Source organism: Pseudophryne corroboree, chromosome 5 (assembly GCF_028390025.1).
Source record: "Pseudophryne corroboree isolate aPseCor3 chromosome 5, aPseCor3.hap2, whole genome shotgun sequence".
Classification (NCBI taxonomy): Eukaryota; Metazoa; Chordata; class Amphibia; order Anura; family Myobatrachidae; genus Pseudophryne; species Pseudophryne corroboree.
Genome location: NC_086448.1, coordinates 30,830,992 through 31,119,349, shown reverse-complemented (window position 1 = coordinate 31,119,349; position 288,358 = coordinate 30,830,992). Strand labels below are relative to the sequence as shown.

General features: G+C 48.6%; 1 protein-coding gene across 4 annotated transcripts; it reads right to left on the bottom strand.

Annotated features, from left to right (window-relative positions):
- Positions 1-61,389: 61,389 nt before the first annotated feature.
- AGO2 (argonaute RISC catalytic component 2) lies at positions 61,390-258,890 on the bottom strand. 4 transcript variants are annotated; one of them, XM_063921174.1, is made up of 19 exons: positions 258,486-258,890; positions 188,135-188,333; positions 170,680-170,800; positions 169,723-169,907; positions 169,381-169,517; positions 163,370-163,504; positions 162,770-162,857; positions 161,839-161,986; positions 160,634-160,753; positions 139,757-139,906; positions 130,484-130,617; positions 116,492-116,676; positions 99,344-99,503; positions 97,839-97,929; positions 80,587-80,781; positions 80,360-80,494; positions 80,175-80,276; positions 72,675-72,874; positions 61,390-71,520 (listed from the first exon to the last, which is right to left on the bottom strand). In XM_063921174.1, exons 1-19 carry the CDS (start codon positions 258,505-258,507, stop codon positions 71,412-71,414), a joined length of 2,616 nt encoding a protein of 871 aa, XP_063777244.1. In that variant the 5' UTR covers positions 258,508-258,890; the 3' UTR covers positions 61,390-71,411. The 4 variants fall into 4 exon arrangements, with proteins under 4 accessions (XP_063777244.1, XP_063777246.1, XP_063777245.1 ...); XM_063921176.1 differs by having other exon boundaries at positions 139,784-139,906; XM_063921175.1 differs by having other exon boundaries at positions 169,723-169,904.
- Positions 258,891-288,358: the final 29,468 nt, after the last annotated feature.

Here is a 288,358-nt window from a genome sequence, read left to right as displayed (position 1 = left end):
GGGGTACATTTGTTTGTGCGTGATATAAAACATTGTACGTACCTGTGGACACGACCTCACCTGACCCTCCGTTAGGGGGTTTGATTATTGCCTTTACCAATTTGGTCGCGTCCACCTGGATGTCTTGTAGGATGGCTTCCGGAAGAGGTGCCGACATTGTTCTGGCCTCACTTTCATGAGTGTATTCCTGGGGGAAGTTTGACATGGGGTGCAACTTGCATAGGTTAATAGTTGTACATTCAACAGTATTACAATAATCATTGTTACATTTATTACACTTATTCTTATGATCTATACTACAGTTGCTAAGAGCGTTTTTATTGTTCAACCTTGTGCTTTTCTCCGCAACCACAATCCTTTCTGATGCCATGTCTCTCTTCTCAAGATAAGAGTCAGAAAAGTCAATTGACTCTCTTTGTAATTCACCTTCCTGTTGCCATAACTGCAAATAATCATAATGTTTACTTCGTCTCTTTGTTGGTTCAATGAGACATATCCTCCTCCTTAAATTTTGTAACACTTTTGGGCTAAAGCTGCCTATATTTGGGAACTTCTCCCCATCATGTACAGTCATTCTTTCCCATTCATCACATAAAACTTCTGTGTGACTTCCGTATTTCTCACACATTATGTACCTGGCCGATCCTACTGGACGGTCTTCTGAATCAACCCGAACCGAGGTTGATCGCCCCCTACCTGAACAACTGGCCCCCATAATCTGCAGGTGTTGCTTACTACTCCTTTGATCTTTATATCACGGTCTTCAGCGAACCCTTACAGCAAACCAAATTATTCAAAATAGGCCGGCGGTGGCGGTTTACCGAGTACCCCACTCACTCGCCCACCTCGACCAATACGACCTGATCACACCGATATGGTGCTGGCGTACTCGATACAGGGCACCTACCAAAAACCTTCTGTTTACTGGAACATGTGAGGGTTACCCGCAGGACACTTACTCTTTCCAGTAAAGGTGGGGTTGTTAGATAGTTCCTGAGTGACCAGCGAACTTCCCTTCCAAAAATAAAAAATTACACAAATCACGTCAGAATGTACAACTAGCGTTTATGACCTTTGTACGCAAAATGATACTAGTCAGGTTTACTAATGCACACAATGACGTGCGGTACAATCGTTCAGTACATAAGCACTACTTGTTATGTACTGAGAGATCAATGGAATCGAAAATTTCGGCTGCGAATTCCTTCAGCCAGAGCTTATATGGCCTATATGGGTTCTGCACCAACCCCCGGGGTTGTGCCTCTTACCTTTATAGCGGACTTCCTTGTCTATTGTATGACCTCCTGGTCTGTTACCTTGTGGTCCGCTATACTCTAATGCTCAAATATTTTATTTAACCAAGGATGCCTCCTTAGCCACCGTATATGTCACTTACACGTATGTTCCTGACGAGTACCCGACTTTCCTTTTGGTTCAACCTCTAAGTTATATAAACTTATGTAATAATAAAAACACACTCACTCAACACATGTACACTTTCGTTTCTATATCTATTTCTGCGCAGAAATTTTCTTTAGCCCAGCTGTGTTACCAATTAGGAGCAGGATCTGTTAAACTAAATTTCAGATTTCCAAAAATAGACTTGCGTTATTTACCGCGTCGCGTTATCTACCGCTTTGCGCTAATTATCGCCTTTGCGTTAATTCAACTTATCGTGACTTGAGCTACGTGGGCGTAGCCGGACACTCCGCTGCGTAATGTACGCTGCGTGCCTCGGCCTTTGGATTGCGTACGCAAGTCTCAGTTAGGGACACGTGTACGCAAAAATAGGATTTTGGTACTTACCAGGTAAATCCTTTTCTTTGAATCCATAGGGGGCACTGGAGTACTCTTGGGATATGGACGGCTTCCACCGGAAGAAGGCACTGAATAAATTAATTTTTGAGACTACTCCTCCCCTCCATATCCTGCAGCACTTCAGTGTTTTTTACTGAGCCGAACAGGATCGATAGAGAGATTGACAAAAGGAGAATTACATATAGTCTCACAGACAACAATAAAGTTGACACAACGTAACAGACAACTAAACAGTTGACACCATAACTGATTAACCCTTGTTAAATTTAAACCAGTCGTGAAAGTGTGTTACCATAAGAACCACTGAACTCCTAAAACAGGTAAACTGTTCTGGGTGGGCGTCCAGTGCCCCCTATGGATTCAAAGAAAAGGATTTACCTGGTAAGTACCAAAATCCTATTTTCTTTTTCATCCACTAGGGGTCACTGGAGTACTCTTGGGATGTACCAAAGTCTCCTCCGTGGCGGGAGAGCTGTTTGGCACTTGTAACACTAAACGGCCAAAGCTAGATGCTGATGCCGCGAACGTATCAAACTTGTAAAAGCGCACAAACGTGTGCACTGACGACCAAGTAGCCGCACGGCAAAGCTGTGTCGTAGAAGCCCCACGACTCGCTGCCCATGACGTCCCCACAGAACGTGTGGAATGAGCTGTTACTGAAGTAGGTGGCTGTAACTTAGCATAAAGGTAAGCCTGACGTATAGTCAGTTTGATCCATCTGGATAAGGTCTGCTTAGAGGCTGGCCAACCCCTCTTAGCTGCGTCATAGAGAACAAACAACGTATCTGTCTTACGCACAGTAGACGTTCGGGAAACATAGATGCGCAATGCGCGAACTACATCCAACGTTCCAGAATCTCCTGTTAACACAGGAACTACTATTGGTTGATTGATGTGAAAAGACGACACTACTTTTGGTAGAAAAACGGGATTCGTCCGAAGTTCCGCTCTGTCATCATGAAAAATTAAATACGGTGACTTGCATGACAAGGCACCCAAATCTGAAACACGCTTAGCCGAGGCTAAGGCTAAAAGAAAAATCGTTTTCCAAGTGAGAAATTTAATATCCACTTGTTGTAAGGGTTCAAAGTAATCGGACTGTAAGAAATCTAAAACCAGATTCAAGTCCCATGGTGCTGTAGGTGGAATGAAAGGAGGCTGTATCCTCTTTACACCCTGTAGAAACGTATGTATTGACTGCAACGAGGCCAATTTCCTTTGAAAATAAATTGACAACGCAGATACCTGCACCTTTAGTGTGGAAAGACGTAGTCCTCCATCTAACCCCATTTGTAAAAATAACAAAAGACGGGATAATTTAAAAGACGATGTCGGAAATTTCCGAGCTTCACACCAACCTATATAAGTACGCCAAATTCTATAATAATGAGCTGCCGTAACCGGCTTCCTAGCTCGTACCATGGTTGGTATAACAGACTCAGGAATGCCCTCTTTCCTTAAGATGGCCTTTTCAACAGCCACCCCGTCAAACGCAGCCGCGCTAAATCGGGGTAGAGGAACGGACCCTGTTGTAACAGGTCCGGACGTAGTGGGAGTGGCCATGGATCGTCTGCGAGTAACCCGAGAAGATCCGAGAACCAAGCCCTCCGAGGCCAATGAGGCGCTATTAGAATGACTGTGACGAACCCTCTCTTGATCCGTTTTAGCACCAGCGGGAGCAGCGGAAACGGTGGAAACAGATACACAAGGCTGTATGGCCACGTGGCTGTGAGAGCATCCACCGCCACTGCCCTTGGATCTCTTGTTCTGGACACATATCTTGACACCTGATGATTGTGGCGGGATGCCATTAGATCCACCTGAGGGTAACCCCACTTCTGGATCAACATCTGAAAAACTTCTGGATTTAATGCCCACTCTCCTGGATGAAAATCCCGACGACTGAGAAAATCTGCCTCCCAGTTGTCCACTCCAGGAATGAACACTGCCGATAATATCACCTGGTGATATTCGGCCCATCTGAGGATCCGAGCTACTTCCCGCATAGCCATGCGGCTTCTCGTTCCTCCTTGTTTGTTTATGTATGCGACTGCCGTCGCATTGTCTGACTGCACCTGCACAGTCTGAAAACGAAACATGTACACCGCTTGTCTTAGAGCATTGTAAATCGCCCTGAGTTCCAGAACATTTATGGATAGCGATCTTTCGTGATCCGCCCAGAGGCCCTGGAGCCGATAACTCTGAACTACAGCTCCCCAACCTCTGAGACTTGCGTCCGTTGTCAGAATTATCCAATTCGCGACTCCGAATCGTCTCCCTGCAGATAGATTGTGTATTTTTAACCACCAGAGAAGAGACACCCTGACTTGTGGTGACAACCTCACCCTGTGGTGCAGCTGCAGATGTGATCCCGACCACTGTGCTAACACCTCCAGTTGAAACGGACGTGAGTGAAATCTTCCGAACTGAAGTGCTTCGAAAGCCGCCACCATTGTGCCTAAAAGGCGAATGCACAAATGTACTGAGACTGTGCGTGGCTTGAGCACTAATTGCACCAGATGACGAATGCCCTGTACTTTCTGTTGTGGCAAGTAAACCCTTTGTTTTACTGTATCGAGAATCATCCCTAGGAATTGAAGTCGTTGACACGGAATTAGATGTGATTTCTTTAAACTGACTATCCAACCGTGCTGAACTAGTACATTGTACGTTAGCAAGGCATGTTGGAGAAGCAATTGTTGAGACGGAGCCTTTATGAGTAGATCGTCTAAATACGGAACAATTATTACCCCTAGGGACCTGAGATGAGCTGTCATCACGGACATTACCTTGGTGAATACCCGAGGCGCTGATGAGAGGCCAAACGGTAGAGCCTGAAATTGGTAATGGTCTCGCCTTATCGCAAACCTTAAAAAACTTTGGTGAGGTGGCCAAATCGGAATGTGCAAATACGCATCCTTGAGATCTAGTGCAGTCATGAATTCCTGTGGCTCTAACCCTGCAATTACTGACCTGAGAGATTCCATCTTGAATCTGTGGTAAGTGACGTAATGATTGAGACCTTTTAGGTTCAATATTGGCCTGACTGAGCCATCTGGTTTTGGTACCAGAAACAGACTGGAATAATAACCCTGCCCCTGTTCCTGCACAGGGACTGGAATTATCACTGCAGCATTCAGCAGAGACTGAATGGCAACCTGCAGAACTGCTTTCTTGTCGTCCGACACAGGCAGTCCTGTCGTGAAAAATCTTCCTGTCGGAAGATAATCGAACTCTATTTTGTAACCCTCTAATACTAAATTGCGGATCCACCCATCTGTGGACGTCTGCAGCCACGCCCCCTGAAAGTTCTGAAGGCGTGCTCCCACAATTGGGGATCCGAGATGGGCTGGGAGCCCGTCATGCCACTGGTTTGTTAGTGGTCTTGGTGTCTTGACGACGTGCATTGGATTGTCGGGCACTACGTCCCCGACCTCTTCTGCCCGGCGTGACTGCTCCTGTGCCCTGCCCACGAAAGGGCTGAGTTCTAAAGGATTTGAACGCCGGACCAGAATATTTCCGTTTAGGTATAGTTGTAGGCGAAGGAAGAAAAACAGACTTCCCTCCAGTAGCCTCAGAAATCCATTTGTCCAATTCAGGACCAAAAAGTTTCTCGCCATCATAAGGCAATGCCTCTATACCTTTTTTAACCTCCGTCTCCGCCTGCCACGAACGCAGCCAAAGTGCTCGTCGTACTATGACTAGCGATGAGGACAGGCGAGAAGTAAGCTGACAGACGTCAGTAGAAGCTGTACATAAATATTCAGCAGCTTCCCAGATTTGATCTGCGAGAAGTATAAGATGATCATCTTGCAGAGCCGACTTGAGCTCTTTTATCCATACCATTAAAGCTTTAGTAACCCAAATGCCAACCAACCCAGGTCTTAACAGCACTCCAGTTGCTGTGTACATGGACCTTAGCATAGCCTCTATTTTACGATCTGCAGGGTCTTTAAGTGTAGTAGCAGTTGGTACTGGTATGGTTAACTTCCTCGTAAGTTTAGATACGGATGAATCCACCAATGGTGGGTTCTCCCATGTAGCTGTCATGGCCTCTGGAAACGGGTAACTCGATTTAAATCTACGAGGAATAGAAAACCGTTTGTCCGGATTTTTCCGTGACTCCAGTAACATTTTATTAAGAGATTCCGAGATAGGGAAACACATCGGAGATCTCTGTCGTTTAGTAAAGACTACTTCATCATTCGTCAGTGGCTCCTCAGTTTCTGTAAACTCCAGCGACTGACGAACTGCTCTGATGAGATTGTCAATACCTGGGCTGTCAAAGTCGTCACCTTCTGACTGTTGTTCTATTTCGCCCTCCTCATACTCCTGTTCAGTGAGATCTAGTATCCCAGAGACAGGAAAATTAGTAGGAAAAGGAAACTTATCTTTTCCACTCAAGGTGGACTTATGACCAGTTTGAGATTCTCCAGGTAACTCAAATGGTCTCATTTTAAACTCAGATCTTGCCGCCTCTCTTTCTTCACGAGAGGCGGCCAGCTCTGATTGTAAACCAACTAATACATCTGCAAGTAAAGCCCACGGAGGGTCCTGAGATGCTGGCTTTACTTCTGGAATGGAAATCGTATTTATGGCTGTATTAACAACACATGCTGTACATGTGGTGGATCCATCAGGCAACACACTCTTACAGACATGACATGACAAATGTTTCTTAGATTTTGCTGGTGTCTTACTCATTATGACAGACAATACAAACTCCACACAGACAGACTGCACGACTCAGTAATAACACCAAAGTTCCTGGTATATATCTTAGGCAAGTGCAGTGCCTGCTAATACGAAAACTGACCCCAAAATTCCCCTAGTACCACTCTTAGCTGAGATGTAAAATAGGAAACCTGGAACAGACAGGAGAACATTAAACATACTAAGCACCAAGTTTTTTTCTTAAAACTTAACACTGCCCAATACTGTTAAAGTCTCCCCCCCCCACTCCCACGACCTCCGTGTACAGCACCGGGTCTGGGCCTGTGGAAGTTTTTGCAAAGGGCCGTGTGAGCGGCCTGTCCTGTAGGCCCCGGACAACGGAACTCCTCGGCTGCTGCGGGCGGATGGCGGAAGCAGAGAGCGTGCTGCATAGAGCCGTGGAGCGGCCTATGCACACGTGCTCCCGCCCGCCACACACAGCATGGCGGCGTGTCTGTGTAGCCAAGCAGCGCTGCTGCTGCGCAGGGAGCAGCGGTCTCCTAGGATGCTGGGGGCCGGAGAGTGAGAGCGCGCCGCATGGACCGTGAAGCGGCCCATGTACACGCGCTCCGGGCAGCGGTGAGTACCAAACAATCCCCCACAGTGGAGCGGCAGCAAGCGCTGACCGCCCCAACCCAACATACCTGGACCGTGACAGAAGTCTATGACGGGGCTTTCATCCAAGCTCCGTCCAGCTTTCCTGCAGGCAGCCTGCAAGTGGAGTGAGGGAGCTCTTTACAGAGAGGTCCGACACTCACGGCTACTCAGCCGCTTCCACTGTCCCTGACCCACGCCTGTTAGAAGGGGGGAAAGGACGTGGAAATTGAAGAAAAAAAAAAAAACTTAGAAAAAATTCCAATACTTTGTGGACGAGCTCCACTATGCCTTCTAACTGTGTCGAGCACAGAAAAAACACTGAAGTGCTGCAGGATATGGAGGGGAGGAGTAGTCTCAAAAATTAATTTATTCAGTGCCTTCTTCCGGTGGAAGCCGTCCATATCCCAAGAGTACTCCAGTGACCCCTAGTGGATGAAAAAGAAACAAAGATCCACCGTAACACAATTTATACTTTTATCAATGTAGATGATCCCTGATCATCCACCGCGTACCCCACTGGCTTTGCCTTATCTCCCAGGCAAACCGTGTGTTGGTCTATACTTTAACTATTACCTCTATTCTTAAACTATGAAATAACAGCAAGTCTATTTTAGCGCTTTTCTATCAACTATAAAACTGGCAAACAGGATAGTGATATACGAAAATTTTAAATGAAAAGGAAATACAGATGTATACGTAAAGCAGAAGAAAAATACAGTTTTAAAAGACACAAGCGTTTTGTTCTTACCTCCGGTTCCCGGATTCCTTCAGCACTCTTTATCTAAGCAAAGCAGACGCTTATCCCGTCAGCACTGCGAGACAACCTCCCGCCCTTTGCTGAGGGATAATGTCTGCTGATCTACCTAGTGCAGATATGTGAAGGACTGGACGGCCCCCAATTGATAAAGCTGAATTCCTTTATCGTATAAACAACCCTTTATGAGGTCTAAGAACACTGTACGCTGTTTACTTAAGAAGTACCGTAAGGGTACGCTAGTTGCGTAACGATCGCTTAGCCGTAGGCGAGACGCTCAAGCGTCACGTTCGCTCACGGCCCAGAGATCACAGGCAGGCACGCTATTGGCTGTTGACTAACGTAATGATTCGCTATGGCGTAGCAGACGCTCGAGACCACGAGGAGATCACCAGCGGCGCAGACGCTCACAACGCTATACCTTTATATCTATATTTTTAACAATGAAATACACAGTATACCTTAGTGTTGAGACAGGGTGTAAGTGCAACCTGGTGTAACCTGATTAACTACAAAGCTGCTTGAGAGTCACCGACGCTCAAGTGAACACTTAACACTATAAGAAATACACAGATACTTGTTTAGGGTCCAAAGCCTATTATATGTATTATAACTAATATACTTGCAAAAAGGAATCACAGTACAAATGATACACTACAATATAACAGAGACTTCCTAACCAAATAACTATACAAGAAATACAATACAATACAATACTAATCAAGGGAAAATACGAGAGAAAGTGAGGAGAGAGAGAGAGAGAGAGAGAGAGAGATATATGAGAGAAATGGCTCACAGAAAGACAATGATTACGGAGAGAAACTTACGCACAAGGGTAACGATCGCAAGCGCTTCTGGACAGCCAGCTTCCCGATTATCAGCAATGAGAACCGTTTGATGAGAAGTGCCAGCTGGATGCCACAGGCCCGTCTTTTATGCTACTCACACAATGCAATCCAATGGTCCCTACAATCTCATTGTCCATTGGACGCAGGAATTCGGCTTCGCATTATAACAAAGGTCATAGGTTGATTCATACAGGTGGGCTGTCTTGTATCAGTGGCCTTGGTTATGCAACACAATGGGTGATGACCAACACATTCCTGTCTTCTGGAGAGCTATTGTTTGACGAATACAAAACAGAATCCTGTCTGGGTTTTGTTCTATATTCATGATGTCCACTTTCAGTTGAGACAATGACATCTCAGCCCTCATTCTCCTGGATACAAACCCTAATCCATTCGTAAACACAGGTGTTGGCCCTCCTCATTGAGTCTCAAAGCTCAGTGTAATTAAAGGCTATTGTACTCCGTCTGCGGGAAAGATACTGATTTGGAGTACAATTGATCTTCAATTACTATTCCGGTGCTTACCTTATGCATGTAAAGATATGAGGCCCTCCCAACATGCAAACTATTGTTTGGGGGATCTCTGAGGTCAAAGAGCCATTTGAGACCCACTGATACCTGTCTCCAACTGTTCAGGTGCATGACTAAGTAAGAACAAATAATAATAAATGGACATAACTTCTTATGTCCATAACTATTCGCACGAGCGATTAATCCGCTCCAAACCAACACCGGAATATTGCTATTTAAATACTCTTCCGATGGGTACCAAACACCACTGTATGACTCCTGTTAGACCCTTCCTACAATACAAAGAGGGATTCCTCTGTTCAGGGACATTCTATATTAACCAAACTTTCAGAATCTATCAAAGGGACCATGATCTACAAACTACATTAATTGTGAAAATATGTAACGATTGAGTCGCACGCTACGATTACATAAACTCTACCGTAAATACGCATACCGTGCGCCTGCGGGTGCACGCTATTGCGGGTATGCGCCTTCACGGGAGAGCGTACGCATGCGCAGCGCGGACCAGTGTGCGGTGCAAATATGGCAGTGTGCATAGAGATATTTTTCTGACTTTGACAGCAGATTTTAGAAAACGGCGGGGGAAGGACGACTCGAATTCCAGCCTGTACCCCTGAGATACTACTTGAAGGGTCCAGGGATCCACCTGTGAGAGAGCCCACTGTGTGCTGAAATTTCTGAGACGGGCCCCCACCGTACCCGGATCCGCCTGTGAAGCCCCAGCGTCATGCTGTGGACTTACCGGACGCGGGGGAGGACTTTTGCTCTTGGGAACTGGCTGTATTTTGCAGCTTTTTCCCTCTACCTTTGCCTCTCGGCAGAAAGGATGCGCCTCGAGCCCTCTTGTGTTTATGGGGCCGAAATGACTGTACTTGATAATACGGTGCCTTCTTTTGTTGTGGGGTAGCCTGTGGCAAAAATGTCGATTTCCCAGCCGTAGCTGTGGAAACGAGGTCTGAAAGACCATCCCCAAACAGTTCCACCCCCTTATAAGGCAAAACTTCCATGTGCCTTTTTGAATCGGCATCACCTGACCACTGCCGAGTCCATAACCCCCTTCTGGCGGCAATGGACATTGCGCTTATTTTTGATGCCAGCCGGCAAATATCCCTCTGTGCATCACGCATGTATAAGACAGCGTCTTTTATATGCTCTACTGTCAGCAAAATAGTGTGCCTATCCAGGGTATCAATATTATCCGACAGGGAATCTGACCACGCAGCAGCAGCACTGCACATCCATGCTGATGCAATCGCTGGTCGCAATATAATGCCGTGTGTGTATATATAGCTTTTAGGGTAGCCTCCTGCTTTCTATCAGCAGGATCCTTTAGGGCGGCCGTATCCGGAGACGGTAGTGCCACCTGTTTTGATAAACGTGTAAGCGCTTTATCTACCCTAGGGGATGTTTCCCAACGTGACCTATCCTCTGGCGGGAAAGGGTACGCTGCCAATAACCGTTTAGAAATTATCAATTTCTTATCGGGGGAAGTCCAGGCTTCCTCACACACCTCATTTAATTCCTCAGATGCAGGAAAAACTACTGGTAGTTTTTTCTCACCGAACATAATACCCTTTTTTGTGGTACCTGGGGTACTATCAGAAATGTGTAATACATTTTTCATTGCCTCAATCATGTAACGGGTGGACCTATTGGGGGGTACACTAGTCTCATAGTCGTCGACACTGGAGTCGGTATCCGTGTCGTCATCTGTGTCTGCCATCTGAGGTAGCGGGCGTTTTAAAGCCCCTGATGACATTTGAGACGCTGGAACAGTCACAAGCTGAGTAGCCGGCTGTCCTATGTCGTCAAACCTTTTATGTAAGGAGCTGACACTGTCACGTAATTCCTTCCATAAGTCCATCCACACAGGTGTCGACCCCTCAGGGGGTGATAACACATTTACAGGCATTTGCTCTGCCTCCACATCATTTTCCTCATCATACATGTCGACACAGCGGTACCGACACACAGCACACACACAGGGAATGCTCTGACAGAGGACAGGACCCCACAAAGCCCTTTGGGGAGACAGAGGGAGAGTATGCCAGCACACACCAGAGCGCTATATACCACAGGGATATCACCTATAAAGAGTGTTTTCCCTTATAGCTGCATATATATATATATATTATACTGCGCCTACATTTGTGCCCCCCCTCTCTTTTTTACCCTTTCTGTAGTGCAGGACTGCAGGGGAGAGCCAGGGAGCGATCCTTCCAGCGGAGCTGCGAGGGAAAATGGCGCCAGTGTGCTGAGGGAGATGGCTCCGCCCCTTTTTCGGCGGGCTTTCTCCCGCTTTTTGTGTTATTCTGGCAGGGGTAATTTACACCTATATAGCCTCTGGGGCTATATATGGTGTCAGTTTTGCCAGCCAAGGTGTTAATATTGCTGCTCAGGGCGCCCCCCCAGCGCCCTGCACCCATCAGTGACCGAAGTGTGTGGTGTGCATGAGGAGCAATGGCGCACAGCTGCAGTGCTGTGCGCTACCTTGGAGAAGACAGAAGTCTTCAGCCGCCGATTTTCCGGACCTTCTTGCTTCTGGCTCTGTAAGGGGGACGGCGGCGCGGCTCCGGGAACGGACGACGAGGTCGGGTCCTGTGTGCGATCCCTCTGGAGCTAATGGTGTCCAGTAGCCTAAGAAGCCCAAGCTACCACCACTTAGGTAGGTTCGCTTCTTCTCCCCTTAGTCCCTCGCTGCAGTGAGCCTGTTGCCAGCAGGTCTCACTGTAAAATAAAAAACCTAAACTATACTTTCTTTCTAGGAGCTCAGGAGAGCCCCTAGTGTGCATCCAGCTCGGCCGGGCACAGAAATCTAACTGAGGCTTGGAGGAGGGTCATAGGGGGAGGAGCCAGTGCACACCAGATAGACCTAAATCTTTCTTTAGATGTGCCCAGTCTCCTGCGGAGCAGTCTATTCCCCATGGTCCTTACGGAGTCCCCAGCATCCACTAGGACGTCAGAGAAACAGGAAATCACCTTAGGCAAGAATTGAGGATGGGTCCGCAATTCCGCTCTATCCATATGGAAAACCAGATAGGGGCTTTTATGAGACAAAGCCGCCAATTCCGACACTCGCCTAGCCGAAGCCAAGGCTAACAACCTGACTGCTTTCCAAGTGAGATATTTCAATTCCACTGAAGTGGTTCAAACCAGTGTGACTTAAGGAAACTCAACACCACGTTCAGGTCCCAAGGCGCCACCAGAGGTACAAAAGGAGGCTGAATATGCAGCACTCCCTTCACAAAAGTCTGTACTTCTGGGAGAGAAGCTAATTCTTTCTGAAAGAAAATGGATAGGGCCGAAATCTGAACCTTAATGGAGCTAATTTTAGACCCAAATTCACTCCAGTTTGTAGTAAGTGAAGAAAACGTCCCAGATGGAATTCCTCCGTAGAAGCATTCCTGGCCTCACACCAAGAAACATACTTTCGCCATATATACGGTGATAATGTTTAGCTGTCACGTCCTTCCTAGCCTTTATCAGAGTAGGAATGACCTCACCCAGAATGCCCTTTTCCGCTAGGATCCGGGGTTCAACCGCCATGCCGTCAAACGCAGCCGCGGTAAGTCTTGGAACAGACAGGGCCCCTGTTGTAGCAGGTCCTGTCTTAGAGGAAGAGGCCACGGATCTTCTGTGAGCATTTCCTGCAGATCCGGATACCAGGCCCTTCGTGGCCAATCCGGAACAATGAGAATTGTCTGTACTCCTCTTTTTCTTATTATTCTCAACACCTTGGGGATGAGAGGAAGAGGAGGAAACACATAGACCGACTGGAACACCCAAGGTGTCACTAGGGCGTCCACTGCCACCGCCTGAGGGTCTCTTGACCTGGCGCAATACTTCTGTATTTTTTTGTTTAGGCGGGACGCCATCATGTCTATCTGGGGCAGGCCCCACTGACTTGCAATCTGTGCGAAGACTAGCTGATGAAGTCCCCACTCTCCTGGATGTAGATTGTGTCTGCTGAGGGAGTCTGCTTCCCAGTTGTCCACTCCCGGAATGAACACTGCTGACAGTGCGCCTACCTGATTTTCCGCCCAGCGAAGAATCCTGGTGGCTTCCGCCATAGCAACTCTGCTCCTTGTGTCGCCTTGGCGGTTTACATGAGCTACTGCGGTGATGTTGTCTGACTGGATCAGAACCGGTAGGTCGCGAAGCAAAGTCTCCGCTTGACAAAGGGCGTTGTATATGGCCCTTAGTTCCAGGACGTTGATGTGGAGACAAGTCTCTTGACTTGACCAAAGACCTTGGAAGTGTCTTCCCTGTGTGACTGCTCCCCAACCTCGGAGGCTCGCGTCCGTGGTCACCAGAACCCAGTCCTGAATGCCGAATCTGCGACCCTCCAGAAGGTGAGCACTCTGCAGACACCACAGGAGAGATACCCTGGCCCTGGGGGACAGGGTGATCAACTGATGAATCTGTAGATGAGACCCGGACCACTTGTCCAGTAGGTGCCATTGGAAGGTCCTCGCATGGAACCTGCCGAAAGGAATGGCCTCGTAAGATGCCACCATCTTTCCCAGGACTCGAGTGAAGTGATGCACAGACACCTGTTTTGGCTTCAATAGTTCCCTGACCAGAGTCATGAGTTCCTGGGCCTTTTCTATCGGAAGATAAACCCTTTTCTGGTCCGTATCCAGAATCATGCATAAGAAGGTCAAACGGGTCGTAGGAACTAATTGTGACTTCGGGATATTGAGAATCCAGCCGTGTTGCTGTAACACCTCCAGTGAAAGTGACACGCTGTTCAACAACTGCTCTCGTGATCTCGCTTTTATTAGGAGATCGTCCAAGTAAGGGATAATTGTGACCCCCTGCTTGCGCAGGAGCACCATCATTTCTGCCATTACCTTGGTGAAAATCCTCGGGGCCGTGGAAAGCCCAAACGGCAACGTCTGAAATTGGTAATGACAATCCTGTACCGCAAATCTCAGGTACGCCTGATGAGGTGGATATATGGGAACATGAAGGTATGCATCCTTTATGTCCAGGGACACCATAAAATCCCCCCCTTCTAGGCTGGCGATGACCGCTCTGAGCGATTCCATCTTGAACTTGAACCTTTTCAAGTATAGATTCAAGGATTTTAAATTTAAAATGGGTCTGACCGAACCGTCCGGTTTCGGGACTACAAATAGGGTTGAGTAATACCCCCTCCCTTGTTGAAGCAGGGGTACTTTGATCACCACCTGTTGAAGACACAATTTTTGAATTGCATTTAAGACTATCTCCCTTTCTGGGGGAGAAGCTGGTAAGGCCGATTTGAAAAACCGGCGAGGAGGCACCTCTTCGAATTCCAGCTTGTAACCATGGGAAACAATCTCTATTGCCCAGGGATCCACCTGTGAGTGAACCCAGATGTGGCTGAAAAGTCGAAGACGTGCCCCCACTGGGGCGGACTCCCTCAGCGGAGCCCCAGCGTCATGCGGCGGATTTTGTAGAGGTCGGGGAGGACATCTTCTCCTGGGAACTAGCTGTGGATGGCAGTTTTTTCCCTCTGCCCTAACCTCTGGCAAGAAAGGACGATCCTCGTGCTCTCTTGTTTTTATGTGACCGAAAGGACTGCATTTGATAATGTGGCGCTTTCTTAGGCTGTGAGGGAATATAAGGCAAAAAATTTGATTTACCTGCCATAGCAGTGGAGACCAGGTCCGAGAGACCTTCCCCAAACAATTCCTCACCCCTGTAAGGTAAAACCTCCATATGCCTCTTTGAGTCGGCATCACCTGTCCATTGCCGGGTCCATAGGACTCGTCTAGCAGAAATCGACATAGCGTTGACTCCAGAACCCAGTAGGCCAATGTCTCTTTGAGCATCCCTCATATATAAGGCAGCATCTTTAATATGACCCAGGGTTAATAAAATGGTATCCTTATCCAGGGTATCCAATTCCGCAGATAAGGTATCTGCCCACGCTGCCACAGCGCTACAAACCCAAGCCGACGCTATCGCCGGTCTGAGTAAGGTTCCAGGGAGTGTGTAAATGGACTTTAATGTAGCCTTCTGCTTGCGATCAGCAGGATCCCAGAGGGTAGCCGTATCTTGGGATGGCAGTGTTACCTTTTTGGATAAGCGTGTCAACGCTTTGTCTACCCTCAGGGAGGATTCCCACCGTATCCTGTCCTTAGTCGGGAAAGGATACGCCATAAGAATCCTTTTGGGAATCTGCAGTTTCTTGTCTGGAGATTCCCAAGCCTTTTCAAATAACTCATTCAGCTCATGAGAAGGGGTAAAGGTTACCTCCGGTTTCTTTTCCCTATACATGTGTACCCTCGTGTCAGGGACAGGGGGTTCCTCTGTGATATGCAAAACATCCTTTATTGCAATAATCATATATTGAATACTTTTAGCCAATTTTGGCTGTAACTTTGCATCATCGTAGTCGACACTGGAGTCAGACTCCGTGTCGGTGTTAGTGTCTACTATTTGGGATAGTGGGCGCTTTTGAGACCCCGAGGGTCCCTGCGACATAGGGGCAGGCAGGGCCGGACTCTCTGCATAATTCCTGGACTCAGCTTTGTCCAACCTTTTGTGCAATAAATTTACATTAGCACTTAAAACATTCCACATATCCAACCAGTCAGGTGTCAGCATTGCCGACAGAGACACCACATTCATTTGCTCCACCTCCTCACTAGGAAAGCCTTCTACCTCAGACATGCCGACACACGCGTACCAATACACCACACACTCAGGGAAACCTCTTATCTGAAGACAGTTCCCCCACAAAGGCCCTTTGGAGAGACAGAGAGAGTATGCCAGCACACATCCAGCGCTAATGACCCAGGAAAAAATAAGAATTTACTCACCGGTAATTCTATTTCTCGTAGTCCGTAGTGGATGCTGGGTACTCCGTAAGGACCATGGGGAATAGACGGGCTCCGCAGGAGACTGGGCACTCTTAAAAGAAAGATTAGGTACTATATCTGGTGTGCACTGGCTCCTCCCTCTATGCCCCTCCTCCAGACCTCAGTTAGGGAAACTGTGCCCGGAAGAGCTGACATTACTAGGAAAGGATTTGGAATCCAGGGTAAGACTCATACTAGCCACACCAATCACACTGTACAACTTGTGATAACTATACCCAGTTAACAGTATGAACAACTGAGCCTCAGTCAACAGATGGCTCATAACAATAACCCTTTAGTTAAGCAATAACTACGGACTACGAGAAATAGAATTACCGGTGAGTAAATTCTTATTTTCTCTGACGTCCTAGTGGATGCTGGGTACTCCGTAAGGACCATGGGGATTATACCAAAGCTCCCAAACGGGCGGGAGAGTGCGGATGACTCTGCAGCACCGAATGAGCAAACTCAAGGTCCTCCTCAGCCAGGGTATCAAACTTGTAGAATTTTGCAAAAGTGTTTGAACCCGACCAAGTAGCAGCTCGGCAAAGTTGTAAAGCCGAGACCCCTCGGGCAGCCGCCCAAGAAGAGCCCACCTTCTTCGTGGAATGGGCTTTTACTGATTTAGGATGCGGCAGTCCAGCCGCAGAATGCACAAGCTGAATTGTGCTACAGATCCAGCGAGCAATAGTCTGCTTTGAAGCAGGAGCACCCAGCTTGTTGGGTGCATGCAGGATAAATAGCGAGTCAGTTTTTCTGACTCTAGCCGTCCTGGAAACGTAGATTTTCAGGGCCCGGACTACGTCCAGCAACTTGGAATCCTCCAAGTCCCGAGTAGCCGCAGGCACCACAATAGGTTGGTTCAAATGAAACGCTGACACCACCTTTGGGAGAAATTGTGGACGAGTCCTCAATTCTGCCCTGTCCATATGGAAAATCAGATATGGGCTTTTACATGACAAAGCCTCCAATTCTGACACACGCCTAGCAGAGGCCAAGGCCAACAGCATGACTACCTTCCACGTGAGATACTTCAACTCCACGGTCTTAAGTGATTTCAGGAAATCCAACACAACGTTGAGATCCCAAGGTGCCACTGGAGGCACAAAAGGGGGCTGAATATGCAGCACTCCCTTAACAAACGTCTGAACTTCAGGCAGTGAAGCCAGTTCTTTTTGAAAGAAAATAGACAGGGCCGAAATCTGGACTTTAATGGATCCCAATTTTAGGCCCATAGTCACTCCAGACTGTAGGTGCAGAAATCGACCCAGCTGGAATTCCTCTGTTGGGGCCTTCCTGGCCTCACACCAAGCAACATATTTTCGCCATATGCGGTGATAATGTTTTGCTGTCACATCCTTCCTAGCTTTTATCAGCGTAGGAATCACTTCATCTGGAATGCCCTTTTCCGTTAGGATCCGGCGTTCAACCGCCATGCCGTCAAACGCAGCCGCAGTAAGTCTTGGAACAGACAGGGCCCCTGCTGCAGCAGGTCCTGTCGGAGCGGCAGAGGCCATGGGTCCTCTGAGATCATTTCTTGTAGTTCTGGGTACCAAGTTCTTCTTGGCCAATCCGGAACGATGAGTATAGTTCTTACTCCTCTCTTTCTTATTATCCTCAGTACCTTGGGTATGAGAGGAAGAGGAGGGAACACATAAACAGACTGGTACACCCACGGTGTCACCAGGGCGTCCACAGCTATCGCCTGAGGGTCCCTTGACCTGGCGCAATATCTTTTTAGCTTTTTGTTGAGGCGGGACGCCATCATGTCTACCTGTGGCCGTTCCCAACGATTTACAATCAGCGTGAAGACTTCTGGATGAAGTCCCCACTCTCCCGGGTGGAGGTCGTGCCTGCTGAGGAAGTCTGCTTCCCAGTTGTCCACTCCCGGAATGAACACTGCTGACAGTGCTAGCACGTGATTCTCCGCCCATCGAAGAATCCTTGTGGCTTCTGCCATTGCCATCCTGCTTCTTGTGCCGCCCTGGCGGTTTACATGGACGACCGCCGTGATGTTGTCTGACTGAATCAGCACCGGTTGGTTTTGAAGCAGGGGTTCTGCTTGACTCAGGGCGTTGTAAATGGCCCTTAGTTCCAGAATATTTATGTGAAGGGAAGTCTCCTGACTTGACTACTGTCCTTGGAAGTTCCTTCCCTGAGTGACTGCCCCCCAACCTCGGAGGCTTGCATCCGTGGTCACCAGGACCCAGTCCTGTATGCCGAATCTGCGGCCCTCGAGAAGATGAGCACTCTGCAGCCACCACAGCAGAGACACCCTGGCCCTCGGGGACAGGATGATCAGCCGATGCATCTGAAGATGCGATCCGGACCACTTGTCTAACAGATCCCACTGAAAGATCCTTGCATGGAATTTGCCGAAGGGAATTGCTTCGTAAGAAGCTACCATCTTTCCCAGGACTCGCGTGCAGTGATGCACCGACACCTGTTTTGGTTTCAGGAGGTCCCTGACCAGAGATGACAATTCCTGGGCCTTCTCTACCGGGAGAAACACCTTCTTCTGTTCTTTGTCCAGAATCATGCCCAAGAACAGCAGACGCGTCGCAGGAATCAGCTGCGACTTTGGGATATTCAGAATCCAGCCGTGCTGTTGCAGCACTTCCCGAGAAAGTGCTACGTTGACTAACAACTGCTCCTTGGACCTCGCCTTTATAAGGAGATCGTCCAAGTACGGGATAATTATAACTCCCTTCTTCCGAAGGAGTATCATCATTTCGGCCATTACCTTGGTAAATACCCACGGTGCCATGGACAGACCAAACGGCAACGTCTGGAATTGATAATGACAGTCCTGTACCACAAACCTGAGGTACTCCTGGTGAGGTGGGTAAATGGGGACATGCAGATAAGCGTCCTTGATGTCCAGCGACACCATAAAATCCCCCTCTTCCAGGCTTGCAATAACCGCACTGAGCGATTCCATTTTGAACTTCCTTACATAAGTGTTCACGGATTTTAAATTTAGAATGGGTCTCACCAAACCGTCTGGTTTCGGTACCACAAACATTGTGGAATAGTAACCCCGTCCCTGTTGAAGGAGGGGAACCTTGATTATCACCTGCTGAAGGTACAGCTTGTGAATAGCCGCCAGTACTACCTCCCTTTCCCTGGGAGCCGCTGGCAAGGCTGATTTGAGGTAACGGCGAGGGGGAGTCGCCTCGAACTCCAGCTTGTATCCCTGAGATACCACTTGTAGAACCCAGAGATCCACCTGTGAGCGAACCCACTGGTCGCTGAAGTTCCGGAGACGCGCCCCCACCGCACCTGGCTCCACCTGTGGAGCCCCAGCGTCATGCGGTGGACTTAGTGGAAGCAGGGGAGGATTTACTGGCTGTCTGGTGCAGCTTTTTTCCTCTACCCCTGCCTCTGGGCAGAAAGGATGCGCCTCTGACCCGCTTGCCTTTCTGAGGCCGAAAGGACTGTACTTGATAATACGGTGCTTTCTTAGGCTGTGAGGGAACCTGAGGTAAAAAAGTCGACTTCCCAGCTGTTGCTGTGGATATGAGGTCCGAGAGAGCGTCCCCAAACAATTCCTCACCCTTATAAAGGCAAAACCTCCATGTGCCTTTTTAGAATCAGCATCACCTGTCCACTGCCGAGTCCATAATACTCTCCTGGCAGAAATGAACATTGCATTAATTCTAGATGCCAGCCGGCAAATGTCCCTCTGTGCATCCCTCATATACAAGACGACGTCCTTTATATGCTCTATGGTTAGCAAAATAGCATCCCTGTCGAGGGTATCAATGTTGTCTGACAGGGTATCAGACCATGCTGCTGCAGCACTACACATCCATGCTGAAGCAATAGCAGGTCTCAGTATAGTACCTGAGTGTGTATATACAGACTTCAGGATAGCCTCCTGCTTTCTATCTGCAGGCTCCTTTAGGGCGGCCGTATCCTGAGACGGCAGTGCCACCCTTTTAGATAATCGTGTGAGCGCCTTGTCCACCCTAGGGGATGTCTCCCAGTGTGACCTATCCGTTGGCGGGAAAGGGTACGCCATCAGTAACCTCTTAGAAATCACTAGTTTCTTATCAGGGGAACACCACGCTTCTTCACACAATTCATTTAATTCATCAGATGGGGGAAAAGTCACTGGCTGCTTTTTCTCCCCAAACATAATACCCTTTTTAGTGGTAACCGGGTTAATGTCAGAAATGTGCAACACATTTTTCATTGCCGTAATCATGCATCGGATGGCCCTTGTGGACTGTACATTTGTCTCATCCTCGTCTACACTGGAGTCAGACTCCGTGTCGACATCTGTGTCTGCCATCTGAGCTAGCGGGCGTTTTTGAGCCCCTGATGGCCTCTGAGATGCCTGGGCAAGCGCGGGCTGAGATGCCGGCTGTCCCAAGGCTGTTACGTCATCGAACCTTTTATGTAAAGAGTTGACACTGTCGGTTAATACCTTCCACATATCCATCCACTCCGGTGTCGGCCCCGTAGGGGGCGACATCACACTTATCGGCTCCTGCTCCGCCTCCACGTAGCCCTCCTCATCAAACATGTCGACAAAGCCGTACCGACACACCGCACACACACAGGGAATGCTCTGACTGAGGACAGGACCCCACAAAGTCCTTTGGGGAGACAGAGAGAGTATGCCAGCACACACCACAGCGCTATATAACACAGGGATTTTCACTATACTGAGTGATTTTTCCCAATAGCTGCTTATTAACACAAATTTGCGCCTAAATTTATGTGCCCCCCCCCCCCCCCCTCTTTTTTTACCCTTGTTGTACTGGATACTGCAGGGGAGAGCCTGGGGAGCGTCCTTCCAGCGGAGCTGTGAAGAGAAAATGGCGCTGGCTGTGCTGAGGAAGATAGCCCCGCCCCCTCAGCGGCGGGCTTCTGTAATGTTAATGGCGGGGGGGTTTTTGTACATATACAGTGTTATACACTGTATTATGTGCTATTTGTGCCAAAAAGGTAAACTAATTGCTGCCCAGAGTGCCCCCCCCCAGCGCCCTGCACCCAACAGTGACCGGAGTTTGTGGTGTGCTATGGGAGCAATGGCGCACAGCTGCAGTGCTGTGCGCTACCTTAATGAAGACAGGAGTCTTCAGCCGCCGTTTTTCATCTTTATCTTCCGTCTTCTGGCTCTGCAAGGGGGACGGCGGCGCGGCTCCGGGAACGGACGATCGAGGTCGGGCCCTGTGTTCGATCCCTCTGGAGCTAATGGTGTCCAGTAGCCTTAGAAGCACAAGCTAGCTGCACGCAGGTAGGTTCGCTTCTCTCCCCTCAGTCCCACGTAGCAGTGAGTCTGTTGCCAGCAGATCTCACTGAAAATAAAAAACCTAACAAATACTTTCTTTTCTAGTGAGCTCAGGAGAGCCCCTAGGGTGCATCCAGCTCTGGCCGGGCACAGATTCTAACGGAGGTCTGGAGGAGGGGCATAGAGGGAGGAGCCAGTGCACACCAGATATAGTACCTAATCTTTCTTTTAAGAGTGCCCAGTCTCCTGCGGAGCCCGTCTATTCTCCATGGTCCTTACGGAGTACCCAGCATCCACTAGGACGTCAGAGAAATAGGATTTTGGTACTTACCAGGTAAATCCTTTTCTTTGAATCCATAGGGGGCACTGGAGTACTCTTGGGGATATGGACCGGGCGTAGCCAGAAATGGCACATATTTAAATATTTAAATTAGTAACTGGCCATCCCCTCCATATTCCCATAGAGCCTTCAGTATTTTTACTGGGCCGAACAGGAGTGATAGAGAGGATGAACCATAGAGAATTACATATAACATTATATGAACCTATAACATTATAATATAATGGTCAACACTAAAGTTGACACATAACGTAACTGATAACAATTAGTTGACACCATAACATCGTATGCATTGGTGGTAAAGTGTGTTACCATAAGATCCACAGAACTTACCACAAGACAGGTAAACTGCTCTGGGTGGGCGTCCAGTGCCCCTTATGGATTCAAAGAAAAGGATTTACCTGGTAAGTACCAAAATCCTATTTTCTTTTTCATCCACTAGGGGTCACTGGAGTACTCTTGGGACGTACCAAAGTTTCCCGTTGGGTGGGAGAGCTGTTTGGCACCTGTAACACTACACGGCCAAAGCTAAATGCTGATGCCGCAAACGTAGCCAACCTGTAAAAGCGCACCAACATGCGCACTGATGGTCATGCACTGATGACCATGTAGCAGCTCGTCTAAGCAGTTTCGTAGAAACTCCACGACCTGCTGCTCCTGACGTTCCCAAAGAACCTATGGAATGGTCTGACACTGATGTAGGCGGTTGAAGCCCACTTAGGACGTTCACTAGAACGTTTGGAATGGTCTGACCCTGATGTAGGCGTTGTAGCCTATCATGAAGCTAAGCCTGACGTATGACATAAGGACTGCTTGGAAGCTGGTAAAGCCATCTTCACTACATTATAGAGAACAATGTGTCTGTTCTACGTACAATTGATGTTTGAGTTACATAAACGCGTAGTGCACGTACCACATTCAAAGTAACTTAAGTTCCCGAACATATTGATTACCGAGGAACTACATTAATTAATTGATGCGTGACATTATACTATCTTTGACTGGAACACGGAATTTGTGCGAAGTTCCGCCCTATGATCATAAAACACCAGATTTGGGGCCTTGTCATGCAAGCCACCCTATGTTAAAACACGCCTTGCTGAGAGGCTCAGAGAAAAGTGTTTACCAACTGAGAAACTTAACATCCACTTGTTGTAAGAACTCAACAAATGAAGACTGTAAATAAAAAACCTAAAACCAGATCAAGTCCCATGGCGCTGTAGGTGGTATAAATGGAGGTCGTCTGTACAATCGGCAAAGGAGCCAAACACCTTTGCAGGTAAATTGACATGGCAGAGACCTGCACCTTGAGTGTAGAATATAATCCTTCACCAAACCCAGTCTGTAAAAATATTAAAAGACGGGATAACTTGAAAATGATGTTGGAAACTTCTGAGCGTCACACCAACCTATAGAGGCACGCTAAATCTTGTGATAATGAGCTGCCGTACTGGCTTCCCAGCCCCTAACATGGTTTGCATACCAGATTCTGGAATGCCATCCGTTCTTGAGAGCGCTTTGAACAGCCACCCCATCAAATGCTGCCGCGCTAAATCGGGGTAAAAGAACGGACCCTGGTGGGACAGGTCTGGACGTGGCTAGAGCGGTGAAGGATCGGCTGCGAGTAGTTCGCGGAGATCCAAGAACCATGGCCTCCGAGGCCAATGTGGCGCCACTAGTATGACTGTCATGGAGTCTTGTATGATCCATTTTAGTACCCGAGGAAGCAGCGTAAACGTTGTAACAGATTCACAATGCTGTACAGCCACGCGATCGTGAGAGCATCCACAGCTGCTGCCTTCGGAGCCCTTGTACTGGACACATACTGGTATGGACACATACTGGGATGTTTGATTTTTTTTTTGCGAGATGCCAATAGATACCCCTGTGGGTAACTCCACCGCTGGACCAACATCTGGAACACTTAAGAATTCAATGCTCAGTGTCCTGGAATAAGCTGCCTTCCAGCTGTTCACTCCCAGAATGAACATCGAGCAACTTGCCGCATGGTCATGCGACTTCGAATCCGTCCTTGATCGGTGATGTATGCGATCGCCGTTGTGTTGTCTGACCGCACTTGGACAGTCTGAGAACGGAGCATGTGGCCCGCTTTCCGCAGCGCGTTTGACCGAAAACTTCCGTGATGTGTGAAGTTGATCATTTGGGACCCCAGGTCCCCAACCTCTGAGACTCGCATCCATTTTTAGAATTATCCAATTCCAGACGCCGAACATTGTCCCTGCGGTAAAATTATGTACTTGGAGCCACTAGAGTAGTGAAACTCTGGCCCTTAGAGACAACCGTACTATTTGATGAACTTGTAGGAGCGTGCAAGAACTTCCAGGTGAAAATGACCTGAGTGACTGCTTGCGAACTGGAGTGCGTCGAAAGACGTCACTCTCCTTTCCAATAGGCGAAAGGCCAAACGGATCAAGACTGTCCGCGGCTTGCGGACGAACTGTACGTGATGACGAACCGTTTGTGTGGAGTGTTCAGGCAGGTAAATCCGTGTAATCATGGAATTATCCCTATGCATGAGTCCGTTGTTACGGAATGAGGCTTGATATCTCGAGGTTAACAATCTAACCGTGCTCAACGACGCCATTGTACGTTAGTAAGGGCCGTTGCATGACGAAGTTTTGAGACGGAGCTTTAATGAGCAGATCTTCAAAACACTGAACTGTTATCACTTCCAGGGATGAGCTATCACAATAGCCATTACTTGTGACAACCCTAGGCGCCATACGAAGCCAAAACGGTAGCACTTGAAAGCGAGAATGGTTTTTACTGCAAACTTAAGTAGGCCTGATGCGTCTAAGTACTTATTCTTGTTGAAATCCAGAATCACTGTGGATTTCAACCTGTAGTCACCAACTGCAGGTATTCCTCTGTTGAATCTGTAGTAAGCGACGCACTGATTGACCTGAAGGGTCCGTATCGGACTGACAGATTCAGCCAGCTTTGGAACTACCCCAAACTGGAATAATAACCGTGACTCTGTTGTTGACCGCAGTCAAACTGCTCAATCTACTAGAGCTTGTATGGCGGTGTGCAGAACCGCGATTTTATCTTCTGACCCAGGCAGACCCGTCTTGCAAATTGCAATGGTGGAAAACAATCAACCTTTATCTGGTAAACTGCGAACCCAAAATTGCGGATCCCCAACTGTGGATGCCCACGACTGACGATCGGCGATGGGCTGGAAACTCATTCTAGCCCTGGCTTTTCAGTGGCTTAGCTGTAAACGCCACTGAAACCCTGGTTAAAGATGCCTGGAAGTAGGTGGCAGCACTTTAACCGTATATTGAGGACAATCAGACGATTAGAGGTTATCGAAAAACCGTCTGTGGCTGTTTCTGTAGCACGGGCCCGAAAGGACCGAGATGTAAAGACTATATCCTGAGTATATTTATTCAGGAATTTGTCCAAGACAGGACGAAACCTGTAGCCAGCGTAAGGTAATGTTTCTATCCTCGTTTAGAAACGGACACCGTCCTGTTAAGCACGTAGCGAAAAAGCACGTCGTGCCGCACTAGTGAAGCTGAAAAGCGAGAATTAAACTGGCTGACGTCCACAGAAACTGTACCTAGATATTGAGCAGATTCACAACTGTGATCAGCGAGAAGCGTAAGGTGTTCTTCTTGTAGGGCGAATGTGAACTGTATTGCCATGCAACCCCTGCCCTGTTAAGCCGAAACCGGGCCCAAACCAGGTTAAACACCACCCCTACTGCTGTATACTGTAGGGCACACTGCGACGGGTATCCCTGAAACTGTCAAATTATAAGACAACAATTACAATTTTCCCCAGTCAGTATATATGCCAGCCTCCCCCCCCGAGGAACGGCAATAGTGCGTATGTGCAGTCGTATTTGTCCGACGGACTTTGCAGCGAAGCTGCTATTTCTTAGACTTACTCCTTATGTACACGGACAAGCAAGTCCAAAAGGATAGACCAGTACCGTGACTTATTACCACGTAAATAAAGTGTGTATAAATCTACATTACAGCACACGTGTTCATCTTGTGCTGCACAAAACCAAGAAAATAAAATTCCTAACACCACCCCGGCTCCGCTAGAGGCCGAGTGTTGTAGGGCAGCAACTTCCTGGGAAGAACCAGGAAGTAAGGTTAAAATGGTGTCCGGCCATGAGCTTGCTTATTGCAAGATTGCTGATACACCAAGTTCCATATATATATATATATATATATATATATATATATTTAACCATAAACATATAGATATATATGCAATGCAAAACATTCATATTTCAAATGTATGTACAAATCATTTGTTAGACAGTTTTGTGATTTTTGCTTTTGTTTGTAATGCAAAAAACCTGCGTTTCAAAGCTTGGTCAGTGCTGCATATTTAATTAAGGCTCACTGGGCTGGTGTTTGTTTAGTCAATCACTGTGTAATGTAACACCTTTGATTAGTGGAATATTTGCCTCAGCTGTAGTTGGGTCAATTTCCCATAGTATATCTGTAACTTCAACCATGCACAGCTGTGCATGTCAGCTGTGCGTTCCTTTCTCTAAGCGTCTTGAAAATGAACAGTTAAAAAAACAGTTGAACAAACATTGACCAGCATCAAGAAAGAAATCTGGAGCATTATGTGACCTCTCCTCACCCCTGCCATGAGAACACCAGGACCAATGCCTACTTCTTCTGTGTCCAAGAACATCATGACTGCCCCCGGGACTACCCCCCAAGCTCAGCTGGGAACTGAGGGACGTGCGCATCAGGACCATACTTTGCTGGGTCAGTTCCATTGGACATTAGTGTGCACCCCACATTCTCACACCCACCCGCACTGCTCTCATGAGACCAGGACATTTATCTTTTTCACAAAATAATGTTAGTACAGTTTTTTTCCTGCAAATGTGTCTTTCTCTTCTCTTTCTTCTTACAGGGTACTTTCCCCCCACTGTGTGCTATTCCCGTAATGTGTACCTCCATTGGTTGCACACCCTGCCAGCAGTAACCTATGCAGTGCGCCCCACATGGCTGCCTCGGATGGTTCCCCTGTGGGCGGGGTGTGCTTCATTTGGATCTTTCCATGCAGGTTATAGCATACGCCTACACATGTGTCAGTTTTCCCATACATGCATTTGGCCCCTGTATGGCTCATCTCCCACAGTGTAACCTTGTAGTGCGCCCAACATGGCTGCCTTATCTGGGGCGCTTATGGATGGGATGAAAAATGCGTGGACCTGATGTTTCTATTGGAACCCTACTCTGAACTTAAGGACTCTGCAATCTCCCCATTTTGTGTTCTCTTCTAGGGGTGGACTATTCCACCGTGGGTAATCCTACGCAGTGCGCCTAAGATGGCTGCCGCACCTGGTGCCTTGTGATGGTGGAATACACAACCCCTGGAGGTTATTACTCAAAATGCCTACACCAATCATGCATTATTCTTTCTGTGTCTTTGTCTGTGTGGTTTATCTTTTGATGTAATGCTTAAATCTTCTGTATTATGTGCATTATGTGAGTTCTAGTTGGCGCCGCGGATGGCTGCCTCGGTGCTGCTCTGCCAAGCAGCCTTAGTTTTTAGTCTTAAATGTATAATATGTCTACTGTACACTTGCATATGTGCAGTATGAACTCATGTGTAATGTTTGTAATGTATGCTACATTTTTTTCCTCCATGTTGCTGCTTGGCGATGCATTGTACCACAAAGAATTCCTAGTGTACGCGAGTACACCTGGCCAATAAAGCAGATTCTGATTCTGATTCTGATATTAATCTCCTATATAATAGCCCTATTCTGTGACCTTGTGATTCATTTGCTAACGCTGGGCGGAGTTACAACACTGGGCGGAGTTAGTCAAATGAGTCACAGAGATCTGGCCAAATCTACAGGAGACTAGAAGCAGATAGCATGGGCATTGGGCATGGCACAGGCAGGGGTGCATACCTCCCAGCTTTCTGCAGGAGCTTTCTCCAGGCAGAAGGAGGGAAATACACTCGGCAAAAAGGGGGCGTGGCTTCACGGGAGGGCCCCGTTTTCGTCAGTGAGGGAGCATGCCCAGCGCTCTGTGAGCTGCTGGCATGCTCCCAGGGGCTGATTATGAGTCCGGGGGGCCCAGGGCACTTGTGACAGGGGAGCCCTATCTCATCGCTGTGCCTGCTGTGGGTTGGGGCGTGGCCTAATCGCGGCCGGGCGGCCACGCCCCCTTATGCAAATTTCGATTTTTATTTTTTTGATGGGATTTTGGCCCCTCAGCTAGGGCTAAATCCAGAGGAGGTGGTCGCTCCCCCCTACACACCCGCACAGGCAGAAGAAAGCAGGGAGACTGCTGCCTCCCTGCAACACCACAGACCTGCCAATACGCAGCAGCGTGTGCTGACTGTAGCACAGTGCTGCTGTTGCTGGCAGGACGGGGGAGCTTCTGAGCTGGAACAGAGCTACTCGAGCCAGGGGGCCCCCTAAAACTGTGGGGCCAACGGTACGTACCCCCTGCCCCCCCCTTAATCCGGCTCTGCTGCTGGGACCCCCCCTTAATCCGTACCCCCTGATGCCCCCTCTCCCTCTGTCTCCACTATTCACCGCTGCACTGCTAAGCAGAACAGCGAGTACAGGAGCTTTCCAACTGACCCCCCCCATCCCCCCCACCACCGCAGGACACTGCGACCCGCGGGTGGGACAGCGGGACAGACCCCAAAAAATGGGACTGTCCCGCGAAAATCGGGACATTTGGGAGGTATGGGGGTGTGTGAGGGGTATGTCATACAGACAGACGGGCACCGGCTCACTGTGTGCTTGACCCCCCACATCGGCATACTCAGCATGGTCTCTTTGGTGCGGAGGAGCGTCACTTTCTGGCACACTCCACGCTTCTTAGCTGCAGTTTAGTGAAGCACCTGCCGCTGTGCAGGTTCCGTACTGCCTCTGTTATCTCCAGCCCCGGCAACCCCACCGCTAGCTGCAGCACTGCCACCCGCAGTGAGGTGCGCCCAGCTCCTTCACACACTTTAGCTGGCGGGTAGCGCTGCAGAAATCCGAGCTGCTTGCAGGCTCTGGCCCACTCTTCCCTCCAGCCGCAGCGTCTCCTGGGAGCTAACCAGTCACTCCCAGTCTTCCCTTACCACAGTGCCCGGAAGCCGTGAGGTCCGCGCCACGTGCATGCTATGACCCCCTCCTCCCTCCAGCCACAGCATCTCCTGGGGGCTCATTTCCAGTCTCACCTTACCACAGTGCCCGGCAGCTGCGCGAGGTCTGCGGTGTGTGACTGAGGAGGGGGGGAGGGATGCGGACGGGCAGAGGAAGCAGGAATCCAGCCTGAGAGAGTCAGCCATGCCAAGTCTCCAGCAGCAGCAGATCCCAACAGGTTGGAGTGGAACAGCAGCAGCCAGCAGCAGTGACTTCGGTAAGACACATCTGTCTGTCACCACTGTTTTGTCCCTAATACCAATCTCTCCCGTGCCCTGTGTTCTGTCATGTCCCTGTCACCCCTGGCCTTGCCCTGCCACCCTTATCCTGGCCCTTTCACCCTTATCCTGGCCCTGTCACCCTTATCCTGTCCCTATCATTTCTGTCCTGGCCCCGTCACCCCTGTCCTGGCCCCGTCACCCCTGTCCTGGCACCATCACCCCTGTTCTGACCCTGTCACCACTGTCCTGGCCCCGTCAACCCTGTTCTGACCCTGTCACCCATGTCCTGGCCCCGTCAACCCTGTTCTGACCCTGTCACCCCTGTCCTGGCCCTGTTACTGCATACCCTCCAACTACCTTTTATGGCATATACAGTACCCGCAGCGCCTCCAGACCTCTCCCCAATGCACCACACCTCCACACCTTCCCCTCCACCAAATGCGGCACTCCACCCCTCCCCCACATGCTGTGCCTCCAGACCCCCTACACCACCCGTGGCTCCCACCCCTTCACCACCCACAGCACCTCCAGGCCCCTTCCACCATTCACCCCCCTTATATGTCTCCCCCCACACCTGCCCCCCTCCACCCGCAGCATCTGCAGACACCCTCCTCCATCAGCGGTCCCCCCCTCCCCCACCCCTCTCCCACCAATGGCACCCCCGCACCTGCCCCTCCACCACCTGCAGCACCTCCGGACCTCCTTTCCCATCCGCCGCAACACCCGTACCTGCCCCTACCCTACCCATGGTGCCTGCGGTCCCCTACCCCACCCCCGGCACTCCCGTCCCTTCCCATCCCATCCCACAGCACCTTCGGAACCCTTCATCCATCCACAACATCCCCACACCTGCCCCTCTCCCACCCGTGGCACCCCTGCCCCTCCCCCACCTTCAGTGCCTCCGGACCCCTCCCCCATCTGCATCCCCCACTCCTCTGCCCCTCCCCCACGCGCAGCACCTCCCGAACCTTCCCCATCCGGGCCCCACCCCCACTTCTGCCTCCCCTCCACCATCTACAGACACCATCCGCAGTCCCCCCCGCACCCGCTACATTCTGTACATCGTGCCCTGCAGGTGCTGTTCACGCCGTCGCAAGGGGCTGCGCCTCCTTCACCATCGCACGCCCTTTCATTGTGCAATATTTAACCACTAACAAAGGAATGCAGGTAATACTCCATATAATACAAATATTGAACCCCAGAAAGGCATGCAAGGGTTAAGGGGGCGTAGCCCCTTGCGACGGTGTGAAGAGTGCCCGTAGGGCGCGATGAAGCACCTAGTACATGTATATGCATATACACCGACACCTATCTGTATACCATCAGTGTGTAAACACACAAATACATATACACACATATATATATATATATATATATATATATATATATATATATATAATAAGAATTTACTTACCGATAATTCTATTTCTCATAGTCCGTAGTGGATGCTGGGGACTCCGTAAGGACCATGGGGAATAGCAGCTCCGCAGGAGACTGGGCACATCTAAAGAAAGCTTTAGGACTAACTGGTGTGCACTGGCTTCTCCCCCTATGACCCTCCTCCAAGCCTCAGTTAGGATACTGTGCCCGGACGAGCGTACACAATAAGGAAGGATTTTGAATCCCGGGTAAGACTCATACCAGCCACACCAATCACACCGTATAACTTGTGATCTGAACCCAGTTAACAGTATGATAACAGAGGAGCCTCTGAAAAGATGGCTCCCAACAATAATAACCCGATTTTTGTAACAATAACTATGTACAAGTATTGCAGACAATCCGCACTTGGGATGGGCGCCAGCATCCACTACGGACTATGAAAAATAGAATTATCGGTAAGTAAATTCTTATTTTCTCTAACGTCCTAAGTGGATGCTGGGGACTCCGTAAGGACCATGGGGATTATACCAAAGCTCCCAAACGGGCGGGAGAGTGCGGATGACTCTGCAGCACCGAATGAGAGAACTCCAGGTCCTCCTCAGCCAGGGTATCAAATTTGTAGAATTTAGCAAACGTGTTTGCCCCTGACCAAGTAGCTGCTCGGCAAAGTTGTAAAGCCGAGACCCCTCGGGCAGCCGCCCAAGATGAGCCCACTTTCCTTGTGGAACGGGCTTTTACAGATTTTAGCTGTGGCAGGCCTGCCACCGAATGTGCAAGCTGAATTGTACTACAAATCCAACGAGCAATAGTCTGCTTAGAAGCAGGAGCACCCAGCTTGTTGGGTGCATACAGGATAAACAGCGAGTCAGATTTCCTGACTCCAGCCGTCCAGGAAATATTTTCAGGGCCCTGACAACATCCAGCAACTTGGATTCCTCCAAGTCCCTAGTAGCCGCAGGCACCACAATAGGTTGGTTCAGGTGAAAACGCTGGAACCACCTTAGGGAGAAACTGAGGACGAGTCCTCAATTCCGCCCTGTCCGAATGGAAAATCAGATAAGGGCTTTTACAGGATAAAACCGCCAATTCTGACACGCGCCTGGCCCAGGCCAGGGCCAACAGCATGACCACTTTCCATGTGAGATATTTTAACTCCACAGATTTAAGTGGTTCAAACCAATGTGACTTTTGGAACCCAAACTACATTGAGATCCCAAATTACCACTGGAGGCACAAAAGGAGGCTGTATATGCAGTACCCCTTTTACAAACGTCTAAACTTCAGGGACTGAAGCTAGTTCTTTTTTGGAAGAAAATTGACAGGGCCGAAATCTGAACCTTAATGGACCCCAATTTCAGGCCCATAGACACTCCTGTTTGCAGGAAATGTAGGAATCGACCCAGTTGAATTTCCTCCGTCGGGCCTTACTGGCCTCGCACTACGCAACATATTTTCGCCAATTGCGGTGATAATGTTTTTGCGGTTACATCCTTCCTGGCTTTAGATCAGGATATGGATGACTTCATCCGGAATGCCTTTTTTCCTTCAGGATCCGGTGTTCAACCGGCATGCCGTCAAACGCAGCCGCGGTAAGTCTTGGAACAGACAGGGTCCTTGCTGGAGCAGGTCCCTTCTTAGAGGTAGAGGCCACAGATCCTCCGTGAGCATCTCTTGAAGTTCCGGTTACCAAGTCCTTCTTGGCCAATCCGGAGCCACGAATATAGTGCTTTCTCCTCTCCATCTTATCAATCTCAGTACCTTGGGTATGAGAGGCAGAGGAGGGAACACATACACTGACTGGTACACCCACGGTGTTACCAGAGCGTCTACAACTATTGCCTGAGGGTCTCTTGACCTGGCGCAATACCTGTCGAGTTTTTTAATCATGTGGACGACTTCTGGGTGAAGTCCCCACTCTCCCGGGTGGAGGTCGTGCTGAGGAAGTCTGCTTCCCAGTTGTCCACTCCCGGAATGAAAACTGTTGACAGTGCTATCACATGATTTTCCGCCCAGCGAAGAATCCCTGCAGCTTCTGCCATTGCCCTCCTGCTTCTTGTGCCACCCTGTCTGTTTACGTGGGTGACTGCCATGATGTTGTCCGACTGGATCAACACCGGCTGACCTTGAAGCAGAGGTCTTGCTAAGCTTAGAGCATTGTAAATGGCCCTTAGCTTCAGGATATTTATGTGAAGTGATGTATCCAGGCTTGACCCTAAGCCCTGGATATTCCTTCCCTGTGTGACTGCTCCCCAGCCTCGCAGGCTGGCATCCGTGGTCACCAGGACCCAGTCCTGAATGCCGAATCTGCGGCCCTCTAGAAGATGAGCACTCTGCAACCACCACAGGATGGATACCCTTGTCCTTGGTGACAGGGTTATCCGCTGAGGCATCTGAAAATGCGACCCGGACCATTTGTCCAGTAGGTTCCACTGGAAAGTTCTTGCGTGGAATCTAACGAATGGGATTGCTTCGTAGGAAGCCACCATTTTTACCCAGAACCCTTGTGCATTGATGCACTGAGACTTGGTTCGGTTTTAGGAGGTTCCTGACTAGCTCGGATAACTCCCTGGCTTTCTCTTCCGGGAGAAACACCTTTTTTCTGGACTGTGTCCAGGAACATCCCTAGGAAACAGAAGACAAGTCGTCGGAACCAGCTGCGATTTTGGAATATTGAGAATCCAATCGTGCTGCCGCAACACTACCTGAGATAGTGCTACACCGACTTCCAACTGTTCCCTGGATCTTACCCTTATCAGGGAATCGTCCAAGTAAGGGATAACTAAAATTCCCTTCCTTCGAAGGGATATAATTTCGGCCATTACCTTGGTAAAGACCCGGGGTGCCGTGGACCATCCCTACGGCAGCGTCTGAACTGATAGTGACAGTTCTGTACCATAACCTGAGGTACCCTTGGTGAGAAGGGTAAATTTTGACATGAAGGTAAGCATCCTTGATGTCCCGAGACATCATGTAGTCCCCTTCTTCCAGGTTCGCAATCACTGCTCTGAGTGACTCAATCTTGAATTTGAACCTCTGTATGTAAGTGTTCAAAGATTTTAGATTTTAGAATCGGTCTCACCGAGCCGTCTGGCTTCGGTACCACAATAGTGTGGAATAATACCCCGTTCCCTGTTGCAGGAGGGGTACCTTGATTATCACCTGCTGGGAATACAGCTTGTGAATGGCTTCCAAAACTGCCTCCCTGTCAGAGGGAGACGTCGGTAAAGCCGACTTTTGGAAACGGCGAGGGGGAGACGTCTCGAATTCCAATATGTACCCTTGAGATATTACCTGAAGGATCCAGGGGTCTACTTGCGAGTGAGCCCACTGCGCACTGAAATTCATTGAGAACGGGCCCCCACCGTGCCTGAGCTTGTAAGGCCCTAGCGTCATACTGAGGGCTTGGCAGAGGCGGGAAAGGGTTTCTGTTCCTGGGAACTGGCTAATCTCTTCAGCCTTTTTCCTCTCCCTCTGTCACGAGCAGAAAAGAGGAACCTTTTGTCCGCTTGCCAACAAAGGACTGCGCCTGATAATACGGCGTCTTATTTTGAGAGGCGACCTGGGGTACAAACGTGGATTTCCCAGTTGTTGCCGTGGCCACCAGGTCTAAAAGACCGACCCCAAATGTCCCTTTTCAAAGGCAATACTTCCAAATGCCGTTTGGAATCCGCATCACCTGACCATTTTACTGGTAGAATTGGACAACGCACTTATACTTGATGCCAGTCGGCAAATATTCCGCTGTGCATCATGCATATATAGAAATGCATCTTTTAAATGCTCTATAGGCAATAATATACTATCCTTATCTAGGATATCAATATTTCCAGTCAGGGAATCCGACCATGCCAACCCAGCACTGCACCTCCAGGCTGAGGCGATTGCTGGTCGCAGTATAACACCAGTATGTGTGTGAATACATTTTTGGATACCCTCCTGCTTTCTATCAGCAGGATCCTTAAGGGCGGCCATCTCATGAGAGGGTAGAACCCTTGTTCTTACAAGCGTGTGAGCGCCTTATCCCCCCTAGGGGGTGTTTCCCAACGCACCCTAACCTCTGGCGGGAAAGGGTATACACCAATACTTTTTAAGAAATTATCAATTGTTATCGGGGGGAAACCCACGCATCATCACACACCTCATTTTATTTCTCAGATTCAGGAAAACTACAGGTAGTTTTTCCCTCACCGAACATAATACCCCTTTTTGGTGGTACTCGTATTATCAGAAATGTATAAAACATTTTCCATTGTCTCAATCATGTAACGTGTGCCCTACTGGAAATCACGGTTGTCTCTTCACCGTCGACACAGGAGTCAGTATCCGTGTCGGCGTCTGTATCTGCCATCTGAGGTAACGGGCGCTTTAGAGCCCCTGACGGCCTATGAGACGTCTGGACAGGCACAAGCTGAGTAGCCGGCTGTCTCATGTCAACCACTGTTTTTTTTATACAGAGCTGACACTGTCACGTAATTTTCAACAGTACATCCACTCAGGGGTCGACCCCCTAGGTGGTGACATCACTGTTACAGACACTCTGCTCCGTCTCCACATCATTTTTCTCCTCATACATGTCGACACAAACGTACCGACACACAGCACACACACAGGGAATGCTCTGATAGAGGACAGGACCCCACTAGCCCTTTGGGGAGACAGAGGGAGAGTATGCCAGCACACACCAGAGCGCTATATATATATATATACAGGGATAACCTTATATAAGTGTTTTTCCCCTTATAGCTGCTGTATGTTTTAATACTGCGCCTAATTAGTGCCCCCCTCTCTTTTTTTAACCCTTTCTGTAGTGTAGTGACTGCAGGGAAGAGCCAGGGAGCTTCCCTCCAACGGAGCTGTGAGGGAAAATGGCGCCAGTGTGCTGAGGAGATAGGCTCCGCCCCCTTTTCGGCGGCCTTATCTCCCGTTTTTCTGTATATTCTGGCAGGGGTTAAATGCATCCATATAGCCCAGGAGCTATATGTGATGCATTTTTTGCCATGTAAGGTATTTTTATCATGTTTTATTGCGTCTCAGGGCGCCCCCCCCAGCGCCCTGCACCCTCAGTGACCGGAGTATGAAGTGTGCTGAGAGCAATGGCGCACAGCTGCAGTGCTGTGCGCTACCTTATTGAAGACAGGAACGTCTTCTGCCGCCGATTTTTCCGGATCTCTTCGCTCTTCTGGCTCTGTAAGGGGGCCGGCGGCGCGGCTCCGGGACCCATCCAGGCTGGGCCTGTGATCGTCCCTCTGGAGCTAATGTCCAGTAGCCAAGAAGCCCAATCCACTCTGCACGCAGGTGAGTTCGCTTCTTCTCCCCTTAGTCCCTCGATGCAGTGAGCCTGTTGCCAGCAGGTCTCACTGAAAATAAAAAACCTAAACTTAAACTTTCACTAAGAAGCTCAGGAGAGCCCCTAGTGTGCACCCTTCTCGTTCGGGCACAGAGATCTAACTGAGGCTTGGAGGAGGGTCATAGGGGGAGGAGCCAGTGCACACCAGATAGTCCTAAAGCTTTCTTTAGATGTGCCCAGTCTCCTGCGGAGCCGCTATTCCCCATGGTCCTTACGGAGTCCCCAGCATCCACTTAGGACGTTAGAGAAATATATATATATATATATATATATATATATAGTGGAATAAACGAGGCGGCACTCAGAGACTTTCAATTCAAACGTATAATTTGTGCAAAACGTGCAAAAAAGGTCACATCAACGTTTCGGGGACCTAGTCCCCTTCTTCAGGATAATGACAGTGCAAAAACAACAGTGTTTATATAAGGTAAAAGACACTTACCCCCCTGACCCCATTCGGTCACATGCTGTAACGCTGACCGCCGTCCACACGCGCCCAGCTTCCGACCGGCTCACAGACATCACTACAGCGACGGAGGTGACGTCACCGGCACCCGCTGCGTTGCCGTGGATACCGCTCACGGCATATTCAATGCCCGAGCGTCTCCTGCTGGCTGCACGTGACGTGTCAGTCCCATCCCCCTGAGTCTCGCGAGATCTGGAGCCGTGATGCGGGGGCCGGCCGCGTTGCTGCGGCAACGTTATATGCTGTGACATAAACAAACCTTGAAACACAAAAAGACAGTGATCAAACTATAAGATGACCTCATTGGGTCAAAATGCATGTGATATTGAGAGTAAAGTGCTGGTGCAAGTTATCATAACAGTTAAAAATAGCAATTGCAGATGAATAAAAACTTTTTTTGTGTGTTGACTAAAAAACATGATGACAACAACGGGCAGTGTTTATATGACTGTACTAATGAACATCACTTATATCACCAACACCATTAATACTAGGGCAATAAAGGCATGTGGCCCTATGCACTAGTGATGTCGGAGAGGACTTCAAGTGCTTTCTTTAGATGTGCCCAGTCTCCTGCGGAGCCGCTATTCCCCATGGTCCTTACGGAGTCCCCAGCATCCACTTAGGACGTTAGAGAAATATATATATATATATATATATATATATATATATATATATATACATACATACATACACAGATACACACCGACAGTTATATTGTATATGTAACAGACTCTGATATTGGCCACAGGCTTAAAATCCTGATTATTTTGCTGCCTAAACGCAGCTTAGTTATTGGGGCCTCCCTGCGGGTTTCCTCCCCCCCTCTCTCTCCTGCAGAAGAGTATTATTTGCAGGTGCAGCCTTTATTCTGGCTGCCGACTTCCCCCACTTTCTTCTTTTACTGCTCCCCCCCCCCCCCCGTTGTTCAGCAGACGGGAGACGGGGAGTGCGAGTCTTACCACGGCCGTGTGAAGGACTGCACGCCGGAGATTGGTGAGCGGCCGCCAGAGCGGGCCGCAGCAGCAGCTGTCCACGGTCAGCTCGGCCGCTCACCCCACCAGAGCCGTAGGGAGGACGGATTGCGCGGACGCCGGAGAGAGGCGAGCGTTCCGGCGGTAGTGGCGGGAACTGCTCGCTAGCTACCCCTGCAAGCGCCCCGCGGCGCCAGGTGCTGACAATGAAGGGATCCGGGAAAGGTCGAGCGGCCCTGCGGCAGTGCCGGGGTTCACTCGCTGGCTCCCTCTGCAAGTCCAGTGGAGCATTATAGTGGCAGCAAGGTTTTACTAGTGGCAGGCAGCAGGGGAACGTTTACAATTAAAGTATATAAAGACATACAGTCCCCCCATAATGGGCGGCAGCGTGAGCTGACCGTCCGCAATAGACAGAAAAAGTAAGTAAGTGAGCGGCGGCAGTGAGAGCTGCCTAGCCGCTCAGTACCTGCACCACCTGCGTCCTTGTGCAGCCGGTGGCTGCAATCAGCTGCGCTGATTTTGGTCAATGGCGGGGCCCTTTGTATGAGCACCGGCAGACCATCTGCTGACTAATGCAGCACCAATGATCCCTAACCCGAACTTCTCTGATAAGTTGGGAAGGGATCAGGTAGAAAAAACAAAAATATAATCTTGCTTGAAGAATCGCAGGACATTCAGTCCACAGTACCTTCTGACTAGAGGCACAGAAAAATACTGAAGGCTCTATGGGAATATGGAGGGGATGGCCAGTTACTAATTTAAATATTTAAATATGTGCCATTTCCGGCTACGCCCGGTCCATATCCCCAAGAGTACTCCAGTGACCCCTAGTGGATGAAAAAGAAAAACACACTATATGTTTACCCAGGTAGCGCTGTAATTATCTATTTGCGCCAAATTATGTGCCCGCCCCCCCCTTCTTTCAAACCCTCTTTCACCGTGTAAGCAGGGGAGAGTCTGGGGAGCTTCCTCTCAGCGGTGTGCTGTGGAGAAAATTACGCTGGTGAGTGCTGAGGAACAAGCTCCGCCCCCTCAGCGGCAGGCTTTGGTCCTGCTTAAATCTTCAAAATATGGCGGGGGATCTCTCTTATATACAGTGCCCAGCCTGAATATAAGTTTATTGCCACCTTTGGAGGTCCATATTGCTGCCCAGGGCGCCCCCCCTGCGCCCTGCACCCTTACAGTGACTGCCGTTTGTGTGTGCTGTGTGGGAGCAATGGCGCACAGCACTACCGCTGTGCGTTACCTCAGTGAAGATCTGCAGTCTTCTGCCGCCTTTGAAGTCTTCTTTCTTCACATACTCACCCGGCTTCTGTCTTCCAGCTCTGCAAGGACGACGACGGCGCGGCTCTGGGACGAACTGCGGGGTGAGACCTGCGTTCCGTTCCCTCTGGAGCTAATGGTGTCCAGTAGCCTAAGAAACAGAGCCTGACGTTAAAGTAGGTCTGTTTCTCTCCCCTCAGTCCCTCGATGCAGGGAGTCTGTTGCCAGCAGGCTCCCTGAAAATAAAAAACCTAACAAAATACTTTCTTTTCAGGAAAACTCAGGAGAGCTCCCTGTAATGCACCCAGTCTCCTCTGGGCACAGTAATAAACGGAGGTCTGGAGGAGGGGCACAGAGGGAGGAGCCAGTGCACACCCATACCTAAAATAAGAATTTACTTACCGATAATTCTATTTCTCGGAGTCCGTAGTGGATGCTGGGGTTCCTGAAAGGACCATGGGGAATAGCGGCTCCGCAGGAGACAGGGCACAAAAGTAAAGCTTTTCCGATCAGGTGGTGTGCACTGGCTCCTCCCCCTATGACCCTCCTCCAGACTCCAGTTAGGTACTGTGCCCGGACGAGCGTACACAATAAGGGAGGAATTTTGAATCCCGGGTAAGACTCATACCAGCCACACCAATCACACCGTACAACTTGTGATCTAAACCCAGTTAACAGTATGATAACAAAAGGAGCCTCTGAAAGACGGCTTCCTACAACAATAACCCGATTTTTGTAACAATAACTATGTACAAGTATTGCAGAATAATCCGCTCTTGGGATGGGCGCCCAGCATCCACTACGGACTCCGAGAAATAGAATTATCGGTAAGTAAATTCTTATTTTCTCTATCGTCCTAGTGGATGCTGGGGTTCCTGAAAGGACCATGGGGATTATACCAAAGCTCCCAAACGGGCGGGAGAGTGCGGATGACTCTGCAGCACCGAATGAGAGAACTCCAGGTCCTCTTTTTGCCAGGGTATCAAATTTGTAGAATTTTACAAACGTGTTCTCCCCCGACCACGTAGCTGCTCGGCAGAGTTGTAATGCCGAGACCCCTCGGGCAGCCGCCCAAGATGAGCCCACCTTCCTTGTGGAATGGGCATTTACATATTTTTTGCTGTGGCAGGCCTGCCACAGAATGTGCAAGCTGAATTGTACTACAAATTCAACGAGCAATAGTCTGCTTAGAAGCAGGAGCACCCAGCTTGTTGGGTGCATACAGGATAAACAGCAAGTCAGATTTCCTGACTCCAGCCGACCTGGAAACTATATTTTCAGGGCCCTGACAACATCCAGCAACTTGGAATCCTCCAAGTCCCTAGTAGCCGCAGGTACCACAATAAGCTGGTTCAGGTGAAACGCTGACACCACCTTAGGGAGAAACTGGGGACGAGTCCACAGCTTTGCTCTGTCCGAATGGACAATGAGATATGGCTTTGTGAGATAAAGCCGCCAATTCTGACACTCGCCTGGCCGAGGCCAGGACCAACAGCATGGTCGCTTTCCATGTGAGATATATCAAATCCACAGATTTGAGTTGTTTAAACCAATGTGATTTTAGGAATCCCAAACTACGTTGAGATCGCCCAGTGCCACTGGAGACATCAAAAGGGGGTTGTATATGCAGTACTCCCTTAACAACTTCTGGACTTCAGGAACTGAAGCCAATTTCTTTCTGGAAGAAAATCGACCGGTCGAAATTTGAACCTTAATGGACCCCAATTTGAGACCCATATACACTCCTGTTTGCAGGAAATGTAGGAATTAACCTAGTTGAAATTCTTCCGTGGAGCCTTCCTGGCCTCACACCATGGAACACATTTTCACCTAAGCAGTGATAATGTTGTGCGGTCACCTCCTTCCTGGCTCTGACCAGGGTAGGGATGACCTCTTCCGGAATGCCTTTTTCCCTTAGGATCCGGCGTTCACCCGTCAACGCGGCTGCGGTAAGTCATGGAACAGACATGATTCTTGCTGAATCAAGATCCTTTCTAGTATCTCTTGAAGTTCCGGGTACCAAGTTCTTCTTGGCCAAACCGGAGCCACGAGTATAGTTCTTACTCCTCTCCTTCCTATCATTCTCCCTACACTGGGTATGAAAGGCAGAGGAGGGAACACATACACCGACTGGTACACCCACGGTGTTACCAGAGCGTCCCAGCTATTGCCTGAGGGTCTCTAGACCTGGCGCTTCATGTGGGATGCCATCATAACCACCTTTGGTCTTTCCCAACGGTTTACAAACATGTGGAAACTTCCAGATGAAGTTCCCACTTTTCCGGGTGGAATTCATTCATGCTGAGGAAATCTTCCTAGTTGTCCACTCCCGGAATGAACACTGCTGACAGTGTTATCACATGATTTTTCGCCCAGCGAAGAATCCTTGCTGTCATTGCCCTCCTGCTTCTTGTGCCGCCCCGTCTGTTTACGTGGGCGACTGCCATGATGATGTCCTACTGGATCAGCACCGGTTGACTTTGAAGCAGAGGTCTTCCTAGGCTCAGAGCATCGTAAATTGCCCTTAGCTCCAGTATATTCATGTGGAGAGAAATCTCCAGACTTGACCACACTTCCTTGGAAATTTCTTCCCTGTGTGACTGTTCCCCAGCCTCTCAGGCTGGCATCCGTGGTCACCAGAACACAGTCCTGAATGCTGAATGTGCTGCCCTCTAGAAGATGAGCACTCTGCAGCCCCCACAGAAGAGACACCCTTGTCCTTGGAGACAGGGTTATCCGCTGATGCATCTGAAGATGCGATCCGGACCATTCGTCCCGCAAATCCCCCTGAAAAGTTTTTGCGTGAGATCTGCCGAATGGAATCGCTTCGTAAGAAGCCACCATTTTTCCCAGGACTCCTGTGCATTGATGCACTGATACTTGGCCTGGTTTTAGGAGGTTTCTGACTAGGTCGGATAACTCCCTGGCTTTCCCCTCCAGGAGAAATACCTCTTTCTGGACTATGCCCAGAATCATTCCTAGGAACAGCAGACGTATCATCGGAAAACAGCTGCGATTTTTGGAATATTTAGAATCCACTCGTGCTGTCGTAGAACTACTTTAGATAGTTCTTTTCCGACCTCCAACTGTTCTCTGGAAACTTGCCCCTTTCAGGATATCGTCCAAGTAAGGGATAATTAAGATGCCTTTCTTCTTTTAAGAATCATCTTTTCGGCCATTACCTTGGTAAAGGCCCGGGGTGCCGTGGATAATTCAACGGCAGCGTCTGAAACTGATATTGACAGTTCTGTATCACGAACCAGAGGTACCCTTGTTGAGAAGGGCAAATTTGGACATGGAGGTAATCCGTGATGTCCAGGGACACCATATAGTCCCCTTTTTTCCGGTTCTCTATCACTGCTCTGAGTGACTCCATCTTGATTTGAACCTTTTTATGTAAGTGTTCAAAGATTTCAGATTTAGACTATGTCTCACCAAGCCGTCTGGCTTCAGTACCACAATATAGTGTGGAAGACTAATACCCTTTTCCTTGTTGTAGGAGGGGTACTTTGATTATCACCTGCTGGAAATACAGCTTGTGAATTTTTTCCCAATACTGCCTCCCTGTCGGAGGGAGCCGTTGGTAAAGCAGGCTTCAGGAACCTGCGAGGAAAAAATGTCTCGACTCTCCAATCTGTACCCCTGGGATAATACTTGTACGATCTAGGGGTCAACTTGCGAGTGATCCCACTGCGCGCTGAGACTCTTGAGACTACCCCCCCACCTCACCTGAGTCCGCTTGCACGGCCCCAGCGTCACGCTGAGGACTTGGCAGACGCGGTGGAGGGCTTCTTTTCCTGGGAAGGGGCTGCCTGCTGCAGTCTACTTCCCTTTCCTCTATGTCTGGGCAGATATGACTGGCCTTTTGCCCGCTTGCCCACATGGGAAACGGAAGGATTGAGGCTGAAAAGACAGTGTCTTTTTCTGCTGAGATGTAACTTGGGGTAAAAAGGTTGGATTTTCCAGCTGTAGCCGTGGCCCCCAGGTCCGATGGACCGACCCCAAATAACTCCTTCCCTTTATACGGCAATACTTCCATGTGCCGTATGGGATCTGTATCACCTGACCACTGTCGTGTCCATGACATCTTCTGGGAGATATGGACAACGCACTTATCTTGATGCCAGAGTGCAAATATCCCTCTGTGCATCTCGCATACATATATATAGAATGCATCCTATTAAATGCTCTATATCAATAAAATATTTTTAGTCAGGGAATTCGACCAAGCCAACCCAGCACTGCATCTCCAGGCTGATGGCGATCGCTGGTCGCAGTATAACCACCGTATGTGTGTATATACTTTTTAGGATATTTTTCCAGCTGCCTATCAGCTGGCTCCTTGAGGGCGGCCGTATCTGGAGACGGTAACGCCACTTGATAAGCGTGTGAGCGCCTTATCCACCCTAAGGGGTGTTTCCCAACGCGCCCTAACTTCTGGCGGGAAAGGGTATAACGCCAATATTTGCTATCGGGGTAAACCCACGCATCATCACACACTTCATTTTATTTTATCTGATTCAGGAAAAACTACAGGTAGTTTTTTCACTCCCACATAATACCCTTTTTTGTGGTACTTGTAGTATCAGAAATATGTAACACCTCCTTCATTGCCCTTAACGTGTGGCCCTAATGAGGAATACGTTTGTTTATTCACCGTCGACACTGGATTCAGTGTCCGTGTCTGTGTCGACCGACTGAGGTAATTGGGCGTTTTTAAAAAAACCCCTGACGGTGTTTCTGAGACGCCTGGACCGGAACTAATTGTTTGTCGGCCGTCTCATGTCGTCAACCGACCTTGCAGCGTGTTGACATTCTCACGTAATTCCCTAAATAAGCCATCCATTCCGGTGTCGACTCCCTAGAGAGTGACATCACCATTACAGGCAATTTCTCCGCCTCCTCCAACATCGTCCTCATACATGTCGACACACACGTACCGACACACAGCACACACACCTGGAATGCTCTGACAGAGGACAGGACCCCACTAGCCCTTTGGAGAGACAGAGGGAGAGTTTGCCAGCACACACCAAAAAACGCTATAATTACATAGGGACAACCTTATATAAGTGTTTCTCCCTAATAGCATCTTTATATATATATTTATATCGCCAATTAGTGCCCCCCTCTCTGTTTAAACCCTGTTTCTGTAGTGCAGTGCAGGGGAGAGCCTGGGAGCCTTCTCTCCAGCCTTTCTGTGAGAGAAAAAATGGCGCTGTGTGCTGAGGAGATAGGCCCCGCCCCTTTTCCGGCGGGCTCGTCTCCCGCTCTTTAGTGAAGTTTGGCAGGGGTTAAATATCTCATATAGCCTCTGGGGGCTATATGTGAGGTATTTTTAGCCAGTATATAGGTTTACATTTGCCTCCCAGGGCGCCCCCCCCAGCGCCCTGCACCCTCAGTGACAGCGTGTGAAGTGTGCTGAGAGGAAAATGGCGCACAGCTGCAGTGCTGTGCGCTACCTTTAGAAGACTGTCCGAGTCTTCAGCCGCCGATTCTGGACCTCTTCTAACTTCAGCATCTGCAAGGGGGCCGGCGGCGCGGCTCCGGTGACCATCCAGGCTGTACCTGTGATCGTCCCTCTGGAGCTGATGTCCAGTAGCCAAGAAGCCAATCCATCCTGCACGCAGGTGAGTTCACTTCTTCTCCCCTCAGTCCCTCGTTGCAGTGATCCTGTTGCCAGCAGGACTCACTGTAAAATAAAAAACCTAAGCTAAACTTTCTCTAAGCAGCTCTTTAGGAGAGCCACCTAGAATTGCACCCTTCTCGGCCGGGCACAAAAATCTAACTGGAGTCTGGAGGAGGGTCATAGGGGGAGGAGCCAGTGCACACCACCTGATCGGAAAAGCTTTACTTTTGTGCCCTGTCTCCTGCGGAGCCGCTATTCCCCATGGTCCTTTCAGGAACCCCAGCATCCACTAGGACGATAGAGAAAGTTCTTTCTTAGTGCCCATGTCTCCTGCGGTGCCCGTCTATCCCCATGGTCCTTACGGAGTCCCCAGCATCCTCTAGGACGTAAGAGAAAGGATGTATAATTAGGCACATATCACATAATTTGCATAAATGAGCCTGTGTGGGTTTAAGCAATCATGTAGCATAATCATGCTGCAGTATAGTGTTTAGCCTCAATACGTTACACCGAGTAGATTTTCATACACAGATTACTTTAACTGGATCGATAACTAGCCCCTATATTTCGGAGTTCACCATGAACTTATGGTAGTAGACTTACCAGCTGGACTCTGCGTGGCTAGGGCCCTCCGACCTGGTCACCTAACTGCCTGCTGTGTATTGAAGGACACGGCGCTCCTTTATCTTCCTTTTCACTGGCTGCAGCTGATTCATACGCCAGAACATAAGTAGAGACATTTTCTTAAGTTACTAAGGGGTCTATTCACGAAGCAGTGACAAGTGTGGAGAAGAGAGCCAGTGGAGAAGTTGCCCATGCAACCAATCAGCATTGAAGTAACATTTATAATTTGCATACTATACAGTTGTACGGAGCAGCCGATTGGTTGCCATGGGCAACTTCTCCACTCTTATCACCGCTTCATGAATAGACCCCTAAAGAACATGCATGTAGCCCCTAACTACAGCCCCTCAACACATTACTACAAAGACCTTTACCGTATATTATATTCTTCTCTCCCAATCCCTACAGCTCATGCAGCTAGGAACAAGGCGATGCGGTTTCCTGTATTTAGCACTTGCAAGAACATACACACTTACGGACATTAGCCAAACACCTTACTGACAGCGGAACTGGCAGCCCTGTGAGCTGGCACTGCAAGTGACATACATAGTAACATAGTATCTGAGGTTGAAAAAAGACAATTGTCCATCGAGTTCAACCTATTTGTGGTGTCCTATGCATGATGATTTGACAAAAATTTCTGACTGATGCTGCTGTCAGCCGTTACATTTTATCCCTATTTATAGTAACTATAATGCATGACTATGCACCATACCCCTGGATATCCTTATCCATTAGGAATTTATCTAACCCATTCTTAAAGGTGTTGACAGATTCCGCCATTACAACTCCCTCGGGCAGGGAATTCCAAACACGTATTGTCCTTACCGTGAAAAAGCCTTTACGCCGTATTGTGCGGAATCTCCTCTCCTCTAACCTGAGCGAGTGTCCACGAGTCCTCTGTGTTGATCTAACCAAAAACAGGTCCCGCGCAAGCTGTGTATTGTCCCCTTATATATTTGTAGATGTTGATCATATCCCCTCTTAGTCTCCGCTTTTCCAATGTAAACATGCCTAGTCTTTCAAGCCTTTCCTTGTATTCCATCGTCTCCATGCCCTTAATTAGTTTGGTCGCCCTCCTCTGTACCTTTTCAAGCTCCAGGATATCCTTTTTGTAGTACGGTGCCCAGAATTGTACACAGTATACAAGGTGTGGCCTCACTAGTGATTTATATAACGGGAGTATAATACTCTCATCCCTAGCATCAATACCCCGTTTTATGCATGCTAATATCTTATTAGCCTTCTTTGCTGCAGTCCTACTTTGGGTACTACTGCTTAGCTTGCTATCTATGAGGACAGCCAAGTCCTTTTCCAGTACAGAATCCCCTAATTTTACCCCATTTAGTAGGTAGGTGTAATTTTTGTTCTTGCTACCACAATGCATTACCTTACACTTGTCTGTGTTGAAGCGCATTCTCCATTTGGCTGCCCATGCTTCTAATTTAACTAAGTCGTTCTGAAGAGACTCGGCATCCTCCTCTGTATTTATAGCCTTACACAATTTGGTATCATCTGCAAAAATTGACACCATGCTCTCTAGACCTTCTGTTAGGTCGTTAATGAAAATATTGAACAATAGCGGTCCTAATACTGAGCCTTGCGGCACACCACTTAGCACTTCAGTCCAAGTTGAAAAAGATCCATTAACCACAACGCGCTGCTCCCTATTATCTAACCAGTTTTTGACCCAAGTGTATATTGTGCTTCCTAGCCCTGATTCTTGCAGCTTGTAGATAAGTCTCATGTGTGGTACAGTATCGAACGCTTTGGCAAAGTCTAAAAAGATTACATCCACCTCCTTACCCTGATCTAGGTTTGCGCTTACTGTTTCATAAAAGCCAAGTAAGTTGGTTTGACAGGATCTGTCCTTCATAAACCCATGTTGATTCCTTTTAATGACCTTATTGACTTAAAGGAACTTCTGAATACTATCTCTTAGAATACCTTCCAATACTTTCCCCAAGTGCTTGGTCTACGATGGGAAGAAACCGTGATCTATACTTACACCTTTCTCCCAGAAAGGGAAATTTATGTTACTGCCATCGCTGGTATCTTCCAGCACACCAGCCTGGAACATGTACCCCCAGACTCCTATGTCACAGCTACTTCATAGACCGGGATGGTGCTTACCTGGCAACCGGACTGTCATAGCTTTTACCCATAGCAGGGGTAGGGTGAGGAAATAATATCACCATCTAATATAGTGTACTGGATGTATGTGACCTGTCCACACCGGCTAATGTGCATCCAATTACAGCTGAATGTAAAGTGCACCCTTCTTACGCAGAACAGAACATGCAATTCATTCAGCCCAAAGCCTTTACACCAGTTGTTCCCAAACTTTTTTGAATCACGACACCCTAGATTCCTAGAATATCAATTATTTTCACAGCACCAGGCCAAAAGTTTCTTATTGAGAAAATAAAATAAGAATTTACTCACCGGTAATTCTATTTCTCGTAGTCCGTAGTGGATGCTGGGAACTCCGTAAGGACCATGGGGAATAGCGGGCTCCGAAGGAGACTGGGCGCTCTAAGAAAAAATTAGGACTACCTGGTGTGCACTGGCTCCTCCCTCTATGCCCCTCCTCCAGACCTCAGTTAGGGAAACTGTGCCCGGAAGAGCTGACACAATAAGGAAGGGATTTGGAATCCAGGGTAAGACTCATACCAGCCACACCAATCACACCGTACAACTCGTGATACTATATCCAGTTAACAGTATGAACAACAACTGAGCCTCACGAACAGATGGCTCATAACAATAACCCTTTAGTTAGGCAATAACTATATACAAGTATTGCAGACAATCCGCACTTGGGATGGGCGCCCAGCATCCACTACGGACTACGAGAAATAGAATTACCGGTGAGTAAATTCTTATTTTCTCTGACGTCCTAGTGGATGCTGGGAACTCCGTAAGGACCATGGGGATTATACCAAAGCTCCCAAACGGGCGGGAGAGTGCGGATGACTCTGCAGCACTGAATGAGCAAACTCAAGGTCCTCCTCAGCCAGGGTATCAAACTTGTAGAATTTTGCAAATGTGTTTGAACCCGACCAAGCAGCAGCTCGGCAAAGTTGTAAAGCCGAGACCCCTCGGGCAGCCGCCCACTTTCCTCGTGGAATGGGCTTTTACAGATTTAGGATGTGGCAGTCCAGCCGCAGAATGTGCAAGTTGAATCATGCTACAGATCCAGCGAGCAATAGTCTGCTTAGAAGCAGGAGCACCCAGCTTGTTGGGTGCATACAGAATAAATAGCGAGTCAGTTTTCCTGACTCCAGCCGTCCTGGAAACATATTTTCAGGGCCCTGACTACGTCCAGTAACTTGGAATCCTCCAAGTCCCGAGTAGCCGTAGGCACCACAATAGGTTGGTTCACATGAAAAGCTGAAACCACTTTAGGAAGGAATTGGGAACGAGTCCTCAATTCCGCCCTATCCATATGAAAAATCAGATAAGGGCTTTTACATGACAAAGCCGCCAATTCTGATACACGCCTGGCCGACGCCAACAGCATGACCACTTTCCACGTGAGGTATTTTAGCTTCACGGTTTTAAGTGGCTCAAACCAATGCGACTTTAGGAAATCCAACATCACGTTGAGATCCCACGGTGCCACTGGAGGCACAAAAGGGGGCTGAATATGCAGCACTCCTTTAACAAAAGTCTGAACTTCAGGCAGTGAAGCCAGTTCTTTTTGGAAGAAAATCGACAGAGCCGAGATCTGGACCTTAATGGAACCCAATTTTAGGCCCATAGTCACTCCTGACTGTAGGAAGTGCAGAAATCGACCGAGCTGAAATTCCTCCGTTGGGGCCTTCCTGGCCTCACACCAAGCAACATATTTTCGCCATATGCTGTGATAATGTCTTACGGTCACATCTTTCCTAGCTTTAATCAGCGTAGGAATGACTTCCTCCGGAATGCCCTTTTCTTTTAGGATCCAGTGTTCAACCGCCATGCCGTCAAACGCAGCCGCGGTAAGTCTTGGAACAGACAGGGCCCCTGCTGCAGCAGGTCCTGTCTGAGCGGCAGAGGCCATGGGTCCTCTGAGATCATTTCTTGAAGTTCTGGGTACCAAGCTCTTCTTGGCCAATCCGGAACCACAAGTATAGTTCTTACTCCTCTCCTTCTTATTTTTCTCAATACCTTGGGTATGAGAGGCAGAGGAGGGAACACATAAACCGACTGGTACACCCACGGTGTCACTAGAGCATCCACAGCTATCGCCTGAGGGTCCCTTGACCTGGCGCAATATCTTTTTAGCTTTTTGTTGAGGCGGGACGCAATCATGTCTACCTGTGGCCTTTCCCAATGGTGTACAATCATTTGGAAGACTTCTGGATGAAGTCCCCACTCTCCCGGGTGGAGGTCGTGCCTGCTGAGGAAGTCTGCTTCCCAGTTGTCCACTCCCGGAATGAACACTGCTGACAGTGCTAACACATGATTTTCCGCCCATCGGAGAATCCTTGTGGCTGGTGCACCGACACCTGTTTTGGTTTTAGGAGGTCTCTGACTAGAGATGACAACTCCTTGGCCTTCTCCTCCGGGAGAAACACCTTTTTCTGTTCTGTGTCCAGAACCATCCCCAGGAACAGTAGACGCGTTGTAGGAACCAGCTGCGACTTTGGAATATTCAGGATCCAGCCGTGCTGTTGTAGCACTTCCCGAGCTAGTGCTACTCCGATCAACAACTGTTCCCTGGACCTCGCCTTTATAAGGAGATCGTCCAAGTACGGGATAATTATAACTCCCTTTTTTCGAAGGAGTATCATCATTTCGGCCATTACCTTGGTAAATACCCTCGGTACCGTGGACAGACCAATCGGCAACGTCTGGAATTGGTAATGACAGTCCTGTACCACAAATCTGAGGTACTCCTGGTGAGGAGGGTAAATGGGGACATGCAGGTAAGCATCCTTGATGTCCAGTGATACCATGTAATACCCTTCGTCCAGGCTTGCAATAACCGCCCTGAGCGATTCCATTTTGAACTTGAACCTTCTTATATAAGTGTTAAAGGATTTCAAATTTAAAATGGGTCTCACCGAACCGTCCGGTTTCGGTACCACAAACATTGTGGAATAGTAACCCCGTCCCTGTTGAAGGAGGGGTACTTTGGTTATCACCTGCTGGGAGTACAGCTTGTGAATCGCCTCCAGCACTGCCTCCCTGTCTGGGGGAGTAGTTGGCAAGGCTGATTTGAGGAAACGGCGAGGGGGAGACGTCTCGAATTCCAGCTTGTACCCCTGAGATACCACTTGTAGAATCCAGGGATCCACCCGTGAGCGAACCCACTGGTCGCTGAAGTTCCGGAGACGGGCCCCCACCGCACCTGGCTCCACCTGTGGAGCCCCAGCGTCATGCGGTGGATTTAGAGGAAGCGGGAGAGGACTTTTGTTCCTGGGAACTTGCGGTTTGGTGCAGCTTTTTCCCACTACCTCTGCCTCTGGGCAGAAAGGACGCGCCTTTAACCCGCTTGCCTTTCTGGGGCCGAAAGGACTGTACCTGATAATACGGTGCTTTCTTTGGCTGTGAGGGAACATGGGGTAAAAATGTCGACTTCCCAGCCGTCGCTGTGGAAACGAGGTCCGAGAGACCATCCCCAAACAATTGCTCACCCTTGTAAGGCAAAACCTCCATGTGCCTTTTAGAATCCGCATCACCTGTCCACTGCCGAGTCCATAATACTCTCCTTGCAGAAATGGACATTGCATTTATTCTAGATGCCAGTTGGCAAATATCCCTCTGTGCATCTCTCATGTATAAGACTACGTCTTTAATATGCTCTACAGTTAGCAATATAGTGTCCCTGTCAAGGGTATCAATGTTATCAGACAGGGAATCTGACCACGCAGCTGCAGCACTGCACATCCATGCTGAAGCAATAGCCGGTCTCAGTATAATACCTGAGTGTGTATATACAGACTTCAGGATAGCCTCCTGCTTTCTATCCGCAGGCTCCTTTAGGGCGGAGGTATCCGGAGACGGTAGTGCCACCTTCTTTGACAAGCGTGTGAGCGCTTTATCCACCTTAGGGGATGTCTCCCAACGTATCCTATCCTCTGGCGGGAAAGGGTACGCCCTTAGTAACTTTTTGGAAATTACCAGTTTCTTATCGGGGGAAACCCACGCTTCATCACACACTTCATTTAACTCTTCAGAATGAGGAAAAACCACAGGTTGCTTTTTCTCCCCAAACATAATACCCTTTTTTGTGGTACCAGGGTTAATGTCAGAAATGTGCAACACATTTTTCATTGCCGTAATCATGTAACGGATGGCCCTATTGGAATGTACACTAGTCTCATCGTCGTCGACACTGGAGTCAGTATCCGTGTCGACATCTGTCTCTGCCATCTGAGGTAGCGGGCGTTTTAGAGCCCCTGATGGCTTTTGAGATAGCTGGGCAGGCACAAGCTGAGAAGCCGGCTGTCCCACATCTGCTATGTCATCAAACCTCTTATGTAAGGAGTTGACACTGTCACGTAATTCCTTCCACATATCCATCCACTCAGGTGTCGACCCCGCAGGGGGTGACATCACATTTATCGGCACCTGCTCCGCCTCCACATAAGCCTCCTCAAACATGTCGACACAGCCGTACCGACACTCCGCACACACACAGGGAATGCTCTGACTGAGGACAGGACCCCACAAAGTCCTTTGGGGAGACAGAGAGAGAGTATGCCAGCACACACCACAGCGCTATAAATCACAGGGATGTACACTATGAGTGATTTTACCCTATAGCAGCTATGTATGTGTATATATATATATATATATATATATATATATATATATATATATATATATATATATATAATAAGATTTTACTTACCGATAAATCTATTTCTCGTAGTCCGTAGTGGATGCTGGGACTCCGTAAGGACCATGGGGGAATAGCGGCTCCGCAGGAGACAGGGCACAAAATAAAAGCTTGAGATATCAGGTGGTGTGCACTGGCTCCTCCCCCTATGACCCTCCTCCAAGCCAGTTAGGATACTGTGCCCGGACGAGCGTACATAATAAGGAAGGATATTGAATCCCGGGTAAGACTCATACCAGCCACACCAATCACACCGTACAACTCGTGATCTGAACCCAGTTAACAGTATGATAAATTTAAAGGAGCCTCTGAAAAGATGGCTCAACAATAATAACCCGAATTTTTTGTAACAATAACTATATACAAGTATTGCAGACAATCCGCACTAGGGATGGGCGCCCAGCATCCACTACGGACTACGAGAAATAGATTTATCGGTGAGTAAAATCTTATTTTCTCTAACGTCCTAAGTGGATGCTGGGACTCCGTAAGGACCATGGGGATTATACCAAAGCTCCCAAACGGGCGGGAGAGTGCGGATGACTCTGCAGCACCGAATGAGAGAACTCCAGGTCCTCCTCAGCCAGGGTATCAAATTTGTAGAATTTAGCAAACGTGTTTGCCCCTGACCAAGTAGCTGCTCGGCAAAGTTGTAAAGCCGAGACCCCTCGGGCAGCCGCCCAAGATGAGCCCACTTTCCTTGTGGAATGGGCTTTTACTGATTTTGGCTGTGGCAATCCTGCCACGGAATGTGCAAGCTGAATTGTACTACAAATCCAACGAGCAATCGTCTGCTTTGAAGCAGGAGCACCCAGCTTGTTGGGTGCATACAGGATAAACAGCGAGTCAGTTTTCCTGACTCCAGCCGTCCTGGAAACATATATTTTCAAGGCCCTGACAACGTCCAGCAACTTAGAGTCCTCTAAGTCCCTAGTAGCCGCAGGTACCACAATAGGTTGGTTCATGTGAAATGCAGAAACCACCTTAGGTAGAAATTGAGGACGAGTCCTCAATTCCGCCCTGTCAGAATGAAAATTTAGGTAAGGGCTTTTACATGATAAAGCCGCCAATTCTGACACACGCCTAGCTGAAGCCAAGGCCAACAGCATCGACACCTTCCACGTGAGATATTTTAAATCTACCGTAGACAATGGTTCAAACCAGTGTGATTTTAGAAATCTCAACACAACATTGAGATCCCAAGGTGCCACTGGAGGCACAAAAGGAGGCTGTATGTGCAGCACCCCTTTCACAAATGTCTGAACTTCAGGTACTGAAGCCAGTTCTTTCTGGAAGAATATCGACAGGGCCGAAATTTGAACCTTAATGGACCCTAATTTTAGGCCCATAGACAGTCCTGTTTGCAGGAAATGCAAGAAACGACCCAGTTGAAATTCCTGTGTAGGGGCCTTCTTGGCCTCACACCACGCAACATATTTACGCCAAATGCGGTGATAATGTTTTGCGGTTACTTCCTTTCTGGCTTTTACCAGAGTAGGGATGACTTCTTCTGGAATGCCCTTGTCCTTCAGGATCCGGCGTTCAACCGCCATGCCGTCAAACGCAGCCGCGGTAAGTCTTGGAACAGACAAGGCCCCTGCAGTAGCAGGTCCTGTCTTAGAGGTAGAGGCCACGGTTCGTCCGTGAGCATCTCTTGAAGTTCCGGGTACCAAGACCTTCTTGGCCAATCCGGAACCACGAGTATAGTTCTTACTCCTCTCCTTCTTATGATTCTCAATACTTTCGGTATGAGGGGCAGAGGAGGGAATACATACACTGACTGGTACACCCACGGCGTTACCAGAGCGTCCACTGCTATTGCCTGAGGGTCCCTTGACCTGGCGCAATATCTGTCCAGTTTTTTGTTTAGACGTGACGCCATCATGTCCACCTTTGGTCTTTCCCAACGGTTTACAATTTGGTGGAAGACTTCTGGGTGAAGTCCCCACTCTCCCGGGTGAAGGTCGTGTCTGCTGAGGAAGTCTGCTTCCCAGTTGTCCACTCCCGGAATGAACACTGCTGACAGTGCTATCACATGATTTTCCGCCCAGCGAAGAATCCAGAGGTTTTGCTTGAATTAAGGCATTGTAAATGGCCCTTAGTTCTAGAATGTTTATATGAAGAGATGTTTCCATGCTTGACCACAAGCCCTGGAAATTCCTTCCCTGTGTGACTGCTCCCCAGCCTCTCAGGCTGGCATCCGTGGTTACCAGGATCCAATCCTGAATGCCAAATCTGCGGCCCTCTAGTAGATGAGCCCTCTGAAGCCACCACAGGAGAGACACCCTTGTCCTTGGCGACAGGGTTATCCGTTGATGCATCTGAAGATGCGATCCGGACCATTTTCCCAGTAGATCCCACTGAAAAGTTCTTGCATGGAATCTTCCGAATGGAATCGCTTCGTAAGAAGCCACCATTTTTCCCAGGACCCTTGTGCACTGATGCACTGAGACCTGTCCTGGTTTTAGGAGGTTCCTGACTAGCCCGGACAACTCCCTGGCCTTCTCCTCCGGGAGAAACACCTTCTTCTGGACTGTGTCCAGAATCATTCCTAAGAACAGTAGACGTGTCGTTGGAATCAGCTGCGATTTTGGAATATTTAGAATCCATCCGTGCTGACTTAGCACTACCTGAGATAGTGCCACTCCGACTTCTAACTGTTCCTTGGTTCTTGCCCTTATCAGGAGATCGTCCAAGTAAGGGATAATTAAGATGCCTTTTCTTCGTAGAAGAATCATAATTTCGGCCATTACCTTGGTAAAGACCCGAGGCGCCGTGGACAATCCAAACGGCAGCGTCTGAAACTGATAATGACAGTTTTGTACTACAAACCTGAGGTACCCTTGGTGAGAAGGATATATTGGGACGTGGAGATAAGCATCCTTGATGTCCAGCGACACCATATAGTCCCCCTCTTCCAGGTTCGCTATCACCGCTCTGAGTGACTCCATCTTGAATTTGAACCTTTTTATGTAAGTGTTCAAAGATTTTAGATTTAATATTGGTCTCACCGAGCCGTCCGGCTTCGGTACCACAAATAGTGTGGAATAATACCCCTTCCCCTGTTGTAAGAGGGGTACCTTGATTATCACCTGCTGGGAGTACAGCTTGTGAATGGCTTCCAGAACTGCCTCCCTGTCGGAGGGAGACTTTGGTAAAGCAGACTTCAGGAACCGATGAGGAGGAAACGCCTCGAATTCCAGTTTGTACCCCTGTGATACTACCTGTAGAATCCAGGGATCCACTTGCGAGTGAGCCCACTGCGCGTTGAAATTCTTGAGACGGGCCCCCACCGTGTCTGAGTCTGCTTGTAAAGCCCCAGCGTCATGCTGAAGACTTGGCAGAAGCAGGGGAGGGCTTCTGCTCCTGGGAAGCGGCTGCATGGTGCTGCCTTTTTCCTCTTCCTCTGCCCTTGGGCAGAAAAGAGTGACCTTTTGCTCGCTTGTACTTATGGGAACGAAAGGACTGAGTTTGAAAAGACTGTGTCTTTTTCTGTTGATGTGAAGTAACCTGGGGTAAAAAGGTGGATTTTCCAGCCGTTGCCGTGGCCACCAGGTCTGTTAGACCAGCCCCAAATAACTCCTCCCCCTTATACGGCAATACTTCCATGTGCCGTTTGGAATCTGCGTCCCCTGACCACTGTCTGGTCCATAATGCTCTTCTGGCAGAGATGGACATTGCGCTTACTCTTGATGCCAGGGTACAAATATCCCTCTGCGCATCACGCATATATAGCAATGCATCCTTTAAATGTTCTATAGTTAACAGAATATTGTCCCTATCCAGGGTATCAATATTCTCAGTCAGGGAATCCGCCCATGCGACTCCAGCACTGCACATCCAGGCTGATGCGATTGCTGGTCGCAGTATAACACCAGTATGTGTGTATATACTTTTCAGGATATTTTCCAGCCTCCTATCAGCTGGTTCTTTGAGGGTGGCCGTATCAGGGGACGGTAACGCTACTTGTTTAGATAAACGTGTGAGCGCCTTATCTACCCTAGGGGGTGTTTCCCACCGTGCCCTAACCTCTGGCGGGAAAGGGTATAGTGCTAATAACTTATTAGAAATTAGCTGTTTTTTATCGGGGGAAACCCACGCTTTATCACACACCTCATTTATTTCCTCAGACTCAGGAAAAACTATTGGCAGTTTTTTCACACCCCACATAATACCCGCCTTTGAGGTATTTGTAGTGTCAGAAAGGTTCAATGCCTCTTTCATTGCCGTGATCATGTAACGTGTGGCCCTACTGGACATTACGTTTGTCTCGTCACAGTCGACACTAGATTCAGTATCTGTATCTGGATCCGTGTCGACCCACTGAGGTAGCGGCCGTTTTAGGGCCCCTGAGGGTGTCTGAGACGCCTGAACAGGCACTAATTGATTTGCCGGCTTTCTCATGTCGTCAACAGTTTTTTGTAAATTGCTGACATTATCACTTAATTGCTTAAACACAATCATCCAGTCAGGTGTCGACTCCCTAGGGGGTGACATCACTAACACAGGCAACTGCTCCGCCTCCACCTCATTTTCCTCCTCATACATGTCGACACACGCGTACCGACACACAGCACACACACCGGGAATGCTCTGATAGAGGACAGGACCCTACTTAGCCCTTTGGAGAGACAGAGGGAGAGTCTGCCAGCACACACCCAGCGCTATATATATACAGGGATAACCTTATATAAGTGTTAATCCCTTATAGCTGCTGTTAATCTAGTTATTTGCTGCCAAAATGCCCCCCCCCTTCTCTTTTTTACCCTGAATCAGATGCAGTACTGCAGGGGAGAATCAGGGAGCCGTCCTTCCAGCGGAGCTGTGAGGGAATAATGGCGCCAGTGTGCTGAGGAGATAGGCCCCGCCCCTTCACGACGTCCTTAACTCCCGCTTTTTTGTGTAAAATGGCAGGGGAAAAAATACATCCATATAGCCCTGGAGCTATATGTGATGTATTCCTTTTGCCAGCTAAGGTATATGTGTGTTATATTGCGTCTCAGGGCGCTCCCCCCCAGCGCCCTGCACCCTCAGTGACCGGAGTGTGAAGTGTGCTGAGAGCAATGGCGCACAGCTGCGGTGCTGTGCGCTACCTTAGTCTTGAAGACAGGATGTCTTCTGCCGCCGCTTTCACCGGACCTTCGTCTCTTCTGGCTCTGTAAGGGGGACGGCGGCGCGGCTCCGGTGACCCATCCAGGCTGAACCTGTGATCGTCCCTCTGGAGCTAACGTCCAGTAGCCTAAGAAGCCCAATCCACTCTGCACTCAGGTGAGTTCGCTTCTTCTCCCCTTAGTCCCACGATGCAGTGAGCCTGTTGCCAGCAGGACTCACTGAAAATAAAAAAACCTAACTAAACTTTTATTCTAAGCAGCTCTGGAGAGCTACCTAGTTTGCACCCTTCTCGGCCGGGCACAAAAATCTAACTGGCTTGGAGGAGGGTCATAGGGGGAGGAGCCAGTGCACACCACCTGATATCTCAAGCTTTTATTTTGTGCCCTGTCTCCTGCGGAGCCGCTATTCCCCCATGGTCCTTACGGAGTCCCAGCATCCACTTAGGACGTTAGAGAAATATATATATATATATATATATATATATATATAGTATTTGCGCCTGAATTTAGTGCCCCCCCTCTCTTTTTTACCCTATTGAGCCTGGAAACTGCAGGGGAGAGCCTGGGGAGCGTCCTTCCAGCGGAGCTGTGAGAGGAAATGGCGCCAGTGTGCCGAGGGAGATAGCCCCGCCCCCTCCACGGCGGACTTCTCCCGCTTTTTTTATGGATATATGGCAGGGGATTTTACACATATATAGTCTTAACTAGGTGATCGCGCCCTACGGGCGCTCTTCACACCGTCGTAAGGGGCTACGCCCCCTTAACCCTTGCACACCCTTGTGGCGTGCAATATTTTTATTATATGGAGTATTACCTCCAATCATAATTGTGTGAGTGGTTAAATATTGCACGGACAAAGGGTGTGCAATGGTTAAGGGGTCGAAGCCCTTTGCAACGGCGTGAACAGCGCACGCAGGGCCTGATGAATCACCTAGTAGGTGCTGTGGTTGGGGGAGTGGCAGGTGCGGGGAAGATGTGGATGGGACCGGAAGGTGGCATGGCTGTGTGTTGTATGTTTTTGGAACTTTGTATATGGTATTGTAGTGTGTGGAAGTTGGGGGGGGGGGGGGGGGGGGTGGACATGAGTTGGCATGTTATTGCATGTGTGGGGGGGAGGGCTCCATTGTGGGCATATGGTTGTGTTATCAGAATGCATTGGCTGTATAGAGAGGGTGGCGGGTGTGTAGTAGGGGTTGTGTGGTGGTGTGCAGAATTGTGGAGGGTCTGGAAGGTTATGTAGGTGTTGCAGTGTAATTGCAGAGGGGTAAGTGGTTCTGTGTGTGTGTGTGGGTGTGTAAGTAAAAAGTGTTGGGTAGTGATGTATGTTGATAGCGTAGTACACCCAGCTTCACCACCACGTCGGCGCAGACAGGGGCAACATAGAGGTCTGCAAAGGCCCCCAACATGTGTTGGTTTACAGGTGTGCTGGGGTCACACAGTGATGGAAACAGGGGGGCTACAGTGAAGGTTCCAGCCCTCCCCACTACCCCAGCAGAAAGTGTATAATACAGCGGACTCCGTCCCACACTGTTTCGGGAGTGGGCATCACCACAACGTCCGGACCCTGCGCACGTCCACAGTAGCGTCAGCAGCAGCTGCCTGGGTGGGGATGACAGGGCAGATGGCAGACCTGTCCCCAGCGGCAGGTGTAAAAAAAAACCTCTCCCATCGCAGCACCTCCACCATGGCAAGAGGGAAAAAGGGACACAAGAATAGATGGGCACCCCCCCCCCCCCCCACCACCATAACATGAGCCATCCCCCTCCCCCAATATCAGCCATCCCCCTCCCTCCCTTTGCCCATAATATCAGGCATTCCGTTATGCCGTCGTCGTCCCCATAACAGCCTTCCTTCCCAGGTGGGGAAGGGGTGCGCTGCTGCTGCCTCATATATAAACCACATAGATTATTGTGTGGCTGATGGTGTTGGGGGCTGCGGGTGGATGGGGAGGGTGTTGGGTGAAGGTTGCAGTGGGTGTCACTGGAGTGGCAACAGGAGTGTCTTGCACAGGCAGACAGGTGCGGGTGACGGGCCTGGTGAAGGGCAGAGGGAGCTGGCGTGCTAGTGAGGGAGGCTGGTGAGAGAGTGTGTGCAGCGGTAGTGGGGGAGCGGTGTGTGTGGGCCTGTCGGGCGGTGGAAAACCGGGGCAGGTGAGGGGCAGAGGTAGCTGGGCTGGTAGTGAGAAAGGATGGCGGCCAGGTGTCGGGCAGCTCCGTGCGAGAGTGTGTGCATCGGTAGTGGGGAAGCGGTGTGTGCGGCCCTATTGCGCACAGGAAGACAGGTGCGGGTGACGGGGCTGGGAGTGAGGGAGGCTGGCGGTGTGCTGTCGGGCGCCTCCGTGACAGTGTTTGCAGCGGTAGTGGGGAGCGGTGTGTGATTAGCCGTAAGTGTGTGGCTCCTATATACAGCAGATAGGCTGATGGTGTTGGGGGCGGGGGGTGGATGGGGAGGGTGGATTGTGGTGGGTGAAAGCATTCCACTTCCCCCCCTTCCAGCACAATAACAGGCATGAATTGAACTCCCCCCCCAACAATATAAGCCTTACTCCCAAGGTGTGGTAAGGGGGTCCGCTACAGGTGGTTGGGGGTGGATTAGTGCTGGGTGATGGTGGAGTGTCAGATGGTGGGTGCAGGCACAGCGATGCGGGAGGCGCAGGTAGCAGGCAGAGCGCTGCGGGTGACGGAGGTGCCGCTGGCTTGGTAGTGAGGGAGGGTTACGCTGCGGCGTGTGGCGCCTCCGTCAGGCAGTGTGAGCGCTCTGTGCGGTGTTGTACGGCACCTCCGTGGGCTGTGGGTGAGGGGGCTGCTGAAGGGCGGTGGAAGTGAGGGAGCCTGGCTGTCACTGTGCGGAGTGCTCGGGCTCCGTAAGTGCAGTGTGTGCAGTTGTGCGGCCGTGAGTGTATTTTGCGGTGGTGGGTCCTGTACGGCACCTCCGTGAGGTGTGGGTTACGGGGCTGCTGAAGGGAGGTGGAAGTGAAGGAGGCTGGCTGTGCGGTGTAGTCCGTAAGTCCAGTGTGTGTAGCAATGTGTGCGGCCGTGACTGTATATCAACGGCGCGGCTGCAGTGTAACAGATGGTTGGGGGGGGGGGCTAGCACCGGACTTGTTAGCGGGTGTGTGTGTTGCCGTGGTGGGTGTTTGCAGGGGAGGGGTAGAGTGGGGTGAGGGTGTGTAGGTCTCCTTGCTTACCTGGCAGTGTGGGCTGTCAGTGAGAATGGTGTGTCTGCCTGGTGGTCCCTTCTGCTATGGTGTGTCATGTGGTGTGCTGACACAGACAGGGCAGGGTCTGTGACTCCACCCAGCGTTAGAAGTGCAGCCACAGAGTCACAGGGCTAATATATAGGAGATGACTATATTATGTGTATTTTTTGCCAATGTCTTCAGCCGCCGATTTCCTGGACGTTCTTCTTGCTTCTGGCTCTGCAAGGGGGACGGCGGCGCGGCTCCGGGACCGGACGACCGAGGCTGGGCCTGTTTTCGATCCCTCTGGAGCTAATGGTGTCCAGTAGCCTAGAAGCCCAAGCTAGCTGCAAGCAGGTAGGTTCGCTTCTCTCCCCTAAGTCCCTCGTAGCAGTGAGTCTGTTGCCAGCAGATCTCACTGAAAATAAAAAACCTAAATATACTTTCTTTTCTAGAAGCTCAGGAGAGCCCCTAGTGTGCATCCAGCTCAGCCGGGCACAAAATTCTAACTGAGGTCTGGAGGAGGGTCATAGAGGGAGGAGCCAGTGCACACCAGGTAGTCCTAATTCTTTCTTAGAGTGCCCAGTCTCCTTCGGAGCCCGCTATTCCCCATGGTCCTTACGGAGTTCCCAGCATCCACTAGGACGTCAGAGAAATAAATGTTACATTATGTAAACTGTGTTTATAGGTCATCCTCAGATTCAGTTATGTGGTGAGGGATAAGATTCACTAGTTGGTCTACATATTTTATGATTGGAAGCCACAAGCACTGGTTTTGCCTATTACATTGACCATATATAATTTTAATTGGTCCTGAGCCACCAATCCAAAGCACCCCTGCTAGTGCCCCTAGGCATCACAGCAGCCAGTGGAGGAAACACTGCCTTACACCAATATTTTGGCCCAACCCATGACCTTTCGGCGCAACAGACTTTCCTGCCATAGAAAACAATGTCCGCAATGAGAGCAGTGCTCACTTACCCCACCACCTTGGGGTATAAAGACACTAGCCCCCCGCCACCAACATAGAGCATCACACCTTTGACAGGGGAGGGATAGCTGATGGCCAAATTCCAGGGCAGTCAACATACATAACCCAGCACCTAGCATAACCACCCATAGTTACCTGACAGTGCATTATGTACATAGATATGGTATAAACAAGATTAACTGAAGACTAGTGCAGTGGTTCCCAAATGCAACGCTCAATGCACCCCAACAGTCCAGGTTTTAAGTATAGCCATGCTTAGGCACAGGTGGATATACCTAAAACCTGGACTGTTGGGAGTGCCTGGAGGACGACATTTTGGAACCACTGGACTAGTGCCAAGCTAGTTCGTCCTCTACCATTGTAGGCCCCAGTCTATAGACCATGCTGTTACGATATGCAATGCTACCTGTGTATTGGGCGCCAGCTGACAAGGACTAATCTTACATTGCATATGGAAGTTTCTAGAAATAAATACCCAGACCAATTACTGAAATAAACACACCGGAATATCTTAGAGGTTTTTTTATTTTTTATTTATTTAACAATGTACTATTGGGGGGAAAGGGGAGAGACAAAAAAGTGACATCTTACAAAAACTTGATAAATTTCATTCACATCAGTCTGTCAGGAGTTTACAGCATTTAGGAGGATAAGTTAAACCACATTGAATCTAAAGCTTTTAGTAGTTAGAGACATGAAATAAGAAAACTGAGGGCGGTCAGTGAAACATCTTTATTGCAAAAAAAAAAAAAAAAAAAAAAAAAAAAAAATAGTGCAAACTAGGTCATCTACCACCAAGCGTAGAGATACAAGTGACCTCTTATTTGCCGTGTGGGCCGTTAGGTTATAGATTAATCAGAACTCATGAACACACAGTAAGACAATATACACTCCGCCCTAATCTGAGCTTGTAGACTGAAGGTGTCTGACCAGCTCGCAGTAAATTTAGCTTCGCGCCAATTCATATACAGTGTCACAAATAGGGTAGAAAGGGTTTTTTTCCCCCCTCCCATATTTGGAGAGGGAGAATATATTGTCTGTTTCCCAGTACACCATCCTGTCAGATTCTACAATCGTCTGCCACATCTGCAGAATCCATGACTGACGTAAAATAAATATAAAAAATAAAATAAAAACAAAAATTGTACAGCTCAAAAGGCAGTGCGATAGGAATATAGGTAGACTAATGAGCACAGCTAAATATACTACTTATTTAGATATATAAACTAAAACAGTAAAAACAGTTTATAAAAAGACAGACTGCAAACTTTTACAAGGAAAAAACTGATAAAAGGAATACTATGCAGCATTTTCAGGATTTATTTTGAGGTACCTACATTTCCATTTATTTTTAGGTTTTTTTTTTTGCCCAAAGTATGATTGTTCTAAGTAAAAAATAAAACCCACATACACACACACACAAGCTGTGTCCATCCACGTATAGGGCATACATTGAGAAAGTGCAATGATGCGGTTAAGATATGCAGCATTTATAACGCATGGTTAACTTCTTGTACAATTATAGCTTACGCAGAGCAAACAGCGCCCTTTAGGAACACACCAGGAGTCTTCGCCATAGTTCCACTGTTAAACCCCTCAGAATGCCTTTTAGCATGTCCGTCTAATGGTATAAGGAATGTTGGTCTATTTTCTGCTGTACAGGAGCCACTCCTAACGTTTTAGCAGGGTAAAGCCTCTAGGCAAGCTACGTACATGGTTTCAAGTAAAAGTCTAAGGAAGACTTGAATTGTATTGTGCTTGCCTACGGCGAACTAAAAAGTATATTGTTTTAGGTAGGAACAGAAACCCAAATTGTAAGACGGCGGACTGCGGGTTTGATCTGCAGCATCTACAAAACTCTCGCTGACAGGAGCGTTGTGTGACGCAAGGGAGAAGCATTTGCAGCAATGTAGAACATATATAATAAGGTCTGACAGAAGGCACAATGGGGTAGGGGGGGGGGGGGGGGGGCGGCGGCACTGTCTCAGGATATATAGAAAGAAACAGACTGCTATAGAGCTTGGTAGAGAATATCTACATGGGAAAGTTTAGGAGGTTACCAGGGAAGTGAGCGGCATTACACTGTCCTATAACTAGTCTGCCATTTGGTCACACAGCTGGTCGCTGAAGGTAGAACCACACGCCATTTGTTTGCTGCTGCCAGTGGGGTTACAATGTACTGACCCCTCCTTCCTGCGCTACCCCACTAATTACAGAGGGCAGCTGAGGTAGTCTAGAACAAGTCAGTGGGGGCAGGAGGGTATTGCGCAGCAGGCAGGGATAGAACGCGTACATAAAATACACCCGGATATGGCAACACTCGGGAGCTCATCACCCCCACACACAACAGAGCAGAGCCCCCTTCCCCATGCTGGTTCACCGGAATAATGCCCTTACACCTCACAATACTGCAATATCTTATCATGGTAAGACAGACCCTACGGAAGACTTCTTTGGCTTTGGAGGAGTATTTCTAGATCAGAGAGATGCCGGAATCCACGGATGTTACTGGAAGACTATGGTAATGCATTTCGGATAGTGCGAAGTACAGATAAAGAGAGAACATTGGTCCCTAACAGTTGAGATGACAATCGCTTGTGTTGGACTGTGCACACCATATCCCACTTACAGCGACCTGAGACCACATCTGGGAACAAACCGTATCTATAGGAACTAACCTGTGAAAGGATTACTCCACCTCCAGGACATTACTACTGCATAAAGTGTGTTCTGCTGTAGTACATGTATACTATACAAGTTAAGATTTATGAACTAAAAGGGAAGATGTCTCAAGTATGAAGGAGGAACACCAGCCATAGGGATACGCAGTCCCTACCACTGCTCTCACTCTCCTGCAGTTTACCAGTGCTTTGTGGTAAACACCGTGGGCTTAGTGCATTCCAGACGGGTCTCATTCATTTACACCGCAGCCACAGGGGAACCATCCGAGATCACACCCCAGTAACTTGCAGGGTTATGGGAGAGAGTAACTTACTCCGATCAGTACATGCCAGTTACATACCAACATATAACCAGACACGCATGATTATAATGGGAAGCAGACCAATGCCGCAAACAGACAATCACCAGATCAAGGCTTTATAGTTAGACAGTATTTAAAAATTATCCCGGTGCAGTGGCGATGCAATAAATCAGCCTCACAGGTAATTTTCTCCACCTTATTCTAGTGAAGGGGTGTAGCATGTTATGCCGGCGGTCGTGGACCCCCAAGAGGGAGAATAGTTGTCGGTATGCCGGGATTCCGGCGCCGGTATACTAAGCGCCAGTATCCCAACAGCCGGCATACTGAATACCACCCGTGGTGGTCTATTTTCACTGTAATATACAGTCTGGCAAAACAGGTGTTGGCGAAGGAGAATTATAGTGATAAATAGAAGATCCAGGTTTCATTGAAAGCAGCAGTCACATACTATATAGGGAGAAAAATCCCTGTATAATATGTAATGCCTATTTTTCTCCATGTGTTTAGAACTAGAGTGCAAGACAGGGATCCAAGGAATTGGTTATATGCAATACAGTCTTTTGGGAAACTCATTTTTAGGGACCCAAAGCAATGGAACACCAACAGTCCCAAGTAACTTGCTTAGAAAAGTAGAACGTTTCATGTACAGGTAACCAATGGATGTAGAAGGCTCATTCCAATGGAGAATGTAGCAAAACAGGAAGATACCCTCCCCATGATCTTACTGCACCAGGGACAATAGAATGCTTTGCAGTCCATCACCTAATTATATTAACAATCACGTCAAATGTAATCTAATTTTGAAAGTATCAAAATTATAAAAGGAGATTCCATAATATTCAGGTTTACTCTAATTGTAGCAGTTACAATAGACACGTGTACAAAATCAACATCTATTGCTGGTAGCAGCAGATCACCTGTAGAAGAGCACTTCACACAGCTTCCCAAATTATGAATGAGACCCACAGCACCCATCGCTGTGTGAGAAAACACAGCTTCACTAGGCGAAACGGACGTCTCACAGAACACGAAGGTCTCAGACAATAAACACAATATAAAAGATTAGCACCCTTTATAACGTCACAACCTTAAAATATAACAATCACTGGGAAAGTAGTGACAGGGAATGGAAAGGAAATGGGTAAGAGGCAGACATACGCCACATTCGGGGGGTACCAGAAACGTTAGCATAGGTAAGAAAAGTTGGCATCATTACTTGGAAAATGTGGCTCGATAATATCGATTCAGGCAATGGGTTTGGCCGTTTTAAAAAATAAGAAATAGTTTGGCTGAATCTGAAGCAAGTCTTACACAGGTGGAGGTAGCCATTGACATCTACAGGTTAACAGAAAAACCTAAGAAAGTACCGGTCAGCTGTACTGTGGTGGCAGCCATTGTGTGGGCCAAACACACATTCAAGGTAATACGATCTACTAAGTCACTAGGAACGGGTCTTATGTTCTGCTGAAATTAAATAGCTGGCATGGAATAGGCTGCGTCACCATAGTGACTCTCCCAGCCCGCCTAATAGACAATGTCATTGTGCCTGGTTACAGGTAAGTTGCAGCAATAGTGACGTGCCGTAACATTCATAATATTCCAGAGCATTAAGTTTTACAAGAATGAGGGCGCAAGGAAAAAAAACGTTAATATTAGGTTTACAACCATTTTTTCTTCAATTCTATGTACACACATATATATATATATATATATATATATATATATATATATATATATATATATATATATATCTATGAATATACCAGAAATCCTGACACAAAGTTATGCATACACCACAAGAGTTATGCATACACCACAAGTCAGACACTGCGGAAGAACTTACATTACTTGTTAGAACACAATGCAAGGTACTGGGAGGTTCTGTGCACAAGCAGACTAATATTGATCTAGTTTACGCTTTGCACTTTTTAATCCCCTCTAGCACCAATCTGCCACATTACTGCTGCGGTGTGACGCGGCATAGGCCCAGGCTTGCCTACTGCCACAAATGCCACTTTTGTAAGAGGAGAAACGTCAGTCATCTCTGACCACAGCCACACCAATTCCCTTTACGGAAAACTTGTGAATTTTGTGGTTTGGTACAAGATTGGCTTCTCTGTATGTTAATCTAAAATACAAGTAAAATGCCTAACATTTTCACTACGGATGAGATGAGGTGAAATGTGTGATCAGAGCGCTGGGAAGAAACTGTAGGCCTGGGTTCAGAGGGATACTAAAAGGAAAATGTTAGAATCTAAATGTGTAGAGGACCACTAGACTGCCCTCAGTGCAGAGCACACTGGCCTCACAACCAGTGTCCCAGTCACAAATCGAAATCAGTATAACCTCGGCTCTCGGGATACTGGTGGCAAGCGCAGCGTGCGCGCTCACCACTCTGCGCCTGGTGGCGAGTAACCTATTCTTGCTTGGGTGGTGGCGTGGACCACCACCCAAGTGGGGGATCTGGCCGGCGGAGTAAATGCACAGTAAGGCTGGTACTTTACCTGCGGCACACTGACCACCAATTCCTTGTGAGGACTGGCTGAACACACACAATTGGGAAGGGAGATCGAATCATTGCCAGAGCACAAGACATACAGTTTCCTTGATTACCTTCACTATTAAACATGGGGAATAGAAAACCCCAGCATTTTAACGCCACATAATTAAGATGGCGATAAGAAAAAAAGTGTTATTTCAAGTGGTTGGAATAAAGCACATCACAAGCACGGTGATGCACTATTAGCAGTGCACAAGCACTGTATAAACGGTGTACTTTACTATTAGAAAGCTGTGCTTAATATTTGAGGGAATTATGGCTTTAAATGCCAGTCAGATTGTCTTCACTGGATTAGTGTCACAATGGATGATGCGTTGGGCAGCCAATGACCAGCCTACAACTGTTATACATTCGCAAACACAACTCCTCATCTAAGTACATGGTACAAGTGCTCAACAGCAAGGACAGTAAAACTTTTGATGTCTAAGGGACGGGGTACCACTGCAGCCACTGCTACAAGCCATACGTCATGCCCTTACTGTACTAGCCTTTTCTGTAACCTGATGGTTCATATACTGGCACTCAGGCACAGTGGCGTCATGACTATCGTACATGATCTAGAGGCCTGTGGAGTTTGAACCTTAGCAGCCCCCAAACCATCTGAGTTAATTACCACCAAAAGATAAACGTTATCTATTGGCCATGGGGCGTCATTACCTTTTTTCCAACGTAGGAGTGAAACTTGCACACCACCTTTTCAGGACTTCCTTACACAGTTACTGCACTGCCCAATATTAGTATGGCAGTGGGCGTGAAGTCTCTAGGCAAATACAATAAAATCAGACAAGATAAATATGGGAGGGGAGACGCTTGTCCTTTAACATTACTAACATTTAGGAGGAATTCAACTAGGGCGAAACCAATCACTCAAATATGTGTGACAGCGGGATCTCAATCAAGCACTTTTGAGCGTATCGACTGTGCGAAAGGCTGCAGTTGTCTATGTTAAACACCGCGGCAATAGCGATTCGCATCCTTCGCCCTCAACTGAATTTCCACCTGTATATCCGCATTTCCCTCCCATTCGGACATGTGTACAGTCCCAAGTACTAGTTACCCGAGCATATTACACCACGGCAGAGAATACTAGGGGGAGGTACAGATCAACAGCTGCATCCAATGCCATATAGTAGCACAGTGACATAAAGCGCAGGCTAGTGTCACACCAGCATTCATGGTATGTGGTTAGGGGATGTATTAAACTACTTATGCAGAAGGCAGTGTAAATCGCAGTCACACCAGCACTGACGCACCATCTACGATGCCCGATACGTAAAAGTCAGGTGTGACATGACCGTCTATTGTTATGGCTCCCATACACAAAGGATTTATTGGGGTAATGCCACATATCTTCTGTCAGGTCAGGGAATTGGGGATATAAAACATGTTTAAAAATCCTGACACCCCCCCCCCCCCCCCGATATCGGCTGTGCCAGCCGGTTGGGGGATAGCACCCTCAGATGTATGGGGGACATAACCGAATTTATGAAGTGTTGACCAAAGCTGAAGTACAGACAAAAAACATGGGATTACTCGCATGTCTGGTTCAGTTTGTTTCATCCCAAAGGCCCAAATTACTGTCACATATAGAAATCACAGTTTAATAATGCTGGTGGGGTAGACTCTAGAAAGCACAAGACGGTATCGATAGATACGGCATACAAACATTAGTAAATGCAAAATTACAGCAAAAACAGTAACAAATTAAATAAGCCACTTGTAGTGGCTACACAGGCTCGAATATCATCTAACAGGTTAGGAGCACTCTGAAAAGCAATACTGGCAGCCCTAGGTATAACTGGATGCGATTATGGGTAGGTATACGAGTAAAATGCTGAATATAGGAAAAAAAACATTGGGTTTAATTACTTTAAACGCAGGAAAAATCTCATGTCTCATTAAAGGTGATGGTTTTCGGTATGTTAGGAAATCATTCTGTGTCGAAATTCCAGATAAATGCAATGACTGTTCAAGGGAAAGTGCACAGATGTATGTTCACACACATGAAACATGACAGAAGAGATTTAAAAAAAAAAAAAAAAGTTAGCTTCAAAGTTTTTTTTTTTTTCAATTTCTATTACAGACGTTAAAGAGGAGGTCTTTGGGTGTAATAAATAGGGGAGGGGGGTGGGGATTAGCATTGTATTTGGATTTTTATTTATTTTATTTTTTATGAGTATTATACGGCTCCCTTACTTATATAAATATTACAACATTGAAGAAAAAAAAAATGTTTGTTTTATTACTTTTCTGTGGTGTGCGTTAGTGCAAAAATGTATACATATATAAATATCTGTCCTTTGTGATGTGTGCAAACTTTCAACAGAAGCAAATCTGCCTACTGACACTAGGAATATGAAAATCTTCGTCGTATTTCCCCCTAAACATTATCAATGCATAGTTTTTTTTTATTTACGTTCTATAAAAAAATAAAAAAGCACCACGCTGTTAGTTAAGGACACTCCAGTCACAGGTTACAGGCGGATTCGTAACGCTCCGCCGGATAGATTGCAGATGTCAGTAACAGTATATGGCTTCGCTGTCCCTGGCGTCAGCAAAACCTCTTATTGCCGGGTGGGGGCAATTCAAGTTTGTACTTTGTATACAGAAATCGCACTGCTTACCAGCCCCTTTATCATTCACAGTAAGGAAATATTTGGATTGTTTTTTTTTTTATTTAAAAAGGGAAACTATCATGACACGCTCACATACATCGTTGACAGTGTAGTGTTAAATTATACTTTTAATTGGTACATATAAATAAAAAAAAAATTATAATTAAAACCACACACGCACCAGTGTAAAGATCTGTTGTTTTTTTTACATCACAGAAGTTCTGAACGAAGAGGAGGGAAATGCAACTTTCCTATGCTGTGTGTAGCCAACAAAACCCAAAAAGTGCAGCTGGGATAAAGTTTTGAAATAAAATTGGGAAGTAGTAGGATAAGACGGATCCTAAAACGTTCCAAGTTTGTGACTGCGAGGCGGACGTCCAATACAATTTCATGATAGTTTTCCAGTCAACCGACACATTAAACTAATGCCTAAATGAAAACAATAAATGCCGATGATTCATCACCGAAACACCAAGAGTGGGGCATCATATCGGACAAGGAACTTGCCTAGACATTAAAAAAGGGGCAAGTACTAATCCAGATAAACAATCAGGTTTTAGAGGAGTTTTCTGTAGCGTTAAATACACGAAATGCCGGATTAACAGGATAAAGACAAAAAAAACAACCACCCACATATGCCAGTGGGCATGGAAACCAAAGGATTCTAGTATCATCTGTTTATATGTATTTTACAAAAGTTAAGATCGCATGTAAAACACACACACACACAAAGGTATGAAACAAAAACAGACAGGCCACAGTCAGCGGACAGGCAGATGGATAGCTGACACAGAGACCCCTATACAAAAGCAGCAGAGCATTCAAATATGTGTAATCACTTATTCATAATGAAAAATAGCCATCTTCAACTGCAAGATTAAAAGATTAAGGCTCAAACCATGAGAAAACATTAGCAGGATGTACGAATCATGCCGCAGGTTCCGCAACCAATCTTACTGCATTTCCAAAAGCTTCAAAGTATTGCTTAAAAGTGACATATTCATGGGTCATTCGTTTTATCTCATTACATAATTGCATATTCCTTAAATCATAAAAGGAAAAACAAAAAACAGATTGCATATGTGTCTGCGGTATGACGGAATGAGGAATCCACGCACTCAGAGGCCTCAACACACCATGGGCCAATCCTTCAAAGATCTCCAATGAGAATCTGTCATCAGACTCGAGTCTTAGGAGTGTTAGGGTTGGATTTGTAGAGCGTTTTAATCGGCGTACAGCAACATTGCCCCTAGATTTGCGGATTCTGTTGCTGACAAAAGGTGCGGCAGCCCTGTATATCTAACACGTTAGCACATGTGGCATTTTACCGTGAAGAAAAGCTAAGAACTTCCACCAAACCTAAGCCCCTGGAAGCCGCTCCTCACAATACGCCAACCAGACATGACTGTGTTGCTTAGCAAAGCCAACCGGCAGTGTAGCAGTTAATGAAATGAGGTTGTTTTTTTTTTTTTTAAATCCATTCAACTGCCTGTGGGTCCTATAGGGCATTGAGGGCCAGGTCCGCAACGTCAGTGCAGAACAGATATGAATAGAAATAGGATGCTCTGTGTAAATAAAATAAATAGCATGTCATCTCACATTAATACTGCTAAAATAGAATTCTTTTGTACATTAGCTTAACATGATTGTACTGTCCCCATTGCCACAGACCCGTATCGGTAAGTTCGAGTCCAGCCAGACAAATGCAATAAAATAAAAACCAGGTTTCAGAGAAGTTTTCAAATGGCACACAGGAAAAATATATATATATAACGAATACTAGGATATCCATGATTTATCATAGTTACTGGTGATTTCGCCTACTTACATAAACTTTATGTACTAAAATATTTGACACGAATTTCAAAAAGGAGATAAATGTAAAAAAAAGGAAAAAAAGTATTTTTTTTCTCAATAAATTAACTTAATATTTAAGGCTTTAAACATTTCAAGATCAGGTCTTTTCTTCCTTTTTTTTTTTTTCCAGGCCATCACATCTTATCCGACATTTCAACTCGGAATTTCTTTACAAAAAAACATTTAAAAAATAAAATAAAAAGTGTATATATATTTATCATAGCGTTTTTTTTTTTTTAAAGCCCTGAGAGAAAAATTGTTCAAATTGTATTAAAAGGGTTAATTTCTGTAAACGCTTCCGTGTTTCACAAACCTCACATGATGCAATGATAGTTGCAGAGAAAATAGTATACGGGGGGGCCTGGACGGAGGGGCTGGTTGGGTAGCGAGGTACGATGACGAGTCGGGGGGATATGGTGGGATTGCACTTTGTAGCTGGAACTACAATACAAGTAAGTGCAGCTGGCCTGGCGTGAATCCTTCGGTAGTGCCTATGTAACATCGGATACCAGCACCAATTAAGCAAAGTACATGGTACGCAGGGTGTCCTGGTGAACCTGAACAGCCTTAGCAAGTGCTTGGTGGTCTCTCCCGTTACTCTGACCAGAAGTGTGGCTACCTTCCGCACTGGAACAAAAAGAAAATTATACAGCGGCTCGTTATTTGTCAACAGAATTAGAAAGAATATTAGGAAAATAATAAATCCCCACCCACATAACAGTGGCCTAATTCAGACATGACCGCTAGGCTGCGTTTCCGTACAGCCTGTGATCAGGTGTAAACTACGCATGCATCGCAATGCGCAGGCGCGTTGGTCCGCAGCGACGAGGAACGCCGGGCAGCAACGGGATGGTGCGAGAAAAACGATCGCACGGTGACTGACAGGAAGAGGTGGTTTGTGGGTGGCAACTGACCGTTTATGGAGTGTCTGGAGAAACGCAGGGAGGGTTTCGGACGTCCGCTCCGGCACTGATCATCGCACTCGAAGAGTAAGTCCTGGGATGTGCAGAGACTGCACAAACTGCTTGTGCAGCTCTCCTGCACATGCGATCGCACCCCTGCACAGCGATTTCCCCCTCCCCCTGTAGGCAGCGACTACCTGATCGCAGGGATGCAAAAAACGCACCCTAGCGATCAGTTCTGAATTAGGCCCATGGTGCGATACTAATGAAAATAATATGGTGTGATACTACTCTTCGAGCATCACCATCAACGCAGGGCGTCTCGCGCCATACGGTGTAAAGACACTCAGGGGCAGATGTATTAAGCCTGGAGAAGTGATAAGTGCAAGGTGATAACACACCAGCCAATCAGCTTCAATATGTACATTGAAATATTGAAGCTGATTGGCTGGTGCGTTATCACCTTGCACTTCTCACTGGTTTATCACTTCTCCAGGCTTAATACATTTGCCCCTCAGTGAATGAGGATCTCTCTGTATAATACTGCTCAGGGACATACACACTTGGATCCCAAAATCTTTCCCCAGCTGGAAGCACCTGATTCACGGATGATCAGGAACAGTCCCAAAAATATGTGGTAGGACAGAAAGATGACTGCTAAGATACCACAGGAGACCCTGAGACCTAACAAGGCTCCTGACAGTGGGCTATATTCATTGGGTCCAATTCACATAGCAGATATACGCAGGACAAACAGGAAAATGCCATGTGATCTTCACCAGACTATATAGGGGCTCTACAGTTTACCTACACGTGGTATAAATCCATAACAGCGTTTCTCTGGGTGCAGCAACTCTGCAGTGTGACCTGTGGACGTACCTGTCGTGTTCTTTGTCCACCAGGTGATATCGGGCCCTAAATGCCACTAAATGTGCATAGTATGCGGGAGCGGGGATAGACACAGAGCGAGTGCAACGGACGTAAGTGTGACAGAGCTGGTAAGTGAGAATCTGCAGCTCATCGGAGGAGAACCGGTTATCATCCCAGAGAACGTGATAGTGCGAGGGTCTGCTTGTTCCCTGTAATACAGAAACACACATTCATATCCCAACAGCAACAACTCTTCTGGGGGGGGGGGGGAAGGAGAAAAAGAAACCCGATAATCAAATAGAAACAAATGCTGTAAAATATTATACGGATATACCAATAAGTAAAAAAAATATATATGTATAGCAACGACAACACATACATCGATATATTTATAGAAATAACGCCTTTAAAAAAAATAAATTAAAATCTAAAACAATGATATACAAATAAAAACAAACAGAAGCACTCCTACAAAAATTACATAAAAACATTGATATTACTATAGATCCTCTTATAAAAAAAAAAAAATCCACCATCTCTCATCAAATTACTGTATTAAATACTTTTCTGTGAAATTAGGGGTGGGGCACACTGAAACCACAATGTTTCGGGGGCTCACCGGGAGTTACAGCAGTTCAGTTTTCCATTTTCTTAAAGGAAACCCCCAAACTAGCATCTTTGAACACAAACATTTGTGGGTATATTTACAAAATGTCGATTTCCATAGATTTCAAATCAAAACTAAAATCGATGCTGTGTTTCCAGAGCTAAAATACATTTACCAACATTTAACAATGTACAGTGGGGCAAAAAAGTATTTGGACAGCCCCCGATTGTACAAGTTGACCCACTTAAAAAAATGAGAGAGGTCTGTAATTTCCATCATGGGTACACTTCAACTGTGAGACAGAATCTGAAAAAAAAACCACAGGAAACCACATTGTATGATTTTTTTTTAACAATTTACTTGTATGTTCTTGTGGAAAATAAATATTTGGACACCTACCAAGCAGCAAGATTTCTGCCTTTCACAAACCTGTTACTACTTCTTTAAGAAGCTCTTCTATCCTCCACTCGTTACCTGTATTAATGGCACCTGTTTGAACTGGTTATCTGTATAAAAGACACCTGTTCACACCCTCAAACAGTCAGACTGCTACCTCTCCACCATGGCCAAGACCAGAGAGCTGTCTAAGGACACCAGGGACAAAAATTGTAGAACTGCACAAGGCTGGAATGAGCTACTCGACAATAGGCAAGCAGCTTGGTGAGAAGAGATAAACTGTTGGCGCAATTATTAAAAAATGGAAGAAATACAAGATCACTGACAATCTCCCTCAGCCTGGGGCTCCATGCAAGATCTCACCTTGTGGGGTATTAATGATCTTGAGAACGGTGAGGAATCAGCCCAGAACTACACGGGGGAACCTGGTCAATGACCTCAAGAGAGCTGGGACCACAGTCACAAAGGTTACATAGAAACATAGAATTTGTCGGCAGATAAGAACCACTTGGCCCATCTAGTCTGCCCCTTATTTTTTTTATTTTTTATTTTATATTATTTTTTATCACTAACCTTATTTGATCCTTATTTCTTTGTAAGGATATCCTTATGTCTATCCCATGCATGTTTAAATTGCTCTACTGTCTTAGCCTCTACCACCTCTGATGGGAGGCTATTCCACTTGTCCACTACCCTTTCTGTGAAATTATTTTTCCGCAAATTTCCCCTGAACCTCCCCCCCTCCAGTCTCAGTGCATGTCCTCGTGTCCTATTGCTTCTCTTCATTTGGAGAATGTTTCCCTCCTGGACTTTGTTAAAACCCTTCATATATTTGAAAGTTTCTATCATGTCCCCCCTTTCCCTTCTCTGCTCCAAACTATACATATTGAGATTTCTTAGTCTTTCTGGGTATGTTTTGTGATGTAGGCCATGCACCATTTTAGTTGCCCTCCTTTGTACAGTTTCTAATGTATTAATATCCTTTTGAAGATATGGCCTCCAGAACTGAATACAGTATTCTAGATGAGGCCGTACTAATGACTTATACAGTGGCATTATTACTTCTTTCTTTCTGCTGCTGATTTCTCTCCCAATGCAGCCAAGCTTCTGACTAGCCTTCCTCATTGCCTTGTTACATTGCTTACCTGCTTTTAAGTCATCTGAAATAGTGACTCCTAGATCCCTTTCCTCCTCAGTAGTTTCCAGTATAGTGCCATTAATACTGTATTTAGCTTTAGGATTTTTGAGACCCAAGTGCATGATTTTGCATTTTTTGGCATTAAGCTGTAATTGCCAGACTCTTGACCATTCCTCTAGTCTACCTAGATCCTCAATCATTTGTTTTACCCCACCTGGTGTGTCTACCCTGTTGCATACCTTTGTGTCATCTGCAAAAAGGCATACTTTCCCTTTAATGCCATTTGCAATGTCACCAATAAAGATATTAAAAAGCACTGGTCCAAGTACAGATCCCTGGGGTACTCCACTGGTATCATTTCCCTCATGTGAATGCACTCCATTTACCACAACTCTCTGTTTTCTATCCTTCAACCAAGATCTTATCCATTCAATAATCCTAATATCCAATCCCAAACTTTCAAGTTTATTTAGCAGTCTGCGATGTGGAACTGTGTCAAAAGCCTTACTAAAGTCTAGATATGCTATATCCATGGCTCCACCTTTATCCATCACTTTAGTCACACAATCAAAAAAGTCAATAAGATTTGTTTGACATGATCTCCCCCCAGTGAATCCATGCTGTTTGGGATCCAGTAAATTGCCGGATTTGAGATAATCTACAACTCTTTCTTTTAAGAGTGTTTCCATCAATTTCCCTACTACTGATGTAAGACTCACTGGTCTGTAGTTGTTTGCCTCTTCCTTGCTTCCACTTTTGTGCAGTGGGACTACGTTTGCTCTTTTCCAGTCCCCTGGAATTTCTCCTGTAGCTAATGACTGGTTGAATAATTCTGTCAATGGTGCTACCAGCACCTCTTTAAGTTCTTTTAATATCCTTGGATGTATCCCATCTGGCCCCATAGATTTGTCCACTTTCAGCTTTGAGAGTTCTGTTAGGACCTTCTCCTCTGTAAATGTACTTGTTTCATTTTCCTGAATATCCCTGCAACTTAACTGTGGCCCCTTCCCCTCTCTTTCAGTAGTAAATACTGAGCAAAAATAATCATTAAGATGATCTGCTATTAAATTGTCTCCTTCAACAAGACTCCCAGTGTCCGTCTTTAGTTTTATAATTCCGCCTTTTGTTTTTCTCTTTTCGCTTATATACCTAAAAAAAGTTTTGCCTCCTTTACCCACTGACTGGGCCATTTTCTCCTCAGCTTGTGCCTTTGCACATCTGATTACCTTCTTTGTCTCCTTCTGTCTAACAAGATATAGCTTTTTGTCTTCATTATTTTGTGTCTGCTTATATTTCCTAAAAGCCATCTTTTTTGCTCTCACAATATTTGCTACTTCTTTTGCAAACCACACTGGCTTCCTTTTCCTTGTGTTTTTCCTAACAGTTTTGATACAAAGGTCTGTTGCCTTCAATATTGCACATTTGAATGTTTCCCACCTCTCCTGCACTGTTTCCAAGTTCCTCCACTCTGCCAAAGAATCGCTTACACATTTTCCCATCCCTACAAAATCAGCCTTCCTAAAATCCAACACCTTTGTTTTTGTATGGGACGAGTCAGTCTCTGTCTTAATGCTGAACCATACTGCTTGATGATCACTGGATCCCAGGTTTTCACCCACTTTTACGTCCGATAATCTGTCTCCATTTGTAAGTATTAAGTCTAATATTGCGTCTTTCCGAGTGGGCTCCCTCACCAATTGGTGGAGGGATGCTCCCTGAAGGGAATTTAAAATGTTCCTACTTCTAGTGGAACTAGCAACAGACACCTCCCAGTTTACATCAGGAAGATTAAAGTCTCCCATGATTATTACCTCTCCTTTTAATGCCATTTTAGTTATGTCCTGCAATAGGTTCTTGTCAAGTTCCTCTTCCTGACCTGGTGGCCTGTATATCACGCCAATACGAATAATCAACTTTTCCCCTGTTTCTATGGTCACCCAAAGGGCCTCAGTTTTTTCTTCAATACTTTGTATTAATGTAGTATTTATGGCATTTTTTACATACATTGCTACCCCTCCTCCGATTTTTCCAATTCTGTCCTTCCTAAATAAAGTATATCCCGGTATAGCTATGTCCCAGTCATGATTTTCATTGTACCATGACTCTAATTGCCACAATATCTAGATCATCCCTTGTCATTATTGCAGTTAGTTCTGGGATTTTATTTCCTAAGCTCCTAGCATTTGCACACATAGCTTTTAGAGTTTTGTTTGTGCTTTTTCTGTTTCTAGCTATGTTCTTCTCTCTGCCTATTTTTATTTGGTTTTGATCTGAATTATCTTCTGTTGTTGTGGATATGCTTCCTATTCCCTTTGCCTGCAGAAACAATACCTCTGTGTTGGGGGAGCAGATTTCTTTATTCCTATTTGGTTCACTGCCCCCCTTTGTTAGTTTAAATAGTTCTTGATGAAGCATCCAAACTGTTCAGTTAGTATTCTCGTTCCCCTTGAAGATGGATGCAGGCCGTCACTTTTGTATAAGCTCCTATCTTGCCAGATGGTGTGATTATGGCCTATAAATCCAAATCTCTCCTCATTGCACCATGTCCTTAGCCAAACATTGAAGTTTCTGTCTTCCCCTCTGTGTACTGGCAATACTTCTGAAAAAGATACAGTGGTTGCCACCTGCTTCAGAGCAGTCCCTAACTTCCTAAATTCATCTTTTACAGCCATGAGTTCAGCATTTGCCAGGTCATTTGTCCCTAGGTGGACGATGACATCCACCTCCCCATCTTTTCTTGCTGCCTTCACAATTCTTAGCATGCGCTCTTTATCCCTTGGAGCTGTGGCTCCAGGTAAGCACCTTACTTGTTTCTCTACTTCATTTGCATTTCCCAGATGTATTCCTCTAATAATGGAATCTCCCAAGAGAAGTGCAGTCCTTTTTGGAGATTCAATTTTCCTGTTCCATTTCCTGTTCCTATAGTTGGTAGATGTCCCCATATCCTCCTGTTCTGTAGTGCCTCTATTAGTTGTATCTTCCAGCCCTGCAAGAGTAGCATACGAGTTTTGCAGTGTCACCGCTTGCGGGAGGTGTCTATGTCCCTCTGGAAATCTCTGCCCTTGAGAGCCCACAGTAGTCCAGGTAGAATGTCTTCTGGTGGCTCTCTGAGGCAGTGGAGGCTTCAAAGACACAGACATCCTACAAATCTCAGCATGCAGTTTTGCTATCTCCTCCTTCAGCAGAGAAAATTGCTCACAGATTGGACAGCAGCTGAGTCTCCATGCTGCCTCTTTCCAAACAAATGCTTTACATCCATTGCACTGCACAAAGGCCAAACATTGTATCAGATGTTAATGGTATTGCAAATTTGTGTGTTACTTGGTGTATTTTAAAACTCACCTGTTGCTGTATTCTAACTCACCTGCTGCTGTTTCAAATTCACTTAATAAGCCAAGCCTCACTTTATAATGCACGCCTCTCACAAAGAGCACGCTCTCTGATTCTGGTCACTGTTTATATAGTTTCTCAGGTAGCTGTTCTATTCAGCCCCTCCTCCTAATCACTTCACACCTAGATTCAGCCCCTCCTCCTCCTAGTTTCTCTTCACACTCTAAGAGATCACAAGTGAAAGCACAGAGACAAACACAGCCAAATTCTCACTCCTTTTTCCCACAATATTACAATCCCTATATGGATAGACAGAGAATACTCACCTGCTGCTGTTTCAAACTCACTTAATAAGCCAAGCCTCACTTTATAATGCACGCCTCTCACAAAGAGCACGCTCTCTGAGTCTGGTCACTGTCTATATAGTTTCTCAGGTAGCATTAGTAACACACTACATCGTCATGGACTGAAATCCTGCAGCGCCCGAAAGATCCCCCTGCTTAAGCCAGCACATGTCCAGGCCCGTCTAAAGTTTGCCAGCGACCATGTGGATGATCCAGAGGAGGATTGGAAGAATGTAATGTGGTCAGATGAGAGCAAAATCGAACTTTTTGGTATAAACTCCACTCGCCGTGTTTGGAGGGAGAAGAATGATGAATGGCATCTCAAGAACACCATACCCACTTTGAAGCATAGGGGTGGAAACATCATGCTTTGTGGCTGCTTTTCTGCAACGGGTACACGACGACTGATCCGTATTAAAGAGGATGAATGGGGCCATGTATCGTGAGATTTTGGGCAAAAACCTCCTTCCCTCAGTAAGAGCATTGAAGGTGGAACGTGGCTGGGTCTTCCAGCATGACAATGACCCCAAACACACTGCCCGGGCAACTAAGGAGTGGCTCCGTAAGAAGCATTTCAAGGTCCTGGAGAGGCCTGTCCAGTCTCCAGACCTCAACCCAATAGAAAATCTGTGGAGGGAGTTGAAAGTCTGTGTTGCCCGGTGACAGCCCCAAAACATGACAGATCTAGAGAAGATCTGCATGGAAGAGTGGGCCAAAATACCTGCTACAGTGTGTGCAAACCTGGTCAAGAACTACAAGAAACGTTTGACCCCTGTAATTGCCAACCGAGGTTATATTACAAAGTATTGAGTTAAACTTTTTGATTGTCCAAATATTTATTTTCCACAAAAATATACAAATAAATTGTTTAAAAATCATACAATATGATTTCCTGTTTTTTTTTTTCCCAGATTCTGTCTCTCACAGTTGAAGTGTACCTATGATGGAAATTACAGACCTCATCTTTTTAAGCGAGTCAACTTGCACAATCTGTGGCTGTCCAAATACTTTTTTGACCCACTGTATATTAAAAGTCATGTTAGGAAATGTGAGTGAGCCCATGAAACAATATAATTTTATAACAATTTTCATAGATTTCAAGTGGATGAAAATCGGCCTTTAATAAATACACCCCGTTCACACATACGCCCGGCTGTAAGCCGGATAAGAAGCATTCACACTCAATCCGGGGGTCATTGAAATGGGAATCCTTTTCTCTGGCTCAAAATAATGAGATCATGAAAACGGTGCTCATTTTCCTCTCCAAACATACTACTTCCACCTCTACTCTACACTGGCTTCCCTTCCCCTTCTGAATTCTATACAAGCTTCTCACACAGCCTTTGCCAATTTACATATCTGACCTCATCTCCCTTTACACCCCCACCTGCCCTCTTCGTTCCACAAACACATGCCACCTCTCCTGTCAACTAATTACTTCCTCCAATTGCTGCCTCCAAGATTCTGGCCGTGGTACTCCATACCTCTGGAATTCTCTACCTTTCCCTATCAGACCCTTAATAAAAATTCAAAACGGGCTTTCAAGACCCACTTCATCAAAACCAGCCTCATCCTAATCCTCTTAATTCACCTGAAATAGTGACACCTAGATCCCTTGCCTCCTCAGTAGTATCCATTATATACAAGTGGGCCATGTGTAGTGGCAGTACGTGCTGTACATGTGGACGTCATACCTGTATTCCAGCATGACTGCACAGATAGAAGTCAAACTCTGAGGGGTGGGTGATTTTTGTGTCCACTGTGGTACCAGCTGGAATATTTCCGCTTTTCCCAACCTAGTGCGAGGGAAGAATAAAGGGCGTAAGCCATGGACATCATCTCATCAGAGACAATGTAGGGAGATGAACGTTTCGCTTACCCGTTCATTTCTGTCTGTACAGAAGAGCCGTGTGTGATGTCTTTTCTGTACAACAATGAAAGTAATGCCCGGCTGGTAATCCTTCTCCAACTTTATGCAAGCCTCTCTAATAGCAATAAGCTCATAATGTAGTACCTGTATAAGGGGGAAAAAAGAAAATGTGAGGCTCCTGCAAAATCAGGACTTACCACCCAACTACGCTGCTAGAGAACCGCTTGGGAACCCACCTGCTGAAACTGGCCTTCAGACACACCATCCCTGTAGAAGATGATTCTTGTGGGCTTGAAACGCGTGGATTTGTAGAACTGGATGAGCAGTTCCCGGACCATGGTGGCCAGGTCTTGAATGATCTCTTGACGATGCTGCTGCACTCTTACCGTGGCACAATATCGGTTGGGGTGGGCATCCATGCTACCTACCACCTATAAAAAAAATAATAAATAGAAATAGGTATGTTTTTGAACATTTAAAATAAGAATTTACTTACCGATAATTCTATTTCTCGGAGTCCGTAGTGGATGCTGGGGTTCCTGAAAGGACCATGGGGAATAGCGGCTCCGCAGGAGACAGGGCACAAAAAGTAAAGCTTTAGGATCAGGTGGTGTGCACTGGCTCCTCCCCCTATGACCCTCCTCCAAGCCTCAGTTAGGTACTGTGCCCGGACGAGCGTACACAATAAGGAAGGATTTATGAATCCCGGGTAAGACTCATACCAGCCACACCAATCACACTGTACAACCTGTGATCTGAACCCAGTTAACAGTATAACAGCGGAGCCTCTGAAAAGATGGCTCACAACAATAATAACCCGATTTTTGTAACTATGTACAAGTAATGCAGATAATCCGCACTTGGGATGGGCGCCCAGCATCCACTACGGACTCCGAGAAATAGAATTATCGGTAAGTAAATTCTTATTTTCTCTATCGTCCTAGTGGATGCTGGGGTTCCTGAAAGGACCATGGGGATTATACCAAAGCTCCCAAACGGGCGGGAGAGTGCGGATGACTCTGCAGCACCGAATGAGAGAACTCCAGGTCCTCCTTAGCCAGGGTATCAAATTTGTAGGATTTTACAAACGTGTTTGCCCCTGACTAAATAGCCGCTCGGCAAAGTTTTAAAGCCGAGACCCCTCGGGCAGCCGCCCAAGATGAGCCCACCTTCCTTGTGGAATGGGCATTTACATATTTTGGCTGTGGCAGGCCTGCCACAGAATGTGCAAGCTGAATTGTATTACACATCCAACTAGCAAAAGTCTGCTTAAAAGCAAGAGCACCCAGTTTGTTGGGTGCATACAGGATAACAGCAAGTCAGTTTTCCTGACTCCAGCCGTCCTGGAACCTATATTTTCAGGGCCCTGACCACATCTAGCAACTTGGAGTCCTCCAAGTCCCTAGTAGGCGCAAGACACCACAATAAGCTGGTTCAGGTGAAACACTGACACCACCTTAGGGAGAGAACTGGGGACGAGTCCGCAGCTCTGCCCTGTCCGAATGGACAAACAGATATGGGCTTTTTTGAGAAAAAAACCACCAATTTGACACTCGCCTGGTCCAGGCCAGGTCCAAGAGCATGTTCACTTTTCATGTGAGATGCTTCAAATCCACAGATTTGACTGGTTTTAAACCAATGTGTTTTGAGGAATCCCAGAACTACGTTGAGATCCCACAGTGCCACTGGAGGCACAAAAGGGGGTTGTATATGCAATACTCCCTTGACAAACTTCTGGACTTCAGGAACTGAAGCCAATTCTTTCTGGAAGAAAAATCGACAGGGCCGAAATTTGAACCTTAATGGACCCCAATTTGAGGCCCATAGACACTCCTGTTTGCAAGAAATGCAGGAATCGACCGAGTTGAAATTTCTTCGTGGGGCCTTCCTGGCCTCACACCACGCAACATATTTTCGCCACATGTGGTGATAATGTTGTGCGGTCACCTCCTTTCTGGCTTTGACCAGGGTAGGAATGACCTCTTCCTGAATGCCTTTTCCCTTAGGATCCGGCGTTCCACCGCCATGCCGTCAAACGCAGCTGCGGTAAGTCTTGGAACAGACATGGTACTTGCTGAAACAAGTCCCTTCTTAGCGGCAGAGGCCATAAGTCCTCTGTGAGCATCTCTTGAAGTTCCGGGTACCAAGTCCTTCTTGGCCAATCCGGAGCCATGAGTATAGTTCTTACTCCTCTACGTCTTATAATTCTCAGTACCTTAGGTATGAAAAGCAGAGGATGGAACACATACACCGACTGGTACACCCACGGTGTTACCAGAACGTCCACAGCTATTGCCTGAGGGTCTCTTAACCTGGCGCAATACCTGTCCCGTTTTTGTTCAGACGGGACGCCATCATGTCCACCTTTGGTAATTCCCAACGGTTTACAATTATGTGGAAAACTTCCCCATGAAGTTCCCACTCTGCCGGGTGGAGGTCGTGCCTACTGAGGAAGTCTGCTTCCCAGTTTCCATTCCCGGAATGAAACACTGCTGACAGTGCTATCACATGATTTTCCGCCCAGCGAAAAGTCCTTGCAGTTTTTGCCACTGCCCTCCTGCTTCTTGTGCCGCCCTGTCTATTTACGTGGGCGACTGCCGTGATGTTTTATCCCACTGGATCAATACCGGCTGACCTTGAAGCAGAGGTCTTGCTAAGCTTAGAGCATTATAAATTTACCCTTAGCTATATTTATGTGGAGAAAAATCTCCAGACTTGATCACACTCCCTGGAAATTTTTTCCTTGTGTGACTGCTCCCCAGCCTCTCGGGCTGGCCTCCGTGGTCACCAACATCCAAAACTGAATGCCGAATCTGCGGCCCTCTAGAAGATGAGCACTCTGTAACCACCACAGGAGAGACACCCTTGTCCTTGGATATAGGGTTATCCGCTGATGCATCTGAAGATGCGATCCGGACCATTTGTCCAGCAGATCCCACTGAAAAGTTCTTGCATGAAATCTGCCGACTGGAATTGCTTCGAAGGAAGTCACCATTTTTTTACCATGGCCCTTGTGCAATGATGCACTGATTTTAGGAGGTTCCTGACTAGCTCGGATAACTCCCTGGCTTTCTCTTCCGGGAGAAACACCTTTTTCTGGACTGTGTCCAGAATCATCCCTAAGCACAGGAGACTTGTTGTCGGGATCAGCTGCGATTTTGGAATATTTAGAATCCACCCCTGCTGTTGTAACAGTATCCTAGATAGTGCTACTCCGACCTCCAACTGTTCCCTGGACTTTGCCCTTATCAGGAGATCGTCCAAGTAAGGGATAATTAAGACGCCTTTTCTTCGAAGAAGAACCATCATTTCGGCCATTACCTTGGTAAAGACCCGGGGTGCCGTAGACAATCCAAACGGCAGCGTCTGAAACTGATAGTGACAGTTCTGTACCACGAACCTGAGGTACCCTTAGTGAGAAGGGCAAATTTGGGACATGGATCCCGGTTCGTTATCACTGCTCTGAGTGACTCCATCTTGATTTGAACCTTTGTAAGTGTTCAAATTTTTTTAGATTTAGAATAAGTCTCACCTAGCCTTCTGGCTTCAGTACCACAATATAGTGTGGAATAATACCCCTTTTCTTGTTGTAGAAGGGGTAATTTAATTATCACCTGCTGGGAATACAGCTCGTGAATTTTTTCCCATACTGCCTCCTTGTCGGAGGGAGACCTTGGTAAAGCAGACTTCAGGAGCCTGCGCAGGGGAAACGTCTCGACATTCCAAACTGTACCCCTGGGATACTACTTGTAGGATCCAGGGGTCCTGTACGGTCTCAGCGTCATGCTGAGAGCTTGTCAGAAGCGGTGGAACGCTTCTGTTCCTGGGAATGGGCTGCCTGCTGCAGTCTTCTTCCCTTTCCTCTATCCCTGGGCAGATATGACTCTTATAGGGACGAAAGGACTGAAGCTGAAAAGACGGTGTCTTTTTCTGCAGAGATGTGACTTAGGGTAAAAACGGTGGATTTTCCAGCAGTTGCCGTAGCCACCAGGTCCGATGGACCGACCCCAAATAACTCCTTTTCCTTTATACGGCAATACACCTTTGTGCCGTTTGGAATCTGCATCACCTGACCACTGTCGTGTCCATAAACATCTTCTGGCAGATATGGACATCACACTTACTCTTGATGCCAGAGTGCAAATATCCCTCTGTGCATCTCGCATATATAGAAATACATCCTTTAAATGCTCTATAGTCAATAAAATACTGTCCCTGTCAAGGGTATCAATATTTTTAGTCAGGGAATCCGACCAAGCCACCCCAGCTCTGCACATCCAGGCTGAGGCGATCGCTGGTCGCAGTATAACACCAGTATGTGTGTATATACTTTTTATGATATTTTTCCAGCCTCCTGTCAGCTGGCTCCTTGAGGACGGCCCTATCTATAGACGGTACCGCCACTTGTTCTGATAAGCGTGTGAGCGCCTTATCCACCCTAAGGGGTGTTTCCCACCGCGCCCTAACTTCTGGCGGGAAAGGGTATACCGCCCATATTTTCTATCGGGGGAAAACAACGCATCATCACACACTTCATTTAATTTATCTGATTCAGGAAAAACTACGGTAGTTTTTTCACATCCCACATAATACCCTCTTTTGTGGTACTTGTAGTATCAGAAATATGTAACACCTCCTTCATTGCCTTTAACGTGTGGCCCTAATAAGGAATACGTTTGTTTATTCACCGTCGACACTGGATTCAGTGTCCCTGTCTGTGTCTGTGTCGACCGACTAAAGTAAACGGGCGTTTTAAAAACCCCTGACGGTGTTTTTGAGACGTCTGGACCGGTACTAATTGTTTGTCGGCCGTCTCATGTCGTCAACCGACCTTGGCGCGTGTTGACATTATCACGTAATTCCCTAAATAAGCCATCCATTCCGGTGTCGACTCCCTAGAGAGTGACATCACCATTACAGGCAATTGCTCCGCCTCCTCACCAACATCGTCCTCATACATGTCGACACACACGTACCGACACACAGCACACACACAGGGAATGCTCTGATAGAGGACAGGACCTACTAGCCCTTTGGAGAGACAGAGGGAGAGTTTGCCAGCACACACCAAAAACGCTATAATTATATAGGGACAACCTTATATAAGTGTTTTCCCTTATAGCATCTTTTTTATATATTTCTAACGCCAAATTAGTGCCCCCCCTCTCTGTTTTAACCCTGTTTCTGTAGTGCAGTGCAGGGGAGAGCCTGGGAGCCTTCCCTCCAGCCTTTCTGTGAGGGAAAATGGCGCTGTGTGCTGAGGAGATAGGCCCCGCCCCTTTTTCGGCGGCCTCGTCTCCCGCTCTTAACGGATTCTGGCAGGGGTTAAATATCTCCATATAGCCCCCGGAGGCTATATGTGAGGTATTTTTAGCCAAAAAAGGTTTTCATTTGCCTCCCAGGGCGCCCCCCTCCCAGCGCCCTGCACCCTCAGTGACTGCCGTGTGAAGTGTGCTGAGAGGAAAATGGCGCACAGCTGCAGTGCTGTGCGCTACCTTAAGAAGACTGAGGAGTCTTCTGCCGCCGATTCTGGACCTCTTCTCGTTTCAGCATCTGCAAGGGGGCCGGCGGCGAGGCTCCGGTGACCATCCAGGCTGTACCTGTGATCGTCCCTCTGGAGCTAATGTCCAGTAGCCAAGAAGCCAATCCATCCTGCACGCAGGTGAGTTCACTTCTTCTCCCCTAAGTCCCTCGTTGCAGTGATCCTGTTGCCAGCAGGACTCACTGTAAAATAAAAAACCTAAGCTAAACTTTTCTAAGCAGCTCTTTAGGAGAGCCACCTAGATTGCACCCTTCTCGGCCGGGCACAAAAATCTAACTGAGGCTTGGAGGAGGGTCATAGGGGGAGGAGCCAGTGCACACCACCTGATCCTAAAGCTTTACTTTTTGTGCCCTGTCTCCTGCGGAGCCGCTATTCCCCATGGTCCTTTCAGGAACCCCAGCATCCACTAGGACGATAGAGAAAGAGGGGTTTATGTTTTGGTGTGTGTCTTACTATAAGTACCAGCCCGATTCTACGGATAAAATAACAATGGGACTAGAGGTGGCAGTGGGCAGATCACTGGTACTTAGATGCGTCTTCCTTCCACATTGTACCTGGTAAGTCAGTCAGTGGTGTGATTACAGACAGATGCAGGAACAGCTACAGATGTGACCACCTACATCTAGCACAAACAGCCCATCTAGTCACCCCAAGCCATGGCATGACATTGTAGCGCAGAGCCTCTTTACATGTGACTTTTTAAATTAAAGTGCAGCTTATTTGCAAAATGATGTGAATAGGACGCACATGTAAGCTTATGCCGATTCAGATATATTTCATATGCAGATACAGGAGCGTTTGCACAGACAATAGAGGCATGACGCATATTATTATAAATCAGCGTCCTATTTGCAAAGCGATGCGAATAAGATGCACTTTCAGCAAAAATAGGATTTTAATACCTACCGGTAAATTCTTTTCTCTTAGTCCGTAGAGGATGCTGGAAGTCACCATAAGAACCATGGGGTATAGACGGGATCCGCAGAAGACATGGGCACTTTAAGACTTTGAAAGGGTGTGAACTGGCTCCTCCCTCTATGCCCCTCCTCCAGGCTCCAGTTATAGGAACTGTGCCCAGGGAGACGGACATTTAGAGGAAATAAATTATTGTTAAACTAAGGTGAGATACATACCAGCTCACACCTCAAACAGGCCGTACAACATGGCATTCAACAGAACTCTAGTCAAAAGCATGAACAATGTCAGCAATAGGCCGAGTATAAACGTAACACAAGCTGTGTGCAACCAGAACTAATGACTGCAGATACAGCACGCACTGGGACGGGCGCCCAGCATCCTCTACGGACTAAGAGAAAAGGATTTACCGGTAGGTATTAAAATCCTATTTTCTCATACGTCCTAGAGGATGCTGGGGTCACCATAAGAACCATGGGGTTATACCAAAGCTCTAGAACGGGCGGGAGAGTGCGGATGACTCTGCAGCACCGATTGACCAAACTTGAGGTCATCATCGGCCAGGGTATCAAACTTGTAAAACTTTGCAAAAGTGTTTGAACCCGACCAAGTAGCTGCTCGGCAAAGTTGTAACGCCGAGACCCCCCGGGCAGCCGCCCAGGACGCGCCCACCTTTCTGGTAGAATGGGCCTTCGGTACTGGCAATCCAGCCGTAGAATAAGCCTGCTGAATCGTAGCACAGATCCAGCGTGCAATATAGTCTGCTTGGAAGCAGGAGCCCCAATCTTGTTGGGATCATACAGGACAAACAGAACCTCCGTTTTCCTAATCCGAGCCGTCCTGGCGACATACATTTTTAAAGCTCTGACCACAGCAAGAGACTTCGACTCCACTAAAGCGTCAGTAGCCACTGGCACCACAATAGGTCGGTTCATGTGGAACGATGAAACCACCTTCGGCAGAGATTGTTGACGAGTCCTCAACTCTGCTCTATCTTCATGGAAGATCAAATAAGGGCTCTTGTTAGACAAAGCCGCTAACTCAGATACCCGCCTTGCGGATGCCAAAGCCAACAGCATGACCACTTTCCAAGTGACGAATTTCAACTCCACCTTCTGTAAAGGTTCAACCAATGTGATTGAAGGAACTGCAACACCACGTTAAGATCCCATGGTGCCACTGGGGGCACAAATGGAGGTTGGATGTGCAATACGCCTTTCACGAAAGTCTGAACTTCTGGAAGGGAGGCCAATTGTTTTTGAAAGAGAACCGATAAGGCTGAAATTTGTACTTTAATTGAGCCCAACTTCAAGCCCACATCCACACCTGCTTGTAAAAAATGAGAAAATAAACCTACCGGTAAATCTTTTTCTCCTAGTCCGTAGAGGATGCTGGGGACTCCGTAAGGACCATGGGGTATAGACGGGCTCCGCAGGAGACATGGGCACTATAAAGAACTTTAGAATGGGTGTGCACTGGCTCCTCCCGCTATGCCCCTCCTCCAGATCTCAGTTAGAGAACTGTGCCCAGAGGAGACGGACAGTACGAGGAAAGGATTTTGTTAATCCAAGGGCAAGATTCATACCAGCCCACACCATCCACACCGTTTAACATGGAATATACGCAACCAGTTAACAGTATGCAACAAAACCGTATCAGGCAAAGACTGATTACAACTGAAACATAACCCTTATGTAAGCAATAACTATATACAAGCCTTGCAGAAAGTAGTCCGCACTGGGACGGGCGCCCAGCATCCTCTACGGACTAGGAGAAAAAGGATTTACCGGTAGGTTTAAAATCTTATTTTCTCTTACGTCCTAGAGAATGCTGGGGACTACGTGAGGACCATGGGGTTTATACCATAGCTCCAGACCGGGCGGGAGAGTGCGGACGACTCTGCAGCACCGACTGAGCAAACGCAAGGTCCTCATCAGCCAGGCTATCAATCTTATAGAACTTTGCAAAAGTGTTTGAACCCGACCAGGTAGGTGCTCGGCGAAGCTGTAAAGCCGAGACGCCTCGGGCAGCCGCCCAAGAAGAGCCTACCTTCCTAGTGGAATGGGCCTTTACCGAATTTGGTAACGGCAATCCTGCCGTAGAATGAGCCTGCTGAATAGTGTTACAGAGCCAGCGAGCAATAGTCTGCTTCGAAGCAGGAGCGCCAACTTTGTTGGCTGCATACAGGACAGACAGTGCCTCTGTTTTCCTAACCCGAGCCGTCCTGGCTACATAGATTTTTAAGGCCCTGACTACATCAAGGGACTTGGAGTCCTCCAAGTCACCCGTAGCCACAGGCACCACAATAGGTTAGTTCATATGAAACGATGAAACCACCTTGGGCAAAAATTGAGGACGAGTCCTCAACTCCGCTCTATCCTTATGGAAAATCAGATAGGGGCTCTTGTGAGACAAGGCCGCCAATTCGGACACCCGCCTCGCAGATGCCAAGGCCAACAACATGACCACCTTCCAAGTGAGAAACTTTAATACAACAGTCTGAAGTGGTTCAAACCAGTGAGAGTCTAGGAACCGTAATACCACGTTAAGGTCCCATGGTGCCACTGGGGGCACAAAAGGAGGCTGGAAGTGCAGCACTCCCTTTACAAAAGTCTGGACTTCTGGGAGAGAAGCCAATTCCTTATGAAAGAATATAGATAAGGCCGAAATCTGTATCTTAATGGAGCATAACTTCAGGCCCATATCCACTCCTGTCTGTAGAAAGTGGAGAAAACGGCCCAAATGGAAATCCTCCGTAGGAGCATGTTTGGCTTCACACCAAGAAACAGATTTCCTCCAGATACGGTGATAATGTTTCGCCGTCACCTCCTTCCTAGCCTTTATCAGCGTAGGGATGACTTCTTCCGGAATACCTTTCCCAGCTAGGATTCGGTGTTCAACCGCCATGCCGTCAAACGTAACCGCGGTAAGTCTTGGAACACGCAGGGTCCCTGCTGTAACATGTCCTCCCTGAAAGGAAGGGGCCACGGATCTTCTGTGAGCATTTCCTGAAGATCTGAGTACCAGGCCCTTCGAGGCCAATCTGGAACAATGAGTATTGTCCGCACTCTTTTTCGTCTTATGATTCTCAATAGTTTTGAGATGAGAGGAAGAGGAGGGAACACACAGACCGACTGAAACACCCATGGTGTCACCAGGGCGTCCACCGCTACTACCTGAGGGTCCCTTGACCTGGCACAATACCTCCGAAGCTTCTTGTTGAGCCGTGACGCCATCATGTCTATTTGAGGAATTCCCCAAAGACTTGTTATCTCTGCAAAAACTTCTTGATGAAGTCCCCACTCTCCTGGATGGAGATCGTGCCTGCTGAGGAAGTCTGCTTCCCAGTTATCCACTCCTGGAATGAGGACTGCTGACAGAGCGCTTAAGTGATTTTCCGCCCAGTGAAGAATCCTGGTGGCTTCCGCCATTGCCACTCTGCTCCTTGTCCCGCCTTGGTGGTTTACATGAGCCACTGCTGTGATGTTGTCTGATTGAACCAGAACCGGTAGGTCGCAAAGAAGATTCTCCGCTTGTCATAGGCCGTTGTATATGGCCCTCAATTCCAGTACGTTGATGTGCAGACAAGCCTCCTGGCTTGACCATAGTCCCTGAAAATTTCTTCCTTGTGTGACTGCTCCCCATCCTCGGAGGCTCGTGTCCGTGGTCATCAGAACCCAGTCTTGAATGCCGAACCTGCGACCCTCTAGAAGGTGAGCACTCTGCAGCCACAACCGGAGAGACACCCTGGCCCTGGGGGACAGGCTTATCTTCTGATGTATTTGTAGATGGGACCCGGACCACTTGTCCAGAAGGTCCCACTGAAAAGTCCTCGTATGAAACCTGCCGAAAGGTATGGCCGAAAGGTATGGCCTCGTAGGCTGCCACCATTTTCCCCAGAACTCGAGTGCATTGATGAACAGACACTCTTTTTGGTTTTAGCAGGTCTCTGACCAAGTTCTGGAGGTCCTGGGCTTTTTCCATTGGTAGAAAAACCCTCTTCCGTTCCGTGTCCAGAAACATGCCTAGGAATGATAGTCGAGTCGTTGGAATCAACTGTGACTTTGGCAGATTTAGAATCCAACCGTGCAGTTATAGCACACTCAGGGAGAGCGATACGCTCTTCAGCAATTGTTCTCTCGATCTCGCTTTTATCAGGAGATCGTCCAAGTACAGGATAATTGTGACTCCCTGCCTGCGCAGGAGCACCATCATCTCCGCCATCACCTTGGCGAAAATTCTCGGGGCCGTGGAAAGCCCAAACGGCAACGTCTGAAACTGGTAATGACAGTCCTGTACAGCGAATCTCAGGTACTCCTGATGAGGAGGATATATGGGGACATGAAGGTATGCATCCTTTATGTCTAGTGACACCATAAAATCCCCCCCTTTCAGACTGGAGATCACTGCCCGGAGCGATTCCATCTTGAATTTGAACTTTTTCAAGTACAGGTTTAGGGATTTCAGATTTAAAATGGGTCTGACCGAGCCATCCGGCTTCGGGACCACGAACAGGGTCGAATAGTACCCTTTTCCCTGTTGGACTAGGGGAACCTTGATAATCACCTGCTGTTGACAAAGCTTTAGAATCGCAGCTAACACTACTGCCCTCTCTGGGGGAGAAGCTGGTAAGGCCGACTTGAAAAATCGGCGAGGGGGCACCTCTTCGAATTCCAGTTTGTAGCCTTGGGATACAATTTCCATCGCCCAAGGATCCACGTCTGACCGAACCCAGACGTGGCTGAAGAGTCGAAGACGTGCCCCCACCGGCGCGTACTCCCTCAGTGGGGCCCCAGTGTCATGCGGTGGATTTAGCAGTAGCCAGGGAGGACTTCTGTTCCTGGGAACTAGCCGAAGCAGGCGTTCTTTTCCCTCTACCCTTACCTCTGGCGAGGAAGGATGAGGCCTGACCTCTTCTGGACTTATGCGACCGAAAGGACTGCATCTGATATTGCAGAGTTTTCTTTTGCTGCGGGGGAACAAAAGGCAATAAGGCAGATTTACCCGCCATAGCTGTTGAAACCATGTCCGCAAGACCTTCCCCGAATAAAACCTCACCCTTGTAAGGTAAAACCTCCATATGCTTCTTTGAGTCGGCATCACCCGTCCATTGGCGGGTCCACAGGGCTCGCCTAGCAGAAATCGCCATGGCGTTGGATCTCGAACCTAGCAGCTCAACGTCTCTTTGAGCGTCTCTCAAATATAAGACTGCGTCTTTAATATGACCTAGCGTCAATAAAATGGTATCCCTATCTAGGGTATCAAAGTCAGCTGACAAGGTATCTGTCCAAGCTGCAACTGCGCTACATACCCATGCCGATGCTATTGCCGGTCTGAGTAAAGCACCCGTATGCGTATAAATAGATTTTAAGGTAGTTTCCTGTCTGCGATCAGCAGGATACTTGAGGGCTGCAGTGTCAGGAGACGGTAGCGCCACCTTCTTGGACAAGCGCGTTAAAGCCTTGTCTACCCTGGGCGAGGATTCCCACCGTACCCTGTCCTGTGCATGGAAAGGATACGCCATAAGAATCCTCTTGGGAATCTGCAGTTTTTTGTCTGGAGTTTTCCAAGCTTTTTCAAATAACTCGTTCAGCTCATGAGATGGGGGAAAGGTTACCTCAGGTTTCTTTTCCTTATACATGCGCACCCTCGTGTCAGGTACAGAGGGGTCATCTGTGATATGCAACACATCTTTTATTGCAATGATCATATAATGAATACTTTTGGCCACCCTTGGGTGTAGCCTTGCATCATTGTAGTCGACACTGGAGTCAGAATCCGTGTCAGTATCAGTGTCTGCTATTTGGGATAGAGAACGTTTTTGAGACCCTGAAGGGCCTTGTGACTCAGTCAAAGCCATGGATTGACTCCCTGCTTTTTCCCTGGACTCTGCTTTGTCCATCCTCTTATGTAATAAGGTCACATTTGCATTTAAAACATTCCACATGTCAAACCAATCAGGAGTCGGCGTTGCCGATGGAGACATCACAATCATCTGCTCCACCTCCTCCTTAGATGAGCCTTCTGCTTCAGACATGTCGACACACTCGTACAGACACCCCCCGCACACAGGGATATGTTTATATGGAGACAGTTCCCCACTAAGGCCCTTTGGAGAGACAGAGAGAGAGTATGCCAGCACACACCCAGCGCCAACTGACACTGGAAACAAATTCCCAAATAATATAGCGCTTTTTTATATATAATTATCTGTGTAATACACTCACTGCGCCTTACAAGTGCCCCCCCCCCCCCCCCCCCCCCCCCTTTCAGCCCTGTGTCACAGTGTTCAGCAGGGGAAAGTCCGGGGAGCCAGCTTCTCTGCAGTACACTGTGGAGAAAATGGCGCTGGTTAGTGTTGTGGGACCAAACTCTGCCCCCTCCAGCGGCGGGCTTCGGTCCCGCTCAATTTTGTATAACTGGCGGGGGATTTTTATAACTACTGCCTCCGCAGCCTATATACTTATATGCCAGTCCTAGAGGTTTATGTTGCTGCCCAGGGCGCCCCCCCCCCCCCGTGTGTGCTCGTGTGTGGAAGCAACGGCGCGCAGCGTTACCGATGCGCGCTTACCTCAGGGAAGATCAGAAGTCTTCTGCCGCCTTTGAAGTCTTCTTTCTTCTTACACTCACCCGGCTTCTATCTTCCGGCTCTGTGAGGACAGCGGTGCGGCACTGGGACGAACGGCAAGGGGAGACCTGCGTTCCGACTCCCTCTGGAGCTAATGGTGTCCAGTAGCCTAAGAAGCAGAGCCTATCACTTGAGAAGGTCTGCTTCTCTCTCCTCAGTCCCACGATGCAGGGGCCTGTTGCCAGCAGTGCTCCCTGAAAATAAAAAACCTAACAATTATTTTTTTTTTTTCAGAGAAACTCAGGAGAGCTCCCTGTAATGCACCCAGTCTCCTCTGGGCACAGGAATCAACTGAGGTCTGGAGGAGGGGCATAGAGGGAGGAGCCAGTGCACACCCATTCTAAAGTTCTTTATAGTGCCCATGTCTCCTGCGGAGCCCGTCTATACCCCATGGTCCTTACGGAGTCCCCAGCATCCTCTAGGACGTAAGAGAAAATGGAGAAAACGTCCCAACTGAAATTCTTCCACAGGAGCCTTCTTGGATTCACACCAAGACACATTTTCTCCAAATACGGTGGTAATGTTTAGACGTTACTCCTTTCCTAGCCTGAAGAAGTGTGGGAATGACTTCACTGGGAATATCCTTTCGGGCTAGGATCTGGCGTTCAACCGCCAAGCTGTCAAATGCAGCCGCGGCAAGTCTTGATACACGCACGGCCCCTGCTGTAACAGATCCTCTCTTAGAGGAAGAGGCCAGTGATCTCCTACGAGTAATTCCTGAAGATCTGGATACCAAGCCCTCCTTGGCCAGTCCGGAACAATGAGGATCGCCTGAACCTTTGTTCTTCTTATGATCTTTAGCACTTTTTGAATGAGGGGAAGTGGAGGGAATACATAACCCGCCTGAAACACCCATGGTGCCACAAGGGCGTCCACTGCTATTGCTTGAGGGTCCCTCGACCTGGAACAATCTCTCTGAAGTTTCTTGATGAAGATCCCACTCCCCTGGATGGAGATCGTGTCTGCTGAGGAAGTCTGCTTCCCAGTTGACTACTCCTGGAATGAAGATTGCTGACAGAGCGCTTGCATGTTTTTTGTTCCGCCGTGGCGGTTTATGTACGCTACTGCGGTTATATTGTCCGATTGAATCAAGACTGGCAGGTTGCGCAGATGTTCCGCTTGAAGAAGGCCGTTGTAAATGGCTCTTAACTCCAGAACGTTTATGTGTAGACAAGTTTCCTGGCCTGACCATCTTCCCTGGAAGTTTTCCACCTGTGTGACTGCTCCCCAGTCTCGGAGACTTGCATCCGTGGTTACTAGGATCCAGTCCTGGATCCCAAACCATCGCCCCTCTAGGAGGTGAGAGCTGTGTAGCCACCACAGGAGTGAGATTCTGGTCTTGGAAGACAGGATTATTCTTTGGTGCATGTGCAGGTGGGATCCGGACCACTTGTCCAACAGGTCCCACTGAAACATTCTGGCATGGAATCTGCCAAACTGAATGGCCTCGTAGGCCGCCACCATTTCCCCCAGCAACCGAGTGCATTGATGGACTGACACTCTTGCTGGTTTCAGAATTTGTTTGACCAGGTTCTGAATTTCCAGAGCCTTTTCCACTGGAAGAAAAACTCTCTGTAACTCTGTGTCCAGAATCATTCCCAGAAACGACAGCCGCGTCGTCGGCAAGTTTAGGAGCCAACCATGTTGTTGCAGAACCGTCAGGGAGAGCGTAACGTTCTGCAGTAGCTGGTCCCTGGATCTCGCCTTTATCAGGAGATCGTCCAAGTACGGGATAATTGAGACTTCTTGCTTGCACAGGAGAACCATCATTTCCGCCATTACTTTGGTGAAAACCCTCGGAGCCGTGGACAGACCAAACGGCAACGTCTGAAATTGGTATTGACAATCCTGTACTGCAAACCTCAGGTAAGCGTGATGCGGAGGATAAATGGGAACATGAAGGTATGCATCTTTATGTCCAGAGATACCATAAAATCCCCCCCTTCCAGGCTGGCGATGACCGCTCTGAGCGATTCCATCTTGAACCTCTTCAGGTATAGGTTCAGGGATTTTAAATTTAAAATGGGTCTGACCGAACCGTCCGGTTTCGGGACCACAAATAGGGTTGATAATTTCTATTGCCCAGGGATCCACCTGTGAGTGAACCCAGATGTGGCAAAAAATCGAATACGTGCCCCCACTGGGGCGGACTCCCCCAGCGGAGCCCCAGCGTCATGCGGTGGATTTTGTAGAGGCCGGGGAGGACTTCTGTTCCTGGGAACTAGCTGTGTTGTGCAGCTTTTTTCCTCTGCTCTTACCTCTGGCAAGAAAGGACGCACCTCATACTTTCTTGTTTCTTTGTGATCGGAAGACTCGTCTAGCAGAAATGGACATCGCGTTGATTCTAGAACCCAGTAGACTAATGTCTCTTTGAGCATCTCTCATATATAAGACTGCATCTTTTATATGCCCTAGGGTCAATAAGATGGTATCCTTATCCAGGGTTTCAATATCCGCTGATAAGGTATCTGTCCATGCTGCTACCGCGCTACAAACCCAGGCCGACGCAATCGCCGGTCTGAGTAACGTACCAGAATGTGTGCAAATGGACTTCAAGACAACCTCCTGCTAGCAGTCAGCAGGGTCCTTGAGGGTAGCCGTATCTTGGGATGGCAGCGCTAACTTTTTGGATAAGCGTGTTAATGCCTTATCCACCTTAGGGGAGGATTCCCACCGTATCCTGTCCGTTGGCGGGAAAGGATACGCCATAAGAATCCTTTTGGGAAACTGCAGCTTTTTGTCTGGAGATTCCCAAGCTTTTTCACATAATTTGTTCAACTCATGTGAGGGGGGAAAGGTTACCTCAGGTTTCTTCCCCTTATACATGTGTACCCTCGTGTCAGGGACAAGGGGTTCCTCTGTGATATGCAAAACATCTTTGATTGCAATGATCATATATCGAATACATTTAGCCACTTTTGGCTGTAATTTTGCATCATCGTAGTCGACACTGGAGTCAGAATCCGTGTCTACAATTTGGGATAGTGGGCGCTTTTGAGACCCCGAAGGTCCCTGCGACATAGGGACAGACATGGGTTGACTCCCCGACTGTTCCCTAGCTTCAGCTTTGTCTAATCTTTTGTGCAGTAAATTAACATTAGCACTTAAAACCTTCCACATATCCATCCAGTCAGGTGTCGGCGTTGTCGACGGAGACACCAGACTCATTCTCTCCTCCCCCTCCCCCTGAAAGCCTTCTACCTCAGACATGTCGACACACGCGTACCGACACCACACACTCAGGGAATCCTCTTATCTGAAGATAGTTCCCCCAAAAGGCCCTTTGGAGAGACAGAGAGTATGCCAGCACACACCTAGCGCTATATGACCCAGGAAAAAACACTATATAAATATATGTTTACACAGTAGCGCTGTTTGTACATGTATAAATGGGCCAAATTATGTGCCCCCCCCCCCTTCTTCAAAACCCTCTTTCACCGTGGATAAGCAGGGGAGAGTCCGGGGAGCTTCCTCTCAGCGCTGTGCTGTGGAGAAAATGGCGCTGGTGAGTGCTGAGGGAGAAGCCCCACCCCCTCGGCGGCGGGCTTCTGTCCCGCTCAAATATACTGAAACTGGCGGGGGCTCATTATATATACAGTGCCCAACTGTATATATGTCTATTTTTGCCAGAAAGAGGTATATATGCTGCCCAGGGCGCCCCCCCTGCGCCCTGCACCCTTACAGTGACTGCCGTGTGAGGTGTATAGGAGCAGTGGTGCACAACTTCACCGCTGTGCGTTACCTCAGTGAAGATCATGAAGTCTTCTGCCGCCTTTGAAGTCTTCTTTTCTTCTCATACTCACCCGGCTTCTATCTTCCGGCTCTGTGAGAAGGACGGCAGCGCGGCTCTGGGACGGACGGCGAGGGTGAGACCTGCGTACCGATCCCTCTGGAGCTAATGTTGTCCAGTAGCCTAAGAAGCAGAGCCTTGAAACTCACAGAAGTAGGTCTGCTTCTCTCCCCTCAGTCCCTCGGTGCAGGCAGTCTGTTGCCAGCAGGCTCCCTGAAAATAAAAAACCTAACAAAATACTTTGACAGGAAACTCAGGAGAGCTCCCTGTAATGCACCCAGTCTCCTCTGGGCACAGTAGTAAACTGAGGTCTGGAGGAGGGGCATAGAGGGAGGAGCCAGTGCACACCCATACTTAAAGTCTTTCTTAAAGTGCCCATGTCTCCTGCGGAGCCCGTCTATCCCCATGGTCCTTATGGAGTCCCCAGCATCCTCTAGGACGTAAGAGAAAAAGATGCCCGACGCTAATGGAATTGCACAATACATGTCAGCTCACTCACGCCAGACATCTCCCACTATGTGACATATTGAGGTAAGGTGTATGAGGACACATCTGTAGAACAGGATCTAGAAACCAAACGCACCAGTACAAGGTAATAAGAGCAAATCCTTACCGCAGCAATTGACGGCTTTTTTCCATCCCCTGCAGGAGGGTGGGTGACATCTGCTCCAAGAAATATAACTGGCTGCTGAAACACCTGAGGCCTGGGGAAGAGGAGAACAAATATGTTACTGGAAAAGAGCCACAAACATTTGGATTTTCTTTACCCACGTTAACTGAAATGGCACAACTGTATTATTTTTTCAACACATTTAAAACCAAAGGGTGTAGAAGTAGTGGATGGAGTCGGCTTTTTTTACCCAAGCTGTTACGGCAACCAGGGCCTTAGGAAAGCTTCAGATGAGCCAATTAGGATCAGGCAAATCATGGAGGAAATACAGAATATACATATATATTTGGCAAAGTCATATGATGTGCCAAGTCCAGCGGCTGTTATCACAAACTGCACCAATTTCCTCTGCGATGTACGGAGGAGATTTAACATTCATATTACTATAGCCATCCTGCCGTCCTTTAGACATAATGAAGAGGTAAGAAATAAGACCATACCCCCCAACTGTCCTGATTTTCGCGGGACAGTCCCGGTTTTTGGGGACTGTCCCGCTGTCCCACCCGCGGGCCGCAGTGTCCCGCGGTGGGGGAGTGGGGGCAGTTGGGAGGCTCCTGTCATCGCTGCCCTGCTTAGCAGAGCAGCGGTGAATAGACTCTGTGCGCGTGCGCACAGCGTCTATTCACTTGAGACAGGAGGAGAGGGGGGGCATGCCAGCAGCTCACGGAGCGCTGGGCATGCCCCCTCAGTGACCAAAACAGGGGCGTGGCTTGAGATTGTGGGCCTCCCGCGAAGCCACACCCCCTTTTCAATAAACCACGCCCCTTTTCGAGAGAGCGCGCGACTTCGCCGCGCGTGCGTCCCTCTTTCAATATTTAGAAAGTTGGGAGGTATGTAAGACTATGAAGTCTTATAATGTATTAGGATGAGCTATGAAGACCTGTTACAGAGAATTCCATCAGGATCACCTGGTAGCCCCCCCAATAAAAGCTGTATACACATATTACCTGATCCTATAACCAGTAACAGTGAGGAATGGAAAATTAAAACAGGAGTACTCCTCTGTCTCCATGCCGATACAAGGGCAATAAGCCTCACAAGCACTGTAGCTATGTAAATAAACACGGATCGTGTACATTTTCCCCATCTGTACTCTGGCCTTACACAAATGTCTCCCAAGGCCGTCATCATAGCCCACTCCAAGTCCAGATATTAGGGATAGCTCTTCTTCAGCACAGGCAGGGAAATCACACTGACTGGAAAAAGCTGGCTGCTCATGCATGGATATCCTTAGTACCTGGACGGAGTGGCCATGAGGACTGGATTTGAGAAGCACTTTCATAGACAAACTGCTTAACACGTCTATGGATAATTGGGAAATCCATACAAGGTAGCCAGAGGATAAAAGGGGTGAGCCATCTGTGGGTAAGCGAAAGCTTCTGTTCAGGTTTAGTACATGGCCTACACAGCAACGATCCCAACAAAAAGGGAAAGAAGAAAACACTTACCTGCCCTGGGGTAACAAGATGTTATTGACTCCTCCTAATTTGACGTTAATCTTCAAGCAAAGGTTTGACAGTGTCTGCGGCGTTGTCCTCTGCACATTTTTCATCTGCACACACTGAGTGGCCACCCCGAGCACAGTGTCACCAACGCGTTTCACCTCCGCTGCAAGATTATGAAAAAAAAAGGCTTCATCACAAAACATAATACACTGCACTTGGGAAGCGTGATTACACACTGCACTGGTGATATATAATGGTCTGCACAGTGTTCCACTCTAATCTGACCCCATAATATCCAACTGCGACACATCTGCTCTTCGGTCATCTAAATTGACCACCATTCCATGTAAATGACATGTAACAGCAGTAATCATACAACTTTATAGTCCGCTCAACAGTTTATAAGCCATATTGGCTGTGTGTGGCACACGTTCAGTTAATATCAGACATCACGGCCTTTGCTCGAAAATAACCAGGCCTGTGTGGATGACCCAAGTTCACAGATCAAGAAAGGCACATAGACATGTAAACTGGTCACCAGCCACCGACCTACAGACAGGTCAGAGAAGATGAAACTTCCTTTCTGCTGAGCTGACAAACAAATGTGCAGCTCATCTGTCTACTTCTAAGAACCATTACTCCGAGTACTGAATAAAATATTTCTTCAAGTCAAAAAGCAGTAACATTGTATTACACAAGCAGAGATGTATGTAATGAGACACGGATGCTAGGTGATAAAGTAGCGTCGACGACTGCCCTTGGGCCACAGCCCAGACCGCATATAGCTGGGACAGGTTAATTCTCGTATATCAGTGATATAGTACCTTTACAGTGTTGTAAAACGTGTGCTGGCTGTCTATCCCCAGGGAACAGCAGTGCTTCTGCGTGTATCATAGCCACCGCTGCACCAGCCAGGACGCAGCACTCATTTTCTCCTTCCTCTATGACCCACCCCGAGACTCCTGTGTAACTAGCCAATGGGTGTTCTGGGGCAGGTAATAGAGGAAGGATAAGCTGCGACAGCCGGTGCAGCGGTGGCTGTAACGCACACTGTGGAGCTGCTGATCCCCACGGACAGCGAGAACACGTTTTATAACACAATAAACAGTACTACATAGCGCGCTCTCTCTCTCTCATATACATACACATATATAAATACACACACAGATATATATATCTTTATGGATTTTAATTACCTACCAATAAATCCTTTTCTCGTAATCCATAGAGGATGCTGGGGTCCACATTAGTACTATGGGGTATAGACGGGTCCCTTGGGAGCCATGGGCACTTTAAGAGTTTAATAGTGTGGGCTGGCTCCTCGCTCTATGCCCCTCCTACCAGAATCAGTATAGAAACTGTGCCCGAGGAGACTGACATACTTCGAGAGAAGGAAATACACAGATAGTGGTGAGACTCACGCCAGCTCACACATAAGGCAAACCAAGCTAACCAGCTTGAACAATTCGGCAACAGCTGAACAACAGTACTTAACCAAGTAACAATGCAGTACTTAACCAAGTAACAAGGTAGAACCGAACCAAGTAACAACTGCAGGAGAACGAAACGCTGGGCGGGCGCCCAGCATCCTCTACGGAATACGAGAAAAGGATTTACCGGTAGGTAATTAAAATCCTATTTTCTCTTACGTCCTAGAGGATGCTGGGGTCCACATTAGTACCATGGGGATGTACCAAAGCTCCCATTACGGGAGGGAGAGCGCAGAGGCTCCTGCAGAACCGATAGACCAAACTTTAGGTCCTCAGAGGTCAAAGTATCGAACTTCTAAAACTTAGCAAACGTGTTCGACCCTGACCAAGTAGCCGCTCAGCAAAGCTGTAAAGCCGAGATACCCCGGGCAGCTGCCCAGGAAGGACACACCTTACGAGTAGAGTGGGCCTTAACAAATTTTGGACACTGCAAGCCTGCCGTAGAATAAGCATGCTGGATAGTAAACCTGATCCAGCGAGAAATCGTCTGCTTAGAAGCAGGACACCCAATCTTGTTGGGATCATACAAGACAAAGAGTGCGACTTTGTGACGAGAAGTTCTCTTCACATAAATCTTCAAAACCCTCACAACATCCAAGGACTTGGAGGTAATTGAGGAGTCAGTAGCCACTGGCAGCACAATAGGTTGGTTGATATGAAAAGCCAACACAACCTTTGGAAGAAGCTGCTGACGCGTCCTGAGCTCAGCTCTATCTTCAAGGAAAATTAAGTAGGGGCTTTTGTAGGACAATACCCCCAATTCAGACACACGTCTAGCAGATGCTAATGCCAACCACCTTCTAAGTAAGAAACTTGACCTCAACCTCCTGTAAAGGCTCGAACCAATCCGATTGCAGGAACTGCAACACCACGTTAAGATCCCAAGGTGCCGTACGAGGCACAAAGGGAGGCTGGATGTGCAGGACCCCTTACAAAAAAGTCTGAACCTCAGGGAGGGAAGCCAATTGTTTCTGGAACAAAATGGACAAGGCCGAAATCTGGACCTTTATGGAGCCCAAACGTAGGCCCACATCCACACCTGCTTGCAGAAAGAGAAACAGCCCAAGTTGAAACTCCACCGTAGGAAACTTCTTGGATTCACACCAAGACACAATTTTTCCAAATGCGATGGTAATGTTAAGACGTTACTCCTTTCCTAGCCTGGATCAGGGTAGGAATAACCTTGTTTGGAATGCCTTTCCGAGCTAAGATCTGGCATTCAACCTCCATGCCGTCAAACGTAGTCGTGGTAAGTCTTGATAAGCAAACGGCCCCTGTTGCAAAAGGTCCTCTCGAAGAGGAAGAGGCCTCGGATCTTTAAGCAGCAATTCCAGAAGATCTGCGTACCAAGCTCTTCCTTGGCCAGTCCGGAGCAATGAGGATCGCCTGAACTCTTGTTCTTTTTAGAAGTTTGAGAATCCTTGGGATGAGAGGAAGTGGAGGGAACACATACGCCGACTGGAAGAACCACGGAGTCACCAGCGAGTCCACTGTCACTGCCTGTGGGTCTCTGGACCTGGAACAGTACCTGCGAAGCTTCTTGTTGAGGCGTGCGGCCATCATGTCGATTTGAGGTACCCCCAAAGACTCGTCACCTCTGCAAACACCTCGGGTGGAGGCCCCACTCTCCAGGATGGAGATTGTGTCTGTTGAGTTAGTCCGCTTCCCAGTTGTCCACACCCGGAATGAAGATCGCCGCCAGCGCGTGCCTTGTCACCTCTGACATTGCAGATCTGCTCTTCGTTCCGCCTTGTTGGTTTATGTAGGCCACCGTCGTTACATTGTCCGACTGCACCTGAATGGCCTGATCTTGTAGAAGATGTGCCGCCTGTCAAAGTCCGTTGTACACAGCTCTTGGTTCCAGAATGTTTATCGGAAGGATGGATTCCAGACTTGACCACTCTCCTTGGAAGTTTTCCCCTTGGGTGACCGCGCCCCAACCTCTGAGACTTACATCCATGGTTAGAAGGATCCAGTTCTGAATCCCGAACCTGCGGCCCTCGAGAAGATGAGGCATTTGTAGCCACCAAAGGAGTGAAATACTGGTTTTCGTCGACAGACGTATCCGCTGGTGCATGTGTAGGTGAGATCCCAACCACTTGTTTAGGAGATCCAGTTGGAAGGACCGTGCATGAAATCTTCCATTCCCCAGAAGGCGAATGCACTGATGAACCGATACCTGGGCAGGCTTCAAGACATCCCGGACCAGTGACTATCACAAACGCTTTTTCCACCGGTAGAAACACCCTCTGCACTTCCGTGTCGAGGATCATCCCTAGGAAAGAATCTCCTTGTCGGCTTCAAACGTGACTTTAGAAGATTCAGGATCCACCAGTGAACCCGGAGTAGTCGAGTTGCATAGTAACATAGTATTTGAGGTTGAATAGAGGCAAATTGCCCATCGTGTTCAACCTGTTTTAAGTTGTGATGATTCTACATACTTGCTGAATAATGCTTTATGACTAGTTAGCTACTATAAAACTCATGTTACCCCCGGATTAACCACGTTGATATTTTAAGTATTAGAACCTTGGACAGCTTTTTCATTCAGAAATTGATCCATTCCTTTTTTAAATCCAATTACAGAGTCCGCCATTACCACCTTCCCTGGCAGGGAATTCCACATCCTGATTGCCCTAACAGTGAAAAACCCTTTCCTCTGTTGCGTTCGGAACTTTCTCTCCTCGAGTCGCAGCGAGTGCCCATGTGTCCTAAACTGTGTTCTTTTAATAAATAATTCCTCTGATAACTCTGTGATGTCCCTTTACATATTTGAAGATAATATCTCCTCTTAGGCGCCTCTTTTCTAGTGTATACATATTCAGTCTAGTAAGTCTTTCCTTATAGTCCAGTCCTTCTAGGCCTTTAATCAATTTAGTAGCTCACCTCTGAACACTTGAGTTCACTGATGTCTATTTTTATACAATGGTGCCCACGTACCAATGCCTTATACAGCGGCATGATTACATCAGAGTCCCTTGTCTCAATTCCCCTTTTTATGCACGCTAGCACCTTACTTGCCTTCTTTACTGCGTTTTGACATTGTGTATGGTTATTAAGCCTATTATCAATGAATACCCCCAAATCTTTTTCCAACTATGTTTCCCCTAGGCGTTCCCCATTTAATATGTAGGATGCAAGTTTGTTTTTAGTCCCAAAATGCACAACCTTGCATTTGTCTGTATTGAACCTCATTTTCTATTTAGACGCCCAGAGTTCAAGTTTAGATAGATCATTCTGCAAAGACTCCACATCCAATTCTGAATTGATTACCTTACACAGTTTAGTATCATCTGCAAAGATTGACATTGTGCTTTCCAGGCCTATTTCTATGTCATTGATAAATATGTTGAACAGTAGTGGTCCGAGTACGGACCCTTGTGGTATTCCGCCGACTACTGGGTACCAGGTTGAGGACTTCCCGTTGACCACTACTCGCTGTACCCTGTTATCCAACCAGCTGCGTATCCATGTGCAAATAGTTTTTCCTAGGCCAAGCTCCTTTAATTTGATCATCAGTCTCCTGTGAGGAACTGTATCTAAAGCTTTTGCAAAATCTAGGAAGACCACATCCACTACTTTTCCTTGATCAAGATTATTGCTCACTTCCTCGTAGAAGCCAATTAAGTTAGTCTGACATGACCTGTCCCTCACAAAACCATGCTGGTTCTTGCTAATAATCCTAGCGGACTGTAGATACTCCTGTATGCCGTCCCTTAGAATGCCTTCCAATATTTTCCCCACTATAGATGTTAAACTAACTGGTCTGTAGTTTCCCAGAAGATTTTTGGATCCCTTTTTAAATAATGGCACTACCTCAGCTATAAGCCAATCCTTGGGTACCATGCCTGATCTAATTAAACTATTGAAAATCAAGTATAGGGGTCGTGCTAGTTGTGAACTAAGCTCCATAAGAACCCTCGGGTGAAGTCCATCAGGACCAGGTGATTTATTAATCTTAATTTTGCTTAGTCTCTCCCGGACTACATCTTCGCTTAAACAAGTATCTAACCATGAATTATTACGGTCACAATTGTTATGCTCTACTCCCACCATCAGTTCTTCACTGGTGAATACTGATGAAAACAATTTGTTCAGTATTTCCGCTTTTATTTCGTCATCATTTATCAAGTCTCCTAATTCATCTTTTAATGGACCTATATTCTCCTTTTTTTAACTTTTTACCGTTTATGGGGTATATGCAATTGCGGTCGAATTCCGGCTGGAATTCGACCGTTTTTTAATTCGACACAATTCGACAGTCAGACACCCTGCCGCCAGGACCCGAATTCGACATACTCAATAAAAAACGGATTTTACAGTCCCGCTGTCGAAAAACGGACCAGTTGACGGATCTGTGCATACTGGATTCGACTTTTTGGACGGCACAAAAGTGTATAAAAAACCCAGAAATAAATTGCGTGGGGTCCCCCCTCCTAAGCATAACCAGCCTCGGGCTCTTTGAGCCGGTCCTGGTTGTAAAAATACGGGGGGGAAATTGACAGGGGATCCCCCGTATTTTTACAACCAGCACCGGGCTCTGGGTCCGGTCCTGGTGCAAAAAATACGGGGGACAAAAAGTGTAGGGGTTCCCCGTATTTTTAACACCAGCACCGTGCTCCACTAGTCAGAGATAATGCCACAGCCGGGGGGACACTTTTATATCGGTCCCTGCGACCCTGGCATTAAATCACTAACTAGTCACCCCTGGCCGGGGTACCCTGGAGGAGTGGGGACCCCTCACCGCAAAGTTCCCACCATTGAAGATAATGGAGCGGCTATGTGCTATGCGCGTCTGACAGCTCAGATGCGCACAGCCAATCAGGAGAGTGCCACGACGTGGCGCTCCCCGATTGGCTGAAGGGACCCTCTGTGACAGGAGTCACGTGGGGTCCCGGCATTTGGGGAAAGGGGTCCCATGTGTAAATATGGGACCCCTTTCAGTGCGTAGTCCGGGTAAATGCGTTTTCTTTTTTTGCCAAGTACGTGTATTACAAAAAAGAAGAGGACAGATCTACACTGGATTTTGGCGAGTATAATTTTATTTTCAAGTACACCGTGGATTCTACTTGGAGAAGTGGACAGAGTCGGCGTGTGAACATAGGTTAAAGTATGTGTGTGTCGGCATGCATGTATGTATTAAAGTTTTACTTTCACGGTGTGCGTGTACTGTTTTTATTTGGGCATTTTTTTTTGCAGTAGAACTACAGGTACCAGCGGGCCCGTTTCCCCCCGCATGCTGGTACTTGTGGTTCTCCAAGTACCAGCTTGCGGGGAAGGCTTGCTGGGACTTGTAGCTCTGCTACAAAAAACAGTATTCTTTTATTTGACACAAGGGTAACAGCCCCGCATCAGCAGCCCTTGGCTGGGGGGGGGGGGGGGGGCAGCCTCGGGCTTCACCCCCCTGGCCCTTGGGTGGCTGGAGGGGGGGGACCCCTTGATTTAAGGGGTCCCCACTCATCCAGGGTACCGTGGCCAGGGGTGACTACTTGGGGATTTAATGCCACGGCCACAGGGACCGGTATAAAAGTGTCCCCCGGCTGTGGCATTATCTCTCCAGCTAGTGGAGCCCGGTGCTGGTGTTGAAGTTATGGGGGACCCCTACGTCTTTTGTCCCCCGTATTTTTTGCACCAGGACCGGACGCAGAGCCCGGTGCTGGTTGTAAAAATACGGGGGATCCCCTGTCAATTAATTTCCCGTATTTTTACAACCAGGACCGGCTCAAAGAGCCCAAGGCTGGTTATGCTTAGGAGGGGGGTCCCCACGCATTTTTCTTTCGTGATTTTTAACCCATTCCCACCCCTTCCCACTGAAAAACATGGCCTGATCTCTCCATATTTTAGTCAGTAAAAATAATAATAATATTCTTTTAAAAAATATATAAATAATACTTGTGGCTCCTAACAGACAAACCAAGTAGATAATCCCTTCTAATATAAATAGATATGCTATTAGCAACAACAACAAAAAAAAACACAAAAAAAACATGTTTTTAAATTTTTTTATTAGATTCCGCCAGCAAAATGAGGCGGACTGAAATTGACTAAATGACTGTCGAAAAGCACTGTTGTCGAATCGACATTCTTCAATTGAATATACTTTTGTCGAAAAGCCGCATTTTTACCATTGCAGACATGTCGAATTTAACAACTGTCGAATTTCAAAAAGTCGAATCTGAAACGTCCGTTTTTTTTGTCGAAAATTACTGTATTGCATTGTCGATTTTTTTGGGTCGAAAATGCCCCGTTTTTCGACATTTGCAGCAATTCGACCGCAATTGCATATACCCCAATGTATTTAAAAAACTTTTTAGAATTGGTTTTACTCTCTATAGCGATTTGCTTTTCATTTTCCATTTTAGCTGCTCTTATTGCTTTTTTTGCATTTCTTATTACAGTCCTTGTAATACTTAAAAGACTTCTCCTTTCCATTAGATTTAAATGCTTTGAAGTTCCGCTTTTTTTAATCCATTTCTGCCTTAACCTTCTTGTTAAGCCACATCGGTTTGAGTTTAATACTCCTGCGTGTACTGCCCATGGGAATAAAGTTATGAATATTGCTATCCAGCAACCCTTTTAAAACATCCCACATTTCCGAAGTGTTCTTGTTATTAAACAGAACCTCCCATTCTATGTCGTTAAGTGCACATCTAAGCATACTGAAATTAGCCTTCCTAAAGTTAAAAGTTTTGGTGGAACCCCTGTAGCTAGGTTTCCTGAAACTGATGTCGAAAGTGATCATATAGTGATCACTGTTACCCAAAGTCTCCCCAACTTGAGTTGTGAGAGCAATGTTCTGCAACAAATTCTCCCTGGAAGATGCTTTTATCAGCAGATCGTCCAGATACGGAATTATGTTCACTCCCTGCTTGCGTAGGAGTTGAATCATCTCTGCCATTACCTGGGTGAACACCCTCGGTGCCGTGGATAGGCCAAATGGCAGTGCCTGGAACGGATAGTAACAGTCCAACAGCGCAAATCTGAGATAAGCCTGGTGAGGCAGCCAAATTGGAATGTGGAGGTACGCATCCTTGATATCCAGGGATACCAGAAATTCACCCTCCTCCACCCCAGAGATCACCGCTCTCAGACTCCATCTTGAACTTGAATTTCTTCAAGTAGAGGTTTAAAGATTTCAGTTTCAATATCGCTCTGACCGAACCGTCCGGTTTCAGTACCACAAAGAGGTTTGAGTAGTAACCCTCGTTTTCCAGATGAGGTGGAACTGGGACAATGACATTTGCCTTTTCCAAATATTTTAATGGCTTCCTGTAGGATAGCTCTTTCTGTCAGCAAAGCTGGTAAGCCTGATTTGAAAAACCTGTGAGGTGGGAGTTCTTGAAACACCAGTCTGTATCCCTGGGACACAATATCTTGTACCCAGGGGTCCAGGCCTGATGACGCCCAGACCTGACGGAAATTTCTTAGACGTGCTCCCACCTGCCCAATCTCCAGGCTGGGAGGTCCACCGTCATGCTGAGGATTTTGATGAAACAGAACCAGGCTTCTGTTCCTGCGAACCTGATGGTACAGGTTTCCTGGATTTTCCCCAACCACCCCTGAAGAAAGTAGAAGGGGGCTTGGACTTTTTAACCATTGCAGTCCGAAAGAACTGCATAGAAGACGTAGGATAAGATTTCCTTGCCGGCGGAGTGGCTGAGGGAAGAAAGGTTGACTTACCCGCGGTTGCCGTGGAAATCCACGCACCCAACGCTTCCTCAAACAGAGCCTGACCTGTGAAGGATAGGTTCTCCACACTCTTCTTGGATTCTGCATCCGCAGACCATTGGCGCAGCCAGAATCCCCTGCGCGCCGAGACAGCCATGGAAGCTGTCCGTGCATTCAGATGACCAAGGTCCTTCATGGCCTCCACCATGAAACCGTCAGAATCCTGTATGCGTCGTAAAAACATTTCAATGTCACTTCTATCCATAGTATACAATTCCTCTAGTAACGTGCCTGACCACTTTACTATGGCTTTAGAAATCCATGCACAAGCAATAGTGGGCCTTAGCGCCACGCCTGACGCAGTGTATATGGATATGAGCGTAGTCTCGATCTTGCAGTCTGCCAGCTCTTTCAAGGCGGTAGACCCAGGGACAGGTAAAACCACCTTGTTCGATAATCTAGATACAGAAGCGTCTACAATAGGGGGGTTTTCCCACTTTTTCCTATCCTCTTCAGAGAAAGGAAAAGCAACACGAACTCTTTGGGATCTGGAATTTTTTCTCAGTGTTTTCCCAGGATTTCTCAAATAATGTGTTTAATTCCTTAGACACAGGGAAAGTAAGGGAGGCTCTCTTATTGTCTGTAAAGTAAGCCTCCTCTACCTGTTCAGGTACCTTGCCAGCAATGTGTAAAACATCCCGAATGGCCTCAATCACGAGTTGCACCCCCTTAGCAAGGGATGCGTCCCCCCCCCCAATATATCCCCATCACCCATATCAGAGTCAGTATCCGTGTCGACTTGCATTATCTGGGCAAGAGCATGCTTTTTTGGGCATATACCAAGGGATTTTGAGGAAGAATTGGGAGCAGAATACGACAAAACCTCTACAGATTTTTTCAAAACCTGTGTTTGAGTCTCATTATGAGCTATCCTAGAAGAAATCTGGGAAATCATTCCCTTAATAGAAGCCACCCACTGGGGTTCGGATTCAGAAGGCTGAGACTATATATTGCATTCTTGAGTACAAGGAATAGACTCTTCTGGAGAAGATACATACTCTGCAGCACAAGACACAGAGTCCCTAGACATGGCAATGTGAGATATTTCATACACACACACACATCCCCCAAGTACCTTCAGAGAGACACAGAGTTAAGGAGCCAGCACACACAGCGCCCCAGTAGGCAGTTATATAATAAAAGCCTGGCGCTGACTGAGTAACCTTAATAGACTACACAGTCCTTAATATGAATAAACACTCTCTCTCTCCTCCCCCCCCCCCCCCCCCCCCCCAACTCCCTGGTACCGCACAGCATAGCTGGAGTTATGTGGAGGGTCAGCACTCCCTGTCAGCATCTCTGATCTGCAGGGAGAAAATGGCACTGGTGAGTGCTGGATCCGCTCTGAGAAGCTCCGCCCCCCAAAATGGCACGTCTTCCCGCACTTGTAAGGATTATACTGGCCTAAGGTATCCCATGCTAGCAGCAGTACAGAGTCCCTGATGGCTTAGATGACCAGTCTGTAGGGTATTACGCTGGCCCAAGGCACCCCTCACAGCGCCGCACCACAGTACCTCTGAGCCCTCCGGAGCGCAGCATCAGCGCTGCGCTCCCACCCTGATGCCACCGGCGTCCAACTCACCACCGACGTCTTCTGGCTCTGATAGGGGGTGGCGGCAGTGCTGCAGGAGCGAGCGGTCGCCTCGGGGCTTGCGATCGACACCCTCAGGAGTTTAATGTCCTGTCAGCGGAGATAGGGGCCATTAACCTCAGAGGGTTGGATCCTACTCCCCTGTTGCCAGCAGCCTCCCTGTGCCTAACTCTTAATAAAAAACTTAAAAACTCCTAGGAGCTCCCCTAGCTGTGACCGGCTCCACCGGGCACATTTTCTAAACTGAGTCTGGTTAGGAGGGGCATAGAGGGAGGAGCCAGCCCACACTATTAAACTCTTAAAGTGCCAATGGCTCCCAAGGGACCAGTCTATACCCCATGGTACTAATGTGAACCCCAGCATACTCAGGGACGCAAGAGAAAATAGGATTTTGGTACTTACCAGGTAAATCCTTTTCTTTGAATCCATAGGGGGCACTGGAGTACTCTTGGGGATATGGACGGCTTTAGCAGAACAAAAGGCACTGAATATTTAAATTTAGTAACTCTGATCCCCTCCATATTCCCAGAGTACCTCAGTGTTTTTTACTGAGCCGAACAGGAGCGATAGAGAGTAACATAACGGACAACAATAAAGTTGACACATAACGTTACCGACAACTAAACAGTTGACACCATAACCGATAGAACTTGAAAATTTGAAGAGAATGAGGTGAGAATGTGTTACCATAAGATCCCCTGAACTTACCACAAACCAGGTAAAACTGCTCTGGGTGGGCGTCCAGTGCCCCCTATGGATTCAAAGAAAAGGATTTATCTGGTAAGTACCAAAATCCTATTTTCTTCTTCATCCACTAGGGGTCACTGGAGTACTCTTGGGACGTACCAAAGCTTCCCCCGTGGGCGGGAGAGTGGTTTGGCACCTGTAACACTAGGCGGCCAAAGCAAGATGCTGATGCCGCAAACGTATCAAACTTGTAAAAGCGCACAAACGTGTGCACTGATGACCATGTAGCCGCACGGCAAAGCTGCGTCGTAGAAGCCCCACGACCAGCTGCCCATGAAGTTCCCACAGAATGTGTGGAATGAGTTGTTACTGATGTAGGCGGCTGTAACCTAGCATGAAGGTAAGCTTGACGTATAGTCAGTTTAATCCATCTGGATAAGGTCTGTTTAGAAGCTGGCCAACCCATCTTGGCAGCATCATAGAGAACAAAGTATCCGTCTTACGAACGGTAGACGGTCGGGATACATAAACGCGTAGTGCGCGTACCACATCCAAAGTTCCAGAATCTTTGGGTAACACAGGAACTACTATTGGTTGATCGATGTGAAAAGAGGACACTGCCTTTGGCAAGAAAGCGGGATTCGTCCGCAGTTCCGCTCTGTCATCATGAAACACCAAATACGGTGGCTTGCATGACAAGGAACCCAAATCTGAAACACGCCTTGCCGCAGGTAAGGCTAGTAGAAAAAATGTTTTCCAAGTGAGAAACTTAATATCCACTTGTCGTAGGTTCAAAATATGAAGACTAAGAAATCTAAAACCAGATTCAAGTCCCATGGTGTAGGTGGAATGAATGGAGGCTGTACTCTGAGGACACCTTGCAGAAAGGTGTGTACAGACGGCAATAGAGCCAATCGTCTTTGAAAGTAAATTGACAAAGCAGATACCTGCACCTTTAGTGCAGATAAACGCAGTCCTCCATCTAACCCAGTCTGTAGAAATAACAAAAGACGGGATAACTGGAAAGACGTCGGAAACTTCCGAGCTTCACACCAACCTATATAGGCACGCCAAATTCTGTAATAATGAGCTGCCGTAACTGGCTTCCTAGCACGTAACATGGTTGGTATAACCAAATCTGGAATGCCCTCTCTTCTTAAGAGGGCGGTCTCAACAGCCACCCTGTCAAACGCAGCCGCGCTAAATCGGGGTTAAGGAACGGACCCTGTTGTAACAGGTCCGGACGTAGCGGGAGCGGCCAAGGATCGTCTGCGAGTAGTCCGCGGAGATCCGAGAACCAAGCTCTCCGAGGCCAATGAGGCGCCACTAGAATGACTGTGGCAGACTCTAATTTGATCCGTTTTAGCAACATAGGGAGCAGCGGAAACGGTGGAAACAGATACACGAGGCTGTACGGCCACGCGATTGTGAGAGCATCCACCGCTACTGCCTTTGGATCTCGCGTTCTGGATACATACTGGGGCGTTTGGTGATTGTGGCGCGATGCCATCAGATCCACTTGTGGGTAACCCCACCTCTGGACCAACATGTGAAACGCTTCTGGATTTAAGGCCCATTCTCCTGGATGAAAATCCCGGCGGCTGAGATAATCTGCCTCCCAGCTGTCCACTCCCGGAATGAACACTGCCGACAATATCACTTGGTGATGCTCGGCACAATTGAGGATTCGAGCTACTTCCCGCATGACCATGCGGCTTCTCGTTCCTCCTTGTTTGTTGATGTACGCGACCAACGTCACGTTGTCTGACTGCACCTGGACAGTCTGAGACCAAAGCATGTGCACTGCTTGTTGTAGTGCATTGTAAATTGCCCGAAGTTCCAGGACATTTATCGACAGCAATCTTTCGTGATCCGCCCAGAGACCCTGGAGCTGACAATTTTGAACTACAGCTCCCCAACCTCTGAGGACGTGAGTGAAATCTTCCGAACTGAACTGAAGCGCTTCGAAAGCCACCACCATTGTGCCTAACAGGCGAATGCACAAATGTACCGAGACTGTGCGTGGCTTGAGCACTAATTGTACCAGATGACGAATAATCTGTACTTTCTGTTCTGGTAGGTAAATTCTTTGATCTACCGTATCGAGAATCATACCTAGGAATTGAAGTCGTTGGGACGGAATCAGATGTGATTTCTTGAAGTTGACAATCCAACCGTGCTGAACTAAGCAACGCATGTTGGAGGAGCATCTGTTGAGACGGAGCTTTGATGAGCAGATCGTCCAAGTACGGAACTATTATCACTCCCAGGGATCTGAGATGAGCTATCATCACAGACATCACTTTGGTGAATACCCGAGGCGCTGACGAGAGGCCAAATGGTAGAGCCTGAAACTGGCAATGGTTCTGCCGTATCGCAAAACGCATGAACCTCTGATGAGGTGGCCAAATCGGAATGTGTAAGTACGCATTCTTGAGATCCAGCGCAATCATGAATTCCTGTGGCTCTAAACCTGCAATTACTGACCGCAGAGATTCCATCTTGAATCTGTAGTAAGTGACGTACTGATTGAGGCCCTTCAAGTTCAATATTGGCCTGACCGAGCCATCCGGCTTTGGTACCACAGACAGACTGAAATAATAACCCTGATCATGTTGGTGTACAGGGACCGGAATCAAAACTGCTGAATCCAGCAGAGACTGAATTGCAATTTGCAGAACCGCCCTCTTGTCGTCCGACACAGGCAGTCCTGTCTTGAAAAACCGCATTGACGGGAGACAGTCGAACTCTATCTTGTAACCTTTTAACACTAAATTGCGGATCCACCCATCTGTGGATGTCTGGAACCACGCCAAATGGAACGTCTGAAGGCGTGCCCCCACAACTGGAGATCCGAGATGGGCTGGGAGCCAGTCATGCCACTGGCTTGTCGGTGACCTTCGCGTCCTGACGACTGGCATTGGTTTGTTGAAAACCACGTCCTCGACCTCGTCTACCAGGCGTGGCTGTTCCTCTACCACGGCCTCGAAAGGGCTGAGGTCTAAAGGATTTGAACGCCAGCCCAGAGTATTTCCGTCTAGGTACCGTTGGAGGCAATGGTAGGAAAACAGACTTCCCTCCCGTGGCCTCAGAAATCCATTTGTCCAATTCAGGACCAAACAACTTCTCGCCCCCGTAAGGTACGCCTCTATACCTCTCTTAACCTCTGCTTGCCAAGATCGCAGCCAGAGTGCTCGTCGTGCCGTAACTAGCGACGATGAAATGCGATAAGTGAGCTGACAGACGTCAGTAGAAGCTGTACATAGATACTCAGCAGCTTCACAGATTTGATCAGCGAGAAGTATAAGGTGAACGTCCTGTAGACCAGACTTGAGTTCTGTTATCCATACAATTAGCGCCTTAGTTACCCAAATGCCAACCAACCCAGGTCTAAGCAACACTCCTGCTGCTATATACATGGACGTTAGCATAGCTTCTATTTTCCAGTCTGAAGGGTCTTTAAGCGTAGTAGCAGTTGGTACTGGTATGGTTAATTTCTTTGTAAGTTTTGACACAGACGAATCCACCATTGGCGGATTCTCCCATGTAGATGTCACAGACTCTGGAAATGGGTAACTAGACTTAAATCTGCGAGGTATAGAAAACCGTTTATCCTGATTCTTCCGTGTTTCTACTAACATCTTATTAAGAGATTCCGAAACAGGAAAACACATCGGAGATCTCGGGCGTTTAGTAAATACGACTTCATCATTTGTCAGAGGCTCCTCAGTTTCTGTAAACTTCAGAGACTGACGCACCGCTCTGATGAGATTATCAATGCCTGGGCTGTCACAATCTTCACTATCTGACTGCTGGTCTACTTCGCCCTCCTCACCCTCATCTTGCGCAGTGAGGTCTGGCATAGAATCGTCAGAATGCAACATGGCAGAAACTGGTAAATCATAAGACAAATTAAATTTATCCCTTCTACCCAAAATGGACTTGGACCTTTGGCAAGGCTGAGACCCCTTCGGTAGTTCTGGCGGTCTCACCCGAGACTCAGATCTTGCCGCTTCCCGCTCTTGTCGAGCGGCGGCCAATTCTGACTGGAACCCAGCCATGACATCTGTTAGCATAGCCCATGGAGGGTCTGGGGATGAAACCAGCTTTGAAACCGGAGCGGAAATTGTATTCGTAACAGAATTCACAAAACATACTGTACATGTGGTAGATCCATCCGGTAACACACTGTTACAGACCTTGCAGTGAAACTGCTTTTTAGATTTTGCTGGTGCCTTACTCATTATGCAGACAGACAATACAATATACAAAGACAGACCACTTGCACGACTCAGTAAAATTGTACTAAGGTGTGTGTAATATATATATATATATATATATATATATATATATATATATATATATATATATATATATATATATATATATGGCCGCAGTGCAGTGCACGTGGCCAGTACTATATGAAATCTGATCCAAAATTCCCACTAACACCCCTGCGCCTCCGGTGGAGTAGAGATGTAGGACAGGAACATACTGGAATCACAAACAGGAAGAACAGGAAGCATGGTTAAAATGGCCCCCATGCCATGCTTACACTAATAATCACAGTGCAGGTTATAAATTGTGGAAAACATATATAACCTGGAAATATGCTGTTTAAAACAAATCCTGTTAATAAAAGCTTAATAGCCTATACAATTCTTACAACCCATGCAGCCTTTTATGCTGCTGCTGCTATGGGTATTATACACGTCTCCCCCCCCCCCCCGTGCAGCTGCGCTGCATGTGAAGACTTCTCTCCCTCTCTCTCTCTCCCCCCCCCCCCCCCCCCTGTGCTCCGTGTACCGCTGTATATTCCAGCTGGGAGTCAGAATATACTGAGCCGGAGGAACTTTACAGGGAGCGGGTAGAGGGAGCCAGGGCGCACGCTCGATATAGCCGTGGAGCGGCGGCTATGGAGTGACGGAAGTGCGGCCTGCGTACGGGGCTCTGTGCGGCAGGGCTGAGTGGCTCTGGCAGCCACTTAAAAGACTAACCAGCGGCGGTGCACTGTTAGCGGCGGCCGGCGCACATAGCGGCAGGCGGCGCACATAAAGTAAAGTGTTCCCCACACAGCGGGGCGGCAGCGTGAGCTGACCGCCCCGTCCCCCAACATACCTGGACGCCTGTGGTGAGGGCTATGACGGGGCTTCTTCTGCAAGCTCCGTCCAGCCTTTCCTGCAGGTTGATCTGCACTTGGCTATGAGGGTGCTCTGTAGTGAGGACCGACACGCCAGCAGCTGCTTGTAGCAACTTCCACTATCCCGGACCCACGCCTTTTGGAAGGGGGGAAGGGATGTGTATAAAGTTTAATAAAAATCAAAAAGAAAATATTCAAAATAAGTGTTGGAGGTCCACACAACACATGTTGCTGCTGTGAGCACAGAAAAAACACTGAGGTACTCTGGGAATATGGAGGGGTGGAGAGTTAGTAAATTTAAATATTCAGTGTTTTTTGTTCTGCTAAAGCCGTCCATATCCCCAAGAGAACTCCAGTGACCCCTAGTGGATGAAAAAGAAATATATCTATCTATCTATATCTATCTCACAGGCGATATAACAATGAACCTAGGCACTATCCTTTATTCACTAGGGTTGAACACAGACATATACCAGTAGGGTCAGAGCACAGGAGTGCATTGGATGCACACTCACCATACACCGGCGTCTTCCCTGGGAGAATTACAACTATCAGCTGTAGCCCAGTGAAGGCGTTCTTAAGATGCTTGAACATAGGCTCCACGTTGTCTGCTCCTTGAGCATATTTACAGAAACAAGGCTGCCCTTGAATGGGCATTCCAGCATCACGCGATATCTTCCGCAATTGTTCCGTGAAAGTTCTAAATAGAAATAAAAAATTTGCATCAAAACCCCAGATAAAGACTTTTAGGAGTGCAAACAGGACGTTCCCGGAGGATGGCTGAATCTAGAACAGTCCTTAATCATGAAGAAGCATGGTTAGTCCGACGGAAACAGGTTATTGCTTTGTTTCAACAGGATTTACATAACATTGCTACAGGATTTTATTTTTTTTCCTCTGGAGCCACTGGGTGACCGACATTGTGGGTATAGAGGGCAAATCTAAGACACTTTAACCAGTCACGGCTCAGCCTATTTTGACACTTTTTGGGCTGATCAAATGCCAACAACAATAAGCAATGTATGCAATATCAAACTATACTTCGCAGTGCGAGGCAAAATGAGCAAACTAACGCCATTTTCTGGGGATTCAAAGCCAATCTACTCAAAGTGCTTAAAACAAACTGCAAGAAAGTGACCTAAAACCAAATGTGGCCATTTTATTACCAACCACCACTAAGCAGGCACATTCTGCAGGTAGGCTGTCATAAAAAAAACCCTGAAGTCAACGCACTTTTTATGTTTGAATGAAACAAACAAAAAAAAAGGATTAAGAATAATAAGCCAGACCAACAAGGTATTCCATCCGCATTATATGAGGGACCTTTGTGTTTAGTGATACCAGGGCGAGGTCTGGACATCAGAACTCCTCCCCCGTTTATCTGTGGACTTAACGCTTTCTGTAGAGAAGGGAACAATTGTCTGGTGATAACCCAAAAATATACGAAGGGAAACATGATCACCCTTGTGCCACCAAGGGTGTTTAAGATAGTCTGAAAGCTGTACAAGCCAAGGTCCCGACCACGATGGAGGGGGGTCACTGATCTGGTGGAATATGCCTCTAGATTGGGTCTGGAAATGTGACTGCTCACAAAAGTAATCCACAGTGCAATGGTTTGCTTTCATACAGATAGCAGGTGTCTCCCCAGAACATCCTACAGTTGAGCACATCCTTTATCCCCTGAAGTCTAAGCGCAATGGCTGGTTCACAATATCCTGGCTTAAAGATAAATGGTTTAGCCCTAAGAAAAGCCTGCTCTTCATGATGAAAAGATTTGCGAGAAGGAGCCCCCAGCCACAGAACCCTGTATGCGGTGCACACAACCAGGCTGCAGCAATGTAGACACTTAGTACAAATCCCAAGGCACTACAGGACTGTATGGAAGCTACAGATGCATCACTAGTGTGCCAGCCCTTTCCTTTCGGAGGTCAGAACAAAGCCTCCTGCAAAAATGAGCTGCCAGGAAGTGGTTGGATGCACTGGGTGATGCACTCAATATGGGTATCCAGATGATCGATCTACAATGACTAGGCAGGCAGTCAATAATGCGACAGGTTCAAACGGTCTACACTTTTTTTTGGCTTTTTCCACGTTTGCCCAACACTTGCTTGCTTTACTATCCACCTGGACTATGATTGGTAATAGTAACCTGCGGCAAGTGAGCAAGCCACCTTGCCCAAAGTGTAGTGAGCGTCTATGCTGCTACTGATGGTGGTCACAAAACATTAAATATACAAGATTCTGCCGCCAAAAAAACCCGTCAACAATAGGTTGTCGACCTAGACATAGGATGTATTACACCACACCCCTCAATATGATAGGAAAATGAAAACCACTCTAAATTGAGTAAATAAGGCACTAACTAAACCCAATAAACAAGGGAAGATTTTGTACTAGATCCACAGTTAGCCTCTAACTGGGGTGAACGGGAGGAAATAAGAGTTATTGTAGACATACCCTTGACAACTCTTTGAGGTCCATGGTATCCACAGGGATTACCATGGGGTGTAGGTGGTTGGAGAGGACCAGGCACCGAATAGTTAAAGCTCTCAAGTCCCAGGGTGCCTCGGTCCCTCCTCCCCTATACCCTGCCCCCAGCGAAAGGCCAGACAGTTCTTGTGAACAAGCCTAAGGCAGGAGCAGAGAGAGAAAAGGAAGAATGGTACACACAAGAACACTCACCTTAGAGAAGGGAACTAGTGCCCAAGAAGAAAAAAAAAAACCCATAGAAGCTAGGCGAGTCAGGTTGGGCACTCTGTGGATCCTGTGGACCTCGAAAGAAAAATCTAGCAAGGGTAAATGTACCATAACTAAATTTTCTTCTTCAGGGTCCATAGTCTCCTCAGGAATTACCATGGGGAAGTCCCAAAGCAGTTTCCACTAGGTAAGGGGACACTCCTGAGCAAAAAGGAGAATCTGGCATCCAAAGGAAGCATCCTGAGAGACAAAGGTATCAAAGGCATAGAACCTAAGGAAGGTGTGGACGGAAGACCACGTGGTCACCCTCCACAATTGTTCGGCAGAAGCGCCACGTTAAACAACCCATGATGGAACTTGGATAGCACTTTAGGGAGGAAGCCAGTTCGGGTTAGGAGGATGGCTCTATACGGATTAAAAATGGGGAGCGACATGAGAGAGTGTCCCTAAGTCAAATACTCTGCGTGCAGAGGCAATAGCAAGCAGTAAAAGCGTTATCGCTGTAATCCACTTGATGTCTACAGAGTCCAGAGGCTCTAACGGAGGCACCTGTAAAGATCGGAGAAAAGAGGATTTTAGTACTTACCGATAAATCCATTTCTCCGAATCCTCTAGGGGACACTGGAGTCCTATACAGTAGGGGTGTGAAGCTTGCAACCGGAGGTGTGGCACAATCTAAAATTAACATTGTCTGCACAGCCGGCTCCTCCCCCTTCACATCCCACCTCCCTCAGTTTGGAAAATTTGACTGAGAGAATAGGACATGATACTGGAGCACCTGGCGAGGAACCGAACCATACAACATAGCAAACAGCATCCAAGAAACTCTTAACCGAAAAACCAACGCTGTTTGTACGAACTGTTTAAACAAGAACTTTTAACACAGCAGGTTGACAGCACCGAGGCGGGCGTCCAGTGTCCCCTAGAGGATTCAGAGAAATGGATTTATCGGTAAGTACCAAAATCCTCTTTTCTCTTTCATCCACTAGGGGACACTGGAGTCCTATACAGTAGGGGACGTCCCAAAGTTATCCCCCAGGGAGGGAGTGCTGTCGGTGATCTGCAAAACTAAACGTCCGAACTTAGAGTCACTGGACGCAAAGGTATCAAACTTGTAAAATTTTGCGAACGTGTGGGCTGAAGACCACGTCGCCGCCCTGCAAAATTGAGCAGTGGAAGCACCTCTGGCCGCCGCCCATGAGGCACCCACTGATCAGGTGGTATGAGCACCCGTCTGAACCGGAACCTGTTTGCCACAGGAAATATAAGCTTGCCGAATGGCAAGTCGAATCCATCTGGACAAAGACTGCTTAGATGCTGGCCAACCCTTCTTAGGCCCATCATAAAGAAAAAACAAATGGTCAGACTTTCTGAAGGACGACATAACTTGTACGTATACCCGTAAAGCTCGGACAACATCCAAGAACACGTCCCCCCATCTGCGAGACCCCGTAAAGATGGGACCACAAATGGCTGGTTTACGTGAAACCCCGAAACAACTTTAGGCAGGAAATCCGCTCTTGTACAGAGTTCAGCCCTATCCTCATGAAAAAAAGTTAAAAAGGGGCTCATACACGATAAGGCTCCCAACTCAGAAACCCGCCTGGCCAAAGCCAGGGCAAGCAATAACGTGACCTTCCAAGAGAGATATCACAGGTCTGTTCTTGCTAACGGCTCAAAAGTAGGAGATTTCAAATATTCCAACACCAAATTTAAGTACCATGGTGCAATAGGACGACGAAGAGAGGGCTGCATTCTCAGAACCCCCTGTAAAAAGGTTTGAACCTCTGGCAAGGACGCTTACCGCTGTTGAATAGGATAGAGAGAGCCAAAATTTGAACCTTCAGAGAGCCCAGCCACAGTTCTAAAACTAGACCGGTCTGAAGGAAGAGTAAAAGTCTGGATAAATGGAAGTTCGCCGAATTCCACTCACGTTCTTGACACCAGTCCATGTATCTCTTCCAAATCCTGTAGTAGTGCATGGCTGTGACCGGCTTCCTAGCGGCAATCATCATAGGAATGGCCGTTCTTGGTATTCCTCTGTTCCTTAAGATCCGGGTTTCAATAGCCACGCCGTTAAACGCAGCCTGTTCAGGTCTGGGTGGTGGAACGGACCCTGAGACAGTAGGTCCTCTCTCTGAGATAACCGCCAAGGATCTTCCGCGAGTAACCTTCGTAGGTCTGAATACCAACTCCTGCGGGGCCAATCTGGTGCGATTAGAATCGCCCACACTCCCTCTTGTTTCATCCTTATCAGAACCCTGGGTATGAGGGGGAAGAGTGGCAAAATGTAAACCCTCCTGTAAAACCAAGGAAATGTTAATGCGTCCACTCCTTCTGCTGCTGGATCTCTTGTCCTGGACATATATCTGGGCAGCTGATGGTTTTGCCGAGACACCATAAGGTCCACTTGAGGTAGGCCCCATCTCCTCACCACCATGTCGAAAATCTGTGGATGTAGGCACCACTCTCTCAGATGCATGTCCTGGCGACTGAGATAATCCGCTTCCCAGTTCTCCACACCTGGAATGAACACAGCCGAGAGGATGACGTTTCACCTTTCTGCCCACAACAAGATCTTTGTGGCTTCCTTTAACGCCATCCTGCTCTTTGGTCCTCCCTGACGGTTTATGTAAGCCGCCGTCGTCACATTGTCCGTCTGTATCTCTAAGTGTTGACCCATGACTAGGTCTTCGGCTAAGAGAAGCGCATTGTAAACCGCTCTCAGTTCTAGAATGTTATATGGGTAGACTGCTCTCCTGTAACGTCCATCTGCCTTGAAACTGATGTTCCTCTAGGACGGCACCCCAACCTCTGAGACTGGCGTCCGTTGTCCGGATCCTCCAATCCCAAATGCCGAATCTCTTGCCTGCTGCGAGATTCTTGTGCAACGACCACCAAATCAAGGAGGTTCGTATGCGCGGTAGAAGTCGGATTCTTCGATGTAGAAGCCAGTGTGAACCTGCTCCCTGACCAATGAGGGTCATCTGGAATGGTCAGGAATGAAGTCTGCCGTACTGGAGAGCTTCGAACGACGCCACCATCTTCCCGAGAAGTTGCCCACAGAGGTATAGAGAAACCGTCTGTGTCCGTAGTACCTGAGCCACTAACCTCTGTAGGTTATGGTTCTTGTGCTCTGGTAGGAAGACTCAATTTTACCATGTCCAAGATGAGACCGAGGAACTGAATCAGTTGAGTCGGTATGAGATTGGATTTCTGAAAGTTCACAATCCACCCATGTCGAATGAGAAATTGGCGAGATGTCCGAGCATCCTTTATCAGCTGTTCCTGAGAGGCCTTGATCAATAGATCGTCTAGATAAGGTATTATCGTGACCCCCAACAGTCTCAATCCTGCAACCATTATCGCCATGATCTTCGTGAAGATTCTCGGGGCTGACGATAGACAGAATGGTAGGGCTCTGAACTGGTAGTGATCCTTCACCAGTGCAAACCTTAAGTAAGCTTGGTGAGGAGACCAAATCGGGACATGAAGGTATGCATCCTTTATGTCCATGGATACCATGAACTCGTCTCGTTCCAAACCTGCAATGACCGACTGAATTGATTTCATCTTGAATTTGTAGACCCATAGAAAATCGGTTTAAAGCTGTTAAATGGAGTATCAGTCTGACCGTCCCGTCCTGGTTTGGTACGACAAAAAGATTGGAATAGAACCCAGTTCCTCTTTGAGAGGCGGGAACTGGAGTAATGACTTCTGACTGTAGCAATTTTTGGATCGCTATCAGTAGGGCTTTTGCTTTCTGTGGGCACCGAGGCAACCCCGTTGGATTCTGTTGAATCCCGTTATTTGGCAAAGTCTCGGCCCAGGTGTCCTGAAACCTTTCAAAACCTGCGCCTATCATAGGACGCCCAAAGTGAGCTCGTCTTAGAGACCTGTTTCTGGACTGTGTACGGAGAATGGTCTGTTTTCACGCGCCTGAACGCGAAAACCTCTTCTCTAGCACGAAAAGACTTAAATACTGGACCAGAGTCATTCCACTCTATTTGCGTAGCTTTATGAAACGTGGTACGCAGAAAAGAGGATTTTTTCCCGTTTGTGAAATCCACTTGTCTAATTATAGACTTCTTAAAACGTCCCCTCCTTGGGAGACCTCCTCGTGCCTGTTATGCCCGAACCATTTTTCCAAAGCACAGACCTCATAGGTCTGTGCGATGCCCTTGCAGCTATAAAGATTTTCCGGTCTCTGAGCCACAGAATCCTTATTTCTGATATGGCTGACGTAGAGAAGTATGATGCAATTCTGGTAGCATCCCTTTGCGGCCTGGCAATTGTAAGTAGTCGACTCACCGATGTGCTCCGCTAGTCTAACTATTTACTCCTGCTGTATCTTTCTCTACAGCCTGAACAATACGACCAGACCATGCTATAATAGCCTTGGTGATCCAGGCATTAACAATAGTAGGTCTGTGTATCGTAGCAGCTACAAAAAATAGATTCCTGTCTACCTTGCAATCGGACGCCTCCTTTAAAATAGTTACGTTTGGTATCGGCAAGCTTGTCTTTCTACTTGACAGTCTAGCCAGGGAGGCAACCACCATCTGCGGAACCTCCCACCTATACATGTAGTGGGTAATCGGCCTCGAACTTCTTTGGAATTTTTGGAAGCACTTATCAGGCTGCTTCCAAGCTTCTCCCTTTGAACATGGAGGGACTGAGGAATTGGAAAATCCGCTCCTCGTGGTTCTTGACTGAAATAAATCAAAACCTTCCAGTTTCTTAACGTCTTCCTCATTGAGGTTAAGGACCTTTTACAGCTTAATAAGAGAATCTAATCCCTTAACCTCAGAGTCCTCCTCTTACGGACTGGTGTTCAGTATCGCCTCTACTGCCTCACCTTCTTCATCATCAATTACAAGACCCCCTTCCTCTTCATGTAGGGTTGGGAGTGGTCTCTTTGCTGCCCAACACAGTCTTTTCTGCATGTGCAGGCAGAGTCATTCTACTGAAATATTAGTCCATATTTTTGGTAAACCCTGCTGCCCATTCTAAATGTGCTTGCGGTATTCCGCCAACTTGATGCCGACTGACCACTACTCCCAGGTTGAGCGTCCATTCCTAAACATAAATCGCTCACCTCCTTGCCATTATTGCTTCTTTGTGGTCTTGGTTGGTGCTTTTGACCTGTTTAACATATACTTCATCAACAGTCAGCAGTGCTTTCACCCTATATAAGTAGGAAGAGAAAGACCGCAGGGATATAGCGAGCAAGTGAAACTGGTTTAGACACACAGCTGGAACTAAGCCTACATTATAGGAGAAAGAATTTTTTTTTTAATATATATTTTATTTTTTTAAACCAGCCTGGTGTCCGCAATCCTCACAGCACCAACTGTTAGATCAACTTGGCTGGATTATACTTCTGTTGCTCCTCTTCCTCAGGATATTTTTCAGTAGAATACTTTGGAGGGAAAAGAAAACCAACATAATTCTTTATACAAAGATTTAACAGCAGCAGCAGAGCGTTTCTGTAGGCACCAGCCATATGTAAATTAATCTCAGGCTGTACTGAATTTAATACAATGTTTCAATCTGCTTGACAGTGATTGGTAGCTGAAGAATCTCCTCAGAGATTTTCTAACTACAGGTTGGCGCCTATTTCTAAAAGCCAAAATGGCCACAACTGAAAAAATGAAGACATCTCTAAAAAATACTGTGTGCTCAGCCTGCAATAGAGCCCTCCATGTAGCTGCCCCCTCATAGTGCTCACTCTCCTTACAGGCAGTGTCTGTACTGACTGACTGTCTAACAGTGTCTATTTAAAAATGCTGCCTGTAAATCAACTCACTGTGCTGCTTAGGAGAGATGCCGACCCTTTCAATCAGGGTCCTTATCTCTCCACTTCATGGAAACCTTTGCCCCCATTTTTAACAGGTTGGCTCGGCTCCAGCAACTCTTATCTAATAAGGATATTCTTTTTCTCGGCTCAGCCGTCTACTCACTGTTAGAAGAGAATCTTCAGATAGAGATACCGAACCCTTTCACTGGGATCTTAGTCTCTATTCAGTCGGAATCCTTGTCTCCACTCCTGAACTTTGTCCCCCTTTCATTAGGGGGACGCAGCCTTTTCATCTGGTAAAGCCTGCACCCCCTTTCATTTAGGTGGGATCGGGCATTTACCATCTTTTCTTTTGAAACCTGCACCCTCCCTTTAGTTAGGAGGGATTGGGTCAGTATAAAGGAAAAACTAAAAATAAAAATGTTCAAGGAGCACGAGCTCCCTTTCTGTGCTTGTACCTCTTAGCACAATTTTCCAAACTGAGGGAGGTGGGATGTGAAGGGGGAGGAGCCGGCTGTGCAGACAATGTTAATTTTAGATTGTGCCACAACTCCGGTTGCAAGCTTCACACCCCTACTGTATAGGTCTCCAGTGTCCCCGAGTGGATGAAAGAGAAATAAAGACAAGTCTCACAGAGCCACCGGAGGGACACAAGGAGGGTGAATGTGGCAGACACCCTGAAGGAACGTTCTAACATCAGGTAGGGGAGCGATCCTTTGCTGGAACCAGACTGACAAAGCAGAGGAACTCTGAAAACTGTAGTGTGATAGCCTCTAGAAGAACACCACTGCGTAAGAGTGCCAAACGCTAATAGATGCAAGCTGAGGTAAGCTTACGAGCCTTGAGCATCGTCTGAACTACAGAGTGGTAGAAACCCTTGGATCTTGAGAGGCATGCCGTCTAAGACAGATAAGCTAGGTCCAGGCGCAGACAGGGACCTTCAGTCAGCAATTCTGGCCATAGAGGGGATTGGAATGGCAGTGTCTATGGAGAGAGACTGCAGGGCGGCAAACAAATGGCACCTGGGTCAGCCTGGAGCTATCAACAGCACGGTGCCTCCGTCCCGCTTGAACTTGTGACGGAGGGAGACTGGACGGAAGAGGTACACCAAATTGAGGTTCCAACTTCACCACCAGAGCGTCCACTAAGGCAGCTGCGGTATCCCTGGTCCTGGACCCGTATAAGTGTAGTTTGTGATTGGTTCATGAGGCCAGGAGGTTCACGTCTGGTAGGTCCCATTTATCAAAGAGGAGTTGGAAGAGGTCTGGGTGTAGAGCCCACTCTCTGGTGTGGACGCCTTGACGGCTTAGGAAGTCCGCCTCCCTGTTGAGGACTCATGGGATAAACATCGCTGGGATGGCCGAGAGATGACGTTTGGCCAAATGAGGTTGCGCGTCTCTTCTGTCATAGCCGCCCAACTGCGTGTGCCTCCCTGATGGTTGAGGTAAGCCACTGCAGTCGTGCTGTCGGACTGGACTTGGACAGGACGGCCCAAAGCTCCAGAATGTTGATGGGCAGGCGACTCACAGGTTTTCCAAAAACCCTGAAAGGAGTGAACAGTCAGCACGACCCACTCGCGGAGGCTGGTCACTGTAGTGAGGAGCACCAAATCTGGAATCCAGAAGGGACAACCCTCGTCCAAGTGAGGTGTGTAGCCACCACAAGAAGGAAAGCCAAACCTTCAGAGACGAGGACAATTGTCTGGGCTCGGATCAGATGATGTTGCCCGTTCCAGGACAGGATAAGGTGTTGAAGAGGCCTGGAGTGAAACTGGGTGTATTCCACCATGTCAAAGTAGGAGACCATGGAACCCAGAACCTGCAGTCATTTTTTTTGCTGGCAGGAAGATCACTACTGGATTCTCAGGTGCAGAGTCTCTTAGACGCGACATCCTCCGAGTAGGAGACAGCGAGGACCTCTTCCATTTGATGAGCCAGACGTGTTCCTGTAGGAAGATAATGGTCAGCTGAAGATGGTGCTGGCGTAATTCCGGGGATTGTGCCAACAACAGAAAGTCGTCAAGGTATGGAAGGATTCTTAATCCCCGACGCCTGAGAGTTGTGCCGCCATAACAACCATTATTTTGGTAAAACCCTGAAGTGCCATAGAGCACAAAGGGCAGGGCCCGAAATTGATAATGTTGCAGAAGAAAAGCAAATCTGAGGAATTTCTGATGGGAGTAATAGGTACATGCAGGAAGTCCCGAGGTTGCAATGCTAGGACCATGGAGCAGAAAGTTTCCATGCAAAACCTGGGCACTAGGATAAACTTGTTGAATGATTTGAGGACGAGAATAGGTTTGGCTTCTGGATCAGGAAGAGGGTGCAGTTAACACCCTTTCCCCGAAGTACTAGAGGGACAGGTATTATTACCCCTGAAGTTAGCAGAGATTTAACGGCATAAGGGGAGCCAGTGCCTTGAGCGGGTCTGTTGGAGGGCCTGTACAAAAGAACTGTTGGGGAGGACGCCTCAGAAAGGCGAGAGCATACTTGTGAGAGACCACTTCTTGTACCCAGGCATCTGTGGTGGTCTGACGTCAGGACTCTGCAAGCCTAAGTAGTTGGCCTCCCAGGCGGAGTGTTTGTCATCATACTTTGTAGCTGTGCATCTGGAAGCCCAAGATTGTTTAGCGCAGGGTTTGGCGGTCTTGTGTGAGCCAGACTGCCTAGGAAAAAACTGTCCCTCAGCCATACCCTGGGAGTGAAAGACCGAAAGGAGGACCTCCTAGGCTTTGGGGTAGCCACTGAAGGTAAAAAGGCAGATTTCGAAGCTGCAACAGTGGCCACGATCTTGTCCAACTCGGCGCTGAACAGTATGTCTTCAGCGAATGGTAGAGATTTGAGCGCCTTCTTAGAATCAGTGTCCGCTTTCAAGACCGGAGCCATAGGACCCTTCGGGTGACCACATAGATTGCTGATGCTTTGGAAGTAAGGACTCCAGTATCCAACGCTGCTTCTCCCAGATAAGAGGCTGCTTCCTGGATATGAGCTGTTCCCTGGTAGCGGCTGAAGGCAGGCTGTCCTCAGACGCATCTGCCCAGCCTTCAGCAGCCTTAGCTACCCAGGCAGAGACCAAAGCTGGCCGCGTAATAGCACCTGCATGTGAATAGATGGCTTTGAGACAATTTACATTTTTTCTATCTGTGGCATCGTTAAGGGAAAACCCAATCGGTATAGACAATGTAGAGCTTCTAACCAGACGCGCTACATGAGAATCTACTGTAGGGGGAACCTCCGACTTAGCACACTCCAGCTAGGAGAGTGTAAAAGGACACCAGTCTTTTTGGGAGCAGTTTGGCAGGAGTAAGCCATGATTCACGCATGAGTTCAGTGAGCTGATCCGACTGAGGGAACTAGCAGCCATTACAACCTTTTGCCGTTTAAATACCAGAGCCTTAGGTGCTGGTTCCTATCCTATGTCAAGAATGGATTTAACTGCCCACACCAGGGTGGGGTCATCCACGGAAGAATGTCGTTCCTCTTCACCCGAGGGAGATTAAGGGAGAGAGACATCTGCATCATCTACTTCTGCAAAGACCGCGTCAGAATATGAAAGCTGCGTAGCCCGACAATGGCACAGCCTGCCAACTGTCCATCACCCTGGAACACGTGCTGAAAGGTGACAGATGTTTGAGCAATATTCTCAACCGAGTGGGAAAAAAACATCTGTCCAGGGCAGAAGCATAACGGATAGAAAGCAGGTTGCAACTGCTGTGAAACCCATGGTAGGAGGCAGAGTGGGAGCTGATAAGCTGTCCACTAACTGTGTCAGGACCTGAGAGAAGGAAGACAACCAAGATGGTTCCTGGACAGGGGCTGGTGGATCGGGCTGTTGAGTTGGGATATAACAGTCGGCACACAGGCCGTCCTGTACAGCTTCCTAAGAGGATAAGCCCGCTGCACAGGATCTGCATGTAGCCAGCACAGGAACCCCAGCCTCCTTATTACCTTTGCCAGACATAGTGGTACAATAAGCACACAGTGAGTGTATAGTCAGATAATGCAATGCGACATCCCTCACAAATACATGTAACTGAGGAAATGAATCCCTGTACACCTGGTCATTTGGGTTAAGGAAGGAGTAGAAGGGCTAGATATGACAGAAGAAAGTCAGAGACAGCAAGTCACATGCAATGCATATAAATATTAGCAATGGCAACTAAATCAACTACTCAAGCCTTAATAGGTTGGTAGGATCAGTGCTGTACAACCTGGCCCTGGGGAGAGATATACAGGGAACCTGGACCAGACTTTCCTGAGACCTATAAAATTTAAATAACAGATTCTGTCCCTCCTGGAGAGGGTCATGTTGGGAGGAGCTGTTCATTCAGTACAGCTGGGACCCGATCGCTGCAAGAAAGACCATTATCAAAAAGGCACCCGGGAGCAGTTTATTCCAAACAGGCGGGGAGCCGCCCACGGAGCGAACACGAAGCCATCTAATCAGAGCCCCATCAAAGCTGCCCGCAGCAGCCAGTCGTCCCGTTCTAGCCGGCGTGGAGCCGCTTAGCTGTGACCCGCCTCAGTGTAGCCGCCCGGAGGCTGCTCAACACAGCCAGCCGGGAGCCGTCCACCGCAGCCAGCACACTGATTCTACAAGCCGGGAGCATCATACAGCAAATACAGCTACAAGTTGAGGGAAAGATTATCACAGTGTACCTATTATGCGCACACTCATCCACCAACGGCTGCACATAAAAATAACGGATTAACGATTTAAACGATTGGGACTCTCAACCCACATGCTTATAAAAGAGCTGTAAACAATCTTTAATTTTTTTATTTAGGTATTGTGTACACAATATCAAGCGCTCTTATTTAAATTTTGTGTGTCAATTTGTTTGTTTCTGGAGCCGCTTTTAATTAAACCTCCATTTATAGCGCAGTTAAATTTTGCTTTTATATATTTCCTGAGACCTTGCTGCTGCAGACTTAATAGCTCAGAGTGGGGACGCTGAGCTGGGGGATAAGCTATTGTGGGGGCAGCACACCTCCTCTGTACAGAAGTTATCATCCAGGGCATAATGGACTCTAAAAATGTGTCCCCAATGCCACCATACTGTGCCCTGGTGGCCTAGTGAGGTTGCGGACGTACCAAATTCCCTCATCAGCTGTCTACATAACCAGAGATAAAGGCTGCACAATACGAGATTCCCACAAGCGGGAAATCCGCCTTACCCGTCCCTCTCCCCCAGTTGCAGCCTGGGTCTGTCCAGAGGAGCGTGCTGGCAGAGTTCTGGTGGCGCCCGCCATAATCGCTGGACCGCTTACTAGTGTTGCGACGGGAGGTTGTTGGAGCTGCAGTGCGGGCATCCTACAGGACGCCTAGCGCTGCAACCTTATCGAACAGCCTATGAGAAGTGAAGAATAAGTTTAGGCCCGGGCTCATGAAGGCAGCCCGCCTCCAGTGCATGGTGGGCCAAGGCAGATGTAGTAGCTAGGATCCTAGGTGCCCATGGTGCCCCCTGTTGGCTGGCGCACTTTGCAAACCAGGCAGGCCGCAGGTGGTGAATAAAAATACCTGGCCCATCAAAAAGCCCTTGGGGAGAACACGAACCTCTGGCGTATCCCTAGTACTTTCATCTACAAATAAATGACCCTTTTAAAAGACATTTTACTGAAACTAATAATCTTCCTTCGGGAACGCTCACATAGGCAAGACACTGTTCTGTTCTCTGGCTGTCCTGAAGTTAAAGTGTTTTCAAGCTGTCAGGCACTGTGCCCGCTATAAAGCGCAACACTAAACTATAGCGAATGGGCAACGGGGAATTAGCCGGCGCCAGCATGACCCCCACATGCGTCAGCCACCCCGACTGCACCTTTAGCGATGGGGGTTAGTACTTGCACATTAATATTGCAACAACCAATGTTGTTACGCACAGAATTACATTTGGCTATTAGTATGAGTGGATACACATACACCGGTATATAAGGAAAGGGCGGCACTGTACACAGCGGGTATACCTTTAGATATATAAGACGACGTGTTACACACAAGGACATAAACTTACTTCAGGTGGAGCTCAGTACATTGTCGCTGAGGGGCAAAGCAGGCAATAGCCCACAGCTTTATCTCAATGCCAGTGTGAAACTGTTTGTTCCTCATGTCCCAAACACCTTGCACAGGGGTAGCAATGGCTTTGTTCTAAAATGTATGAAAACAAAAATTATAATAAAAACAAAGTAAATGGATTGCGATGGTTAATAGACACAACCAGGCAACAAGTCCAAAATGTAGCCGACAAATCAGAAATGTGACGGATGTTACTCCAGCAAGCTAAGAGATAAAGCAGCAGCACAAGCGTGCAAACATATATACATGAAGGACACACAAAGAGCAGCCAAACACAAAAGACTAAAACAGCCGTAATAATCTTATCAATGAAACGCTACTCCGCACATTGAGACATAGGCTATACTACAGGGATAAATACAACTATTTAAGGTACATAAGCAGAAACTGTATGGTGTATCTCTAGACCCCACCCCCCTAAAAAACAACAACAAAAAAAAAAAACGGTCAAACCAATTACCCGCGAAGGGTGCATATCTTTTGCTCGCAGCCCTATGGGGCTGTAAACAAAAATCTGTGACTTGGTGGTAACCTAAGTGCGCCATACAACCGCACTTGTACCTGTGAAGCCATTCCGGGCAACTGGATGGACCCATAAAAGTAATTGCAGCACAGAAATGTAGTAATTAGCATGAAGTACAGGGGTCTTTACCAGCTGGCAAAAATGAAGAACATGCAGTATAAGAATGGTCTGTTATGTGCAGAAATAGGTCATGTCTAAGTTTGCAAACCTGATGAGGATGTGCGAACTTCTCGTTCACGGAACATGCAAATTTGCCGGGGGAATAAACCTCGCCTACAACTGTAAATTCTACATACACATGGATTTATTGTAATGGATTCGCTGCAGTTCATGTAGGAAGCATTGAGAGTAAGCTGCAGCAGGAATCCAAACAGCGACTGAGAACAGGCTTCTATGGGGACACCAGTGATGAGACGGGGGTCTGAACCCAAACCGCAACTAGGAATGGGCTTCTATGGGGATAGCAGTGATGAGACGGGGTCTGAACACAAACAGCGACTGAGAATGGACTGCTATGGGGACCCCAGTGATGAGACGGGGGTCTGAACCCAAACAGCGACTAAGAATGGGCTGCTATGGGGACACCAGTGATGAGACGGGGGTCTAAACCCAAACAGCGACTAGGAATGGGCTGCTATGGGGACCCCAGTGATGAGACAGGGGTCTGAACCCAAACAGCGACTAGGAATGGGCTGCTATGGGGACACCAGTGATGAGACGGGGGTCTGAACCCAAACAGCGACTAGGAATTGCCTGCTATGGGGATACCAGTAATGAGACAGGGGTCTGAACCCAAACAGCGACTAGGAATGGGCTGCTATGGGGACACCAGTGATGAGACGGGGGTCTGAACCCAAACAGCGACTAGGAATGGGCTGCTATGGGGATACCAGTAATGAGACAGGGGTCTGAACCCAAACAGCGACTAGGAATGGGCTGCTATGGGGACACCAGTAATGAGAGGGTTCTGAACCCAAACAGCGACTAGGAATAGGCTGCTATTGGGACACAGTGATGAGACGTGGGTCTGAACCCAAACAGCGACTAGGAATGGGCTGCTATGGGGACACCGTAATGAGACAGGGGTCTGGACCCAAACAGCGACTAGGAATGGGCTGCTATGGGGACCCCAGTGATGAGACGGGGGTCTGAACCCAAACAGCGACTAGAAATGGGCTGCTATGGGGACACAGTGATGAGACGGGGGTCGGAACCCAGACAGCGACTAGGAATGGGCTGCTATGGGGATACCAGTAATAAAATGGGGGTCTGAACCCAAACAGGGACTAGGAATGGACTGCTATGGGGATACCAGTGATGAGACGGGGGTCTGAACCCAGACAGCGACTAGGAATGGGCTGCTATGGGGATACCAGTAATAAAATGGGGGTCTGAACCCAAACAGTGACTAGGAATGGGCTGCTATGGGGACCCCAGTGATGAGACGGGGGTCTGAACCCAGACAGCGACTAGGAATGGGCTGCTATGGGGATACCAGTAATGAGACGGGGGTCTGAACCCAAACAGCGACTAGGAATGGACTGCTATGGGGATACCAGTAATGAGACGGGGGTCTGAACCCAAACAGCGACTAGGAATGGGCTGCTATGGGGACACCAGTAATGAGACGGGGGTCTGAACCCAAACAGCGACTGAGAATGGACTTCTATGGGGATACAAGTAATAAAATGGGGGTCTGGACACTAGATTGTGCAGACTTTCTAGGTAGGGGGTTAATCATTAATTTAGGGTCAAGGTGAAAGGTCTCCTTTACTATGCTTCTGTAGTTCTATTATTCCGCAGGCATCTATTACCCCTGCGGAAAGGTTATGAACGGATAAGAAAGCACATTACTATATAAAAAATGTAAAAAAATAAACCACAAATCTAGTAAATTAAGAAGCTGCCAAACATATCTAGTCAGTTTCATAAATAATAAGAATTTACTTACCGATAATTCTATTTCTCGTAGTCCGTAGTGGATGCTGGGGACTCCGTAAGGACCATGGGGAATAGCGGCTCCGCAGGAGACTGGGCACATCTAAAGAAAGCTTTAGGACTAACTGGTGTGCACTGGCTCCTCCCCCTATGACCCTCCTCCAAGCCTCAGTTAGGAAACTGTGCCCGGACGAGCGTACACAATAAGGAAGGATTTTGAATCCCGGGTAAGACTCATACCAGCCACACCAATCACACCGTATAACTTGTGATCTGAACCCAGTTAACAGTATGATAACAGAGGAGCCTCTGAAAAGATGGCTCCCAACAATAATAACCCGATTTTTGTAACAATAACTATGTACAAGTATTGCAGACAATCCGCACTTGGGATGGGCGCCCAGCATCCACTACGGACTACGAGAAATAGAATTATCGGTAAGTAAATTCTTATTTTCTCTAACGTCCTAAGTGGATGCTGGGGACTCCGTAAGGACCATGGGGATTATACCAAAGCTCCCAAACGGGCGGGAGAGTGCGGATGACTCTGCAGCACCGAATGAGAGAACTCCAGGTCCTCCTCAGCCAGGGTATCAAATTTGTAGAAATTAGCAAACGTGTTTGCCCCTGACCAAGTAGCTGCTCGGCAAAGTTGTAAAGCCGAGACCCCTCGGGCAGCCGCCCAAGATGAGCCCACTTTCCTTGTGGAACGGGCTTTTACAGATTTTAGCTGTGGCAGGCCTGCCACAGAATGTGCAAGCTGAATTGTACTACAAATCCAACGAGCAATAGTCTGCTTAGAAGCAGGAGCACCCAGCACGTTGGGTGCATACAGGATAAACAGCGAGTCAGATTTCCTGACTCCAGCCGTCCTGGAACATATTTTCAGGGCCCTGACAACATCCAGCAACTTGGATTCCTCCAAGTCCCTAGTAGCCGCAGGCACCACAATAGGTTGGTTCAGGTGAAAACGCTGGAACCACCTTAGGGAGAAACTGAGGACGAGTCCTCAATTCCGCCCTGTCCGAATGGAAAATCAGATAAGGGCTTTTACAGGATAAAGCCGCCAATCCTGACACGCGCCTGGCCCAGGCCAGGGCCAACAGCATGACCACTTTCCATGTGAGATATTTTAACTCCACAGATTTAAGTGGTTCAAACCAATGTGACTTTTGGAACCCAAACTACATTGAGATCCCAAATTGCCACTGGAGGCACAAAAGGAGGCTGTATATGCAGTACCCCTTTTACAAACGTCTAAACTTCAGGGACTGAAGCTAGTTCTTTTTTGGAAGAAAATTGACAGGGCCGAAATCTGAACCTTAATGGACCCCAATTTCAGGCCCATAGACACTCCTGTTTGCCGGAAATGTAGGAATCGACCCAGTTGAATTTCCTCCGTCGGGCCTTACTGGCCTCGCACTACGCAACATATTTTCGCCAATTGCGGTGATAATGTTTTTGCGGTTACATCCTTCCTGGCTTTTGATCAGGATAGGGATGACTTCATCCGGAATGCCTTTTTTCCTTCAGGATCCGGTGTTCAACCGCCATGCCGTCAAACGCAGCCGCGGTAAGTCTTGGAACAGACGGGGTCCTTGCTGGAGCAGGTCCCTTCTTAGAGGTAGAGGCCACAGATCCTCCGTGAGCCTCTCTTGAAGTTCCGGTTACCAAGTCCTTTTTGGCCCATCCGGAGTCACGAATATAGTGCTTACTCCTCTCCATCTTATCAATCTCAGTACCTTGGGTATGAGAGGCAGAGGAGGGAACACATACACTGACTGGTACACCCACGGTGTTACCAGAGCGTCTACAACTATTGCCTGAGGGTCTCTTGACCTGGCGCAATACCTGTCGAGTTTTTTAATCATGTGGACGACTTCTGGGTGAAATCCCCACTCTCCCGGGTGGAGGTCGTGCTGAGGAAGTCTGCTTCCCAGTTGTCCACTCCTGGAATGAATACTGTTGACAGTGCTATTACATGATTTTCCGCCCAGCGGAGAATCCTTGCAGCTTCTGCCATTGCCCTCCTGCTTCTTGTGCCACCCTGTCTGTTTACGTGGGTGACTGCCATGATGTTGTCCGACTGGATCAACACCGGCTGACCTTGAAGCAGAGGTCTCGCTAAGCTTAGAGCATTGTAAATGGCCCTTAGCTTCAGGATATTTATGTGAAGTGATGTATCCAGGCTTGACCCTAAGCCCTGGATATTCCTTACCTGTGTGACTGCTCCCCAGCCTCGCAGGCTGGCATCCGTGGTCACCAGGACCCAGTCCTGAATGCCGAATCTGCGGCCCTCTAGAAGATGAGCACTCTGCAACCACCACAGGATGGATACCCTTGTCCTTGGTGACAGGGTTATCCGCTGATGCATCTGAAAATGCGACCCGGACCATTTGTCCAGTAGGTTCCACTGGAAAGTTCTTGCGTGGAATCCAACGAATGGGATTGCTTCGTAGGAAGCCACCATTTTTTCCCAGAACCCTTGTGCATTGATGCACTGAGACTTGGTTCGGTTTTAGGAGGTTCCTGATTAGCTCGGATAACTCCCTGGCTTTCTCTTCCGGGAGAAACACCTTTTTTCTGGACTGTGTCCAGGATCATCCCTAGGAAACAGAAGACAAGTCGTCGGAACCAGCTGCGATTTTGGAATATTGAGAACCCAATCGTGCTGCCGCAACACTACCTGAGATAGTGCTACACCGACCTCCAACTGTTCCCTGGATCTTACCCTTATCAGGGAATCGTCCAAGTAAGGGATAACTAAAATTTCCTTCCTTCGAAGGGATATAATTTCGTCCATTACCTTGGTAAAGACCCGGGGTGCCGTGGAACATCCCTACGGCAGCGTCTGAACTGATAGTGACAGTTCAGTACCATAACCTGAGGTACCCTTGGTGAGAAGGGTAAATTTTGACATGAAGGTAAGCATCCTTGATGTCCCGAGACATCATGTAGTCCCCTTCTTCCAGGTTCGCAATCACTGCTCTGAGTGACTCAATCTTGAATTTGAACCTCTGTATGTAAGTGTTCAAAGATTTTAGATTTTAGAATCGGTCTCACCGAGCCGTCTGGCTTCGGTACCACAATAGTGTGGAATAATACCCCGTTCCCTGTTGCAGGAGGGGTACCTTGATTATCACCTGCTGGGAATACAGCTTGTGAATGGCTTCCAAAACTGCCTCCCTGTCAGAGGGAGACGTCGGTAAAGTCGACTTTTGGAAACGGCGAGGGGGAGACGTCTCGAATTCCAATATGTACCCCTGAGATATTACCTGAAGGATCCAGGGGTCTACTTGCGAGTGAGCCCACTGCGCACTGAAATTCATTGAGAACGGGCCCCCACCGTGCCTGAGCTTGTAAAGCCCTAGCGTCATACTGAGGGCTTGGCAGAGGCGGGAAAGGGTTTCTGTTCCTGGGAACTGGCTGATCTCTGCAGCCTTTTTCCTCTCCCTCTGTCACGAGCAGAAAAGAGGAACCTTTTGTCCGCTTGCCAACAAAGGACTGCGCCTGATAATACGGCGTCTTATTTTGAGAGGCGACCTGGGGTACAAACGTGGATTTCCCAGCTGTTGCCGTGGCCACCAGGTCTAAAAGACCGACCCCAAATGTCCCCTTTCAAAGGCAATACTTCCAAATGCCGTTTGGAATCCGCATCACCTGACCATTTTACTGGTAGAATTGGACAACGCACTTATACTTGATGCCAGTCGGCAATTATTCCGCTGTGCATCATGCATATATAGAAATGCATCTTTTAAATGCTCTATAAGCCATAATATACTATCCTTATCTAGGATATCAATATTTCCAGTCAGGGAATCCGACCATGCCAACCCAGCACTGCACCTCCAGGCTGAGGCGATAGCTGGTCGCAGTATAACACCAGTATGTGTGTAAATACCTTTTTGGATACCCTCCTGCTTTCTATCAGCAGGATCCTTAAGGGCGGCCATCTCATGAGAGGGTAGAGCCCTTGTTCTTACAAGCGTGTGAGCGCCTTATCCCCCCTAGGGGGTGTTTCCCAATGCATCCTAACCTCTGGCGGGAAAGGGTATGCAGCCAATACTTTTTAAGAAATTATTAATTGTTATCGGGGGGAAACCCACGCATCATCACACATTTTATTTCTCAGATTCAGGAAAACTACAGGTAGTTTTTCCCTCACCGAACATAATACCCCTTTTTTGGTGGTACTCGTATTATCAGAAATGTATAAAAACATTTTCCATTGTCTCAATCATGTAACGTGTGGTCCTACTGGAAAACACGGTTGTCTCTTCACCGTCGACACAGGAGTCAGTATCCGTGTCGGCGTCTGTATCTGCCATCTGAGGTAACGGCCGCTTTAGAGCCCCTGACGGCTTATGAGACGTCTGGACAGGCACAAGCTGAGTAGCCGGCTGTCTCATGTCAACCAGTTTTTTTTATATAGAGCTGACACTGTCACGTAATTTTCAACAGTACATCCACTCAGGTGTCGACCCCCTAGGGGGTGACATCACTGTTACAGACACACTGCTCCGTCTCCACATCATTTTTCTCCTCATACATGTCGACACAAACGTACCGACACAGCACACACACAGGGAATGCTCTGATAGAGGACAGGACCCCACTAGCCCTTTGGGGAGACAGAGGGAGAGTATGCCAGCACACACCAGAGCGCTATATATATACAGGGATAACCTTATATAAGTGTTTTTCCCCTTATAGCTGCTGTATGTTTTAATACTGCGCCTAATTAGTGCCCCCCTCTCTTTTTTTAACCCTTTCTGTCTGCAGGGAAGAGCCAGGGAGCTTCCCTCCAACTGAGCTGTGAGGGGAAAATGGCGCCAGTGTGCTGAGGAGATAAGGCCGTCGAAAAGGGGGCGGAGCCTATCTCCCGGTTTTTTGTATATTCTGGCAGGGGTTAAATGCATCCATATAGCCCAGGAGCTATATGTGATGCATTTTTTGCCATGTAAGGTATTTCTGTAATGTTTTATTGCGTCTCAGGCCCCCCCCCCCCCCCCCAGCGCCCTGCACCCTCAGTGACCGGAGTATGAAGTGTGCTGAGAGCAATGGCGCACAGCTGCAGTGCTGTGCGCTACCTTATTGAAGACAGGAACGTCTTCTGCCGCCGATTTTTCCGGACCTCTTCGCTCTTCTGGCTCTGTAAGGGGGCCGGCGGCGCGGCTCTGGGACCCATCCAGGCTGGACCTGTGATCGTCCCTGTGGAGCTAATGTCCAGTAGCCAAGAAGCCCAATCCACTCTGCACGCAGGTGAGTTCGCTTCTTCTCCCCTTAGTCCCTCGATGCAGTGAGCCTGTTGCCAGCAGGACTCACTGAAAACAAACCTAAACTAAAACTTTCACTAAGAAGCTCAGGAGAGCCCCTAGTGTGCACCCTTCTCGTCGGGCACAGAAATCTAACTGAGGCTTGGAGGAGGGTCATAGGGGGAGGAGCCAGTGCACACCAGTTAGTCCTAAAGCTTTCTTTAGATGTGCCCAGTCTCCTGCGGAGCCGCTATTCCCCATGGTCCTTACGGAGTCCCCAGCATCCACTTAGGACGTTAGAGAAATTGGGACATCGACACAATTCTCATATTTTGGGCTCTATACACCACCACAATGGATTTGAAATGAAACAAACAAGATGTGCTTTAACTGCAGACTTTCCGCTTTAATTTGAGGGTATTTACATCCATTTGTCTCATCTGTCATTAGGATGTTGTTCCAGAACTGTAAAGGGTTTTTTAGATGTTGTTTGGCAAACTCTAATCTGGTCTTTCTGTTTTTGTGGCTCACCAATGGTTTACATCTTGTGCTGAACCCTCTATATTCACTCTTGTGAAGTCTTCTCTTGATTGTTGACTTTGACACACATACACCTACCTCCTGGAGAGTGTTCTTGATCTGGTCAACTGTTGTGAAGGGGTTTTTCTTTACCAGGGAAATATTTCTTCTGTCATCCACCACAGTTGTTTTCCGTGGTCTTCTGGGTCTTTTGGTGTTGCTGAGCTCTCCAGTGCGTTCTTTCTTTTTAAGAATGTTCCAAACAGTTGATTTGGCCACACCTAATGTTTTTGCTATCTCTCTGATGGGTTTGTTTTGATTTTTCAGCCTAATGATGGCTTGATTCACTGATAGTGGCAGCTCTTTGGATCTCATATTGAGTGTCGACAGCAACAGATTCCAAATGCAAATGTCACACCTGGAATCTATTCCAGACCTTTTACCTGCTTAATTGATGATGAAATGAGGGAATAGCCCACCCCTGTCCATGAAATAGCTTTTTGAGTCGATTGTCCCAGTACTTTTGGTCCCTTAAAAAGTGTGAGGCACATATAGAAACTGTTGTAATTCCTACACCGTTCACCTGATTTGGATGTAAATACCCTCAAATTAAAGCGGAAAGTCTGCAGTTAAAGCACATCTTGTTTGTTTAATTTCAAATCCATTGTGGTGGTGTATAGAGCCCAAAATATGAGAAGTGTGTCGATGTCCCAATATTTAAGGACCTATGGAAGACAAAGTATTTTGGTTTCACATGGCACATGAAAGACGTATTCTAGATTATCAGGGTTCCTTGGGAACACCCAGCCAAACGTTATGGTAAATGTTGCTGGTCTCACACACACAGCACCCCATTAGCTGTGAGGGAATGTTTTCCAGCACAAGCCCATTATATAACCCCATTATAAGAAGCATTGCCAAGACAAGCACAGCAAGACATGGAATAAAGATCAAAAACCGTGGAGATGTCTACCAAGGGAGCATTTGGTTCTTCCCATACCCTGCCTCCATAAAGGATTGAAGGAGGTTGAAGGACTCTTCCGGTGACATCAGTCATGTTGTCTTTCACCATAATACCAAACTCACGTACAAAGGGATCAGTATTGAAACTTGCACTGCGCATCTGAAACAAGAAAACGATACAGATCAGTAGGGACTTTCTTACCAGACATCATCATCTAGAACTAAACATCCAGCTTTACAACTACGCAGAACAATATACATAAATATACAGATGTGTCCTCACTTACTGGGCATCAATAAAGAGACTCCCAGCCAAGGCTGAGGTGTAACATACTGGATTTTTCTTTACATTTTGCGCCTTATTCGCATCGCAGGTGCAGCAAAAAGCCACTCAGTGTACTAGAGATGCTGGGCTGCGACACTCACACAGGAATAGGTGCATGACATACAGAGACGCAGGTGTAGTACAATAGGATCAGCGGTGTACTAGAGATGCTGGGCTGCGACACTCACACAGGAATAGGTGCATCACATACAGAGACGCAGGTGTAGTACAATGGGATCAGTGGTGCACTAGAGATGCTGGGCTGTGACACTCACACAGGAATAGGTGCATCACATACAGAGACGCAGGTGTAGTACAATAGGATCAGCGGTGTACTAGAGATGCTGGGCTGCGACACTCACACAGGAATAGGTGCATCACATACAGAGACGCAGGTGTAGTACAATAGGATCAGCGGTGCACTAGAGATGCTGGGCTGAGACACACACACACAGGAATAGGTGTATCACATACAGAGACGCAGGTGTAGTACAATAGGATCAGCGGTGCACTAGAGATGCTGGGCTGCGACACACACAGGAATAGGTGCATCACATACAGAGACGCAGGTGTAGTACAATAGGATCAGCGGTGTACTAGAGATGCTGGGCTGAGACACTCACACAGGAATAGGTGTATCACATACAGAGACGCAGGTGTAGTACAATGGGAGCAGCGGTGCACTAGAGATGCTGGGCTGTGACACTCACACAGGAATAGGTGTATCACATACAGAGACGCAGGTGTAGTACAATAGGATCAGCGGTGTACTAGAGATGCTGGGCTGAGACACTCACACAGGAATAGGTGTATCACATACAGAGACGCAGGTGTAGTACAATAGCATCAGCGGTGTACTAGAGATGCTGGGCTGCGACACTCACACAGGAATAGGTGCATCACATACAGAGACGCAGGTGTAGTACAATAGGATCAGCGGTGTACTAGAGATGCTGGGCTGCGACACTCACACAGGAATAGGTGCATCACATACAGAGACGCAGGTGTAGTACAATAGGATCAGCGGTGTACTAGAGATGCTGGGCTGCGACACTCACACAGGAATAGGTGTATCACATACAGACGCAGGTGTAGTACAATAGGATCAGCGGTGCACTAGAGATGCTGGGCTGCGACACACACAGGAATAGGTGTATCACATACAGAGACGCAGGTGTAGTACAATGGGAGCAGCGGTGCACTAGAGATGCTGGGCTGAGACACTCACACAGGAATAGGTGTATCACATACAGAGACGCAGGTGTAGTACAATGGGATCAGCGATGTACTAGAGATGCTGGGCTGCGACACTCACACAGGAATAGGTGTATCACATACAGAGACGCAGGTGTAGTACAATGGGATCAGCGGTGCACTAGAGATGCTGGGCTGCGACACTCACACAGGAATAGGTGTATCACATACAGAGACGCAGGTGTAGTACAATGGGAGCAGCGGTGCACTAGAGATGCTGGGCTGAGACACTCACACAGGAATAGGTGTATCACATACAGAGACGCAGGTGTAGTACAATAGGATCAGCGGTGTACTAGAGATGCTGGGCTGCGACACTCACACAGGAATAGATGTATCACATACAGAGACGCAGGTGTAGTACAATAGGATCAGCGGTGCACTAGAGATGCTGGGCTGCGACACTCACACAGGAATAGGTGTATCACATACAGAGACGCAGGTGTAGTACAATGGGAGCAGCGGTGCACTAGAGATGCTGGGCTGAGACACTCACACAGGAATAGGTGTATCACATACAGAGACGCAGGTGTAGTACAATGGGATCAGCGATGTACTAGAGATGCTGGGCTGCGACACTCACACAGGAATAGGTGTATCACATACAGAGACGCAGGTGTAGTACAATGGGATCAGCGGTGTACTAGAGATGCTGGGCTGAGACACTCACACAGGAATAGGTGTATCACATACAGAGACGCAGGTGTAGTACAATAGGATCAGCGATGTACTAGAGATGCTGGGCTGCGACACTCACACAGGAATAGGTGTATCACATACAGAGACGCAGGTGTAGTACAATAGGATCAGCGGTGTACTAGAGATGCTGGGCTGCGACACTCACACAGGAATAGATGTATCACATACAGAGACGCAGGTGTAGTACAATAGGATCAGCGGTGTACTAGAGATGCTGGGCTGAGACACTCACACAGGAATAGGTGCATCACATACAGACGCAGGTGTAGTACAATGGGATCAGTGGTGCACTAGAGATGCTGGGCTGCGACACTCACACAGGAATAGGTGCATCACATACAGAGACGCAGGTGTAGTACAATAGGATCAGCGGTGTACTAGAGATGCTGGGCTGCGACACTCACACAGGAATAGGTGCATCACATACAGAGACGCAGGTGTAGTACAATGGGAGCAGCGGTGCACTAGAGATGCTGGGCTGAGACACTCACACAGGAATAGGTGTATCACATACAGAGACGCAGGTGTAGTACAATGGGAGCAGCGGTGCACTAGAGATGCTGGGCTGAGACACTCACACAGGAATAGGTGTATCACATACAGACGCAGGTGTAGTACAATAGGATCAGCGGTGTACTAGAGATGCTGGGCTGCGACACTCACACAGGAATAGGTGCATCACATACAGAGACGCAGGTGTAGTACAATGGGAGCAGCGGTGCACTAGAGATGCTGGGCTGCGACACTCACACAGGAATAGGTGTATCACATACAGACGCAGGTGTAGTACAATAGGATCAGCGGTGTACTAGAGATGCTGGGCTGCGACACTCACACAGGAATAGGTGTATCACATATAGAGACGCAGGTGTAGTACAATGGGATCAGCGGTGTACTAGAGATGCTGGGCTGCGACACTCACACAGGAATAGGTGTATCACATACAGACGCAGGTGTAGTACAATAGGATCAGCGGTGTACTAGAGATGCTGGGCTGCGACACTCACACAGGAATAGGTGCATCACATACAGAGACGCAGGTGTAGTACAATAGGATCAGCGGTGTACTAGAGATGCTGGGCTGCGACACTCACACAGGAATAGGTGTATCACATACAGAGACGCAGGTGTAGCACAATGGGATCAGCGGTGTACTAGAGATGCTGGGCTGCGACACTCACACAGGAATAGGTGTATCACATACAGAGACGCAGGTGTAGTACAATAGGATCAGTGGTGCACTAGAGATGCTGGGCTGCGACACTCACACAGGAATAGGTGCATCACATACAGAGACGCAGGTGTAGTACAATGGGAGCAGCGGTGCACTAGAGATGCTGGGCTGCGACACTCACACAGGAATAGGTGTATCACATACAGATGCAGGTGTAGTACAATAGGATCAGCGGTGTACTAGAGATGCTGGGCTGCGACACTCACACAGGAATAGGTGTATCACATACAGATGCAGGTGTAGTACAATGGGAGCAGCGGTGTACTAGAGATGCTGGGCTGCGACACTCACCCAGGAATAGGTGCATCACATACAGAGACGCAGGTGTAGTACAATAGGATCAGCGGTGTACTAGAGATGCTGGGCTGCGACACTCACACAGGAATAGGTGCATCACATACAGAGACGCAGGTGTAGTACAATAGGATCAGCGGTGTACTAGAGATGCTGGGCTGCGACACTCACACAGGAATAGGTGTATCACATACAGAGACGCAGGTGTAGTACAATGGGATCAGCGGTGCACTAGAGATGCTGGGCTGAGACACTCACACAGGAATAGGTGTATCACATACAGACGCAGGTGTAGTACAATAGGATCAGCGGTGTACTAGAGATGCTGGGCTGAGACACTCACACAGGAACAGGTGCATCACATACAGAGACGCAGGTGTAGTACAATGGGATCAGCGGTGTACTAGAGATGCTGGGCTGAGACACTCACACAGGAATAGGTGTATCACATACAGAGACGCAGGTGTAGTACAATGGGATCAGCGGTGTACTAGAGATGCTGGGCTGCGACACTCACACAGGAATAGGTGCATCACATACAGAGACGCAGGTGTAGTACAATGGGATCAGCGGTGCACTAGAGATGCTGGGCTGCGACACTCACACAGGAATAGGTGTATCACATACAGAGACGCAGGTGTAGTACAATAGGATCAGCGGTGTACTAGAGATGCTGGGCTGCGACACTCACACAGGAATAGGTGTATCACATACAGACGCAGGTGTAGTACAATGGGATCAGCGGTGTACTAGAGATGCTGGGCTGCGACACACACACAGGAATAGGTGTATCACATACAGAGACGCAGGTGTAGTACAATAGGATCAGCGGTGTACTAGAGATGCTGGGCTGCGACACTCACACAGGAATAGGTGTATCACATACAGAGACGCAGGTGTAGTACAATAGGATCAGCGGTGTACTAGAGATGCTGGGCTGCGACACTCACACAGGAATAGGTGTATCACATACAGACGCAGGTGTAGTACAATGGGATCAGCGGTGTACTAGAGATGCTGGGCTGCGACACACACACAGGAATAGGTGTATCACATACAGAGACGCAGGTGTAGTACAATAGGATCAGCGGTGTACTAGAGATGCTGGGCTGCGACACTCACACAGGAATAGGTGTATCACATACAGAGACGCAGGTGTAGTACAATAGGATCAGCGGTGTACTAGAGATGCTGGGCTGCGACACACACACAGGAATAGGTGTATCACATACAGAGACGCAGGTGTAGTACAATAGGATCAGCGGTGTACTAGAGATGCTGGGCTGCGACACTCACACAGGAATAGGTGTATCACATACAGAGACGCAGGTGTAGTACAATAGGATCAGCGGTGTACTAGAGATGCTGGGCTGAGACACACACACACAGGAATAGGTGTATCACATACAGAGACGCAGGTGTAGTACAATAGGATCAGCGGTGTACTAGAGATGCTGGGCTGCGACACTCACACAGGAATAGGTGTATCACATACAGACGCAGGTGTAGTACAATAGGATCAGCGGTGTACTAGAGATGCTGGGCTGCGACACTCACCCAGGAATAGGTGCATCACATACAGAGACGCAGGTGTAGCACAATGGGATCAGCGGTGTACTAGAGATGCTGGGCTGAGACACTCACCCAGGAATAGGTGTATCACATACAGAGACGCAGGTGTAGTACAATAGGATCAGCGGTGCACTAGAGATGCTGGGCTGCGACACTCGCACAGGAATAGGTGTATCACATACAGACGCAGGTGTAGTACAATGGGAGCAGCGGTGTACTAGAGATGCTGGGCTGAGACACTCACACAGGAATAGGTGTATCACATACAGAGATGCAGGTGTAGTACAATAGGATCAGCGGTGTACTAGAGATGCTGGGCTGCGACACTCACACAGGAATAGGTGTATCACATACAGACGCAGGTGTAGTACAATAGGATCAGCGGTGTACTAGAGATGCTGGGCTGCGACACTCACACAGGAATAGGTGTATCACATACAGAGACGCAGGTGTAGTACAATGGGATCAGCGGTGTACTAGAGATGCTGGGCTGCGACACTCACACAGGAATAGGTGTATCACATACAGACGCAGGTGTAGTACAATAGGATCAGCGGTGTACTAGAGATGCTGGGCTGAGACACTCACACAGGAATAGGTGTATCACATACAGAGACGCAGGTGTAGTACAATGGGATCAGCGGTGTACTAGAGATGCTGGGCTGCGACACTCACACAGGAATAGGTGTATCACATACAGACGCAGGTGTAGTACAATAGGATCAGCGGTGTACTAGAGATGCTGGGCTGAGACACTCACACAGGAATAGGTGTATCACATACAGAGACGCAGGTGTAGTACAATGGGATCAGCGGTGTACTAGAGATGCTGGGCTGCGACACTCACACAGGAATAGGTGTATCACATACAGACGCAGGTGTAGTACAATAGGATCAGCGGTGTACTAGAGATGCTGGGCTGAGACACTCACACAGGAATAGGTGTATCACATACAGAGACGCAGGTGTAGTACAATGGGAGCAGCGGTGTACTAGAGATGCTGGGCTGCGACACTCACACAGGAATAGGTGTATCACATACAGACGCAGGTGTAGTACAATGGGAGCAGCGGTGTACTAGAGATGCTGGGCTGAGACACTCACACAGGAATAGGTGTATCACATACAGACGCAGGTGTAGTACAATAGGATCAGCGGTGCACTAGAGATGCTGGGCTGCGACACTCACACAGGAATAGGTGTATCACATACAGAGACGCAGGTGTAGTACAATGGGATCAGCGGTGTACTAGAGATGCTGGGCTGAGACGCACACAGGAATAGGTGCATCACATACAGAGACGCAGGTGTAGTACAATAGGATCAGCGGTGCACTAGAGATGCTGGGCTGCGACACTCACACAGGAATAGGTGTATCACATACAGAGACGCAGGTGTAGTACAATGGGATCAGCGGTGTACTAGAGATGCTGGGCTGCGACACTCACACAGGAATAGGTGTATCACATACAGACGCAGGTGTAGTACAATAGGATCAGCGGTGTACTAGAGATGCTGGGCTGCGACACTCACACAGGAATAGGTGTATCACATACAGAGACGCAGGTGTAGTACAATGGGATCAGCGGTGTACTAGAGATGCTGGGCTGCGACACTCACACAGGAATAGGTGTATCACATACAGACGCAGGTGTAGTACAATAGGATCAGCGGTGCACTAGAGATGCTGGGCTGCGACACTCACACAGGAATAGGTGTATCACATACAGACGCAGGTGTAGTACAATAGGATCAGCGGTGTACTAGAGATGCTGGGCTGCGACACTCACACAGGAATAGGTGTATCACATATAGAGACGCAGGTGTAGTACAATGGGATCAGCGGTGTACTAGAGATGCTGGGCTGAGACACTCACACAGGAATAGGTGTATCACATACAGAGACGCAGGTGTAGTACAATAGGATCAGCGATGTACTAGAGATGCTGGGCTGCGACACTCACACAGGAATAGGTGTATCACATACAGAGACGCAGGTGTAGTACAATGGGATCAGCGGTGTACTAGAGATGCTGGGCTGAGACACTCACACAGGAATAGGTGTATCACATACAGAGACGCAGGTGTAGTACAATGGGATCAGCGGTGTACTAGAGATGCTGGGCTGCGACACTCACACAGGAATAGGTGCATCACATACAGAGACGCAGGTGTAGTACAATAGGATCAGCGGTGTACTAGAGATGCTGGGCTGCGACACTCACACAGGAATAGGTGTATCACATACAGAGATGCAGGTGTAGTACAATGGGATCAGCGGTGTACTAGAGATGCTGGGCTGAGACACTCACACAGGAATAGGTGTATCACATACAGACGCAGGTGTAGTACAATAGGATCAGCGGTGTACTAGAGATGCTGGGCTGCGACACTCACACAGGAATAGGTGTATCACATATAGAGACGCAGGTGTAGTACAATAGGATCAGCGATGTACTAGAGATGCTGGGCTGCGACACTCACACAGGAATAGGTGTATCACATACAGAGACGCAGGTGTAGTACAATGGGATCAGCGGTGTACTAGAGATGCTGGGCTGAGACACTCACACAGGAATAGGTGTATCACATACAGAGACGCAGGTGTAGTACAATGGGATCAGCGGTGTACTAGAGATGCTGGGCTGCGACACTCACACAGGAATAGGTGTATCACATACAGACGCAGGTGTAGTACAATGGGAGCAGCGGTGTACTAGAGATGCTGGGCTGAGACCCTCACACAGGAATAGGTGTATCACATACAGACGCAGGTGTAGTACAATAGGATCAGCGGTGTACTAGAGATGCTGGGCTGAGACACTCACACAGGAATAGGTGTATCACATACAGAGACGCAGGTGTAGTACAATGGGAGCAGCGGTGTACTAGAGATGCTGGGCTGCGACACTCACACAGGAATAGGTGTATCACATACAGACGCAGGTGTAGTACAATAGGATCAGCGGTGCACTAGAGATGCTGGGCTGCGACACTCACACAGGAATAGGTGTATCACATACAGAGACGCAGGTGTAGTACAATGGGAGCAGCGGTGTACTAGAGATGCTGGGCTGAGACACTCACACAGGAATAGGTGTATCACATACAGAGACGCAGGTGTAGTACAATGGGAGCAGCGGTGTACTAGAGATGCTGGGCTGAGACACTCACACAGGAATAGGTGTATCACATACAGACGCAGGTGTAGTACAATGGGATCAGCGGTGTACTAGAGATGCTGGGCTGCGACACTCACACAGGAATAGGTGTATCACATACAGAGACGCAGGTGTAGTACAATAGGATCAGCGGTGTACTAGAGATGCTGGGCTGCGACACTCACACAGGAATAGGTGTATCACATACAGAGACGCAGGTGTAGTACAATAGGATCAGCGGTGTACTAGAGATGCTGGGCTGCGACACTCACACAGGAATAGGTGTATCACATACAGAGACGCAGGTGTAGTACAATAGGATTAGCGGTGTACTAGAGATGCTGGGCTGCGACACTCACCCAGGAATAGATGTATCACATACAGAGACGCAGGTGTAGTACAATGGGAGCAGCGGTGTACTAGAGATGCTGGGCTGAGACACTCACACAGGAATAGGTGTATCACATACAGAGACGCAGGTGTAGTACAATAGGATCAGCGGTGCACTAGAGATGCTGGGCTGCGACACTCACCCAGGAATAGGTGCATCACATACAGAGACGCAGGTGTAGTACAATAGGATCAGCGGTGTACTAGAGATGCTGGGCTGCGACACTCACCCAGGAATAGGTGTATCACATACAGAGACGCAGGTGTAGTACAATGGGATCAGCGGTGTACTAGAGATGCTGGGCTGCGACACTCACACAGGAATAGGTGTATCACATACAGAGACGCAGGTGTAGTACAATGGGAGCAGCGGTGTACTAGAGATGCTGGGCTGCGACACTCACACAGGAAAAGGTGTATCACATACAGAGACGCAGGTGTAGTACAATAGGATCAGCGGTGTACTAGAGATGCTGGGCTGCGACACTCACACAGGAATAGGTGTATCACATACAGACGCAGGTGTAGTACAATAGGATCAGCGGTGTACTAGAGATGCTGGGCTGAGACACTCACACAGGAATAGGTGTATCACATACAGAGACGCAGGTGTAGTACAATAGGATCAGCGGTGTACTAGAGATGCTGAGCTGCGACACTCACACAGGAATAGGTGTATCACATACAGACGCAGGTGTAGTACAATAGGATCAGCGGTGTACTAGAGATGCTGGGCTGAGACACTCACACAGGAATAGGTGTATCACATACAGAGACGCAGGTGTAGTACAATAGGATCAGCGGTGTACTAGAGATGCTGGGCTGCGACACTCACCCAGGAATAGGTGTATCACATACAGAGACGCAGGTGTAGTACAATAGGATCAGCGGTGTACTAGAGATGCTGGGCTGAGACACTCACACAGGAATAGGTGTATCACATACAGAGACGCAGGTGTAGTACAATAGGATCAGCGGTGCACTAGAGATGCTGGGCTGCGGCACTCACACAGGAATAGGTGTATCACATACAGAGACGCAGGTGTAGTACAATGGGATCAGCGGTGTACTAGAGATGCTGGGCTGCGACACTCACACAGGAATAGGTGTATCACATACAGAGACGCAGGTGTAGTACAATAGGATCAGCGGTGCACTAGAGATGCTGGGCTGCGACACTCACACAGGAATAGGTGTATCACATACAGACGCAGGTGTAGTACAATAGGATCAGCGGTGTACTAGAGATGCTGGGCTGAAACACTCACACAGGAATAGGTGTATCACATACAGACGCAGGTGTAGTACAATAGGATCAGCGGTGTACTAGAGATGCTGGGCTGCGACACTCACACAGGAATAGGTGTATCACATACAGACGCAGGTGTAGTACAATAGGATCAGCGGTGTACTAGAGATGATGGGCTGAAACACTCACACAGGAATAGGTGTATCACATACAGACGCAGGTGTAGTACAATAGGATCAGCGGTGTACTAGAGATGCTGGGCTGCGACACTCACACAGGAATAGGTGTATCACATACAGAGACGCAGGTGTAGTACAATAGGATCAGCGGTGCACTAGAGATGCTGGGCTGCGACACACACAGGAATAGGTGTATCACATACAGAGACGCAGGTGTAGTACAATAGGATCAGCGGTGTACTAGAGATGCTGGGCTGCGGCACTCACACAGGAATAGGTGTATCACATACAGAGACGCAGGTGTAGTACAATAGGATCAGCGGTGTACTAGAGATGCTGGGCTGCGGTACTCACACAGGAATAGGTGTATCACATACAGACGCAGGTGTAGTACAATAGGATCAGCGGTGTACTAGAGATGCTGGGCTGCGGTACTCACACAGGAATAGGTGTATCACATACAGAGACGCAGGTGTAGTACAATAGAATCAGCGGTGTACTAGAGATGCTGGGCTGAGACACTCACACAGGAATAGGTGTATCACATACAGAGACGCAGGTGTAGTACAATAGGATCAGCGGTGCACTAGAGATGCTGGGCTGCGACACTCACACAGGAATAGGTGTATCACATACAGAGATGCAGGTGTAGTACAATGGGAGCAGCGGTGTACTAGAGATGCTGGGCTGCGACACTCACACAGGAATAGGTGTATCACATACACAGACGCAGGTGTAGTACAATGGGATCAGCGGTGTACTAGAGATGCTGGGCTGAGACACTCACACAGGAATAGGTGTATCACATACAGAGACGCAGGTGTAGTACAATGGGATCAGCGGTGTACTAGAGATGCTGGGCTGAGACACTCACACAGGAATAGGTGTATCACATACAGAGATGCAGGTGTAGTACAATGGGAGCAGCGGTGTACTAGAGATGCTGGGCTGCGACACTCACCCAGGAATAGGTGCATCACATACAGAGACGCAGGTGTAATACAATAGGATCAGCGGTGTACTAGAGATGCTGGGCTGCGACACTCACACAGGAAAAGGTGTATCACATACAGAGACGCAGGTGTAGTACAATAGGATCAGCGGTGCACTAGAGATGCTGGGCTGCGACACTCACACAGGAATAGGTGTATCACATACAGAGACGCAGGTGTAGTACAATAGGATCAGCGGTGTACTAGAGATGCTGGGCTGAGACCCTCACACAGGAATAGGTGTATCACATACAGAGACGCAGGTGTAGTACAATGGGATCAGCGGTGTACTAGAGATGCTGGGCTGAGACCCTCACACAGGAATAGGTGTATCACATACAGAGACGCAGGTGTAGTACAATAGGATCAGCGGTGTACTAGAGATGCTGGGCTGCGACACTCACACAGGAATAGGTGTATCACATACAGAGACGCAGGTGTAGTACAATAGGATCAGCGGTGTACTAGAGATGCTGGGCTGCGACACTCACACAGGAATAGGTGTATCACATACAGAGACGCAGGTGTAGTACAATGGGATCAGCGGTGTACTAGAGATGCTGGGCTGCGGCACTCACACAGGAATAGGTGTATCACATACAGAGACGCAGGTGTAGTACAATGGGATCAGCGGTGTACTAGAGATGCTGGGCTGCGACACTCACACAGGAATAGGTGTATCACATACAGACGCAGGTGTAGTACAATAGGATCAGCGGTGTACTAGAGATGCTGGGCTGCGACACTCACAGAGGAATAGGTGCATCACATACAGAGACGCAGGTGTAGTACAATGGGATCAGCGGTGTACTAGAGATGCTGGGCTGCGGCACTCACACAGGAATAGGTGTATCACATACAGAGACGCAGGTGTAGTACAATAGGATCAGCGGTGTACTAGAGATGCTGGGCTGAGACACTCACCCAGGAATAGGTGTATCACATACAGACGCAGGTGTAGTACAATGGGATCAGCGGTGTACTAGAGATGCTGGGCTGAGACACTCACCCAGGAATAGGTGTATCACATACAGAGACGCAGGTGTAGTACAATAGGATCAGCGGTGTACTAGAGATGCTGGGCTGAGACACTCACCCAGGAATAGGTGTATCACATACAGACGCAGGTGTAGTACAATGGGATCAGCGGTGTACTAGAGATGCTGGGCTGCGACACTCACACAGGAATAAGTGTATCATATACAGAGACGCAGGTGTAGTACAATGGGATCAGCGGTGTACTAGAGATGCTGGGCTGCGACACTCACACAGGAATAGGTGTATCACATACAGAGACGCAGGTGTAGTACAATGGGATCAGCGGTGCACTAGAGATGCTGGGCTGCGACACTCACACAGGAATAGGTGTATCACATACAGACGCAGGTGTAGTACAATGGGATCAGCGGTGTACTAGAGATGCTGGGCTGCGACACTCACACAGGAATAGGTGTATCACATACAGAGACGCAGGTGTAGTACAATAGGATCAGTGGTGTACTAGAGATGCTGGGCTGCGACACTCACACAGGAAAAGGTGTATCACATACAGAGACGCAGGTGTAGTACAATAGGATCAGCGGTGTACTAGAGATGCTGGGCTGCGACACTCACACAGGAATAGGTGTATCACATACAGAGACGCAGGTGTAGTACAATGGGATCAGCGGTGTACTAGAGATGCTGGGCTGCGACACTCACACAGGAATAGGTGTATCACATACAGACGCAGGTGTAGTACAATGGGATCAGCGGTGTACTAGAGATGCTGGGCTGCGACACTCACACAGGAATAGGTGTATCACATACAGAGACGCAGGTGTAGTACAATGGGATCAGCGGTGTACTAGAGATGCTGGGCTGCGACACTCACACAGGAATAGGTGTATCACATACAGACGCAGGTGTAGTACAATGGGATCAGCGGTGTACTAGAGATGCTGGGCTGAGACACACACAGGAATAGGTGTATCACATACAGAGACGCAGGTGTAGTACAATAGGATCAGCGGTGTACTAGAGATGCTGGGCTGCAACACACAGGAATAGGTGTATCACATACAGAGACGCAGGTGTAGTACAATGGGATCAGCGGTGTACTAGAGATGCTGGGCTGAGACACACACAGGAATAGGTGTATCACATACAGACGCAGGTGTAGTACAATAGGATCAGCGGTGTACTAGAGATGCTGGGCTGCGACACTCACACAGGAATAGGTGTATCACATACAGAGACGCAGGTGTAGTACAATGGGATCAGCGGTGTACTAGAGATGCTGGGCTGCGACACTCACACAGGAATAGGTGTATCACATACAGAGACGCAGGTGTAGTACAATGGGATCAGCGGTGTACTAGAGATGCTGGGCTGCGACACTCACACAGGAATAGGTGTATCACATACAGAGACGCAGGTGTAGTACAATGGGATCAGCGGTGTACTAGAGATGCTGGGCTGAGACACTCACACAGGAATAGGTGTATCACATACAGAGACGCAGGTGTAGCAGTGATCGCAAAAACGCGCTATGGCGCGTATTTTACCCCATTATTGATGGTGGGGACTCAAAAATAAAAAACCGCCGGGTCCCCCAGGACGCGCTCTGACTAACAGCGCTGTCCTGTGCTGTCAGTCAGTTTTTGTCTCCACGGCAGCAGAGGGAGGAACTTGGAAGGGGAGGAGATCGAGAGTATGTTCACTCCCGCCTCCCCTCACTGTCTGCTCTGCGCGCACACCGCTCCCTCTCCTGCCGGCCCCACCCCCTTCTGTCTGCTCCGTGTCCGCTTTCATGTATTGCCGCGTAACTGGCAGTGGCGGCTATCAGCGCTCCCCCCCCCCCGTTGTAGCCCTGCCTGTGCATCAGCGGGTCCGAGTGTGAGCGGCGTCCGCCCAGTACTCTGTGGCGGACAATCAGGGGGATGGAAAGAAGAACGGTCTGCAGTGCTACTAAGCGCCGGGGTCAGCACCGGCCAGCGGGAGGCGGCACACAAGGGTAGTCTCAGGCCGCTCCCGTTCAGCACCCCTCTCTCAGTGCCTTCCTCCAAAGTGTGTGAGTTGTTCTGAGGGAGCAGAAAATCCCTATACATTACACTGTGTTCCTGAAAACCTTGCTGTTGCAGTGTCTTTACCATAACTATCACTGATGTAACATAGTGCTGGTCACCTAGAAATCTAAGTGTTTTTTTTTTAATGTGATTTAGTCCTACTGTATTGAATGATGGCATTAGCATATTATCAATGTACATTACTACCTCATATCTTCTGAAAGATGGATTATTTTATATAAGTGCTCTACCTGGCGCAATGTGTGTAACGTACTCCACCTGGCGCAATGTGTGTAACGTACTCCACCTGGCGCAATGTGTGTAACGTACTCCACCTGGCGCAATGTGTGTAACGTACTCCACCTGGCGCAATGTGTGTAACGTACTCCACCTGGCGCAATGTGTGTAACGTACTCCACCTGGCGTAATGTGTGTAACGTACTCCACCTGGCGTAATGTGTGTAACGTGCTCTACCTGGTGCAGTGGGTGTAATGTGCTCTACCTGGCACAGTGGGTGTAACGTGCTGTACCTGGCGCAATGTGCTGTACCTGGCGCAATGTGCGTAACATGCTCTACCTGGCGCAGTGGGTGTAACGTGCTCCACCTGGCGCAGTGGGTGTAACGTGCTCTACCTGGCGCAGTGGGTGTAACGTGCTCTACCTGTTGCAGTGGGTGTAACGTGCTCTACCTGGCGCAGTGGGTGTAACGTGCTCTACCTGGCGCAATGTGCGTAACGTGCTCTACCTGGTGCAATGTTTGTAACGTGCTCTACCTGGCGCAATGTGTATAACATGTATAGGAGGTCCTACCTGGTGCAATGTGTACAAGCGGCACTACTATGATGTGGCCATGCCCCTTCTCCACGAAAACATGAACCTAAATTTTTGCGGCGCGCCTACGGCGCGCACTGTCCGTTCCTTTCTTCACATAGTAGGAAGGGTAGAACCACTTCACTTTCTGCAAAAGGGCACCAAAATGTCTAGTTAAAGCCCTGTTGCAGAGTGTCCTGTATGCTGCACAGCCCAGCAGCACTGTCACTCCCCCTCCTCCCCCTTGCAGCACTTTTGTAGCGTCAAAATCAAGTCTGTGTTTTATGTTTGAATCATTAATAAGATTAATAAGAACCTTTATTCCGATGGAACCCAAAAAAGGACAGGCAGGACCCCAATTTTTAAAAGTGAGGGGTCCCTGGGACCCACTTTTTTTTGGGCTTATTGCGATCACTGTGTAGTACAATGGGATCAGCGGTGTACTAGAGATGCTGGGCTGCGGCACTCACACAGGAATAGGTGTATCACATACAGAGACGCAGGTGTAGTACAATAGGATCAGCGGTGTACTAGAGATGCTGGGCTGAGACACTCACACAGGAATAGGTGTATCACATACAGAGACGCAGGTGTAGTACAATGGGATCAGCGGTGTACTAGAGATGCTGGGCTGAGACACTCACACAGGAATAGGTGTATCACATACAGACGCAGGTGTAGTACAATGGGATCAGCGGTGCACTAGAGATGCTGGGCTGAGACACTCACACAGGAATAGGTGTATCACATACAGAGACGCAGGTGTAGTACAATAGGATCAGCGGTGTACTAGAGATGCTGGGCTGCGACACTCACACAGGAATAGGTGTATCACATACAGAGACGCAGGTGTAGTACAATGGGAGCAGCGGTGTACTAGAGATGCTGGGCTGAGACCCTCACACAGGAATAGGTGTATCACATACAGAGACGCAGGTGTAGTACAATGGGAGCAGCGGTGTACTAGAGATGCTGGGCTGAGACACTCACACAGGAATAGGTGTATCACATACAGACGCAGGTGTAGTACAATAGGATCAGCGGTGTACTAGAGATGCTGGGCTGAGACCCTCACACAGGAATAGGTGTATCACATACAGACGCAGGTGTAGTACAATAGGATCAGCGGTGTACTAGAGATGCTGGGCTGCGACACTCACACAGGAATAGGTGTATCACATACAGACGCAGGTGTAGTACAATAGGATCAGCGGTGTACTAGAGATGCTGGGCTGAGACCCTCACACAGGAATAGGTGTATCACATACAGACGCAGGTGTAGTACAATAGGATCAGCGGTGTACTAGAGATGCTGGGCTGCGACACTCACCCAGGAATAGGTGCATCACATACAGAGACGCAGGTGTAGTACAATAGGATCAGCGGTGTACTAGAGATGCTGGGCTGCGACACTCACAGAGGAATAGGTGTATCACATACAGAGACGCAGGTGTAGTACAATAGGATCAGCGGTGTACTAGAGATGCTGGGCTGCGACACTCACACAGGAATAGGTGTATCACATACAGAGACGCAGGTGTAGTACAATGGGAGCAGCGGTGTACTAGAGATGCTGGGCTGAGACACTCACACAGGAATAGGTGTATCACATACAGACGCAGGTGTAGTACAATAGGATCAGCGGTGTACTAGAGATGCTGGGCTGCGACACACACAGGAATAGGTGTATCACATACAGAGACACAGGTGTAGTACAATAGGATCAGCGGTGTACTAGAGATGCTGGGCTGCGACACTCACACAGGAATAGGTGTATCACATACAGACGCAGGTGTAGTACAATAGGATCAGTGGTGCACTAGAGATGCTGGGCTGCGACACTCACACAGGAATAGGTGTATCACATACTGAGGCGCAGGTGTAGTACAATGGGATCAGCGGTGTACCAGAGATGCTGGGCTGCGACACTCACACAGGAATAGGTGTATCACATACAGAGACGCAGGTGTAGTACAATAGGATCAGCGGTGTACTAGAGATGCTGGGCTGAGACACTCACCCAGGAATAGGTGTATCACATACAGAGACGCAGGTGTAGTACAATGGGATCAGTGGTGTACTAGAGATGCTGGGCTGAGACACTCACCCAGGAATAGGTGTATCACATACAGAGACGCAGGTGTAGTACAATGGGATCAGCGGTGTACTAGAGATGCTGGGCTGCGACACTCACACAGGAATAGGTGTATCACATACAGAGACGCAGGTGTAGTACAATGGGATCAGCGGTGTACTAGAGATGCTGGGCTGAGACCCTCACACAGGAATAGGTGTATCACATACAGACGCAGGTGTAGTACAATAGGATCAGCGGTGTACCAGAGATGCTGGGCTGCGACACTCACACAGGAATAGGTGTATCACATACAGAGACGCAGGTGTAGTACAATGGGATCAGCGGTGTACTAGAGATGCTGGGCTGAGACCCTCACACAGGAATAGGTGTATCACATACAGACGCAGGTGTAGTACAATAGGATCAGCGGTGTACTAGAGATGCTGGGCTGAGACCCTCACACAGGAATAGGTGTATCACATACAGAGACGCAGGTGTAGTACAATAGGATCAGCGGTGTACTAGAGATGCTGGGCTGAGACACTCACACAGGAATAGGTGTATCACATACAGACGCAGGTGTAGTACAATAGGATCAGCGGTGTACTAGAGATGCTGGGCTGCGGCACTCACACAGGAATAGGTGTATCACATACAGACGCAGGTGTAGTACAATAGGATCAGCGGTGTACTAGAGATGCTGGGCTGCGGCACTCACACAGGAATAGGTGTATCACATACAGACGCAGGTGTAGTACAATAGGATCAGCGGTGTACTAGAGATGCTGGGCTGCGGCACTCACACAGGAATAGGTGTATCACATACACAGACGCAGGTGTAGTACAATAGCATCAGCAGTGTACTAGAGATGCTGGGCTGCGGCACTCACACAGGAATAGGTGTATCACATACACAGACGCAGGTGTAGTACAATAGGATCAGCGGTGTACTAGAGATGCTGGGCTGCGACACTCACACAGGAATAGGTGTATCACATACAGAGATGCAGGTGTAGTACAATGGGAGCAGCGGTGTACTAGAGATGCTGGGCTGCGGCACTCACACAGGAATAGGTGTATCACATACAGACGCAGGTGTAGTACAATAGGATCAGCGGTGTACTAGAGATGCTGGGCTGCGGCACTCACACAGGAATAGGTGTATAACATACACAGACGCAGGTGTAGTACAATAGCATCAGCAGTGTACTAGAGATGCTGGGCTGAGACACTCACCCAGGAATAGGTGTATCACATACAGAGACGCAGGTGTAGTACAATAGGATCAGCGGTGTACTAGAGATGCTGGGCTGCGACACTCACACAGGAATAGGTGTATCACATACAGACGCAGGTGTAGTACAATGGGAGCAGCGGTGTACTAGAGATGCTGGGCTGAGACACTCACACAGGAATAGGTGTATCACATACAGAGACGCAGGTGTAGTACAATGGGATCAGCGGTGTACTAGAGATGCTGGGCTGCGACACTCACACAGGAATAGGTGTATCACATACAGAGACGCAGGTGTAGTACAATGGGATCAGCGGTGTACTAGAGATGCTGGGCTGAGACACTCACACAGGAATAGATGTATCACATACAGAGACGCAGGTGTAGTACAATAGGATCAGCGGTGTACTAGAGATGCTGGGCTGAGACACTCACACAGGAATAGGTGTATCACATACAGACGCAGGTGTAGTACAATAGGATCAGCGGTGTACTAGAGATGCTGGGCTGAGACACTCACCCAGGAATAGGTGTATCACATACAGAGACGCAGGTGTAGTACAATAGGATCAGCGGTGTACTAGAGATGCTGGGCTGCGACACTCACACAGGAATAGGTGTATCACATACAGAGACGCAGGTGTAGTACAAAAGGATCAGCGGTGCACTAGAGATGCTGGGCTGAGACACTCACACAGGAATAGGTGTATCACATACAGAGACGCAGGTGTAGTACAATGAGTGCTGGTGTGAGGAAAGGCCGCTCAGTGTACTAGAGATGCTGGGCTGCGACACTCACACAGGAATAGGTGTATCACATAGAGACGCAGGTGTAGTACAATGAGTGCTGGTGTGAGGAAATGCTGCTGTTGCATTGTAGTCCTCCATACAGAGACAGTCTCACACGGATGTACATGCCCCACTGATCAGGTTCTCCAGCAACCTAGTTGTCCATTTATGCGTTTTCATTTCATGAATAAGACGCAAGCCAAGTCGCACAAGACCAGGCGTGCAGAAAGTGGCAACATTAAGGAAAGACATCTGTATACATACACCCCCAATAACCATAACATTAAAACCATCTGCCCTATGCTGTGTAGGTTCCCCCTTTTGCATGGACTTGTCAAGGCCACTGAAGGTGTCCTGTGGTATCTGGCACCAAGACATTACCAGAAGATCTTTTAGTGCTGTAAGGGGGGGGTCTCCATGGATCGGACCTGTTCTTCCAGCACATCCCACAGATGCTCCATCAGATTGAGATCTGGGTATTCTGGAATCCAAACACTTTGGTTTCTTAGTCCTGTTCCTCACAACATTCCTGAGCAATTTGTGCAGTATAACAGGGGGTATTATCCTGCTGAAAGAGGTCGCTGCCATTAGGGAATACCATTTCCATGAAGGGTTGTACTTGGTCTGCAGCAATGTTCACATAGGTGGTAAGAGTCAACGAAACAACCAGGGTTTACCAGCAGAACATTGCCCAGATCATCAGCCTCTGCCACCTTGCCTTCTTCCCATAGTGCATCCTGGTGCCATCTCATCCCCAGGTAAAATGACTCACATCCACCTGGCCGGTCACTTGCTGTAAGAGAAAAACGTGATTCATCAAACCAGGCCACCTTCTCCCACGGTCCAGTTCTGATGCTCATGTGCCTATGTCCACTTCAGGGGTCCGCATGGGCACTCTGACCGGTCTGCAGTAGCTCTTCTGTGGGATTGGACCAGACCAGCTAGCTTTCACTCCCCACACGCAGCAATGAGCCTTGAGTGCCCATGACCATTCACCGGTTCATCCCTAGGATCACGTATGGTAGGTACCAAGCAATGCATACCTGGAACACCCCACAAGATTCTATGGTCCCGTTGCCTAGCAATCACAATTTGTCAAAGTCGCTCAGATTCTTACGCTTGCTCATTTTCCATTCTTCCAACACATCAACTTCAAGAACTGAGTGTTCACTTGCTGCCTAATATATCCCACCCCTTGTCAGGTGCCGCTGTAACGAGATAATCATTGCTTTTCACTTCACCTGTTGATGGCTTTAATGTTATGGCTGCTGGGAGTATCCTCACCGTACATTCTGTGCACAACTGGGATTTACACAAATAGTGAAAGCTTGAAGAAAACCACACAATGCATTAGTGTCCTAATCATCCTCTGTAAATCTGCTATTGTGCCTCCAGATTATTCATAATGAATATACTAAAACCATATAAACATCGACCTCCAACCACATTTACAATGGGGACTTATTCCAGAAGTTAAGATTTTGCAATTCGCTTAGCTATTATACTAAACTTCTGCGCCCTTTATTTTGAATTCCAATTATTAACAGTATCGCAAGGCAAAGCTTTCACGGATCTCTTACCAATTTACTGATCTCCTCCTGGCGGTCTGGGGCTGACCGGGCAGTTGCTCGGATCATAGTGGAGGTTTGATTGTCTGTCAGTTTCTTTATGCACCTTTGTCCTGCCACTATAATACATACCTGCAGAAAAGAGACACAATGAAACTTACATACACAAAAAGTTGTTCAAGCAAATGACACTGTTGCCAGCGACATATGGGGGTAGTCTTTCCTTACAATGGGGGCGTCACCTAAATAGGGATAAAGGGTCTCTGGTGTCAGACAAGTCACATACACAATACTCTCAGTACATGCTGCAAATAACGGACAGAAAGCTGCTGGCTTCTATATGGCAAAGACGCAATAAAATTGCCCATATGATACGCTAGCGCCATTTTTAACGGGTGGTCTTCAGTTTGCCGGCTGTCGGGATCCCAGCGCACAGTATACCGGCGCCGGAATCCCGACAGCCGGCATACCGACACTATCTCCCTCTTGGGGGTCCACGACCCCCCTGGAGGCGTGCCCGCAAGGGGCTCATTAGCGTTCACCACGCTGTCTGTATGCCGGCAGTTGGGATTCCGACGCCGGTATGCTGGTCGCCGGGAGCCTGGCCGCCGGCATACAATACTACACCCTTTTTCACAACTCATGGCACCACAAGTGTGTTGAATGCATTGTACAGCCCAAAGCACACAGAGCCCCCAGGTCACATATGTCACCGTGCACCCAAGCAGGTGATGTAGCTGTGAAAGGGGGGGGGGGGGGGGTTCTTGTGCATTGTTCTTGTTTCCAGCACTGCTATATGGGCCAAGTATCATGATCAGGAAGCTGCAGCAATATTACAGCTGGAACTCGTGACCACTTTATATATTTCATCAATCCACAAAGTTCTCCCAATTGATTTTACGAGCTGTGCAGCCTCCTCCTTGTAAACTAGGGTGGCAAGCAAACATTTAAACCATACCTACTGAGATTGTTAGTCATTCCATCACATCAGGTAGTAGGAAGACCCCCCCCCCCCCCCACAATCACTCAGAACCCCAATACAAGGTATTTGGTAAAACGCACCTATAATTAAAATGCTCTATTAAGAGCGGGCAATCTGTGTTGCATCAAGAATTTGGAATAAAAGGCAAGGTGATGGAATAAAATTAGCTTTCAATGAAAAACAATATAAAATAGTTTAAACTTGTCGCTTCATCACACATTTCTGAGATGCTTACTTCAAGTGGAAGGTATGTATGTTTCTGCTCCTGGCCGACCTGTAAACATGGAAGGTGAGGATAGCGCAGTACTAGCTTGTGTCTATCCTTGAAGTACTGTGCAACGGTGCATTCAACCGTCTGCCCGCTCTCTTGCTGGAGAGGGAATCTGCAGAAAGGCAAAGCAGACAATGAATTCCTGCCTAATGTAATCACATCTTTATGGCTGGTAGACAATCATGTTGGCCGAGTTACAGCCATGTTGTTTGTGCAAAGATCACACCTACAGATGTAACTAGCCCTTCAGCTAGACGTTTCTCTGCCTACATCATGTGCCAATTGCTCCTTGGTATTTAGCCACTACTACTCCTCTACCCAGCACGGGTCTAGTCCCCACTTGTAGGGGCAGCACAACTGAAATTTAGGGCAGATTGCAGATACAAACAAAGGTTCTGAACGCAAAATACACGCTAGGGCAGTGGTTCAGGAACGCCAGGCTATCCCTAATTCCTGGACTGTTGGGGTATCTTGAAGACCGCATTTGGGAAGCACTGCACGTAGGTAAATCAGTTATAAACACGATACAGTTAGCAAATAACAGCAACAGGACCGCTCCACATTGTTGAAGACTCAAAACAGATCTAATATAAATAACACAAAAGGGACATTGCGTCCTCCTTTAAACTTCTACCAGCCGGTGCCTCTTTTTGTAATCACTAAACTCTCCTTTATGTCCAGAGCTGTGAAAGGATCACTACTGCAGGGATCAACAGATAGAAGTGGGCAAAAATTGGACCCATAACCGTATTGCTTAATAGACCACCAATAATAATCCAATAACGTATTTCAGCATTGAACGTAAAACTGTCCAGATTTGCTGACAGAAAAGCCTTACTACTAAAGTTTTAAGGTTCTAGCAGTCCGAATAATAATAATAAAAAAAAATAATTACGTTTGATGACTTGCTGGTCGTCTTGTAACGTTGCACACTCGATATTTCCGCTTCATTTGACCACAGTGTGTAATTTCCACTTTTAAGCCTGGAAGGATACCAGCTTTTAAATGCACGCATATAAAATTTTAAATAAAGTCACTTATTCCTTTGAATACAATCTTGTATTATTATGCAGCAGCAGCAGTTGTGAAGAAATCCTGCTGACCATGGATTGTATGTTACATGTAACGGGGCCAGCAGAGACCAACAGATGTAATCGCAATGCGGCAGGTCCTTGGACACTACATCCATCCTGAATACTAATGGCTGTCGGCCACTATAAGCTCAGAGAGGCTCGGAATGGCGGCATTGGATACGCGATGCCATCTGGTGTTTACAGGTAAAAGTGTCACAACACTGGACAGGCTATCTAGAACAGCACTTTAGAATATATAAAGAAATAATCCCAGCGGGCAGATATCTTTATATTAGTAACATGATAAACACTCTAGAACCTCACCTAGGGAGAACAAGAACATTCCAATCTATGTTAAACATAAAGGGGGAAATTCAATAATTTGCTGGAGCGCCCGACGGAGCAATTCAATATTAAGTTACCTTTAATTTCTTTGGTAAACTTAACCCTTTGGGAATCTGTCAGAGGTTTTTGTTGCTCCTCTATGCTCTTATAATCCAGAACTTCACACATGAACTCTATGACGGGCTGTGCTTTGTAGAATGCTGTGGCAGATACTGTAAATAAACAAGAAACATCTCTTTTATTCATTCTCAATATCACATACTGCCTGTCTCATCAACACGTGGGAGTATGTAGCACTCAGTCTGTGTGTGTGGTGTGAACAAAGCCCTATCTTATGGTGTAAATGGAATCTGAATAAGCGCTCCATACTCCCACCTGTTAAAATCTACAAAGAAGTGAGGTCTGGTATCCTCGTTCATGTAAGCCGCACAGTCAACACTCAAAACACATAATCACTTGGTGCGTAATGGGGCAAGCTGTTGTAAGAGCGAGAAGGGTTGAACCTAAATAAGGGCATTATCAGAGCTGGACGCAAACGGATTACTAAAACGCAAGCTGAGACTAAAAGCGCGGCTTCGCTGTCTACAGATGTGTCTCTTACAACCTTGCTGCAGTTACACTAAGCAGACCCAGAAGTAGCGCAGAGTGTAATTTTTGTCGTGTTTTTCCGCAAAAAAAAAATGCATTTTAGACGCAAAGTAATATCACGCACAAGCAGCTTCTGCTGATTAAAATGATATGCGGCATGCCTATTCTGTGTGTAATTGCGGCTCTATCTGCATCCGAATGGCCATGTTACAGTGTTTTCCATAAAAACACTTTAGCATAGCACTTTGTATGCAGATACAGTAGCAGTCACACAGAACAGGCATGCTGCATATCATTTTAATCAGCAGAAGCTACTTGTGCGTCATTACTTTGCGTCTAAGACGCATTTTCGCAGAAATAAGCTCGGCACTACAGAGTCCCATGGCACTCACGCTTTGTGAGATGTAAGAGGACACATCTGTATACAGTGAATACTAAAAATGTAAAGGAAACATTACAGGTAATAGCTGTACCAAAAAGGATGGGTGCAACTACCATGCTTAATGAAGAGAACACAAATATCATTTAATGACACCACTTTAAAGCAGGGGTGTTCAACACACAGCCCTCCAACCGGTGTGGGTCCACACATCTCAGTATGCCCTAATATCAAAACTGTGGGGATGTGCACGTCCACAGCAGCTGGAGGGCAGCAAATTGAATAGCGCTGCTTTACGTTTGAAACGCCACTGATTCCGTTTCAGCAGCTGTGCATATATGGGCGTTTCGACCGTTAGCGACCAATCGCACACAGTCATCACTACCAACTCTATAATTACACCAGGGTCAGAGCGGATGCAAGTAAGTCACTTCTAGGAGGAGTATCTGACTATTCGGCTGGCAGGTTGGCCTCTTAATTCAACCCACACCCACTTCCCAGGTTCCCATGCCCATTAAATCCCATCACAGAAAGCCTCACAAAACAAAAACAAAAAAACTTCCAAACGCAGCATCTGAGGAAGGAAAGGTGTCAAAGTAATAGAACTTGCGTAAAGTGTGGGTAGAATGCCATGTGGCCGCTCTAGAAAGCTGCTCAGCAGAGGCACCACACCAAACTGCCAATGAACTCCTCACTGACCTGGGAGAATGAGCACACACCAAAGCCTAGGCCAGTTGGTCCGCCAAAAGGTAGGTCCTAGCGGATAGTGGAACTAAGCCAGAAGACCAAAACCTATTTGGAGGCCATCCAGCTGCATTTGTGGAAGTCAGATTTGCAGATATCCCCCCTGTCCTATCTACGCAAATACAGAGTTCCAAAATCATGCCCAGGGAGGCCAACTCCAGAAAAGAATCAGGTATGGTTAAGGAAGTTCCCACAATTTCTTTGTTAATGCGGCGAAACAAAACCTTTGGAAAATAGCCAAGTCGCATCCAGAGAACCGCCCGATCATGGAAGATAAGGGAAAGCAATGGGACAATATACTCAAATAAGAAACCTACCGGGCCGAAGCAATGGCAAGCAAGACTACAGTTTTCAGGGTAAGCCAAAAAAGGTCCACCGATTTTCAGGGCTCAAAGTGGGAAACCTGTAGTGCTTTCAACACAAAAACCAGGTCCCACGCACCAACTGAGAGACAAATAGTGGTTGAAGGTGAAGCACACCCTGTAAAAAAGGTCTGGACATTCGGTAACAATGTAATTTTTCTGTAAAAGTACAGAGACCACAAAGACTTGAACCTTTAGGGAGGAAAGCCAAAGGCCCAAATCCAAACCTGCCTGTAGGACAGGATCTAGGACAAACAGAAAACCCTAGGCTTCGAACTGTACACCAATCGTAGTAGATTTGACTCTGTAATAAATACTAACATAGAAAGGTTTCAGAGCGTTCCGTAAAGTACCTGAGGTTGAGAAACCTTTTCTCTTAGGATGGATGTCTCAAAAGCATCCCCTTTAAGGCAAGGTGGTCGAGGTTCAGGTGAAGGAAAGGACCCAGAGACAGAAGGTGCAGTAGAAGAGGGAGATCCCATTGGGAGTCGACTGACAGGCCGAGAAGGTTGGCATACTAAGCTCGGCAAGGCCAATCGGGTGCAACCAGAATTGCAGTGCCACCCTCCAACTTCAGTTTACGGAGAACCCGCGTAATCAGTGCCATGGCATCCACCAGAATAGCACCTGGATCCCTGATGCGAGAGCAGTATCGAGATAGCTTGTTGTAACAGGCAGCCATCATGTCGAACTCCGAACACCCCCAATGACTTACCAAAAGCGGAGTATGGCTACATCTGTATACATGTATACAGTTATTGGACACACATAGCCACAACTAGGATCCCAGACTAAAAGTTCTTAGTTTATGACTAGATCTTCAATATTTGTCACGGACTCAAACAAGCAACAAGGTATTAAATAAATTTGGTGGAAAGTCCTTTTAGTAGTGAATTGCAAATGAAAACAGACTGTAGATGTAATCAACTAGGTATCCACATGCTGGATAGATAAAACATGCGTCTCTTTAGAGAAAGCGACCTGTGACCTCGAGTAGGACTGTCCCATGGCTTTGACTTGCAATTAAAATTAAAAAGGGAAAACCTTTCGACCTAGGTGCTACTGACAAGAGGAAAGCAGCAGTTACCACAATTTCATCTAGTTCAGGCCCCAACAAGAGATCACTGGAGAAAGGTAAAGCCTCCAGACACTTTTTGGAGTCTGAAATTTGAATATGTTTGGAGTCTGGAGTTTGAATATGCCCGCCAAGTACGAAAGCACACGTCTTGCAGTTACTGCAGAAGCTGAGACGGAGGACAGGCGGCCAGTCTATGGCTGCTTCCCCCAAACACTGGCCTCACGTATGAGCTTCACCCTAGACCAGTGGTTCCCAACCTCTGTCCTCAAGTACCCCCAATAGTTTGTGTTTTCCAGGTCACCTAGCAGTTGAACAGGTGTATTCATTACTCACTGAAACATTTTAAAAAGGAGATTTATGGTAAGAACTTACAGTTATTTAATCTTTCTGCGAGGTACACTGGGTTCCACAGGGATATCATCAGGGTGTAGAGTTGGATCTTGATCCGAGGCACCAACAGGCTCAAAGCTTTGCCTGTTCCCAGCGCCGCCTCCTCTATAACCCCGCCTCCGTGCACAGGAGCTCAGTTTTGTTAACCAGTCCAATGCAGTAGCAGGTAAAAGACGACAACTGCTGTGTCAGAATTGGTGTCCGTGTCATCCTGCATAATTTGGGCAAGAGCATGTTTGTGAGAATGTACCGCAGGGGGCCCTGAGGGAGCAGTATCAGACCATACTGCCAAAGAGGATTGCAGTACCTGAGTTGCATGTTCAGTCCTTGCAACCCTTTCAAAAATCTGAGAAATAGCCCCCCTAAGAGAGGCTAACCACTCCGGTTCTCTAGCTGGCATCTGCACTACAACAGTGCAATCCTGATTACATGGGATGGGATCTTCCTGAGAAGATAAATCCTCTGCAGCATATGAGACAGAGTACACACAGGGTACAGGGCAGACAGAGTTTCCCCTTCAAGAATGGCAGAGACACAGAGATTGGAGCCAACCCACACACAGCGCTATAATGGTATAGGGAGACCCGTAACCAGCGCTGACTGTGTCCCTTAATAGGTGACAGTCTAACACAGCCTCCCCTCCCTTCTACAACCCCCTGGTACCGTACAGATAACTGGAGGTGCTCCAGAGGGACTGCTCTTCCACTGGCAGCGTGTCTGCAGGCAGGAAAATGGCGCTGAACGCTGCTGGGTCCGCTCTTCCAAGATTATACTGGCCTGAGGATTTTTTTGCTGGCTGAGATTCGCAGACCCCGACAGGCTTTCTGGTCAGTGTAGGGTTAAGGCGCCACCTCAGGGCACCCCTCACAGCGCCGCACCTCAGTACCACTGAGCCCCCAGAGCGCAATTAGTACTGCGCTCCTACCCTGTAGCCGCCATCTTCACACCGGACCCCAGCTTGATAAGGGGGTCAGTGACTCACTCGCCACAAACTTCAGCTCTGCAAGGGGGTGGCGGCATGCTGCTGGGATGAGCGTTCCCCTGCGGCGGGGAGCGACCCTCGGGAGCTCAGTGTCCAGTCAGCAGAGACAGTGGCTCAGACCCCGCAGGGCGTACACTGCTCTGCCCTCAGTCCCTCGATGCAGGTAGGCTGTTGCCTGCAGTCTCCCTATAAAACAAAAACCCTAAAATAAACTTTTACTAAGAAAGCTCTGTAGAGCTCCCCTAGTTGTGACCGGCTCCTCCGGGCACATTTTCTAAACAGAGTGTGGTAGGAGGGGCATAGAGGGAGGAGCCAGCCCACACTGTTAAACTCTTAAAGTGCCCATGGCTCCTGTTGGACTCGTCTATACCCAATGGTACTAATATGGACCCCAGCATCCTCTAGGATGTAAGAGAGTATGTATGTATGTATGTATGTATGTATGTATGTATGTATGTATGTATGTATGTATGTATGTATGTATGTATGTATGTAGGTGCTACGGGAATAAGGAGCCTGGTAGTGGCAGCTTCATACCCGCCCACTGCGCAGAGTCAGTAACAGGCGGTTACTGACGGTAAGAGGGAATCCCCTATTGGCCAGGTCCCACATGACCCAAACCCATTCTGTGAACGCTGGTCATAGCCAGTAAGGGTGGGCGGAAAGGTCTCCTGTCAAACACGCCCAAACTTTGTATACTGGCAATCAATCATGACAAATGTCCAGTCTCCATTGGTGTAGGCAGGACCCCTGTTGATGCCCTCAGTCTTGAGCCAGCAAGTGACAATTCTTTGGTAACAACCACGAGAGTCCACTAGATGTGATTTGTTTCATGTCATAACTATTCCACGTGGTAGATAAATCGCTTCCGTAGTTTTCCAGCTTTCGTAGGACTTGTATATTTATGCGAACAGACCTAGTCCCAAGAGCCAATAGAGAGCCTACTAGCCAATGTCAGAGTTGCTCACCCTAGGACCCCAAGACCCTTAACAGTTCCCATTTTCGAGACCATCTAGCAGGCGTATGACCAACTGTCATATTTTACTGATCCATAGGTGACCTGGAAAATACAAGCTGTCTGGATTCCTGACGACGTAACCCCAATGTAAGGTCCTTTACTATCCATGAAACAAATGTTTCAGTACATCAATATCATTTCTGAAAAAGTCATAAACCTAACAATATACATACATTATGGGGGGAATTCCATTGTTTTGTGGGCGCCCACTGGAGCTATTCAATTGGTGTGTGTGTGTGTGTGTGTGTGTGTGTGTGTCCCCATTTTGGCCCCTGGCCCACGCACCCACTATTGTAGGGTTTAAGAACCCAAACCAAGAATTCTTCGCACATTTCAGCTCGCACCTCAGGAGACTGCAAGATGAAATGTGTGCTCTGGCCGCATGTGCGGCCGAAAGGAGCAACAATTGAATTGATCCATTGGGCAACATCCAGTAGCAGCCACGGCGGACAACAATTGAATTCCCCCTTTAGAATATATACGCATCTTAGGCAAGACACCAAACCGTTATTGACAGACACTAGCAGAATGAAACCCGAGGACTTACCATCTATATTAAGCATCATTTTCCAGAGTGAAGGTCTAACAGACTGATGGAAGCCAAACCAAACTTCTCTACCTCCGCCAAGAGGGTTTGCACATCCTTCGGATGCAGTAAAGAATGACCGACCTACGGGCGTATACCTATATAGGGAAAACTACAATTACTGAAATACAGGAACACTAATTATTGGCTCATTCCATCAAAATGTCTGTCCATTACAAAAATCACCACAATTTAGGTCAATCTTAATGGATGCCAATATTTATTTTTGCAACTTAACCACAGGTTAAGGAACGTTGCAGAACGATTCAGTGATAAAGTAAAAAATAAATATGTCTCCCATACCTCATAGAGGGTAAATGTCTCATCACGACGTCTAATGCCTGTATAGTCTCAAAAGGAATGCTAGGAAGGCGTCCGGACAGTGCATCGTGTAAAGCCTGTAAGCTCACGCAGGCCATCCACTTAATAGCAACTTTGAAGGTGCGGTCCTTTCCCTCCCCTGGCAGCGTGACTTCCAACTCCACCTGCAGTAGTAGGCGAAAAACAGAACCAAATGATTGCTTCCATTCAGAGGACTGCGCACCTGTGTTCTCGTTAATGCCACCCAATGTTAAGGCAACACATTTTATTGAAGGGAGAAAGAAGAAAAGAAAGAAAGAAAAAAACTAAACCACAAATCAGCTTTCGCCAACAAAATGTCTGATAACAGCCACTGCATTCAATATCACACGCTCAAAGAGTGCACTATAAGCCCTTTTATGATACAGGCAACTATTATATGTTTATATTAAATCCTTTTGTGTATAGAAAACAAAAATGCAATTAAAAAAAACAAAAACAAAAAACTACCACATTTTCACAATATACAGATCCACAGACATACAGCTTCTTTATTCGACTAAACGTGGTCTGTTTGGGTGTGGCAAAAAACACATCTGAATACTGCCCCCAATCCACCATCACAGGTGTGCAGAAACAATTGAATTGCCCCAATATGTCTGTGCAGACATTACAACGGGGCCCAGCTGTGATAACTCTGCCCATACACACAGCCAATCTGTTGGAATATTTGCATTTTGTGTAATTTCCATTATACTTTTAGAGCACACACACAAGACTTTGATACACTGTATAGTCATTCTCACACTGGTAAGTCAATATAACATGATCTAGTGACAGAGGAAAACATTTGTCTGTGCGATGGCGAGCCCTGTAGTAAACCCACTGCACTGGCAAACAGTATGCGTTCAGCAGACACTCAAGGACACGGCCGCGTGCCTCTCACATTTAGCAGCTTACTTTGTCACCGTTGATAGGGAGCGGCATTGCAGTGTAGAGGTTCTTTCTTCCATCAAATACTGGTTTTCGATCTCCAAAGATCTTTGCCTTAAAATGGAGAACCATGTGTTCCACTATTTCCCTGGGCAAAAATAAAGAAAAACAAATAAGCAATTGATGGATAAAAAAAGAAATGCAGAATTTTCTATGCATACAGTTGCCAGCCATCCAGCACAGCACAAAAAGCACCAGAACTACGTTCAATTCAAGGGTACCAGAAAGAACCTTGACCTTTTTTAAATCCTTTTGCCAGTCTGCTAGAACGGCAATTTAGAGGTGTATAGAAACCGGACGTCTGACCCAATAACAGCAAAGCTAAAATGATCAGTTTTTCTTTTTCCCGTGTGAATTGTACAGTAGCTTGAGCACTGGTCCAATGATATCTGGGTGATCGAGGCTTCTTCTTGCGAGTACAGCGTTGCTCCCAGTCCGTCTCGCCCCTCCCAGCACCCACTCTCCAAGTTGCTATTCCTTCCTGCTCCCAAGCACACATTCTCCTAGTCTGATTCTCCTCTGTACTAAAACACGCCATCATTTCAAATGTGACAAATAGTCCAGGAACAGGTTAGGTTTATGCGTGCTTAACTTAGTGACCAATGGGCTTTTCTTCACTATTTAAAGCCCACCCAAACCGATCCTGTTCCTGGACAACTTGTAGTGGTCCAGGAAAATGTAAAAGATGGGCCTGTAACAAAATCGCCTGCAAAGTGGGAACAGGCACTGTCTGTAGAATCTCATCCCCAAACACATGAAGAGGAACGTGCGAACTGGAAAAATAATATTGTTTTAAATACTATTTTATGAATCACTCAAATCAAAACTCCTATAGCATGTGATCCCAAAATAAAAAAAAACAGTATGAACAATTCCTTGAGTTTTCAAAAATGTAAAATGTTGGCTTTTAAAAAATCAAAATTGTTTGAAATTTTTCTAATTTTCAATTTTTATGGAAACATACAATATATGAAAGCACATAAAAAAAAGTTTGAAATGAGACTTTGCACAACTCTCTAGCTCAACTACTGTAGGTGAGCTGCAGGTGCAATAAAAAAGAAAAAGAAAAAAAAAAGTTAATTGCACATTTTTTTTAATGAAAAAACTGCAGCTTTAAAAAGGTATATCACTTCAAAACCATTGAATATATCAGCCTAAGAATTTGGGGTTTTCTTTACACCCATGGCAGCATTTATTATACCAAATGACATTACAATCTGAAACTGCCAGTCTAAAACTCGAGTTGATTTGGTGTGGAAAAACCCCGCAAGAAGGAAGATCTTCTAAACTTTGGAGTCCAGCAAGGCTGGATGATATGAGATGTCAAGGAGCATTTCTTCCATTTGATGATCCAGCCGTGAGACTGGATAAAATCTATAGTGAGACAGAGGTGTTCCCCGAGGATATCTGGAGACTGGGCCAGGATAAGTAGATTGTCCAGGTAAGGGAGAATCCAGATACCACTGCGTAGCAATTGAGCTGTCATGACCTTCGGAAAGATATGAGGGGCCATGAAAAGCCCAAATGACAATGCCAAAAACGGGTAATGTTCTTCCCGGACTGCAAACCGGAGGAAGCACTGGTGGATATGTATTTGTAAGTAGGTACTGTGCAACCGGAAAGTATTTACAGCACATTTACTTTTGACACATTTTATGTTATGTTACAGCCTTATTCCAAACTGGAATGAATTCATTGTTTCCCTCAAAATTCTACACACAATACCCCATTAATGACAACGTGAGTTTTTTATTTTTAATAAACTAGCAAAAATAAGAAATCACTTGTACATAAGTATTCACAGCACTTTCTGCTCGTTTTGAGGTCAAATTTACATTTGACCTATTCAATGCCAGTGCAGTTTTTTCAACTGGTCGAAAAATCCACACAGGTGAAAACCACCTGGATCGTCAAATTTTGTGCTGATCCACATGTTTTGTCGAATTTGCAGGCGTTTGACAGTTTTTGGGACCATTTCCGTCCAAGCCGATTCGCCCAAAAAAAAATAAGAATTTACTTACCGATAATTCTATTTCTCATAGTCCGTAGTGGATGCTGGGGACTCCGTCAGGACCATGGGGAATAGCGGGCTCCGCAGGAGACAGGGCACATCTAAAAAAGCTTTTAGGTCACATGGTGTGTACTGGCTCCTCCCCCTATGACCCTCCTCCAAGCCTCAGTTAGGTACTGTGCCCGGACGAGCGTACACAATAAGGAAGGATCTTGAATCCCGGGTAAGACTCATACCAGCCACACCAATCACACCGTACCACTTGTGATCTGAACCCAGTTAACAGTATGATAACAAAACGAAGTAGCCTCTGAAAAGATGGCTCACAACAAGAATAACCCGATTTTTGTAACAATAACTATGTACAAGCATTGCAGACAATCCGCACTTGGGATGGGCGCCCAGCATCCACTACGGACTACGAGAAATAGAATTATCGGTAAGTAAATTCTTATTTTCTCTAACGTCCTAGTGGATGCTGGGGACTCCGTCAGGACCATGGGGATTATACCAAAGCTCCCAAACGGGCGGGAGTGCGCGGATGACTCTGCAGCACCGAATGAGAGAACTCCAGGTCCTCCTTAGCCAGAGTATCAAATTTGTAAAATTTTACAAACGTGTTCTCCCCTGACCACGTAGCTGCTCGGCAAAGTTGTAATGCCGAGACCCCTCGGGCAGCCGCCCAAGATGCGCCCACTTTCCTAGTGGAGTGGGCCTTTACAGATTTAGGCTGTGGCACGCCTGCCACAGAATGTGCAAGTTGGATTGTGCTACAGATCCAACGTGCAATCGTCTGTTTAGACGCAGGAGCACCCCTCTTGTTGGGTGCATACAATATAAACAGCAAGTCAGACTTTCTGACTCCAGCCATCCTAAACTATATATATATATATATATATATATATATATATATATATATATATATATATATATATATATATATATATATATATATATATATATATATATATATATTTTTAGGGTCCTGACAACGTCTAGTAACCTGGAGTCCTCCAAGTCCCTAGAAGCCGCAGGCACCATAATAGGTTGTTTCAGGTGAAAAACCCGACACCCCCTTAGGAAGAAAACTGGAGACGAGTCCCAGTTCTGCCCTGTCCGAATGGAAAATTAAATATGGGCTTTTGTAAGACAAAGCCGCCCATTCTGACAATCGCCTGGCCGAGGCCAGGACCAACAGCATGGTCACTGTCCATGTGAGATATTGGTCAACAGCATGTTCACTTTCCATGTGATATATATTCCAAATCCACAGATTTGAGTGGTTCAAACCAATATGATTTTAAGGAATCCCAACACTATGTTGAGATCCCACGGTGCCACTAGAGGCACAAAAAGGGGTGTATATGCAATACTCCCTTGACAATCTGGACTTCAGGAACTGAAGTCAATTCTTTTCGGAAGAAATTCTACAGGGCCGAAACTTAAAACCTTAAAGAACCCCAATTTTAGGCTCAAAACACTCCTGTTTTCAGGAAGTGTAGAAAACGACCTAGTTGAATTTTCTTCGTGGGGCCTTCCTGGCCTCACCCACGCAACATATTTTTACCACATGTGGTGATGACGTTGTGCGGTCACCTCCTTCCTGGCTTTGACCAGAGTAGGTATGACCTCTTATGGAATGCCTTTTCCCTTCAGGATCCGGCATTCAACCGCCATGCCGTCAAACGCAGCCGCGGTAAGTCTTGGAATAGACATGGTACCTGCTGAAGCAAGTCCCTTCTTAGCTCCCCAGGCCCTTAGTCCTCTGTGAGCATCTCTTGAAGTTCCGGGCACCAAGTCCCTCTTGGCCAATCCGGAGTCACGAGTATAGTTCATACTCCTCTATGTCTTATAATTCTCAATACCTTGGTTATGAGAAGCAGAGGAGGGAACACATACACCGACTGTTACACCCACGGTGTTACCAGGACATCCACAGCTATCGCCTGAAGGTCTCATGACCTGGCGCAATACCTGTCCCGTTTTTTGTTCGGGCGGGACGCCATCATTTCCACCTTTGGTCTTTGCCAATGGCTCACAATCATGCGGAAAAACTTCCCTATGAAGTTCCCACTCTCCCAGGTGGAGGTCATGCCTGCTGAGGAAGTCTGCTTCCCAGTCGTCCACTCCCGGAGAGAACACTGCTGACAGTGCTATCACATGATTTTCCGCCTAGCGAAAAATCCTTGCAGTTTTTTCACTGCCCTCCAGCTTCTTGTGTCGCCCTTTCTGTTTACGTGGGCGACTGCCGTGATGTTATCCCACTGGATCAATACCGGCTGACCTTGAAGCAGAGGTCTTGCTAAGTTTAGAGCCTTATAATTTTGCTCTTAGCTCCATCTATGTGGAGAGAATTCTCCAGACTTGATCACACTTTCCTGGAAATTTTTTCCCTGTGTGACTGCTCCCCAGCCTCTCAGGCTGGCCTCCGTGGTCACCAGCATCCAATCCTGAATGCTGAATCTGTGGCCCTCTAGAAGATGAGCACTCTGTAATCACCACAGGAGAGACACCCTTGTCCTTGGATATAGGGTTATCCGCTGATGCATCTGAAGATGCGATCCGGACCATTTGTCCAGCAGATCCCACTGAAGAGTTCTTGCGTGAAATCTGCCGAATGGAATTGCTTCGTAATAAGCCACCATTTTTACCAGGACTCTTGTGCAATGATGCACTGACACTTTTCCTGGTTTTAGGAGGATCCCGATTAGCTCGGATAACTCCCTGGCTTTCTCCTCTGGGAGAAACACCTTTTTCTGGACTGTGTCCAGAATCATCCCTAGGAACAGTAGACGTGTCCTCTGAAAAGCTACGATTTTGGAATATTTAGAATCCACTCGTGCTGTTGTAGAACTATTAAAGATAGTGCTACTCCGACCTCCAACTGTTCTCTGGACCTTGCCCTTATCAGGAAAGCGTCCAAGTTTCTTTTAAGAAGAATCATCATTTCGGCCATTACCTTGGTAAAGACCCGGGGCGCCGTGGACAATCCAAACGGCAGCGTCTGAACTGATAGTGACAGTTCTGTACCACGAACCTGAAGTACCCTTGGTGAGAAGGGCAAATTTGGACATGTAGGTAAATGTCCCTGATATCCAGTGACACCATCTCGTCCCCTTCTTCCTGGTTCGCTATCACTGCTCTGAGTGACTCCATCTTGATTTGAACGCTTATATGTAAGTGTTCAAATATTTCAGATCTCACCGAGCCGTTTGGCTTCAGTACCACAATATAGTGTGGAATAATACCCCCTCCCTTGTTGTAGGAGGGGTACTTTGATTATCACCTGCTGGGAATACAGCCTGTGAATTGTTTCCAATACTGCCTCCCTGTCGGAGGTAGACGTTGGTAAAACAGACTTCCGGAACTTGTGAGGAGGAGACGTCTCGAATTTCCAATGTACACCTGGGATACTACATGTAGGATCCAGGAGTCCCCTTGCGAGTGAGCCCACTACGTGCTGAAACTCTTGAGATGACCCCCTACCGCACCTGAGTCCGCTTGTACTGCCCCAGCGTCATGCTGCGGACTTGGCAGAAGCTGTGAAGGGCTTCTGTTCCTGGGAATGGGCTGCTTGCTGCAGTCTTCTTCCCGTTCCTCTACCCCTGGGCAGATATGACTGGCCTTTGCCCGCCTGCCCGTATGGGGACGAAAGGACTGAGACTGAAAAGACTGTCCTTTTCTGCTGAGATGTGACTCGGGGAACAAAAGGTGGATTTTTCAGCTGTTGCCATGGCCACCAGGTCCGATGGACCGCCCCTTTATACGGCAATACTTCCATGTGCCGTCTGGAATCTGCCTCACCTGACCACTGTCGTGTCTTCGTCTGGCAGATATGGACATCACATTTACTCTTGATGCCAGCATGCAAATATCCCTCTGCGCATCACGCATATATAGAAATGCATCCTGAAAATGCTCTATAGACAATAAAATCTTGTCCCTGTCAAGGGTATCAAAATTTTCAGTCAGGAAATCCGACCAAGCCCCCTCAGCGCTGCACATCCAGTCTGAGGCGATTGCTGGTCGTAGTATAACACCAGTATGTGTGTATATACTTCTTAGGCTATTTTTCAGCTTCCTATCAGCTGGCTCCTTGAGGGCGGCCGTATCTGGAGACGGTAACGCCACTTGTTTTTATAAGCGTGTGAGTGCCTTATCCACCCTAAGGTGTGTTTCCCAACTCGCCCTTACTTCTGGCGGGAAAGGGTATACCGCCCATAACTTTCTATCGGAGGAACCCCACGTATCATCACACACTTCATTTAATTTATCTGATTCAGGCAAAACTACAAGTAGTTTATTCACACCCTACAAAATACCCTTATTTGTGGTACTTGTAGTATCAGAAATATGTAACACCTCCTTCATGCCCTTAACATGTAACGTGTGGCCCTAAAGGAAAATACGTTTGTTTCTTCACCGTCGACACTGGAGTCAGTGTCCGTGAGGTAAATGGGCGTTTTTACAAGCCCCTGACGGTGTCTGAGACGCCTGGACAGGTACTAATTTGTTTGCCGGTCGTCTCATGTCGTCAACCGGCTCGCAGCGTGTTGACATGATCACGTATTTCCACAAGTAAGCCATCCATTCCGGTGTCGACTCCCTAGAGAGTGACCTCACCATTACAGGCAATTTGCTCCGCCTCCTCAGCAACATTTTCCTCATACATGTCGACACACAGTACCGACATACAGCACACACACAGGGAATGCTCTGATAGAGGACAGGACCCACTAGCCCTTTGGGGAGACAGAGGGAGAGTTTGCCAGCACACACCAAAATGCTATAATTATACAGGGACAACCTTTATAAAAGTGTTCCTCCCTTATAGCATTTAATATATATTTATATCGCCAAATCAGTGCCCCCCCTCTCTGTTTTAACCCTGTTTCTGTAGTGCAGTGCAGGGGAGAGCATGGGAGCCTTCCCCTCAGCCTTTCTGTGAGGGAAAATGGCGCTGTGTGCTGAGGAGAATAAGCTCCGCCCCCTTTTCGGCGGGCTTTTTCTCCCGGTTTTTAAGAACTGGCCTGGGTTAAAATACATACATATAGCCTTAATGGCTATATGTGATGTATTTATTTTGCCAATAAGGTACTTATATTGCTGCCCAGGGCGCCCCCAGCAGCGCCCTGCACCCTCCGTGACTAGGTCAGTGAGCCGTGTGACAACAATGGCGCACAGCTGCGGTGCTGTGCGCTACCTTCATGAAGACTGTGAAGTCTTCTGCCGCCTGTTTCCGGACCTCCGTTCTGCCGTCTTCTTCAGCGTCTGTAAGGGGGATCGGCGGCGCGGCTCCGGGACGAACCCCAGGCTGACCTGTGTTCCGACTCCCTCTGGAGCTCAGTGTCCAGTAGCCTAAGATCCCAATCCATCCTGCACGCAGGTGAGTTGGAGATCTCTCCCCTAAGTCCCTCGTTGCAGTGATCCTGTTGCCAGCAGGAATCACTGAATGAAACCTAAAAAAAAACTTTTCTAAACAGCTCTTTAAGAGAGCCACCTAGATTGCACCCTTCTCGGACGGGCACAAAAACCTAACTGAGGCTTGGAGGAGGGTCATAGGGGGAGGAGCCAGTACACACCATGTGACCTAAAAGCTTTTTTAGATGTGCCCTGTCTCCTGCGGAGCCCGCTATTCCCCATGGTCCTGACGGAGTCCCCAGCATCCACTAGGACGTTAGAGAAATACACTGAATACACTGAGGTTGAATATACCCCTCAAACCGTAAGTCACCTGGAAAAAAAAAAAAAAAAAAAGGCTTACAATCTGTTGTAAGGGACATTGTTTTCTTGTGGTCAGATTGAACCTCAGCGTCCGAATCATAACCAGACAGAGGAGTAGCGCCCGCCCTTCTGGAGGGTGTGCGCTACCCTCGTTATCCAGCATCTGTCGGAAAGATGCGGCAAACCCTGCACAGACAAAGAAGTCCTGCATCCATGGTAGTTGTATAACAGGTGCAGCAGGCTGGGCCCCTGTAGAGTAACTGGGATGTAGTTATGTGACAGTCCGTCACAACACCGACGATTGCATCCCGCCCCATGTCGGCTAACAAGGACTATTTCCACTCGTCCACGACACCCATAGAATGGGAACAGAACCTGCCACAAAGCCCGCAAGCAAGAGGATGAGAACAGAGAGTCCAGGTGCCAGACTCTCTGGAGCAGGCCTGGCCACCCAGTGGCTATGCAGCTGTTGTGAAACTACAAGTTCTAGCATGCTCTGGCACAGTTTTGCTACCAGGGAATGCTAAAACAGTGGTACAGCATGCTGGGATGTGTAGCGTCACAGCAGCTGGAGAGCCACAAGTTGGCCAGGCCTGCTCTGGAGACTAGATGCCACAGGCAGTGAGGGAAAATAAGAATTTACTTACCGATAATTCTATTTCTCGGAGTCCGTAGTGGATGCTGGGGTTCCTGAAAGGACCATGGGGAATAGCGGCTCCGCAGGAGACAGGGCACAAAAAGTAAAGCTTTTACAGGTCAGGTGGTGTGCACTGGCTCCTCCCCCTATGACCCTCCTCCAGACTCCAGTTAGGTACTGTGCCCGGACGAGCGTACACAATAAGGGAGGATTTTGAATCCCGGGTAAGACTCATACCAGCCACACCAATCACACCGTACAACTTGTGATCTAAACCCAGTTAACAGTATGATAACAGAGGAGCCTCTGAAAGATGGCTCCCTAAACAAAATAACCCGAAATAGTTAACAATAACTATGTACAAGTCTTGCAGATAATCCGCACTTGGGATGGGCGCCCAGCATCCACTACGGACTCCGAGAAATAGAATTATCGGTAAGTAAATTCTTATTTTCTCTATCGTCCTAAGTGGATGCTGGGGTTCCTGAAAGGACCATGGGGATTATACCAAAGCTCCCAAACGGGCGGGAGAGTGCGGATGACTCTGCAGCACCGAATGAGAGAACTCCAGGTCCTCTTTTGCCAGGGTATCAAATTTGTAACATTTTACAAACGTGTTCTCCCCTGACCACGTAGCTGCTCGGCAGAGTTGTAATGCCGAGACCCCTCGGGCAGCCGCCCAGGATGAGCCCACCTTCCTTGTGGAATGGGCCTTAACAGAATTAGGCTGTGGTAGGCCTGCCACAGAATGTGCAAGTTGAATCGTGTTACAAATCCAACGAGCAATCGACTGCTTAGAAGCAGGTGCACCCAACTTGTTGGGTGCATACAGTATAAACAGCGAGTCAGATTTTCTGACTCCAGCCGTCCTTGAAATGTATATCTTTAAAGCTCTGACAACGTCCAACAACTTGGAGTCTTCCAAGTCGTTTGTAGCCGCAGGCACTACAATAGGCTGGTTCAGGTGAAACGCTGACACCACCTTCGGGAGAAAATGCGGACGCGTCCGCAGCTCTGCCCTATCTGAATGGAAAATGAAATAAGGACTTTTATAAGATAAAGCCGCCAGTTCTGATACTCTCCTGGCCGAAGCCAGGGCCAGTAACATAGTCACTTTCCATGTGAGATATTTCAAATCCACCTTCTTAAGTGGTTCAAACCAATGGGATTTGAGGAAATCTAAAACTACATTTAGATCCCACGGTGCCACCGGAGGCACCACAGGAGGCTGTATATGCAGTACTCCTTTGACAAAAGTCTGGACCTCAGGAACTGAGGCCAATTCTTTTTGGAAGAATATAGACAGGGCCGAAATTTGAACCTTAATAGATCCCAATTTGAGACCCATAGACAATCCTGATTGCAGGAAATGTAGGAAACGACCCAGTTGAAATTCCTCCGTCGGAGCATTCCGACCCTCGCACCATGCCACATATTTCCGCCAAATGCGGTGATAATGCTTTGCGGTGACTTCTTTCCTTGCCTTAATCAAGGTAGGAATGACTTCTTCAGGAATGCCTTTTTCTTTTAGAATCTGGCGTTCAACCGCCATGCCGTCAAACGCAGCCGCGGTAAGTCTTGAAAAAGACAAGGACCCTGCTGAGGCAGGTCCCTTCTCAGAGGTAGAGGCCACGGATCGTCCGTGACCATCTCTTGAAGTTCCGGGTACCAAGTCCTTCTTGGCCAATCCGGAGCCACTAGTATCGTTCTTACTCCTCTTTGCCGTATAATCCTCAATACCTTTGGTATGAGAGGCAGAGGAGGAAACACATATACCGACTGGTACACCCAAGGTGTTACCAGCGCATCCACAGCTATTGCCTGCGGATCTCTTGACCTGGCGCAATACCTGTCCAGTTTTTTGTTGAGGCGAGACGCCATCATGTCCACCATTGGTTTTTCCCAACGGTTTATTATCATGAGGAAAACTTCTGAATGAAGTCCCCACTCTCCCGGGTGAAGATCGTGTCTGCTGAGGAAGTCTGCTTCCCAGTTGTCCACGCCCGGGATGAATACTGCTATCACGTGATTCTCCGCCCAGCGAAGGATCCTGGCAGCTTCTGCCATTGCACTCCTGCTTCTTGTGCCGCCCTGTCTGTTTACATGGGCGACTGCCGTGATGTTGTCCGACTGGATCAACACCGGTCTTCCTTGAAGCAGAGGTTCCGCCTGGTTTAGAGCATTGTAGATTGCTCTTAGTTCCAGAATGTTTATGTGAAGAGACTTTTCCAGGCTCGTCCACACTCCCTGGAAGTTTCTTCCCTGTGTGACTGCTCCCCAGCCTCTCAGGCTGGCGTCCGTGGTCACCAGGATCCAATCCTGTATGCCGAATCTGCGGCCCTCCAGTAGATGAGCCTCCTGCAACCACCACAGAAGAGATACCCTTGTCCTTGGAGACAGGGTTATCCGCTGATGCATCTGAAGATGCGATCCGGACCATTCGTCCAGCAAATCTCCCTGAAAATGTTTTGCGTGAGATCTGCCGAATGGAATCGCTTCGTAAGAAGCCACCATTTTTCCCAGGCCTCCTGTGCATTAATGCACTGATACTTGGCCTGGTTTTAGGAGGTTTCTGACTAGGTCGGATAACTCCCTGGCTTTCCCCTCCAGGAGAAATACCTTTTTCTGGACTATGCCCAGAATCATTCCTGGGAACAGCAGACGTATCATCGGAAAAAACAGCTGCGATTTTTGGAATATTTAGAATCCACTCGTGCTATCGTAGAACTACTTTAGATAGTTCTTTTCCGACCTCCAACTGTTCTCTGGAACTTGCCCCTTTCAGGATATCGTCCAAGTAAGGGATAATTAAGATGCCCTTTTCTTTGAAGAGAGTCATCTTTTCGGCCATTACCTTGGTAAAGGCCCGGGGTGCCGTGGATAATTCAACGGCAACTTTTGAAACTGATATTGACAGTTCTGTATCACGAACCCGATGTACCCTTGTTGAGAAGGGCAAATTTGGACATGGAGGTAATCCTTGATGTCCAGGGACACCATATAGTCCCCTTCTTTCCGGTTCGCTATCACTGCTCTGAGTGACTCCATCTTGATTTGAACCTTTATGTAAGTGTTCAAAAATTTCAGATTTAGACTATGTCTCACCAAGCCGTCTGGCTTCAGTACCACCATATAGTGTGGAAGACTAATACCCTTTTCCTTGTTGTAGGAGGGGTACTTTGATTATCACCTGCTGGAAATACAGCTTGTGAATTTTTCCCAATACTGCCTCCCTGTTGGAGGGAGCCGTTGGTAACGCAGACTTCAGGAACCTGCGAGGAAAAGATGTCTCGACTCTCCAATCTGTACCCCTGGGATAATACTAGTACGATCCAGGGGTCAACTTGCGAGTGATCCCACTGCGCGTTGAGACTCTTGAGACTACACCCCCACCTAACCTGAGTCCGCTTACACGGCCCCAGCGTCATGCTGGGGACTTGGCAGACGCGGTGGAAGGCTTCCTTTCCTGGGAAGGAGCTGTCTGCTGCAGTCTACTTCCCTTTCCTCTATGTCTGGGCAGATATGACTGGCCTTTTGCCCGCTTGCCCTCATGGGAACGGAAGGATTGAGGCTGAAAAGACGGTGTCTGTTTCTGCTGAGATGTAACTTGGGGTAAAAAGGTTGGATTTCCAGCTGTTGCCGAGACCCCCAGGTCCGTTGGACCGACCCCAAATAACTCTTTCCCTTTATACGGCCATACTTCCATGTGTCGTATGGGATATGTATCACCTGACCACTGTCGTGTCCATGACATCTTCTGGGAGATATGGATCACGCACTTATTTTGATGCCAGAGTGCACATATCCCTCTGTGCATCTCGCATACATAAATATATAATGCATCCTATTAAATGCTCTATATCAATCAAATATTTTCAGTCAGGGAAACCGACCAAGCCAACCCAGCACTGCATCTCCAGGCTGATGGCGATCGCTGGTCGCAGTATAACCACCTTATGTGTGTATATACTTTTTAGGATATTTTTCCAGCTGCCTATCAGCTGGCTCCTTGAGGGCGGCCGTATCTGGAGACGGTAACGCCACTTGATAAGCGTGTGAGCGCCTTATTCATTCCCAACGCGCCCTAACTTCTGGCGGGAAAGGGTATAACGCCAATATTTGCTATCGGGGTAAACCCACGCATCATCACACACTTTATTTTATTTTATCTGATTCAGGAAAAACTACAGGTAGTTTTTTCACTCCCACATAATACCCTTTTTTGTGGTACTTGTAGTATCAGAAATATGTAACACCTCCTTCATTGCCCTTAACGTGTGGCCCTAATAAGGAATACGTTTGTTTATTCACCGTCGACACTGGATTCAGTGTCGGTGTCTGTGTCTGTGTCGACCGACTGAGGTAAATGGGCGTTATTAAAAACCCCTGACGGTGTTTCTGAGACGCCTGGACCGGTACTAATTGTTTGTCGGCCGTCTCATGTCGTCAACCGACCTTGCAGCGTGTTGACATTCTCACGTAATTCCCTAAATAAGCCATCCATACCGGTGTCGACTCCCTAGAGAGTGACATCACCATCATAGGCAATTGCTCCGCCTCCTCCAACATCGTCCTCATACATGTCGACACACACGTACCGACACACAGCACACACACCGGGAATGCTCTGACAGAGGACAGGACCCCACTAGCCCTTTGGAGAGACAGAGGGAGAGTTTGCCAGCACACACCAAAAAAACGCTATAATTACATAGGGACAACCTTATATAAGTGTTTCTCCCTTATAGCATCTTTAATATATTTATATCGCCAATTTAGTGCCCCCCCTCTCTGTTTAAACCCTGTTTCTGTAGTGCAGTGCAGGGGAGAGCCTGGGAGCCTTCTCTCCAGCCTTTCTGTGAGAGAAAATGGCGCTGTGTGCTGAGGAGATAGGCCCCGCCCCTTTTTCGGCGGGCTCGTCTCCCGCTATTTATTGTATTTAGGCAGGGGTTAAATATCTCCATATAGCCTCTGGGGGCTATATGTGAGGTATTTTTAGCCTTATATAGGTTTACATTTGCCTCCCAGGGCGCCCCCCCCCAGCGCCCTGCACCCTCAGTGACTGCCGTGTGAAGTGTGCTGAGAGGAAAATGGCGCACAGCTGCAGTGCTGTGCGCTACCTTTAGAAGACTGCAGGAGTCTTCAGCCGCCGATTCTGGACCTCTTCTTGCTTCAGCATCTGCGAGGGGGCCGGCGGCGAGGCTCCGGTGACCATCCAGGCTGTACCTGTGATCGTCCCTCTGGAGCTTCATGTCCAGTAGCCAAGAAGCCAATCCATCCTGCACGCAGGTGAGTTCACTTCTTCTCCCCTCTGTCCCTCGTTGCAGTGATCCTGTTGCCAGCAGGAATCACTGTAAAATAAAAAACCTAAGCTAAACTTCTCTAAGCAGCTCTTTATGAGAGCCACCTAGAATTGCACCCTTCTCGGCCGGGCACAAAAATCTAACTGGAGTCTGGAGGAGGGTCATAGGGGGAGGAGCCAGTGCACACCACCTGACCTGTAAAAGCTTTACTTTTTGTGCCCTGTCTCCTGCGGAGCCGCTATTCCCCATGGTCCTTTCAGGAACCCCAGCATCCACTTAGGACGATAGAGAAAAATGGGCGCTCAGCATCTCGGACAGAGAGGGGAGATAAGGAGGAGGAGGAGTAACCCAGCGGCAGGATGCCACAGTGAGTGAACATGCCAAGCGCCGGGGGGAGGAGACATCGGGGAGAGCCTATCATCCCTTTCTGACATGGTCCCCAGGGAAAAAGGCTGGCCATATCACTACAGGCTCTGAGGTATAGTAGTAAACCTGGACAACCGATGTCAGCGTCACCACTGGTCTCCAGAACAGACTGAAAAGCTGCTACAATGCGGCTCCCTACAATCAGGGAGCCTCGTTCTCCTGTACCCTGCGGCGGCTGTGGCTCTCCAATGAACAGAAGAGTACCGGGCTGAAGATGCTAACCTGCTAGCCAAAGCTGTGGCCCCCAGAGCAGAGGTTGGTGGACCGGCAGCACGGGCATCCTGTAGGACGCCTAGCACTGATGATTCGCTGAAAAAAGAAAAAAGTTACTGAAAAGATGAGGTTGCTTAAAAGCAGCAAAGCACCAAACTCAAGCTGGCCTGCCTGGGGCTGGGGGCAGGGTATAGCGGGAGGAGGAGCCTGGGCTGCTGCTGGAAGAATAAGTTGTGCCCAGTATCCACCTACACAGACTATACCCACGGGGAAGCTTGTGCCCCCTACGGCATGAAGAAATAGATTCACGTGAACACACTGTATTTTCCTGAATTCCTCCAACAGCCGACAACTCACAAGCACACAGCAAGAGCACAAGCGCCCCGACTGGACACCCAGGTACAAAACACGCTCTGTTTTACACCCACTGGGGATCACTTTGGAAAGCTGCCGCTACAGGAGGGGACACTGAAGTTACTGTGCACAAATCTCTGCACCCACCACAAGCTTTATCAGATGCACTTCTATGTGAATGTATGGAGCGCCCAGACGGCTGCCCGGCACAGAGGTCTTGTTCCACAGACATGTGCACACACGGATTTGGTGTAACACGCTCAGAGAGAAGACTACATCCTGATTATCAGGGAAATGGATACTACCTGCGGCTGAAATAAGGGTTCTCTCACACGCCAGGCCTTTCACGATGAAACTTTATTTAAAGGGGATCTGCAAGAGACCCCAACTCAGACATTTCTCACCGTTTGCCAAGAGAAAAAAACGTCCATAAGTTATAAATGCAAGATCCACAGAATTCAAAAGGTTCAACATGGAGGGAGGGGGTCGCAACCGCCTGTGCTGGCGAGCTGAAATGTGCAAAAGGTGTGTCCTGTTTGAGCGCGCAAACACTTTTAGCGATCGTGCCCATTAGTTTAGTTGGGTTTAGCAGCTTTACAAGGCTAAGCCTGACAGTAATGGATGCAATAAACATCAATTGAATATTGCCCTAACGATTTCTCGTCAATTGAATTCCCCCCATGGTCTTCAATACATCTCAGATCACCTACCCTACAAGTCACCGCTTCCTAGGTCACCCCCCCCCCCTCTCACATCCCACATTTAATCCCTCTCATCTTTTTTCTACCATAGAAACTCTAATTACCTCTCCTTCTGATACTATATGCACCAGCAAGACGCAAGGCTTATGTTCCACTAAACACTTTGGGCTTCTCACCTATTGCATGATAACACTAGCACACACCCACCCCGCAAACCCACACAGCCAGCAATCCTCTCCAACAATCACGTCACACTCCATGACTACTTCTGAGCTTTACCCATCTCTGGAACGCTCCACTTAAACCTCCAGCGCTCTCAAATTTTCCAAACCAGAACGCTTTCTTCAACAAGAATACAACACACCCCAATACCTCACCGACCCACCAAAGCCCAACAGAACAATGCTGAACTCCTGCCATACTGCAGCGTCCCCCCTCCCAAATCTTCATTTAAACCAGGCTTGTCCAACCCGCGGCCCGCGGGCCGCATGCGGCCCAGGTCGGCTAGTAATGCGGCCCAGTGCAATTTTTTATTTTTTAAGAAATTCTAAAGTTTCAAGTTACACTGCTGGCGCTTGCGGCCGGGGCACGTCACAACGGTGTCGCCAGCGCGCTTCACCCGCCCCATCCATTTATTTTTTTTGCAGAGTACGGACACCACATGTGAAGCTGAGCCGGCCCCAGCAGGCTGTCAGCACATCCTGATTGGATTGCTGCCGCTGGGACCAGCACCAGCTCACGCCCTCTCCGCTGTCAGTCACAGTGTAGCCCTCCTCCGCTGCATAGCAGCACCAGAGTAGAGGAGCCCAGCGGAGAAATTGGTTCTACAAGAACTCGTGAGCCGGGGGGGGGGGGGGGGGTCTGAAGTCCGTGGCCGCGCCGCTGTACAATGTCCGGGGGGGGGGGGGGGGGGGGGGGATCGGGATCTGAAGTCCGTGGCCACGGCCCGCGCCGCTGTACAGTGTGACGGGAAGGGGGAGAGAGGAGGTCTGAACCGCTGTACAGTGTCGGGGGAAGGGAGGGTCTGGTCTGAAGTCCAGGGCCACGCCGCAATACAGTGTCCGGGGGGTTTCTTGGGAGCTGGGATGGACTTGATGTCCAGCGCTGCAGCAGTAAAATGAGGCCGGCGGTGTCTAAACTCCACAGTACAGATTGGTTCGGGGGGAGGGGGTAACGAGGATGAAGTCAGGTGCCACTGCAGTACAATGTGTCCGGGAGGGGGGGGGTTTGGGGTCCGCTGTCAGTCACAGTGTAGCCCTCCTCTACTGCATAGTGGCACACATGACAGCAGCACGGAGCTCAGCCCAGCGGGAGAAATTTGTGGGCCCTTGAAGAAGCACAGTGTGGGGGGAGGGGGGGGGGGGGAGGGAGAGGAGGAGGAGAGGAAGAGGACTACAGTGTGCGTGTGGGGGGGGTTGAGAAACAATGTCAAACATCTCACTAACTTCATTTCCAAGTAAGTTTAATATGTTAACTATGTTTTCTATGGTTTTTTTGGATGATCAGGTATCGTTACTGTTATTTTATTTTATGTGCGGCCCAAACCAAATTTTCATCTTCTAATGTGGCCCAGGGAAGGTGAAAGGTTGGACACCCCTGATTTAAACCCTCAAACGCAGGATTTTGGCAGGGCCATCCTTCCACACCCCCTCTATTTACGGTCTATCCTGCCTTTACATCCAGACTCCATTATTAGCTTCAAATTCTCCAAAATCCCAACGATAATTCAGAACCTGCACTTTAATGTCAACGTAATCCTGTATTACATCACTTGCAATAGTACTTGCATTATGGTGCGCAGTATTTCTATTACTTGTATTGTTTTCCTTGTGCTATGTAATACAACGTCTACCTTTGTCTTACGGCTCTGCGTGGCACTGCCAATTTTGCAGTGCCTTGTATTAAAAAAAAAACAAAAAACAACAAAATACTACTACGAGTAATATTAATACTAATGAGTAATAAGAATAATAATGAGAAGAGTCAATAATAGTAACATCATCAAGCATAACATCATCAAGCGTAACAACAAAGATAAGACTAATGATCTTACCTGTTCACTCTCCTGGGACATTTTTCCGGTTTGATATCTATTTCATAATGGTAAATCTCAATTTTGGGAATGTCCATTTCAAAAAAGTTGGCCTGCAGTTTAATAGTCCTCCCTGAGGTACCAAAATCTGGTCTCGGTGGAGGTTTGAAGGTATATACCGGCACTGGGAGAGGTGGTGCCGGAGTTGGCGGTGCAAGCACTGAAAATAAAAATATAAATACAAATGTTAGAAACTTTTCACAAAAAAAAAAAAAAAAAAAAAAAAAAGAGTACCAAAAGCAAAACAGAAAGAAAACTAATATAAACAACAACAACAACAACCACCACCACCTCGTTAACATACGTATGTCAATTAGCCCCAACTATGAGCCTCCTTCACCCATATTCATCCAAACAAAGCAGCTTGTCTAGTTTTGGGCATTTTCTTGACACTGATGAAGCGCGGACTAACAGATATTATTCCCATCAGCAATTAGAATGGTAACTTACTACTCCACACTAGTAAATCCCGATACAGTTACCCAGTGCGGCTACAGGTGGGAATTCTGAATAGCTTGCGTCCTTCTACGGGATACGGTCGTTAAGTCAACACAGCTTAGGTCAACAGTCATTAGGTCGACATCAGTTTTTCCCATTTTTTTATTTTTTCATACTTAACGATCCATGTCTGTGGACTACGATTGGAACGTTAACCTGTGCCGAGCGCAGCGAGGTACCTTGCCCGAAGCATGGCGAGCGAAGCGAGGGGACACGGTGCACTAATTGGGGTTCCCCGTCACTTTACGAACCCATGTCGACCTTTTGATCTGTCGACCTAGTACATGTTGACCTATTGACCATGTCGACCTTTTGATCTGTCGACCTAGTACATGTTGACCTATTGACCATGTCGACCTTCCATGGTCGACCTAATGACTGTTGACCTAAGTTGTGTCTATACAACGACCCAAATCCCCTTCTATATCGGGCAAAGAATTTACTCGGGAAGGCAAATTAGTAGACAGGACAGAGGCTCACAACAAGGGGGCCAATACACCAATAATACCCCTGTCACAGCGCACAAATAACCCGGTATCAACACGGGTCAGTGTGCGGTATGAAAGCGCCATGTCCGAATTCCCGAGTCGCCTGACCTGGTAATTCAACCCGGGTAATAAGAAGGGTTATTCACGGGTTGAATACCGGGTCAGTGGCAGCGTAAACGGATTCCTGGGTCGATGCGTCCCAGGACCCATTTACTAGATAGGGAGATGCAGCGTAGAGTGGAGGTCATCTCCCAGCGCCGCCTCCGCCCCTGCCGTTATGGCAACCGACCCGGCAATTTGCTGGGTCGGGAAGCCAACAGCCTCCAATGCCGTCCCGCCCGGGAAGGATCCGTTTTCCAATTCCCGGGTGGGATCCGGCATTGGAGATGTGAAAGGGGTATAAATCAAATAAAATGTAAAAATATTTATTCAGCAGTAGCTAAAGCCAAGCACCCCAATTTATATTCAATGTGAAAGTATGGTCAATTTAAAATTATTCCACTATATCATTTCAAAATGAATTCTACTTAAAGTTATTAAAACACAGGTACAGTACAACAAATGCCGACTAACCTAATATAACTGCCAACACATTCACCTAATGAATTGCAAGGCATTGTATGCAACATGCGCTCTTACATCATGGGGGAAGGGGGGGATTCAAATGTTCAATGAAAATGTTTGTTCCAGAGTCTGGTGACCATTGTTTTTTTTTTTTTTTTTCATGCTTGTTGCACGCAGAAACTCCAGGTTTAGCTGTGCAAAGCGGCTAATCCCATCTAAAGTGCTGCAACGACAAGAATACTGTGCAAAAAGCTGGACTCTCATGAAGCGGGTGAGGATTGTTTTCTGCCCAGTAACAAACACTGCTTGTGACGTAGCCGGACAAACTAAGGGGTCTTCGTCAGGAGATTGCGGGGATAGCACCGGAAATGACCCGCCGGGTAATGCAAAACTTCAGAAATAGACTAGAAATGTGTATCACAAATCTGGACGATATCGTATGCAAAACCAATTGAAAAACAAACTGTATTCCGTGCACTTTTACATTATGTACTAAAATTCTGCACAGCATTTACCTTCCCAGGGCTTTTTGTTACCCTTTAAAATGTGGGAAGATTTTTGCAAAACCATGTATAAAGGTGGTCATTCCGAGTTGTTCGCTCGCTAGCAGTGTTTAGCAGCCGTGCAAACGCTATGCCGCCTCCCACTGGGAGTGTATTTCAGCTTAGCAGAAGTGCGAACGAAAGGATCACAGAGTGGCTACAAAATAATTTTGTGCAGTTTTAGAGTAGCTCCAGACCTACTCAGCGCTTGCGATCACTTCAGACCATTCAGTTCCTGTTTTGACGTCACGAACATTTTTTCGAACCCTACCTGAAAACGGTCAGTTGACACCCAGAAACGCCCCCTTCCTGTCACTCTGCGGACAGCAGTGCGACTGAAAAGCTTCGCTAGACCTTGTGTGAAACTACATCGTTCGCTGTAATAGTACGACGCACGTGCGCATTGCGCCACATGCGCAGAAGTGCCGAAATTTTGCCCGATCGCTGCGCAGCGAACTAAAGCAGCTAGCGATCAACTCGGAATGACCCCCAAAGGACTAACAGCTATGAGTATCTAATGCTGAGCAGCAAGGATGGGTCTTCCTCAGAAAAAGCAATCCCTCAGGTTCTCCTGGGTATTCACCATTTTCTTAAGACCAAATATATTATGCATAGATTGGAATTCAATTGTTTCTCACGCCTGCTCTCCCGTCTAAAGTAACGGGAGATTGGAGGGTGGTATTCAATTGTGTTTCTTTTTATAGCGCACATCACGCCCAAAGAAGTCATATTTAGCCGCATAAAGCAAATGTAATGGGCGTGTTGCGAAAAGTCCAGTTTTGGGTGCACAAATGGGTCACTTTTCACACAGTTCAGTTCGCCACCTCCAGGGGTGCGAGCTGAAATGCCAATGCCGGCAGCTGTTCACGCCCAACCGGAGCAACAATTGAACAGCTCTGTTGGGCACATCTACAGGCTGCCAGCGGCTCAAACAATTCAATCTCGCCCTTAGTCTCCACCACACAAACAAGTCTTGGGTAGTACTTGTGTTATATTATAATCAGCACTTAGTCAACAACAAATGTGATTATTTTAAATTCCCCTACTTCTTGCGTATTCCTTCCATGTTACACTGGTCTTCTAACCAGCGCTCGTTTCCCAGTGCAGCTTACAGGGTTCATTTGACTCTTCTACAAACACATTATGTAAGACTTGGTGATGATCGGGCATCATTATATAAGGCTTCAAATAACATTTTAGGTCATATGACTAGTTTCACCAAAATGTTTTGACGCAGAATATTAGACCCTATTGCACAATGTATAAGACTGAAACCGAGCAGAGGTTAAAGCCCATACGGTAAGCAGCAGCTAACGAGCCACATCTAGCGCCTTGTTCATGTGCAGCCTAAGAAGCATCTCTCAATGGTTATGCTGTTGTGAGAACGCATGGCCGTACGAACACTCTTCACGAGGTGACAAAACATAGGTGATAATTAATGAGGAATCTGGAAGGATTGCTTGAAGACCCCCCAATAACACTATAAGGACAATATTCAATAGTTTCAGGCGTCGGCAGCCAGTAGATTGCACTCAACGGAGCTATTCAATTGTTTCTTCGTTCAGACGCAATTGGTTGCAGACACTTGATGAGAAAAGTGACCTGTTCGGGCACCCAAACATGACTTTTCCCAATTGCACCCATTACTTTGGTGGTGATTTAGCCGCATTATGCAGCTAAACTAGACCTCTCTGGGTGCGATGGGAAAAATAAGAATTTACTCACCGGTAATTCTATTTCTCGTAGTCCGTAGTGGATGCTGGGAACTCCGTAAGGACCATGGGGAATAGCGGGCTCCGAAGGAGGCTGGGGGAATAGCGGGCTCCGAAGGAGGCTGGGCACTCTAGAAAGATCTTAGACTACCTGGTGTGCACTGGCTCCTCCCACTATGACCCTCCTCCAAGCCTCAGTTAGGTACTGTGCCCGGACGAGCGTACACAATAAGGAAGGATTTTGAATCCCGGGTAAGACTCATACCAGCCACACCGTACAACTCGTGATATGAAACACAGTTAACAGTATGAAACAATAGAGCCACTCAACAGATGGCTCAACAATAACCCGATTTAGTTAACAATAACTATGTACAAGTATTGCAGATAAACCGCACTTGGGATGGGCGCCCAGCATCCACTACGGACTACGAGAAATAGAATTACCGGTGAGTAAATTCTTATTTTCTCTAACGTCCTAGTGGATGCTGGGAACTCCGTAAGGACCATGGGGATTATACCAAAGCTCCCAAACGGGCGGGAGAGTGCGGATGACTCTGCAGCACTGAATGAGAGAACTCCAGGTCCTCCTCAGCCAGGGTATCAAATTTGTAGAATTTTGCAAACGTGTTTGCCCCTGACCAAGTAGCTGCTCGGCAAAGTTGTAAAGCCGAGACCTCTCGGGCAGCCGCCCAAGATGAGCCCACCTTCCTTGTGGAATGGGCATTGACAGATTTTGGCTGTGGCAGGCCTGCCACAGTATGTGCAAGCTGAATTGTACTACAAATCCAACGAGCAATAGTCTGCTTAGAAGCAGGAGCACCCAGCTTGTTAGGTGCATATAGGATAAACAGCGAGTCAGATTTTCTGACTCTAGCCGTTCTGGAAACATATTTTCAGTGCCCTGACAACGTCTAGCAACTTGGAGTCCTCCAAGTCCCTAGTAGCCTAGGCACCACAATAGGCTGGTTCAGGTGAAACGCTGACACCACCTTTGGGAGAAACTGGGGACGAGTCCTCAATTCTGCCCTATCCATATGGAAAATCAAATAAGGGCTTTTACAAGACAAAGCCGCCAACTTTGATACTCGCCTGGCAGAAGCCAAGGCCAATAACATAACCACCTTCCACGTGAGATATTTCAGATCCACGGTTTTTAGTGGTTCAAACCAATGTGATTTTAAGAAACTCAACACCACGTTGAGATCCCAAGGTGCCACAGGAGGCACAAACGGGGGCTGACTCTGCAGCACTCCTTTTATAAATGTCTGAACTTCAGGTACTGAAGCTAGTTCTTTTTGAAAGAAAATCGACAGAGCCGAGATCTGTACCTTAATGGAACCCAATTTAAGGCCCATAGTCACTCCTGCTTGCAGGAAATGCAGAAATCGACCTAGTTGAAATTCCTCTGTTGGGGCCCTTTCGGCCTCACACCATGCAACATATTTTCGCCATATGCGGTGATAATGAGTTGCTGTAACCTCTTTCCTGGCTTTAGTAAGCGTAGGAATGACTTCCTCCGGAATGCCCTTTTCCTTCAGGATCCGGCGTTCAACCGCCATGCCGACAAACGCAGCCGCGGTAAGTCTTGGAACAGACAGGGCCCCTGCTGCCGCAGGTCCTGTCTGAGTGGCAGAGGCCATGGGTCCTCTGATATAAATTCTTGAAGTTCTGGGTACCAAGCTCTTCTTGGCCATCCACGAGTATCGTTCTTACTCCTCGCCTTCTTATTATTCTCAGTACCTTTGGTATGAGAGGCAGAGGGGAGAACACATAAACCGACTGGTACACCCACGGTGTTACCAGAGCGTCCATAGCTATCGCCTGAGGGTCCCTTGACCCGGTGCAATATCTTTTATAGCTTTTTGTTGAGGCGGGACGCCATCATGTCCACCTGTGGCCTTTCCCAATGGTGTACAATCCTATTGGAAGACTTCTGGAGGAAGTCCCCATTCTCCCGGGTGGAGGTCGTGTCTGTTGAGAAGATCTGCTTCCCAGTTGTCCACTCCGGGAATGAACACTGCTGACAGTGCTAACACATGATTTTCCGCCTATCGGAGAATCCTTGTGGCTTCTGCCATCGCCATCCTGCTTCTTGTGCCGCCCTGTTGGTTTACATGGGCGACTGCCGTGATGTTGTCTGATTGGATCAGTACCGGCTGGTTTTGAAGCAGAGGCCTTGCCGGCCTCAGGGCATTGTAAATGGCCCTCAGGTCCAGAATATTTATGTGTAGGGAATTAACCTGACTTGACCAAAGTCCCTGGAAATTTCTTCCCTGTGTGACTGCCTCCCAGCCTCAAAGGCTGGAATCCATGGTCACTAGGACCTAGTCCTGTATGCCGAACCTGCGGCCCTCTTGAAGATGGGCACTCTGCAGCCACCACAGTAGAGATACCCTGGTCCTTGGAGACAGGGTTATCAGCCTATGCATCGGAAGATGCGATCCGGACCACTTGTCCAACAGGTCCCTCTGAAAAGTTCTTGTATGGAACCTGCCTAATGGGATTGCTTCGTAGGAAGCTACCATTTTTCCCAGGACTCGCGTGCAATGATGCACCGCTACCTATTTTGGTTTCAGGAGGTCTCTGACTAGAGATGACAACTCCTTGGCTTTCTCCTCCGGGAGAAACACTATTTCTGGTTTATGTCCAGAACCATCCCCAGGAACAGTAGACGTGTCATAGGAACCAGCTGTGACTTTGGACTGTTTAGAATCCAACCATGCTGTTGTAGCACTTTCCAAAATAGTGCTACCCCGACTACCAACTGCTCCTTGGACCTCGCCCTTATAACGAGATTGTCCAAGTACGGGATAATTACAACTCCCTTTTTTTTTTTTTTTTTTTTTTTTTTTTTTAGGAGTATCAACATTTCGGCCATTACCTTGATAAAACACCCTCGGTGCCATGTACAGTCCAAACGGCAGTGTCTGGACTTGGTAATGGTAATCCTGTACCACAAATCTGAGGTACTCCTGGCGAGGATGGTAAATGGGGACATGCAGGTAAGCATCCTTGATGTCCCAGGATACCATGTAATCCCCCTCGTCCAGGCTTGGAATAACCGCCCTGAGCGATTCCATCTTGAACTTGAATTTTTGTGTTCAAGGATTTTAAATATAAAATGGGTCACACCGAACCATGCGGTTTCGGTACCCCAACCCGTGTGGAATAGTAACCCTGTCCTTGTTGAAGTAGGGGCACCCTGAGTATTACCTGCTGGGAATACCGCTTATTAATTGCCTCTAGCACAGCCTCCCTGCCTGAGGGAGTTGTCAGCAAGGCATATTTTAGGAAACGGCTGGGGGGAGACATCTCGAATTCCAGCTTGTACCCCTGAAATACTACTTGAGAGAAACAGGGATCCACCTGTGAGCGAGCCCACTAATTGCTGAAATTTTTGAGACGGCCCCCCACCGTACCTGGCTACACCTGTGGAGCACCCGCGTCATGGTGTGGCCTCACAGGAGGCGGGGGAAGAATCTTGATTCTGGGAACAGGCTGACTGGTGCAGCTTTTTTCCCTCTACCCTTGTCTCTGTACAGAAAGGAAGCGCCATTTGACCCGCTTGCTTTTCTGAAGCCGAAAGGACTGTACCTTTGTCTGTGAGGAAACCTGAGGTAAAATTATTTCTTCCCAGCAGTTGCTGTGGATACGAGGTCCCAGAGACCATCCCCAAATAATTCCTCACCCTTATAAGGCTCTCTATGCGCTTTTTAAGTCAGCATCACCTGTCCAGTGACAGGTCTCTAATACCCTCCTGACAGAATGGACATTACATTTATTTTGGATGCCAGCCGGCAAAATATCCCTCTGTGCATCCCCCATATATAAGACGACGTCTTTAATATGTTTTTATGTTTGCCAACTAGTATCCCTGTTTGACAGGGTCACCGACCACGCTGCAGCAGCACTATCTGCAGGTCTCAGTCTAGTACCTGAGTGTGTAAATACAGACTTCAGGATAGCCTCCTGTTTTTTATCAACAGGTACTTATTAAAGTGGCCGTATCCTAAGACGGCAGTGCCACCTTTTTTGACAAACGTGTGAGCGCCTTATCCACCCTAGGGGATATCTCCCAGCGTAACTTATCCACCTGGCGGGAAAGGGTACGCCATCAGTAACTTTTTATAAATTACCAGTTTCTTAACGGGGGAACCCACGCTTTCACACACTTCATTTATTCATCTGATGGGGGAACAAAACACTGCCTGTTTTTTCTCCCCAAACCTAAAACCCATTTTTAGAGGTGCTTGGGTTAAAGTCAGAAATGTATAACACATTTTTTATTGCCGGGATCACGTCACGGATGTTCCTAGTGGATTGTGTATATGTCTCCACCTTGTCGACACTGGAGTCAGACTCCGTGTCGACATCTGTGTCTGCCATCTGAGAGAGCGGGCGTTTTTGAGCCCCTGATGGCCTTTGAGACACCTGGGCAGGCGCGGGCTGCGAAGCCGGCTGTCCCACAGCTGTTACGTCATCCAGCCTTTTATGTAAGGAGTTGACATTGTCTGTTAATACCTTTCACCTATCCATCCACTCTGGTGTCGGCCCCACAGGGGGCGACATCACATATATCGGCCTCTGTTCTGTCACCATATAAGCCTCCTCATTCAACATGTCGACACAGCCGTACCGACACACCGCAGACACACAGGGAATGCTCTAAACGAGGACAGGACCCACAAAAGCCCTTTGGGGGGACAGAGTAAGAGTATGCCAGCACACACCAGAGCGCTATATATATATATATATATATATATATATACACAGGGACTAACTGAGTTATGTCCCTAATAGCTTTTATATAATATACTGTATACAGTGCCAATTTTAATGCCCCCCCCTCTCTTTTCCCTCTTACTGTACTGTAGAATTGCAGGGAAGAGCCAGGGAGCTTCCTTCCAGCCGAGCTGTGAGGGAAAAATGGCGCCAATGTGCTGAGGAGATAGGCTCCGCCCCTTTTTCGCGGCCTATTCTCCCGTTTTTTATGGAATTCTGGCAGGGGTATTTACCTCATATATAGCCCCTGGGGCCATATATTGAGGTATTTTAGCCAGCCAAGGTGTTTTTATTGCTGCCTCAGGGCGCCCCCCCCAGCGCCCTGCACCCTCAGTGACCGGAGTGTGAAGTGTGCGAGAGGAGCAATGGCGCACAGCTGCAGTGCTGTGCGCTACCTTGGTGAAGACAGAGTCTTAATGCCGCCGATTTTCCGGACCATCTTCTTGCTTCTGGCTCTGTAAGGGGGACGGCGGCGCGGCTCCGGGACCGAACATCAGCGGTCGATCCCTCTGGAGCTAATGGTGTCCAGTAGCCTAAGAAGCCCAATCCGGCTGCAAGCAGGCGAGTTCGCTTCTTCTCCCCTTAGTCCCTCGCTGCAGTGAGCCTGTTGCCAGCAGGTCTCACTGAAAATAACAAATTCTAAGACTATAACTTTCTAAGAGCTCAGGAGAGCCCCTAGTGTGCATCCAACCTCGGCCGGGCACGAAATCTAACTGAGGCTTGGAGGAGGGTCATAGTGGGAGGAGCCAGTGCACACCAGGTAGTCTAAGATCTTTCTAGAGTGCCCAGCCTCCTTCGGAGCCCGCTATTCCCCCAGCCTCCTTCGGAGCCCGCTATTCCCCATGGTCCTTACGGAGTTCCCAGCATCCACTAGGACGTTAGAGAAAAGCAATTAAATACACCCCCCCAAATGAAAATTGCCCCCTTTGATCTACCATAACTTTAGACGGGAGATCGGGGGCGATAACATTTGAACTCCCTCCCATTCAAGGCTAGAAATAAGTCCCAATAATAAACTGTATGCACACATATATGAAGTGGGGATGAATACATCACTATTCGGCTACATGGCTAATATTGCTGCATTTGCAGTTCCAAAACAGCCTACGCCAGATATTGGTCTTCTGCACCACCAGAAGGAAGACACCAGTTCCGTGTCGGCACCAAGCAGATGAATCTCAACCGTTCCAGCCATATTAATGCTGGACTCTGAACACAAGGCCGAATGGTAGAATCTAGTAATTCAGCAACTGGAGAGACCCAGGGGGTGAGTTCACAGTAATCACTGGGGTCTGTGGATGAGATCAGTATGATTTACCTACATACAAAAACCAGACTGTCAAAATACCAACAAGGTCAAAATACGGACATTTAAAATGTCGACAGGTCAAAAAGTCCACACGAGTTTTTCTAATTTTTATCTACGTCGACATGGACACTGTATAAGTGTACCGCATCCCCTCGCATGGCGAGCGCAACATACTGCGGGCACACTTCTATTCCCTGTGGGTGAAGGGTCACATCATACATCGTGGTCTGTGGGCGCTGCCAGGAAGATATTTTCATACAGGGGTCAACTTATATCTTGGCTTTAGTTGCTGATGGAATAATCAGGCAGGAACAGTCTGAGAGCCACCTTATCTGTGAGACGGTCTGGAGGCCACACCTTAGAGCTTGTAGCAGTCTACGTATAGATAAACATAAGCAACAGCCACTTACAGTGCAAAAACACTGAGGTCCGGTTTTGCACCTATCAGCTATATATTACGTTAATAAATATGCATGAAAAAATAAGAATTTACTTACCGATAATTCTATTTCTCATAGTCCGTAGTGGATGCTGGGAACTCCGAAAGGACCATGGGGAATAGCGGCTCCGCAGGAGACTGGGCACAAAAGTAAAAGCTTTAGGATCAGGTGGTGTGCACTGGCTCCTCCCCCTATGACCCTCCTCCAAGCCTCAGTTAGGATACTGTGCCCGGACGAGCGTACACAATAAGGAAGGATATTGAATCCCGGGTAAGACTCATACCAGCCACACCAATCACACCGTACAACTCGTGATCTAAACCCAGTTAACAGCATGATAACAGAGGAGCCTCTAGAAAAGATGGCTCACAACAATAATAACCCGATTTTTGTAACAATAACTATGTACAAGTATTGCAGACAATCCGCACTTGGGATGGGCGCCCAGCATCCACTACGGACTACGAGAAATAGAATTATCGGTAAGTAAATTCTTATTTTCTCTGACGTCCTAAGTGGATGCTGGGGACTCCGTAAGGACCATGGGGATTATACCAAAGCTCCCAAACGGGCGGGAGAGTGCGGATGACTCTGCAGCACCGAATGAGAGAACTCCAGGTCCTCCTCAGCCAGGGTATCAAATTTGTAGAATTTTGCAAACGTGTTTGCCCCTGACCAAGTAGCAGCTCGGCAAAGTTGTAAAGCCGAGACCCCTCGGGCAGCCGCCCAAGATGAGCCCACCTTCCTTGTGGAATGGGCATTTACATATTTTGGCTGTGGCAGGCCTGCCACAGAATGTGCAAGCTGAATTGTACTACACATCCAACTAGCAATCGTCTGCTTAGAAGCAAGAGCACCCAGTTTGTTGGGTGCATACAGGATAACAGCAAGTCAGTTTTCCTGACTCCAGCCGTCCTGGAAATCTATATTTTCAGGGCCCTGACAACATCTAGCAACTTGGAGTCCTCCAAGTCCCTAGTAGCCGCAGGTACCACAATAAGCTGGTTCAGGTGAAACGCTGACACCACCTTAGGGAGAAACTGGGGACGAGTCCGCAGCTCTGACCTGTCCGAATGGACAATCAGATATGGGCTTTTGTGAGACAAAGCCGCCAATTCTGACACTCGCCTGGCCGAGGCCAGGGCCAACAGCATGGTCACTTTCCATGTGAGATATTTCAAATCCACAGATTTGAGCGGTTTAAACCAATGTGATTTGAGGAATCCCAGAACTACGTTGAGATCCCACAGTGCCACTGGAGGCACAAAAGGGGGTTGTATATGCAGTACTCCCTTGACAAACTTCTGGACTTCAGGAACTGAAGCCAATTCTTTCTGGAAGAAAATCGACAGGGCCGAAATTTGAACCTTAATGGACCCCAATTTGAGGCCCATAGACACTCCTGTTTGTAGGAAATGCAGGAATCAACCGAGTTGAAATTCCTCCGTGGGGGCCTTCCTGGCCTCACACCATGCAACATATTTTCGCCAAATGCGGTGATAATGTTGTGCGGTCACCTCCTTCCTGGCTCTGACCAGGGTAGGGATGACCTCTTCCGGAATGCCTTTTTCCCTTAGGATCCGGCGTTCAACCGCCATGCCGTCAAACGCAGCCGCGGTAAGTCTTGGAACAGACATGATCCTTGCTGAAGCAAGTCCCTTCTTAGTATCTCTTGAAGTTCCGGGTACCAAGTCCTTCTTGGCCAATCCGGAGCCACGAGTATAGTTCTTACTCCTCTCCGTCTTATAATTCTCAGTACCTTGGGTATGAGAGGCAGAGGAGGGAACACATACACCGACTGGTACACCCACGGTGTTACCAGAGCGTCCCAGCTATTGCCTGAGGGTCTCTTGACCTGGCGCAATACCTGTCCAGTTTTTTGTTCATACGGGACGCCATCATGTCCACCTTTGGTCTTTCCCAACGGTTCACAATCATGTGGAAGACTTCCAGATGAAGTCCCCACTCTCCCGGGTGGAGGTCGTTCCTGCTGAGGAAGTCTGCTTCCCAGTTGTCCACTCCCGGAATGAACACCGCTGACAGTGTTATCACATGATTTTTCGCCCAGCGAAGAATCCTTGCTGCTATTGCCCTCCTGCTTCTTGTGCCGCCCTGTGTTTACGTGGGCGACTGCCGTGATGTTGTCCGACTGGATCAGCACCGGTTGACTTTGAAGCAGAGGTCTTTCTAGGCTCAGAGCATTGTAAATTGCCCTTAGCTCCAGTATATTTATGTGGAGAGAAGTCTCCAGACTTGACCACACTCCTTGGAAATTTTTTCCCTGTGTGACTGCTCACCAGCCTCTCAGGCTGGCATCCGTGGTCACCAGAACCCAGTCCTGAATGCCGAATGTGCTGCCCTCTAGTAGATGAGCACTCTGCAGCCACCACAGAAGAGACACCCTTGTCCTTGGAGACAGGATTATCCGCTGATGCATCTGAAGATGCGATCCGGACCATTCGTCCAGCAGTTCCCACTGAAAAATTCTTGCGTGAAATCTGCCGAATGGAATCGCTTCGTTAGAAGCCACCATTTTTCCCAGGACTCTTGTGCATTGATGCACTGACACTTGGCCTGGTTTTAGGAGGTTTCTGACTAGCTCGGATAACTCCCTGGCTTTCTCCTCCGGGAGAAACACCTTTTTCTGGACTGTGTCCAGAATCATCCCTAGGAACAGCAGACGTGTCGTCGGAATCAGCTGCGATTTTGGAATATTTAGAATCCACCCGTGCTGTCGTAGAACTACTTGAGATAGTGCTACTCCGACCTCCAACTGTTCTCTGGACCTTGCCCTTATCAGGAGATCGTCCAAGTAAGGGATAATTAAGACGCCTTTTCTTTGAAGAAGAATTATCATTTCGGCCATTACCTTGGTAAAGACCCGGGGTGCCGTGGACAATCCAAACGGCAGCGTCTGAAACTGATAGTGACAGTTCTGTACCACGAACCTGAGGTACCCTTGGTGAGAAGGGCAAATTGGGACATGGAGGTAAGCATCCTTGATGTCCAGGGACACCATATAGTCCCCTTCTTCCTGGTTCGCTATCACTGCTCTGAGTGACTCCATCTTGATTTGAACCTTTGTATGTAAGTGTTCAAAGATTTCAGATTTAGAATAGGTCTCACCGAGCCGTCTGGCTTCAGTACCACAAATAGTGTGGAATAATACCCCTTTCCTTGTTGTAGGAGGGGTACTTTGATTATCACCTGCTGGGAATACAGCTTGTGAATTGTTTCCAATACTGCCTCCTTGTCGGAGGGAGACGTTGGTAAAGCAGACTTCAGGAACCTGCGAGGGGGAGACGTCTCGAATTTCCAATCTGTACCCCTGGGATACTACTTGTAGGATCCAGGGGTCCACTTGCGAGTGAGCCCACTGCGCGCTGAAACTCTTGAGACGACCCCCCACCGCACCTGAGTCCGCTTGTACGGCCCCAGCGTCATGCTGAGGACTTGGCAGAAGCGGTGGAGGGCTTCTGTTCCTAGGAAGGGGCTGCCTGCTGCAGTCTTCTTCCCTTTCCTCTACCCCTGGGCAGATATGACTGGCCTTTTGCCCGCTTGCCCTTATGGGGACGAAAGGACTGAGGCTGAAAAGACGGTGTCTTTTTCTGCTGAGATGTGACTTGGGGTAAAAAAGGTGGATTTTCCAGCTGTTGCCGTGGCCACCAGGTCCGATGGACCGACCCCAAATAACTCCTCCCCTTTATACGGCAATACTTCCATGTGCCGTTTGGAATCTGCATCACCTGACCACTGTCGTGTCCATAAACATCTTCTGGCAGATATGGACATCGCACTTACTCTTGATGCCAGAGTGCAAATATCCCTCTGTGCATCTCGCATATATAGAAATGCATCCTTTAAATGCTCTATAGTCAATAAAATACTGTCCCTGTCAAGGGTATCAATATTTTCAGTCAGGGAATCCGACCAAGCCACCCCAGCGCTGCACATCCAGGCTGAGGCGATCGCTGGTCGCAGTATAACACCAGTATGTGTGTATATACTTTTTAGGATATTTTCCAGCCTCCTATCAGCTGGAAATCATCCTTGAGGGCGGCCGTATCTGGAGACGGTAACGCCACTTGTTTTGATAAGCGTGTGAGCGCCTTATCCACCCTAAGGGGTGTTTCCCAACGCGCCCTAACTTCTGGCGGGAAAGGGTATAACGCCAATAATTTTCTATCGGGGGAAACCCACGCATCATCACACACTTTATTTAATTTATCTGATTCAGGAAAAACTACAGGTAGTTTTTTCACACCCCACATAATACCCTTTTTTGTGGTACTTGTAGTATCAGACATATGTAACACCTCCTTCATTGCCCTTAACATGTAACGTGTGGCCCTAATGGAAAATAAGAATTTACTTACCGATAATTCTATTTCTCGGAGTCCGTAGTGGATGCTGGGGTTCCTGAAAGGACCATGGGGAATAGCGGCTCCGCAGGAGACAGGGCACAAAAAGTAAAGCTTTAGGATCAGGTGGTGTGCACTGGCTCCTCCCCCTATGACCCTCCTCCAAGCCTCAGTTAGGTACTGTGCCCGGACGAGCGTACACAATAAGGAAGGATTTATGAATCCCGGGTAAGACTCATACCAGCCACACCAATCACACTGTACAACCTGTGATCTGAACCCAGTTAACAGTATGATAACAGCGGAGCCTCTGAAAGGATGGCTCACAACAATAATAACCCGATTTTTGTAACTATGTACAAGTAATGCAGATAATCCGCACTTGGGATGGGCGCCCAGCATCCACTACGGACTCCGAGAAATAGAATTATCGGTAAGTAAATTCTTATTTTCTCTATCGTCCTAGTGGATGCTGGGGTTCCTGAAAGGACCATGGGGATTATACCAAAGCTCCCAAACGGGCGGGAGAGTGCGGATGACTCTGCAGCAACGAATGAGAGAACTCCAGGTCCTCCTTAGCCAGGGTATCAAATTTGTAGGATTTTACAAACGTGTTTGCCCCTGACTAAATAGCCGCTCGGCAAAGTTGTAAAGCCGAGACCCCTCGGGCAGCCGCCCAAGATGAGCCCACCTTCCTTGTGGAATGGGCATTTACATATTTTGGCTGTGGCAGGCCTGCCACAGAATGTGCAAGCTGAATTGTATTACACATCCAACTAGCAAAAGTCTGCTTAAAAGCAAGAGCACCCAGTTTGTTGGGTGCATACAGGATAACAGCAAGTCAGTTTTCCTGACTCCAGCCGTCCTGGAACCTATATTTTCAGGGCCCTGACCACATCTAGCAACTTGGAGTCCTCCAAGTCCCTAGTAGGCGCAAGACACCCCAATAAGCTGGTTCAGGTGAAACACTGACACCACCTTAGGGAGAGAACTGGGGACGAGTCCGCAGCTCTGCCCTGTCCGAATGGACAAACAGATATGGGCTTTTTTGAGAAAAAAAACCACCAATTTGACACTCGCCTGGTCCAGGCCAGGTCCAAGAGCATGTTCACTTTTCATGTGAGATGCTTCAAATCCACAGATTTGACTGGTTTTAAACCAATGTGTTTTGAGGAATCCCAGAACTACGTTGAGATCCCACAGTGCCACTGGAGGCACAAAAGGGGGTTGTATATGCAATACTCCCTTGACAAACTTCTGGACTTCAGGAACTGAAGCCAATTCTTTCTGGAAGAAAAATCGACAGGGCCGAAATTTGAACCTTAATGGACCCCAATTTGAGGCCCATAGACACTCCTGTTTGCAAGAAATGCAGGAATCGACCGAGTTGAAATTTCTTCGTGGGGCCTTCCTGGCCTCACACCACGCAACATATTTTCGCCACATGTGGTGATAATGTTGTGCGGTCACCTCCTTTCTGGCTTTGACCAGGGTAGGAATGACCTCTTCCTGAATGCCTTTTCCCTTAGGATCCGGCGTTCCACCGCCATGCCGTCAAACGCAGCTGCGGTAAGTCTTGGAACAGACATGGTACTTGCTGAAACAAGTCCCTTCTTAGCGGCAGAGGCCATAAGTCCTCTGTGAGCATCTCTTGAAGTTCCGGGTACCAAGTCCTTCTTGGCCAATCCGGAGCCATGAGTATAGTTCTTACTCCTCTACGTCTTATAATTCTCAGTACCTTAGGTATGAAAAGCAGAGGATGGAACACATACACCGACTGGTACACCCACGGTGTTACCAGAACGTCCACAGCTATTGCCTGAGGGTCTCTTAACCTGGCGCAATACCTGTCCCGTTTTTGTTCAGACGGGACGCCATCATGTCCACCTTTGGTAATTCCCAACGGTTTACAATTATGTGGAAAACTTCCCCATGAAGTTCCCACTCTGCCGGGTGGAGGTCGTGCCTACTGAGGAAGTCTGCTTCCCAGTTTCCATTCCCGGAATGAAACACTGCTGACAGTGCTATCACATGATTTTCCGCCCAGCGAAAAGTCCTTGCAGTTTTTGCCACTGCCCTCCTGCTTCTTGTGCCGCCCTGTCTATTTACGTGGGCGACTGCCGTGATGTTTTATCCCACTGGATCAATACCGGCTGACCTTGAAGCAGAGGTCTTGCTAAGCTTAGAGCATTATAATTTTACCCTTAGCTATATTTATGTGGAGAAAAATCTCCAGACTTGATCACACTCCCTGGAAATTTTTTCCTTGTGTGACTGCTCCCCAGCCTCTCGGGCTGGCCTCCGTGGTCACCAACATCCAAAACTGAATGCCGAATCTGCGGCCCTCTAGAAGATGAGCACTCTGTAACCACCACAGGAGAGACACCCTTGTCCTTGGATATAGGGTTATCCGCTGATGCATCTGAAGATGCGATCCGGACCATTTGTCCAGCAGATCCCACTGAAAAGTTCTTGCATGAAATCTGCCGACTGGAATTGCTTCGAAGGAAGTCACCATTTTTTTACCATGGCCCTTGTGCAATGATGCACTGATTTTAGGAGGTTCCTGACTAGCTCGGATAACTCCCTGGCTTTCTCTTCCGGGAGAAACACCTTTTTCTGGACTGTGTCCAGAATCATCCCTAAGCACAGGAGACTTGTTGTCGGGATCAGCTGCGATTTTGGAATATTTAGAATCCACCCGTGCTGTTGTAACAGTATCCGAGATAGTGCTACTCCGGCCTCCAACTGTTCCCTGGACTATGCCCTTATCAGGAGATCGTCCAAGTAAGGGATAATTAAGACGCCTTTTCTTCGAAGAAGAACCATCATTTCGGCCATTACCTTGGTAAAGACCCGGGGTGCCGTAGACAATCCAAACGGCAGCGTCTGAAACTGATAGTGACAGTTCTGTACCACGAACCTGAGGTACCCTTAGTGATAAGAGCAAATTTGGGACATGGAGGTAAGCATCCCTGATGTCTCGGGACACCAGATAGTCCCCTTCTTCCCGGTTCGTTATCACTGCTCTGAGTGACTCCATCTTGATTTGAACCTTTGTAAGTGTTCAAATTTTTTTAGATTTAGAATAGGTCTCACCTAGCCTTCTGGCTTCAGTACCACAATATAGTGTGGAATAATACCCCTTTTCTTGTTGTAGGAGTGGTAATTTAATTATCACCTGCTGGGAATACAGCTCGTGAATTTTTTCCCATACTGCCTCCTTGTCGGAGGGAGACCTTGGTAAAGCAGACTTCAGGAGCCTGCGCAGGGGAAACGTCTCGACATTCCAATCTGTACCCCTGGGATACTACTTGTAGGATCCAGGGGTCCTGTACGGTCTCAGCGTCATGCTGAGAGCTTGTCAGAAGCGGTGGAACGCTTCTGTTCCTGGGAATGGGCTGCCTGCTGCAGTCTTCTTCCCTTTCCTCTATCCCTGGGCAGATATGACTCTTATAGGGACGAAAGGACTGAAGCTGAAAAGACGGTGTCTTTTTCTGCAGAGATGTGACTTAGGGTAAAAACGGTGGATTTTCCAGCAGTTGCCGTGGCCACCAGGTCCGATGGACCGACCCCAAATAACTCCTCTTCCTTTATACGGCAATACACCTTTGTGCCGTTTGGAATCTGCATCACCTGACCACTGTCGTGTCCATAAACATCTTCTGGCAGATATGGACATCGCACTTACTCTTGATGCCAGAGTGCAAATATCCCTCTGTGCATCTCGCATATATAGAAATACATCCTTTAAATGCTCTATAGTCAATAAAATACTGTCCCTGTCAAGGGTATCAATATTTTTAGTCAGGGAATCCGACCAAGCCACCCCAGCTCTGCACATCCAGGCTGAGGCGATCGCTGGTCGCAGTATAACACCAGTATGTGTGTATATACTTTTTATGATATTTTTCCAGCCTCCTGTCAGCTGGCTCCTTGAGGACGGCCCTATCTATAGACGGTACCGCCACTTGTTCTGATAAGCGTGTGAGCGCCTTATCCACCCTAAGGGGTGTTTCCCAACGCGCCCTAACTTCTGGCGGGAAAGGGTATACCGCCCATATTTTCTATCGGGGGGAACCCACGCATCATCACACACTTCATTTAATTTATCTGATTCAGGAAAAACTACGGTAGTTTTTTCACATCCCACATAATACCCTCTTTTGTGGTACTTGTAGTATCAGAAATATGTAACACCTCCTTCATTGCCCTTAACGTGTGGCCCTAATAAGGAATACGTTTGTTTATTCACCGTCGACACTGGATTCAGTGTCCCTGTCTGTGTCTGTGTCGACCGACTAAAGTAAACGGGCGTTTTAAAACCCCTGACGGTGTTTTTGAGACGTCTGGACCGGTACTAATTGTTTGTCGGCCGTCTCATGTCGTCAACCGACCTTGGCGCGTGTTGACATTATCACGTAATTCCCTAAATAAGCCATCCATTCCGGTGTCGACTCCCTAGAGAGTGACATCACCATTACAGGCAATTGCTCCGCCTCCTCACCAACATCGTCCTCATACATGTCGACACACACGTACCGACACACAGCACACACACAGGGAATGCTCTGATAGAGGACAGGACCTACTAGCCCTTTGGAGAGACAGAGGGAGAGTTTGCCAGCACACACCAAAAACGCTATAATTATATAGGGACAACCTTATATAAGTGTTTTCCCTTATAGCATCTTTTTTATATATTTCTAACGCCAAATTAGTGCCCCCCCTCTCTGTTTTAACCCTGTTTCTGTAGTGCAGTGCAGGGGAGAGCCTGGGAGCCTTCCCTCCAGCCTTTCTGTGAGGGAAAATGGCGCTGTGTGCTGAGGAGATAGGCCCCGCCCCTTTTTCGGCGGCCTCGTCTCCCGCTCTTAACGGATTCTGGCAGGGGTTAAATATCTCCATATAGCCTCCGGAGGCTATATGTGAGGTATTTTTAGCCAAAATAGGTTTTCATTGCCTCCCAGGGCGCCCCCCTTCCAGCGCCCTGCACCCTCAGTGACTGCCGTGTGAAGTGTGCTGAGAGGAAATGGCGCACAGCTGCAGTGCTGTGCGCTACCTTAAGAAGACTGAGGAGTCTTCTGCCGCCGATTCTGGACCTCTTCTTACTTCAGCATCTGCAAGGGGGCCGGCGGCAAGGCTCCGGTGACCATCCAGGCTGTACCTGTGATCGTCCCTCTGGAGCTGATGTCCAGTAGCCAAGAAGCCAATCCATCCTGCACGCAGGTGAGTTCACTTCTTCTCCCCTCTGTCCCTCGTTGCAGTGATCCTGTTGCCAGCAGGAATCACTGTAAAATAAAAAACCTAAGCTAAACTTTCTCTAAGCAGCTCTTTAGGAGAGCCACCTAGATTGCACCCTTCTCGGCCGGGCACAAAAATCTAACTGAGGCTTGGAGGAGGGTCATAGGGGGAGGAGCCAGTGCACACCACCTGATCCTAAAGCTTTACTTTTTGTGCCCTGTCTCCTGCGGAGCCGCTATTCCCCATGGTCCTTTCAGGAACCCCAGCATCCACTAGGACGATAGAGAAAATACGTTTGTTTCTTCACCGTCGACACTGGAGTCAGTGTCCGTGTCGACCGACTGAGGTAAATGGGCGTTTTAAAGCCCCTGACGGTGTTTGAGACGCCTGGACAGGTACTAATTGGTTTGCCGGCCGTCTCATGTCGTCAACCGACCTTGCAGCGTGTTGACATTATCACGTAATTCCCTAAATAAGCCATCCATTCCGGTGTCGACTCCCTAGAGAGTGACATCACCATTACAGGCAATAGCTCCGCCTCCTCACCAACATCGTCCTCATACATGTCGACACACGTACCGACACACAGCACACACACAGGGAATGCTCTGATAGAGGACAGGACCCCACTAGCCCTTTGGGGAGACAGAGGGAGAGTTTGCCAGCACACACCAAAACGCTATAATTATACAGGGACAACCTTATATAAGTGTTTTCCCTTATAGCATCTTAATATATAATAATATCGCCAAATAAGTGCCCCCCCTCTCTGTTTTAACCCTGTTTCTGTAGTGCAGTGCAGGGGAGAGCCTGGGAGCCTTCCTAGCAGCGGAGCTGTGTAGGAAAATGGCGCTGTGTGCTGAGGAGAATAGGCCCCGCCCCCTTTTCGGCGGGCTTCTTCTCACGTTTTTCTGACAACCTGGCAGGGGTTAAATACATCCATATAGCCCCAGAGGCTATATGTGATGTATTTTTAGCCAGCATAGGTACTTTCATTGCTGCCCAGGGCGCCCCCCCCGAGCGCCCTGCGCCCTCAGCGACCGTTGGTGTGAAGTGTGCTGAGAGCAATGGCGCACAGCTGCCGTGCTGTGCGCTACCTTAAGAAGACTGGGAAGTCTTCAGCCGCCGATTTCTGGACCTCTTCTCTCTTCAGCATCTGAAAGGGGGTCGGCGGCGCGGCTCCGGTGACCCATCCAGGCTGTACCTGTGATCGTCCCTCTGGAGCTAGTGTCCAGTAGCCTAAGAAGCCAATCCATCCTGCACGCAGGTGAGTTCACTTCTTCTCCCCTAAGTCCCTCGTTGCAGTGAGCCTGTTGCCAGCAGGACTCACTGAAAATAAAAAACCTAAGCTAAACTTTCTCTAAGCAGCTCTTTAGGAGAGCCACCTAGATTGCACCCTTCTCGGCCGGGCACAAAAACCTAACTGAGGCTTGGAGGAGGGTCATAGGGGGAGGAGCCAGTGCACACCACCTGATCCTAAAGCTTTTACTTTTGTGCCCCGTCTCCTGCGGAGCCGCTATTCCCCATGGTCCTTACGGAGTCCCCAGAATCCACTTAGGACGTCAGAGAAACTATAATAGGATAAAAGTGACCGGGGTATCGTTCCAACTAGCAATTGTTAACTGCTCTATAAAAGGTAATGGTGGCCATGTTTTTGTGTATTTTAACAATTTATTACAAGCGTTTATATGGTCACTTAAAAAAACGTCTGCTGTTCAAGTCTACAAGAAAATGGCATCTCAGTATTGAGCCTATAGGAGTAGGAGGAATTCTCTTCTAGATCTTGGATTCCGTTGAGGCTAATATTTGCACATTTCTCCATGGAGCTATATTTAGAGCAGTATTGTAGCACATAGCGGTCTGGTTAGTCACAATTAAAGTTAACCAAACGCACTTAATACAGAATATCAAAAGATGGTGGCTCGTATATATGCGTTATTTCAAAATGATTTTTGCACATGCGCAGTTGAACGTTACCGTACGGCAGCAGGAAATATGGCTGTTCTGCGACTTATGCCGTGCGCATATGAGCTGAACAGAAATGACGCAGTTGCATGCACAATCGTGATGCTTTAATTTTCTCCAATCATGGCTAGCAAATATAAAGCAGACACAGAACATAGTTCTGGTTATTATCTTCATGATGAAGCTCAAAGGAACGAAAAATCATCAGGAGGCCATCTCCTGTACAATAAGTGGAGTTTTCTCTGTAAAAAGTCATAAACTACAGCTAAGCTCTTCCGTTTTAAGTAATTTGCTGTATGTCACTACATAGTCTCTTAAAGACTAATTCCCAGCATTTTTATATTACTACCCAGACGCATTTATCCCTCCAACGCTGTCCATAGACTTTCAGACACATGCTTTACCAAGCGGCAACATAAGGACGTCAGCGACTCAAAAATGGGGTAAATAAATATAATAAATGTAAGTAGTTTACAAAATATACCTAGGCCTTGGCACCAATTAGAATACTTTGCGTTCTCTTAATATTAACAGTTTATCAAGCAACATTGGTAGAACTGGTAAAAGCACAATGCATGAACAACATAAAGAGATGTTTTATGAACCAGTGGGGTCGAATCAATTCACCGACAGTTGAATAGCGCCGGGAATTAGCTCCCGGCGCTATTCAATACAGTGCCAAGTGACACTCAATTGTCGGGAATTCTTCACCCCCAGGGAATGAGAGGTTCTGTCGGGAATCAGCATCGCGGCAGGGTGTTAAGTCGGGGAATGCCCGTTCTCCCAACAAATCAACCTGTTAAGTCCGGGAGAACGGGCATTTGCCAACTTAACTTGAGCTGAATTGAACAGTGAATTGAATCGACCCCATTAAGTGTAAATTAGTTTTTACGCGTTTCACCCATTTTGATATTATAGAAAACCATTATTAACCGTCTACAGAACTTAAACAAAGTAACTAATGGACCCCATACATCAGCCGCCGTGATTCCATACTTGCCATTCGAGGAAATTAAAAATGTTAAAAATGCCTGATTTCCCCCAATCAAGAACGTTTGGGATCAGGGATCTCAGGATTTTTCTATGTTTAATATCACCAATTCCCCGACCCGGCTGTCAGGTATTCAGGACATAGCACTAATACCTCTGATGCATGGGGGCCTTTAGATCGCAGAGGGGTGTAATAAAGGTGAACAATGTAACTACTTGTAGAATGTTACAAATCCTCCATCACGCTGGAGAGAGACAGACTCTCCCGGGACACGCAAGTTCAGAATTATAATAAACCAGTGTTCCTATGAGGCGAACAGACCCCAACGGACCTGTAGCAGAGGTGTTAATGTGGAGCAAAACCTTATAACGCTCAACTCCATGACAACATCAACAGAGTCCCAGCTGCAGAGTCAGCAGCCACTCTCCCTCAGTGTACTCCAAGCCACAGGAGATAGAGAGAAGACAAAGGACACGTCAGAATAACACAGCCACTGCACACACTATGGGGTCTATTTACTACACTGCAAGCACGGCCAGCTTGAGCCAGAAATGGAAAGAGGCAATGCTGTTTATAGCAACACATGGGGTGCTTTGCTATTAAAAGCATTACCCTTTTACACGACAGGCTTACACACGCCGGGAAGCTGTGGCTGGCTCCCTAAACAAACCACTGTGTTTTTATTGAACTGACATTACTCAGCCATGCTCCCCTTCTGTGCAGGCTTCTCCGGGAAGCCCAGCTGGGGAAACCCCATTTTCCAACGCTGCGTCAGAGGAAATTTATACTTCAAATATACCGACTGGTCTGGTCACTGGGTTCAGCATCGCGCTTCTACCCTACTCCAGGGACATGCTGCTGCAGAACTACACATCCTAGCATGCCCTGCCATAGGATTGCTATAAGGGCAGGCAGAGATGTGTAACGCCACAGCAGCTGGAAGTGATCATCAGTGATCCGCAGCACGGCAGACACTGGGGGACGTTGCAGAGGGGGTGGGAGGTCCCACTGTGATTGGCGGCTGCTAGAAGATTTTCCGGCAGCTTTCCACTCACTTCCTGACTGGTCACATTGGGCAAGATTTAATTCAGTGACAGTTGAATAGCGCTGGGAATTTGCTCCCGGCATTACTCAATACAGCGCCATGTGACACTTAACGACGGGATTTCTTATCGCACCCCCAGGAGTGTGAGCAGAAATCAGACAAAAGTGCCGGCGCAATGCTGATGTCTGCCCTTAGTGCAGCGAAAACAGCGGCGCACCGGGCACATAAGCCGGTGAAGGCCCTTCTCCCAACAAACCACTGTTTAGTCTGGGAGAACGGGCATTATCCGACTAAACACTGCGCTGTATTGAATAGTGCCGGGAGCTAATTCCCGGCGCTGTTCAACTGTCACTGAATTGAATCGTGCCCAGTGTTTGCGACGCCAGGCAAGTAGTTAATGATTAAATTAGGAAATTAGGTTAAGAACATATATTTAAACATATCCAGCACAACGTTCCTTTATATCTCCCCAGCGGTTGCTAAACTCTGCAGCTGCAGGACGGGGGGGGGGGGGGAATGCCACTGGGCAGTGATTGGCTGCACAGCAGGCACTGGGGGAGGGTACCAGGAAGCAGAGGGTCCGAGAGGTCCCTCTGAGACTGGCAGCTGTTCATCCTAAGCACGTTGGAAGGAGCCCAGTCTTTCGTAGTCACATCAGATGCAAACACTCCAGGCAAGTGGTTAATAGGGACTAAGAGCTAATTGGACAACTGTCCCACCAAAAATCTGTGCCATGCACAAATATGGTCTATCCCTTTATTGTTTCTTTATCATTTGGAAGCTGTTGCTGTAAACCCACAGCATGCAGTCAAAGCAGCTCCCAATGAAAGTACACTGGTGAGCTCAGAAACAAAATATAGATGGAGCCCTGCTCATCTACCCCTTTAATAGGATTAATTGAGCCAGTGCTGTTGGACTTAATACCCTGCTGTACTGTATTGCAGCTGTGGACAATAGATGAAAGGCTTATGCTAATAAACCTTGGTGCACCAGAGAAGGCTAGGTGAGCGAGGTTCCATCTGTAAAAGACAGCCCAGTACTGGAACAGCATTCTTTGGACAGATGAAACCAAGACCAAAAAAAAAGTATGTGGAAAGCTTGGGATTGCTCCTGATCCGAGGCGTCGATGGAGGCAGTGTGCTGGCATGGGCACGCATTGCTATGATACTGGGTCACTAGTGATTATTGATGACTAGTTACCAGCCCGTCAAACATAACAGCAAAGGCGGCGCTGGCGGCTATACGTGGATGAATGGAGCAACACTTGAATCAAGCGCCATCTAGTGGCCGCCAGAGCATAAAACACATAGGACGGAATTCAAATGTTTATCCACAGGCAGCCACCAGATAGCTCCCAAATTAAGCTATTCAATTGTAGCTCCGTTCGGGCGCGATGGCTGCTGGCGTCTGTATTTCGGCTCGCACCCCCTGGGGTAGCAAGCTGAAGTGGGCGAAAAGGGACTTTCTGGAGAACCCAAATGGCACTTTTCACAATCACACACAGCACTTTGCTCAGATCTCTATGGGCGCAGTCAGCGTGAAAACCAGAAACAATTGACTATCGCCCCCGCAATTTCCCGACACTTTAGATGGGAAATTGGTGCGATAAGCAATTGAATATTTCCCACTGAGGTGAGGGGAAGAGTTAGCCTTTTATTATATAGGATATGACAGAAGGATGAATTCTGAAGTGTATAGAAATCTGCTTAGATTCCGTTGATTGGATGGTGCTTCACTACACATATGGACGATGACCCAAAACACACTGCAAAAGCAACACAGGAGGGTTTTTCTTTTTTTGTTATATTTTTTTAAGGCAAATTGGTGGAATATTGGTCAAGACGGTCACGGACTGAGAATGCTGAATACTTAACTAATAGGCAGAAAGGCAAACAACTACGGAATACTGCTGCAGTAAAGGCCTGGCAAGGCATAACAGAGGCGGAAACCCAGCACATCACTGTTCAGGAAGCAGTAGGCTTCCCGACGGACAGGATCCCAGCGGTCGATGTGCTGAATCCAGGATCCCCGAAGGAGGACGCAATCCCGGCGTCTAGTTACTGACATCACAATACCGACAGCCGGCATCTCGATCGCCCTGACAGCGAAACGCGCTGGTGTCCTGCCGCGGTTGGGGGGGGGGGGGGGTTAGGTTTGATCAGTAGAAGTGGGGTTAGGGCCTGGAAGGTAAGGATTAGGGGCTGGGGAGGGAGGGTGAAGTTTAGGCATCAAGTGGGGAGTGTTAAGTTTAGGCAACGGGGAAGGGAGGGTTAGGCACCACTGGGGGCGGCTTGGTTTAGGCACCCAGAAGGGAGGGATAGGGTAAGGGGCAGAGGAGCGTTAAGGAACTTTAGAGGGGGCTGTCGGGATTCTGATAGATGCGACGACGCTGTCGGTATTATGACCGTCGGCATCTCGTCCACCGGGAAATCACACTTAACCCTTTTGTTTAACCGCTTGAATTAAAGCTGAAAAATAGGATTTTAATTACCTACCGGTAAATCCTTTTCTCGTAGTCCATAGAGGATGCTGGGGTACATATTGGTACCATGGGGTATAGACTGGTCCACCAGGAGCCATTGGCACTTTAAGAGTTTAACAGTGTGGGCTGGCTCCTCCCTCAAATCCCCCTCCTAACAGACTCAGTCTAGAAACTGTGCCCGAGGAGACGACATACTTCGAGAGAAGGAAATACACAGATAGTGGCGAGATTCATACCAGCTCACACAACAGGCAAATCCTGCCAACATGCCGGACAAACTCAGCGACAGCTGAAACAGTAAAGAACGCAGAACTTACCTAGGAACCAGGCAGTACTGAACTAAATAACCACTGCAGGATAAAGAAGCGCTGGGCGGGCGCCCAGCATCCTCTACGGACTACGAGAAAATAAGAATTTACTTACCGATAATTCTATTTCTCATAGTCCGTAGTGGATGCTGGGAACTCCGAAAGGACCATGGGGAATAGCGGCTCCGCAGGAGACTGGGCACAAAAGTAAAAGCTTTAGGACTACCTGGTGTGCACTGGCTCCTCCCCCTATGACCCTCCTCCAAGCCTCAGTTAGGATACTGTGCCCGGACGAGCGTACACAATAAGGAAGGATTTTGAATCCCGGGTAAGACTCATACCAGCCACACCAATCACACCGTACAACTTGTGATCTGAACCCAGTTAACAGCATGATAACAGAGGAGCCTCTGAAAAGATGGCTCACAACAATAATAACCCGATTTTTGTAACAATAACTATGTACAAGTATTGCAGACAATCCGCACTTGGGCGCCCAGCATCCACTACGGACTATGAGAAATAGAATTATCGGTAAGTAAATTCTTATTTTCTCTGACGTCCTAGTGGATGCTGGGAACTCCGAAAGGACCATGGGGATTATACCAAAGCTCCCAAACGGGCGGGAGAGTGCGGATGACTCTGCAGCACCGAATGAGAGAACTCCAGGTCCTCCTCAGCCAGGGTATCAAATTTGTAGAATTTAGCAAACGTGTTTGCCCCTGACCAAGTAGCTGCTCGGCAAAGTTGTAAAGCCGAGACCCCTCGGGCAGCCGCCCAAGATGAGCCCACTTTCCTTGTGGAATGGGCTTTTACAGATTTTGGCTGTGGCAGGCCTGCCACAGAATGTGCAAGCTGAATTGTACTACAAATCCAACGAGCAATAGTCTGCTTAGAAGCAGGAGCACCCAGCTTGTTGGGTGCATACAGGATAAACAGAGTCAGATTTTCTGACTCCAGCCGTCCTGGAAACATATATTTTCAGGGCCCTGACTAAGTCCAGCAACTTGGAATCCTCCAAGTCCCTAGTAGCCGCAGGTACCACAATAGGCTGGTTTAAGTGAAACGCTGAAACCACCTTAGGGAGAAATTGAGGACGAGTCCTCAATTCTGCCCTGTCCGTATGAAAAATTAGGTAAGGGCTTTTATAGGATAAAGCCGCCAATTCTGAGACGCCTGGCTGAAGCCAGGGCTAACAGCATTACCACTTTCCATGTGAGATATTTTAAGTCCACAGTGGTGAGTGGTTCAAACCAATGTGATTTTAGGAACCCCAAAACTACATTGAGATCCCAAGGTGCCACAGGAGGCACAAAAGGAGGCTGTATATGCAGTACCCCCTTGACAAACGTCTGAACTTCAGGAACTGAAGCTAGTTCTTTCTGGAAGAAAATCGACAGGGCCGAAATTTGAACCTTAATGGACCCTAATTTTAGGCCCATAGACAGTCCTGTTTGCAGGAAATGCAGGAAACGACCCAGTTGAAATTCCTCTGTAGGGGCCTTCCTGGCCTCACACCACGCAACATATTTACGCCAAATACGGTGATAATGTTGCACAGTTACATCCTTCCTGGCTTTGATCAGGGTAGGGATGACTTCATCCGGAATGCCTTTTTCCTTCAGGATCCGGCGTTCAACCGCCATGCCGTCAAACGCAGCCGCGGTAAGTCTTGGAACAGACAGGGTCCCTGCTGGAGCAGGTCCTTTCTTAGAGGTAGAGGCCACGGGTCCTCCGTGAGCATCTCTTGAAGTTCCGGGTACCAAGTCCTTCTTGGCCAATCCGGAGCCACGAGTATAGTCCTTACTCCTCTCCTTCTTATGATTCTCAGTACCTTGGGTATGAGAGGCAGAGGAGGGAACACATACACTGACTGGTACACCCACGGTGTTACCAGAGCGTCCACAGCTATTGCCTGAGGGTCCCTTGACCTGGCGCAATATCTGTCTAGTTTTTTGTTGAGGCGGGACGCCATCATGTCCACCTTTGGTTTTTCCCAGCGGTTCACAATCATGTGGAAGACTTCTGGGTGAAGTCCCCACTCCCCCGGGTGGAGGTCGTGCCTGCTGAGGAAGTCTGCTTCCCAGTTGTCCACTCCCGGAATGAACACTGCTGACAGTGCTATCACATGATTTTCCGCCCAGCGAAGAATCCTTGCAACTTCCGTCATTGCCCTCCTGCTTCTTGTGCCGCCATGTCTGTTTACGTGGGCGACTGCCGTGATGTTGTCCGACTGGATCAACACCGGCTGACCCTGAAGCAGAGGCCTTGCTTGACTTAGGGCATTGTAAATGGCCCTTAGTTCCAGGATATTTATGTGAAATGACGTTTCCATGCTTGACCACAAGCCCTGGAAATTTCTTCCCTGTGTGACTGCTCCCCAGCCTCTCAGGCTGGCATCCGTGGTCACCAGGACCCAGTCCTGAATGCCGAATCTGCGGCCCTCTAGAAGATGAGCACTCTGCAACCACCACAGGAGAGACACCCTTGTCCTTGGAGACAGGGTTATCCGCTGATGCATCTGAAGATGCGATCCGGACCATTTGTCCAGCAGATCCCACTGAAAAGTTCTTGCGTGGAATCTGCCGAATGGAATCGCTTCGTAAGAAGCCACCATTTTTCCCAGGACCCTTGTGCATTGATGCACTGACACTTGGCCTGGTTTTAGGAGGTTCCTGACTAGCTCGGATAACTCCCTGGCTTTCTCCTCCGGGAGAAACACCTTTTTCTGGACTGTGTCCAGAATCATCCCTAGGAACAGCAGACGTGTCGTCGGAATCAGCTGCGATTTTGGAATATTTAGAATCCACCCGTGCTGTCGTAGTACTACTTGAGATAGTGCTACTCCGACCTCTAACTGTTCCCTGGACCTTGCCCTTATCAAGAGATCGTCCAAGTAAGGGATAATTAAGACGCCTTTTCTTCGAAGAAGAATCATCATTTCGGCCATTACCTTGGTAAAGACCCGGGGTGCCGTGGACAATCCAAACGGCAGCGTCTGAAACTGATAGTGACAGTTCTGTACCACAAACCTGAGGTACCCTTGGTGAGAAGGGCAAATTGGGACATGGAGGTAAGCATCCTTGATGTCCAGAGACACCATATAGTCCCCTTCTTCCAGGTTCGCTATCACTGCTCTGAGTGACTCCATCTTGAATTTGAACCTTTGTATGTAAGTGTTCAAGGATTTCAGATTTAAAATAGGTCTCACCGAGCCGTCCGGCTTCGGTACCACAAACAGCGTGAAATAATACCCCTTTCCCTGTTGTAGGAGGGGTACCTTGATTATCACCTACTGGGAATACAGCTTGTGAATGGCTTCCAATACCGCCTCCCTGTCGGAGGGAGACGTTGGTAAAGCAGACTTCAGGAACCGGCGAGGGGGAGACGTCTCGAATTCCAATTTGTACCCCTGAGATACTACCTGCAGGATCCAGGGGTCCACTTGCGAGTGAGCCCACTGCGCGCTGAAATTCTTGAGACGGGCCCCCACCGTGCCTGAGTCCGCTTGTAAGGCCCCAGCGTCATGCTGAGGACTTGGCAGAAGCGGGGGAGGGCTTCTGTTCCTGGGAAAAGGCTGCCTGCTGCAGTCTTTTTCCCCTTCCTCTGCCCCAGGGCAGATATGAGTGGCCTTTTGCCCGCTTGCCCTTATGGGGACGAAAGGACTGAGCCTGAAAAGACGGTGTCTTTTTCTGCTGAGAGGTGACCTGGGGTAAAAAGGTGGATTTCCCAGCCGTTGCCGTGGCCACCAGGTCCGATAGACCGACCCCAAATAACCCCTCCCCTTTATACGACAATACTTCCATATGCCGTTTGGAATCCGCATCACCTGACCACTGTCGCGTCCATAACCCTCTTCTGGCAGAAATGGACAGCGCACTTACTCTTGATGCCAGAGTGCAAATATCCCTCTGTGCATCTCGCATATATAGAAATGCATCCTTTAAATGCTCTATAGTCAATAATATACTGTCCCTGTCCAGGGTATCAATATTTTCAGTCAGGGAATCCGACTAAGCTACCCCAGCACTGCACATCCAGGCTGAGGCGATTGCTGGTCGCAGTATAATACCAGTATGTGTGTATATACTTTAGGATATTTTCCAGCTTCCTATCAGCTGGTTCCTTGAGGGCGGCCGTTTCAGGAGACGGTAACGCCACTTGTTTTGATAAGCGTGTGAGCGCCTTATCTACCCTAGGGGGTGTTTCCCAACGCGCCCTAACCTCTGGCGGGAAAGGGTATAATGCCAATAATTTTTTAGAAATTAGCAGTTTTTTATCGGGGGAAACCCACGCTTCATCACACACCTCATTTAATTAATCTGATTCAGGAAAAACTACGGGTAGTTTTTTCACACCCCACATAATACCCTTTTTTGTGGTACTTGTAGTATCAGAAATGTTCAAAACCTCCTTCATTGCCGTGATCATGTAACGTGTGGCCCTACTGGAAAATACGTTTGTTTCCTCACCGTCGACACTGGAGTCAGTGTCCGTGTCTGGGTCTGTGTCGACCATCTGAGGTAACGGTCGCTTTAGAGCCCCTGACGGTGTTTGAGACGCCTGTACAGGTAATAACTGATTTGCCGGCTGTCTCATGTCGTCAACAGTCTTTTGTAAAGTGCTGACGCTATCACGTAATTCCTTCCATAAGACCATCCAGTCAGGTGTCGACTCCCTAGGGGGTGACATCACTATTACAGGCAATTGCTCCGCCTCCATACCATTTTCCTCCTCATACATGTCGACACAACGTACCGACACACAGCACACACACAGGGAATGCTCTGATAGAGGACAGGACCCCACTAGCCCTTTGGGGAGACAGAGGGAGAGTTTGCCAGCACACACCAGAGCGCTATATATATACAGGGATAACCTTATATAAGTGTTTTTCCCTTATATAGCTGCTGTATTGATTTATCTGCCAAATTAGTGCTCCCCCTCTTGTTTTACCCTGTTTCTGTAGTGCAGGACTGCAGGGGAGAGTCAGGGAGCTTCCCTCCAACGGAGCTGTGAGGGAAAATGGCGCCAGTGTGCTGAGGAGATAGGCTCCGCCCCCTTCTCGGCGGCCTTTCTCCCGCTTTTTTAAGGAAAAACTGGCAGGGGTTAAATGCATCCATATAGCCCAGGAGCTATATGTGATGTATTTTTTGCCATCTAAGGTGTTTTTATTGCTGCTCAGGGCGCCCCCCCCCCCCAGCACCCTCAGTGACCGGAGTGTGAAGTGTGCTGAGAGCAATGGCGCACAGCTGCGGTGCTGTGCGCTACCTTGTTGAAGACAGGACGTCTTCTGCCGCCGATTTCCCGGACCTCTTCTGTCTTCTGGCTCTGTAAGGGGGCCGGCGGCGCGGCTCTGGGACCCATCCATGGCTGGGCCTGTGATCGTCCCTCTGGAGCTAATGTCCAGTAGCCTAAGAAGCCCAATCCACTCTGCACGCAGGTGAGTTCGCTTCTTCTCCCCTTAGTCCCTCGGTGCAGTGAGCCTGTTGCCTGCAGGATTCACTGAAAATAAAAAACCTATACTTAAACTTTTTCACTAAGCAGCTCAGGAGAGCCCCCTAGTGTGCACCCTTCTCGTTCGGGCACAAAAATCTAACTGAGGCTTGGAGGAGGGTCATAGGGGGAGGAGCCAGTGCACACCAGGTAGTCCTAAAGCTTTTACTTTTGTGCCCAGTCTCCTGCGGAGCCGCTATTCCCCATGGTCCTTTCGGAGTTCCCAGCATCCACTAGGACGTCAGAGAAAAGGATTTACCAGTAGGTAATTAAAATCCTATTTTCTCTTGTGTCCTAGAGGATGCTGGGGTCCATATTAGTATCATGGGGATGTACCAAAGCTCCCAGAACGGGAGGGAGAGCGCGCAGGCTCCTGCACCACTGCTTGACCCCACTTGAGGTCATCAGAGGCCAAAGTATCAAACTTGTAAAACTTAGCAAACATGTTCGATCCAGACCAAGTAGCTGCTCGGCAAAGCTGTAAAGCCGACACACCCCGGGCCGCCGCCCAGGTAGACCCCACCTTACGAGTAGAGTTGGCCTTAACCGATTTTGGACACAGCAATCCAGCCGTAGAATACGCGTGCTGGATGGTGAACCTGATCCAGCGAGAAATCGACTGCTTAGAAGCAGGACACCCAATTTTTTGGGGATCATAGAGGACAAACAGAGTCCGATTTTCTGTGAGAAGTCATCTCCACATAAATCTTCAAAACCCTAACAACATCCAAGGCCTTTGAAGTAATTGAGGAGTCAGTAGCCCCTGGCACCACAACAGGTTGGTTGAACACAACCTTAGGAAGGAACTGTTGAAGAGTCCTGAGTTCCGCCCTATCTTCATGGAAGAACAGATAGGGATTTTTACAGAACAAAGCCCCCAATTCCGACACACGTCAAGCAGAAGCTAAGGCCAACAAAGTGACCGCCTTCCAAGTGAGAAACCTTGATTTCAGCCTCCTGTTGAGGCTCAAACCAATCCGATTGCAGGAACTGCAATACCACATCAAGATCCCAGGGTGCCATTGGTGCCACAAAGGGAGGCTGAATGTGCAAAACCCCTTTCAAAAAGGTCTGAACCTCAGGGAGGACAGCCAATTGTTACTGGAAGAAAATGGATAAGGCCGAAATCTGGACCTTGATGGAGCCCAATCTCAGGCCCATATCCACACCTGCTTGCAGGAAAAGGAGAAAACGTCCAACTTGAAACTCCACCACAGGAAACTTCTTGGATTCACACCAAGACACATTTTTTTCAAATACGACGGTAATGTTTAGACGTTACCCCCTTCCTAGCCTGTATCAGGGTAGGAACAACCTCGCTCGGAATACCCTTCCGAGCTAAGATCTGTCGCCCAACCGCCATGCCATCATACATAGCCGCAGTAAGACTTTATAATGTAGAAGATCCTAACTGTAGTAGAAGATCCTCCCGAGGAGGCAGAGGCCTTGGATCTTCCAGCAGTAGATCTAGCAGATCCGCGCACCAAGCCCTCCTTGGCCAGTCAAGAGAAATGAGGATTGCCAGAACCTTTGTTCTTTTTACAAGTTGTAGAACTTTTGGAATTAGAGGAAGTGGAGGAAACACTTACACTGACGTGAACGCCCACGGTGTTACTAGTGCGTCCACCGCCACTGCCTGTGGGTCACTTGACCTGAAACAGTACCTCCGCAGCTCCTTGTTGAGGCAGGGGGCCTTCATGTCTTTAGAATGTAAGCTCTCACGAGCAAGGCCTTCTTCCCTCATGTGCTTATCCTTTCTTACTTTAATAATCTTCAACTGCACCAACTCCAGCAGCCTTCTGCCACCTGATACTTATTCCAGTGTCATCTGCTGAAGTAACTGTTTATTTACCCTGTACTTGTCCTATACCGTCATCAACTGTAAGTTGCTGTTTTCCTGTTTGATTATTTGTTTATGTACTCTGTAACTGGGCGCTGCGGAACCCTTGTGGCGCCATATAAATAAAGGATAATAATAAATGTCTATGTGAGGAACCCCCCACCAACCGGTTACCTCACGAACACCTCCGGGCGGAGGCCCCACTCCCCTGAATGGAGATCATGTCTGCTGAGGAAGTCTGCTTCCCAGTTGTCTACTCCTGGAATGAAGATTGCTGACATCGCCACAGTGTGCCTTTCTGCCCAGAGGAGGAATCTTGTCACCTCTGACATTGCAGCCCTGCTCTTCGTTCCGCCTTGTAGGTTTATGTAGGCCACTGTGGTCACGTTGTCCGACTGCACCTGAACAGCCTGATCCTGCAGGTGTGCTGCTTGAAAATAAGAATTTACTTACCGATAATTCTATTTCTCGTAGTCCGTAGTGGATGCTGGGAACTCCGTAAGGACCATGGGGAATAGCGGCTCCGCAGGAGACTGGGCACAAAAGTAAAGCTTTAGGACTACCTAGTGTGCACTGGCTCCTCCCCCTATGACCCTCCTCCAAGCCTCAGTTAGGATACTGTGCCCGGACGAGCGAACACAATAAGGAAGGATTTTGAATCCCGGGTAAGACTCATACCAGCCACACCAATCACACCGTACAACTTGTGATCTGAACCCAGTTAACAGCATGATAACAGAGGAGCCTCTGAAAAGATGGCTCACAACAACAATAACCCGATTTTTGTAACAATAACTATGTACAAGTATTGCAGACAATCCGCACTTGGGATGGGCGCCCAGCATCCACTACGGACTACGAGAAATAGAATTATCGGTAAGTAAATTCTTATTTTCTCTGACGTCCTAGTGGATGCTGGGAACTCCGTAAGGACCATGGGGATTATACCAAAGCTCCCAAACGGGCGGGAGAGTGCGGATGACTCTGCAGCACCGAATGAGAGAACTCCAGGTCCTCCTCAGCCAGGGTATCAAATTTGTAGAATTTAGTAAACGTGTTTGCCCCTGACCAAGTAGCTGCTCGGCAAAGTTGTAACGCCGAGACCCCTCGGGCAGCCGCCCAAGATGAGCCCACCTTCCTTGTGGAATGGGCTTTTACAGATTTTGGCTGTGGCAGGCCTGCCACAGAATGTGCAAGCTGAATTGTACTACAAATCCAACGAGCAATAGTCTGCTTAGAAGCAGGAGCACCCAGCTTGTTGGGTGCATACAGGATAAACAGCGAGTCAGATTTCCTGACTCCAGCCGTCCTGGAAACATATATTTTCAAGGCCCTGACTACGTCCCACAACTTGGAGTCCTCCAAGTCACTAGTAGCCGCAGGTACCACAATAGGTTGGTTCAGATGAAACACTGAAACCACCTTAGGGAGAAAATGAGGACGAGTCCTCAATTCCGCCCTGTCTGAATGGAAGATCAGATAAGGGCTTTTACAGGATAAAGCCCGCCAATTCTGACACGTGCCTGGCCGAGGCCAGGGTCAACAACATGACCACTTTCCATGTGAGATATTTTAACTCCACAGATTCAAGTGGTTCAAACCAATGTGACTTTAGGAACCCCAAAACTACATTGAGATCCCAAGGTGCCACTGGAGGCACAAAAGGAGGCTGTATATGCAGTACCCCTTTTACAGACGTCTCAACTTCAGGTAGTGAAGCTAGTTCTTTCTGGAAGAAAATTGACAGGGCCGAAATTTGAACCTTAATGGACCCCAATTTTAGGCCCATAGACACTCCTGTTTACAGGAAATGCAGGAATCGACCTAGTTGAAATTCCTCCATCGGGGCCTTACTGGCCTCGCACCACGCAACATATTTTCGCCAAATGCGGTGATAATGCTTTGCGGTTACATCCTTCCTGGCTTGACCAGGGTAGGGATGACTTCATCCGGAATGCCTTTTTCCTTCAGGATCCGGCGTTCAACCGCCCTGCCGTCAAACGCAGCCGCGGTAAGTCTTGGAATAGACCGGGTCCTTGCTGGAGCAGGTCCCTTCTTAGAGGTAGAGGCCACGGGTCCTCCGTGAGCATCTCTTGAAGTTCCGGGTACCAAGTCCTTCTTGGCCAATCCGGAGCCACGAGTATAGTTCTTACTCCCCTCCGTCTTATAATTCTCAGTACTTTTGGTATGAGAGGAAGAGGAGGGAACACATACACTGACTGGTACACCCACGGTGTTACCAGAGCGTCCACAGCTATTGCCTGAGGGTCCCTTGACCTGGCGCAATACCTGTCCAATTTTTTGTTTAGGCGGGACGCCATCATGTCCACCTTTGGTTTTTCCCAATGGTTTACAATCATGTGGAAGACTTCTGGGTGAAGTCCCCACTCTCCCGGGTGGAGGTCGTGCCTGCTGAGGAAGTCTGCTTCCCAGTTGTCCACTCCCGGAATGAACACTGCTGACAGTGCTATCACATGATTTTCCGCCCAGCGAAAAATCCTTGCAGCTTCTGCCATTGCCCTCCTGCTTCTTGTGCCGCCCTGTCTGTTTACGTGGGCGACTGCCGTGATGTTGTCCGACTGCATCAGCACCGGCTGACCTTGAAGCAGAGGTCTTGCTTGGCTTAGGGCATTGTAAATGGCCCTTAGCTCCAAAATATTTATGTGAAGTGATGTCTCCAGGCTTGACCACAAGCCCTGGAAATTTCTTCCCTGTGTGACTGCTCCCCAGCCTCGCAGGCTGGCATCCGTGGTTACCAGGACCCAGTCCTGAATGCCGAATCTGCGGCCCTCTAGAAGATGAGCACTCTGCAACCAACACAGGAGAGACACCCTTATCTTTGGTGACAGGGTTATCCGCTGATGCATCTGAAGATGCGATCCGGACCATTTGATCAGCAGGTCCCACTGGAAAGTTCTTGCGTGGAATCTGCCGAATGGAATTGCTTCGTAGGAAGCCACCATTTTTCCCAGGACCCTTGTGCACTGATGCACTGACACTTGGCCTGGTTTTAGGAGGTTTCTGACTAGTTCGGATAACTCCCTGGCTTTCTCCTCCGGGAGAAAACACCTTTTTCTGGACTGTGTCCAGGATCATCCCTAGGAATAGAAGACGTGTCGTCGGGATCAGCTACGATTTTGGAATATTGAGAATCCAACCGTGCTGCCGCAGCACTATCAGATAGTGCTACCCCGACTTCCAACTGTTCCCTGGATCTTGCCCTTATCAGGAGATCGTCCAAGTAAGGGATAATAAGAATTTACTTACCGATAATTCTATTTCTCGTAGTCCGTAGTGGATGCTGGGGACTCCGTCAGGACCATGGGGAATAGCGGCTCCGCAGGAGACAGGGCACAAAAATAAAGCTTTAGGATTAGGTGGTGTGTACTGGCTCCTCCCCCTATGACCCTCCTCCAAGCCTCAGTTAGGATACTGTGCCCGGACGAGCGTACACAATAAGGAAGGATATTGAATCCCGGGTAAGACTCATACCAGCCACACCAATCACACCGTATAACTTGTGATCTGAACCCAGTTAACAGTATGACAAACGTAGGAGCCTCTGAACAGACGGCTCACAACAATAACAACCCGAATTTGTTTGTAACAATAACTATGTACAAGTATTGCAGACAATCCGCACTTGGGATGGGCGCCCAGCATCCACTACGGACTACGAGAAATAGAATTATCGGTAAGTAAATTCTTATTTTCTCTAACGTCCTAAGTGGATGCTGGGGACTCCGTCAGGACCATGGGGATTATACCAAAGCTCCCAAACGGGCGGGAGAGTGCGGATGACTCTGCAGCACCGAATGAGAGAACTCAAGGTCCTCCTCAGCCAGGGTATCAAATTTGTAGAATTTTGCAAACGTGTTTGCCCCTGACCAAGTAGCAGCTCGGCAGAGTTGTAATGCCGAGACCCCCCGGGCAGCCGCCCAGGATGAGCCCACTTTCCTTGTGGAATGGGCCTTGACAGATTTAGGTTGTGGCAAGCCTGCCACAGAATGTGCAAGTTGAATTGTGCTACAAATCCAACGAGCAATCGTCTGCTTAGAAGCAGGAGCACCCATCTTGTTGGGTGCATACAATATAAACAGTGAGTCAGACTTTCTGACTCCCGCCGTTCTTGAAATATATATTTTCAATGCCCGGACCACGTCCAACAACTTGGAATCCTCCAAATCGTTAGTAGCCGCAGGCACCACAATAGGCTGGTTCAGGTGAAACGCTGACACCACCTTAGGCAGAAAATGAGGACGCGTCCGCAGTTCTGCCCTGTCCGTATGGAAAATCAGATATGGGCTCTTATATGATAAAGCCGCCAATTATGATACTCTCCTGGCTGAAGCCAGGGCCAGTAGCATGGTTACTTTCCATGTAAGATATTTCAACTCCACCGATTTGAGCGGCTCAAACCAATGGGATTTGAGAAAATCCAAGACTACATTAAGATCCCACGGTGCCACTGGGGGCACAACCGGGGGCTGTATATGTAGTACTCCTTTTACAAAAGTCTGGACTTCAGGAACTGAAGCCAATTCTTTCTGGAAGAAAATCGACAGGGCCGAAATTTGAACCTTAATGGACCCCAATTTGAGGCCCATAGACAATCCTGTTTGCAGGAAATGTAGGAATCGACCCAGTTGAAATTCCTCCGTGGGGGCCTTCCTGGCCTCACACCACGCAACATATTTCCTCCAAATGCGGTGATAATGTTGTGCAGTCACCTCCTTCCTGGCTTTTACCAGTGTAGGAATGACCTCTTCCGGAATGCCTTTTTCCCTTAGAATTCGGCGTTCAACCGCCATGCCGTCAAACGCAGCCGCGGTAAGTCTTGGAATAGACACGGTCCCTGCTGAAGCAGGTCCCGTCTTAGAGGTAGAGGCCACGGATCCTCCGTGAGCATCTCTTGAAGTTCCGGGTACCAAGTTCTTCTTGGCCAATCCGGAGCCACTAGTATCGTTCTTACTCCCTTTTGCCGTATAATTCTCAGTACTTTTGGTATGAGAGGCAGAGGAGGGAACACATACACTGACTGGAACACCCACGGTGTTACCAGAGCGTCCACAGCTATTGCCTGAGGGTCTCTTGACCTGGCGCAATACCTGTCCAGTTTTTTGTTGAGGCGGGACGCCATCATATCCACCATTGGTTTTTCCCAACGGTTCACAATCATGTGGAAGACTTCTGGATGAAGTCCCCACTCTCCCGGGTGTAGATCGTGTCTGCTGAGGAAGTCTGCTTCCCAGTTGTCCACTCCCGGAATGAATACTGCTGACAGTGCTATCACATGATCTTCCGCCCAGCGAAGAATCCTTGCAGCTTCTGCCATTGCTGTCCTGCTTCTTGTGCCGCCCTGTCTGTTTACGTGGGCGACTGCCGTGATGTTGTCCGACTGGATCAACACCGGCTGACCCTGAAGCAGGGGTTTTGCCAGACTTAGAGCATTGTAAATCGCTCTTAGCTCCAGTATATTTATGTGAAGAGACATCTCCAGGCTTGACCATACTCCCTGGAAGTTTCTTCCCTGTGTGACCGCTCCCCAGCCTCTCAGACTGGCATCCGTGGTCACCAGGACCCAGTCCTGTATGCCGAATCTGCGGCCCTCTAACAGATGAGCACTCTGCAACCACCACAGAAGAGACACCCTTGTCCGTGGCGATAAGGTTATCCGCTGATGCATCTGCAGATGTGATCCGGACCATTTGTCCAGCAGATCCCACTGAAAAGTTCGTGCGTGGAATCTGCCGAATGGAATCGCTTCGTAAGAAGCCACCATCTTTCCCAGGACTCTTGTGCATTGATGCACAGACACTTTCCCTGGTTTTAGGAGGTTCCTGACAAGTTCGGATAACTCCCTGGCTTTCTCCTCCGGAAGAAACACCTTTTTCTGAACCGTGTCCAGAATCATTCCCAGGAACAGCAGACGTGTCGTCGGGGTCAACTGAGATTTTGGAAAATTCAGAATCCACCCGTGTTGTTGCAGCACTAGTCGGGTTAGTGCTACTCCGTCCTCCAGCTGTTCTCTGGACCTTGCCCTTATCAGGAGATCGTCCAAGTAAGGGATAATTAATACGCCTCTTCTTCGCAGAAGAATCATCATTTCGGCCATTACCTTGGTAAAGACCCGAGGTGCCGTGGACAATCCAAACGGCAGCGTCTGAAACTGATAATGACAGTTTTGCACCACGAACCTGAGGTACCCTTGATGTGAAGGGCAAATTGGGACATGCAGGTAAGCATCCTTTATGTCCAGGGACACCATAAAGTCCCCTTCTTCCAGATTCGCTATCACTGCTCTGAGTGACTCCATCTTGAACTTGAATTTTTGTATGTACAGGATCAAAAATTTCAGATTTAGAATAGGTCTTACCGAGCCGTCCGGCTTCGGTACCACAAATAGCGTGGAGTAATACCCCTTTCCCTGTTGTAGGAGGGGTACCTTGACTATCACCTGCTGAGAAAACAGCTTGTGAATGGCTTCCAATACCGTCGCCCTGTCTAAGGGAGACGTTGGCAAAGCAGACTTTAGGAACCTGCGAGGGGGAGACTTCTCGAATTCCAACCTGTAACCCTGAGATACTACCTGCAGGATCCAGGGGTCCACCTGTGAGCAAGCCCACTGTGCGCTGAAATTCTTGAGTCGACCCCCCACCGCTCCCGAGTCCGCTTGTAAGGCCCCAGCGTCATGCTGAGGGCTTTGCAGAACCCTGAGAGGGCTTCTGTTCCTGGGCAGGGGCTGCTTGCTGCCCTCTCTTACCCCTTCCTCTGCCCCGAGGCAGATATGACTGTCCTTTTGTCCGCTTGTTCTTATAGGACCGAAAGGACTGCGGCTGAAAAGACGGTGTCTTTTTCTGTTGGGAGGGGGTCTGAGGTAAAAAGGTGGATTTTCCGGCAGTTGCCGTGGCCACCAGATCCGATAGACCGACGCCAAATAATTCCTCCCCTTTATACGGCAATACTTCCATATGTCGTTTGGAATCCGCATCACCTGACCACTGTCGCGTCCATAAACTCCTTCTGGCAGATATGGACATCGCATTTACTCTCGATGCCAGAGTGCAAATATCTCTCTGAGCATCTCGCATATAAAGGAAAGCATCCTTTAATTGCTCTATAGTCAATAAAATACTGTCCCTATCCAGGGTATCAATATTTTCAGTCAGGGAATCCAACCAGACGACCCCAGCACTGCACATCCAGGCTGAGGCGATGGCTGGTCGCAGTATAACACCAGTATGTGTGTATATACTTTTTAGGGTAGTTTCCAGTCTCCTATCAGCTGGATCCCTGAGGGCGGCCGTATCAGGAGACTGTAACGCCACTTGTTTTGATAAGCGTGTGAGCGCCTTATCCACCCTAGGGGGTGTTTCCCAGCGCGCCCTAACCTCTGGCGGGAAAGGGTATAATGCTAATAACTTTTTTGAAATTAGCACTTTTCTATCTGGGTTAACCCACGCTTCATCACATACATCATTTAATTCCTCTGATTCAGGAAAAACTACAGGTAGTTTTTTCACCCCCCACATAATACCCCTTTTTGTGGTACTTGCAGTATCAGAGATATGCAAAGCCTCCTTCATTGCCGTGATCATATAACGTGTGGCCCTACTTGAAAATACGTTTGTTTCATCACCGTCGACACTAGATTCAGTGTCTGTGTCTGGGTCGACCGACTGAGGTAAAGGGCGCTTTACAGCCCCTGACTGTGTCTGAGACGCCTGGGCAGGTACTAACTGGTTTGCCGGCCGTCTCATGTCGTCAACTGATTTTTGTAATGTGCTGACATTATCACGTAATTCCATAAACAAAGCCATCCATTCCGGTGTCGACTCCCTGGGGGGTGACATCACCATTATCGGCAATTGCTCTGCCTCCACACCAACATCGTCCTCATACATGTCGACACACACGTACCGACACACAGCAGACACACAGGGAATGCTCTTATCGAAGACAGGACCCCACTAGCCCTTTGGGGAGACAGAGGGAGAGTTTGCCAGCACACAACCAAGCGCTATAATATATATGGGAACAACCTTATAATAAGAATTTACTTACCGATAATTCTATTTCTCGGAGTCCGTAGTGGATGCTGGGGTTCCTGAAAGGACCATGGGGAATAGCGGCTCCGCAGGAGACAGGGCACAAAAAAGTAAAGCTTTACTAGGTCAGGTGGTGTGCACTGGCTCCTCCCCCTATGACCCTCCTCCAGACTCCAGTTAGGTACTGTGCCCGGACGAGCATACACAATAAGGGAGGCATTTTGAATCCCGGGTAAGACTCATACCAGCCACACCAATCACACCGTACAACTTGTGATCTAAACCCAGTTAACAGTATGACAACAGAAAGGGCCTCTTAAAGATGGCTCCTTAACAATAACCCGAATTAGTTAACAATAACTATGTACAAGTATTGCAGATAATCCGCACTTGGGATGGGCGCCCAGCATCCACTACGGACTCCGAGAAATAGAATTATCGGTAAGTAAATTCTTATTTTCTCTATCGTCCTAAGTGGATGCTGGGGTTCCTGAAAGGACCATGGGGATTATACCAAAGCTCCCAAACGGGCGGGAGAGTGCGGATGACTCTGCAGCACCGAATGAGAGAACTCCAGGTCCTCCTTTGCCAGGGTATCAAATTTGTAAAATTTTACAAACGTGTTCTCCCCCGACCACGTAGCTGCTCGGCAGAGTTGTAATGCCGAGACCCCTCGGGCAGCCGCCCAAGATGAGCCCACCTTCCTTGTGGAGTGGGCTTTTACAGTTTTAGGCTGTGGCAGGCCTGCCACAGAATGTGCAAGTTGAATTGTGTTACAAATCCAACGAGCAATCGACTGCTTAGAAGCAGGTGCGCCCAACTTGTTGGGTGCATACAATATAAACAGCGAGTCAGATTTTCTGACTCCAGCCGTCCTTGCAATGTATATTTTTAAGGCTCTGACAACGTCCAACAACTTGGAGTCCTCCAAGTCGCTAGTGGCCGCAGGCACCACAATAGGTTGGTTCAGATGAAATGCTGATACCACTTTAGGGAGAAAATGCGGACGAGTCCGCAGTTCTGCCCTATCCGAATGGAAGATTAGATAAGGACTTTTATAAGATAAAGCCGCCAATTCAGATACTCTCCTGGCAGAGGCCAGGGCTAGTAACATAGTCACTTTCAATGTGAGATATTTCAAATCCACCTTTTTCAATGGTTCAAACCAATGGGATTTGAGGAAATCTAAAACTACATTTAGATCCCACGGTGCCACCGGAGGCACCACAGGAGGCTGTATATGCAGTACTCCCTTGACAAAAGTCTGGACCTCAGGGACAGAGGCCAATTCTTTTTGGAAGAATATTGACAGGGCCGAAATTTGAACCTTAATGGATCCCAATTTGAGACCCATAGATAATCCTGATTGCAGGAAATGTAGGAAACGACCCAGTTGGAATTCCTCCGTCGGAACCCTCCGATCCTCGCACCACGCTACATATTTTCGCCAAATGCGGTGATAATGTTTCACGGTGACTTCCTTCCGTGCCTTAATCAAGGTAGGAATGACTTCTTCTGGAATGCCTTTCCCTTTTAGGATCTGGCGTTCAACCGCCATGCCGTCAAACGCAGCCGCGGTAAGTCTTGAAAAAGACAGGGACCCTGCTGTAGCAGGTCCCTTCTCAGAGGTAGAGGCCACGGTTCGTCCGTGAGCATCTCTTGAAGTTCCGGATACCAAGTCCTTCTCGGCCAATCCGGAACCACTAGTATTGTTCTTACTCTTCTTTGCCGTATGATCTTCAATACCTTTGGTATGAGCGGCAGAGGAGGAAACACATACACTGACTGGTACACCCAAGGAGTTACCAGTGCGTCCACAGCTATTGCCTGTGGATCTCTTGACCTGGCGCAATATTTGTCCAGTTTCTTGTTGAGGCGAGACGCCATCATGTCTACAATTGGTCTTTCCCAACGGTCTATTAACATGTTGAAGACTTCTGGATGTAGACCCCACTCTCCCGGATGAAGATCGTGTCTGCTGAGGAAGTCTGCTTCCCAGTTGTCCACGCCCGGGATGAACACTGCTGACAGTGCTATCACGTGATTCTCCGCCCAGCGAAGAATCTTGGCAGCTTCTGCCATTGCACTCCTGCTTCTTGTGCCGCCCTGCCTGTTTACATGGGCGACCGCCGTGATGTTGTCCGACTGAATCAACACCGGCTTTCCTTGCAGGAGAAGTTCCGCCTGGCTTAGAGCATTGTAGATTGCTCTTAGTTCCAGAATGTTTATGTGAAGAGACTTTTCCAGACTCGTCCATACTCCCTGGAAGTTTCTTCCTTGTGTGACTGCTCCCCAGCCTCTCAGGCTGGCGTCCGTGGTCACCAGGATCCAATCCTGAATGCCGAATCTGCGGCCTTCTAATAGGTGAGCCTTCTGCAACCACCACAGAAGTGACACCCTTGTCTTTGGTGACAGGGTTATTCGCAGGTGCATCTGCAGATGCGACCCTGACCATTTGTCCAACAGATCCCTTTGGAATATTCTTGCATGGAATCTGCCGAATGGAATTGCTTCGTAAGAAGCCACCATTTTTCCCAGGACTCTTGTGCATTGATGTACTGACACTTTTCCTGGTTTTAGGAGGTTCCTGACCAGATCGGATAACTCCTTGGCTTTTTCCTCTGGAAGGAAAACCTTTTTCTGAACCGTGTCCAGAATCATTCCTAGGAACAGCAGACGAGTTGTCGGGATTAAATGGGATTTTGGAATATTCAGAATCCACCCGTGTTGTCTTAGCACCTCTTGAGATAGTGCTAAAGCTGTCTCCAGCTGTTCTCTGGACCTTGCCCTTATTAGGAGATCGTCCAAGTATGGGATAACTAATACGCCTTTTCTTCGAAGAAGAATCATCATCTCGGCCATTACCTTGGTAAAGACCCGAGGCGCCGTGGACAATCCGAACGGCAGCGTCTGAAACTGATAGTGACAGTTTTGAACAATGAACCTGAGGTACCCCTGGTGTGCGGGGTAAATCGGAACGTGTAGATACGCATCCTTGATGTCCAAGGATACCATAAAGTCCCCTTCTTCCAGGTTCGCTATCACTGCTCTGAGTGACTCCATCTTGAACTTGAACTTTTTTATGTAGAGGTTCAAGGACTTCAGATTTAGAATAGGCCTTACCGAGCCATCCGGCTTCGGTACCACAAATAGAGTGGAATAATACCCCTTTCCTTGTTGTAATAGGGGTACTTTGACTATCACCTGCTGAGCGTACAGCTTGTGAATGGCTTCCAACACCCTCTCCCTTTCGGAAGAGACGGTTGGTAAGGCAGACTTCAGGAAACGATGAGGAGGATCCGTCTCTAATTCCAACCTGTACCCCTGAGATATTATCTGCAGGATCCAGGGGTCTACCTGCGAGTGAGCCCACTGCGCGCTGTAATTTTTGAGACGGCCCCCCACTGTCCCCGAGTCCGCTTGAGAGGCCCCAGCGTCATGCTGAGGTTTTTGCAGGAGCCGGGGAGGGCTTCTGTTCCTGGGAAGGAGCTGCCTGTTGGTGTCTCTTCCCTCTTCCTCTGCCTCGTGGCAGGTACGACAAGCCCTTTGCTCTCTTATTTTTGTAGGAGCGAAAAGGCTGCGGTTGAAAGGTCGGTGCCTTTCTCTGTTGGGGAGTGACTTGAGGTAAAAAAGTGGATTTCCCGGCAGTAGCCGTGGCCACCAAGTCTGATAGACCAACTCCAAATAACTCCTCCCCTTTATACGGCAAAACCTCCATGTGACGTTTTGAATCCGCATCGCCTGTCCACTGTCGTGTCCATAAGGCTCTTCTGGCTGAAATGGACATAGCACTCACCCGAGATGCCAGTGTGCAAATATCCCTCTGTGCATCACGCATATAGATAAATGCATCCTTTATTTGTTCTAACGACAGTAAAACATTGTCCCTATCTAGGGTATCAATATTTTCAATCAGGGATTCTGACCAAACTACTCCAGCACTGCACATCCAGGCAGTTGCTATAGCTGGTCGTAGTATAACACCTGCATGTGTGTATATATTCTTTTGAATAACTTCCATCTTTCTATCTGATGGATCCTTAAGTGCGGCCGTCTCAGGAGAGGGTAACGCCACTTGTTTGGATAAGCGTGTGAGCGCCTTGTCCACCTTAGGGGGTGTTTCCCAGCGCGCCCTAACCTCTGGCGGGAAAGGGTATAATGCCAATAACTTTTTTGAAATTATCAACTTTTTATCAGGAGCAACCCACGCTTCATCACACACGTCATTTAATTCTTCTGATTCAGGAAAAACTGTTTGTAGTTTTTTCACACCATACATAATACCCTGTTTTACGGTATCTGTAGTATCAGCTAAATGTAACGTCTCCTTCATTGCCAAAATCATATAACGTGTGGCCCTACTGGAAAATACGTTTGAATTTCTACCGTCGTCACTGGAATCAGTGCCCGTGTCTGGGTCTGTGTCGACCGACTGAGGCAAAGGGCGTTTTACAGCCCCTGACGGTGTTTGAGGCGCCTGGACAGGCATTAATTGATTGTCCGGCCGCCTCATGTCCTCAACTGACTGTTTAAGGGAAGATAAACCATCACGTAATTCCACAAATAAAGGCATCCATTCTGGTGTCGACCCCCTGGGGGGTGACATCTGCATATTTGGCAATTGCTCCGCCTCCACACCAATATCGTCCTCATACATGTCGACACCACGTACCGACACACACCGCAAACTCACAGGGAATGCTCTAATGAAGACAGGACCCACTAGCCCTTTTGGGGAGACAGAGGGAGAGTCTGCCAGCACACACCACAAAGCGCTATATATACAAGGGATATCCTTATATTAAGTGCTCCCTTATAGCTGCTTTAATATATATATATATAGCCATTAATGTGCCCCCCCTCTCTGTTTTACCCTGTTTCTGTAGTGCAGTGCAGGGGAGAGACCTGGGAGCCGTTCTGACCAGCGGAGCTGTGACAGAAAATGGCGCCGTGTGCTGAGGAGATAGGCCCCGCCCCTTTTTCGGCGGGTTCTTCTCCCGCTATTTTTCCAGTCAGGCAGGGGTTAAATATCTCCATATAGCCCCTATGGGCTATATGTGAGGTATTTTTAGCCTTGTATAAGGTTTATATTTGCCTCTCAGAGCGCCCCCCCCCAGCGCTCTGCACCCTCAGTGACTGCCCAGTGAAGTGTGCTGAGAGGAAAATGGCGCACAGCTGCAGTGCTGTGCGCTACCTTATGAAGACTGAGGAGTCTTCAGCCGCCGGTTTCCGGACCTCTTCACGCTTCAGCATCTGCAAGGGGGTCGGCGGCGCGGCTCCGGGACCGGACTCCACGGCTGGGCCTGTGTTCGATCCCTCTGGAGCTAATGGTGTCCAGTAGCCAAGCAGCAAATCCACTCTGCATGCAGGTGAGTTTACTACTTTCCCCCTAAGTCCCACGTTGCAGTGATCCTGTTGCCAGCAGGACTCACTGTAAAGAAAAAAAAACCTAAACTAAACTTTCTCTAAGCAGCTCTTTAGGAGAGCCACCTAGATTGCACCCTTCTCGTTCGGGCACAAAATCTAACTGGAGTCTGGAGGAGGGTCATAGGGGGAGGAGCCAGTGCACACCACCTGACCTAGTAAAGCTTTACTTTTTTGTGCCCTGTCTCCTGCGGAGCCGCTATTCCCCATGGTCCTTTCAGGAACCCCAGCATCCACTTAGGACGATAGAGAAATAAGTGTTGTTCCTTATAGCAGCTTAAATATATCAAAATATCGCCAAAAAATGTCCCCCCTCTCTGTTTTACCCTGTTTCTGTAGTGCAGTGCAGGGGAGAGTCCTGGGAGCCTTCCTCACAGCGGAGCTGAGCAGGAAAATGGCGCTGTGTGCTGAGGAGAATAAGCCCCGCCCCCTATTTCGGCGGGCTTTTCTCCCGGAGTTTTAGATATCTGGCATGGGTTAAATACATACATATAGCCTCAATGGCTATATGTGATGTATTCTTTTGCCATAAAGGTATTAAATATTGCTGCCCAGGGCGCCCCCAGCAGCGCCCTGCACCCTCCGTGACCGCTTGGTGTGAAGTGTGTGACAACAATGGCGCACAGCTGCAGTGCTGTGCGCTACCTTCATGAAGACTGAAGAGCCTTCTGCCGCCTGTTTCCGGACCTTTAATCTTCAGCATCTGTAAGGGGGGTCGGCGGCGCGGCTCCGGGACGAACCCCAGGGTGAGACCTGTGTTCCGACTCCCTCTGGAGCTAATGGTGTCCAGTAGCCTAAGAATCCAATCCATCCTGCACGCAAGTGAGTTGAAATTCTCTCCCCTAAGTCCCTCGATGCAGTGAGCCTGTTGCCAGCAGGACTCACTGAAAAATAAGAATTTACTTACCGATAATTCTATTTCTCGGAGTCCGTAGTGGATGCTGGGGTTCCTGAAAGGACCATGGGGAATAGCGGCTCCGCAGGAGACAGGGCACAAAAAGTAAAGCTTTCCGATCAGGTGGTGTGCACTGGCTCCTCCCCCTATGACCCTCCTCCAGACTCCAGTTAGGTACTGTGCCCGGACGAGCGTACACAATAAGGGAGGAATTTTGAATCCCGGGTAAGACTCATACCAGCCACACCAATCACACTGTACAACCTGTGATCTGAACCCAGTTAACAGTATGATAACAGCGGAGCCTCTGAAAAGATGGCTCACAACAACAATAACCCGATTTAGTTAGCAATAACTATGTACAAGTATTGCAGATAATCCGCACTTGGGATGGGCGCCCAGCATCCACTACGGACTCCGAGAAATAGAATTATCGGTAAGTAAATTCTTATTTTCTCTATCGTCCTTGTGGATGCTGGGGTTCCTGAAAGGACCATGGGGATTATACCAAAGCTCCCAAACGGGCGGGAGAGTGCGGATGACTCTGCAGCACCGAATGAGAGAACTCCAGGTCCTCTTTTGCCAGGGTATCAAATTTGTAGAATTTTACAAACGTGTTCTCCCCCGACCACGTAGCTGCTCGGCAAAGTTGTAATGCCGAGACCCCTCGGGCAGCCGCCCAAGATGAGCCCACCTTCCTTGTGGAATGGGCCTTAACAGATTTAGACTGTGGCAGGTCTGCCACAGAATGTGCAAGTTGAATTGTGCTACCAATCCCACGAGCAATCGACTGCTTAGAAGCAGAAGCACCCAGCATTGTTGGGTGCATACAGGATAAACAGCAAGTCAGATTTCCTGACTCCAGCCAACCTGGAAACTATATTTTCAGGGCCCTGATAATATCCAGCAACTTGGAGTCCTCCAAGTCCCTAGTAGCCGCAGGTACCACAATAAGCTGGTTCAGGTGAAACGCTGACACCACCTTAAGGAGAAACTGGGGACGAGTCCGCAGCTTTGCTCTGTCCGAATGGACAATCAGATATGGCTTTGTGAGATAAAGCCGCCAATTCTGACACTCGCCTGGCCGAGGCCAGGACCAACAGCATGGTCATTTTCCATGTGAGATATATCAAATCCACAGATTTGAGTTGTTTAAACCAATGTGATTTTTTAGGAATCCCAAAACTACGTTGAGATCGCCCAGTGCCACTGGAGACATCAAAGGGGCTGTATATGCAGTACTCCCTTAACAACTTCTGGACTTCAGGAACTGAAGCCAATTTCTTTCTGGAAGAAAATCAACAGGCCGAAATTTGAACCTTAATGGACCCAATTTGAGACCCATAGACACTCCTGTTTGCAGGAAATGTAGAAATTAACCTAGTTGAAATTCTTCCGTGGAGCCTTCCTGGACTCACACCCTGGCACATATTTTCACCTAAGTGGTGATAATGTTGTGCGGTCACCTCCTTCCTGGCTCTGACCAGGGTAGGGATGACCTCTTCCGGAACGCCTCTTTCCCTTAGGATCCAGCGTTCACCCGCCTTGGCGTCAACGCAGCTGCGGTAAGTCCCGGAACAGACACGGTTCTTGCCGAATCAAGACCCTTCTTAGTATCTCTTGAAGTTCCGGGAACCAAGTCCTTCTTGGCCAAACCGGAGCCACGAGTATAGTTCTTACTCCTCTCCTTCCTATCATTTTCAATACATTGGGTATGAAAAGCAGAGGATGGAACACATACACCGACTGGTACACCGACGGTGTTACCAGAGCGTCCCAGCTATTGCCTGAGTGTCTCTTGACCTGGCGCTTCAGGTGGGACGCCATCATAACCACCTTTGGTCTTTCCCAACGGTTTACAATCATGTGGAAACTTCCAGATTAAGTTTCCACTTTTCCGGGTGGAATTCATTTATGCTGAGGAAATCTTCCCAGTTGCCCACTCCCGGAATGAACACCGCTGACAGTGTTATCACATGATTTTCCGCCCAGCGAAGAATCCTTGCTGTCATTGCCCTCCTGCTTCTTGTGTCGCCCCGTCTGATAACGTGGGCGACCGCCATGATGATGTCCTACTGGATCAGCACCGGTTGACTTTGAAGCAGGAGTCTTCCTAGGCTCAGAGCATTGTAAATTGCCCTTAGCTCCAGTATATTCATGTGGAGAGAAGTCTCCAGACTTGACCACACTTCCTTGGAAATTTTTTTTTTTTTTTTTTTTTTTTCCCTGTGTGACTACTCCCCAGCCTCTCAGGCTGGTATCCGTGGTCCCCAGAACACAGTCCTGAATGCTGAGTGTGCTGCCCTCTAAAAGATGAGCACTCTGCAGCCCCCACAGAAGAGACACCCTTGTCCTTGGAGACAGGATTATCCGCTGATGCATCTGAAAATGCGATCCGGACCATTCGTCCAGCAAATCCCCTGAGATCTGCCGAATGGAATCGCTTCGTAAGAAGCCACCATTTTTCCCAGGACTCCTGTGCATTGATGCACTGATACTTGGCCTGGTTTTAGGAGGTTTCTGACTAGGTCGAATAACTCCTTGGCTTTTTCCTCCCGGAGGAACACCTTTTTCTGGACTATGCCCAGAATCATTCCTAGGAACAGCAGACGTATCGTCGGAAAACAGCTGCGATTCTTGGAATATTTAGAATCCAGTCGTGCTGTCGTAGAACTACTTTAGATAGTGCTCTTCCGACCTCCAACTGTTCTCTGGAACTTGCCCTTTTCAGGATATCGTCCAAGTAAGGGATAATTTAGATGCCTTTTTTCTTTGAAGAAACATCTTTTCGGCCATTACCTTGGTAAAAGGCCCGGGGTGCCGTGGATAATTCAAACGGCATCGTCTGAAACTGATATTGACAGTTCTGTACCACGAACCAGAGGTACCCTTGTTGAGAAGGGCAAATTTGGACATGGAGGTAATCCTTGATGTCCAGGGACACCATATAGTCCCCTTTTTTCCGGTTCGCTATCACTGCTCTGAGTGACTCCATCTCGATTTGAACCTTTTATGTAAGTGTTCAAAGATTTCAGTTTAGACTATGTCTCACCAAGCCGTCTGGCTTCAGTACCACAATATAGTGTGGAAAAATAATACCCTTTTCCTTGTTGTAGGAGGGGTACTTTGATTATCACCTGCTGGATATACAGCTTGTGAATTGTTTCCAATGCTGCCTCCCTGTCGGAGGGAGCCGTTGGTAAAGCAGACTTCAGAAACCTGCGAGGAGAAGATGTCTCGACTCTCCAATCTGTACCCCTGGGATAATACTTGTACTATCTAGGGGTCAACCTGCGAGTGATCCCACTGCGCGCTGAGACTCTTGAGACTACCCCCCCACCTTGAGTCCGCTTGCACGGCCCCAGCGTCATGCTGAGGACTTGGCAGACGCGGTGGAGGGCTTCTTTTCCTGGGAAGGGGCTGCCTGCTGCAGTCTACTTCCCTTACCTCTATGTCTGGGCAGATATGACTGGCCTTTTGCCTGCATGCCCTCATGGGAAAGGAAGGATTGAGGCTGAAAAGACGGTGTCTTTTTCAGCTGAGATGTAACTTGGGGTAAAAAGGTTGGATTTCCCAGCTGTTGCCGTGGTCCCCAGGTCCGATGGACCGACCCCAACTAACTCCTTCCCTTTATACGGCAATACTTCCATGTGCCGTATGGGATCTGTATCACCTGACCACTGTCGTGTCCATGACATCTTCTGGGTGATATGGACAACGTACTTATCTTGATGCCAGAGAGCAAATATCCCTCTGTGCATCTCACGTACATATATATAGAATGCATCCTATTAAATGCTCTATATGAATAAAATATTTTCAGTCAGGGAATCCGACCAAGCCAACCCAGCACTGCATCTCCAGGCTGATGGCGATCGCTGGTCGCAGTATAACCACCGTATGTGTGTATATACTTTTTAGGATATCTTTCCAGCTTCCTATCAGCTGGCTCCTTGAGGGCGGCCGTATCTGGAGACGGTAACGCCACTTGATAAGCGTGTGAGCGCCTTATCACCCTAAGGGGTGTTTCCCAACGCGCCCTAATTTCTGGCGGGAAAGGGTATAACGCCAATATTTGCTATCGGGGTAACCCCACGCATCATCACACACTTCATTTTATTTTATCTGATTCAGGAAAAACTACAGGTAGTTTTTTCACTCCCACATAATACCCTTTTTTGTGGTACTTGTAGTATCAGAAATATGCAACACCTCCTTCATTGCCCTTAACGTGTGGCCCTAATGAGAAATACGTTTGTTTATTCACCGTCGACACTGGATTCAGTGTCCGTGTCTGTGTCTGTGTCGACCGACTGAGGTAAATGGGCGTTTTTAACGCCCCTGACGGTGTTTCTGAGACGCCTGGACCGGTACTAATAGTTTGTCGGCCGTCTCACGTCGTCAACCGACCTTGCAGCGTGTTGACATTCTCACGTAATTCCCTAAATAAGCCATCCATTCCGGTGTCGACTCCCTAGAGAGTGACATCACCATTACAGGCAATTTCTCCGCCTCCTCACCAACATCGTCCTCATACATGTCGACACCCACGTACCGACACACAGCACACACACCGGGAATGCTCTGACAGAGGACAGGACCCACACTAGCCCTTTGGGGAGACAGAGGGAGAGTTTGCCAGCACACACCAAAACGCTATAATTATATAGGGACAACCTTATATAAGTGTTTTCCCTTATAGCATCTTTATATATATCTCAATATCGCCAAAATCAGTGCCCCCCCTCTCTGTTTTAACCCTGTTTCTGTAGTGCAGTGCAGGGGAGAGCCTGGGAGCCTTCTCTCCAGGCTTTCTGTGAGAGAAAATGGCGCTGTGTGCTGAGGAGATAGGCCCCGCCCCTTTTTCGGCGGGCTCGTCTCCCGCTATTTAGTGAATCTTGGCAGGGGTTAAATATCTCCATATAGCCTCTGGGGGCTATATGTGAGGTATTTTTCGCCAAAAAAGGTTTTCATTTGCCTCCCAGGGCGCCCCCCTCCCAGCGCCCTGCACCCTCAGTGACTGCCGTGTGAAGTGTGCTGAGAGGAAAATGGCGCACAGCTGCAGTGCTGTGCGCTACCTTTAGAAGACTGCAGGAGTCTTCAGCCGCCGATTCTGGACCTCTTCTTACTTCAGCATCTGCAAGGGGGCCGGCGGCGCGGCTCCGGTGACCATCCAGGCTGTACCTGTGATCGTCCCTCTGGAGCTGATGTCCAGTAGCCAAGAAGCCAATCCATCCTGCACGCAGGTGAGTTCACTCCTTCTCCCCTAAGTCCCTCGTTGCAGTGATCCTGTTGCCAGCAGGACTCACTGTAAAATAAAAAACCTAAGCTAAACTTTCTCTAAGCAGCTCTTTAGGAGAGCCACCTAGATTGCACCCTTCTCGGCCGGGCACAAAAATCTAACTGGAGTCTGGAGGAGGGTCATAGGGGGAGGAGCCAGTGCACACCACCTGATCGGAAAGCTTTACTTTTTGTGCCCTGTCTCCTGCGGAGCCGCTATTCCCCATGGTCCTTTCAGGAACCCCAGCATCCACAAGGACGATAGAGAAATAAAAAACCTAAAAACTTTTTCTAAGCAGCTCTTTAGGAGAGCCACCTAGATTGCACCCTGCTCGGACGGGTACAAAAACCTAACTGAGGCTTGGAGGAGGGTCATAGGGGGAGGAGCCAGTACACACCACCTAATCCTAAAGCTTTATTTTTGTGCCCTGTCTCCTGCGGAGCCGCTATTCCCCATGGTCCTGACGGAGTCCCCAGCATCCACTTAGGACGTTAGAGAAAACTAAAACTCCCTTCTTTCGAAGGAGTATCATCATTTCGGCCATTACCTTGGTAAAGACCCGGGGTGCCGTGGACAATCCAAACGGCAGCGTCTGAAACTGATAGTGACAGTTCTGTACCACAAACCTGAGGTACCCTTGGTGAGAAGGGTAAATTGGGACATGTAGGTAAGCATCTTTGATGTCCAGAGAGACCATATAGTCCCCTTCTTCCAGGTTTGCAATCACTGCTCTGAGTGACTCCATCTTGAATTTGAACCTTTGTATGTAAGTGTTCAAGGATTTTAGATTTAAAATTGGTCTCACCGAGCCGTCCGGCTTCGGTACCACAATAGTGTGGAATAGTACCCCTTTCCCTGTTGCAGGAGGGGTACCTTGATTATCACCTGCTGGGAATACAGTCTGTGAATGGCTTGCAATACTGTCTCCCTGTCTGAGGGAGACGTCGGTAAAGCAGACTATGAAACGGCGAGGGGGAGACGTCTCGAATTTCTTGAGACGGGCCCCCACCGTGCCTGAGACCGCTTGTAAAGCCCCAGCGTCATGCTGAGGACTTTGCGGAGGCGGGAGAGGGCTTTTGTTCCTGGGAATTGGCTGTTTGCTGCAGCCTTTTTCCTCTCCCTCTGCCACGGGGCAGAAATGAGGCGCCTTTTGCCCGCTTGCGCTTATGGGGCCGAAAGGACTGCGCCTGATAATATGGCGTCTTCTTAGGTTGAGAAGCTACCTGGGGTAAAAATATGGATTTTCCAGCCATTGCCGTGGCCACCAGGTCTGTTAGACCTACCCCAAATAACTCCTCCCTTTTATAAGGCGATACTTCCATATGCCTTTTGGAATCAGCATCACCTGACCACTGTCTTGTCCATAACCCTCTTCTGGCAGAAATGGACAGCGCACTTACTCTTGATGCCAGTCGGCAAATATCCCTCTGTGCATCACGCATATATAGAAATGCATCCTTTAAAATGCTCTATAGTTCGTAATATACTGTCCCTATCTAGGGTATCAATATTGTCAGTCAGGGAATCCGACCAAGCCACCCCAGCACTGCACATCCAGGCTGAGGCGATTGCTGGTCGCAGTATCACACCCGTGTGAGTGTATATACATTTTAGGATATTTTACTGCTTTCTGTCAGCAGGTTCCTTAAGGGCGGCCGTATCCGGGGACGGTAGTGCCACCTGTTTAGACAAGCGTGTGAGCGCTTTATTCACCCTAAGGGGTGTTTCCCAACGTGCCCTATCCTCTGGCGGGAAGGGGTATGATGCTAATAACTTTTTAGGAATTAACAGTTTTTATCGGGGGAAACCCACGCATCATCACACACTTCATTTAATTCCTCAGATGCAGGAAAAACTACAGGCAGTTTTTTCTCACCCAACATAATACCCTTTTTAGTGGTACTGGTATTATCAGAAATGTGTAAAAACATTTTCCATAGCCTCAATCATGTAACGTGTGGCCCTACTGGAAGTCACATTCGTCTCTTAATCGTCGACACTGGAGTCAGTATCCGTGTCGGCGTCTGTATCTGCCATCTGCGGTAACGGGCGTTTTAGAGCCCCAGATGGCTTTTGAGACACCTGGACAGACACAGGCCGAGTCGCCGGCTGTCTCATGTCATCAATCTTTTGTAAAGAGCTGACACTGTCACATAATTCCTTCCATAAGCTCATCCACTCAGGTGTCGACTCCCTAGGGGGTGACATCTCTGTTACAGGCAATTGCTCCGTGTCCACCTCATTTACCTCCTCATACATGTCGACACAACGTACCGACACCCAGCACACACACACAGGGAATGCTCTGATAGAGGACAGGACCCCACTAGCCCTTTGGGGAGACAGCGGGAGAGTATGCCAGCACACACCAGAGCGCTATATATATATATATATATATATATACACACACACACACAGGGATAACCTTATATAAGTGTTTTTCCCCTTATAGCTGCTGTATTGTTATACTGCGCCTAATTAGTGCCCCCTCTCTTTTTTAACCCCTTTCTGTAGTGTAGTAACTGCAGGGGAGAGCCAGGGAGCTTCCCTCCAACGGAGATGTGAGAGAAAATGGCGCCAGTGTGCTGAGGAGATAGGCTCCGCCCCCTTCTCGGCGGCCTTTTCTCCCGTTTTTCTGTGGAATCTGGCAGGGGTTAAAATTCATCCATATAGCCCTGGGGGCTATATGTGATGTATTTTCGCCAGCCAAGGTGTTTTTATTGCTGCTCAGGGCGCCCCCCCCCAGCGCCCTGCACCCTCAGTGACCGAAGTGTGAAGTGTGCTGAGGAGCAATGGCGCACAGCTGCAGTGCTGTGCGCTACCTTGGTGAAGACAGGATGTCTTCTGCCGCCGATTTTTCCGGACCTCTTCTTGCTTCTGGCTCTGTAAGGGGGCCGGCGGCGCGGCTCTGGGACCGAGCTCCGAGGCTGGGCCTGTGTTCGGTCCCTCTGGAGCTAATGGTGTCCAGTAGCCTAAGAAGCCCAATCCACTCTGCACGCAGGTGAGTTCGCTTCTTCTCCCCTTAGTCTCTCGATGCAGTGAGCCTGTTGCCAGCAGGTCTCACTGAAAATAAAAAAACCTAAAACTAAACTTTCACTAAGAAGCTCAGGAGAGCCCCTAGTGTGCACCCTTCTCGGCCGGGCACAAAAATCTAACTGAGGCTTGGAGGAGGGTCATAGGGGGAGGAGCCAGTGCACACCAGGTAGTCCTAAAGCTTTACTTTTGTGCCCAGTCTCCTGCGGAGCCGCTATTCCCCATGGTCCTTACGGAGTTCCCAGCATCCACTAGGACGTCAGAGAAAAAGGCTGTTGTATACGGCTCTTAGCTCCAGGATGTTTATCGGGAGAAGGGATTCTTGACTTGACCACCTTCCTTGGAAGGTTTCCCCCTGAACGACTGCTCCCCAACCTCTTAGACTTGCATCCGTGGTTAGAAGGATCTAGTCCTGAACTCCAAACCTTCGGCCCTCCAGAAGGTGTAGTAGTTGTAGCCACCAGAGGAGCGAAACCCTGGCTCCTCTGGTGCATGTGTAGGTGAGATCCCGACCACTGGTCCAAGAGATCCAGCTGAAAGGATCGAGCATGAAACCTTTCGTACTGCAGAGCCTCGTAGGAGGCAACCATCTTCCCCAGAAGGCGGACGCACTGATGAACAGATACCCGGGCAGGCTTCAAGACATCCCGGACCATTGTTTGAATCACCAACGCTTTCTCCACCGGTAGAAACACCCTCTGCACCTCCGCGTTGAGGATCGTCCCCAGGAAAGACAGCCTCCTTGTCGGCTCCAGATGAGATTTTGGAAGGTTCAGGATCCAACCGTGCTCTTTGAGCAGATGTGTCGTGAGAGCAAAGGATCTTAACTTCTCCCTGGACGTTGCCTTGATCAGCAGATCGTTCAGATATGGAATTACGTTCACCCCCTGCTTGCGGAGGAGAACCATCATCTCTGCCATCACCTTGGTGAGGACCCTTGGTGCCATGGAGAGACAGAACGGCAGTGCCTGAAACCGATAGTGATCGTCTAACAGTGCAAACCTGAGGTAAGCCTGATGCGGCGGCCAAATGGGAATGTGGAGGTACGCATCCTTGATGTCCAGGGACACCAGGAACTCCCCCTCCGTCAGTCCTGAGATAACTGCTCTCAGAGACGCCATTTTTAATTTGAAGTCCCTGAGATAAGGGTTCAATGATTTCAAGGTCAGAATTGGCCTGACCGAAGCATCCGGCATCGGTACCACAAAAAGGTTTGAAAAGTAACCTTTGTTCAACTGATGAGGTGGCAAGCCTGATTTGAAGAAACGGTGAGGCGGGAGTATGAAACTCCAGCCTGTACCCCCGAGACACAATATCCTGTATCCAAGGATCCAGGACAGACGACACCCAGACGTGGCTGAAATGCCGGAGCCTTGCTCCCACCTGACCTACCTCCAGGCTGTGCGGTCCACCGTCATGCTGAGGACTTCGAGGTACCAGAAGCAGGCTTCTGGTCCTGGGAACCTGCGGGAGGAGGCTTTTTGGATTTGGCACGACCACCTCTAAAGAAGGTATGAGAGGGCTTTGTCTTTCTAGGCCTAGCGGGCCGAAAGGACTGTGACGTGTTGGGAGTAAAAGGCTTCTTCGTAGCAGGTGCAGCTGAGGGGAGAAAAGGAGACTTACCCGCGGTAGACGTGGCAATCCACGCATCCAGCGCCTCCCCAAACAGAGACTGACCTGTCTAGGGTAGGCCCTCCACACTTTTCCTGGATTCCGCATCCGCAGACAATTGGCGCAGCCAGAGACCCCTGCGAGCAGAGACGGACATGGAGGAGATCCCCGCAGCCATGGAGCCCTGTCACTTTTATCCATCGAAGTCAAGTCCTCCTGCAGAGTGATTGACCACTTTGCTATAGCTTTTGAAATTCATGCACAGGCAATAGTAGACCGCAGTATAGCCTCTGAAGCCGTGTATATGGATTTGAGCGTAGCATCCACTTTGCGATCAGCCGGGTCTTCCAACGCGGTAGATCCCGGTAGACAGAAGCGTCAACTATAGGCAGGGACTCCCATTTCTTTCTATCGTCTTTCGGAAAGGGAAAAGAAAACAGAACCCTTTTAGGGATCTGGAATTTTTTCTCCGGGTTTTCCCAGGCTTTTTCAAATATAGCATTTAATTCCTTAGATGCCAGGAAGGTGAGAGGGGCTTTCTTACCATCTGTGAAAAAAGCCTCCTCAACTTGCTCAGTAGGTGTGTCAGAAATATGTAACACATCCCGCATGGCCTCAATCATCAACTGCATCCCCTTAGCAAGTGATGCTGTCCCCCACGACACATCCCCATCACCGTCTGCTGTGTCAGAATCGGTATCCGTGTCATCCTGCATAATCTGGGCAAGAGCACGTTTGTGAAAATGTACCGCAAGGGGCCCCGAGGGAGCAGTTTCGGACCATAGTGCCATAGAGGACTACAATACCTGAGTTGCATGGTCAGTCCTTGCAACCCTTTCAGAAATCTGAGAAATAGCCCCCCTAAGAGAGGCTAACCACTCCGGTTCTCTAGCTGGGATCTACGCTACAACAGTGCAACCCTGATTACATGGGATGGGATCTTCCCGAGAAGATAAATCCTCTGCAGCATATGAGACAGAGGCTCTAGACATGTTTGCTTGTACACCCCCCCCCCCCCCCCCCACACACACACACACGGTACAGGGCAGACAGTTTCCCCCCCAAGAATGGCAGAGACACACAGAGACTGGAGCCAACCCACACACAGCACTATATAGGTATAGGGAGACCCTTAACCCGCGCTGACTGTCCCTTAATAGGTGACAGTCTATACACAGCCTCCCCCTCCCTTCTACAACCCCCTGGTACCGTACAGATAGCTGGACTTGCTCTGGAGGGACTGCTCTTCCACTGGCAGCGTGTCTGCAGGCAGGAAAATGGCGCTGAACGCTGCTGGGTCCGCTCTGAGAAGCTCCGCCCCCTTACTGTCGCTGTCTTCCCGCTCTTCCAAGATTATACTGGCCTGAGGATTTTGTGCTGGCTGAGATACGAGGACCCCAACAGGCTTTCTGGTCAGTGTAGGGTCAAGGTGCCGGCTCAGGCCACCCCCACAACGCCGTACCAAGTACCGCTGAGCCCCCGGAGCGCAGATAGTACTGCGCTCCTACCATGTAGCCGCCATCTGCACATCGGCTACCTGCTTGTTAGGGAGCCGATTACTCACTCGCCACACTTCAGCTCTGCAAGGGGGTGGCGGCATGCTGCTGGGGTGAGCGTTCCCCTGCGACGGGGAGCGATCTGTCCCCTCTGTAGCTCAGTGTTCTGTCAGCGGAGACAGTGGCTCAGACCCCACAGGGCGGACACTGCTCCCCCCTCAGTCCCTCGATGCAGGGAGGCTGTTGCCAGCGTTTCATCAGTAAATGAACAGCTCTCTACTCGTGTAATTTAGTAGTGCTCAGAAACAAACATGCAAGTCATAATATATCCGTTATAGTCTCCGCTGCTAGAGACTCGGCCTGCATAGGATGTACCCAGTTATATAATGTGACGCTACCATTAACAAACAAGCAAGGGGGAGGGGGGGGGATGACGATGGGTTTAGAAATTGTGGCGTGAAAAGCCTATTCACAGACACGTCACACTATTTACATTACAGGCACACAAGTGACAGGAGCTGAGCAACGTAAACATTAGGGGGAATTCAATTGTTCTAAACGGTACTGCTAAAGGACAGTACTCACCAGCCGATGCGGGAGAGGTGTGCAGACCAATCTAGCACCAGCGATAGATAGCGATGCGCGGGGCTGCGCATCGCTATCGCTGTGAGGACTACACACCGAGCGATCCTGCTTAAAATCTAAGCAATCTAGCCAGATTGCTTAGATATTAAGCAGCGATTGCTCTGTGAGTACCCCCCTTTAGACACCCAGACAATTGTCAGTATCCAGTTGCGTTTGGGCGCCCAAGCACACAGGGTTTAGCCATGTAAAACGGATAAATCCATCTCCAGACCTGCGTTGGGCGTCTAAATTGCCGAGTTTGCACACTTTTTTTTTTTTTGTTCAGGAGGATGCGAGAAAATGTGTCGCTCACGTGTCTAATGGGTGCCCGAACAGCAGAATTGAATTGCTGCTGTCGGACTCCACCCAGTGGCGGCCATGAAAAAATAAACTAATTGAATTCCCCCCATTAAATCATCTGTGACGTCTTGTTTTCATAGCTAAAGGGGTCTGTGAATAATTATGTTTAGCCATTATCACTGGCGCAGACCATAGAAGGGAAATCTCAGCCGTGTATGCGGCACACAGGCCTCAGAGCACACAAAGCCCAGGCACAGAGAGCAGGTGCACAGTAGTGTGCTGGGTGGGTCACTCAGACAGGCCGTCCTACATGGTTGGCAACTACAAATGTTCCCATCCTAGGGGTTCCTGGTTCAGAACACTTAATAAAAGGCTTGTGCAACCTTACTGCCCCACAGGGGTCGATTCTATTCGGCAACTTAAGAATAGCGCCGGGAATTAGCTCCCGACGCTATTCAATTCAGCTCCAGTTAAGTCGGCGATGTCCCGTTCTCGCCGACTTAACAGGTAGTTTTGTCGGGAGAACGGGCATTCTCAGACTTAACTCCCCGGCACGAGGCTGATTCCCGACAGAATCAGCCTCGCGCCGGCCGCGAGGCAGCACTTTTGTCGGGCTTCTTCTCTCATCCCCCGGGGATGAGAGAAGAATTCCCGACAATTGTGGGTCACTAGCAGCTGAATTGAATAGCGTCGGGAGCTAATTCCCGGCGCTATTCTTAAGTTGCCGAACAGAATCGACCCCATTGTGTCTTACACACCAGCAACTCCTGGCTGCACTAGGCCCACTGATCTGCTCTACAAGACAGCAGGCTGGGAAGGGGTCATATAACCTCCACCAGACACCTGCCGCTAGTCATCAGCATACTGTAGCTGCACTTGCAGACAAGCAAAAAGTCCCATTAGTTCTAAAGGAATACAATGAGGTAAAAGGCTAGAAATAGTCTAATATAGCGATTGCCCACGCTGCACCAAATCAAAGTCCAGTAGATGAGACAGTTCTTACAATCCACTATTTACAGGAACATGAAACCCTCTCCCCTCCCATATACCCAGCAGCGTATACTGATGCAGGGAAAAATGTAGTCTATAAATGATCTCAGACAGAGACGCACGGACACCACAATCGTCCCACTCCGCCGACACTTGCATCACTACTGCTGTTCTGAGCTACAGCCCACACATCTGCCGAGCAGTAATACCCTGTACATCTAATGCTCACATAAACCACAGGCCTACACCCTCACCTGCTGCGATGCATGACGGCAGCTGCTTTCACCTCACTTACAAGGTATATGCTCAGCATTTAAATAATCATGTATAAAAATAAAATAAAAAGTATAGCATAAAGCACTTATGTGAAGCTCGGTTATGAACCAATAGGCAGCCATGGATTAGATCAACAGTCAATAGATCAACATGGTCAACGCAGGAAAAGGGTAGACGCAATAAAATGGCCGAAACTGGACATGACATTTTTAAACTTTCTTGGGTGTTTTTTGTGCAACATGACCAGTAAACCCCAATTAGTGCACCGCACCCCCTTGTATTCAGGCAAGGTGCCTCGCTCTGTTACCGCCGCGCTCTGCACGGGTTACTATTCCCAATCGTAGTTTACGTGGATGGTAAAGTACGAAAAAGAAGTTAGAAGAAAATAGAAGAGTCATGACGACCTTTTTACGTGTCGGCCTTCTTCCCGTTGACCAACAGTGGTCGATTTAATCCATGTCAACCTACCATCCTGATACTGTTAAGCTCTAAGTAGCCAGGAAGAACACAAATTCAGACTGCAGAGAGACCGACCGTCCAGGGGTGGGGAACCTCCAGCTGCTGTTGCACTAAACATACCAGGGGTGTAGTATGTTATGCCGGCGGTCGGGCTCCCGGCGGCCAGCATAACGGAGCCGGAATCCCGACCGCCGGCATACCGACAGCTGGGGAAGCGCAAATGAGCCCCTTACACGCCGCGCTATCTATTCTCCCTCCAGGGGGTCGTGGACCCCCAAGAGGGAGAAAAGCTGTCGGTATGCCGGCGGTCAGGATTCCGGCGCCGGTATGTTGGTCGTCACGAGCCCGGCAGCCGGCAAACTGAAGACCACCCCATACCAGCGTGTCCTGCTACTGTTTTGCTATTTGGCCATGCTAAAACTGTTGCAGGGCACGCTGGGATGTGTAATTCACAAAGGTTCCCCACCCCTGGTTTACACCAAGAGGCTGAACAGGATAAATGTTACATGATGGCAATATGCTATGAGTACATGCCTGCAGACAGGGAGAAGTGGTCAGGATCCCGACAGTAATGGTACACATACACTTGTGGGATGACCTGCGACATCGCGGGGCATCGCACCGGCAGTTCAGGTGCGGAGAAATTGCACCTGGACTGCCAAAGTGATAACCATGCGATAGATTGCATGTTAATCACGTGATCGGCACGTCAGCGCCAAGTGGGAGCGGACTCTGGTCGCTCCCAGCGAGTGCCCATCGCACTGCAATATATCAGATGTGGTTTAAAAACCACATGCGATCGCACTGCGATGCGAGAAGTATTAAGTTCAGCACACACTATCTTGAGACGCGACATCCGACTGGCGTGCCCTCGCATCGCATCTCAAGGTACCTAAAATGTGCATACAATTCTCACAGAGGAGGTTGAAATCGAAGGATAGCACCGATTATCTCACAAGTGTATGGGCGCCATAAGTACTGGCTTGGGGTTAGGGTAAGGTGAAAATACTTAGCACGATCCGTGGGAATTCTGTCGGGATCCTGAATGCCAGGATCTTATACCCAACTCCCTGGGATCACATTAACAATCCAGAATTCCTTCAAATCATGAGAAACACTGCGGCTACACATAAGAAACCTCCAAATATTCCTAACATTCAATATACACAGGGGTTCTCCTTTACCCTGACAACTCCTAAACACTATTTCCTTACTAATTACGCTACTCTACACCTGTAGCACAGAAACGAGAAAGGAGCTCTGTAGAGGGCCGCTGGCATTTGCATGTTCATCACACAGAGGCTGGGAAGTTGGGCAGAAAGGATGAGGACATGAACGGCCAGCTCAGAGTAGAAAGGGGCCCACTTCTCATTGTTACAGCAGGGAAACATTCAAGACCCCCCATCTGTATCAGTGAATGATAGTTATAGTTTGAATAGAATAGTTCAGAGAATATTTAACTAAGAGTGCAGGGACATTAAACACAGTTCTCCCACTCAGTGCTATGGACAAGTGCGACTTACATCAACACTGCAAAAGGATGCGTCTTACTTGTCCTCAGCACTGGGGGAGATACAGGGAGAGGGCAGTGGGAGCGAGGGCTTGACGACACCATTAAGCCGCAACATCTCTCCCCCATCCTGGCATACAGCACCTCAGGGCAATCACATTACAGAAACGGGAGGCAGTTACGTGATGTAATACCGACGCTGGAATCCAGCCCCCTACAGTCGGCATGCCGACAAACAGGGACTATTCCCACTCGTGGGTGTCCACAAAACCCATAGAGGTCAATTCAATTCTCCGACAGATGAATAGCGCCGGGAATTAGCTCCCGTCACTATTCAATTCAGCTCAAGTTCAGTCGGCGAATGCCCGTTCTCCTGGACTTAACAGGTTGATTTGTCGGGAGAACGGGCATTCTCCGACTTAACTCCTCGCCGCGATGCTGATTCCCGACAGAATCAGCCTTGCGTTGTCCGCGCAGCAGCACTTTTGTCGGATTTCCTCTCACATCCCCCGGGGGTGAGAAAATAATTCCCGACAATTGAGTGTCACTTGGCGCTGAATTGAATAGCACCGGGAGCTAATTCCCAGTGCTAATCAACTGTAGGAGAATTGATTCGACCCCATAGAGTGGGAATATAACCGGTGGCGAGCGCAGCCTGCCGCTGAGCCCGCAAGGGGCTTTGTTACGCTCGCCACCTCCCCCCCATCTGCAAGCCTGGATTCCTGTGTCGGTATGGTGTCCGGCGTACCCACAGAAACAATGAGGTCTTGGGATGGGATATCTACATAAAGCAGGGGGCACCATCATTTCTGTATTGAACAGAATAGAATATAAAAACAACAATTAGTACAGCCAGTGTCTGGGAAGAGCCTTCGCCTAATGTCCCCCATTCCGGCACATGCATACTCCAAGCCAGCCACATATGAAATACGGAAGAGCATTCCATAACCTGTCCTGCAAAAAGTAGTCCATGGCTGGTTATCTCCATCCTGACATCAATATATTCAGGTGCGCCATCATTTCATAATAAAGGTTGTTGAGTTATCAAAATTATACCCCTCAGGCGCAGGTTTTGCTATCAAAGCCTAAGTTCTATTAAATCTCCTGCTTTGGTAGCACGTGTTACCACATGGGGTAAAAATAAAATACAAATCAGGTCCAGTATGTTTAAACAGCAGACGAGGTGCCGGCGGTCACAATACCATCGCCGGCATTCCGATCTTTAAAATCCCGACGGGGACAATGTTAGTATGTTCTCCCCTGTCCCCTCACCCTGACCAAACGTCTCTTCTTAGTGCTTAAACCTAACACCTCCCCCCCCGGCCATAACCTGCCTGCTATACTTAAGGTCGGGATTACGGCGTCTGTCTCCTGGCGGATGTTGGGACTCCGACCGCTGGCATCTTAACCGCATCCCCAAAAAAATCTTATCACACTTTTAAAGGGATGTGATTATTTTGGAAGGGTGAGAACAGAACCCTGAGAAATCAATATTCCTATTTTTAAATGAGTTTCCAGCTATTAGACAGCAGTGCAACAGTGCATTATCAGCAGATCAAGGAGTCCCAATGGTCTATAGGAGATAACACTGTGATAGCAGGTGACAGATCTCCCACCCCTGGCTGGTAACCGTCTGATGCAGCCATTCTATGGACAATCAGGGTGGCACACAGCACTGGGAATGACTATGGGGTCGATTCAATTCAGACAGTTGAATAGCGCCGGGAGTTAGCTCCCGGCGCTATTCAATACAGCGACAAGTGACCCTCAATTGTCGGGAATTCTTCTTTCACCCCCGGGGGACGAGAGAAGAAACCCGACAAAAAGTGCTGCCACGCAGCCGGCGCGAGGCTGATTCTGTCGGGAATCAGCATTGCGCCGGGGAGTTAAGTCGGAGAATGCCAGTGAATTGAATGGACTCCAAAATGTGCCAACACAACCCCAGGGGGATTTGACAGTGGATTGTATGCAACCAATAACATGCAGGTTACTCCTACTGACACCACAAAGACCAATCCTGTCACTTCATAAGATCACGCACAACTTTTGTTACATTAAATTGTTTTTGGGCTGCTGATGGGAGCTATTCAATTGTTGTACCAGTAAGCACTTATTTCCGCTTACCACCTCCCGGAGTGGCGAGCAGAAATCCACAGAAAGCCTGGCTTTTGTGTGCCCAAACAGACGTACTCCGCATGGGTTTAGCAGCTGTATGCATCTAAACGCAATAAGCAGTGGGCATCAGTCTCTGTCAAAACAATTTGATTATTACCCGTTGGGCACCCATTACTTAGACGCCCCCAAATTTATTAAATCCGACTTGGCCAAGAATTATTGTTTAGCACAGGCTGTTGGTTATCATATGTGGGTGGGTGTATAGGGGGTGCACCCATGCCATCATATGGTGAAATTATGTTATAGGTGAAAAGCATGGTGTGATATCATTGGATGTTTTCCAGGGGGCACCCCCACCCCCCAGGCTGTGTAATGTGTTGTGCGTGGCCAGCGAATAATATGCCGATCATTTTATGTAATTGTCTTATTGCTTTTATTTTAAAATATGATGCCTGCCTGCATTCATAGGCGCAAGCACAAAAACATTTGGTGGCTCCCAAACACTGAAAGATGTACGGTACTTGTCACAAGGCTTACTACACAGCACCCCCTCCCTGCACACAGGAAGTACACACCAGGGAGAAGAGAGACAAGAAGGGGAAAAATATATATATATAATATTATTAGTAATAAGCTTGTTGTCTGTGGCCTGCCACAAGTCACACTGCAGTAGCTCAGCCGAGCCTGTGGAAAGCAGATGGCATTATTGTACAAGGTATAGTCTTGTGAATGAACAGCTAGGCCCATATTTGGTGCTTGTCCTCAGATAACTCCTGACACTGGTCTCTCACAATGCTAATCACTCTGTGAGACGCTCAGCAAACACAAACCTCCTGTGCTGCCAGTATTCCAGGGCAGAACACTGTATTGTTACACTGCAGACCTATACTGTGCTGCACGTGTCACACAGGAGCAAATATACTGCAAACACAGGGGAGCAGAAACCTTATTACCTGGCAAATGCAAACATGTAACCCCACAGAGAACCAGTGCCAGGATTACACATACAGATTTATTAGACTCTCATCACCAATTACTGTTTGGTGCAGACAGACCAACATGCCGCCATCATCATATACTGTTATGTGACCATCGTTCCACAGTAACTTCAGAAATGAACTCAAGTGACCTTTGTAAGGCCGTAAGTGACACTATTGTAACCGGCACCTGCCAAAGCAAAGTCTCTGACATAACTAACACAACCATTGTTTGCAGATATTGCTATCTGTGGTAGTGACTTCCCAGCAATTACACTGGTGGAGATACAGAAACAATTGTATGCGTCTGAATACATCACGGAACATCTAAAGGTTAATTCCCTCTAACACTTATAATTCAATGTTGGGTGGAACATCCTAAATGAAACTCTGCGACTGAGAGGTTCCTTATCTGTGGGCCGGAGTTCAGGGACCCCAGATAACTAGACTGGGAAGTAGCTCCACTGCAATAGTGTCATTTTACAGTAATGGTCAGAATGATCCTTTCCACCGAGCGTACAGAAGACGGTTACTGCGACGGCGTGGTTTCCAAGACACACAACAAACCCCGGAACAACCTTCTAATCCCTGTGGTGATGGAGCAGTGATTAAATGCTCAGCTATGTTGTTTTAATGTAGAATTAGGAATCAAAACTTGTCATAACCAATCTGAGTGCCACGCGAGAACAAAAGAGTTACCAGCTACCCTGTCATTTTATCAAAGGCTACCAAGCTCTCCTCCTAAGCCACCCGTCCCCACACACACTGACTCACCCCTGTGTGTCACCCATTTGCCTGCCACTCCCCTGTAGATGGTGAACGCTCACAAGTGGGGCCCTCTACCCTTGCCCGCTCCATCATCTCCACCCCAATTGGTACTCCTGTAACACACGGCTTGGAAGCAGCCAGATGTCACAGACTCAGTCAGTGAATCTGTAATTACAGCAGCATTTGCATAGACGAGTCGTTTCTGCCTCCCTATATGTATATTGTTTTTGAACTTGTTTGTACTGTACTTTTATATGCCGATACGTAATGACTCTCTAATTTAATAATATTAAAAAGGAAGAAATCAAAAATAAAGTGTAATAATTAGGAATATACTTTTCTATGTGGGTGTTATCTCTTAGGGGCCCTACTCAGACGATGCGCCGCCGAGGTGCCCGACGGCCGACGAGCGACCCGGCGGCGGGGGGGCAGTGACGGGGGGAGTGAAGTTTCTTCACTCCCCCCGTCAAGCGGCTGCATTGAAGTGCAGGCAAATATGGACGAGATCGTCCATATTGGCCTGCATGCACAGCCGACGGGAGACCAGCGATGAACGAGCGCGGGGACGCGCATCGTTCATCACTGGAGTCTCCACACTGAAAGATATGAACGAGTTCTCGTTCATTTATGAACGAGATCGTTCATATCTTTCTGAAAATCGGCCAGTGTGTAGGGCCTATAACTCTTTTTAGAAATAGCCATTCTGGGGATCCCATACCTACAATGATTGTCTGATAACAGACACAGGATGGTGCCAATGACAGCCTGGGAAAAAGCTTTTGAACTCTTAACCCATCTCTTTTTCTGCTGCTATAAACCTCAGACCAGTAACAGCCAAGCAATAATCGCATTGCACAGTGGTCAGCAGTCTGACGCTTAGGATACAACTAACTAATGGTGGGTACACACTAGTAGATATATCTGCAGATCAATTGATCGGTAGATGTATCTATGGACGGATCGGGCAGTGTGCTGTGCATACACACTGCCCGTTCCGTCGGGGACTGACGTCATGAACTGGGCGGGCGTGTACACACGGCCGCCCAGTTCAGCTGTCAATCACTGCCGGCTGTCGCGGCATGTGTACGGGCGGACACACAGCGATGCGCCAATATATCGGTAGATATATTGGTTGTCGGCTGTGCTGCAGGGCTGACGCAATATGTCTGAACGACGGAGTTCACAGACAAATCTCCCGTACACACTGGCCGACGGACCCGCGATATATCGTCCATTCCAGTGTGTACAGGCCTTTAGACGCACCGTATAATGCTATAACACATCACAGAACAGACAATGGGCCGACACTCCCAACTGATTGTTTGGCACCCAAAAAGCAAGTGGGCGATTTATCACAGCAGCATAATCCCCATGTTAGCTGCAGCAGACAGGTCCAGCCTGGATTACGGCCTGTCAGCAGTCCCAAACATCAGCAACTGCTTCTACTACCTACCCCAGCAAATCCACTTCAAGGTATGACACACAGACTGCACCATGTATGGGGATGTCAAAGAGCAGGCTGTGCTCCCAGGAACATTCTGAAGCCCCTGAGCTATGCGACTGTGGTTGCTATGGCAGTCACATGACCATGATGGTGGAGGGGAAGTCACAGGGGGCAGACTGTGCTCCCAGGAGCACTCTGAAGCCCCTAAGCAATGCAACTGTGGTTGCTACAGCAGTCACATGACACTAAATTCTAAAACATCACAGTAGAAACAAACAAAACAGAGACGGCGCTTGCCAAAATTTCACCTTCTAGTCACTCTTTTCTTTCTCATGTGCCTGCGCCATGACTCAGCACCACTAAGTTAACGTCTGCGCTACGCTGCAGCGCGTCTCATAAAGTACTGTCAGCGCTCACTGTCCTGAACACAAATCGCTGGTGCAAAACTCTGATCACTATAGGCCAAGATCACATTCAGGATTTACTGACCCAATATTTACAACAGATGTAGTGTATCAACAAAGGGTGGGTAGCATGGAGGGTCTTTATTCAGGATACCACCATCACAGACACTGGCTGCCCTGCCAAAGGGTGAGGGGGGTATAAGCCAAAGGGGCTTTACCCCAGCACAGTGCTACCAGCCCCTGTAAGCCCCCACTATGGCCTGCAGTCTCACACCACCCCACCGGCTGCCTGACCAGGCACATTATAACCCCACTGCCTGGACCTTTAATTAAGTGGAAGGCCTTATCCTCCCAGATTGCCCCGCGGCGCCTGGTGGCACGTGACCACCACCACCGCTGCCGCCAGCAGCACCCCGCGCGGGACCTCTCGCGCGCCGCGACCGTTACCAGGCGAAGGTTGGGGGGGGGTGATGAGGTAATAACCCCCCCCCCCCCCCCCCCCCTCCGTCCTGAGACGGCACCGGTGGGTGGGTAAGCGGCGCCTAGAGAGACCTCCCCCCGCCCGCGGCACCCCCTCACACGGGACTCACCCGGGCCGGTTCCGGTGTACATCTCGGCTCACCACCCGCAGGCTCCAAGCGGGGCGAGAAAAAAAAAAAAAAAAAGAGCTAGAGAAAGAGAGAAGCTCCCTGTGTCCGGTCGATGATGGCGGCGCCTGCCCCCGACTCTCAGGTCTCCATCGGGTCGTCCGCACTCCGCCGCCACCGCCGTCTCCGCACTGGGAGCGACATGAATTGCTGGAGAGAGAGAGAGGGGGCGGGGCGGTGACGTCAGGAGGCGGCGACCGGGGCGCCGATAGGCTGCGCCTGCTCCAGTGGGTGGGGTCACGGCCCCGGCTTGCTGACGTCAGCGGGAGAGGGGAAAAGGGCGGGTAAAAGAGGAGGCGTGGCCAGCTCGGCGGTTACGCTTTCTCATGTAGTCTGCGCCGCCCAGCAGTTGCCTGTTTGTCGCCGGCCGCCATCTTTGTTCCGGGAAGCGTGCCCTGAGCGGGGACTACAATGGCAGCAGGCGACCGCGTACGCTCTGCGTGCACGACACGGGTCAATGGCCCTCATTCCGAGTTGATCGCTCGCTACCTACTTTTTGCAGCCGTGCAAACGCATAGTCATCGCCCACTGCGGAGTGTAAATTCGCTTTGCAAGTGTGCAAAAAGTTTTTTGCGTTTCTGAATAGCTCTGGACTTAGCCGCTGCGATCACTTCAGTTTTTATGGTCCCGGAACTGACGTCAGACACCCACCCTGCAAACGCATGGACACGCCTGCGTTTTTCCAAACGCGCCCAGAAAACAGTCAGTTGCCACCCACAAACGCCCTCTTCCTGTCAATCTCCTTGCGAACGGTTGTGCGTATGGACTCTTCGTTAAATCCATCGGGCAGCAACGATTCGCTTTGTACCTGTACGACGCATGTGCGCATTGCGGTGCATACGCATGCGCAGTAGTAATCTGATCGCTTCACTGCGAAAAACGGTAGCGAGCGATCAACTCGGAATGACCCCCAATGTGGCCGTGCTGACCGGGAAAGTTTCTCTTCATGAGGCAAAACTGGGCCTGTCCCTCTTATTGCATGCAGATGGTAGATCTGCAATATCTGAGTAGACAGTCTATAGGTTGACCTGTACAAAAGGTCGACAGTGCTTAAGGTCAACAGGTACAAAGGGTTAAAGCGATCCCGCGAGGGCACACGGTGATGTGGCCTAAAAGAAAAAATTGTGCAGATGATTTGTCATGTTGACCTTTTCACCCTGTTGACGTTTTGTACCTGTCGACCTTAGTCTCTGTCAACTTTCTGTACCTGTCGACCTAATGCATACCTGCCACTGTGCCACATGATGTTGGCCCATCCACTGTCTACAGTGCATACGGAAAGTATTCCCAGCGCTTCAGTTTTTCACATTTTGTTATCTTACAGCCTTATTCCAAAATTGAATAAATTAATTTTATTTCCTTTGAATTCTACACACAATACCCCATAATTCCAGCGTGAAAAAAGTATTTTTTAAAGTTTTTGCAAATTTATTAAAAATAAAAAACAAAAAAAAATCACATGTACATAAGTATTCACAGCCTTTGCCATGAAGCTCAAAGTTGAGCTCGGGTGCATCCTGTTTCCACTGATCATCCTTGAGATGTTCCTACAGCTTAATTGGGAGTCCACCTGTGGTAAATTCTGTTGATTGGACATGATTTGGAAATGCACACACCTGTCTACATAAAGGTACCACACTTGACAGTGCATGTCTGAGCACAAACCAAGCATGAAGTCAAAGGAATTGGCTGCAGACCTCCGAGACAGGATTGTCTCAAGGCACAAATCTGGGGAAGGGTACAGAAAAATATCTGCTGCTTTGTAGGTCCCAATGAGCACAGAGGCCTCCATCATCCGTAAATAGCTTAAGTTTGAAACCACCAAGGACTCTTCCTAGAGCTGGACGTCCGGCTAAACTGAGCGATCGGGGGAGAACGGCCCTAGTCAGGGAGGTGACCAAGAACCCGGTGGTCACTCTGTCAGAGCTACAGCATTCCTCTGTGGAGAGAGGAGAACCTTCCAGAAGGACAACCATCTCTGCAGCAATCCACCAATCATGCCTGTATGGTAGAGTGGCCAGACAGAAGCCACTCCTTAGTAAAAAGCACATGGCAGCTCTGGAGTTTGCCAAAATGCACCTGAAGGACTATCAGACCATGAGAAACAAAATTCTCTTGTCTGATGAGACAAGGATTGAACTCTTTGGTGTGAATGCCAGGCGTCATGTTTGGAGGAAACCAGGCACTGTCACGATCCGGGTATCTGGACGCCATTTCTTACCCATCAGATGCCTCCTAAGGCTGGCTCAGCGCTCCAGGACCGGATCCCATCTGTTATCCTGATGTGTACATTCCTGTATCCTCTCCTGTCACTCTGGGACGCTGTCACAGTAAACGCCATATTACACCTGGCATGGCGTCTCCCGCGGCCTCCGCCGCCGTCCCTGAACTTCTGCATGCAGAGTGTCTGAGTGGCGATTACGTCAGCCGCGGCCTCCGCTGTGTCCGCGTGGTTGGATGTGCATCTGTCAGCCTGGCGCCTCCTGTCTCCGGTGGCCGGCGCCGCCATTACTGTTATCATTACCACATGGATTACAAACCAAACTTCCCTCCAAGTGTCTGCATGGGCGCAGCCATCTTGGATTCTGTCAGCTGATCATTTCCACCAATCTGTTCTCAGTATTGATAATCTGCATAATTGCCTAGCCAATCCCTTCCTTGCTGCAGGTATAAATACATTGTGCCTGAGCAAGGAAGGCGTCAGTGCTTTGGTTGTCAAACCTAGTTCCTGTTTGTCTCTCTCCTGTGATTGTCTTCCAGGTTCCAGCTCCTGTCTCAAGACTTCCACCATAGAGACCCGCACCAGCATTCCACCTGCGGTGTAGCCTGACTCTCCAATCCATTGTGGATTCATCTGTTTCCAGCTACAACATTACCTGCTTCCAGCTCAGCTTCCAGCAGAGTACAGCTTCCCTTAAAGGGCCGGTGTCCTTTCTACACTTTACCACTCTCCACCGGTATTATTATTTCTCCGCTCTCAAGTTCTACATTTCAGTTCATATTTCATCGCTCCCAAGTTCATTTATTATTTAACTGGTTCCAGCCAGTATCCACTCCGTGCTAACAACAGTCTGGTTCCAGCCAGTATCCACAGCAGCTGTTTTATCTTCAGCAACCCAGCTTTTCCTGGAACACCAGCTGGCACAATCCTGGGTTATCTCCATTGCTACAGTCGGGCCTGGTAAGGACTTTCCATCTAGAAGATCATAAGAACTATCTCACACTACCAGTGCCCTGTGGCTCCTGCCATCCTGTAGTACCCAGGAACTGTATTTATTCTTTGCTGACTTTTACGTTTTCTTTTACTGCTGCTGTGTTGCGGAGTTGTTATAATAAACATCATTGACTTTTATCCAAGTTGTCGTGGTCACGCCTTCGGGCAGTTATTATTCATGTTACTTACATGTCCAGGGGTCTGATACAACCTCCCAGGTTCCGATACATCTCAGCCCCTACAACTGAGGCTGCCTCCCGTCAGCTCAGGCCCTCAGTTGTGACAGTAAGCACTGACCTAATGAATCCAGCCGGAGACCAGGATCAAGCGGCCAGGCCGATGCAAGAACTGGCAGCCCGACTAGAACATCAGGAGGCTGCACAGGGCCACATCATCCGCTGTCTCCAGGATCTCTCTACTCGGCTGGATGGGATTCAGACAACTCTCCGTGGATCAGGCGCGTCTGGTGCGTCAACCACAGTGACTCCAGCTATAACCCCACCCACCTTACCCATTTCTGCTCCACGTCTTCATCTTCCAACGCCAGCAAAATTTGACGGATCTCCAAGATTCTGCAGGGGATTTCTCAACCAGTGTGAGATTCAGTTTGAGCTACAACCTGGCAATTTTCCCAGTGACCGTACAAAAATTGCCTACATTATTTCTCTTCTCAGTGGCTCAGCCCTTGATTGGGCATCACCGTTATGGGAAAGGTCCGACACCCTGCTATCTTCCTACACTGCCTTCGTGTCAACATTCAGGCGCATCTTCGACGAGCCAGGCCGGGTAACCTCAGCTTCATCCGAGATTCTCCGTTTACGCCAGGGGTCACGTACTGTAGGACAATATCTGATACAGTTCCAGATCCTGGCATCCGAACTGGCATGGAACGACGAGGCCCTGTATGCTGCATTCTGGCATGGCTTATCTGAGCGTATTAAAGATGAGTTAGCTACCAGAGACTTACCTTTTAAGTTAGATGAGCTAATCTCACTCTGCACGAAAGTTGATTTACGTTTCAGAGAGAGAGCAACTGAGCGTGGAAGATCATCTGCTCCAAAATCTTCTGCTCCTCCTCCTCGTCAACTGTCACCATCTAAAGATGAGCCCATGCAACTTGGCCGTTCCCGTTTAACTCCTGCTGAGCGCCGAAGACGCCTCTCCGAGTCTCTCTGTCTCTATTGTGCAGCTCCGTCTCACACCATTAATGCCTGTCCCAAACGTCCGGGAAACTCCAAATCCTAGCTCGCCAAGGAGAGGGCCGGCTAGGAGTAAGGATCTCCTCTCCATCTCCTCAAGATTGTAATCTCCCAGTCTCGCTTCAAGTGGCTCAACGTTATCGGAACGTCATTGCCCTCCTTGATTCCGGAGCAGCTGGGAACTTTATTACCGAAGCCTATGTTAAACGGTGGTCCCTACCCACCGAGAGACTTCCTTCGTCCATTTCTTTAACTGCCGTGGATGGCAGCAAAATTTTTGATGCAGTTATTTCTTTAAGGACTCTACCAGTTCGTCTGAGAGTGGGAGTTCTTCATTCCGAACTTATTTCTTTTTTAGTGATTCCAAGAGCCACACATCCTGTGGTCCTGGGCCTTCCATGGCTCCGTCTTCACAATCCTACAATTGATTGGACGACTACGCAAATCCTGGCATGGGGTTCCTCCTGTGCTGAGACATGTTTGTTTAAAGTATTGCCTGTCTGTTCTTCCTCCCCCAGGTCGTCTGATGTTCCACCTCCTCCATATCAAGATTTCACGGATGTGTTCAGTAAAGCTTCTGCTGATATCCTTCCTCCTCATAGAGAATGGGACTGTCCGATTGATCTCGTTCCAGGGAAGGTTCCACCTCGAGGCCGAACTTATCCGTTGTCTCTGCCTGAGACGCATTCTATGGAGGAATATATTAAAGAGAACCTAGCAAAGGGGTTCATTCGACCTTCTTCTTCTCCAGCCGGCGCAGGCTTCTTTTTTGTAAAAAAGAAAGATGGTGGTCTGCGGCCGTGCATCGACTACAGAGGTTTGAACGACATTACCATCAAGAACCGTTATCCTTTACCCCTGATTACTGAGCTCTTTGACAGAGTTAGCGGAGCTACCATCTTTACAAAGCTGGACTTGCGAGGTGCATACAATCTCATCCGGATCCGTGAGGGTGACGAGTGGAAGACCGCCTTTAACACCCGTGACGGACATTATGAGTACCTCGTCATGCCCTTCGGATTGAGCAATGCTCCAGCTGTCTTCCAGCATTTTGTCAATGAGATCTTCAGAGACATTCTATACCGTCATGTCGTGGTCTATCTAGACGATATCCTCATTTTTGCCAACGATTTAGAGGAACATCGTTTTTGGGTTAAAGAGGTTCTGTCCCGTCTCCGTGTCAATCATCTCTATTGCAAATTAGAAAAATGCGTCTTTGAAGTCAAGTCCATTCCGTTTCTAGGGTACATTGTGTCCGGTTCCGGACTAGAGATGGATCCTGAGAAACTACAAGCAATCCAAAATTGGCCGGTACCCTTAACCCTCAAAGGGTCCAGAGGTTCTTAGGGTTTGCCAACTATTACCGAAAGTTTATACGAGACTTTTCCACCATTGTGGCGCCTATTACTGCTTTCACTAAGAAGGGTGCTAACCCGTCCAAGTGGTCTGAAGAAGCCATGGAAGCATTTCATCTTTTAAAACAAAGGTTCATCTCTGCGCCTGTTCTGAAACAGCCTGACATCGACTCTCCTTTCATCTTAGAGGTGGATGCCTCCTCCGTTGGAGTAGGAGCGGTGTTATCTCAGAGGGCTAAAGATGGCCATTTACACCCTTGCAGTTTCTTCTCCCGGAAGTTCTCCCCAGCTGAGCGCAACTATGCCATTGGCGACCAGGAGTTGCTAGCCATCAAGCTCGCTCTAGAAGAGTGGAGGTATCTGTTGGAGGGAGCTTCTCATTCAATCACCATACTTACAGACCATAAGAACCTTTTATACCTGAAGGGCGCACAATGTCTCAACCCTCGTCAGGCCAGATGGGCACTTTTCTTTTCCAGGTTCGACTTTAAACTCCAGTTCTGTCCGGGCTCTCAGAATCGCAAGGCCGATGCCCTTTCCCGCTCATGGGAGCAAGAAAATGAGTCAGAGTCTTCAGACAAGCATCCTATTATAAATCCGTTGGCATTCTCCACGGTAGGGATGGACTCTACGCCCCCATCAGGGAAAAGTTTTGTGAAGCCGATGCTAAGGAAGAAGCTCATGCATTGGGCCCATGCTTCCCGTTTTGCCGGACATACAGGTATCCAAAAAACCCTGGAGTTTATCTCTAGGTCCTATTGGTGGCCAACTCTGAAAAAGGACGTCTTGGAGTTTATTGCATCTTGCCCAAAGTGTGCCCAACATAAAGTATCCCGCCAGTCGCCTGCGGGGCAACTGGTTCCACTATCCGTTCCCCGTCGACCATGGACCCACTTGTCGATGGATTTCATTACAGACTTACCCATGTGCAACAAGTTCAATACCATCTGGGTGGTAGTTGACCGGTTCACCAAGATGGCACACTTCATTCCTCTCACCGGTCTTCCGTCAGCTTCCAAGTTGGCTCAAGTATTCATACAAGAGATCTTCCGACTCCACGGTCTTCCTGAAGAAATTATCTCAGATCGAGGAGTTCAATTCACAGCCAAATTCTGGCGAAGTTTATGTCAAGTCCTCCAAGTCAAGCTAAAGTTTTCCACGGCTTACCATCCTCAGACCAATGGTCAAACCGAGAGGGTGAATCAGGACTTGGAGGCCTTCCTCCGCATCTATGTGTCCTCCTCTCAAGATGACTGGGTTCAATTACTTCCCTGGGCCGAGTTCTGTCATAACAACCAGTATCATTCTTCATCTGCTTCAACACCATTCTTCACTAACTTTGGATTCCACCCTAAAGTCCCTGAGTTCCAACCGCTTCCAGCAACTTCTGTTCCCGCAGTGGATATCACCTTGCATCAGTTTGCCAATATCTGGAAGAGCGTACGATCAGCTCTGCTCAAGGCATCGTTCAGGTACAAGAAGTTTGCGGATAAGAAGCGTCGAGCAGTTCCTGCTCTCAAGGTGGGTGATCGGGTATGGTTATCCACGAAGAATTTGAGGTTAAGAGTTCCCAGTATGAAGTTTGCACCTCGCTATATCGGTCCTTTCAAGATTGAACAAGTCATCAATCCTGTTGCTTACAGACTCCAGTTGCCTCCCTTCTTAAAAATACCCAGGACATTCCATGTTTCCCTGTTGAAACCGCTGATCTTGAATCGGTTTCATTCCTCACTTCCTCCAACTCCGAAAGTCCAAACTCAACGAGGCGTTGAGTATGAAGTGGCCAAGATCCTGGACTCACGTCACCGTTACGGTCAACTACAATATCTTATTGACTGGAAGGGTTATGGTCCTGAGGAACGTTCATGGACCAATGCTTCTGATGTCCATGCTCCTGCCTTGGTCCGGAGATTCCATTCCAAGTTTCCTCAAAAGCCAAAGAAGTGTCCTGGGGCCACTCCTAAAGGGGGGGGTGCTGTCACGATCCGGGTATCTGGACGCCATTTCTTACCCATCAGATGCCTCCTAAGGCTGGCTCAGCGCTCCAGGACCGGATCCCATCTGTTATCCTGATGTGTACATTCCTGTATCCTCTCCTGTCACTCTGGGACGCTGTCACAGTAAACGCCATATTACACCTGGCATGGCGTCTCCCGCGGCCTCCGCCGCCGTCCCTGAACTTCTGCATGCAGAGTGTCTGAGTGGCGATTACGTCAGCCGCGGCCTCCGCTGTGTCCGCGTGGTTGGATGTGCATCTGTCAGCCTGGCGCCTCCTGTCTCCGGTGGCCGGCGCCGCCATTACTGTTTTCATTACCACATGGATTACAAACCAAACTTCCCTCCAAGTGTCTGCATGGGCGCAGCCATCTTGGATTCTGTCAGCTGATCATTTCCACCAATCTGTTCTCAGTATTGATAATCTGCATAATTGCCTAGCCAATCCCTTCCTTGCTGCAGGTATAAATACATTGTGCCTGAGCAAGGAAGGCGTCAGTGCTTTGGTTGTCAAACCTAGTTCCTGTTTGTCTCTCTCCTGTGATTGTCTTCCAGGTTCCAGCTCCTGTCTCAAGACTTCCACCATAGAGACCCGCACCAGCATTCCACCTGCGGTGTAGCCTGACTCTCCAATCCATTGTGGATTCATCTGTTTCCAGCTACAACATTACCTGCTTCCAGCTCAGCTTCCAGCAGAGTACAGCTTCCCTTAAAGGGCCGGTGTCCTTTCTACACTTTACCACTCTCCACCGGTATTATTATTTCTCCGCTCTCAAGTTCTACATTTCAGTTCATATTTCATCGCTCCCAAGTTCATTTATTATTTAACTGGTTCCAGCCAGTATCCACTCCGTGCTAACAACAGTCTGGTTCCAGCCAGTATCCACAGCAGCTGTTTTATCTTCAGCAACCCAGCTTTTCCTGGAACACCAGCTGGCACAATCCTGGGTTATCTCCATTGCTACAGTCGGGCCTGGTAAGGACTTTCCATCTAGAAGATCATAAGAACTATCTCACACTACCAGTGCCCTGTGGCTCCTGCCATCCTGTAGTACCCAGGAACTGTATTTATTCTTTGCTGACTTTTACGTTTTCTTTTACTGCTGCTGTGTTGCGGAGTTGTCATAATAAACATCATTGACTTTTATCCAAGTTGTCGTGGTCACGCCTTCGGGCAGTTATTATTCATGTTACTTACATGTCCAGGGGTCTGATACAACCTCCCAGGTTCCGATACATCTCAGCCCCTACAACTGAGGCTGCCTCCCGTCAGCTCAGGCCCTCAGTTGTGACAGGCACTGCTCATCACCAGGCCAATACCATTCCTACAGTGAAACATGGTGGTGGCAGCATCATGCTGTGGGGATGTTTTTCAGCGGCAGGAACTGGGAGACTAGTCAGGATAGAGGGAAAGATGAATGCAGCAATGTACAGAGACATCCTGGATGAAAACCTGCTCCAGAGCGCTCTTGACCTCAGAGTGGGGCGACTGTTCATCTTTCAGCAGGACAATGACCCTAAGCACACAACCAAGATATCAAAGGAGTGGCTTCAGGACAACTCTGTGAATGTCTATGAGTGGCCCAGCCAGAGCCCAGACTTGAATCCGATTGAGTATATCTAAAGAGATCTGAAAATGGCTGTGCACCGACGCTTCCCAACCAACCTGATGGAGCTTGAGAGGTGCTGCAAAGAGGAATGGGCGAAACTGGCCAAAGATAGGTGTGCCAAGCTTGTGGCATCATATTCAAAAAGACCTGAGTCTGTAATTGCTGCCAAATGTGCATCAACAAAGTATTGAGCAAAGGCTGTGAATACTTATGACCATGTGATTTCTTAGTTGGTTTTTTTTTTCTAAAAATTTACAAAAATCTAAAAAAAAAAACTTTTTTCACGTTGTCGTTATGAGGTATTGTGTGTAGCATTTTGAGGGAAAAAAATGAATTTATTCCATTTTGGAATAAGGCTGTAACATAATAAAATGTGGAAAAAGTGAAGCGCTGGGAATACTTATCGGATGCACTGTACCTAGACCTTGTAGATCTATTAAAGTACACCCGGAAGAGTCAGCCTCAGCCGTGGCGGGCAGAGAAATGCACAGCACAGGCAGCGGAGGGCACGTATAATTGAATCTGCCTCAATTAGGCCCGTCCACCTCTATCAGGGTAACGGCTCCGCACAGTCGGGAGACATAAGTTATACAGGGCTCAATGATAATTAACTTGCTCCCACTTGCGGGAGGGCGAGTTGCTCTCATACCGGCATGTACACGCCCTATTGGGCGATACCGTCAGCGCGGCATATAGCATACTTGCACTTACATGTAAATTTCGGCTATATGGATTGACCCCGCAGAATGTTGGAAGTTCTGGACACACTCCTGACATCACACTATTTTTGTGCGTAAGGAACATGCGTTTGTCCCTGCTCCATGCAATAAAAAGTTGGGACGCATGTATATACACTATCATTTTGTCCAGTAATGCTGACATGATGGTATCTGTGTTGCTCCGACATCCATGCTAACGCTGGTAACCTGCTTTGACGCCGTGGAAAATGTCCCTCGAAAATAATTTCAAAAGTCAGCTTGAATGGAAATAGCTTTTGTCACCAGAAAGGAATGTTAGGGAGGAGGACAACCAGGTTCATAGTATAGCTGCTAGGGGCATACATGCATGCTCCTACTGACATTTAGGGGGTCATTCCGAGTTGATCGCAGCAGCAAATTTGTTAGCAGTTGGGAAAAACCATGGGCACTGCAGGTGGGGCAGATGTAACACGTGCAGAGAGAGTTAGATTTGGGTGGGTTATATTGTTTCTGTGCAGGGTAAATACTGGCTGCTTTATTTTTACACTGTAATTTAGATTTCAGTTTGAACACACCCCACCCAAATCTAACTCTCTCTGCACGTGTTACATCTGCCCCACCTGCAGTGCACATGGTTTTGGCCAACTGCTAACACATTTGCTGCTACAATCAAGTCTGCATTACCCCCTAGGCCCTTAGTACCTGTGTGATTGATGCACAGAAATATGGTACATTTAGTAAAGTGTTAAAAACTGGAAAATGATTTACCCACTGTACTGTGGTAGAAGGTGGTACAAAGGGTCGAATCCAGAATGGCAGCGTTTGAATGCTGATTCCCTGTAAAGTATGCGCACGCACAGATGCTGCACTGCACGTGCGCCCACTGTGAGATGCGATGGCATCTCACATCTGCAGAACGCCTCTGATTGACAGGCAGAGGCGTTCGCGGGGCGGAAGCGGGCGTCGTGACGGCGTTGGGGGGTGCGGTCCCGGCAACGCAGGCGTGTCCGGACCGTTTGTGGGCCGTGGCGACTGCGTGACGTCACACACAGCCGCTACAACCCGAAACATGGCTGCGTAGGCAGAAGGCTACCATAAACATGGGAAAGCAGCGCCCACGTGCAATGCTTTCGCGTGTGTGCAGGGGAGCAAGATCCGGCATGCGGGGCGGATTTGCCCTGTGCTGGGCGCCCCCCCGCATGTTAGTGTAATGGATTGTAGATGTGCGAGTTTTCCCACATCTACGATCCATGCTGAATCAGGCCCAAAGTCCGCAATGTGGTTTGACTACATAGTAAGTGCTTTGACCAGTTCTACCAGCTTTAGGCACCTGCCTAAGGGCGCCGGCCCCTGGAGGACGCCACAGAATTCATCTACCAGAAAGCTGAAGGATGTCTCTGTATGCAGCCTCATTTTACATTGCGTCGGCTGCTGCCGCAGCAGTTCTAATCAGGTACAGCTGATGCTACCAGGCTGTATTGCATGGTGCCTTAGCGCTTCCTCTGCGCCGACACGTGTAACATCAAGTCATGTTAAGGCACATAGGAGGTGGATGTAACCATGGCTCCTGAGGGGCGGCCCCACAGCCCTGATGCACCTCCTACAGGCCCCTGGATCCCGGCTCTCCAGCAGCAAGCAGAACCTGACTACATGTCGGCACCCGCAGCGTCGCTGTAATGCTGCTGCTGCCTGTAAGAGGAACCATGCCAATTATGAGGGTAAACAGGGAAACAACTTTTAGGTAAGTAACCCATGGGGATTTCTGTGGGACCACAGACAGTGCAGATCTTACAGCCCGATGGGGGGTTTGTACTTGTAAACAGCATAATAGGGAAAACACAGGCACTGGGGCACAATACAGGACATGTGGAGGAGAGGGGGGAGGCAGTAATAAACTTACACATGAGGGGATAGAACACAAAGAGCATACAAGTATATGTGTGTCTGTGCGTATAGAAATCATGTATGTATAAAAATACACATAAAGGGATTTAATTGGCATACCGGCGGACTATATGCCGGCATTCAGAATCCCGTTGACAACCGCCATCCTGAATGTTAGTATGCCAGGGAGGGTTAGGCTTAGGCTGCAGCGAAGGAGGGTTAGGGGAAGGGTAAGAGTTAATTCATTTCATTTCAAATGTCGGGATTATGGAGATCGGGTATTCTGACTGCCGCCATCCCATACCCAACCCCACTAGACCCCATATACAGTGTGTGTATATATATATATATATATATATATATATATATATACACACACACTGCTGAAAAAAATAAAGGGAACACTAAAATAACACATCCTAGATCTGCATGAATGAAATATTCTTATTAAATACTTTGTTCTTTACATAGTTGAATGTGCTGACAACAAAATCACACAAAAATTATCAATGGAAATCAAATTTATTAACCCATGGAGGTCTGGATTTGGAGTCACCCTCAATATTAAAGTGGAAAAACACACTACAGGCTGATCCAACTTTGATGTAATGTCCTTAAAACAAGTCAAAATGAGGCTCAGTAGTGTGTGTGGCCTCCACGTGCCGGTATGACCTCCCTACAACGCCTGGGCATGCTCCTGATGAGTTGGCGGATGGTCTCCTGAGGGATCTCCTCCCAGACCTGGACTAAAGCATCCGCCAACTCCTGGACAGTCTGTTGTGCAACGTGGCGTTGGTGGATGGAGTGAGACATGATGTCCCAGATGTGCTCAATTGGATTCAGGTCTGGGGAACGGGCGGGCCAGTCCATAGCATCAATGCCTTCATCTTGCAGGAACTGCTGACACACTCCAGCCACATGAGGTCTAGCATTGTCTTGCATTAGGAGGAACCCAGGGCCAACCGCACCAGCATATGGTCTCACAAGGGGTCTGAGGATCTCATCTCGGTACCTAATGGCAGTCAGGCTACCTCTGGCGAGCACATGGAGGGCCGTGTGACCCCCCAAAGAAATGCCACCCCACACCATTACTGACCCACTGCCAAACAGGTCATGCTGGAGGATGTTGCAAGCAGCAGATCGTTCTCCTTGGCGTCTCCAGACTCTGTCACGTCTGTCACATGTGCTCAGCGAGAAGCTGCTTTCATCTGTGAAGAGCACAGGGCGCCAGTGGCGAATTTGACAATCTTGGTGTTCTCTGGCAAATGCCAAACGTCCTGCACGGTGTTGGGCTGTAAGCACAATCCCCACCTGTGGACGTCGGGCACTCATAACACCCTCATGGAGTCTGTTTCTGATCGTTTGAGTAGACACACGCACATTTGTGGCTTGCTGGAGGTCATTTTGCAGGGCTCTGGCAGTGCTCCTCCTGTTCCTCCTTTAACAAAGGCGGAGGTAGCGGTCCTGCTGCTGGGTTGTTGCCCTCCTACGGCCTCCTCCAAGTCTCCTGATGTACTAGCCTGTCTCCTGGTAGCGCCTCCATGCTCTGGACACTACGCTGACAGACACAGCAAACCTTCTTGCCACAGCTCGCATTGATGTGCCATCCTGGATGAGCTGCACTACCTGAGCCACTTGTGTGGGTTGTAGACTCTGTCTCATGCTACCACTAGAGTGAAAGCACCGCCAGCTTTCAAAAGTGACCAAAACATCAGCCAGAAAGCATAGGAGCTGAGAAGTGATCTGTGGTCACCACCTGCAGAACAACTCCTTTATTGGGGGTGTCTTGCTAATTGCCTATAATTTCCACCTGTTGTCTATTCCATTTGCACAACAGCATGTGAAATTGATTGTCAATCAGTGTTGGTTCCTAAGTGGACAGTTTGATTTCACAGAAGTGTGATTGACTTGGAGTTACATTGTGTTGTTTAAGTGTTCCCTTTATTTTTTTGAGCAGTGTATATACATACCCCCTCTTAACTTTTGTCCATTCTGGATCAGGACCTGCCGTGCTGGAGGCCGAAAAGGGGCAGTGGCCTTGCGTAGTGGCCAGGGCCTCGGAAGGAAGGCACCACGACCCCCCCCCCCCCCCCCCCCGTTTTTCACATTTCAGCTAACCCCTTCCTGCACTATAGATGCCAATGTCCAGTTAACGGGACTGTCCTGCTGGATTCGAGACAATTGGGAGGTATGTTTATATATAAAAAGCGTGAAATTGGACTCTGTGTCCTATACGATTCCTAGCATGCTGGCTAGTGTGTATACATAAAGAATAGACGGCACTCAAGGACTTTTAAAGTGAAAGTATAGTGTAAGCAAAGTCGCAAAATGTTGTGACTTTGTTTACAATATACTTTCTCTTACGTCCTAGAGCATGGGTCTTCAACCTGCGACCCTCCAGCTGCTGTGGAACTACACATCCCAGCATGCCCTGCCTCAGTTTTAGCATACCTTAATAGCAAAACTGTGGCAGGGCATGCTGGGATGTGTAGTTTCACAGCAGCTGGAGGGCCACAGGATGAAGCCCCATGTCCTAGAGGATGCTGGGGTCCATTTTAGTACCATAGGGTATAGACGGTTCCGCAGGAGCCTTCGGCACTTTAAGACATACCTCCCAACTTTAGCCGCTTGCAAAGAGGGACACATGCGCGGCGAAGCCGCGCGCGCTCCCGAAAAATGGGTGTGGCCTATGGGAAAGGGGCGTGGCCTCGCGGAGGACCCGCGATCGCGAGCCACGCCCCCGATTTCGTCATTGAGGGGGCATGCCCAGCGCTCCGTGAGCTGCTGGCATGCCCTCTCTCCCTCTGTCTGGACTGAATAGACGCTGTGCGCATGCGCACAGCGTCTATTCATCGCTGCTCTGCTAAGCAGAGCAGCGCGTGCAGGAGCCTCCCAACTGCCCCCCCCCCCACCGCGGGACACTGCGGCCCGTGGGTGGGACAGCGGGACAGTCCCCAAAAAACGGGACTGTCCCGCGAAAATCGGGACAGTTGGGAGGTATGCTTTAAGACTTCTTTAACAGTGTGAACTGGCTCCTCCCTCTATGCCCCTCCTCCAGACCTCAGTTTAGAAAATGTGCCCGGGAGACTGGATGCACACCAGTGGAGCTCTACAGAGTTCTGCTGGAAAATACTTTGTTAGGTTTTTTATTTTACAGGAAAGCTGCTGGCAACAGCTTCCCTGCTTCGCGCGACTTAGGGGGGGAAGTAGGAACCAACTTCTCAGTTAGTATAATGGCTCTGCTTCCACTGACAGGACACCAATAGCTCCTGAAAGGTAATGAACACAGCCCTTGCCTGGCTGCTGCTCACTCCCACAGCACTGCCGCCACCCCCTAACAGAGCCAGAAGTCAGAAGAGGGGTGAGTATTAACCGGAGACCTGCAGAGATGGGCCCTCCGGTCATCATGGCGGCATAAAGGTACAGCGCAGCAAGGGACGCTGCGCAAAAACATGTCTCTCAGCACAGGGACATGATAAAATCCTTACTCTCACTGGCATTAAAGTACACACAAGGGAGCCGCTGGTGTACATACCCCCGCCGGTATAAATATCATATTACTGTGGCTGAACTGCGCCATTACAAGGGGAATTGCTTGTAACACTCAATTGGCGCCATTTTCTCCTCACAGAGACGCCGGAGCGCTGATCCTGCATGCTGCTTCTCCTCACACATCGCTGATACAAGTACCAGGGTGTTATAGAGGGGAGGGGAGCACATCATTTATTGAAGTCTGCGGGCTTCATATTGGATATAAAGCGCTGTGTTGGTATATATGTATATTCATTGTATGCAATACATATAGGGCGCGTGGTGTGGACTGGCAACTACTTCTGCAAAAGCCACAGCATGACGCTGGGGCTCCTCTGCGGGAGTGCGATCGGGTGGAGGCACGTCTACTATTTTTCAGCCAGGTCTGGCTTTGCTCAGACCTGGATCCATGGATTTTACAGATAATATCCCAAGGTTACAGGTTGGAATTTCAAGACTTTCCCCCATGCCGATTTTTCAAATCAGCCTTGCCAGTTTCTGCTCAAGACAGCACAAATGTCCTGAACACAATACACAAATTATGTCAATACAAAGTAATTGGCTTGGTTCCTGCCGAACAAAGGAACCAAGGATTTTATTCAAGCCTGTTTGTGGTATCGAAGCCGGATGGCTCGGGCAGTCCGATTTTAAACCTAAAATCTCTGAATCTTTATTTGAAAAGATTAAAATTCAAGATGGAATCCTTGAGAGCGGTGATTTCCAGCTTGGAAGAAAAGGAATTTCTGGTGTCAGTGGACATCAAGGATGCTTACTTGCATGTCCCCATTTACCCGCCACATCAAGCATACCTGATGTTTGCAGTTCAGGATTTCCACTACTAATTCCAGACATTACCGAGAATATTCACCGAGATGATGGCGGAGATGATGGTTCTCCTTCGCAAACAAGGAGTCAACATAATTCCATACTTGGACGATCTCCTCATAAAAGCTAGATCCAGGGACAAGCTAATCCAAAACATAGCGTTATCTCTGACGGTACTTCAACAGCAAGGTTGGATCATCAACTTTCCAAAATCTCAGTTGGAACCGATGATGAGGTTATAATTTTTGGGAATGATACTGGACAAAGAGGTACAGAGAGTATTTCTACCAGTGGAAAAAGGCTCAGAAGATCCAGAGCATGGTCAAACAACTTTTGAGACCAAGAACAGTATCAATTCATCAGTGCATTTGCCTGTTGGGGAAAATGGTAGCGGCTTACGAGGCGCTACAATATGGCCGATTCCATGCCAGGGTCATCCAGTGGGACCTACTGGACAAGTGGTCCGGGTCGCATCTCCACATGCATCAAAAGATAATCTTGTCAGCAAAAGCCAGAATTTCGCTCCTGTGGTGGCTACAAATGTCTCACCTCCTGGAGGGACGCAGGTTCGGGATTCAGGCCTGGATCCTGATGACCACGGATGCAAGTCTCCGAGGATGGGGAGCAGTCACGCAAGGCGAAAGCTTCCAAGGAAGATGGTCAAGTCAAGAAACTCGCCTTAACATAAACATTCTGGAGTTGAGAGCTGTATACAACAGTCTTCATCATGCGGCACACCTTCTTCAAGGTCGTCCCATACAGATCCAGTCAGACAATGTAACGGCAGTAGCTTACATAAACCGTCAAGGCGGAACAAAAAGGAGAGCGGCAATGGCAGAGCTGACAAAGATATTCCTCTGGGCAGAAAGACATGCAAAAGCTCTGTCGGCAATTTTCATTCCGGAAGTGGACAACTGGGAAGCAGACTTCCTCAGCAGACACGATCTCCATCCAGGAGAATGGGGCCTCCACCCAGAAGTCTTTGCGGAGGTGGCAAGTCGTTGGGGCGTTCCTCAAGTGGATATGATGGCATCACGCCTCAACAAGAAGCTTCAGAAATATTGTTCCAGGTCGAGAGACCCACCATCAATAGCGATAGATGCACTGGTGACCCAGTGGGTGTTTCAGTCGGTGTATCTGTTCCCTCCACTTCCACTTATTCAAAAGTTCTCAAGATCATCAGAAGAACAAGAGTTCGAGCAATACTCATTGCTCCAGACTGGCCAAGGAGGGCTTGGTATCCAGATTTTCAAGAGTTATTACTGGAAGATCCTCGGCCTCTTCCTCTTCGCGAGGACCTGCTTCAGCAGGGGCCGTTAGTTTATCAGGACTTACCGCGGCTGCGTTTGACGGCATGGCTGTTGAGCGCCAGATCCTAGCCCGTAAGGGTATTCCCAATGAAGTAATTCCCACACTTATTCTGGCCAGGAAAGGGGTAACGTCCAAACATTACCATCGTATTTGGAGAAAATATGTATCTTGATGTGAATCCAAGAAGTCTCCTGTGGTGGAGTTTCAATTAGGACGACTTCTCCTATTTCTACAGGCGGTGTGGATGCTGGATTGAGATTAGGATCTATCAAGGTTCAGATTTCGGCCTTGTCAGTTTTCTTTCAGAAACAATTGGCTTCTCTTCCTGAGGTCCAGACGTTCGTGAAGGGGGTTCTGCGCATCCAACCTCCATTTGTGCCTCCTATGGCGCCATGGATCTTAATGTGGTGTTGCAGTTCCTTAAATCGGACTGGTTTGGCGTTGTGGATGCTGGATTGAGATTAGGATCTATCAAGGTTCAGATTTCGGCCTTGTCAGTTTTCTTTCAGAAACAATTGGCTTCTCTTCCTGAGGTCCAGACGTTCGTGAAGGGGGTTCTGCGCATCCAACCTCCCTTTGTGCCTCCTACGGCGCCATGGATCTTAATGTGGTGTTGCAGTTCCTTAAATCGGACTGGTTTGAGCCTCTACAGGAGGTAGAGTTGAAGTTTCTCACTTGGAAAGTGGTAATGCTGTTGGCCTTGGCCTCAGGCAGACGAGTGTCTGAGTTAGGAGCTCTGTCACACAAGAGTTCTTATTTGATATTTCATGAAGATAGGGCTGAACTGAGAACACGTCAGCACTTTCTTCCGAAGGTTGTGTCTTCTTTTCATATCAACCAACCTGTGGTGGTGCCAGTGGCTTCTGACATCTCAGCTGTCTCAAAGTCCTTGGATGTCGTCAGAGCGTTGAGGACTTATGTTGCAAGAACGGCTAGGATAAGGAAAACAGAATCTTTGTTTGTCCTCTATGACCCCAACAAGATTGGTTGTCCTGCTTCTAAGCAGACTATTGCGCGCTGGATCAGGGGTACCATTCAGCACGCTCATTCCACGGCAGGATTGCCGTTACCGACTTCGGTAAAAGCCCACTCTACAAGGAAAGTGGGTTCTTCCTGGGCGGCTGCCCGGGGTGTCTCGGCTTTGCAAATCTGCCGAGCTGCTACTTGCTCAGGGGCAAACACGTTTGCTAGGTTTTATAAGTTTGACACCTTGGCTGCTGACGACCTGAAATTTGGTCAGTCAGTTCTGCAGGAACATTAGCACTTTCCCGCCCGTACCGGGAGCTTTGGTACATCCCCATGGTACTAAAATGGACCCCAGCATCCTCTAGGACGTAAGAGAAAATAGGATTTTAATAACCTACCGGTAAATCCTCTTCTCGTAGTCCGTAGAGGATGCTGGGCGCCCGCCCAGTGCTCATTTGTTCCTGCTGATTACGTTTATCTTTTTGCACACATGTGTTTAGATGTTGACAGCTGTTGCTGTTGCGTTATACATGCTGGTTGGCATGAGTTATGTTAAAGGCCATGTTAGCTGACATGTTTTTTATGTATGGTGTGAGCTGGTGTGAATCTCGCCACAAGTTTATTAGTAATTCCTCTCTCGAATATGTACGTCTCCTCGGGCACAGTTCCTATACTGAGGTCTGGAGGAGGGGCATAGAGGGAGGAGCCAGTTCACATTGTTAAAAAAGTCTTAAAGTGCCGAAGGCTCCTCTGGAACCGTCTATACCCCATGGTACTAAAATGGACCCCAGCAGGATTTACCGATAGGTTATTAAAATCCTATTTTATCACTTTAAAAGTCCTTGAGCGTTGTCCCTTTTCACTGTATATGTATAATGATACAATATACCCCAGCCCACCTTACCGTACTACGGGCCAGCACATTTCCTACAAAAGTCAGAATGTCAGAACTTGTTTGTGCAACTTTATAGAATGCACCTTTTAAACTGCAGCCGGAGTCCATCTGTATATGAAAGGGACGGTACAGTCAAAGTGGACTATTTTAATGTTCTCAAATTCTGTTTCTGCATTGACTTTATGCGAAAACGTAATGTTTATCTTTTTTTTTTACAGAGTACGTACTCATCAACACCTTTGCTTTTGTGTGTCTATATATACACACTGGCATATTAATGGAACAGAAGATCAAGTGAAGTATTTCGGCCTCATGAAAAGCAAGCAGCCGCCGACTATGCACCAGGGTGCAAGCAGCTGTTGCCGGCTGTTAGGCTGTTACTGCAGAACCCACGGCTATTCTTGAGGCCGTAGATGGACACGTGAGGGAGGAGGCTAAATACACAATGTACAACTCCAAACCACAAAGGACTTTACTACCACAAAGGACTTTACTTGGTACTTATTGTATGACTAGGTGCTTCATCGCGCCCTACGGGCGCTCTTCACACCGTCGCAAGGGGCTACGCCCCTTTAACCCTTGCATGCCTATATGGGGTTCAATATTTGTATTATATGGAGTATTACCTGCATTCCTTTGTTAGTGGTTAAATATTGCACAATGAAAGGGCGTGCGATGGTGAAGGAGGCGCAGCCCCTTGCGACGGCGTGAACAGCACCTGCAGGGCACAATGTACAGAATGAGCGGGTGCGGGGGGGGATTGCGGATGGGGAAGGGTGTCTGTAGATGCTGCAGGTGGAGGGGGGGCAGATGCGGGGGGGGGGCCCGGATGGGGAAGGGTTGGGACGTGCTGCGGGTGGGGGAGAGACAGAAGAGTGGGGGCTGTAGATGGGGGAGGGGTCAGGAGGCACTGCAGGTGGGGGAGGGGCAGGGGTGCCACTGGGGAGGGGCAGGTGCAGGGATGTTGCGGATGGGTGAAGAGTTCCGGAGGTGCTGTGGGATGGGAAGGGGCGGGGGTGCCGTGGGTGGGGTAGGGGGTCCGGAGGCACCGCGGTGGGGGAGAGGCAGGTGCGGGTGGTGCGACGGACGGGGAAGGGGGTCCGGAGGCGCTGCAGGTGGTGGAGGGGCAGGTGCGGAGGTGCCGTGGGTGGGTGAGGGGGGGACCGCGAATGGAGGAGGGTGTCTGCAGATGCTGTGGGTGGAGGGGTGTAGGTGTGGGGGGAGACATATATGGTCGGTGGATGGTGGAGGGGGTCTGGAGGTGCTGTGGGTGGTGGGGGAGTGGGAGGCGCTGGTGGTGTAGGGGTCTGGAGGCACAGCGTCTGGGGGAGGGGTGGAGTGTCGCATGTGGTGGAGGGGAAGGTGCGGAGGTGTGGTGCATTGGGGAGGGGTCTGGACGCGCTGCGGGTACTGTACCTGCCAAAAAGGTAGTTGGAGGGTATGCAGTAACAGGGCCAGGACAGGGGTGACAGGGTCAAAACAGGGGTGACGGGGCCAGGACAGGGGTGACGGGGCCAGGACAGGGGTGACAGGGCAAGGACGGGGGTGACGGGGCCAGGACAGAAATGACAGGGACAGGATAGGGGTGACAGGGCCAGGGTAGGGGCAGCAGGACCAGGATTTGGTTGACAGGGCCAGGATAGGGGTGACAGGGCCAGGATAGGGGTGACAGGGCCAGGATAAGGGTGACAGGGCAAGGCCAGGGGTGACAGGGCAAGGCCAGGGGTGACAGGGACATGACAGAACACAGGGCACGGGAGAGATTGGTATTAGGGACAGAACAGTGGTGACAGACAGATGTGTCTTACCGGAGTCACTGCTGCTGGCTGCTGCTGTTCCACTCCAACCTGTTGGAATCTGCTGCTGGTGGAGACTTGGCATGGCTGACGCTCTCAGGCTGGAGTCCTGCTTCCTCTGCCCGTCCGCATCCCTCCCCCCCACTCCTCAGTCACACACCGCGGACCTCGCGCGGCTGCCGGGCACTGTGGTAAGGGGAGACTGGGAGTGACTGGTTAGCCCCCAGGAGACGCTGATGCTGGAGGGAGGAGGGGGTCGGAGCCTGCAAGCAGCGCGGACTTCTGCAGCGCTGCCCGCCGGCTAAAGTGTGTGAAGGAGCTGGACGCACCTCACTGCGGGCGGCAGCGCTGCAGCTAGCGTTGGGGTTGCCGGGGCTGGAGATAACAGAGGCGGTACGGAACCTGCACAGCGGCAGGTGCACCACAAAACTGCAGCTAAGAAGCGTGGAGTGTGCCAGAAAGTGACGCTCCTCTGCGCCAGAGAGCCCCTGCTGAGTATGCTGATGTGGGGGGGTCAAGTACACAGTGAGCCGGTGCCCGTCTGTCTGTATGGCATACCCCCTTACACACCCCCATACCTCCCAACTGTACCGATTTTAGCGTGACAGTCCCATTTTTTTGGGTCTGTCCCGCTGTCCCACCCGCGGGCCGCAGTGACCCGTGGTGGGTGGTGGTGGGGGGGCAGTTGGGAAGCTCCTGTACTCGCTGTTCTGCTTAGCATGCACACAGCGTCTATTTAGTGGAGACAGAGGGAGAGGGGGCATCGGGGTACGGATTAAGGGTGGGCCAGGGGGGTACGTACCCCGGGCCTCACAGTTTTAGGGGGCCCGCGGCTGGAGTAGCTCTGTCCCAGCTCTGAAGCTCCCCCGTCCTGCCAGTAACAGCGGCAGGTTTGCGTGTTGGCAGGTCTGTGGTGTTGCAGGGAGGCAGCAGCAGCCTCCCTGCTTTCTTCTGCCTGTGCGGGTGTGTATGTGTGTGTGTGTGTGTTGGAGGGGGGGTGTCTGGATTTACCCCTAGTTGAGGGGCCAAAATCCCATTTAAAAAAATCCTGGAATTTGCATAAGGGGGCGTGGCCACGAGGGCACAATTAGGCCACGCCCCAAACCCACAGCAGGCACAGCAATGAGATAGGGTTCCTGTCTCAAGTGCCCTGGGCCCCCCGTACTCATAATCCGCCGCTGGGGGCATGCCAGCAGCTCACAGAGCGCTGGGCATGCCCCCTCACTGATGAAAACAGGGGCGTGGCTCGCGATCGCGGGTCCACCCGCGAAGCCACGCCCCCTTTCCCATTAGTCATGCCCCCTTTTTGCTGTGCGTGTGTCCCTCCTGCCTGAAGAAAGTTGGGAGGTATGCACCCCTGCCTGTGCCATGCCCATACCATCAGCTCCTGCTCCAAGTCTCCTATAGATTTGCCCAGATCTGTGACTCATTTGACTAACTCCGCCCACTGTTTTGACTCCGCCCAGCGTTAGCAAATGAAGCACAAAGTCACAGATCTGGGCTATTATATAGGAGATAACAAAATTAGAGATGAGCGGGTTCGGTTTTACTCGGATTTACTCGGTTCTCAAAACGGCATCTTATTGGCTCACAGATGTCACGTGTTTTGGATAGCCAATAGGAAAAATCCAGATAAAACCGAACTGGCGCTAATTCTGGCGTTAAATCCGAACCCGCTCATCTACAATAACAATACACTATTAGGTTTATTGTGTTACTTTACAGATCGTTTGTCGTATGTTAAGTCAATGACCAATATGGAATGAGAGGTTGATGTTCAGTTACAGAAGGAAAAGTCAAGTCTGTGATGAGCAAAGTTGCAAAATGTTTTTGAGTTAAGCAAGTTATTTACCGATCGTTAGTGTATTTGTAAATTCTGCATCCTATGATCTCGTCAGATTGTGGGTTTGATTTGCGCTGGGGCTGCTGGGCAAGACTGGTCTGAACTGGAGTGTATAAAACTAGATGGTGGAATGATACGTCTTATTCATTACCACCCTCAGGATACTGAACAGAAGAGAGAACAGAGCAAATACTAGACTGTCAATCAATCAAGGGAGGCAATCAATCTGTCGGGATCCCGACGGTCAGGATACCGACGCCGAAATCCCGACAGCCGACAATGCTGACAGCTGGAATACCGGCTAGGGATCCGGTCTCTAGGTCGACAGTAACTAGGTCAACAATGTTTCGGTCGACCACTATTGGTCGACAGTAACTAGGTTGACAGGGTGTCAAGGTCGACAGGGTCTCTAGGTCGATATGTTCTAGGTCGACAGGTCAAAAAGTCGAAATGAGTTTCAGATTTTTTTTTCTTTTTTTGAACTTTTTCATACTTAACGATCCACGCTGACTACGATTGGGAATAGTAACCTGTGTGGAGTGCAGCGGTAGCGGAGCGAGGCACCTTGCCAGAAGCTCGCTCGCCATGCGAGGGGACACGGTGCACTAATTGGGGTTCCCGGTCACTGTACGGAGAAAACAACACCAAAAAAACATTAAAAACTCATGTCGACCTTTTGACCTGTCAACCTAGTCCATGTCGACCTAGTTACTATCGACCAATAGTGGTCACTGTCGACCCTATGAACCACACCCTACCGGCTCACAGGGGCTATTCCCAGTCGTGGATGTCCACAACACTCATAAAATGGCGAGCATAATGAGCCCGCAAGGGAACTCGTAGCGCTTGCCCCACTGCCAGCATTCTGGCAGACGGGATGCTGCTGTCGGGCGTACATATGTATTCCGGATAAAGTATGCTACCTGGCAGTGGTGGCAATACAGATGGAGCCTAGAACACGTGAGAACTGGGTAGAATCAGTCTAATATACACACTAGGAACATATGCTTCTGCTATGGCATACTGAATAATTGGACTCTGGACTGATTGCTGGTAATATTGGAGAGGAAGCACTCTGCAAATAAAACAGAATTGGAACAAGATAGCAGGAAGCCCAGGAGAGAACTAGCCTCTAACACAGGAACAAGGAACTCATTGAAGACAAGTCACACTGGTGTGAGAGGGCAACGTCGGGGCGTATAGGGCCTGCTGCCGTGCAGGTGTAGGCGTACCACTTACCGGACGTCGCACGCTCTCACTTGCAGGTGCCGAAACTCTCGACAGTCCTGGAAACGCTTCCGGACGACCCAGGCACCAACGACCTAAGAGGAAGGAGACCGTTGAATACCGTTCCCCAAACCGTGGACCGCAACACCCTATGGGGCTGAGGGAAATAGCTCCTTCGGGCTAGGTGTGGGTCATCACCGGCGTCCGCCTCAGAGCCCGAATTTCACCTATCGGCACTTTCGCACCAGGTGGAAATTCCGCCTTGCACAGCCGTGCAAGGCTCACCGTTGCCCTGAAGGAAGGGAGATAGAAAGCAACACACAAACACTCAGACCGGGGTTACTCACCGGCTTACACTCCGGTACTCCGATCTTCTCCAGTACAGGTCCCTGTAAGGAGGCAAAAAGAAAGAAAACAGCCGTGCAGGGCCTAACTCTGACCTAGTGTCACACCCTATATTAACTACAACGGCAGAGCCCTCAAACTAGCTCTGTGGGTGTGGTGCAACATAACTAGGCACAAACCTTATAACCGCAATTTGCCCTGCACGGTAACAACACACATCGGAATACACATAACACAGCACTGTCCCTTGAAATACCTTCCAGCCGAATAGAGGAGGTGGGCCTCTGCCTTCCTAAATACCTCGGGGTGGCCTGGGCCTAGCGCCCAGGGCCACCTGTACTCACCTCAGGAAACACTGATTCGCCAGGCCAAGCGCCCCCTAACTGTACACAGGCCGGAGGCCTGACTTCGCCCACGGGCCTAGCGCCCGCCTAACTTGCTGCCCGTTGGGTGACCTGGGCCTTGTGCCCAGGGTCACCTTATATGTACCTACTCGGCCACAATACACTAGGGCCTAATGCCCTCTAATGCCGCACAGGCCTATCGCCTGATATGCCCCCGGGCCTAGTGCCCGCCTAACTGGTGCCGCAGGGGTAGGGTGGCTTGGGCCTAATACCCAAACCACCTAATCAAATATTGGGGCCCCCAAACTCCTAACTGCGCCACATGCCTAGTGCCTGGATTGTGCCCTCGGGCCTAATGCCCGTCCCTGGTGGTCGAGGGAGGAAGAGGGGAGGGGGTGAAGTTTGCCTCACCGAGGCCTCACCTGATCCGCGGGGTCTCCGGCACTCTCTTCTGCCGCTGACCCGTCCTGGCCAGCGGCGTCGCCTCCGCTGCTCCGCGTCCAGCCGCCGCTGGACATCTCCTTCCCGGGGCCCGACGTCTTCCGGCCTCTTCAGCGGCCACCGGAGCTCTTCTCCCCGCGGCCGTCGTCGTCTTCTTCCTGCGGCGTCGTCTTCCGCGCTCTTCCGCGCACGCGGTCTCTCCTTCCCCCGCCCGTCGTCTTCCTTCTTCTCCTCGCCGCTCTTCGGCGCGGCCTTTTCTTCAGGCTCCCGCCCGGCGTCTGACGTCAGACGCCAGGGGCGGGGCCTATGACGCGGCGAGCGCCGATTGGCTCGCCGCGTCACTCTCCGATTGGCTGCCGCTCCGGGAGCCGCGATTGGCTCCCGGAGGGCGCCAAGATTCAAACGCCCCTGCAGTCTCTGGTCCGGTGCAGAGAAAAAGGTAATCCCTGCACCGGACACCCGCCGCCACGCACCAAGCGCTGGGGACAGACAAGCTGCCCCAGCGCTGTCCCCAGCTAGGGACAGCAACATGGATGTGCCCACAGGGCACATCCTTACATTTCCCCCCCCTTTTTCCTTTGTAGTCCCTACAAAGTTCCTCACGACTTCCATTGTCCGCGGGTCAGGGAATTCCGAGGTCCCTCCGGCGAGGTTGTGTTCGAGGGCCCAGCCTGGACCGGCCGTGACCCCACACCCTTCCTCCTCCAGCGCCGGGTTCCTCTTACGTCCTGACCTCCATCGGCGGATCCTCTGGGGGAGTGGCATCTCCTCACGGTCGCTCGACGTTGGCCACCAAGGGGAATCTTCCTCCACGGGGACAACAGTCACCCACTCTTGACCTCCGATATCGTCTGTGGCTTTGTCCCTGTCTTCCGGGTGTGGTATCGACCACCACCCAACAGCGGAATCCTCCGGGGCATCCGTTTCCTCCCGGGCAACAGCCACCATATGTTGCATTTCCTCGTGGGGCATCTCCAAAGGTCCTGTGTCTTCCTCTGGAACGGGTCCTCCCACGGCATCACGATCCTGTCCCCGTACATCCGTCCATTTCGGCACTCCCGGCAGGTACTCTTGCTCCAGGACTATCTCCTCCTCTTCACGGAGGGCATTCAACTGGGAGCATGACTCCACCCGATCCTGCCAGTCACTCTCGTCGGCGCTTCCGATGCCAGAGTCGTCCTCCATCCGTTCTGGGGGGGATTCGTCGGCGGACAGCTCACCGTAGTCCGAGTCTTCCTCCGATATCTGGACTGGGGTATTATTTTCCTCCTCAGCGTACTTAGTCTTTTCCGCTGGCACCTCTGTTTCCTCAGCGTACTCCTTCGCTTCCGCTGGATCCTTTTCTTCCTCAGCGTACTCCTGCGCTTCCGCTGGCATCTCTTGGTACCCAGGACACTCCTGTTCCGCACGTCCTGGTCGTGGACGGTTCCATCGCGGGGAGATTCCGGACGTCTCAGCCACTGGATCTTCACGCTTTTCTTCGCAGCGTGGTCTCTTCACCTCCCAGTCGTCCACCTCCGCCTCATGCGGAAAAGGATTCTGCCTTACTGGGGTCACTTTCTTGGGACAGAGCAGGTCCGCGGCATCTTCCCAGGGGCACTCACTGGCCGCATGTCCTGGTCGCCGACACTTCCAACAAGGGAGGGCCACTGCCACCTTCTCCAAGACGGGTTCCTGGTCCACCTCCTTCACTGGGGAATCTTCACCCGTTGGTTCCGGCTCAGAGGAAATGGGCACCTGCGAACTAACTTCAAGCAAGGCCTTCCGCTCCATTTCCCTGGTTTCCTCCTCCCATCTCTGGGCGCGACCATCCGCAATCATCCGGTCTTCATCCCACGGACAATCGGGAAGCGCATGTCCTCTCGCCTCGCAGAGCGCACACACAGGCTCTGCAGCCACCCGGTCCCAAAGCTGCTGACGAGACTCCGTCATCTGCTTCACCGTGGCCTCGTAGTCCGTCCTGTCTTCCGTCCATGGACATTCCAGGAGCCGATGTCGGGGATCTCCACAGCTTTCACACCGGGAATCAACCTCGTCTTCGCTCAACTCTTCGTCCCAAGGACAACTGTTGTGCTCATGCCCGTAGTTTCCGCAGAGCAAACACCAGAACTCCTTCGCTTGGCCCTTCTGACGTCTTCGGCCCGCTTCCTGGACCACCTTCTTTGGGGACGTCTCTTGCCAAGTACACTCGCTGGCAAAGTGACCTGTTTGCCGACATTTCTTGCAGGGCGTCACAGCGGCTTTCTTGCGCCCCTTCTCCCGGCGCTCTTCTTTTCCACGCTGGACCGACCGCTGCACCATCTTCAGGAGGTCAGCCCCAGACACCGTCACCCAGTCGCTCTGGTCCGCACACGTCCGGGGGTGAGTCTTCTCCGGAGCCGTCCGCAGGGAGGTCTTCTTGGTGGCATTCCACATCGTGTCCGTGATCCGGTCTCTTTTATCCTGCCGACTACGCCAAGTGTGAGAGGGCAACGTCGGGGCGTATAGGGCCTGCTGCCGTGCAGGTGTAGGCGTACCACTTACCGGACGTCGCACGCTCTCACTTGCAGGTGCCGAAACTCTCGACAGTCCTGGAAACGCTTCCGGACGACCCAGGCACCAACGACCTAAGAGGAAGGAGACCGTTGAATACCGTTCCCCAAACCGTGGACCGCAACACCCTATGGGGCTGAGGGAAATAGCTCCTTCGGGCTAGGTGGGGGTCATCACCGGCGTCCGCCTCAGAGCCCGAATTTCACCTATCGGCACTTTCGCACCAGGTGGAAATTCCGCCTTGCACAGCCGTGCAAGGCTCACCGTTGCCCTGAAGGAAGGGAGATAGAAAGCAACACACAAACACTCAGACCGGGGTTACTCACCGGCTTACACTCCGGTACTCCGATCTTCTCCAGTACAGGTCCCTGTAAGGAGGCAAAAAGAAAGAAAACAGCCGTGCAGGGCCTAACTCTGACCTAGTGTCACACCCTATATTAACTACAACGGCAGAGCCCTCAAACTAGCTCTGTGGGTGTGGTGCAACATAACTAGGCACAAACCTTATAACCGCAATTTGCCCTGCACGGTAACAACACACATCGGAATACACATAACACAGCACTGTCCCTTGAAATACCTTCCAGCCGAATAGAGGAGGTGGGCCTCTGCCTTCCTAAATACCTCGGGGTGGCCTGGGCCTAGCGCCCAGGGCCACCTGTACTCACCTCAGGAAACACTGATTCGCCAGGCCTAGCGCCCCCTAACTGTACACAGGCCGGAGGCCTGACTTCGCCCACGGGCCTAGCGCCCGCCTAACTTGCTGCCCGTTGGGTGACCTGGGCCTTGTGCCCAGGGTCACCTTATATGTACCTACTCGGCCACAATACACTAGGGCCTAATGCCCTCTAACGCCGCACAGGCCTATCGCCTGATATGCCCCCGGGCCTAGTGCCCGCCTAACTGGTGCCGCAGGGGTAGGGTGGCTTGGGCCTAATGCCCAAACCACCTAATCAAATATTGGGGCCCCCAAACTCCTAACTGCGCCACAGGCCTAGTGCCTGGATTGTGCCCTCGGGCCTAATGCCCGTCCCTGGTGGTCGAGGGAGGAAGAGGGGAGGGGGTGAAGTTTGCCTCACCGAGGCCTCACCTGATCCGCGGGGTCTCCGGCACTCTCTTCTGCCGCTGACCCGTCCTGGCCAGCGGCGTCGCCTCCGCTGCTCCGCGTCCAGCCGCCGATGGACATCTCCTTCCCGGGGCCCGACGTCTTCCGGCCTCTTCAGCGGCCACCGGAGCTCTTCTCCCCGCGGCCGTCGTCGTCTTCTTCCTGCGGCGTCGTCTTCCGCGCTCTTCCGCGCACGCGGTCTCTCCTTCCCCCGCCCGTCGTCTTCCTTCTTCTCCTCGCCGCTCTTCGGCGCGGCCTTTTCTTCAGGCTCCCGCCCGGCGTCTGATGTCAGACGCCGGGGGCGGGGCCTATGACGCGGCGAGCGCCGATTGGCTCGCCGCGTCACTCTCCGATTGGCTGCCGCTCCGGGAGCCGCGATTGGCTCCCGGAGGGCGCCAAGATTCAAACGCCCCTGCAGCCTCTGGTCCGGTGCAGGGAAAAAGGTAATCCCTGCACCGGACACCCGCCGCCACGCACCAAGCGCTGGGGACAGACAAGCTGCCCCAGCGCTGTCCCCAGCTAGGGACAGCAACATGGATGTGCCCACAGGGCACATCCTTACACTGGCAATGAGCATGTGCCTGTGAATGCTTTAAGTACGGCACTTGGAACTGGGATTGGTTACTGGAGTCATGTGAGAAGTAAAGCCTCTGTGAATCTCAGCCACCGAAGTCATCTGACCTCAGGCAAGATGGCGTCA

Coding starts and splice junctions, on each gene's coding strand:
- AGO2 (XM_063921174.1), bottom strand. CDS start 258,507: ATGTACACCGGAACCGGCCCGG. Junction 162,858..163,369: donor GTTTACCAAAGAAATTAAAG/GTAACTTAATAT, acceptor GTATCCTTCCAG/GCTTAAAAGTGGAAATTACA. Junction 99,504..116,491: donor AGGGAAGACGCCGGTGTATG/GTGAGTGTGCAT, acceptor ATAATCTTGCAG/CGGAGGTGAAACGCGTTGGT.